The sequence below is a fragment of the Phaseolus vulgaris genome, chromosome 6 (assembly GCF_000499845.2).
Source record: "Phaseolus vulgaris cultivar G19833 chromosome 6, P. vulgaris v2.0, whole genome shotgun sequence".
Lineage (NCBI taxonomy): Eukaryota > Viridiplantae > Streptophyta > Magnoliopsida > Fabales > Fabaceae > Phaseolus > Phaseolus vulgaris.
Genome location: NC_023754.2, coordinates 14,883,250 through 15,171,607, shown reverse-complemented (window position 1 = coordinate 15,171,607; position 288,358 = coordinate 14,883,250). Strand labels below are relative to the sequence as shown.

The 288,358-nt window shown below is 30.0% G+C and overlaps 23 protein-coding genes, 1 long non-coding RNA gene, 2 other non-coding genes and 1 pseudogene across 33 annotated transcripts; 18 read left to right on the top strand and 9 right to left on the bottom strand.

The window, feature by feature from the left end:
• The first annotated feature begins 28,359 nt into the window (after window positions 1-28,359).
• Window positions 28,360-34,996, top strand: LOC137831261 (pentatricopeptide repeat-containing protein At2g13600-like). Of its 2 annotated transcripts, XM_068638860.1 has the most exons (6): window positions 28,360-28,420; window positions 28,668-28,755; window positions 29,736-29,803; window positions 30,482-33,165; window positions 33,655-33,847; window positions 34,731-34,996. In XM_068638860.1, exon 4 carries the CDS (start codon window positions 30,657-30,659, stop codon window positions 31,956-31,958), a length of 1,302 nt encoding a protein of 433 aa, XP_068494961.1. In that variant the 5' UTR covers window positions 28,360-28,420; window positions 28,668-28,755; window positions 29,736-29,803; window positions 30,482-30,656; the 3' UTR covers window positions 31,959-33,165; window positions 33,655-33,847; window positions 34,731-34,996. The 2 variants fall into 2 exon arrangements, with proteins under 2 accessions (XP_068494961.1, XP_068494960.1); XM_068638859.1 differs by lacking the exon at window positions 34,731-34,996 and having other exon boundaries at window positions 29,756-29,803; window positions 33,655-34,727.
• Window positions 31,971-32,741, top strand: LOC137833443 (pentatricopeptide repeat-containing protein At1g09410, mitochondrial-like). The gene has a single exon (XM_068641794.1). It carries the CDS (start codon window positions 31,971-31,973, stop codon window positions 32,739-32,741), a length of 771 nt encoding a protein of 256 aa, XP_068497895.1.
• A 6,599-nt stretch (window positions 34,997-41,595) lies between the features above and the next one.
• Window positions 41,596-43,570, top strand: LOC137831260 (small ubiquitin-related modifier 1). The gene is made up of 3 exons (XM_068638858.1): window positions 41,596-41,937; window positions 43,110-43,259; window positions 43,332-43,570. The coding sequence occupies exons 1-3, from the start codon at window positions 41,851-41,853 to the stop codon at window positions 43,395-43,397; spliced, it is 303 nt and encodes a 100-aa protein (XP_068494959.1). The 5' UTR covers window positions 41,596-41,850; the 3' UTR covers window positions 43,398-43,570.
• An 8,834-nt stretch (window positions 43,571-52,404) lies between these two features.
• On the bottom strand, window positions 52,405-53,619 carry LOC137831259 (uncharacterized). Its single transcript, XM_068638856.1, has 2 exons — window positions 53,249-53,619; window positions 52,405-52,808 (listed from the first exon to the last, which is right to left on the bottom strand). Exons 1-2 carry the CDS (start codon window positions 53,327-53,329, stop codon window positions 52,590-52,592), a joined length of 300 nt encoding a protein of 99 aa, XP_068494957.1. The 5' UTR covers window positions 53,330-53,619; the 3' UTR covers window positions 52,405-52,589.
• Window positions 53,620-62,801: 9,182 nt separating this feature from the next.
• Window positions 62,802-66,867, bottom strand: LOC137831258 (probable WRKY transcription factor 31). The gene is made up of 6 exons (XM_068638855.1): window positions 66,382-66,867; window positions 66,201-66,284; window positions 65,886-66,026; window positions 65,288-65,551; window positions 64,595-64,708; window positions 62,802-63,770 (listed from the first exon to the last, which is right to left on the bottom strand). The coding sequence occupies exons 1-6, from the start codon at window positions 66,562-66,564 to the stop codon at window positions 63,222-63,224; spliced, it is 1,335 nt and encodes a 444-aa protein (XP_068494956.1). The 5' UTR covers window positions 66,565-66,867; the 3' UTR covers window positions 62,802-63,221.
• Window positions 66,868-86,226: 19,359 nt separating this feature from the next.
• Window positions 86,227-86,963, top strand: LOC137833063 (stigma-specific STIG1-like protein 3). The gene has a single exon (XM_068641446.1). The coding sequence runs from the start codon at window positions 86,356-86,358 to the stop codon at window positions 86,830-86,832; it is 477 nt and encodes a 158-aa protein (XP_068497547.1). The 5' UTR covers window positions 86,227-86,355; the 3' UTR covers window positions 86,833-86,963.
• Window positions 86,964-90,773: 3,810 nt separating this feature from the next.
• LOC137831257 (uncharacterized) lies at window positions 90,774-94,682 on the top strand. Its single transcript, XM_068638854.1, has 7 exons — window positions 90,774-91,125; window positions 91,277-91,343; window positions 92,498-92,544; window positions 92,838-92,925; window positions 93,487-93,620; window positions 93,864-93,962; window positions 94,452-94,682. Exons 1-7 carry the CDS (start codon window positions 90,901-90,903, stop codon window positions 94,527-94,529), a joined length of 738 nt encoding a protein of 245 aa, XP_068494955.1. The 5' UTR covers window positions 90,774-90,900; the 3' UTR covers window positions 94,530-94,682.
• A 3,140-nt stretch (window positions 94,683-97,822) lies between these two features.
• On the top strand, window positions 97,823-109,252 carry LOC137831255 (1,4-alpha-glucan-branching enzyme 3, chloroplastic/amyloplastic). Its single transcript, XM_068638851.1, has 21 exons — window positions 97,823-98,296; window positions 99,069-99,140; window positions 99,404-99,468; window positions 99,624-100,283; window positions 101,090-101,262; window positions 101,387-101,476; window positions 102,427-102,502; window positions 103,591-103,698; window positions 104,066-104,156; window positions 104,348-104,449; window positions 104,767-104,869; window positions 105,578-105,715; window positions 105,827-105,898; window positions 105,980-106,084; window positions 106,373-106,450; window positions 106,530-106,640; window positions 107,043-107,123; window positions 107,390-107,494; window positions 107,661-107,746; window positions 107,843-107,897; window positions 108,654-109,252. The coding sequence occupies exons 1-21, from the start codon at window positions 98,001-98,003 to the stop codon at window positions 108,684-108,686; spliced, it is 2,700 nt and encodes an 899-aa protein (XP_068494952.1). The 5' UTR covers window positions 97,823-98,000; the 3' UTR covers window positions 108,687-109,252.
• A 3,054-nt stretch (window positions 109,253-112,306) lies between these two features.
• Window positions 112,307-120,864, top strand: LOC137831254 (uncharacterized). Its single transcript, XM_068638850.1, has 9 exons — window positions 112,307-112,681; window positions 115,318-115,389; window positions 116,383-116,472; window positions 117,491-117,533; window positions 118,455-118,561; window positions 118,857-118,952; window positions 119,610-119,800; window positions 119,927-119,996; window positions 120,457-120,864. Exons 1-9 carry the CDS (start codon window positions 112,490-112,492, stop codon window positions 120,565-120,567), a joined length of 972 nt encoding a protein of 323 aa, XP_068494951.1. The 5' UTR covers window positions 112,307-112,489; the 3' UTR covers window positions 120,568-120,864.
• Window positions 120,865-131,416: 10,552 nt separating this feature from the next.
• On the bottom strand, window positions 131,417-132,319 carry LOC137831252 (uncharacterized). The gene has a single exon (XM_068638849.1). It carries the CDS (start codon window positions 132,250-132,252, stop codon window positions 131,578-131,580), a length of 675 nt encoding a protein of 224 aa, XP_068494950.1. The 5' UTR covers window positions 132,253-132,319; the 3' UTR covers window positions 131,417-131,577.
• Window positions 132,320-146,323: 14,004 nt separating this feature from the next.
• LOC137831256 (GDP-L-galactose phosphorylase 1-like) lies at window positions 146,324-150,013 on the top strand. Its single transcript, XM_068638852.1, has 7 exons — window positions 146,324-147,203; window positions 147,448-147,569; window positions 147,962-148,021; window positions 148,127-148,369; window positions 148,454-148,639; window positions 148,772-149,020; window positions 149,402-150,013. The coding sequence occupies exons 1-7, from the start codon at window positions 147,089-147,091 to the stop codon at window positions 149,729-149,731; spliced, it is 1,305 nt and encodes a 434-aa protein (XP_068494953.1). The 5' UTR covers window positions 146,324-147,088; the 3' UTR covers window positions 149,732-150,013.
• A 2,519-nt stretch (window positions 150,014-152,532) lies between these two features.
• LOC137831250 (pentatricopeptide repeat-containing protein At5g15280, mitochondrial) lies at window positions 152,533-156,501 on the top strand. The gene has a single exon (XM_068638847.1). The coding sequence runs from the start codon at window positions 152,680-152,682 to the stop codon at window positions 156,247-156,249; it is 3,570 nt and encodes a 1,189-aa protein (XP_068494948.1). The 5' UTR covers window positions 152,533-152,679; the 3' UTR covers window positions 156,250-156,501.
• A 953-nt stretch (window positions 156,502-157,454) lies between these two features.
• Window positions 157,455-165,434, top strand: LOC137831251 (imidazole glycerol phosphate synthase hisHF, chloroplastic). Its single transcript, XM_068638848.1, has 19 exons — window positions 157,455-157,804; window positions 157,924-158,006; window positions 158,095-158,189; window positions 158,745-158,848; window positions 160,584-160,753; window positions 160,862-160,976; window positions 161,489-161,544; window positions 161,650-161,688; window positions 161,798-161,896; window positions 162,124-162,186; window positions 162,259-162,321; window positions 162,418-162,500; window positions 162,635-162,743; window positions 162,830-162,883; window positions 163,134-163,221; window positions 163,672-163,709; window positions 164,013-164,118; window positions 164,880-165,046; window positions 165,154-165,434. The coding sequence occupies exons 1-19, from the start codon at window positions 157,657-157,659 to the stop codon at window positions 165,211-165,213; spliced, it is 1,740 nt and encodes a 579-aa protein (XP_068494949.1). The 5' UTR covers window positions 157,455-157,656; the 3' UTR covers window positions 165,214-165,434.
• Window positions 165,435-172,643: 7,209 nt separating this feature from the next.
• On the bottom strand, window positions 172,644-173,467 carry LOC137831249 (glycine-rich protein 5). Its single transcript, XM_068638846.1, has one exon. It carries the CDS (start codon window positions 173,309-173,311, stop codon window positions 172,826-172,828), a length of 486 nt encoding a protein of 161 aa, XP_068494947.1. The 5' UTR covers window positions 173,312-173,467; the 3' UTR covers window positions 172,644-172,825.
• A 3,765-nt stretch (window positions 173,468-177,232) lies between these two features.
• Window positions 177,233-184,743, bottom strand: LOC137831248 (uncharacterized). The gene is made up of 14 exons (XM_068638845.1): window positions 184,319-184,743; window positions 184,093-184,169; window positions 183,192-183,395; window positions 182,788-182,885; window positions 182,299-182,492; window positions 181,984-182,162; window positions 180,954-181,298; window positions 180,800-180,864; window positions 180,396-180,444; window positions 180,129-180,285; window positions 179,127-179,211; window positions 178,973-179,042; window positions 178,408-178,548; window positions 177,233-177,822 (listed from the first exon to the last, which is right to left on the bottom strand). Exons 1-14 carry the CDS (start codon window positions 184,419-184,421, stop codon window positions 177,466-177,468), a joined length of 2,124 nt encoding a protein of 707 aa, XP_068494946.1. The 5' UTR covers window positions 184,422-184,743; the 3' UTR covers window positions 177,233-177,465.
• An 8,687-nt stretch (window positions 184,744-193,430) lies between these two features.
• On the top strand, window positions 193,431-197,779 carry LOC137831246 (uncharacterized). The gene is made up of 9 exons (XM_068638843.1): window positions 193,431-193,780; window positions 194,512-194,537; window positions 194,841-194,922; window positions 194,998-195,207; window positions 196,255-196,377; window positions 196,454-196,511; window positions 196,599-196,675; window positions 197,090-197,178; window positions 197,265-197,779. Exons 1-9 carry the CDS (start codon window positions 193,697-193,699, stop codon window positions 197,332-197,334), a joined length of 819 nt encoding a protein of 272 aa, XP_068494944.1. The 5' UTR covers window positions 193,431-193,696; the 3' UTR covers window positions 197,335-197,779.
• Window positions 197,780-197,920: 141 nt separating this feature from the next.
• Window positions 197,921-198,952, bottom strand: LOC137831247 (small heat shock protein, chloroplastic-like). Its single transcript, XM_068638844.1, has 2 exons — window positions 198,544-198,952; window positions 197,921-198,444 (listed from the first exon to the last, which is right to left on the bottom strand). The coding sequence occupies exons 1-2, from the start codon at window positions 198,845-198,847 to the stop codon at window positions 197,954-197,956; spliced, it is 795 nt and encodes a 264-aa protein (XP_068494945.1). The 5' UTR covers window positions 198,848-198,952; the 3' UTR covers window positions 197,921-197,953.
• Window positions 198,953-200,263: 1,311 nt separating this feature from the next.
• On the bottom strand, window positions 200,264-202,156 carry LOC137831245 (uncharacterized). The gene is made up of 4 exons (XM_068638841.1): window positions 201,998-202,156; window positions 201,640-201,747; window positions 200,942-201,006; window positions 200,264-200,838 (listed from the first exon to the last, which is right to left on the bottom strand). The coding sequence occupies exons 1-4, from the start codon at window positions 202,079-202,081 to the stop codon at window positions 200,691-200,693; spliced, it is 405 nt and encodes a 134-aa protein (XP_068494942.1). The 5' UTR covers window positions 202,082-202,156; the 3' UTR covers window positions 200,264-200,690.
• Window positions 202,157-203,565: 1,409 nt separating this feature from the next.
• Window positions 203,566-203,727, top strand: LOC137833717 (U1 spliceosomal RNA). The gene has a single exon (XR_011084786.1). It is a non-coding gene; the product is annotated as a U1 spliceosomal RNA (small nuclear RNA).
• A 468-nt stretch (window positions 203,728-204,195) lies between these two features.
• LOC137833738 (U1 spliceosomal RNA) lies at window positions 204,196-204,352 on the top strand. Its single transcript, XR_011084806.1, has one exon. It is a non-coding gene; the product is annotated as a U1 spliceosomal RNA (small nuclear RNA).
• A 1,416-nt stretch (window positions 204,353-205,768) lies between these two features.
• On the bottom strand, window positions 205,769-208,799 carry LOC137831244 (GDSL esterase/lipase At5g55050-like). Its single transcript, XM_068638840.1, has 5 exons — window positions 208,282-208,799; window positions 207,605-207,750; window positions 206,920-207,153; window positions 206,448-206,694; window positions 205,769-206,093 (listed from the first exon to the last, which is right to left on the bottom strand). The coding sequence occupies exons 1-5, from the start codon at window positions 208,532-208,534 to the stop codon at window positions 205,873-205,875; spliced, it is 1,101 nt and encodes a 366-aa protein (XP_068494941.1). The 5' UTR covers window positions 208,535-208,799; the 3' UTR covers window positions 205,769-205,872.
• A 4,124-nt stretch (window positions 208,800-212,923) lies between these two features.
• On the bottom strand, window positions 212,924-216,857 carry LOC137831243 (probable tetraacyldisaccharide 4'-kinase, mitochondrial). Its single transcript, XM_068638839.1, has 8 exons — window positions 216,621-216,857; window positions 216,348-216,471; window positions 215,086-215,319; window positions 214,688-214,837; window positions 214,312-214,521; window positions 213,785-213,844; window positions 213,446-213,526; window positions 212,924-213,340 (listed from the first exon to the last, which is right to left on the bottom strand). The coding sequence occupies exons 1-8, from the start codon at window positions 216,791-216,793 to the stop codon at window positions 213,179-213,181; spliced, it is 1,194 nt and encodes a 397-aa protein (XP_068494940.1). The 5' UTR covers window positions 216,794-216,857; the 3' UTR covers window positions 212,924-213,178.
• A 3,467-nt stretch (window positions 216,858-220,324) lies between these two features.
• LOC137831241 (uncharacterized) lies at window positions 220,325-226,790 on the top strand. The gene is made up of 9 exons (XM_068638838.1): window positions 220,325-221,060; window positions 221,541-221,592; window positions 221,785-221,863; window positions 221,990-222,035; window positions 222,125-222,223; window positions 224,054-224,122; window positions 224,221-224,554; window positions 224,693-224,841; window positions 224,942-226,790. Exons 1-9 carry the CDS (start codon window positions 220,677-220,679, stop codon window positions 226,265-226,267), a joined length of 2,538 nt encoding a protein of 845 aa, XP_068494939.1. The 5' UTR covers window positions 220,325-220,676; the 3' UTR covers window positions 226,268-226,790.
• Window positions 226,791-243,040: 16,250 nt separating this feature from the next.
• On the top strand, window positions 243,041-249,793 carry LOC137831240 (disease resistance protein RPV1-like). 5 transcript variants are annotated; one of them, XM_068638833.1, is made up of 7 exons: window positions 243,041-243,124; window positions 243,604-243,687; window positions 244,779-245,042; window positions 245,145-246,410; window positions 246,669-247,419; window positions 247,735-247,808; window positions 249,575-249,793. In XM_068638833.1, the coding sequence occupies exons 1-6, from the start codon at window positions 243,110-243,112 to the stop codon at window positions 247,782-247,784; spliced, it is 2,430 nt and encodes an 809-aa protein (XP_068494934.1). In that variant the 5' UTR covers window positions 243,041-243,109; the 3' UTR covers window positions 247,785-247,808; window positions 249,575-249,793. The 5 variants fall into 5 exon arrangements, with proteins under 5 accessions (XP_068494934.1, XP_068494935.1, XP_068494936.1 ...); XM_068638834.1 differs by having other exon boundaries at window positions 247,731-247,808; window positions 249,575-249,775; XM_068638835.1 differs by lacking the exon at window positions 249,575-249,793 and adding an exon at window positions 248,336-248,473 and having other exon boundaries at window positions 247,731-247,808.
• A 4,328-nt stretch (window positions 249,794-254,121) lies between these two features.
• Window positions 254,122-254,227, top strand: LOC137833771 (small nucleolar RNA R71; annotated as a pseudogene).
• Window positions 254,228-256,993: 2,766 nt separating this feature from the next.
• On the top strand, window positions 256,994-269,489 carry LOC137831239 (uncharacterized). Of its 3 annotated transcripts, none has more exons than XR_011084388.1 (3): window positions 256,998-257,263; window positions 257,348-257,484; window positions 268,854-269,092. It is a non-coding gene; the product is annotated as an uncharacterized lncRNA (long non-coding RNA). The 3 variants fall into 3 exon arrangements; XR_011084387.1 differs by lacking the exon at window positions 268,854-269,092 and adding an exon at window positions 269,114-269,489 and having other exon boundaries at window positions 257,001-257,263; XR_011084386.1 differs by lacking the exon at window positions 268,854-269,092 and having other exon boundaries at window positions 256,994-257,263; window positions 257,348-258,617.
• A 2,963-nt stretch (window positions 269,490-272,452) lies between these two features.
• Window positions 272,453-275,314, top strand: LOC137833062 (transcription factor MYB97). Its single transcript, XM_068641445.1, has 3 exons — window positions 272,453-273,204; window positions 273,679-274,561; window positions 274,839-275,314. Exons 1-3 carry the CDS (start codon window positions 272,833-272,835, stop codon window positions 275,120-275,122), a joined length of 1,539 nt encoding a protein of 512 aa, XP_068497546.1. The 5' UTR covers window positions 272,453-272,832; the 3' UTR covers window positions 275,123-275,314.
• The last annotated feature ends 13,044 nt before the right edge of the window (window positions 275,315-288,358 follow it).

Here is a 288,358-nt window from a genome sequence, read left to right as displayed (position 1 = left end):
AAAAGCAGGATCTAAGGGATTCTTTCTCACACCACAAGAAAGAAAATAACTTTTCTTATTCAAACCCACATGCACTAGTTTTCTTCATTTTTTAAGATTTAAATATATTTCTGTTTTTCATCAAATTTTAAATCTTATTTTCGTCTTTTACTCCAAACTTTGTTTAAATAGTGTTTTTTATCTGGGAAATAAAGTGATTTAGATATTTCTTTTTATTAATTACATTATTTGTGATGTGCAAGTTACTTTTAGTGAGTGTTTACAAAAATTAAATTTATTATCTATTTTTATGTGTTTATCTTTTAATTTTAAAATGTTAAAAATTTTGATCTGAGATAAAAATATTTAATAATATATAAATAGGTGTAAATTTTGTCTTATGTATCTTTTTTATAAGGTTAAGTTATATTTAAATTTTATTTTTTAAAATGATATCATAGTTATTTAAAGTTTATTTTTTTTCAATAGTTTGTTGAATTTATCTGACCATCTATTACGAGACTATTCATAAATATATAATCTCATCATACACAAATTGACATATTTTAAATCTTAAGTATTAGACTTAAAATACATTTCTAAAAGAAAAAAAAAGTTTTCTTAAGAATCTAATTTGATTATAAATTTTTTAACATTTTAATAAACTAAACTAAGTAGAGTTCACTAAAATTTTGATAAAGATTGAAAGAATACAAAAAGTTTTCCAAAATTTAAACAAATTTGTTGAATGAATATCTCATGTGAGATTAATTTAAATTTATAAACTATTGAATCTCTTAAACAAAAATATTTACAAAATAATTAAAAATAAACGAAATATATAATTGATTGGTTACTATAGTTTCATAGAAGATATAATTATTGAGTATTAACTCAATGTTGTTAGTATATATATATATGTATATATATATATATGTATATATATATGTATATATATATATATATAACTCAATTCGATAAATTTAATATAGTTATATCTCCATGGTCTAAGAATAGTCGGATACATCATTAAACAAGTAGTAGTGTGTAATAATTTTTAAATATTTATTTATTTTTTAAAATTTTAGATGAATATGATTTTTTTTCTCGGATTAAAAAATGTTTCAATCTTTCAAATATTTGAAAGATTCGCTTCTAATATTTGAAGTCGAAAATATTGAGAAAAGAGAAGAAAAATAGTGACGTGGCTTTACCAACATTTTCACATATGTTTAATTTCGAGGCTCACGTTTTTGTTAAAAGATATTTTTTAAAAAGTAGGAAAATAATTTTATAAGTTAAATAATGAAAATAAATTTACGATATAGTTAGTTGGAATGATTAGGTGGGGTGGGTAACGGGTATACATATTGCATTGGTATGCATGGTGGAAAGTGGGTGAGTGTAATTGATGGGTTCAGGGATTTACACTGTTTTTCTGCTCAATGGAAGTTGCACCATATTTTATAAAATTTGTAATATTTTTCACTAATTCTTTTTACAATTTTATTTCTTAATGTTTAATTCTTCACAATTTTAGTTTTTTTAAGTAATTGTGATGAATTTTATTTTTTGTTCAAATTTTAATTAAAAAATATGAAATGGCTGCAATTTTTACTTATATAAAAAAATCACAAATATAATGTTTTTTTTATTATTTTCACATTCTCATATTTCAAGTAATTATGAAAGATCACGGGGTGATTTTGAAAAAAAATATAAATTAAAATTTTAAGTTATATATATATTAAATTTGTAACTATTAGTTTCATTTATAAAATTTTACTATTTTTATCATTTTTTTAATTTTAAAATCATTTCTCATATTTTCTCAAATAAGAAGTTATATATATATATATATATATATTAGAGTTCATGACAATTTAAACATAAAAGATTTTGTTTTTGAGTAAGTTTTTTTTATCTAATGTGTTTAGATTTTGTTTTTTCTATCACTTATATATAGGTAATACATTGGATTGGTGGTCTAATATATATATGGAAAAAAATGATATCTTGAAATAAAAAAAGAAGTTGAATTATCATGATACTTACACTTGTTTTTATGACTTATCCTCCATTACTTCTTTGTTTTTCTATGGTTTTTAAGCCTAGTTTACCTTTCTTTACCTTAGCCTCATTACATCCCTTATAAAGTCCTCTTAATCTCTAATTGCATGTTTTTCAATTGTTGTGAATATTAGAGTCTTTCTAAGCATATGGTAGTGTCTGTCTGCATGAGTGTTGAGTGTAAATACAAACCCTAAACACTTGAGAGTTGGAGAGTGTCTAGCGAAGTTCTGTCAATTTTGATTCAACATTTAATTTTCAATTACCTGCTTGTATATTAAAATATAGGAATTTTCCATTCACATTTTTCTTGATTCCTTGATTTCTTAAAATATCATGTTTGTCATTATGTGTTCTTAGAATCTGCTATTTGTTATTTGCATTATTTTTATCTTTTATTTTCTTTTTAAACCTTAGAGTGTTTTGTCGTAAAGTGCAAAAGGATAAGTGTGGGGGTATTTGATGAGCATATGTTTATTTACACTCAATAGTTTTAATCATAGATTATTGGACTATAACAATAAATAAATCTATTGTTTTAATTAATATTCATAAAATTGGGTTTATTTAGGCCTTAACTATCATTTATGTTAATTTTGTGTATTTAGAGTAAATGGTCTGAAAGAAGTCTCTACCTTTGTGAATAGGCAAAAGTCCAAGTTACTTCTTTGAATCAAAACAGAAAACAAAATTTGAGGAGAAGAAGAAGGAAATAAAAGCTACAATATCTCAAAAACAGAATTTGAAGCAAATCTTCTGCAAAATACAAGAATTATGGAAAGTTGGAAACTGTTAACCAAATCTAAACTACAATATTTTCCCAAGATCCTTGGAGCAGAAAAACCTATAAAAGAACACAAGCATCAATGAGAAAAGGGGAGCTTCATAGGGTTTTTTTAGTTTATTTTCTTCTTTGTAATTCTTTTGTTTTGCCTCCGCATGGAAGGCTAAACCTTTTTGGTTGATTCCTTTGTAATTTCCCATTGAGTTATGAGGTTTTAGTCAATAAAAATTTTGTTTTTCAATTCTCTATGGCAGTTGTTTTAATATTCTAATCCCTTGTGAGAGGTTGTACTAGAATGCATGCTTAAGAGTCTTCCTTATCTTAAACTTTGGTTTCTTAGTTAGTTCGCATTGCTCTACTTAATTTCTTGGGCACATGATTCAAGAGAGAGGAGATAAGCATTCCCATGGAGTATACACATGAAACAAAGTGGGTATTTATTAAACCAGTAGACGCATGCTTTACTGGTGAGCTTCAGTTGAATTAGATTGATACATGTTCAATCTGGTTTAGCTCTGTTGGAGGATTGAGAAAAGATTAATCTTTAGAGAACCTGTGAAGAATTCAATGGTGGAAGAACTTGGGATCAACCGCTTTTTATTTGTTGTTCTAATCTCTTTTATATTTTCTGTACAATTATCTCAACCTCTTTTATCTTTATTGTTATTGCTAACTTTTATTACTTGCAGATAGATTCTAAACATCGATCCATTAATTTCACTATTGGATTCGTTGGGAGACAACTTAGGGTCACCTGACCACGATTATATTATCATCTTTCTAGCGGTAGACAGGTCTACGTTAGAATCATATTTAATTTGACTGCTAAACAATAGTGTTCTCGCTGGTTGGCTTAGTCGTTGTTGACTTCAAAGGCAGATGGTGGCTCCTCCTATCTCCTGGTGGTTTCCGCTCTCTCCTTGGGTAGCTGAAAGTGGCTCCGTTGAAATAGAGGGGTCCTACCTGTTGATTGCACTTCGACGATCAAGTCAGTACTGGGCTAAGAAATAATAAAGTATGTAAAGCAGTTTTAGTCTTAGAAACGTTACCACCCTTTATATAGGTTGTAACTAGGTCAACTCCCTGTCCCACGAGAATCTTTTCTTTAGTGGAATTAGGGTTACTGGTGAGGCATCCTATGATGCGTTGCACAAGCTTAGCGCAGCTGCGACACAAGACTTGCCTCTTTTGGAGTGCAAAATCTCTAACAGTATGGTCGTCAGGGTATCAACTCATGTACCAACGTTAAGGGGCCATCTGTTCTATGGGTGCCCTAAGTATTCACGTGACAAGCATGCAGTTTACCCTTGGAAACCCTAACCCTAACAGGCCTTAGTGCCTCCAAGGGTTATTTACTTGTGTTAGACCTGAACATGTTATACACACCACATGCATGAATCCTCTCATGACTTGGATCTCTCTTGTATCTGGGTGTTAACTCATGTTAACTCATACTATTTGTGGGGCCCAACTTACATGGCCCATTATTATTGTCGGACCACCGAGGTCTGATGTCGACCTCTTCTTCAGCCGATGTCTGAGGTTTGGCTAGTACAAATAGCTATCAAATTTGGCACCGTTTTTAGGAAATCCAATTTGATTTTAGTTATCAGGGTTTTTTTTATCTGCATATTTAACTTGTGTTTTCTTCTTATTAGTTTTTATTTATTTAGTATAGCCTAAAAAAACTAAAAAAATCTAATATTCAAGATATTCTTTTTCTTATTTTATTTTACCTCCTAATATCTCTTATCTTTATCTTGTTTTGATTTGTTTTATTTTATTTTATCTCCTTATATCTCTTATCTTTATTTTGTTTTTATTTTATTTCTTTATATCTTTTATCTTAATCTTATTTTGCTTTCCTTTATTTTATATATATTCTATTTTTAATTTTTTTCTGTCATTTTTATTTTTTTCTGTTTTTATTTTTATTTATATTGTTTATTTTTATTTTCTATATTTTATTTATTTTTGCATTTTTTCCTTCTCATTTTTTAAGCATTAAGTATAGCATTTAAATGAGTTTTTTTTTATATAGGATTTTGCATTTAGGGTAGACACTTCAGTTGCTACTCTTTGATTCTTTCTTAAATTGAAAGCAATTCGGGAAGGGTTTGGCTAGGAAAGACTTGGTTTTTAAGTTAGTCCACATGTGACTCACCTCTCTTTCCTGGAAGTTTACTTGGTTTGCTTTTCAATTAAAAAAACAGTTTACTCTGAGACGTCTAATAGGTGTCGGTGTCCATAAAATAGATTCGTTTTCAATTAAAAAATGGAACGATAATTGGTTGAAGAAATTTACAATTATGATATGCATTATGAGCCATATTTGCAACAACCTTCACAATTTTATGAGCAACTTCTACAACAATGCGAGTCATATTTTCAACAACATCAACATTATAATCCATATTGTGAGCAATCTCAACAACAACCATATTGTCAACAATACTATTTTGATGAAAGTCAAACACCTATCAACAATACTTCCAATTCTGTTTTTTAGATATTGTAGCTTTTATTTCCTCGTTCTTCTCCTCAATTTTGTTTTCTGTTTTGATTCAAAGAAGCAACTTAGACTTTTGCATATTTGACTCATTCACAAAGGTAGAGACTTCTTTCAAACCATTTACTCTAAAAACACAACATTAACATAAATAATAGTTAAGGCACAAATAAACCAAATTATATAAATATTAATTAAAACAGTGCATTTATTTTGAGTCCAGAAATGTTCAAACCTCAACGGTTATAGTTTTTGCACACTACAAAAAATAATTAAATAGAAATCAAATAATTAGTTACTATATTAACTAAGTTAGATACAATTTTATAAATTAAAAAATTATTTGTATCTATAGTAGTTTCTATTATTAATAAAAATTTATAAACTAGTTTCTAAATGCTATCTAACATTAGCTACCAAGGTTTTAGCTACTAATTACTTTAGATTCTAAATTAGTCACTATAAAGACTAATTTAGAATATGAAATAGTTAGTAACTAAAACATTGGTAGCTAATGTTAGATTAAAACTTAGAAACTAGCTTATCAATTTTTAGGTTTAATTACCTTTTTGGTCCCTACATTTAGGGTCAATATTCAATTTGCTACAATGGTTTTTTTAAAAAAAACAATTTGGTCACAAGGTTTGTTAAAAAGTATACAATTTGATCCTTTATGTTAAATTCAGATAAACAATGTTAACTAATGATGATGTGGCAAGTGTGAGTGACACTGTTATGCACATATGTCTTCACATCAGAGTTTCATCATCACCCTTAACCCTAATCACTATTTTCTCCCATCTCTCCAAATCCTAACCATCTTCCTCCGCAAGCGGCCACTTCCTCATGCTTTGCTGCTTGATCTTCGACGTCGTCAGCTGCAGTGACACCTCTCACTACCTGTATCCACATTTAGCTTGAAAGCCCCCAACCTCGATGGATTTAATTGCGACATCACCGCCACTAGAGCAGCCATCATTGGAAGCAAAGGCATGGTATTCAAGTGTTGTGGTGGCGGTATGGGATGGTTGGGTCAGTTACACGATTGAAGACCTTGGAAGATTCCACACCGGGGAAGGACAGTGAAAGGGAAATTGGAGGTTCATTGGAGGAGGAGGAGGTAGTTCATAGGGAGGTAGAATAGCGACGGTTCTAGGCACGAGATGTAAGACATGTGTGAGATGGTTGATGTAGAGGTCGATGGAGATGGGGATGGTCACATCGACTCTGATGGATCTCTTAAGCGGAGGAAGGTGGTCATCCATCATTATTGAGGTGCACTTGGGCTTCAACGTGGAGTTCTAGTGGTTCTTGATTCTGTTGTCTATTCTGCCCTGAAGCAACTGGGTGATATGAACACAACATGAGTTGAAATATGAATAGGCACATTTAGAATTGGATCAAGATTCTTTACCCTTTCAATAACTATTCAAGAACACAAGAACCAAGCCAAACTCACAAAGAAACCCATTTTTAAACACATGAACCGAAAGAAACAATGATAGGAGACAATTGCACTAATTGAAACTTCAACAAACACAATTAGAACCACAAGAACAACAAACTAAGACAAACTACCGAACATAAACACAAACCAAACTAGTTCTACCGATTGAAATAACAAGAAACAACAAAGACATGTTTTAGAGTTTGATATGGAATGGGTATGGAGGGAGAAGATGAAAAGGAAAAGGAAACTTATGTGGTTGGAACTCTTGGAATTGTGCACGCCACTTGAAGGATGGGTTGGCTTCAAGATAAGTGTTGCCTCCACTTGAGAGCCCAAGAGATCTCCCAAGATAAGACTAGAAGAGCAGAAGACACAAGCCTCTCACACTCATTCACCAATTTGGAAGAGGTTCTTTACTCTAAAAAATCAACTTTCAACTTATCATTTCAAAGAGTCATGCACCCCTTTTATAATAGATAGGGTCGGTCCAAAGTTACAAGGAAAAGGAGCTTGAAAGGTCATTCTTCTAGTCCCTTCTCAAACTAGCGCCTAAAGAGAAAGGAATTAGAAAAATCACTTCTTCTAGCTTCTTCATACAAACTAGCACCTAAGGTACTTTACAAATAGAGGTGTCTTTTTGGTTTCCCTCTTTAGTACCTTCCTAAACATTACTCCTATATGTTTTACAACTTTATACAAGGGTAATCATAAAAAGGGAAAACATTTGAAGCCTATTACCCAAAACTTTAGCTTTGCTCCTTGTAATCATTTGAGGTATGAAGGATGATGAGCTAATTTGTCTTTGAGAATCTTGAACTTGAGCCTCATTCTCTTCTTCTACTTGATCTCCATCACCGGGCTATGGTGGCCCATTTGTTATCAAAGTGAGAATGGGCCTTGATTTGATAAATGATGAAGAAGAAGCCATTGTAGCGAAAGTGGCTGCCAGAAGAAGATGGTTAGGGTTGAGAGAGAGAGAGGAGAGAGAAAAGGGTTTAGGGTTGAGGGTGATGATGAGACTCTGACGTGGAGAATGTGTGCATAACAATGCCAGTCACACTTGTCACATCATCAACAATTAACGTCGTTGGTGAAAATTTAACAGAAGGGACTAAATTGATATTTTTTAAAACCAATATAGTAAATTGAATATTAAACCTAAATGTAGGGACAAAAAAGGTAATGAAACCAAATTTCTATTAACAATATAAACTACTTTAGATACCAATAGTTTTTTAGTTTATAAAATAGTATCTAACTTAGTCAATAGAGTAACTAATTATTTTTGTCTCTAAAATTAGTTGTTATTTAATAATTTTCTTGTAGTGGTAGGTAAAGAAACAATTTGACGTGTAAATATTGGTTAAAGGGGCGAAGATTACATCAAGACTAATATTACCATATCGAGCATCTACCATATTGAAGAACAACATGAACAATTTCTATAGTTGATCAAGTTAAGAAGATTAAAGCTACAATGTTCACATTTGAAGAATATAAAGAAAGAATTTGAAACACTCATATGTTCATGCAAAAGAACCAATAAGAGCAAATATTTGTATTTCAAACATCTAACGGATATGTGAAGAAAGAAGATACACGAAGCTTCAACAATCACATTTCTAAAGACTATATAAAGACCTTGAAGATGAAAAATAACACAAGAACGAGAATACAAAGTGTACAAAAACATTACTATCAAGTGATATACAATTGTGTGATAAAATAGTGCTTATACAATTTGTATTCATTATAGTAGAGCATCAAGAAATTTGGGTTGTGTGTTTAACCATTGTAAATATTTCACTTTATGAAGCATACCCTTTTAACTTTCATTGTTCTCTTCGTAGAGAGTTTTCTCGTATATTTGAGAGGTTTTGATCTTAGGAATAAATTGAGATCGGTGCACTGGAAGAGGTGTAAGAATAATTGTTGGCTTGGAGAGGTGTAGTATACTTTATTACCTAGAAATGTGTAAGAATGTTTGTGTACCTAGAGAGATGTAGAATATTTGTGTACCTAGAGAGATGTAGAATATTTGTGTACCTGAAGAGGTTAAGAATACTTATGTACCAGAAGATATGTCGAATACTTATGTTAACGAAAACTCTTAAGTGAATTGCTTGAAGAATTGAACATAACTTTTTGTTATATGACGAACCTGTATAATTATTGTGTTCATCTATCTTTACTTTTCCTTGTGAGACGTTTTTATTTTTATTTTTTAGATTTACTATTTGAGTTCAACTTCATTCAAGTTTTCTTCTCTAATGAATTCTAATGTAATTACTCACTCTTATTAATCCTTTTAATCTTTGTTATTTGATCTCTCGTTAGTGTTTATGTATTAAATAGTCTTCTACATACTAGTGTTTAAATATTGTCTTCGTGAACTTATCTTAAAAAGATTCTTGATTCTATAAGAAAACTTTATCATTCTAAACACATCTTCCTCTCTGATATTAATATATTTAAGATCTAAACATAAAAAATGGTTCATATCCTTCTTATCTGATTTCCTTACTTGAACAAACAAAATCTTAAAATAGACACCAAATATTAAAACTAACAATAATTAATGTGAACCAAATTAAGATTGTAACAATGATGAAAAAACACCTTTGACCAATGGATAAAAGTTTGAATATTAAGAAAGCCATGAATAAAGGTTCAGTTTCCACCTTCTGGACTAACCCTACAACCTCCAAAGAATCCGATTCTACAATAAATTCTTCAAAGTTTTCAAGTTCTACCCTATGCAATCATGCACCTTTACCTGACCACATTATGTAGCCACCACATGCTGGCCCACCCAAGACCCTCATAAAAATCATAATAATTATCCAAATAAATAATATTAATATATATAGTTCCATATTCATTATAATATAATAACAAATATACCTACATTTTATACATATTTTTACTATATCTATCATTTTTATTTTAATATTATAATATTTAAATATCATAAAGCAATATGAAAAATAACTATACATGTTTCAACTACTTCATATAATATCCTCTTCTTTTTCATAGAAATTTATAATCTATATTATTCTTCTAACATTATTTTTGTTGAAATTATAAGCTACAAACATCAAATATGAAAAAGCAATAATATAAATATTGTATTTGAATAAGGTTATTAAATTTACGAATCAATATAAATATTAAATTTTAATTCATTAAAATAAAATTTTATAATAAATATATAGACACATATAAGTGATAGTGCGTTTATTTTTAATAATAATTAAAATAACTTTAACATGTTAAAAAATTATAGTATTTAATAATTAAAATAATCTTATGTTAAGACATTACAAATATTAAAAGGAAGATTTTATGTTTATTTACAATAAATTCGTTTAATATTTTGTCTGTGTTTTTCTAGTCGGTGAAAACTATGTTCATGATTTTAATGCTTATTAAAGACTAAATACAAAACTTTACGTGTATTCTATTTTAATAGTGGAAAATGTAAAGTTATAAATTTATCTTTAATTATAAAAAAATTAAAAAATGAAATATCAGTTAATTTTTAGTTAATGTAAAATTACAATTACAAATAAAAAATTAAAATAATGTAAAATGAAAATAAATAAATAAAATATTTAAAATATTGTTGTATTATATTAAAATAATATTTTATTATTTATTTTATTAATTTAAAATAATTTTGTTAGTTAAATTTATGTATTTAAATAATTTTAATATTATTTATGATTATTTTATTTGTATTATATTATATTATTTATATATATATATATTATTGATATAAAAATATTAATATTAATGAAGATTTTATTCATTATTATGAAAAAGTTAATAAATTTTAAAATTAAATTATTATTTAAAATAAAATTCTGATATTCATAATGGTAAGATATTTATAATTGTAAAAGAATTTAGATGGAAACCTATCAACGTAAAGAATTAAAATTGTTAAATTGAAATAAATAATTTAAATATTCACAATTTTATAAAATATGATTAGAAAATAATTTTGTATTGAATTTAAACAATATTATTAATTTTATAATAATTTTTATAAAAACAATGAATTCAATATTTACATATATTACTGACAAAAATTAACCATTTTCATAAAAAAAATAAAAACACAAATCCAAAAACGTATGTATAATCAATTATGCTTCATTTATAACCTACTGCATATTTGATTATGCCTTCAAAAGCAATAGATAATCGATTATGCATCCTTTATAACATACTACATAATTAATTGTGGATAATTAATTATGTCTCATTTATAACATATTGCATAATCGATTATGTCTTCAAAATTAGTAGATAATCGAATATGCCACATTTATAAGATATTACATAATTGATTAGGAATAATCAATTATGCTTGATCTATAACATACTACATAATCGATTATGCATTCAAAACTAGTGAATAATCGATTATGCCTCATTTACAACATAATGCATAATCAATTATGTATAAAAAATTATTCTAATATTGGAAATTTTAAAAACTGTTTAAAAAGTGAGTGCACAAAAGTCATTTTATACACTCTACGTGACTTTTTCTTCTCTCCTTCCTATTTCTCTGCAATGGTGAGAGACACCTTCAACCACCCATCCACTTATTTCCACGCTTCATTGTCCATGTCCATTGCCTTATCCAAACACGAACGCACCCTCAATTTCATTTGCAACCATAGTGCCCCTTAATCCAAACACACTGATAAAGTTGAGATAATTATATCAGTTGTACATAAAAAAAATAACTTTATTACTAAAATAAATAAATAAATGCACCAATACACCTTCTTTACTTATAGTTAAAACAAATTAAACTTAAAAAATAGGCATTTACCACTTCTTTAATGTGATATTGTTTTCCAAACTTAACTTATTTATATGGGTAAATTTTTCAAAATTTACTAATTATATAATATTTTTTTATTGAATGGATACAAATTTGAAGTAAACAAAGTTAAATAAAGATATAAATAGTTACAATAAAAAAATTACATTTATTTACACTACTAGAAAATCATTAAAATCATTAAATAGAAATAAATTTTAGAGAAAAAAAATAATTAGTTACTACATTTATTAAATTAGATATTATTTTAAAAACTAAAAAAATTATTGATATCTAAAGTAGTTTCTATTATTGTTAAATAGTTTTTGAATTGGTATTTAATTAGCGACCAATCTTTTACTTACTAATTATTTAGATTTTAAAGTTGGTAATTAAACTATTGGTTGCTAATATTAGATATCAATTTAGAAATTATTCATTAATAATAAAAACTAATTTATATACCAAAAAAATTTTAGTTTCTAAAATAATATCTAATTTAGTAAATATAATAACTATTTTTTTTAAATTTAGTTTTTATTTAATAATTTTTTAGTGTTAGTAAAGCAGTTTAGTTTACAATTGAAATTGTAATTATAATCCTTATATCTTTCATTACTAGTTGAGATTCATTTCAATTTAGTTTATTGAAAACTAATAAATAATAAATAATTAAAATGAAATTTCTTGATATATCAATCCTTTCTCTTAATCCATAACCTTCTTTTAGTTACCTACAAAATCCATCACTTTAACTACTCATTTTAAAGGTATGTAGAGAATTTTGATAAATAAACCCTTCAAAATGATAAAATAAACTAAACCATGTAGGACTTATTATGTTTTGAAATACTTCATATGCTTAACATTTACAAATAAATGGTAATGTTTAATTATCCTTATTCTGTTCCAATTTGACACAATCCTAGGATTCTCACATTTTACATAATTAAGGATTTTTTTAATGACAAGATTAAATGAGTCCACTAAACTTGTTCATGGAGCATGAGTTTAGTCCCATTAATCTCTTTTTGACTTCATCATTAGAAAAACAATAATCTAAAATTAAAAAATTGTTTAATATTAGGGTCTTTGCTTTTATATTTTAAATTCACAAGAGTTGAGACAAAGACAAGAACCCTAAAGGAGTACCTTGTTTGACCTTTGCCTAGAAAGAAGATAAAGGAGACAAGTCAGAAGGCAAATATGAGTAAAAGTGCATGTATGTGCAGGTTTTGACCAGAATTTGTTCCTCACACTTTCACATAACATAATTTCTTACAATCCAATTTAAATATTGTTCTTCTTCCCAGTTTTGCTTTTCCACAGACTCCATCATCAAGCTCAAGAACACCAAATTCAAAAGGAGTGCATTTCACAAGAAAAGAGAAAAGGCAAATAATATATATTAATGATCTAAATAGAACTAGCACCATTGGAATCAGAAATTTTGTTACCAAATGACTGGTTTTGACCATAGAGAAGAAAAGGGTTCCATACAACCAAATTGTTGTTCAGATTTTATTTCAACTTTGATTTTTTTATTAATTATTGCAATATAGTGGGTTTGATGGTTAAAGGTTTGATTCCATATATAAAAAATAAAAATAATTCAAACTAATTTTAATTTGAATATAAATCATTGATTTAATTTTTTTACTTAATATGATATGAAGTCTAGTTTGAACTAATGACTTCTATATCTATCACTCCAAACTAAAATCACAAGCATATTTTTATATTAGCATTCTAATGCCATTAATCCCCACTAGTTAAAAAAAATACATAGTAGCTTTAAAGATAATTGAAGATTAAGGTGAGTTTTACTTTTAATTAAATATATGAAGATGTTAAATATGTTGAGATAGTATTAAGGTGAGTTTTTTTTTTATTAAGGTGAGCCAATTTTTGTTTGACGAAATAATTTTATGGAAAACTCTCAATGGAGTAGTCGTTGATTGGGAGAATTGAAACATATGCTTAATTTGTTGGGTGAGTCATATACTGATTGAGCGAGAGAGAGTTTTCTAAACTTTAAAAAAACAAGTTTTAAATGTTTCTAAAGATAAAATGTGTTTATCTTTCACTTTTTTTTTTATATTTGACCAATAAGTTATGGAGTATGAGAATATATATATATATATATATATATATGTGTGTATCTATGTATTGAGTACCTATTAAAAGGGGAGATTATTTTGAAATTTCTTTCACTAGGGCAAAAAATGCATATAACACCAGTTCTGGGAGACTTATAATATCGATTCCATCACTGATGTAAAATATCAATTACATATAACCGATTGTAAAAATTGGTGTAACATGTACCAAAATTTGAATAAAAAATTCAAAAATATGTGCTCCAGAAGGCACATATAACACCGGTTGTGGCTCCCAACCGGTGTTATATGTGCTCCAGAGTCACATATTAAATCCTAAACCTTAAACCCAATACCAAAGCGTTCAATATTGTCAAGGATCGATTATCCCCAGACCCAATACCAAGACGTTCAACATATAACAATTATCCAATTTAAAATAATACAACATAATAAAACTAATTATCTGTAAACTAAATAATAATTAAAATTAAAATATTTAAAAATAAAAAAACTAACCTGGAGCGTGAACGTGAATGGAGCTCTGGCGGCGACAAAGGCAGCCACAACGACGACAAGAGTGACAACGAAATAAAAGATAAGCGTGAATGGAAGAACTCGTTCGGTGTGGATGCTCTCACAATAAAGAGAATGAAATAAGATAGAAGTGGCGGGGGTAGCGATGGAGGCATCGACGTTGGCAGAAGCAAAATGAACTTTTGAGCAAGAAAACTTAGGAGAATAACCCAAAGGGAGACTGAGGGCGCGAGCGAAGAAAATAGGGTAAAAACATATATTACACCGGTTATGAGTAATAACCGGTGTAATATATCTTTTTTAAAACTTATCTTTTTTAATCTGGAAATTACATATAACATCGGTTTCTCAATCCAACTGGTGTTATATGAAGTGCCCATAGTTAAATGTTTCATTTTTTTTAAATTCTAGAAATTATATATAACATCGATTGTATACAAGAACTAGTGGTATATGTCATTTTTAAAAACTTTTATTTTTTTTAATCTAGGAATGACATACAACAATGGTCCTCTATCTAATCGGTGTTCCTAAAGAAAAAAAATTTAAAAACTATATTTTTTTTTGCTTTGAGCAGGATATATTACACCGATTGGATAACTCAACCGGTATAATATGTGCCAAATATTTTCAAAAATGTCATCGTATTTTTGTTCACACAGGTTTTCATTTAACCAACTTAGTATGTCGTTGTAAAAAACATTATTTGCACACATACATTACACACATGCACACGCACCCACATATTTATATTTTTGCTTAAAACATGTGTGTGTGAGTTTGGGTATATATGGTGTCAATTTTTAAAAAAAGTTATTTTAAGGAGTTATTTTTTAATTTTTAATTATTAAATTTTAAAAAATAAATGATAAAATTTAGTAATAAAGTTAATAAAAAAATAATATTTTGAGAGAAATTATCATGTAACCTAGAAAAATAATAATGAGTATATAACACATGACCAGCCAATTATTTTGAAACATGACGGAATTAACGCCATTGTAACATATGGTTTCAAACAATGTTAAATAATTGCTTACTCACTTTATTTTTTGAATACTCTTAATTTTGTTGGTTGTTTTTGTTTTAATGTTCTTAATATAGGTACTTTTAATACTTATAATTTGATTCATTTTTGCACAAAATACTATGTTGTTTTTTTTCATGGATAGTAAATCAAAATATATGTAATTTCAAACAAATATTTGCTTGGAAAAATATAATAACTATTTTTAATACAAATGATTTATTTTGAATTGAGTTAATGTTAAAAGGCTAAAATAAATTTTTAAATAAAATAAAATAATAATAATAATAAAATAAGAAAAAGAGAAAGATTAATTTCATTGCTAAACAATATTACAGCTAAGTTGGTTATTTTGACGACTAGTCCATCAAAACATGTTTAAAAAATGGATAGTTACAATCATAAAATATTATGATGTTTATGACTTTAGAGTAGAAAAGTCACACATTATTTTTCTACCAATCTAGTTTGACTTGTATATCACTAGTGAAACATAGAAGGTGAGAGTGTTGGAGTTGACTCATAGGTCAATGGTGAAATTGAAAAATTTAATTTTACATCAAAGTTCTTAACAAGTTAGTTTAAAAATATTTAAAAGTTAAACAACATGTCATCTTTTTCTACACATTAATATATTCATATATATTAACACAATTTTTTAAATCAAAAGTAATATTATTAATTTAATATATTATATTTTCAATTGGATGAATCACCAATTTCTAATATATATTTTACCAAATAAATCTTAACACATTTTCTAGAATTTTCGAAAAATGTTTTTCAGAACAGAAATTTTGAAATAAACTTTTCAGAAGGTTATAGAATTATCCTTTTGAAGTGTATTTTTTGAAATAATTTTTTTAAGTTATAATTTAGACATAATTTTTTAGAATAAAAACGAATTAAATAAAATATTTAGTCATTTCATTTATTTTGATGGGTAAAATTTGATGAGTATACGAAGAACTTTGACGAGTGTAGGAAGAAATATCTAAACATCTTTTATAAGCAGTTCACACAACTTAGGGGCTAAACATTTTCTTTAGGGCAGTTTCTTCCCGCACCCCTACATTTTTCCTCCTGCACCCACAAGGTTGCGCAAAGACAAAATTATCTCTATATAAACTGTACATTTATTATTTTTTGTATTCCAATTATGAAATTCGGTAAATTTTCGGATTGACGCTTCCGGTAAATTTTCGGATTGGTGCATCCAGTAATCTCCTGGATTGATGCTTCCGGTAGTACATGAATGATAGTGTTAATTCAAAATAAAAAAATGCAAAATATCCATAATTGAAAAAACCATTCCGGATCCGCCAATCCGTAATTCAAAAATATGCATTATGGATTCAGAAATTCATAATTGAAAAAAATCATTCCGGATCCACCAATCCATAATAGAAATGAGGCTTCCGGATTCAGCAATCCAAAAATCAATAATTTATGCAAACTTTGCTTCCAGAACACCCCCTCATCCAGAATGCAACATGATTCACTTCCAGATTGATGAATCCATAGCACACTCCCATATCCGAGATTTCTCATTCACTTCTTAAACTTAACTTTTATCAAACATTTTGTATTTTTTTTTTTTACCATTTCATTCATCTTATTTTCCTGCTTATACTTTACAAATGTAATTATAAATATTTATACAATATCTTAATATATTTATACTCATAAAATATATTTGAGGTACTTCAAGTGTTAAGTGAGCTTTTATTATTTTTATTTAAACATGTTTTTCTTACATTACATCAACATTAATTTCTCAAATTGTTTTAAGTATTTTTTTTCTTCATATTTTATTATCTAATATACACATAATTTCTTTTCAATATTTGATTATCATAGGTATATCTCATGCGTTCATCCTCAAAATTATAAACATTTTATAGGAAGTTTTATGTTTTGTTTTTTTATATGTAATTTAAATAAAATTCAATATTTTTTTTATAATGTATTTTTCAACAATAGAAATTTTAATATGATATTGATTCTTCACATGTCATTCTAAAATCTTCATATATTGTTAAACACAATACATTCATATTGGATAAACTAATTCATATAATCTTATTTTTCTTACAAAATTGAACAAGAAATGAAATTATGATGACAAAACAAAATAGAGAGAAAAAATATATTTAGTTGACACAAAATAACAACAATCTTTTTTCAAGTTTATTTAACTTTTGAAGATCAATAACTCCAGTGCATATAAAAACAAACATAATAAATTTATAATATGTTTCATATTTGTAGGTAAATTTCACATGAAAAACCATGTAGAATAATTATGACATCAAGATGGGACAATCATTAGACTTAGATTGTGCATAGATAACAAACTTTTAACATTTGAAGAGTATCCTTGTGATACTTTCACATTTTTTAGACCTTGAATGAAATTTGTTTTCTCATTTTTAGACAAAGTGTAACATGTCGGGATCAAGTGTGCATGCTTACCAACTTTACTTAGTGTAAATTCCTCTCGTATATTAATTACAATCAAATATAAACGAGAGCATTCACACTATCTTTCATATTATTTTCTATGTTGAGAAATATCTCAAATAAACGGCCATTTTTTTTTTGACATACATTGCATTTGTATAGTACTTACATCTAACATGAACCAATACAAAAGGTAAGATAGAAGAATATTAAACTTTTCTTCCATATATCAATCACAATTGTCTTCTTCTTTGTTGTTTGTGTTTGACATTTTCACAAATTTCAAAACCAATTAATGAAGTAAGGCAAATGTCATCATTTTTATGTGTATTATAAGTTTTTTTTTTCAATCTATGGTATGGGTGAAACCTTTTTACAAATCTACGTCCAAACATTTAATATTCACACATATGACATCTAATTTTTTTATGAGATACTTAAAAGGATTAAAAGATTGCTAATGACGGTTGTTTTTTCCAATTTTTTAAAAATATGTGTGGGTCACCCCACAAGGCCACATCTATGCAAGACGAGTCAAACATATTAGCCTACAAAAGTTTCATGTAAGCTAACGATCCTAATCCATTTTTAGCATATCGAATGTGAAGTATATCAAAACGGGGTGAGTCAGTTTGTATGGCTACCCTTATCACATTTCCTCCTATTTGCATACCATGAAAGATTTTTAGCAACACCCAGATTCACAAGTAAACACCAAACTTAACAACTTTCATACGCAAAATGTCCTTTGTCACCTCCTTATTATTGTCTTAATCATTATCATTTACCCTGTAACGTGAAGATCGACACTTGAGACATTTTTTAACTCTTCAAACTTTTTTCTTTATAAAATATAAATATTACGCTATGCATATGCCTTTCATACTTTTTACCGATTATGTAAAACATTTTTGCCTAATAATTTCAATTGGATAGTGTATTTCCTTCAACAACATGCCCATCAACAACCAAAATATATGTGTTTTTTATCCATTCACCCATTAATTGTCTTTAAATTCATTAACCTTATCACAATTCTTGACCGTGTGAATTTAGTTGAACAAAAATACAATAAAGTCTTTACATCACTATACATATTTCATACGCATACGCTTAAGCAAAATATTGTGCTATAACATCGCAAATCATGTTTTCCAATATAACATCCATGGTTGAATTAGAAAACTACTCCATTTGACACACATTTGGCATACCTAATGATTTATCATGTCACGTGCATGTTGTATTCGAATAAATTCATCACACAAAAGATGCTCCTTATTTATTGTAACATGCAATATTTTATCATTCAAACATTTCACACAATAATATTTAAACCTTACTACATTATCACCATTATCAACGTTACAACAAAATATAAAGAAGAATTCATGAATATGAAAAACCTCATTGTTAGAAAGCAATTCATCCATGTCATCTCATAGTTCGTCATCTATAGCAAGTATGTATTGGAGAAATGTCTTATCCTCATCCAAGCTTAAATTTTTTTTCCACTCATTTTAACCTTAATATATCATTGATTTCATCATCAATTATAGAAACAATATAATAGTTATCATTATTGATTTCCTCATCAGTTATAGAAATGTTATCATTGTTATCATTGTTTTGGTTAACCATTATTCTTCTCTCTTTCTTCATAAATGATCACTTAAACTCAATATTATTTCTTTTGTAACTCAAGACGAACTATACATCAACTCAATTAATATATTCACAAATAACCACAATTTTGATAATACATGTTGTATAAGTTGATATGTTGTAATTCTTATATTTTTTTGTGGTTGTATTGAAAAATTTGGGGTAGGACGAAGCCATTGTTCTTTATTAATGAAACTAGGAACAACACCCATGTTAATGTTATCTAGGGTTACGTCATGGATACTGATAGCTGTCGTTTTGCTGTCAAATTAATATGATTCTAGCGTAGACTTGTCTAACACTAGAGAGATGATAGTATAATTGTGGACAAATGTCCCCAAGTCGTCTCCCAACGAATCCAATAGTAAAATCAGTTGCTCAAGGTTTAAAATCTATCTGCAAGCAATAAAAGTTAGCAATAACAATAAAGATAAAAAGGGGTTAAGATAGTTGTGCAAAAAATATAAAAGAGATTGAAATAGCAAATAAAAAGCGGTTGATCCCAAGTTCTTCCACCATTAAATTCTTCATAGGTTCTCTAAAGATTAATCTTTTTTCAATCCTCCAACAGAGCTAAACCAGATTGAACATGCGCCGATCTGATTCAACTGAAACTCACCAGTAAAGCATGCGTCTACTAGTTTAATCAATACCCACTTTGTTCCATGCGTATACTCCATGGGAATGCTTACCTCTTCTCCCTTGAATCTTGCGCCCAAGAAATTAATTAGAACAATGCGAACGAAGTAAGAAACCAAAGTTTAAGATAAGGAAGACTCTCAATCATGCGTTCAAGTACAACCTCTCACAAAAACCAGTTTTCCAGGAGATTAGACAATAAAAACAACTGCTATAGAGAATTAAAAATCGAAACTTTTATTGAACAAAACCTCAGAACTCAATAGGGAATTACAAAAGAATCAACCAAAAAGGTTTAGCCTTCCATGCGGAGGCAAAACAAAAGAATTACTAAGAAGAAAATAAACTAAGAAAACCCTATGAAGCTCCCCCTTTTTTCTCCTTGATGCTTGTGTCCTTTTATAGGCTTTTTTGCTCCAAGGATCTTAGGAAAATATTGCAGTTTAGATTTTGTAAACAGTTTCCACTTTCCATAATTCTTTTTATTTTGCAGAAGATTTGCTTCCAATTCTGTTTCTGGAATCTTGTAACTTTTATTTTCTCTTTCTTTTCCTCAAAATTAGTTTTCTGTTTTGGTTCAAGAAGCAATTTAGACTTTTGCATATTTGGCCCATTCACAAAGGTAGATGCTTCCTTAGGATAATTTACTCTAAAAACACAAAATTAACAATAATAATAGTTAAGGCCCTAATAAACCCAATTATAAGAATATTAATTAAAACAATGGATTTATTTATTATTATAGTTCAATAATCTATGAATAAGGCTAATGAGTGTGAATAAATATATGCTCATCAGATACTTTTTCTCTTATTTTTCTTTAGGCCATTTTGATGATGTCTATATTTTTTAGTGTGACTTGCAATTTGAGTTGAAGTTTTTGATGGAATGTAACATTTTGAAATGTTTTTCCAATCTCCTAGGCTACACTTTTGGAGTCTAATAAGAAATAACCTGTAATGAAAAACCTCAAAGTTAATTCATCAAAAACTTTAATTTAAATTTGATCTTACAAAAATGTATTTGCAACTTAATATTTATATCTAATTTTATACATCTAAAAAATAAAACTAAAAAGTTGATCTCATAATTAATAATAAATTCATCAAATTTAACATCAAATTTAATAAAATATATTATATTTCTATAAAACACATTTTTTTAATTAAAATTGAATAACCTCACACTAGCTCTTGGAATTTTTAGCCATTTATATATCCAATATAACAATATAATGTAGAAACAAGGAAAATAAAATACTAGAATTTCATTGAAAATGTACCTATGTTCATTTTCTGTCCAGTGCTCATAATGCTTGTGATGTAGTGTTGAGTGATTTAAATACTTAGGCATTTGAACCCAACCAGATGGAACATGTTCAGATATAATAGTGTTTGGTGATATGGCAGAAACACGAGTGACAGGAACCGTGGAAGGAGTAGGAGCGTGATTGTAACAAAATACATTAGGAGAAATAGGTTGAGTGGTTAGTGTAGAAAACTAATAAGCAGATCCCCCATTATCCTTAAATGATGTAGATCCATGAGGTGAAACATTTGATATAGAGACCGTACGTGCTCCAACACAAACCTTTATAGAAGAAGATGTTCAAAGTTGAAGTCATTAAAATCATCAATCTAGTCATAAAAATATTAAATTGAGTATCCTAACTTAAGAAACTACAAAAAAATTACTTTCAAAATTAATAACATTTGGTATGATGAAAATGTTTAGCTCTCAAAGATTTTAAGAAAAATATATAATATGTTAACAATTTTCACTATATCTAATAATGATGTCATATATATATATATATATATATATATATATTTGAATAATTTTAATATATCCTATTAAATTCATAATTTTTGTGATGAAACATTATCAAATATCAATTATATAATATGGTTATGTGAGTACTCATTATCATTAATTAAAATATTATATGAATAATTAAATTAAAAGTTGTTCAAAATATTGAAATAAAATTAGAAAATGATGATAAGAATAGGAAAAAAAAATCATATTGAAAAAATTGTTAAAACTCAATTTTAAATCTTAAATTCTAAAAAATATTGAGAAGAATTTGTAGATATAAAATACCTCATTAGTAGTAGAAATCAATCCGTCACCATTGAAGCCAAACATCTTATTGAAATCATCATCAATTATAAAAACTACGTTATCGTCTTTTTTTCACTCATCAGTGAATCCTACTATCCTATCGATATCATCATCAAAAGAAATGACATCAATATTATCATTATTGATTTCACAATCAATTATAGAAATGACATCATTGTTTTGGTTAGCCATTATTCTTCTCTCTTTTTCAACAATAATCGCTTAAACTCAATATTATTTTTTTTCTCTATGTTATACTCTCCTTTGAAATGTGTTTTCTCATCACACACTTCTTCTATCTATAAGAAATTGTTTGAGTGAAAAGAAGATTTTAAATAATATTTTTTATATTTTAATATTATAAAGGATCAAATTGGAAAACAGGTGTATACAAAAAGAAATCTTCTTTTATATATTGTTATGTTTAAAAGTCTTTAATGATAAAAATAACCTCTTATACTAAAAAGAAGTTAAATAACCTAAAAAAAAATTATAAATTATTTATCCATTGAAACTAATCACTCTTATTAACATACTTAACCAACTAACATAAATATTTTATGAACCATCAGCTTAATATAATTAGTTACTTTATTAAAGAGAATTAACTCACTTAGTGTCGTCTAAGGATATGTCGTGGATACTTTTTCTCTTCTTATTTTTCTTTAGGCCATTTTGATGATGCCTATATTTTTTAGTGTGACTTGCAATTTGAGTTGGAGTTTTTGATGAAATATAATATTTTGAAATGTTTTTCCAATCTCCCCAACTACAATTTTGAAGTCCAATAAGAAATAACCTGTAATGAAAAACCTCAAAATTAATTCATCAAAACTTTAATTTAAATTCAATCTTCAAAAATGTATTTGTAAGTTAATATTTATATCTAATTGTATACATCCAACAAACAAGACTAAAGCGTTGATCTCATAATTAGTAATAAGTTAATGAAATTTAATAAAATAAATTATATTTCTATAAAACACATCATTTTTTAATTAAAATTGAATAACGTGAAACTAACTCTTTGAATTTTTAGCCATTTATATATCCATTATAACATAGAAATGAGGAAAATAAAATATAAGAATTTCATTGAAAATGTACCTATGTTCATTTTTTGTCTAGTGCTCATATTGCTTGTGATGTGACTTCAATACGAAAGGTGTTGAGTGATTTGAATAGTTAGACATTTGAACCCAACCAAACGGGACATGTTCGGATATAATAGTGTTTGGTGATATAGCAGAAACATGAGTGGCAGAAACTTCGGAAGGAGTAGGAGTGATTTTGTAACAAAACACACCAGGGGAAATAGGTTGAATGGTAGGTGTTGGAAACTCAAAAGCAGGTTCCTCATTATCCTTAAATGGTGTAGATTGATAAGGTGAAACATTTGATATAGAGACCCTACTTTCTCTAACACAAAACTTTATAGAAGAAGTAATTCAAAATTGAAGTCATTATAGTCATTAATTTAGTCATAAAAATATTAAATTTTATGACTACAAAATTTTACTTTCGAAATTAAAAATATTTGGCATGATGAAAATGTTTTAGTTCTTCAACAATTTAAAAAATATATATAATATGGTAACTACTTTCACAATATCTAATAATGATGCATATTATTATTTTAATTCAAAAGTCTTTTTTATTTTTATTATTTTGAATATAATATTTTATTATTAACAGGTTACCAAATTGTTATTTAAAAAAATATGTGTTCCAAATGATTGTATTTCAATTCAAAATTCAAACTATTTAATTTTTCTTGTTTAGTTAAAGTTTTCAAAAATAACATTCACTCTTAAGTGTTCTTTTTAAATTTAATTTTTTGCAAGATTGTTTATGGGAAAAAAGTGAAAATCTCATTTTTCTTACTTGTTAAATTTTTAAATGCAATAAATATATTATATTACTTTATTAAATCATTTAACTCGAGAAATGATAAAAAACTATAATAAAAATATGACCTAATAATAATTGTACGTGAGTAGTCGTTATGATTAATTAAAAAAATTATATGAATAATTAAAATAAAAGGAGTTCAAAGTATTAAATAAAATTGGAAAATGATTAACAATAGAAAAAAAATATCCTATTGAAAAAATTCTTAAAACTCAATGTCTAAACCTTAAATTCAAAAAAATATAAAGAAGAATTTAAATTAAAAAAAGATAATGAAGAATTTAAATACAAGAAGATATAAAGAAGAATTTAAATTAAAAAAGATAATGAAGAATTTAAATTCAAGAACATATAAAGAAGAATTTATTTAAATTCAAAAAAGATAACGAAGAATTTAAATTCAAGAAGATATAAAGAAAAATTTAAATTCATAAAAGATAAGGAAGAATTTAAATTCAAGAAAATATATATAAAGAAGAATTTAAATTCAAAAAAGATATAAAGAAGAATTTATAAATATAAAATACCTCATTACTAGTAGAAATCATTTCATGACCAGTCAAGCAAAACATCTCATTGATATCATCATCAGTCACAGAAATGACGTCATCGTCTTTTTTCCACTCATGGGTTAACTCCAAAATCCTATTGATTTCATCATCAATAGAAATAATGTTATTATTATCATTATTGATTTCACCATCCAATGTAGAAATGAAATTATTGTTTTTGGTTAGTCATTATTCTTCTCTCTTTTTCAATTAAGAATCACTTAAACTCAATATGATTTTTGTTCTCTGTTATATTCTCTTCTTCTTTGAAATGTGTTTTCTTATCACACTCTTTGGTTAAATAAATATACGCATAGAGTTGTTATATTGAATAAATAGAGATATTAGTTATATGGTGAGCACCCAAGATAAAGGTGCACAAAATTCTCTTTTGTTGTTAGTCCCGTGAGTAAAGGTCTCCGTAGGCAGAATATTTTTCTATTATATATGCTTTCAATTGAGATTATATTCGCATGAGTAAAAGTTGTTAAAGGGATAACTATAAAAGGGGTTGAGACCCCCGGTAAAGGTATCAGAGCATGTTTTCGAGCCTATCCTAGCGAGTATTTGTTGGGCTTATCGTGTCACCCGCTATCGGACCACCCATAAAACAGAGTTTGTCCATCCAGCCAATCTGAAGGTTAACTAGAGAGAACAATGAATAACTTAGTAATTATTTTTTATATTTAAATATGTGAAGCAATTCAATTATCAAATTGTAAATATTTTCTATTAGGATCCACTTAAATTTAAGTTGTTGATATTTCTTAGGATTTAGATAGATATTTTATCTTTAAATTTATTCAAAATGTTTTATTTATTTTATCTTAAATTCATTTAAATAGATGATGAAAAACTAAAATACCAATTTACTTAAGATGTAGTTTATTCCAACCACGTTTAAATTAAAATATACGGGGAAATGAAATTTATTATTATTAATTGTTATAAATGATTAATTAATAATAATTTATAAATATGTAACAATTTATTTATTTAATATAAATCTATAACTCTATAACTCTATAGTAATTAATAACAGTATGCTTGTAATTTTTTGTTGTTTATATTTTTAAGTATTTTGCTTTTCATAATCTAATAAATATTTCATGTACATAATCAAAATGTAGTTACTTGACACTGGTGTTAGCCTGTTTTCTAATAATAAATAAATAAATGAAACTCAATTCCCTAATCCGTTTATACCTTCTCGTTATGATAACTCGTGAATTCTAAAGAAATCGACAGTCCGTCTGATAGCGTAATATTTTTTGTTCTGCTTCATTAAATTATGTCTCTATTGTATATATTTATTATTTTCATGGTAAGTTTTATGTTTAGCTATAGTTATTGTCGATGAACAGGCCTTGCGAGTCGGCCTGTAACCCGCTACTAAAAAACGCAGGACGGGTTTACTAATCTAGCTTGCTAAACCACTTAAGCTCACCTTGCATAATTCGTAGTCCATGCGCATCAACAACGGGGCAAAACGACTTGATCCGCTAACCGGCATAAATAATTTTTTTTTTAAAAATAAAAACCATACCTCACTCACTAGTTATTGCAGTGACATTTATTTTATTTTATTTAAAAAAATTGAATTTAATATATTAAAAAAGAATTATTTTATTTTAATTGGATTAATATTAAGAATGATAGTAAATTTAATTTTAAGTAAACTTATATTTTAAAAAAATCAATTTAGTACTTAGGTTTTTTAACTATTAATGTACGAAGGTTTTTTTAACTATTATTAATGATGTGACAGATAATGATAATGGTGGTAGTTTGTACAGCAAGAACAACGCCCTTCAATTGGGGTTCTTATTATAAAATAACTGGGGAATTTAAAGATGTAGAGAATTAATGTAGTATAACTGGAGAATTTATTACTGGGAATTAACTGCAGTAATAACATAGATGCGATAAGCTTTTTTTTTTGTTATATTTTATCTAAGGGTTATCAAATAAAATTATTAGGGGCTCTCATATCTTTATGTCTTTATATCTTTATATAAAAGAAGAAGTGAATAATTCTTATTGAGGACCTAATATAATTAAAATTAAAATATATAAGTTAAATATAATAATTCAAAGTAATATATTTTTCTCTCACGCGTGATTTAATATAAAATAATACTATTTAAACATTAACTATTTTTATTAATTATATTTTGTAAAACTAACACATTTCATTTATTAATAACGTTCTCATATTTTTTATGATTTTTATATCTTTTCTCTTCGAAAATTTAAAAATTTTAATTTATAAAAAATGAAATAAAAGTAATTTCTTTATCCAACTTTTGAGTTTAAATGAGACACTAATAAAAAAAATCATCTAATGGAAATGTTCTACCAATAAAAAAAATAGTTAGGCAACGTATTATCTACAACCATTAGTAAAGATCATTCCTATAACTGTTTCTTAAGCATTTTTTTAATTATTTTATCTTTGATATTTTTATTTTTTTACGTATCAAATTATTAATATTTTAACTAGAAATAAAACCGCATGTCAAGGTTTGAGTTAATAAAAACAGAATAATTACTTTATTTCTTTACTATTTTTGGATACATGTATAAAATAAAAATTGTAAAATTAACTAAAAAAAGAAATAAAAAAACAAGTAATTATTCATTTAAAAAAAGTCTAAAAACATGGAAACTAAAATAAAATATTTTTATTATTCCAAAACAATGTACACACATATATAATAATAACAAAAATACAATTAGTATAAATATAGAAATTAAAATCTTATTTTATAAATATACCGTATTTATTTTTAAGATTAAAATTATACATACATGAAAAACTAATGATTAAAGTTAAAAATATATATTTTTATATAAATGTTTTAAAATAAATTTAATACTACAATAAGCTTATATTTTTGTATTTTTTATAAAAAGTGAAAACGAAATCAGAAAATGTTTGTCATTAGACAAAATAGTTTTGAATAAAATAATTTTTAAAATAAATATATCAAACTAATTTTAGTTTAAAAGAAAGTTAAAAAAAATAAAAAACTGAAAAATAAGTTATACTTGTATTTAAATTTTTATTTTTAACATTAATTAAGAACTAGTAAGATTAAAATAAACACGGTAAGTACATATACATGTAATGTTCTAATAAAAAAGTTGTATAATACAAGTTCTATAAAAAATTAATGTTTTATAATACGATTACACATAAGTTTATAGTTTATTTTAATAAATACAAATATACATAATGATAAAAGTAAAATATTCCTTCAATGACTTATATTAGAAAAACTTCTATCAACTTAATCGTATTTTTTGTCAATAAGGATTTTCTCATACTGCAGACTATGTTAATAAAAACAAATTGCTTTGAGTATTCATGTGCTTCTTGTTTGGAGAGATATGATATCCAATAAGAAATAAGAGTAAAACATAATTGATTTATTCTTTTCCTTTTTTAGAATTTTTTTACTTTTCTTTAATTAATAAATAAATTGTATTATTTTTAATATGTAGGTTTTTTTAAGTGAGTTCATACCTACGGTAATTCACGACTTAAATAAATAAGTCAATCTAAGCAATATTTCTTATTGCTTATTTTTTTCCATAGTTTCATAATGAAATCCGAAACCTTGGTTACCTTGGCCTCCAGTTACTCACAGCATTAAGAGGTCGTCGTCATTTACCAATTTTCATATTAGACTTCTTCGGTATGTGTTGCCCAAAACATCACCCCGGCTTCTACTTCACGGTTCCGGCTAGTTCTTCTCCCCGGTCGGTGGAGATTCTACCATATTGTGTTGGTAGTTATCTTCTTTACTTTAGGCTAATTTTTGCAAATGTCTTACTTTAAAGAAAGACTCAAGAACTAAAAGCATATCTCTTACCGTCAACAACGACATAGACGACATAGACGTTCAACAAGACAACCGTAAGTGTTACCATTCAGTAATTAATTTAATTTTTTTTTCTTATTGAGTTGTGACTTTGATGATAAACAAAATTATTTGTTTCGGAAGGAATAGGTCATCGGTCGAAGGACGAGAGCCCGTGGAAAACTCTAAAGAAACTTTAACAGATGACGGAGCAGGATCAGACGAATTATTTCTTCAGGTGATTTGACTTACAATCAATTTCTTTTTTCTTTTTCTTATTTTAAGTTGCAACAAAATGTAATGAAATGTTTCTTAATCTTGTCTATAATTTCTTCCTGAATGTGTATGTTTCTTTCTTAATCTTGTCTATCATTCTTAACTTTTTAGAATGGGTCCATGTAAAATAAAAAGAAGAAAACCGAACAGAAATTAAAAAAAATAGCTCTATACAACATCGTATATATAGTGAAAAATAATCACATTTCAAATTTCAAAAGCAAACGTCATTCCTACAATGTCTAATGGTGTTTTTAGGCAAAAAAGCTTTCCAACACGGTATCTCTGCAGTTGCCGAAATGGTGAAAAAGAGTAAAGAAAAATGAGAGAAGGGAGGAAAGAAGATTGATATGCGATTAGGGTTTGAGAGAAAAACGGAATGAGAGAGAAAAAGGGTTTTAGAGAGAGAGAACGGAGAAAGCATAATGAGAGAGAATGAGGAAAATAAACGGGATGAGAGAGAGAAAAATGAGTTTTAAAACTTGCTATATGACACGTTTTGGTTGGTCCAGATGTGTTGTGTTGATTGATGGAAGTTTTTCTATTTTTGTTATTAAATGTTTTTGATTTTTTTTTCAAAAATTTCTGAATTACATATCCCACTTGGTCCATGAAGAGTAGTGTGTTAATTACTCCAACTTTCATAGAGGATCAAAGTAAAAGTAAAATAGCTTGGTTTACTTTGCTGTAAAAGGTAAGAGAGTGGAAGCTTGGTTTAAAGAATAAGAAAAGTTTAACAGAAATATATATAATATTCAAAGTAAAAAAGAACTGATTTTTTTTTATAAAATCCAATGAAACTGATGAAAAAAAAAAACAAACAAAATGAGTTACTTTGGTAATACAATCATATCCCATACCATATGAAAATCAGTCACACTATATCTTAGGATATTTATAGTGTTTGCCTCAGCAAATTGATTGTGTTAGAATCTTTCACAGTTATAAAGCTATAAATGCAGGGGAGATGGTGGTTCGACCAGCTTCAGGAATTATCTTTGATGAAGCCGGTAAGGAGTTATCTCAAACTGAAATTTCAATATTCAACAACTATTATTTTGTTTTTATTTTTTATTTTCATCTCATTTGAAAATTTAACTTCAAATTTTGTGTGCCTTCTTTTGACTAAATAGTAATACTCTTGTGAGCATGCTGTTGGAAATCCCACATCGACTAGATATAAGGACATTTCATAATATATAAATGGGTGCAGACCTCACCCCATGAGCCGGTTTTATGGGGTTGAGTTAGGTTTAAAGCCCACTTCTTAACACGCTACTTATCATGGAGAGACACAATTGTTGTATTGTATATTACTGTATCTTATTTTGAGAGGTGTCTCTTAGTCGCATGCATGGCCTTTGTCCTGAGAGTTTCAAAGTTTAAAATGTTCATAGATTCTTCTGAGAAATAAATACATTAGCAGAGCAAATAATGTATGTAGCAGCTAAAACCATTGATATTTGAATTTTTGGAATTTGATATCAAAACTTGCTTATAAAAAAACATTTATTTGGAAAACTTGACTGCTATTATTAAATTTAGACACTAGGGACGGGGGACTAAAGGCCTCTTAACATGAGATGCATGAATATATTATTTCCTCAAGACATTTACTGTTACTTCCAAAAACTATGATATAAATTGTTTAAGGATTTCATTGCTTTGCTACTTTTATTATGGTGTAGGAGTGTGTTATAACTTTACCCATGTAGACATAAAATTCAATACTGAATATGTCATTTGGTTAAAGTTGAAATATTGGGCATGATGACAAGAGCATAAAAATGAGTTAGACATGGACTGAAGTTGATTGAACCCAAACCTGGTGGTGGTGGGAGAGGCTGAGGTTCCCAAACCAAAATGAAGGTCAAGCAAAAGTTTCACCAAGCCATAGATCTGCTGTACTCTAATGGACCAACTTCTTTTGGTGATTACACTCGTCTTGTGCTTCATTGTGTTCGAGCCAATGACTTCATTCAAGCTAAGAGACTGCAGTCTCACATGGAACTTCACCTTTTTCAACACAAAGACTCCTTCATCCACAACCAACTCATCCATTTGTATGCCAAATTGGGCAGGCTCGCAGATGCTCAAAATGTGTTTGATAACATGACTAAGACAGATGTTTATTCTTGGAATGCCTTGCTTTCTGCTTATGCAAAGATGGACATGGTTGAGAAATTACATGTTGTCTTTGATCAAATGCCTTATCGTGATTCTATTTCATATAACACATTAATTGCATATTTTGCTAATAATGGGAATTCAGGCAAAGCATTGAGAGTTCTTATGAGAATGCAGGAAGAGGGGTTTCAGCCTACCCATCACTCCTATGTGAATGCATTGCAAGCATGTTCTCAGCTTTTGGATTTGAGGCATGGGAAGCAAATTCATGGGAAGATTGTTGCTACCGAGTTGGGGGAAAATACTTTTGTAAGGAATGCTGTGACTGATATGTATGCTAGATGTGGTGATATAGATAGGGCACGGTGGTTGTTTGATCGAATGATTAATAAAAATGTTGTTTCATGGAATCTCATGATCTCTGGGTATGTAAAATTGGGAAAACCTGATGAGTGCATCCATTTGTTTGATGAAATGCAGTTGTCAACTTTGAAACCTGACATAGTTACATTTTCAAATGTTCTCAATGCTTACTTTCAATGTGGACGTGTAGACGATGCAAGAAATATATTTAGCAAATTACCAAAAATAGATGAAATTTGTTGGACAACAATGATAGTTGGTTATGCTCAAAATGGAAGAGATGAGGATTCTTTGATGTTGTTTGGTGACATGCTACGTAGAAATGTTAAACTTGACAACTACAACACCATTTCTAGTGTGATTAGCTCCGGTGCCAAACTAGCTTCTTTGCATCATGGTCAAGTTGTCCATGGAAAAGTAATTTTAGTGGGCATTGAGAAGGACATGCTTGTATTAAGTGCTCTTGTTGATATGTACTCGAAGTGTGGAATCACTTTGGATGCTTGGGTCGTTTTTGAAACAATGCCTATTAGGAACATTATCACTTGGAATGCCATGATTCTGGGTTATGCACAAAATGGACAGGTTCCAGAGGCCTTGGCTTTGTATGAAAGAATGCAACTAGAAAATTTCAAACCTGATAATATTACTTTTGTGGCTGTCTTATCTGCTTGAATCAATGCTAATATGGTAAAAGAAGGACAGAAGTATTTTGATGCAATTAGTGAACAAGGAATGACACCCACATTGGATCACTATGCATGTATGGTCACTCTCCTTGGTAGGTCAGGTAGAATTGATAAAGCAGTGGATCTAATCCAAGGTATGCCTCACAAACCAAATTGCCGTATTTGGTCTACCTTACTATCTGTTTGTGCCAAAACTAACCTAAAGAGTGCAGAATTGGCAGCTAATTATCTCTTTGAATTAGAACCACATAATGCTGGACCTTATATCATGCTTTCCAACTTGTATGCTGCTTGTGGGAGATGGAAAGACGTAGCTGTTGTAAGATCTCTCATGAAGGAAAAGAGTGCAAAGAAGTTTGCTGCCTACAGCTGGGTTGAGGTTGGGAATGAAGTCCACAGATTTGTTTCAGAAGATCACTCTCATCTAGAAGCGGGAAAAATTTATGGAGAATTGAACAGATTAATCTCAATATTGCAAAACATTGGTTATAATCCGGATATAAACATTGTCCTACACAATGTGGGAGAGAAAGAAAAATTTAGATCCATTTCCTACCATAGTGAGAAACTTGCCCTTGCTTTTGCTTTAATTAGAAAGCCCAATGGGGTTGAACCAATACGGATAATAAAGAATATACGTGTCTGTGATGACTGCCATGTATTTATGAAGTTTGCATCAATTACTATAGGGCGACCAATCATTATGAGAGATTCAAACAGGTTTCATCATTTTTTTGATGGGAAGTGCTCTTGCAAGGACAATTGGTAAAGTCTCAATCAAATGGTTATCTGCTGTACTTTTAACTGTTTCTAAAAGGAAGGGTGCTAGCAATGGAATATGCACTTGTATCCATTCTAAAAGATTTTTGAAACAAAGGAAAAAGCCATGATACGGTTCATGACTCCCTAGTATTAAAGCAGATGTGTAGCACAAGGATACTACGTCTGGAGTACAAGTTACAGCATTACGTTGATGAAAAATTCTTGTGATAGCAATGCAATTCAAGATGTTTTGGACTATGAGACAAGTATGCTCTGAGTTCATTGATCAATACTTGACATTGAATGAGCTGGTTTGAGCTTTGAATGGAAGTGTCGAAAAATATTCTCACAAAAATTGCAGGGAAATTGGGGCTAAATATTGTTTGTGATATGCTGTTCAATATTTTGGCAGAGGCAATTTATACCTTAAGGTAAATTTGAATTATGATTGTACATATTCAAAAGCTTTTTATATTTTTTACCGATGTAGAAAAATGTCAAGTTGTAATGTTATATAAGAACAATCTTATATTATTATCAGGAAATTCTTCCAGTTCCATCACCTTCAATTTTTCTAACGGTGGTTTGTTTCTTAGTAGCTCAGTTTTAATTTCTATTGCACCTTATTGACGACAATACATGTTTGTTTTCATTTTTTATATTTAATAACTGATCATTGATCAACTAATCATATAATCTTATTACATGGTATTGGTATTAATGTTTATAGAATATTGTCATGTCATTAATGTATATGCATGGATATTGGGAAAGAATTCTGAATTCAATTTTGTGTGCATGCGAGGGAAACTATAAATAAATTACTATTTTGAGTGCATTTTGCTTTGCAGTGTTATTTATTTCCATTACCTCTTTACAATGGTAAATATGAAAGGATAATTTGGTGATAATTTTTTCAGGGATGAACATAGCGGTTAGCACCACCTGAATGCGATTGGATCTTATTAAATCTTCAATTGTCATCTCTAGTATTAATGCCTGAATTCATTGATACGCCTGCATTCTTGATCTCCAACAAGGGTTCTATTCTAGGCATTTGACTTTTGCGATAGGCCCTGTCAACTAAGATTTGGTCCAGGAAGCTCTTTTAGGGTAATTATTGGTTCATTATTCTTTTGAAAGTTAAAATGCATGCTTTGGTCTAGCATGATTATATGATGAGGTTTTGGACCCATTGAAGCCATAGGAAATCAAATTTAATTTTACACGAAATTGAATCTTCCGCCAAATAAATAATCTCATGTTTATCATATGTTAATAAAGAAATTTTCTGTAAATTCTAATGCGGTGATTTACTATGGCTATAATTCAGCAACTGGTTTGAGGAGTTACTATAAAGTTTATCTAGTTGTACACATCATTCAATGGATCCTATTCCTAACATGAGTGCGTTGGTCTTTGCTTCAACAGTTGATTATGTAGGTTGAAGTTATATGGTACACTAGTCCATCCTATATGCTCCAACCAATTGTTTTGTTATATACGAGAAGGTTTGGTTTTTAAAAATTTAGAGATAACATTTTCTTATTCAAACTATGGGTCTAACCAAATTAATTCACAAAATATATCCTGCCAATCATATAGTTATATGTCATAAAATCACAATCACGTTCGATCAAGACTTCTGTAGGTTTTCTTCCTAGTCTAATTGATGGATGCTATCTTGAATTTTTTAGAGGTGGTGAAAGTGCATATGGTGAAGAATTGGTACTTTTGATTTTGTTCAGCTTTATTTGTTACTATTTGATTATTTTATTTTGGACCTTCACTTACAAGCTTTAAGCATGCTACTTTGGGTTGAGTTCCATTGAACAAATTAGATTGGTGACCCAATGCCAACATTATTTAACTGTTTGTGTTTAATATTTGTATCCTTCATTGCTTCCCTTGAGGTGGACTGAAATTAATCTGTTAGTTTACTCTGTTGTCCTAGCTATCTCAATATAATCCGAGATATATCTGTTTAATTTTACAGTATTCTTGTGTTAAGAATTGTGAAGTTCACACATCTAGGATTGGCTATTTTAACCAGTGGAGTGCTTTGACCTTCGGTTTAGCTGCATATATACATATGTACAGAAAACAGTCCTCTTTTTACTGCTATATATTGATTGCTTCTCCCAAAGAAGATCGTTAGGAAGAGGGAGGATTGAAGCTAATTTCCTAAGGATATTTTGGATACTAGAACGTTAATTTAGTAGTTTTTTATTTGATTCAAAAAAAGATATTTTGAGAACCATCACCATTTGGCAACCTATCTTTTATTAAGAATAGCATCTAACACACTAAAAGATAATTTTGTAATTATAATATTTAGATCCAATCAAATATTATATAAGTGATTTGTAAGATATGTCAAACTATTGGCACTCTTATTGGTTAGAACACGCTACGAGATTTAGCGGGAGAATTAAAGATATGAAAACGCGATCATCTGGCGCAATTGTTAGGGGGTTTTAAATTAATATGAAGCAAATTTTTCGGCCCTCTATATTTATGACATGTGTTTACTTGTTGTAAATTGCTTCCTGCACCCGACTCGCACCCAACAAAAATTTTAAAATTCCATTTTGTCCTTTTCACGCATTTGCTTACGGATTTCAATATCCATAAATCATTTTTATAGATTCCGAATTTTGAAATCCAGAATGTCATTTTTATATTTTATTTAAGTTGCTGGATGGTCATATTCGGAAGTGAGTAATAAGTTCTGGATTTTCATATTCGGAATGGTGTGCTGTAAATGGTACTGAGGATTGAGATCCATAACTCATTTATGTTTGTTTACGGATCTTGACATTCGGAAGGTCATTTATGTGAAATCTGGAAGTGACATATTAGTTTCAGATTTGTATATCTGGAACTTTGTAATTTGACTTACGGATATGAAAATCCAGAAGACAAATTTAAAATCATTAAAGACAAAATGGACATTTCAGGTGAGTGTGTTGAGTGCAGATCTGAATTGATATGGTGGAGGGAGAATGAGCCTTACTTGTTTCCTCATTGTGCATAGTATTTAGTCCAAAATCTTAAGCCCGTGTTCTCTCTGTCTCTCTCTACACTAACCTCAATGTTTCTCTTTATGCAAGCATTAAAATTGTTGAAACAAAATGTGGAGGACCATCATGTTGAACTAACTGGTAAGGTCGACCATCATGGCCTCAAGGTTCAACAGATCAGTTATTACTCTTAGTTGGCACCTTAAGTGCTAATTTACATTGAGTCACTCCTTGCTTCAAAACAAGCCATACTAGTAATATTGGTAAAATTGATTTGAATATACTGTAGACAATTCTAGAACAGAATGGAAGATGTATGTAAGGTTTATGGAGAAACCAGTTAATTCTACCACTGAAAGGGAATGAAAATTAATCGTATATAGTTAAAGTACAATAGTTCAAAAGAACAAAGTTGAAACTTGAAACAGTAGAGACTGGAAACCAGAAGCTCTTTTTGTTGCAGGTGTATTATACTTGCATGCTTGCATTTCATTTTTTTCTGGAGTACCTGGATTATGTATAGTTTACATACAGAGCATAACATTTAGACACAAGCATTTATGCATCTTTCTCGGTCAATTGCATATATAGTTAGATGTGTATAAGTAGAATAGATTCATAGACAACAAATTTAATCATGTTATAGTATTTAAGGATGTCTATGAAGCAAATTCCAGACAAACAAGATGTACCCACAACGCTGAGAACAGCTTTTTGATATAATAATGCATGCATTTCATGACAGTAAATTGGGAGATAAACGAGTAAGCTTTAAAAAAGTACTCAAATCAACATGTCCTTATAAACATTTATCTCATGTCTTCTGTTTTTACTTTTAATTTAAAAAAACAAAAGTGGTCTGTTTTTGTCTTTTAATAAATAAATAAAAAAAGCAAAAGTTGTCTGTGTTTGTCTTTTAATAAAAATAAAAAACAAAAGTCGTGTTTAACAAAACTTAATTGAAATAACTTTTCAATGACTTTATTTAATAGATACACTGATATAATATATTTTTAATTACCCGTCTCCGAATTTATGTTTATTTTAAAATAGAACTTATTTTTACTAATAAGAATGTTAGTTCATAAAAAAATATAAGAAGATATAATATTAGTCAAAATGTTCATGTTGTTTAAAAACATAATATTTATTTGAAAACACTTTATATTTTAAATTTATCAAAATTTATTTATAATATTTTAATTTGAAAATAAATTGTATTACCAAACTAATGAAAGTTTAAAAAATTAGTCGCAATAAAATAATTTAAAATAATTTGATTTGAAGAAGAAGTATAATTTTGAAAATAGTAATTAGTTTTTTTGGAAAAAAGAAATTCCTGAAGTCATGAAATTTAAAATAAAAACAATCCTAAAGTTATACATGAATATGAATTATATATATATAAACAGAAGTTGTATTTTTAAGTACGAATCTTTTAATAAAATAATTATTTCAAGAACATTTTGGTAAGTCATTATTACACTATATTTATTACACTATATTGACTGGGAAAGGGAATACATGAGGCGCTACTTGCATATGTGTAGACAATAGAGTTTAATATTTATATTAAGTTTAGTTTTATATTTATTGAATAAAAGTATATATATATATTATTATTCTTATACTTAACATGTAATAATTTATGAGAAATTCTCTTTTCACTTCCATACCTTCTTATGAGCTTCATATTAATTGTGAAAAATCGATTTTAATTTTTTTTAAATTTAAATAATCATAAATAAAGTATAACATCATCTTTTTAGATAATATTAATTGCATCTTCATATTTTTCTTTTAGTCGTAATATTTTTATTCTTTTAAATAAATTTTAAAAATATAAGTGAATCAAAATAAATTAAAATACTGCAAAACTTATCTCAATTACTAATGTTTGAACAATATTTTAGAGAGCAAAACCTTATCATGATTTTAAATTTTAGTTTTAAATAATAATAAATATGATTTTATTTTTAAAAGTTACTTCCTCCCTTTAGAGGGTCAAGTCTACTGCAATATTATTTTGTTGATAAAATTATTGATTAGAATTAGGGCAAGTGCTGGAGTGAGGAACCACTCATTACTTTAATGTAATAAGAGGTGACAATTTGGTTTTTTAATATTTAAACAAATTGTTGTATTTATTACGGGTGATTAAATCTCGTGATTTTTTTTATTTTATTTTTATATTTTTAAAAATATCAAAATTATCTATTTCAAATTCTATAATCAGAAATATAAAATTTTGTATTATAAAATGTGCAATCTATAATATAATATATTGTGGATTATAAAATCTAAATATATTCTATTTTTCTATTTTAGATTGAAAAATGCATAATACAACTTTTGTATTTCGGATTATAAAATTTTGGAATACAAATTTTGTGTTTTTAATTATACCATTTAAAATACAAAAATTTACAAATTTTAAAGTCTTTGAATTTCACATTTCATAATTAACTTCAATTGAAATTTAAAATTTTACGAACTTTCCTATTTTAATTTTCTCATGCTTCACATAAACTAGAATGATGAGAAAATTTTGAAACATAATACCATTGAAGCTCGTTAATCAAATCATATTAAAAAACAACTAAAACTAATTTAATTCTTCAAACCTTAACTCCATACATGTGTTTTTCTATGTAGAAAATTGATGAAACTAAGAAGACAATAACACAAGATAGAACTTACCAAAGCAAAATTCATTATTGATGCCTTCAACTATTTTTCTAAATATCTTGTAGACTGAATTTTTCAAAGGAATGGAGAAGAGGTTTGATTTTGGATTTTATAAAGGAAGAGTGAGAAAATAATTTGTTTGAAGAAGAGAAGGAGAAATTGACAATGTTTTGTGAACAAGAATTTCTAAAAAAATTTATTATAACCCTATATCAACTAATTTCACTCTTAGTCATAACTTCTTCTTACTTGACGAAGTCTAAAGAAAAGTCTAAAACTAAAAGTTATAGTATGTTTTTACTATTTAATCATTTGAACTCTTTCACTCCATGAGCTTAAACACAATTAACTCATTCTACTTTGAATTAAAACCAAAACACATACATTGCAAACACGTACTAGATTGCCTACATTTCAAACATGCATTAAATTTAATTACCAATTGTTAATTTTTTTCAATACTTGGACCTAAAACACAAGTTTTAACATTCTTCTCAATTACAAATATTTTCTACTAAAAAGTTTACATACTAAAGAAGAGTTACGGATATTCAACGTCTTCTGTCTTCTGTTTAAGTTCCTAGATAACATGATTAATTCTATCATCCTAAATCTCTTCAACTAAATTGATATCTATGTCTTTTTTCAACAACTTCATAAAGTTCATATGTTAATCATCTGTATATATTAGGTTAGCCTCATACAGTAAGTTTTTTTTAAACTTGAATCACATCAGGTTTTATGTTTGACTTGGAACATTTCCAAAATTAATATACCAACGAAACATGTTATGCAAGTTTGCTATAAGTGATGGTAAAATTAACTCATAAGTTATTGGACCATTACACTTCAAAATATGATATGTTCATGTAAACTTATCAATCCACATTCTCAACTTAATAACTTTCTTTACAATTATGGTTGATATAATTCTAAAATACACATGTTCCTCATGCATAAATTCCAATCCTCACCTTTTACAATTTTGAATAAAACTTGTATTTGCTTATGAATACTCTCACTCCATAAACTTAGACACAAATAACCCATTATAATTAAAAGTTAAACAATACATACACTACAAACATGTATTAAATCACTTAAAATTTAAACATCCATGAAATATAATTACTACTTGTTAATTATTCTACACACTTATATTACCATATAAAACACTATTCTTATATCACATAATACCTTATCACACAATTCTTATATCACACTATTCTTACATCTTCATTTTTTTGAAGTCCATATAAGATGTATCTCATGTATAAAATTTATTATTATATACTATATTTTGTTATTTTATATTACTGATAATTGTCGTATTTGGAGTTAGGTTCAACAAAATTTTCTTAATTCTTATTTTTCTAATGTAGATAATTTTCTTTCTTTTATTAAGAGTAACAGTGGTCCTTTGGTTAATTTGATTAAGCTTGTTGTGATAACTTTTTCTATTTGGATGATATGGCGTATGATGAATTACGCTAGATTTCATGTTAAAATTGATGTTTCTACGATCATTAAAGATCTTACTTGTCTAGTGAGAAGTTCGTCTAAAAGTTCTATGCACAATGATATGTTTGATTTCAATGTGCTTAAGTTTTTTTATATTAAATTATCATTAATTTAAATATTAAAATATAACATAAATTAAAAATTTATTTTTTACATAAAAAAGATGATAATAACTTCTTTCAATATTTTATTTACAATAAAATCCAAAATATTTAAAGTTTAAATTATAAATAAAATCTAATTTAACATAATTTCTTTATAATTATTCATTTATTCAATAAATTTTAAGTATGTTAAAAGTTGTTAAAAATTAACTCATCTTATTTAACTATATTAAAATTTAGAATAAATGGGTGTATTAAATAAAAGATAATATCATTTCATAAAATAATTTAAATTTTAAAAAAAAATTAAATAATTAAATTTTATACATTAATTCTATATTTTCCATTCAACTTAATAAGAAAGAGAGAATGCGATCTCTATGCATAAATAAGTTCTATAAGCAATCTTTGTAATGGTTTACTTTTTACAGTTTCAAAATGAAAATAGAATCCGGATACATCGGGAATCCAAAAGGGCAGCAGATTTTCCTTCACGGCTCCGGCCAGTTTGGATTCAGCTTGGATTCAACTGTTCTTAAACCCGCTCAATATAGACTATTCCATATGTTAAGTATCGCAATAATCTTTATTTTATGTAAGTCGAAGTTTCGTTCAAAGAAAGATACGTTTAAAAGAAACTCAAGATACAACAGGATGCATCTCCGATAGAGCGGAAGAGGGTTTGAGGATGAATGGTTAGGGTTTGATGAAGGGGCAGAGGGTTTGAGGATGAATGGTTAGGGTTAGGGTTTGACGAAGGGGCGGAGGGATGGGCTGGGTTGGATAGGAGAGGGAGAGGGGTGGAGAGGGAGGTCGAAGGTCGGGAAGTGGAGGGGCGCGGTGGCGGAGAAGAGCGGAGGGTATGAAGATGAAGGGTTAGGGTTTGACGAAGGGGCGGAGGGATGGGCTGGGTGGGGTAGGAGAAGGAGCGGTGGTGGGGGTGGAGAGGGAGGTCGAAGGCCGGGAAGTGGGCGGAGGGTTGAAGAAGGAGTGCATGTCGAAGGGAGGATGAATGCAGAGATTGGGTTTGGGATTAGGTGAGATTGGGTTTGGGATGAGTGCAGAGAGAGATTTGAAAAAGATGAAGATTTGAAGTCGAATTCAGTGTAGTAGGCGTGAGAAGTGGCTGCTTCTTCGTGCACCTCCATACCTTCTTGGTCATCTCCATAAAATTTTCTTATTTCAAAAATATCATTTTCAATATTTTGGATTATATAATCTGGAAGTCTTTTTTTGATTCAAAATTAATTTTCGAATTTATGTAATCTGGAAGTCTTTTGTGATTAGCTTCCAGATTACATAATCCGAAAGTCTTTTCTATACATAAGATTAGCTTCCGAATTATGTAATTCGGAAGTTTTTTTTCAGATGTGTTATTAACTTCCAGATTATATAATCCGAAGTCTTTTCTAAATATAAAATTGACTTCCGAATTATGTAATAATCCATAGACTTATTATTTCAAATCAAAGAGGTGAAAAAAAAATGGCATTTTCATATTTAGTATGGGGTGACACAAGAAGGTATGAAGGTGTAGGAAGAAAGAGTGGTGAGAAGTTATAAAGAAAGAGCCCATATCCAGGTAAGCATTGGGTTTATTGGCCCAGGCCCATTAATGAATAGGTCCAGCAACGTCAGACGCTAAGGAAGGAATATAAACGGTCCAATGGAATTGTATAAAACACGCTTTCGCAATTACAATATCGCAGAGAGCGTATACACAGAGCTTTTGTCGGCGGTAACCAAAGGAAGAAGAAGCGTTTGTCAATAGAGTTAGAGGATGTCGGGCGTTACTAACAACAACAACGAGGAAGACAAGAAGCCCAGCGAACAAGGAGCACACATCAACCTTAAAGTCAAGGGGCAGGTACGTTCCTTCATTATTTTTTCGTTTTTTTCGATTTCTAGGGTTTTGATTTTCTCTTGGATCGTGTTACTTGTGTGCTCTAGATCTTCGATTTTTGACTCTGGTTAGTTTGAAATCGTTCGACAGTGTTATTGTATTATGATTGTGTGTCAAAGTATGTTTCATTTATCATTTTTTTTACTGGATTGGGGTTTCATTGTGGGTTGTCGTTGATTATGTTTTGTTTTGGTTTGGATTTATGGGATTGGGTAAAAATTATAACTTGATTATTTGATTTTAGAATCTTTGGATTTGGATTTTTTAACGGTTTCTTTTTGTAATTTGCGTGCAAAAGTACGCATTTATACCGTGTTTTTGTTGATTATGCTTTTGTTGTGGTGATTTATTTTTTCTTTATTTTGACTTGTCGTTGCATGTTTTTTTGACGAAATTCACCCTCTGGAAATTTTATTTTTGATCATCACGATAAATAGAGTTCGATGACGTTAACTTCTGGAGTAAATTATGTCAGGGTTTGACTTTGTTAATATTGATGATGGATTTTAATGATGATTTCCTCTTATCGTTTATGTAATTTGTTGACATTTTATTAATTTTGTTTTTCTTCTTTTCTGGGGTTTTGTTATTTGAATGTTTCATTAATGTGTGTATTGTATCTGAATCCCAATTTTATAGATGAAAATTGGTTCCAGTTCTATTTATGCAAAAGATTTTTGGGTTCAATTAGTTTTATATTGTTTCTCCACGCATCCATTCCGAACCTTAATCTAGCGGATTTTTTTTTACAGTGGGTATGCAAATCCAACTGTTACAATGCTAAACTTAGGTTTACCTTATCTTATTTATGAATATGTACTTTGTTTTTTTGTAACATGTGATATACTGTTGCATTCATGATCAATCTGTTGTTCTTTGTACCATTACAAAGAAAACTACACCCAATTCAAAAATACACACTTCTTTTTTTTAGTTGGTTACTAAAACCAAGTATATCCAGTAAATATACCGTCGACGGTGTTAGTAACTAATTGAGTTGCAAAGTATTGTTAGTACTCTATATTTTTGAATTAGTCTATAGTTTTCTTTGTTAGTCTTTTTCTTTAACATTTCAAAACTTATTTCATGACAATAACGAGTTAACGTGGTTCTAATTTGTTAATTGGATGTTGTAGGATGGGAATGAGGTGTTCTTCAGGATCAAGAGAAGCACCCAATTGAAAAAGCTTATGAATGCTTATTGTGACCGACAGTCAGTTGATTTCAACTCCATCGCTTTTCTCTTTGATGGACGTCGCCTTCGTGCTGAGCAGACTCCTGATGAGGTTTGTGTTTCCTTCATTTTTTGTTCATGGATTCTGCAGTTTTTTGATTTTGACTAAGTTTTATTTTTGCAGTTGGAAATGGAGGATGGTGATGAAATTGATGCCATGCTTCATCAGACTGGTGGTTCTGTATTCTGATGGATGTATCCTCCAGACTTGTCTTTGAAGGAATTATAAGTAGAATTAGTTTAACATAGAGCTAGGTAAGACATGTGATACATATTTTATTATCTGCTATACAGCCTTTGTTGCTGGATCTTGAAGGCATTGTGGTGCTTCCTTTGTCAATATGATTATGGATGATTGTTTTATTTCTGCTTCGTTTGTCTTAAGATGTCATACCTTTGAGTGTTTCTGATATTTTCCAATTTCTGAAGTATCAAGTGTTTTTCCCATGTCCACTTTCTTAAAAGTGAAGCATACTTCCATAACCTGTGAATGTACTATTTGTAAATTTAGTTTTATCATAAACCCTAAACATATGGATAGCAAGCGTGGATTTTTAATTTTTTTTAAGACTTTTCCGATCAAAATGTAATCTGTAGAGGTTTTGCGCCTGTGTTTGGATGAATACTCGGTTTTTTAGTAAACAAATGCCATTTACTTTTGAAGTTCTGAGTTTGAGATTCAATTTGCTGCATGCAACTTTTTCTGTAACAAATTATTTTATGTTTTTGATAAATTTGTTCAAGAAGTGTTTTTGTTTGTGGCGAAAAAGTTGTTTTGGTATTGTGATTTGCTTAAACCATTTGCTTTTCCCAAACTCAGAGATTAATGTGTATGAGAACTTAAAAAAATGTTGGTATGTTTACTTTTTTGGCTTGGTCAAAATAAATTTGATCAATTACTTTTATTTTTGTATTCGGAATGAAGGAATAAAGACTAAAATGTGAAATTTGTGTATATTATAATAACAAATAATGATTTGAACTCTTAAAATAGATTTTTGATTTTTGATTTGGCATAGAAAAGTTTTACTTAAAAATTCGTTTAGCAGATTTTAATTTTACTAATCATTTATACAAAATTTAACATTTTATTAGTTACTTATTTGTTTAAATGATTTAATTATTTATAATTCTAATATCACCAAATAAATATACGAATGTTAACACATGTTTGTTTTGTGTGGATTTATAATAGTGTGTTAGCACATGAAAAAAATATGAATACAATATTCTTATAGATAAAAATAAAATATTTTTTAAATTATAATGTTTAAAAATCTTCTCTAAATCTAAAAAATCTTCTCTTAATTTTTTTGTTATAAGGTTTAAAATAGGCTCAGACTATGTTAACAAAAATAAATTGCATGGGAGCGGGTGGAGAGGGAGGTCGAAGGCTGGGAAGTGGAAGGACGCGGCGGCGGAGAAGGGGGGCGGAGGGTTGAAGAAAGAGTGCATGATGATGATTAGGGTGTAGTAGACGTGAGAAGTTATGAAGAAAGAGCCCATATCCAAGTAAGTATTGAGTTTATTGGGCCCAAAGGCCCATTAATGAATAGGTCCAGCAATATTGATATAAACGGTCCCATGGGAATTGTATAAGACACGCTTTCGCAATCACAACATCGCATAGAGCGTATAGTATACCAGTAGAATCTCTCATGTTTTTGTTTGTGGCAAAAAAGTTTTGGTATTGGAATTTGCTTAAACAATTTCCTTTTTCCAAACTCCATAAAATTGAATTCTTTTTGTTAAGATGCACATAATATTTGGACTATTTTGCCACTAACAAACTAAAAAAATTATAGACAATTTAGACAGGTAAAAAATATTTTTTCCAGAGATTAATGTAAAATAAAAAAAGTTAAGTTTTTGAAAATTTTCAGAAAACTAATTATTTTGAGTTAGTATGAAAAAATGTTGGTATGGTTTACTTTTTTTTTTGGCTTGGTCAAAATAAATTATACTTTTATTTTTTTATTCGGAATGAATGAATAAAGACTAAATTGTGAAATTTGTGTATATTATATAACAAATAATAATTTGAACTCTTATAATAGAATTTAGATTTTTGATTTGGCATAGAAAAGTTATACTTAAAAATATAAACTAGAATTGATTTAAATATATTATTTGCACAATTTTAAGTCGTTTAGCAAATTTGAGAACAGTGGGTGAAGACGATTTTTCTCAAGAATTTTACTCGGTAGATTTTATTTCACTCCATAAGATTTTTCTAGTGGAAAATAAAAATATTTGTGAAAAAACTTTCTAAGTAATTAAAATTCTGCTCAACAAATTAGGTATGAGAAAGAATGATCTTTATTGGCCAAAATTCGTTTAATTTTACTAATCATTCCTACAAAATTTAACATTTTATTAGTTACTTATTTGTTTAAATGATTTAATTATTTATAATTCTAATATCACCAAATAAATGTACGAATGTTACTTTGAATGCTTCAAAATTAGTTATTTAAGGGAAATTGAGTTTTAAAATGAATCTCTGTTGGATTTACATGAGTAGTGAGATCATCAAAGAAAAGAGAATTTGAGTTTTATTAATGTTCAAATCACTTAGATATAAAATTTAGTTGTGAGAATTCAATGAAAGTATTGCATGGATAATAATTGGATAAATATATATGTAGGAACCATTAATATTTATGAACTATTATGTGAGTGGGTATGCTTAAATCTTGAGTTAAGTTGATAAGAATTTTTTAAATACTATGAATTAGATTCTTATATCTTTTTCTTTTTTTTTAAATACTAGTTTACTCTTGTTTGTTTTGCGTGTTGTGATTTATAATAGTGTGTTAGCACATAAAAAAAATATGAATACAATATTCTTATGGATAAAAATAAAATATTTTTTAAATTATAATGTTTAAAAAAATGCTATCTATTTTATTTATTTATTTTAATATACTTTATCTTCATGGTAAATTAAATCTTTAAATAAATAGACTAAACTTTAAATTTGGTCCAAACTTATGATATTATTATGAACTTAAGTTGATTAGGATAGTAAGAATATAAGTCTTTTAATCAAATGTTAAGAGAAATAAGTGTTATTTTTTAACTTTAATTTTATTTTCATAGATAATTTTGATCAATTGAACGTAAGTTCTTTAAGATAGTACACTTGAGATTAATTATTGCATTCGAAAATTTGATAATAAATCTGTTACAACTTTATTCTTAAAAAAAACACATGTTTGTATTGGAGATTTCATAGTATATTAGTGGTTGCAAACCTTATTTTATGAGTCGATTTTATAATGTTAAAGTAGATTTAAAGTTCACTTCTTAATATAGTATCAGAATCATTTCACCCACTATCGAATCACTTATAATATATATTTTTTCACACAAGCATGAGAAGTATTGGAGATCTCAGATTGACTAAAAATAAAAACATTTTATAGCATACAAGTGAGTGCAAATCTAAACATATTAGTATATATATATATATATATATATATATATATATATATATATATATATATATATTCATTTGTAATTGAGTTTCATTCCTAAATAATTGAAAAAAATTAGACATATCAAAACATATATAATCTTAATTTTAAAATGCATCTTGTTTTTAGACATATCAAAATTTTTATACATAAAATAATTTAAAAGATTGTTTGAGTTTAATAAATGATGTTCTACCAATAAAAAAAAATCTTAGTGTTAATCAATAAAAACGATTCTTGAGTTTGTTAAAATTAACAAATTTAATATATATATATATATATATTAATTAGTTTGTAATTGAGTGATAATATACAATTACTTTACAGAATCGATTTCTAACTCACTTTTCATTTTTTTTAAATTCACTTTTTAAAAACATTTGAATTAAATACATCATAAACCATCAGATGACTGAGTAAAATAAAAACTGAAGGTCGGAGGGTTTTATTAATAAACAAACTAAAAATATTATTCGTTTAAAATTATAAAAGATTCGAAAATTGTACATTGATCATAATATATTAAAAGAAAAGCAATATTGGGTTCCCTCTTTATGATATAAGATTTTCCTGTCCAGTAATCATATCCAAAATATTCTTATATTCCAAACAATCATCAAACTTTTTTTTTTTTTTTCTATATCTCTCTTCCAACCACATAATCATCTATCATATTTATATCATCTATCTGTTGTACTATTTCCACATTACTTTTGTGATTCAGTTTACACACAAAGTTTAAAATGTTAGTGAAATTTTCCATTAAAAAAATCTCAAAAACACTCATGTTGTTATATATCCAAATAATTCTAGATCATTTATAAAATAATCAATTATAGTTTGCAAATATTTTATTTTTTTAACTTAAAACATTTTTTAAGGTTAATTACTAAAGTTTGAAATCATCATGAACAAATATTTTCTGTAATAATTTAAAGTTAACATTGTTAATAATATTGATTGCATCGATTAATTTTAATGATGTTATCTCAATAAAGTTCACATTCAAACATTAACATAGTAAATGAAAATGGAAAAATTACTTTAAAGATTAAAGATCCCACGTCTACTTAAAATAAAGTTAAATTACATGGTATAAATAAAGTACAAAATTCTTATAAGTAATTTTTTGTTAAGATTGTTGGAGTCTCACATCGATTAGAAATAAAAACATTTCATATTATAAGTGAGTGCAAACCTATTGAGTTAGACTTAAAATTTATTTCTTAATATGGTATCAGAACTATTTAAAGTAAACTATATCGGACAACCCACATGACATTTTATAATATATAAGATTGAGTTAAAATTCACTTCTTAATAATAAAAATTGAATTAGATTTTTTCTCAACAAAAAATTAAATAAATTAAAGCATTTAAGGGATGCTCCAACCCTTATACAAAATATCGTAACCTCAAGTTTTCTAACATAAAGAGCTAAAAACTTAGACCATGTAGAAAAACATGTAAATCAAACATAAACTACATTAAATATAACATCATAAAAGTCAGCAAAATTCAAGATTGAATTAGATATAAACTTATAAGGATTGATTCTAATGATATTATTAGAGTTTAGTTAATAATACACTACAAGAAAATCATTGAATAAAAACCAATTTTAGAAAAAAAATAATTAGTTGTTATATTGACTAAGTTAGAGACCATTTTAGAGACTAAAAAAATTATTGTTTTCTAAATTAGTTTGTATTATTGATAAATAGTTTCTAAATTGGTATCTTATTAGCTATCAATGTTTCTATACCAAATTTAGAATGTAAATAATTGGTAGTTAAAATACGGGTAGCTAATTAGATACCAATTTAAAAATTATTTATCAATAATACAAACTAATTTAAAAACCAATAATTTTTGTAGTCTTTCAAATAGTATCTAATTTAGTTAATATAACAATTAATTATTTTTTATCTTTAAAATTAGTTTTCATTTAATAATTTTTTTTCTGATAATTATTCTTCTCTCTTATATCTTCTTGTGGTGTACTTCAAGTATTTACTAATTTCTTTTTATGGAAGCAAAGTTAAATGAATTAATGATGATAAACAAGTTGCCGTTACAGTTTTATGTTGGAAGAAGCATACTTATTGCTTATATAGACTAAGAAATATGGCATAGAAGAACCACATAAAACGGTGTTAAGTTAGTGGTTCATATTCACTTCTAATTTTTAGATTCATTTTGACTTTAAACATTACATAAGTGCTCCATCCCAATATAACCCTAATGGAAACATGCACTATTCATTCGACAACGACAACTAGAAGAAAATACATTCATATATAATGGAAAAACTTCATTTTTTTAATTAAGCTAATTTTGATTTAATAATGCAAAATCTTTACCTCAACACTTTATCAATTTAATTTAATTTTTTTTTGTATTTCTTTCACTGATTTTGATAGCTTATATAAGCTTTTCTTACCAGTTCATTCATGTCAAATAATTGGTTGAGTTGATAATTATCTCTTATCTTCTCTTAACTTTACATGACTATCCAAATAAGCATTCTTTGTCTCAACTTGGATCTTTCTTTTTCCTTTGAATACACTCTTCATAATTCAAAGCTTTCATGCTTTCATATTGTTAATATATATTATTGCACTACAAAGAAATTTAAATTGGATTGAATTGACTCATCTATTCAAATACATCCAATTAAATTCACCCATTTCATAATTCAATTATATGAGATTCACAATAATTCATAATCCTTACTCACAACTATAGTTTGATTTGATCCAACTAAAGTGTTATATGGTTGAATTGACTCATTATTATTGGTTAAACCATCTTGTTAAATTTATAGTGTTAATACCACATAATATTTTAAGTAAAAATATAAAATTACAATAAATAAAAAATGTAAAAAATAGTATAAATAAATAAAATAAATACTTTTTTATTAAATATTAATAATAATAATTAGTAAGGTAGTTTATATTTATATGTCATCTTTATATGAGCTTTTTTTAATCTTGTATTTTAAATGAATGTATAAATTTAAAATATTTTTAAAAAATTATTTAAAACAATTTTTTGTTTTAAAATGTATTTTATCGGTTTTAGAATAATGGTCAATTGTATCGAAGTTGAAAGTTGCAACTTTTTTATAAGCGGGATTTAAGTAGTGTTTGGATAAATTATTTTTATGGTGATTATTAATTTAGATTTTATTAGTATTAAATTATTTATAAATAATTTTTAGTAATTATAACTTTATTATATATATTATTGAAGTAAATCAAAATGAATGTATCAGTAATTTTATATTTTGTATTCAATCAGTTTATACAATTTTTTTTATTTATACTTTAAAATTATTTTTGATGATTTTTTTCTTATAATTTCACATATATATATATTAATTATATAAAAGATGAATTCAATTTTATATTCAAACAAAATTAATTATTTTAAAATAAATTCTTAACAAAATCATTGAAATAAAAACCAATTCTTATTAAAATCAAATGATGTAATAATCAATTATACATATAATTTATCATTAAATATATTTTTAGTTGCCATCTCAAATACACTCTTTACTTACTCTCTAAAATTTATCAAAATTAAGTAAGCCTGTCATTTGATTTTTTTTATCATTCTTAAATAAAATTACTCTTATTTTATTAGAAAGTTTGTCAAATCAACAATTAAAAATTAAAAGAAAAATCTAAAAAAGATAAATAGGAAGATTTCTAATTACATTTATCTTTCTGGTGCTTTTAAGAAAATGCTAACTAATCCCACAAAACAAATTAAAAACCCTTTTATTGTAAACAAAAGTGTGATCAATATAGTTATTTTTGGTAGTTTTATCATAGTATGGACTTACGAATAATTATTGAGATACATCTTAGAGAATAATATCAAAATAGATACTTCATTACACTTGAGTTTATATATTAGAGAATAATATCAAAATAGATACTTGATCACACTTTAGCGTGTCTTTATTAGAGAATAGTATCAAAACAAATACTTTATTAAACTTTTGCATTTCTACTTCTATATAAAATTGAAAGAATAATAGCATATTTGATGCAAGTTCTTAATTTAATTTTTAGTGGATCCTTTATTATTGCATAATGTTTTTAAAAAGTAACTAATTTCAACTTTAACAATAAAACTTAACTACACTTCTTAAATTATTTTTAATAGGTCCCATTTATCTCTCTACTCACAAAATAACTCATTCAACTTAAAAATTATATTCTTCATAATTAAGCAACCTTGATAATAATTTCTTATGTAAATAATTTATATAAAATTTCTATAAGAACCCATTTTACTTCAGTTGTATATTTAAGTTACTTATGTTCATGAACCAACTTAAAGAACTCAGAAACTTTATTACACTTTCGTGTTCTATTTTCTCTTTATTTAAGCTTTGGGAAAAAGCTTAACACAAATATTTTCTGTTATTGAATTGAAGAAAAAACAGAGTTAAAATTTAGCTTCCAAAAGCAAAGCTTTAAAAGTTATTATTTTCTTTAGCTTTTCTTCCACTTGAAAATAAAGATTTCTCTCTTCTTTCAACTAAACCCTATAAGTTTTTACAAAGTATCTCACTATTATTTTCTTTCTACTCTTTCAAAAGAACTTATTTTCCATAACATTAGAGCAAAAACGAGAACTTATGTTGTAGTTGTGTAAATGGAAACTCATATATAACAAAATCTTTACATGGAAAGTGAAACTTGAATTCATACTGTTGTGAAATATGAATCCAATTATTATGAACTAACAAACCTTTGTTGTCTTAACCCACATATGGTTCTTCACCAAAGTTCTTTTCTTTATGTGCGTAATCCTCCTATTATTAGAATTAAAAAATAACAAGACTAAGTTGTGTTTCTTAATCAAATCTAAGTTGTGAATCTAAATTGTTTGGCCCACTTCTTTACTTTATGTGGTGCCGCACAAGTCATGTGGGGCTGGTCACTCTCATTGGAACCAATTTCAAAATTTGGATAACAACTTCCAACCTTGAAGGAATTGGATAAGAACATAGCTTGTGGAGGGTCCCATTTGCCCTTCTTTCACAATAAAGGACACATCCAACCCAGCTACCCCAAAGAGGTCCTAGTAAAAGAGGAGTGCTTCAATGGCCCCAAATTCTCACCCTTTTGTGTTTTAACACCAAAAAATGGATAAAAAAGGAAGCAGCATTCAATGCCAAGCGCAATTTCCGGTGATATGCTGGGTTGCTTTAGTTGGCATGAATGCCCCACCAACAGTACAACATATTCACCAATCATGCACAAAACACCACACACAAACACCTAAAATAATCATCATCCATAGACACAAAGTTGCAAACCTTTGCCTCAGAATGTCCTTTTGTTTTCACAGCAACAGAAATAAAAAAACAGCACTATGACTCGTTTATTTGAAAGTCAGAAACTAGTGATCTTTCAAGCTACTTATTACTTCAAATCGAGAGTCAGAGACTAGTATTATTTTAACATGCTACAGGTCAAGTGTGAGAGACTAATAATCTCTCAGGGTGCTTGATTTGGAGGTCACATGCTTAAAGGACATGGTTATTTGACTTTCACACCACACCAAATTGTATTTGTGAAGTTTCAATCATTCACACAAAGTAAAGAACTTGACCCACAAACTCAGAATTTCAAATTAGTTGCAAACTCATGAGTTAACAGATTATAATGATAGAACTCTTTTCAAGATCCATTGAGCAGACATGAATAATTTACTAAACAAAAACTAAAAGGTAAAGGGTTTCAATTGTTTGGTCTCTTTGTGCTGCAAAAACACTGACAATTAAACAAGCTTTTTGGAAATACAAGACAACATTAATTTATTCTCTGGCTGCATATACAACAGCTAAATACATATCTCACAGTTTGAAGGTGTTTCTATTCACCCCCTTTGTACCTATTCTTGACTGATTCAACATTTTGTTTACCTACTGAAGCCTCTTCAGCACCATCAATGGCCTTGCCAAAGGTCTGACTTGCCACCCCCTTTTGGGCTTCCTTGGCCTTCTTCTCCTCTGCAACCCTCTCAAATTCTTCAGCCGTGGAAGGTGCCCTCTCTTCCATCAAACCCCTCCCCTTGCTTCCTTGCCCGTAATTCTGACATGCATGTTCATATATTCAATTCAGCAACAAGTGCATCAAAATCAATCACAATATTCATTCAAATGTCACCAATTTATGATACCCAGTTAAACACTTTGCATGCTTAATTACTTTCTAACAAACCCATTTCAGCAGAGATTGCATTTTCACAGCCAACAACCCAAAAATCTTCCCTTGATTTCTCATGGGTTCACTTGATCCACTTCTCAGCCCTTAATAAGAGAATCATGCAATTACACAAACCAGAATAAAAAGAAGAGAAAGTTTACACATTCACTATTCCTTCCCAAACACCCACCAATTCACAAAACGAAATTCAAAGTAAGAAAAACCAGTAACAGTCATCCAATTCGTTCTTGCCACACACAAATTCACAATCTTTTAAAATGAAGCACCAGCATAGAGAGAAGAAAATTGAAGCATAAACAAAATACCTTAATGGGGTTGTAGAGAAGAGGCCTAGAGGGCTTGACCAAGGAAGATCTTGAAAGATTGAGGAACTGGGCACCAGCCATAACTAGATAGAGTGAGTGTAAAAAAGTATTTTTTTTGAGCTTCAGTTTTCACTACAACTGTTCTGTGGCAAATATGTTGTTGTATTTAAGAGAACGATGATGATGTAGGAAAAGAATAAAATAAATAAATAAAATAAAATAGAATAAAATAAAAAAAATTGGAGTTTGGATAGTGGGGACGTGTCTGTAGGTGGAAGCAAATGATAGGCACGTGGTGGTGTTGACATCAGACGCTTCATTCATGCAATCCAAATCCAATTGGACAACATTGTAGAGGTCGAAGCAAAAACAGGATATGCTTCCTATTTATATACAAACAACTATTTTTGTATCCATCTCAATCTTATTAAATCTTGTGTAATCAACATAACTTATTATATTTATAATAATGCTACTTTTACTTTTTTATTTTTTCATAAAATAATGATTTTCTTAACTTTTTTTTATAATACTACTTCTACATTCATTAATATAGTGTTACTTGCTTTCAAAACAGAAACTAATTATAAAAATAAATAGGTCAATAGTAGAATGATTCATGACATTAATAGTTGAAAATACTAAGAATATTTATGTCGAAATCCGTCTCGATTAAATTTTTTAATGATTCTCTGTCACAACTTTAGAAAATTATTATTTTAGAATGGAATTTTTATTTGATATGGTATACTTCATTGAAATTTGTGTCCTTAAAAAGATATAGTTAGAGATTTGAATTTCAGTATATGAAAACATATTCACAGAAAACAAATAACTTCAATTAATTTCGGTATCTAAAAATATTAGTTTTTTTATTCTTGAAAAAAATAAATAGATTTTATGGCTTTTAAACGAGACTCTTGCGTGAAATTTATTAATCAAGGAAGAATAAGTTTTTATGACATGTTATAACAAATTTCTTTAATGTTTTGTGAAATTTATTAATTATGTATTTCGTTGTTTTTTAATTTTGCAGTCCTAGTTACAATTGTTACTTGAAATAAACTTTAAAGAATCATATACATGAATTCTTCCAAAATTTCATCATCAACACGTATATCATGTTATTTAAATGATTGTATATCATGTTATTTAAATGATGGTTCATTCACTTTTCTAAACAATGTTATTTAAATGATTGTATATCATGTTATTTAGATGATGATTCATTCACTTTTCCAAAAAAAATTTACCTCATATATGTCTAATATTTCTCTATGTGAAGTTCATATGGTATAACTTTTATCTCTGATGTAGATACAAAATGGGCACTTGAAAAATAGAATAATGACATCGAAAAAATTTTAACTTGAAAAAACTCTTAACCTGATAAATAAAAACCCATAAGACCTAATCCAGAAAAAAAATTCATAGAATTACAATATTTGCAATAAGGATGAAATAAATGTCTCTAGATTTCTAATCTCACGCTATGGTGTATATCTTTATTCTCTCTATGTTTCTCCCTTGCTTGCTTTCCTATTCCTCACAAATTCCTTTTATATAGAAAATGAGAGGAAAACTTCTTCATAAATAGATAGTGAATAATTAATGCTTATCACATCTTCAAGATACCTTGAGAATACTATCTTCAACTTTCAAGGTTGGACTTCATAGTCTTTAAGAGATATATAATTCTAAGACTTTGGAATGACCTCAAGATTCATTGGTCATGATTTCCATTAAATTAAGGAGGATTCCCAACACTTACCCATATCTCGACATATCTAATTCAAACAACAAACACAAGAACAATAATGTCCTATTGATAGGTTTTACGTTTTAGCAAGCAAATTGCAAGAACTCATCAATTCTCTTCTCATACTTTGGACTAACGAGATGCATTCATTCAGCTCCATCACTACGTACCTTACAAACTCCATCATTATCAATCATATATGCAATATGTGATTCTACCTTTTGTAATTGAAGGTGAGACCCTACCTATTCAAGAAAACATTTTCCATAATTCACTAACATGTACAAACAAAATGTATCATCTTAAATTTGATAAAATTTTGACAACATTTCACATTGGTTTCCGAAGTACATGAAATGAAATCAGAGTCGCATCCAAAAAACAACACAAAATGATTTCAACCGAAATTTCACCAAATTTAAGTATACACTTAACAAATTATGAAAAATATAATTTTTCCAAACGACGTAATCGAACAATTCAAGATTCAATACAAATGTTAATTTTTAACCATTTGTACTGAATCTCAAATGAGAATTAAGGTTCACTCAATACGTACATGAATATGATACTTAATTTAAATCAAATTAATACAACAAATACAAACTATATAAATTTTCTATAATTTAATCCCTATCATTTTTAAACAAATTAGGAACTAAAAGATTGAGTTGATCCCAAGGACTAAAATAATTAATTAGTCCCTATAATTTTTACTATTCCTAAAAATTTATAAATTTAACAGACAAAATATCATAATTTAAACTGCACAAATATTACACAATAAACAAATTCAATAGATGAGATCCCTAAAAACAATCACTTCAATTTGAATAGTACAATGGAGATATAGAGCACCTACCTCAATGACGCACTTTAAGCAACAAAAACAAAAATTCAATTGGAGGAACTCGCTCACCAGGACAAAAGACCCACACCAACTGATTTAAACTTCCAAAATCACCTCATACACATCTAGAAACATGCTCAAAATGTTTGTTGGAGGAGAAAATGAAGTGATTTCAAGTTTGGTACGCCGCAAAATACAAAGAAAATGAAGTGCAATGACCTAATGTAAATATTTTAATTACATCGAACTTTGTGAGCTCTAACCTGAAAAACATCATTTATGTTAAATTATACGTTGGTCTAAAGTAAGTGAGAATTTTTTATTTCATATCCCTCAAGTTTCAACGTAATTTTTTTTCCACTTATTTACAAAAAAATATCATCGCACGCATTTTTGTCATAAAGTAATTCTTGACCTACCATAAATTGAGTGATGTGAAAGACTAATTTTATATTAATAATATCATAAAATAAATATTTAAAAACTAAATATAAAAATTATGAATATTTTTTTTTACTATAATCAAATATTTAAGACCAATAATAACTTTTATACACCCTTCTCTTAATTAGTAAAAATTTCAAATAAAAAAGTTATAATAGATATCAAAGTTTCAAAATGCACAATATCAAATGCATGAAAAAAAAACCTTTAGTATATATATAAAAAAAAATAAAGTTTCAATATAATCCTATTTATTTAGCCTCAACCAAGCTTTTGATGCACCTAAAAAATTTTATTATTTAAGTGTCGAAAAAAAAAAACTTATATACTTCTTTCTCATACCTCAACTAATAAGATCCAAATACTTACCATATTAGAAAACTTAGAATTCGAAACTCGTATATAAGTTAATAGTTATGGAACCGAAAGTATATTTTGAGCAATAAATGAAGTTGTACATGAAAGTAGTGAGACAAAAAGAAAATTGTACTTCTACAAAATTGTACTTTCATAAAAGGTGAAAAAACCATACAAATATACCCTTGCAAAATAGAATAAACAAAACACTACTAATAAAAAGAGGCAACCTAACAACTTTTTTCTTATGATCCTAGCATTCAACGTTCTTCTTCCAAAGACTTATTTATATACATTAATAGAAAAGAAGAGAGAATGAACAAGAAAATAAATGTCAACATTCCCTTTTTTATTATAATTTCTATCGCATTATATATATCCTGTGTGTTTGAGAAAATATCTGAATCTTGCTATCATTATTTTTTATTAGAAGATTTACGAGAAAACATTATAAGATGTACCAACTGAATAAAGACAAATGAGCATGTTGACTGAATAATATATAAATAATAAAAACTAGTGTATCTAATTCTTTAAAATTTTAGATAAGATGTGAAGTCAACTTTTATTTTGTGGTTCGTTCATGACTCTTATATGAAGATATTCTTAATGTTTTTTCCTAATTTTGTCCACTATAATAACATCATCAGTTATGATGGGACTTGGTAACTAGGGAAATTTGAAAAAATTCTGCATAATTATACTGATGAAAATATTTCAATTTAGAAACTGCCAATAAAATAAAAACAGTCAGCATGAACAGATAGATGAACCAAACCGTATTAAATTTGATCTTAAAATCAAATAAATGGAATGAGAAAAAATAGAAGTGTAGTTAATTCAGTCCAATTGGTGAACAACCTATTTTCAGGGTAACCTCATCTCAGTGGTAAAAGGAGAATAAATAGCATGGTTAAGTTGAAAGAATTGTTTCACCCTATGTTTCATGTTATTAACGGTTCTTTATTGGTCTTTTTTTTTCCTTGGCTATCGTTTTGCTGTCAAATTAATATGATTCTAGCATAGACTTGTCTAACACTAGAGAGATGATAGTATAATTGTGGACAAATGTCCCCAAGTCGTCTCCCAACGAATCCAATAGTAAAATCAGTTGATCAGGTTTTAAAATCTATCTGCAAGCAATAAAAGTTAGCAATAAAAATAAAGATGAAAAGGGGGTTTGAGATAGTTGTGCAAAAAATATAAAAGAAATTAAAATAGCAAATAAAAAGCGGTTGATCCCAAGTTCTTCCACCACCACCATTGAGGTTCTCTAAAGATTAATCTTTTCTCAATCCTCCAACAGAGCTAAACCAGATTGAACATGCGCCGATCTGATTCAACTGAAACTCACTAGTAAAGCATGCGTCTACTAGTTTAATCAATACCCACTTTGTTCCATGCGTATACTCCATGGGAATGCTTACCTCCTCTCCCTTGAATCATGCGCCCAAGAAATTAATTAGAACAATGCGAACTAACTAAGAAACCAAAGTTTAAGATAAGGAAGACTCTCAATCATGCGTTCAAGTACAACCTCTCACAAAAACCAGTTTTCCAGGAGATTAGACAATAAAAACAACTGCTATAGAGAATTAAAAATCGAAACTTTTATTGGAACAAAACCTCAGAACTCAATGGGGAATTACAAAAGAATCAACCAAAAAGGTTTAGCCTTCCATGCGGAGGCAAAACAAAAGAATTACTAAGAAGAAAATAAACTAAGAAAACCCTATGAAGCTCTCTCTTTTCTCCTTGATACTTGTGTCCTTTTATAGGCTTTTCTGCTCCAAGGATAATATTGTAGTTTATATTTTGTTAACGGTTTCCAAGTTTCTATCTTTCCAGAATTCTTATATTTTGCAGAAGATTTGCTTCCAATTCTGTTTCTGAGATATTGTAAATTTTATTTTCTCTTTCTTCTCCTCAGAATTTGTTTTCTGTTTTGGTTCAAGAAGCAACTTGGACTTTTGCATATTTGGCCCATTCACAAATGTAGATGCTTACTCCGGATAATTTACTCTAAAAACATAAAATTAACAATAATAATAGTTAAGGCCCAAATAAACCCAATTATAAGAATATTAATTAAAACAATGGATTTATTTATTATTATAGTCCAATAATCTATGAATAAGGCTAATGAGTGTGAATAAATATATGCTCATCAGGGATCAGAAAAAAAGGTGTGAATGGAGTGGCATTACTGGGAAATAGAAATGCATCATGAACTCAAGTGGTTTTTCAAAAAAGGGAAAGTGAATGCCCTCAGAAATGAAATGAATCAATAATGCATTGGAGTTGTTATCTGTCATGATCATATATTTGGAAAGAAGTGAAGCCATTTACTGCTTGGACCCAAGGTGCAACCAAGCAACACAAGGGCCTTTTTTTTTCAAATAAGATAAATGGTTAAACATAATCTGAAAACAATTTGGACAAAAGTATTTCTTTTTTATCAAGGGGTGTGAGAATTGGTTTTCAAATACCAGGAGGCTAAATCCAATTACATAAGGTGGAAAGAAAATCAACATACATGATGGATATGATTGATTATATTTATCTACTTCAATGAAACTATGTAAACAAGTTTTATACTGTGATATGTTACTAAAAATGAATTTAGGATAATTCATATTATCTAAATATATATCAATGTTGGTTGATACAAATGATAGCTGCTTTTATGTCCCTTTACTCTGTGTTGAGGATCTATTCTTGGTGATGAGGTTTTATCTGGAAACTTTGATTTGATTCCTTCTGACACAGATTGATTTATTCCTAGAATCTATCTCATTTAAGAATATTTCAGTCAGTGATACACTTTGTTTTGTTCTGTCACAAGCTTTGTTGTAACAATCCTTATTTAGAAAGGAATTTGCCAGCTTAGGCAAGCCAAAATTGAGCAGCTGAGGCAACTTCATACCATTATGCCTATCACATTGGAAAGAGTATGACTTTTAAACCCACACACAGGGCTTTTGCCAAAAGAAAGAAACTTTACTTCCTTGGTGTCACCAATTTCTTAGGAATCTCCATATTGTTTTGAATTTTCATATGTTCACAACTTAACAGTGAATTGCTCCTGATTATAACTGCTAAAAGTAGAAATAAAAATAATCTTTTACTGAAATATAGATCCATGTGAAAAGATGGAAAATTTTTGAAAGGTTGTAAACTGGTATCTTGACTATGTAGTTTAGCTGTGAAAGTAACATTTTTCTTTTTGTCAAATGCATTTTGATCTTTGCAACCCCCACTGTAAAGGACTTTCCCTTAGTTGTTGTTACTATGCCTTGTTTCAGTGTAATGAATGATGATTTTGCAAGATTGATGAAACTAGTTCCTTTTGGTGGTGTAGGCTGTTTCTGTACAGTATTGATAGGAGAAGGAATTCCTGAAAAATCAATGAAGTGATTTTGCTGGATAGAACCAGAGCCATGATTGTTGTTGAGTGGTGTACACCTCTTTGAAGGGGAAGGGATATCATCTTTGATGGGTACCTGAATCCGAAAGTTTCCCATTTTACTGTGTACACATCGCTGCAATTTCAAAATCAATACAAAATTTTTGTAAATTTCTCATGGATTGCAGAAATTGCAAAAGTACACTACTCTTACAATAAATCACAGTTAAATCAAGTATCAACACCAGAATAGCAAACTGTTGTATGTATTGAGCAATGGCTCAATGTGAAATAATCAAAACAGTTAAAATCTACAAGAACAAAGATTATGAGTTCCATATATGTATGAAGTAAAAGTATTTCACAGTTTAATGTAATTGAGTAAGAAAATACCTTGCTGCAGCTTCCTTCAAGATAAAGGCTTCTGTATATGCTGCGGCATCTGCAAACTTTTAAAACCTAGTTCTTTGTTCTTTTATGCTATCTTCTTTTTAGGCATCATCTACAAAATAAAGAATTCAGTCACATGTTGAAAACATAAAGATTTATACATTATTCTTCACAAGTAACAGAATATTAGTTAACTGATGTTGAAATCAATTCAGTAGAGGTTAACTTAACAAGCCTCAAAAACCATATCAAAGGAGCAACAAGATAATCAATAAAGATATCAGAAGAATACCTTCCTTTTTCTTTATTTCCACCATGCTTGTTCTTTTTACTGGCATTAGCCAACTGCAGCAGATGATAAAAAAATTAACAAAAGGAAATTCAGTTTAACTAGTATTAATATCATTAACCAGTAGGTGCACAGTATGAAACTCCACATAAGGTGTCCAAAGCTATGGTTGAACATATAACTATTCTCATCATATTTCTGATTTAGTTAATTTTGGCCAATAAATGGGAACTTAACCATATAAAGGACTCTGAATATAGACATGCAACAAAGTGATTACACCTTTCTTTATTGTTTTTGGGAAAGGGAGGGAGGTTCATAAGAATGCCAAGAACTTCCTCACATAAATTCTAAACTTTTTTTCTCTTATCTCTCAATCTTAATGAAACAACAAAGTAAGGATCACCATTGAATAACATCTTCAATTCATCAGTTGTGGTACATACTAATAAAATTTTGAAAGTAGTGAAACAAAATGAAGCTTAACAAGATCCACAAGTTAAGAACAAGAATGCAGCATCAAGAAGAAAAAATAACAATAGTTATAGGAGAACCTTTGTTTTCTCTTCCTTCTAAAGTTCAATAGTTTATTGGGCTACTCCGCATGCAAATTCTTTGTTGCCACCAGTTGTAGGCTCCATTTGTCCACTATCATTGACATCTTCAATCATAGAGTCCCAATTTTTTTTTTCCTTTTTTTGATTGTCGATCATAGAAGAATATATCATGTTTAGTTGCAGTTTCATGCTTTCTGAACATCTTCAATTTCCATCTGTTGTAAAATTAAAGCATCTGCAGAAAACACTAAACTTTAGTGTATCCTCATCAACAAATATGTTGTGAAGATTTCAATCATCATGTCAACTACAAAAATAGGAAACTTAGATCAACAAGTAAGTTGTGTGACTAATAGCACGTAAATCTTAACATTTTCAAGTTTACACTATAGTGGAACAGTAGACATTTTTCTGATCAAGAACACTAAAAGCAGTTCAAAAGCTCCATCATAACAAACAAGGAGTCCAAAAACAATGTTACTACTACCAATTTTCATGTCTCCACATATACAAACACATTATTTCCTGGAAGAACAGCAAGGTCTCAGGTTTCTTCCTAGTCCCTAGGGAATAGCACTAAAACATACACATTTTTACTTTGACCATAACAATGGCCCTGCATTTTGTAATAGAGCCAACTTCCGTTCTCTTTTGAATTGAAGGATAGTGTCAAAGACACAGCGAGTGATCATTGATCCTATCATTTTACCACCAACGTGTTCACAGAAAGTTTCAATCTTTGAACAGAAGCAAACTGCCCACAACCCAAAATCACATAATCCAGCAAAATTCTTAAATGCAAAAATGGGAAATTCGATCAGGGACATAAATTGTCAAGGGTTGTTGAAAAAATTATTTTTTTTGACAGAAAACGTGAAAGAGATAGAGGTATCGCGAGAAACTCAGGGTTGGTTGGATCAAAGAGGGATTTTCAGGTAATTGGAAGCTGTTCATTAGACAAATTAGTCGTAGCTTAATATTTAGAAGTGAAACAGGATAACAAAATTGAGTGCGGTATCTTTCTTGCTTGCTTCTCATTCTAGTTTGTTGTTCATTACAAATTTTCGGTTTTAAAAATATTACTTTTGAATTGTACTAACTACTAATGTTGAAAAAAGGTTAAAAACTTTTCTCATGATTCACAAACAGAGTACAACTATTATAAGAAATATCAGTGTTTCTGATATGTACCAGAAGCTAAACTTTTGCAAACCACTCCTCTAAGTTATGTATCAACATTAGACTTACTGTTGTTGTTGCTTGTATTAATTTTCATTCAAGTCAAAGAAAGGGTTTCCCTGCTGCTAATTAACTTGTGATTGTAGAGAAGCATCTTGAGCATACTAATTCAGAAATGATTTTCAATGTGTTGTGCAGAAAAAGGCATAATTAGGCAAAAAATTAAATTCAACCCTCCTTCAACTCACTCTCTAATCCAATTCACATAGTATAGTACATCAGTACTTATATATCTCTCATGACAAATATCTAAATTTGACTGTTGAAGGTTAAACTGAATTTGAATATTTAAAGATGTCAATTGTACATTAAAGTCTTACCTCTGATACTTTCACTTAGAAAACTTTCTGAATGTCAATGTGACACCTTTCTAATAACTAAAAAGAAGTGTTTTGATCTTATATGTTGAGAGCTGAGTAGTATGAGAGCACTTGATAATCATCACAAAGTATTTTTTTGAATGATGATTTCTTCAAACACGCCGTTCAACCGTGGTTCATAGGTCTTGGACTGACAAGATCTCAATAATAGTTGGCCTTCTGATTAAATGCTCATCTTTTAGATCAATTTGTAAATTTCTTGAAATGCAGGAAACTCTATAGAATTCAATTTCTACCTTGCACAATAGGAAAATGATCCACTGCACTTGTTCCAAATCACTAATAATTACAATTAACTAGTCTTATTTGTTATTGCAATGCTGAGTCTCCACTGGATGTGAACTTCCAATAATTGATGTTATGGCTGCCATAAGAGCTGCACTGAATTTGGGGTCTGTAGTGATAGCAGCTGTTGCTGCATTTACTGTGTCAGCAAAAGAAGCAGGTTCTGTTCCCTGAGAGCCATGTAAGCTAGAAAGCTTAGTTTGGTGGTTAAAAAGATTTGGTGCCAAAAGTGGAGAAATGAGGCTGAGTTGAGAATCCTGAGGTGCCTCTTGTGGTAGCTGCTGTGAGGAAGTATTGGTGGCACTTTGAGTGAGATCCAAAGTGATAGTTGGAAATGGAGCTGAAGCAGAGAGGGTTGCTAAGTTCTGTGAAAATGGAAGTGTTGCACTTTCTAATATGCTTGGGTGTAGAAGGCCATCTGAGCTTGGCATTGATCCTGAAAGAAGCATTGATGCAGCTGCAGATGTGGTGGATGCCATTGCTTTGGCAGCTGGAGGGAGTACATGATTATGCTGCCCTTCATATGTTGTGATCAACACACTTTGATCCTCTGCACTCCTTTGCACCTTCAAAGGAGCATTAGGACAATAGTTAATTCATGCAACTTCATCACCATATAGATAAACTCACATGTTTTTCAATGAAATAGCTCCAAAACTTTTTGTCTAACACCAGTACCTACTTCAATATAATTATTTTAGAAATTTTATCATCTTTTTTTCAACTTTTTATCATTATATATTTTTTAAAAAAATTAAAATTAAATAATAATTAATTGTTAAGATAAAAAAAAGTTATATATTATTTTATAAATTAAAAAATTATTAATATTTAAAGTAATTTTTATTATTAAGAAAATTTTATAATGTTATTTTTATATAAACTAATTTAGAATCTAAAGTAGTTAGTAGTTAAAATTTTGGTACAAGATATAACAAATTAAAAATTATTTTATAAATTTATATTAATAATAAAAAATATTTTAAATATCAATATTTTTTTAATTTATAAAATAATATCTAATTTAGTAAATTAGTAAATATAATAATAATTATTTTTTTATTTTTAAATTATTTATTAAATTATTTAATGATTTTATTGTAGTAGTGTAAAAAAACTCACTTGAAAATAACTCCATAAAATTTAATTAAGTTTAATTATTATAAATAATTGAAAAACATGTGATAATTGCAAAAGCAATAAATATCAAAATGGGAAAAAATTTAATAATATAATATAATTATTAGTTTATGATAAAATTTGTGATTAATTAAGATTTTTCTCTCTAAGAATCACAGAATTCATAATTTTAACTGTATAAACATAAATCTTTTACTAAAAATAAGTAAAATTAATCTCCATAAAAATAAATAAAGAGTAGATTGTATACTTGCTTCCGAACTGGGCAACCAGTCCCCATTGAACAACGATAATAAGCTCTTGGACATGGATTCCCTTTTGCCATCTTCTGCCCATACTTTCTCCATTGACATCCATCAGAAATCTGACCAATTCATCAAAACAAATTTATTTTTAACAGTATATTCATTTATACATGCCTATAACCTTATTTCATTTTTCTTTCTTTTGGAAAATCTATATCTAATGGAGAAATTAAGTTATAAGACACTCATGATTTTTTTATAAAGCTATGTAGTACTTACAAATAATAAACATTAGTTTAAGTAATTATAGTTTTTTAAAAGCTTCTGTTACATAATTAAGAAACCATTAGTTTCAGATGATCTAAAACTACTAAGTTTTCATCAAATCTTTACTCATCTGTCATATATATGTGTGTTTTTTTCTTAATTTTAGAAAAATAATACTTCATATATAGAGAGATTGATGTGAATTATGTGGTACAAAGTTAAAATTATTTGTCAGTAACAAAACCTACACAATATAGTAGAAGATTTAGAAAATATAAATAAGTTTTGGTTTGTATGATACAAGACTTAATCTCCTTAAGTCAGATTAAAAATTTGAGTTTCATGATGAAAAAATAACAAAAATACTAAAAATAGTTATTATAATTTAGAAATTTTTATAGCAAATTTCAGAAGTCAGATTATATACTAACCATAGAAGAAACAGATCTTGCTCGAACTGATACTCGAGCTTTCTTGATCATTGACATGGTTTCTGATGCTTCGTCAACATCCTTGAAAGAACTGTTTGAGAACACCCTTGGAATAACTTTTTCAGATGCCTCCAACTCAGTAGTGCAGATCTTCTGATTCTTGCTTTCTTGCAGTTTTCCCTTGGGATGTTGCTGCGAACTCTCTTCCTTCATAGCAACTCCAATATCCAAGAATGGCCTTGGAATCATATCAGCTTTCTTACCCTTCACACCAGTAAAGAAAATTCCAAGAAACTCAGCAGTTGTTAAAACCTAATTCAAACATAGGTTGGATTGTCTAATTTAACCTAAATAAAACGGAGATTAAAAGCTTCCACTGTTGATTACTACGACAATACTTGCAAATCATCATTCAAGAAAATTACATAAAAAAATGAATTTAATATGAGAGAAACCATGAGATTTTGTCAAATTATATATATGAGCAAGTGTTTTTTTTCTTACTTTTTATCATTGATTTTGTTGTAATTTAACAATGGTTCTAGCCAATCACTAATTATATTTAATAGATTTATCATTATAAAAGCATATTATTTACCTCATTCTTTTGTCGTTTCTCCATTATTTTCATAACTTGATTGTGTAGAGCATGGTACTTATCATTCGCCTGATCAACCTGATCTCTCAAGCGTTGATTTTCAGCATTCATGTGGTGCAATTCAGCTACCATAGCTGCAAACTGAGTGAACCCAGAAAAGGAAAGGGAACAAAATTTCTTACATAAATTTCTGTCATAAACTAATTATTCCAAGAAACTTTTATATGTAAGTAAACACACATAAAGGATCTTGTATATCTATATATTGTTTTGATCTTAAAAGCTATAAACATACATTGACACAAAGACAAGTACCTTATCATCTCTTTTATTACCCTTTGCTTCCGATGATCCTTCTCCCATGGTAGGGGAACTCTTTGTGAGGAGATCTAACCTAGTCTGCAAATTACAACAGATAAGAAACACAAGATTTATCAATATATTTTATACAACACAAACAGAAGAAAAAAAGAAAAAACATCATGAGTTTCCCTACATCCACATGAAGCTCCATTTGGTGCACCATTTCATCATCAGGAACCACATTTTTTTTCTTCTTCTTCTTCTTCTGAGCAAAGAAATCCATCTCATCCAGGACAAGTCTTTTCCCATCAAAGACCAGAGAAGAATGTGTAACTGGTGCAATATTAGAGTCATCATTGGAGGTAGCTTCTTCCATGTTCTTGGTATATAGATAGATTCTATTAATTGCACTTTATAGAAGGAGCATATATGTGTGTGTGAGAGTGAGTTTGGTTAAAGAATGAGAAAAGGGTGCATTAAGGACATAAAAAGAAAGTGGTTAGATGAGTATCAAAGAAGAGTCCTACAGTTCTGCCAATGAATTCTTAAAGGAAGATGTGAAGGGAGAGAAAGAGAGAGAGAGAGAGAAGGGTTTGATTCTGAGAGGTTGAAGTCAGAGATAATGAGATGCAATGGACTCGGCAACAAAAATGGTTTGGACTAAGACCAAATATTATGTGATGTGGAGAGATTCAAACAGTAATTAATATTGAAGATTTTGGAACTGAGGTAAGATGGTGCGTAAGATTTTCCACGTGGCAGCTTTTCATAGGGAGAGGAGGAAAATTATGCCAACAAAATAGCAGAGACAGTTGTTTGAGACACAGTCTTCTTTATCAACTTTTATTAGAGACACAGATCTGACTTCTAAATTCTCAGCATTGACAAGGAAAAAAATATGTAACTAACTGGGATTCAAAGAATATTTATTTATTTATTTATAAACACAAATAAGTTTCTTCAATCAATTATTTTATCTCAGAAAAACTAGTTTTCAAATCTTCACCAAGGATATGTGAACATATAAAAATATTATAAGAAAAAATAAAATTAGTAGGAAGTGATTTATATTAAATTTAAAAAAAAAATGTTGCTAAAAATGTTATATATAACTTGTTATTAGTGAGGAGAAATTTTTTGTAATTAGTACATTAATTATTGATAAAAATGCTAGAAATACACTCTCTAATACGTACTTTAGGTACACTCTCACTGATTAAAATTTACTGAAAAACATACAAAAGTGGGGTCCATCACTTTTTTTTTCTTATTTTGTTTTGTAAATTTTAATAAATTATTACTAATGAAAAAATAACGTCTCTAAGTTAGTCCTTCCCATACATACAAAGTTAAAATAAAATAATATATGCACATATCTCAGCTGGATAAAGAGTGAGGAAGATACAAGTATGATAAATGAGTGTTTGATATAGTCTTTATGATTATTAATCAATATTAAAAAGTTTAACTGAGTTTTTCATTTTTATCATTGAATATATATATATATATATATATATATATATATATAATGATATAGATGTTACTGACATAAAAGGAGTAAGATTCAACATGAACTAATAGTTAATATAAAAAATAGATTTTATCAATTGTATTAATGATGGGAGAATGTAACGAAATTATTTTAAAAATAAAAAATTTATTGACTAGAATATATATTATTTAAAAAAATTATTAATATTTAAAATAATTTATAAATTTATAAATTAATTTCTAAATTGATATCTAATAGTTTATAAATTTAGAAACTATTTTACATTTAAATAATTTTCTAGTCTTTATAATAATATTTAGTTTAGTTAATATAAAAACTAAATTATTTTGTATTCTTTAAAATTAGTTTCTATTTAATAATTTATTAATAGTAATTACATTATACTTTAGTTACAGTTATAATTATTACATGGTGTTTTTTAAATATGTTCTTAAAATTTTTTAATGTACATATATTCATATTTAAAGTTTATAACTAAAATTTTGATATTAATTAAATATCAATTTAAAAAATATTTATTAATAATAAAATTTATTTTAAATATCAATAATTTGTTTAGTCTTTAAATGGTTTATAAAATTAATTTTTATTTAGTGTAATAAAAATTAAATTCTTTAAATTTGTAAAAAAAATGCAAAAAGTGGTATTTAAAGAGGATTTGAGAAATTAGAGAACTTCAAATAAGGGTTGTATGCAAAATTTAAGTAAATCTAAACCAAAGATAAACATATAAAAAAGATTAATATAGAAGAGGGTGTTACAAGGAAGGAAACGCTATAAGATGGAGGTCACCAAAGAAATTATAAGGGAAAAAAATAAGAGATTGTGAGAGAGAAGAAGTGAGAATCGAGTAATTCAACAATACATTATAATAAAGTGACAAAATACTAAAGTAAAAATACACTCAAATATTATATATGTTACATCAATTGGTAAACAAACAACTATATCCTATATACTTTATACATTAATTTCTTAAAAATTTATGTAAGAATAACGTTTATTCATAAATTTATCATTATACTATTTTAGTATTTAAGTTATTTAAGAATTATAATGTTATGTGTACATGTTAAAAATATATATTTACATAGTAAACCTAAGTATACTTGAGAAGATGTATTTTTTTATATTTATATAAAGGAAATTTCTTATTATAACTGTTTTTTTAAACAAATTTGTTCCTATTTTATCGTTATATTAATATTTTCATTTTATAATTACTTAAATTTAAAACAAAAAAAGAGTTAATATTAAATTTGAAAAAATTTGATTGAGAGACGTGAACTACATTTATTTGAAAAGAATGAGTCAAATACGTGATAAAAAGCGTAGTACAGAAGAAAATTTGGAGAGAAGTATGAGAAAAAGATAGTGAAACAAAAAAAAAATGAATGTAAACCACACAAATTTAGTTTTTTTTTTCATTTTCACCAATTTAAAGATATTTCTTATTCAACCAATGTCATTATTGTTTATTTTGTTCTGATCAATCAATAATATAATTGTTAATGTTCTTCATTTTTATTTTTTTTACTCTCGGTTTTCAAAGAGAAACAAAATATCTCAAACTGTCACTACAAGAAAATCATTGAATAGAAACCAGTTTTAGAAACTAAAAATAATTAGTTGTTATAGTAACTAAATTAGATAACATTTTAGAAACTAAAAAAAATGTTGGTTTCTAAATTAGTTTATATTATTGTTAAATATTTTCTAAATTGGTATCTAATTAGCTACCAATGTTTTTGTTACCAAATTTAGAATCTAAATGATTTTCTTGTACTGTGTTACTTAAATACAGCGCATCCATATCTTTTCATAGGTACATAATTATCTTGATGTCATTGTTGGAGTGGGCGTCGATGGGAGGATAAATGCATTATGAATACGACATTCTTGCAAAGAAGGGAAAATGATTAGAAAATAGATATTTTCTTAAGGTTAGATACACAAGTTTCTCATCTTATTCTTCTGCTTTTTCTTTTCATTATTATATTCCTCTATTTTAGTTTTATATTAGTGACAAATCAAAATTTGTGATTTACAAGTGTTAAGAATGAAACATATGACATAATTGCTTTAATATAATTATGTCTATTGTGTTATAAATTTGAATTTGTTTAATATATTTTTCCTGTAACTTAATTATTAAAATTGTATGTCGAAACTCATAGCTAATGAGAGAAAATGTGTCTATCTTATTTTTTTTCTTAGTAATACTTAATATTTTAAAAATACAAATACACATAATAATAATAATAATAATAATAAATGCAAATAAATAAGCGTCAAAATACGCATGTGTTTTCACTTGTTATGAATAATGGTATTAGTATGTATATATTATTATAATAATTTAAGTGTGGTTCAACCTTTATATATTAAATAACTTTTAATAAATAAAATTGATGAATGTTGGAGATCCCACATCGACTAGAGATTAGAGTCTTTCATTGTATATAAGTGGGTGCAAACCTCAACCCTATGAGCCGGTTTTATGGGGTTGAGTTAGGCTTAAAGTCCACTTTGTAATATGGTATCAGAGCCATTTCGAGTCTATCATAATATATAGTCCCACGCACGAGTTGGCTATCATTTTATGGGGTTGAGTTAGGCTTAAAGTCCACTTTGTAATAATGAATAAATCAACATTCCACAATACATTGCCAACATGTGTATTTTTATAGAATTTTTAGCCTTGAAATTGGAGGATTTCTCGAAATATTTTCACACAAATATTAATTCTTGAGGAGTTAATCAAAATATTTTTTAATCTGAAAATGGTAAAAGTCACACCACATCCTTCTTCATAGTTTTCGTTGAATAAATTCGTACTCATCAACATTAGAGTAAACTTCAATTTTATAATTATCCTTTAATTTTATATTAGTTTCTAATGGCTCCATTAAATTGACTTAACTGACATGGACGGTGCCAAAGGTTATATCTTGCAAGTAATAACTTCAAATTTATTTGGAACAAATCAATCCCTTAAAGTCACATATATAGGCTTCAACCAATATTAATAAAAATAAGTAATTAATTAACAAAACATTTATTGTGAGAAAACTTGTAGATTCAACTATAGTCACAATATTAAATTAAATAATTGTTGTGCCAAAATTAAGATTAGTTTATGCAGTAGAGAAATTGACTTTTTTTTATATTTTATTTTCTTCTTAATCATTAATATTCTTCAAAGAGGAGACTAAGAAATTCCCAGGAACCATGTAGAGATTTCTCAAAGCTTTCCCCTTAATTAAGTCACAATCATTGTCTCAATTTTATGGTCAGAATATATATAACAATTTAATAACTAAAAGGAAGCCAAGTTTGTCTCAACAATCTGCAATTTTCTTTTATTTAAAAAAGAAACCAAACATTTTTTAATTCTTAACTTATTGTTTGACAAATTGCATGAAAACACGTACTTCAAATTTTGATGTTGTTTTTTCACTATCTGCTAGTGCTGATTCAGAAAACAAAACAACTATTTAATAGTAGTTATTAATTAATGACGTAGTTCAGAATCATTGACTATTTCCATTCATGTCATTTAAAAAAAATTATTTTAACCTAGTTATATATTTTTTTTACATTTTTTATTAGAGTTGGATTATATATTATTATATAAAAGTTATGATGTTCTAACAGTTAATTGTTATAATTTACCACTGTTAAAAGTGAAAAAAAAATTATTAAAAGATTATAAATAAGTGTATTTGACTATTTACTTTTCCAAATAATATTTTTTATCATATAATAACTTCTAAATTATTTGGTCAATGATAACATTATTATAATAAGTTTAACTCCATATTTTCAGTATGTGAACAAAAGAATATCACCTCATCTTCTTTCTACTACATTTGAATCCAAAACTTAGACTATACTTTATTGGGGTCACCTTGGAGAAATAAATAACATTATTTAAGCTTGATGCATAGATTTTCATACCATGATTAGAATTTTCTTAAAAGTCACATATATATTTTCTTTTGGTTTGATGATATTTTTACACTTACCAAACAAAAAACAAAATACTCATTTAACAACTTAAAGTAATAATATTTTTATTTTATTTTTTAATTTAAAATTCTAATACATGTTATTATATTACTAAAATAGATTATAATTAAAATAGTAAAATGGAGACTATTTGATTAAATTATAGGATTAAGGATTAATTTGAAATTTTAGATTTTTCATTCTTTTAAAAGTGGTATTTTATACATTCAAGATCATCACATTAATATTTTAATATAATTTTTTATAAAAAAAATTCAATATTAAATATTATTATACAACTTCATATTTCAGTTGACAATTTTTTTTAATATAATTATAAATGAAATATTTCAATCAATTTAATATGCAATTTTTAACAACTAAATTTATTGTAATCCCTTTTAGAAATCATAATGATTTGGATATATGTACCCTAGTATCATAATTAAGTTTCGGGTATGAAAAAACTTATCCTTTAAAAATTCTTTGACTATATACTTGTACGTTGAAAGAGCACAAGAGTATAACTATTTTACATAACTTTTTTTTCTGTATTACGGCGAGTTAATTAATTATCAAGATAAGCATGAATCATTTGATTCATATTTTTCACATAAACAAAGTATTTTTTTTCAAATTACTTCATTTTTACAAAGTATATTTTTACATATAAAAAGTTTATAATTCTTATACATATATACAAATCATAATTTCAAACGATCAACTATAAAAAAAATCAAATTTATTTGATATATATATATATATATATATATTTCAAAACATTGTTGGTCTAAAAATATTAGATATAATAAATAGAGTTTTTTCAAAATGTTTGTATTAACTACATTTTACTAAAATCTATCACCTAATTTAAGCATTTTTGTTAATCATAAATTAATTAAACATAACATCATAGGTATTTGACTTATCCCATCCAATTCACACATGTTATACTCAATTTCAATTCATTCCCAATGTATATTCAAACATAAATATCAAATATTAAATAATGAATGACATTATCATGTGTATACATATACAAAAGACAATTTGAACATAAATATATTATGTTTATTGAGCAAGTAATTATTGACTAAATGACAATCATCAATTGAGATAAGGGGAGGTTTTTTTCTCATCCTATTGCTTAAACAACAAGAATAATGCTTGACTGATAGGATATGTGTTTATATTAAAAGGATTTATAAATTCTTACCACCTCAATAGTAGTTCAAGCTTAAGACGCTAAAATAAAGATAATTGATGTAACACCTGTCACACTCCAAGTTCAAATCACATATTTTTTTTTAGTATTTGCTTGTTATTGTTTTGCACCTAACCTAATGATTCTCACTTAACTGTGTTGAAGTGAGATATGCAAAAACACAAAATATGCATATTTTACAAAATTGTACAACTTTTACTAGAGTATTAAGGCTTTGCCTGCGACCCAGGTTCTGGCGTGGAGGGTGTTGGAAAACAAGATTGCTACTAAAGTCAACTTGGCACGGCGCGAGGTGACGACTGACGTTTTAGTTTGCTGTTTTTGCAGGTTGAAGGAGGAATCTACTAGTCATTTACTCTTTGACTGTAGAATTGCTTGGCTCGTTTGGGGTCAATGTTCTGCGTGGTTAGGAGTGTTGTCGGCCGCTCCCATTGATCATTTCGCTCACTTCACGCAATTTTGTAATGTTATAAAGCATTTTAACTCTGTGCTGGGAAGTGTGTGGATCTTGATGGTTAGAGAGATTTGGTGCCATAGGAATAAGGTTATTTTTAAAGGAGGTGTGGTGGATCATTCTGAAATCTTCATTTTGGCTTAATTGAAGGCTTGGTCCTAGGTAACTTCTAAAATACCCTCTGCTTGTTTTTCCTTTTCTGACTGATGTCTTGCTCCTTTATCTTGTTTGAAATCGATTTAAATGGCCTGGTCCAGTTTAGGGTGATATGTATCTTTATTTTGATGGTTATTGGTTTTTGTGGGCTGTTGAGTTGGTGGCTAAGATCTGTTGTTTTATTTTGTCCCTTATTATGGTTGTAGTGAGATTGTACTGGGCTTGTTTTGAGATTGTACGGGATTTATAGTGGTAGATTAATTTTGACTCTCTCATTTTACTGGTTTGGGAGATCATAGAAATTGAATTCTATTATATGTATATCCCTTAAGTGGTTCTTGTTATTCAATCTTTATTGCTGATAAAAAAAAATGCATATTTTACAAAATAGATTTCCAACAAAAAAAGTTAACTACTTTATATATATTAAAACAAATTTGAAATACATATATGCACTTGTTTAATACATAGTTTGTCTATTAACTAGCATAACTCAATTTGACTATATTCAAATCAAATACTATGTTCAAAACATAAAAAAAAAATTAATACTAAATCAAACCAAACATTTCACATTTAATATATTCATTAGATTTTCACCATACAATATCTAATTTATCTATAATTCAAAATACTTTCGCTTATTTCACAAATTTTGTTTCTCGAGAGCAATAGAAAAAAAAATATACAAGGGAATGCCACCAAATAAATCAAATTACAACAAATGAACTAATTAAGAGAATAATTTTCTCAATTGATGAAGTCAATAAAATCTCAATATAGTCCTATATAGAGTTAAAAAATCAGGATGGTGAGATTTTAGAGTAAAAAAAACTTAATCTGATTCAATTTTTTTATCTGTTGAAAAGAAATTATGTTTGGTCACTTTTTAACAAGCAAGATCTATTTAGGAAAAGAATGAGAGATTGTTTTATAAAATAAAATAAAAATGATAAAAAAACAAAAAAAAACAAAAAAAAGGGAAATTGAAAAATAATGAATGAAAGAAGAAAGAAAAGAAGGACTATAGTCCTTACTATATGATTAACATGTTTATAAAGTTTTTATTAATTTTTTTCAACCTTTTATATCTAAAATATTATTACTAAAATTAATCACCATATCTAAAATATTATTTATTTATAAATTTAATATTTTTATCATAATTTTATTTTTGGAAAGCGTTTCAACATTGGAAATATAGAAGAGTAATACTAATTATAAAATATCTTTAATTTGGAATCTTAAACTATGTAACACTTTTTAAGTAATACTAAAAACATAGGACTAATGGATAAGAGTAGAGAAACAATAGATAAAAAAAAAATATTCAACATTCAACCATTTTCAGTAATTACTTTGACCAGAGTTACATTTATCAGAACTTTGAAAAGAGAATAAATATGATTAAACAATTTTTCTTAAATAACTTTTTAAGGAAAACTTAAAAAAAAAAGTGTCATATATATATATATATATATATATTTAAAAGAGGTGCAACAAGTGTCATATATTTAAATTTACCCGAGTTTTCTTATAAAAGCGGAGCACATTACAATGTTTACATGTTTAAAAAGAATCTAATTTAACTAAAAAATAATAAAATTAAATTTTATAATATTGATTACATTTAATATTATATATCTATAAATAATGTTTGTCAATCTTAAAAAAATCAAACTGTGAACAAATATCAACAAAAATTTAAAATAGTAAATCGTCAACTTCATAAGCGAAGTCAAAGTGTTATAATGAGAGTTTTTAATTCTTATATTATTTAATTTATTTTCAAAAAATATATAATTTCTTTCTTAGATTTTTTTTATAAGTTATAGAAACTCATTATCATTTATTATTATTATTAAATAAAGAATTAAAAATCATAAATAACTAATTATTATATTGATTAAATTAGATAATATTGTATAGACTAAAAAAGTTATTGGTGTCTAAAATAGTTTTTATTATTAATAAAATTTATAAACTAGTTTTTAAATTGGTATCTAATTTGATATCAAGGTTATAGTTATTCATTTTAGAATCTAAAATAATTAGTAGTTAAAATTTTGGTAGATAATTAGATATTAATTTAAAATTTAGTTTAAAAATTTTATTAATTATAAAAAAATATTTTAGATATCAATAATTTTTTTAATCTTTAAAATAGTATCTAATTTAATCAATATACTGACTAATTATATTTTGTCTCTAAAATTAGTTTTTATTTAATGATTTTATTATTATTGTTAAGAATAAAAAAAATAATTATTAAAATAAGTGATAACAATGCATAATGAATATCTTATTTTGTATACATATTTTATCTTTCATTGGATTTTAAAATTATAACATTTTTAACTTAAAAACTATTATTGCATTACATATATGCAAAAAAAAAAAGATAAACTATTGATTCATTAAAAAATCTTCACAGGTTTTATTTCACAATACAAAATTTTTATTTTATATAAATTTATAACATATATTATTTCTACACAATGGGAAAAGGAGACTTTAATGACAATTAAAAATTTATTTTATTGAAATCGTTTTATTCAAATTGTAGTTAAAGTTTGAGATTTCCAACAAAAATTTGAATTGTCTTTGCATGTGCTACATACGACAACATGGTTGTAAGCATACATTTATGCAATATCCAAAGTAGATACTAATCACCGTAATATTATTCTTGATCTGTCTTCAAAATGTTATATCCGAATTAAGACTAATAAAAAACTAATTAAAATAAAGTTGAATAAGCTTAATTAATGTAATAGATGCACATAAATTAATGTTTATTATTAATCACTGAATGATGTGATTAGTGAGAAATATCATAAGTAGTTTCAGAAGTACCTAACTTTGAAAGGAGAAGGAGAAGATTATGATAGAGGCAATAAGTGATCATGCAACTACAACAGTGGGAATGTGAGTCATGATGTCAAAGGTGGAGAAAGAGGAAGACTAAGGAGAACAAGGGAGAAATGAAAAGAGGAAACAAAAAAGAAAAGATGGTGCTTTTTTTTTTCTATGACAATTGCTAAATAATAAGATAAAAAGCAAAAAATAAGAAAAAAAAAAACAAGTCTCTTTTTTTTATAAACTCACTTTTTGGTTTTCTTGTTTATGTGATTGATAATTGTCCTTTTATAGTTAAATTAGATTATTTAACATAAAAAAAGATATTGATATAACTGATCTATAGTGATTAATTTAGAATCTAAATTAAGTAAGAGTTAAAATTTTGGTAGTTAATGTTATATACAAATTTAGAAAATGTTATGTAAATTTTTATTAGTAATAAAAACTACTATAAAATAGTATCTAACTTAGTCAATATGGTAACTAAGTATTTTTTGTCTCTAAAATTAATTGTTATTTAATGATTTTCTTGTAGTGAAAATACACTTTGAGATTAACAAATAAAAATTGTACTACCTAGTTCATGAATCTAGGATAATTAATATCCAATATCAAAATGAATTCTAACCACTTACAGTTAACCTTGGATTTTGTTGATAACCAGTCGAAAAATTACTCCAAAGTACCCATTAAACTTGGGATGTGTTCGTGAAACTCGACCTCCTTATCAGTTATTTGGACATGTCATGACCTTTTTTAGCCTATAAATACTATCACTGAGGGTATTTTCTTCCCCGCTAAATACTTGATACTCATTTACTACTTAATATTATTATTCTCTTACTAACTTGAGCGTCGGAAAGACTTTTGCAAGTGAACTTCCACTTGGCTTTATTAGTAAAGCTCGACAATCCTTCAAGACAGATCGGTCAATACAAACAACTTATATTCACCACCTCGGACAACATAGACGCCAAACCTAGTAAGAACATTTAGTGTCCACCATGGGGCTTTGGTAGAAGTTTCCCAGTACCACAAATCATATGGTTTCCACTAAAAGTTAAACAACAGCGAGTATATCTCAACCTACAATGGGTTCTTCAATTAAAAGCACTCAAAGCTCACACTAACACATATATGCAGAAAAATGAAGGCACAAGACAAAAGGATTATGTTCAAAAGAACAAGACCAAGATGTAAAATGCTTTCAATAGAATATGAAAAGACATGGAGACGATGCAAGCTTTGCACCAAATCAAGCTTTCAGAATCTATGATAACATCATCATGAAGAGATCCACACTATATGGCATGAAATACAACACCGAACAATTCAGAGGTTTGAGCATCAACTGACCCCAAACATGAGGGAGAGTCTCAACCGACTCAACAGAATTAACCAAAAAAATTCACGTGCACCTAGTTACACTCAACAACAGACCCCTACAACCACAATTGACCTACAAAATCAATTATACGCACTATGTGAAAGTAGTTAAGCGAAGAGATTATTCTAATAATAAAAAACAAAAGTCACTCAAACATAAGTTAATTTAAATTTATGAAAAATTTAATCTTTTTTTTTCTTTTAAAAGTTCTTTTGAAATCCAATCAAATTCTTAAATAGGTTAAAACTGATTTGTGTGTATAAATGAATTTATAAGATATGTTATTTAATTTGTTAAAAGTAAGTTTTTATTTTGTATATAAATTAATGTTAACATGTAAAAATAGTTTATTTATAGTGTTTTTTAATTAGAAGTGTTTGGAGATGAATTTATTTTTTGTTAAAACGTGTAATCTGTGGCCGTGTTGTGGGGAAAAGCAATTATTAAGTCAAAATCAGAAAATGAAACGTACTTTGAATATCTATATTTTATTAGCAGTCAAAGCCTTGTAATGAGTCATTGCTCCCACTTTTTCTAACTCACAATGCTCAATTTTCAAAGAAAAATAAAATAAAATATTATGAATCATCACTTCACGTTCAGATATTAAAACACGAAAAAGAAGTAAGAACACACACACTTCAAAATTCTTAAGTTCACAAAAACGAATATGACTACTTAAACTCCAACATCATCAAACTTCTTAATTTGCATTTCTTTTCAAATCTTGTGGCTTATCTTCAAGCTTAGTCTTTTTCACAGATTTTTCTTCATTGGAGTCCAGAAAAGTACACAATCACTTTAGTGTGTTTGGATCTGCAAAAAAAAAAACACATTTATTGTACAAGAAAATAAATATGAAAAATAAAAAAAAAATATTTGAGTGAAAATGTATAATTATATATAATAAATTATGATAAAGACATAATTAATTATAATTTTTTATATGTAATATATACATGAAGATATAACTGAATATGTCATACATAATATTTTAATTAATATTTTATTTATGTATCATAATGAAATAAATAAATAATTTAATAAGTTAGTTAATATTTTCAACTTGTTAATTTATTCGGAGCTCTTATCCTCTCATATTTATATTGAAAGTTAAAATGAAAAAAGTTAATTTAAAATATTAACTTTTTATGTTATATTATTTAAAGAGTATAAATATATAATAATATTTAATTTAAATAATTAACACTTATAACTTAAGTTTCAACTATTAATTATAAGGTAAAGGTGGTATACCTTTTAATTTATTAAATTAAAAAAATAATTAATCAATTAAAAACTAAAAAAAATATGAATATCAAAATTTGTAGTCTTCCTGTTCACTTTTGACAAGATATAATTATAACTCCTAACAAAATTTAAAAAAAAATCAAAAATATCAAACTAGCTTAATAATATATCTGAAAATTTCCTATTTTTGAGTTTATACAAAATTGAAAACTTGAAGACATCAATCTAACCACGTTAAAAAAATATATTATAGAAAACCACATAAATTATCTAATACAAATTTCTCATAAATTAATATTTATTTATGTTCTCGTGTATACTAAGATTTGATAACAATAAAGATTGACGATAAATTGAAAATCTAAAAATTTGATAGTTTAAAAAGATGAAGTTTTATAATAAAAAAAAATTTGAATGTTGTAAATTTATTTATAATTTTTTAAAAAGACATTTATTTTTCAGTTATTTAAATTTTATCATCTAAACTTTGGGGAAAAATGTGCCTTATATTTTATATTGAAATAAAATTGAGTGTTAATTATATATTTTCTAGATTCTAATGTTATCCATAATCATATCACTTTATCATATGCTTGTGTATGTTTTAGAAAATTCAATTTTTTAAGAAAACAATGATAAAAGTTTCAACATTTATAACTTCTTAAATATATTGAACCTACTATATGTGGTAGGTTTTGTGGAACTTTGAAGGTCAAATCTAATTAATTATATAATTCAATCCTTTTCGGTAATCTTAATCGTGTTGATTGAGGTTAAGATGTTAGTTTAGTGGTTGATTAATTATGCCCATTTTTTTGGTTCTTTAATTAAATAATAACATTGGTTTAACCATCAAGATTGAACACCAACAAAATGTTCATTATATGATTAAATTAAGTACAACCTGTGTGAGTACATTAAATGTTTTTGTTTACATTTTCTAAAAGTGCCTTTTATTTTTTTTAGAGGTGCAGCATTTTTATTTAAAAGGTATGAATGACAAAGTTTTTTATAAATACTTTAGAAGAAAAAATTAAATTAAATTAATTATAAATTAAAAATAACTTATGTCTAACTTTTTTTATTTTTACGTAAACCAATTTTTATTTATTAAAAAACTAATTTTAGTCTTTTTTAGAAGTGCTTATTCAAAAAGTTCGTCAAAAATAAACCCAAAATTATCCTCTCTTGTTTTTCATTCATTTAACATACAAGTCATAAGTAATGTGAAACCTTATTCATTATTTTTTTACCATTTTAATGTAAAAATAAATAATTTAAAACTTAACCTTTTTTAATTTCTCTTCTCACTAATTTTCTTCAATCAAACAATTTTCATTTCTTAACTCTTAATTTTTTTTTTATCTCTCTCTCAATTTCTCCATATTCCAAATGTTACCATCATAACTTAGGGGCTATTGCTTCCTGCACCCGATCAATTGTGACTGGCACCCGACACACTTTTAAAAATCCTAAAATGCCCTTGTCTTCTTCATTTACGGATAAAAATATCCGGAACTGCTCGTTGCTTACGGATAAAAATATCCGGAACTGATCGTTGCTTACGGATAAAAATATCCGGAAGCCACAGTTGTGCCTACGGATAAAAATATCCGGAAGCCAGCCACAGTTTTGCCTACGGATAAAAATATCCGGACCCAACTATATTCCGGATAAAAATATCCGTAAGTCAAAACAAACTTACGGATAAAAATATCCGGACCCCAAACTCCCTTACGGATAAAATATCTGCACCTCTCAAAAGTCACTTACGGATAAAAATATCCGCAACTCTCACTCACTTATGGAAAAAAATATCCGGAAGCATGACGTACCTTCGAATCTGGTGCTCTGCCTGCGATAATGGAGGTCACGGTGGGTGCAGAAGAATGGAGAAGAACGTCGCTCACGGTGGTTGGACAACAAGCTTGCTCACGGTGGCTGCACAACACGATGGCTTACGGTGGCTCGGTGGCTGCGGTGGCTGCGGCAGGCACAATGGAATGGAAGAACAGAAGAATAGGGTTGGTGCAGGTGATTGGGTGCATATCACAATTATAGTTTTCAAAATTTCATTAAGGGTATATTCGTCTTTTACTATTAAGTGATTGGGTGCCAATTAGAATGTGTTGGGTGCAGGGAGAATGTGCCTAACTTAGGTGAGACTTTTTTAGGCCCATCATCTTAGGCGACGTCGCGTTTTTGTCAAAGCTTTAGCCCAAAATGTGAAGGCTTGGCAGAAAGTATTTCTTATTCGGACCAGTAATAGGTTACAAGTAGGCTTTTTCTTCCTGCATCCTCGATATTTCTAAGTGCACCTTAACATATTTAACTCATCGTTGTAAAAATCACTTCTTGGTTATCTATTATAGAATTTGGAACAAGTTTTTTGGAATTTTTAGGACATGATTTCTAGAACACGATTTTTAGAATAGACTTTCCAAAACACACTAAATACATTTTAGAATGAACTTTTAATAATAGACTTTTTCAATTTTCCACAAAATATATATATACATATGATAACTTCCAAAAACAGATTGTTCATTATGTTTTTATTTTGATGCATGAAGACATGCATATTCATACTATATAAATTATTATTGACTTAACCGATGTAAGTTAAATAAATATTAAAAATATATTATATTAACATTAATCTAATTAATATTAATTTAAATAAATATTAAAAATTAAAAATATATTATATTTATGTTAATTTAATTCATATTAACTTAAATAAATAAAATTAGTGTAGCTCTAATAAACTAACTTAAATAAATATAAAAACAAAAAGTAAATAATATTATAATCAACTAGGTCAACATTAATATTTTAAAAGTAATTAGTGTCAACTTAAAATTGATTATGGTCAACTCTATTATTGTAGTAAGCATTAGCCTAATCAATGTATACGTTTTGCATAATATAAAAATTAAATTTAAAATAATTTTATATTTTTTAATATTTTTAAGAAAATTGATATTTTTTTATTAGCAAAAAATGAATAAATAATAGAGGTATTTCAAGATACCTCAACCCTTATACAAGCAAGCTAGCTTGAGACTCCTTACATGAATCACATCAAAAAGACGAAATTCTAAACTAGACTAAAGCAACAAACATGGCAACTTAAGACTCCTTATATCCAAAAGTAAAAACAACAGAAAAATTAAACCAAACCAACTACAAATATTTATCATCATACCTCGCAACTCATCAAAACTTGCTCCACCACCTAATACTTTTTTATAGATTTCGTGCATACCAATGACTCAATGCACTAGTCAGAATACGAAAAACTTGTAAGATGAACCTTGGAAGTCATCCATGACCAAACCTTCAATTGCGTCATTGTGAAAATCTCAATATGATCTATCCTACCATTTAAAAAAAAAACTTCTTATTCATATGCTTCCACAATTCGTCTACAACTGCTATCCATACACACCATCCTATCTTCCAAGACCACTCCATATTATAATCCCTCTCCCCTCCCTACCAAAGTCTAAATTCCTTATCAACACAAATAGAAAAAAATCTCAAAAATTTATCTCTAACATTTCTATCATCCCTCTTCCTTCGGCTCACAAACCTTTTTCCACAAAGCTCACGTTATTTTTTTGCCTTCCAAGCCCCATCCCCACAAGAAGTTCCTCAGTAGCTTCACAATGTCCTTCGCCACCATAACCGACATTCTGTATAATGACATATAAAACAAGGGAAGAGAAGATAACACAAATTTTATCAAGCATAATCATCTTGCCATAGAGATAAACTTGTCTTTCCATCTGCCAAGTTTGTTCCTCACTTTCTCCACCATCCCTTCCCAAAACTTGCTCCTTTTATGACATCCCCTTACAAGCTAACCCAGATACTTAAACAAAGTTTTCATCACCTCACAATTCAAGATAGCCGCGAAGCATTGTAACGAATGAAAGTTGCTCCCTACCCCTCCAATTCTACTCTTCTAAAAATTTACCTTCTAACCTAATGCTAATTCGAAGCAATTTAGGATAACCTTAATAACAAACACACTTTAAATGTTTTCTTTACAAAAGAACATAGTGTCATTTGTGTACTGGGGCATATTCACCTTTGTCTACTTATCTCTGTTCTCTAAGCTCTCTAACAACTTTTTTTCAACTGCCTTCCTTACTATCCCAGCTAAACCTTCAGCCACGATGATAAATAAAAACGACGCTAAAGGATCTCCTTGTCTCAACCCCTTATTTGGTTTGAATTCCTAAGGACTCTCATATACTAACACAAACATCGATGAGGATTCAAGACAAGCTCTAATCCATCCAATCCATTTCCTGCAGAATCCTAACATTTCCATCATGTAGTAAATAAATTCTCAAATAACTGAGTCAAATGCCTTTTTTGTAATCAACCTCGAAGAAAACAAAGCTACTTTTTCTCCTATTTACTTCGTCTAAAACTTCATTGGCCACCAGAACACTATCCATTAGCCCTCTACCCTCCAAGAATGCAGATTGCCTAACATCAATAACTTTATACAAACAACCCACTAGAGAAATTGGTCTAAACTACAAGAAAATCATTAAATAGAAACCAATTTTAAAGACCTAAAATGATTAGTTTATATATTAACTAAATTAGATATTATTTTAGAGACTAAAAAAATTATTGGTTTCTAAATTAGTTTCTATTATTGATAAATAGTTTCTAATTTGGTATCTAATTAGTTACCAAAGATTTTTCTACCAAATTTAGAATCTAAATAATTGATAGTTAAAATCTTGCACTGCCCTAATGAAATCCATCTTAATCTCTTCCCAACAAAACTTTATAAACCCAAAGTTGAAGCCATCAGGTCCCAGACTTTTAACACTATCACAACTCCACACGACATCCTTTATTCCCTCTTCAGATATGCTTCTTATCAACATGGCATTGTCTTCATCTGTAATCTTATTGAAATCTATATTATCTAGCCTGACATGCTGACAAACATCTCCACTAAACTTGAATTTGTAAAAATATCTAACATTTTTCTTCACCATGTCCTACTCGTCGTACCAATGACCATTGTCCCTCAACCCGCTAATACCATTTCTTGCTCTTCTCCAATTAATTACTAAATGCAAATATTTTGCATTCAAGTCTCCCTACTTCAACCATATATGACAAGCCTTTTGATCTAGTATATATGTCATGTTAGAATCGGCTAATAATATGATATTTTGATTGATGTTATTTTTATAGAAGTTATTTTGATTTTTTTTTCTAGTAATAATACATTGATTTAATGCATAACCTATGTTAAATATCTACTTTTTAAATCACATTATCCTATATGTTTTCTACTTCACTCAAAATCTACTTTGATTCTATAAGTTTTTAAAAATGTCAATCAATGTAAAAAAAAAAATCTAGTGTAACTGTATATTTAAAAAATATTTTGTTTTATTTTGCTTTGTACTTCATATTCATAATTTTATATTTTAACATAATTTCAAAAATACATGTGAATTCTCGTCTCACTCCATTATTTCGAAGCCTAGTGGTTTAGAGCTTGTTCAATTTACCATGATCCAATTTTAATGCTAGAAATTACAACTATAACAACAAGAACATACGTATGTTGTTGCATATGCAAATTTTTGTAATAAAATAATAATACTTGTTTAGCCTTAGAATATTCCTTATGTATGTGGTGGGAAAATTGGAACTATCACATTCATGGCTCTAGTCTTGTTTACATTTTACGTTTCCCTTTGGTGATAAAACAAATATTATGGCAATAACTAAAGCACAAAGACCTAAAAAATCCCTAGTCAAAGCCAAAAAGAAATTGGGACCAATATTCAAAGTCTATGTATGTATCATCTATCAACAGCTATCATAAGGTGCCCTTTCAACCTCTTCATATTCTTTATTCCTCATTTTTCTTTCTATGCTTTACACACCACACGTGTACTAGTTACTACTCTTTCCATTTTATTTTATTAGTTAAAGTTTTAAAATGAGTATGTAATAATTCAACTTTTAATCAATACCTCTCAAATTTCTTCGTGTTATCTCGGAATTTTCATAAATGGAAGCAATTTTTCTCTTTCTTACTGTAGGGTTGTTTTTGAAAAAATTACGGATATGAAAAAGTCATATTACTTGATTTCATTGTGTGAAAATCATATATTTTAGGGTAATCATCAATAATCCACAATTTTTATACAATCACATTACAACACTCAATACTATTATTTTAATATTTTTTCATATCATTTAATTACAAATTTAATTTTTATTATATATATTTATTTTAAACTCATCATATCAAGAATTATATATAACTTTTGGAGTTGTCAAACTATCATTTTTCTTTTAGCTTTTAATGTAATCAATTTGAACTGAAGTCGTATTACTTTGACACGACTTTACCTTTAACATGTCATAAATCGTATTATTTTGATACGACTTCCTTGTAATGAAATCATGATAACACAATGTCCTGTAATTTTTTCAAAAACAACCATATTTCGGTTAAAAAAAGTGAAAATAAAAAAACATATTATCTCTTTCTTAGTTACATTCTTATTATTATGAATACTTTTAGAAAAAATATTTAATGTATTGTAAATAATGAATTAATTTGAAAGAATTAAAGTTTGATTAGAATTTGTTTTGCTTGAAGGAACGTATGTGAGTTTGTAGAATTTGTAAAATATAAGTTATGCTGTTAACGTGTATGACGAAATGCCTTTGCTTACCCTAGCAGTGTGCCTGAATTTCCTCAGGCCGTCCACTGCGGTTTCATCAGATGTGGTGGCTCATATAATGCTGAAAACTCATTACTACCCTTTGACTCTCTCACAACATAAGTGTGCATCAATCAAAAGCTTCTCCATATTCAAGTTCCTTGCATCACAGAGCTGAAGGGTACAAGAGATCATGGAGGAAGAAGAGTTTTTTTATCAGCAATGGAAAACTATATTATATCATATGAAGGAGGAAAAGAAGAGTTTAAAATGCATGGTGTTGTGGTGCTCAAGTAACACAAGTGGTTGAAGCTTTTTAAGGTCAAACAAAATAGAATATACATTAGAATTCCATCACACTCTTCCATTAGCATGCACCATGCAACCTCCTCATAAACTTTTACCACTTTTGCGGCGTCAACTTCTCCCCCCACTTCCCTTCTTATAAACCCTAACCCTCCCCCTTCATTTTCTACCACATTTTCATTCCCAACAGAACAAGCACACAAACAAAAACCCTCTTCTCATCTTCATCATCTCCTTCTGAGTACACCTTCAACCACCTCTTGACACTGGCAAGGCCATGGAGCTCCTAAAGGCAATATTCATCGTAGCAACAACCATGGCTTTGTCCATCACACTCACAATGAAGACCATCACCCAACAGGAATCAAACCCCTCCTTTCTGCACCATGATTTTCCCTCTTCATCACCACCACCATCTACCACTCGTCAAAACAACATTCTTCTCCCTTCCAAGAGGGTGAGCCGCTTCCTTGCTCAAGTTAAAAACCCTAATGCTGCTGATCACTGCCACAAGGACAAAGAGGTGTGCAGTTTGGTGGGTGTGAAGAACTCCACATGCTGCAACAACAAGTGCATGGATGTAGGGTATGACAAACACAACTGTGGTACATGCAAGAAAAAGTGCAAGTTCACAGAAACATGCTGTAGAGGGCAATGTGTGGACACCAACTTCGACAAGAGGCATTGTGGGGAGTGTAACCATCGGTGTGAAGTAGGTGAATATTGTGTCTATGGAATGTGCGATTATGCCTAAGGTTTATCATCATCATCATCATCATATGAGTCCCCAATAGGGTCCTATATTGTTATTATTATACGAGGTTTGTCATTTTATTAAAAATATTCAATAAAGTGAACCACATTTGTGGTGATTATCTAACAAAATATATACCGCAACATAGTTCAATGTTCTGTTATAGTTTATTTTGTTCCTCATAGTTTCTTTTGATCAAATTTCTTGACCTGTTATACACAAAAGTATTCAATGTGAAGTAAACTGATTGAACAAGAAACTTGATCTTCTTCTTTTCTCAAATCTGGTGTGTTAATTTGAAGCACCATGCTTATGGATTATTTTAATTACATAACACGATTTCAAGCAGACAGTGTGTTATTTCATTGTTCCCAGAAAAGGTTTACTGCTATCTACTTTGATTTTATCTGCATTAAATGTATTCAAAGTTAAACTATGACAATCAGTTTAGTGCTTAGATAAGTTAATTGGAAAATCTCTAAATTTAACCAGATTTGTTGAATTGAAAATGCTCTAAGAGTTGTTGGTAATGAAGTGGCATGAATCAGAAAACTTATCATTGAAGAAAACAAAAAAGAGGAGCTGAAGAAACCTTTACTTAAGGTATTTCTGAAAAATGAAGATATCCAATAATATACAGATCAGAACCAAAATAAAGTGGTGGCATGGATTTTCGTTCAAATGGGGTGTCCACGTGCATGCATAAGTGCCTCCCAAGATATCTTTCACCTTTATCAGAATAGTTGTTTTATATATTAGATTGTTTGACCAATGAATATCATGTTGGCATAAAAAAATATTTAGAAAAAAAACTGATGATATTGAAATGTGTGATTTCTCATAAATTAGGCTCTCTGCCAATGAGTAAAAGGGAGCAAAATCTGAGATGTGATGTGACAATTAAGTCTCACATTCTCATTTGCAATAAATTATTTTAGAACTACAATTTACTTTGTTTTCTTGAAAGTTTTGGTCACTTGAGCATGTCTTGGTAACATGAGCAATTACTTTTTGAGTTTTTTTTAATGCTTTTGGAAAAACTTTTAATTTAGTTTTGGATGAATTGTTATTTTTTTAGGAGTTTTCCTCTTCTAGTTAGGGATACAAATAAGCATTCTGCTTTATTTGGTTAGGAGTATAGGAAGTGAAAGATTGATTTAAAAATAAGGTGAGGTGATGATTTAATTTAATTTAATGAAGAAATAATAAATTTGAATAAAAAGTTTATAGATCGGTATGATTAATTCAAATTAATGAAAATAGATATTTTATTTTATAGTATAATGTTAAAATTTCCCTTTAAGTATATTTTTAGTTTAAAAGTTGAGAAAACAAAAAAAAAATTAAAAATATTATTTATTTATTGCCAATAATAATTATAGAACAATTAAAGAAAATCTAATAGTAAACTAATTTTTCAAAAATAAATGTCAAATGTAAGAATAAATTAGTATTTTATCAAATATCTTACATATCCATCATTTTCTCTTCATTTTTTTTAAATAAATCAGAAGGTAATGATGAGAGATCCACGAATCTAAGAGTATTTTTTAATATTCAAAATCAAGACTTTGCTAGCAATTGAAAAATGGTCTTCTTCAACTTACTTGTAAAATACAACAACTTCAATAATGTGGGAACGATACACTTCAAGTTCATTTTACTTTAATTTCAAACTATCAAGTAATTGAACCAAAAAAAATCTAATTATTACAAGTTCACAATGTATTTTTGAAATTTAAAGATGTAACAAAAATTATTTTTTAGAAATTTGTGATATATATATATATATATCACAAAACTATGGTCTAAAAATTTCTTCCTATGAAACTAATCTAGATCTCCCATGAAAGATCGAGAGGTCATCATCATAATGAAAAGTTTAATTAAAATAAATAAATAATAAAAATAAGAAAATATTATATCAAAGTCCAATAAATAAGTCTAAAACATTTACACTATATTTAATAATTGAAAGGTTGTAAAGAGTAAAAACTTAATTAAGTCAAAAGTTCAACAAGTAAGTTCTATAAATAGGTGAGACAATTGCTTCCTGCACCATATCATTTATGACATGCACCCAACGCAAATTTTAAAATCCAACATTACCCTTGATTTTATTTTTGCTTATGGATGTACAAATACGAAAGTGAGTTTTATACATTCTAGATTTCAAAATCCGGAAGGTCATTTTTGTATTTCATTTAAGCTTCTGGATTGTCATATCCAGAAGTGAGTTATGAGTTCCAGATTTTTATATCCAGAATGGTGTGTTGTAAATGGTGTTGAGAATTGAATCCATAACTCATTTGTATTTGCTTACGGATTTTGATATCCGGAAAGTCATTTATGTTGTTCAGGTAAGCTTCCGGATGGTGAAATCCATAAGTGACATATTAGTTATGGATTTCTATATCCGGAACTTTGTAATTTGACTTACGGATATGAATATCCGGAAAACAAAAATTTGAAATCATTAAGGACAAAAAAGACATTTCACGCCAGTGTGTTGAGTGTTGGTCTGAATTGATATGGTGGAGGGAGAATCAACCAATAGGTGATCTACTTAAGAGGTAAGTAGGGTGATTTTTATCTGATAACTAAACAAATTAATTTTGACTTTATCATCGGAGACCCTTGCAGGTACACCCACCCACCTGAGAGTTGATTATGAGCCCAAAAGCTTATAGTTGAACCTGACCAAACAAGATAAGGTAAATCTCATATTCCACAATCGAGAACCATTCTGAGTCCAAACCAATAAACCTTGTGACCGAAAATCCAAAACAAGAATGAGAGTATGAGATAACGAGAAGAGGAGACAAATACTATTTGTTTTAGAATAACTCTTATCTAAAAGAATAATTAAATTGATTTAGAACAATAGAATTCAATACACAAAAGTGATTGCATAAATTGCTTGAAAACTATAGATACCATACAAAGGAAGTCACAACATGTTAGTCTTTTCATTAAACAAATATTTTGTAAAAATAAAGCCTAAAATGTGTTTTAGTTTAGATATTAACTTTGTTCAAAATTTATCTTCCTCCTATTAAAAATAATATTTTTAGTTCATGCATTTTTCATAATAATTAATAAATTTGGTCTCCCTTTTTAAAACTCATAATACCAAGATGGGGACAAAATTCACTAATTATAAAAAACACACACTAAATTCATCATTTTTAAATATAGAGATTAATATTGATTTTTACCGAAAGTTGAGATCGTTTTAACACATTTCATCGTATGATAAAACTCATGCAAATATTTTTAACCAGCGTTAACTCCATGGGATGAGATCAAGATTTTTTTTAATATTTAATTCAAATATAAAATAAATATTTTAACTGTATAAAACAATTTAAATTGTGATATGAAGTTAAGTTTTACCTATGGACAATTTGTGTTAAGAAAATGTTGAAATTCAATTGGTGGATTAAAAATTAAAATTGATAAATGGTTAAAAATACCAAGCACGTAAATAAAAATAAAAATACATTAGTTTGATTTGATAATGTTTTTAATTAATCGATTGTGAGAATAATGGGTAAATCATGGTATATTATTTTCAATATATAATTAGCTCATTAATAAAATTTTATTAATCTATAGTAAAATGCAGTTTCAAAATTTAATTCCTTTAATATTTAGTTATATTTGATGAATAAATATGAATAAAACAACTCTAAATCAACCAAATAATTAAACTGACATCGTGACAAACTGCAAGAGTTGAAATATAAATAACTTTATGTGTTGAATTTTACACCCAATAACAAATAAGAAAAAATGTAAAGTTTTTTACAGTAAAAATTTGGTAAATTTTAAGAAAAATGAAAATCAAATTTGATAAATCATAATATTATAAAAATTAAAATATTATTTATTTAAAAAACACACAATTATATATACATACTTTTGTAAAATAAAAAAATAGAGATATTGTTAATTATTTAACCTTTTTTTTCTGGCTCGTTGGGCTTTTGTTTTGTGTTGAGTGTTCAACCACCTCAACAGAAGAGACGCCACACAACGCGCCACTTTTTTCCGATTCCAGATTCCATGACTTCTCCGCTGGTGGCGGAGGGCGCCGCCTTGGCGGCATTGCGGTCGGTGATGCTCCGGGTGCAGCAGGCGGCTGAGCGTTCCGGCTCCAAACCCGACCGGGTCCGGGTCGTGGCGGTTTCCAAGACGAAACCCGTCACTCTGATTCGACAACTCTACGACGCGGGTCACCGCTGCTTCGGCGAAAATTACGTCCAAGAAATCGTTGAAAAAGCTCCTCAGGTGTTGCAATGATTACTTTGATTTCTTTCATTTTTTTCCCTTTTCATATTTTAATTGATATTTAGGATTCAAAATATAAATGCTACTTTGTTGTGTTCCCTTGTGTTGTGAATGGAAATTTCTAATGATTTGATTTTGGACGTGCCTGCAGCTTCCGCAAGACGTTGAATGGCATTTCATTGGGCACTTGCAGAGCAACAAAGTCAAAACACTTTTGGGTAATTTAAAAAAAAAATTGTTGCTGAATTTATTTTTTAGTTTATTGATGTAGAATGATTTCCCTTCTATGCTTTCACTAGGGTGGTAGGATTTGGATGGAAAATGAGGCCTTTGGTTGCTTTTGATTTTAATGTTGGTCATCATATCAGAGCCTTCTAGTTTTGCATACATGGAAGGCTACCTTGTGTTTGTAGAAGCACTATATTAGCTCAATGACTCTCTTTTCTTCATAATATTAAGTTTGAATGAAGAACATTTTAGAAAACTAAAGTATTTTTTAATGGAAATTATTAGAATTAAATTATGTTAATTGCCTTTTTGGATCAGTGTGAAATTAATTATTTTCGTTATATTCGAGTCTAGAGGGAGTATGATAGATATTGTAAAAGTTAACAAACTTACTCTCTACACCATGAGTGGATACTGCTGACTATTTACTCTTTAATAAATCTAAGTTGAAATATTGCTAAAATACTTTCTTTTAAAATAAATAAGAGTTTAATAGGTAAGCTATGTCAACTAATCAGAAATTTTCTTTGACCCAAGTTTTAAGGTAGTTATTATACAAGTTAACAAGTTCTATGATTGGGTAACCTTGTGAAAAAGTTTATACTATCAATGCATATATTATTTATTGAAAAATATAACTGGGAGTATATTGTCATATCTCTCATTTGTTTAAAGAGTGCTTTAGCAAGTTACACACCGCTAGAAGTGTTTGAAAATTCGAAGTTAGAACTTCTTCAATTACTTCTTTTAAAAATCTCTGGTTCCTACGTGATACATTGATTTTCAATTTAGTCCATACAATTTATTTTAATTTTAGGTCTGAATACTATTTTTGGTTCCATTACATGATGATTATAATCCTTATATGTCATATTAGCACGCCATACCAATCTCATAGTGTTGCAATAGTAACAAATGGCAGAGATGAAATAGGGATTAAATTTCAATATAAAGGTGATTGAGTGGTGATGCCAGTTCAATTTTGCTATCCGAGCTGGTACATAGTTTTTCTACATCTTTTTGGTTGGCTCTGTGATTGTTAAAAATGTTTCTACAATGGCATTCTCTTGTTATAGCTTATTCGGCTGTTCCTTTCTTCAGCACCTTATATTAGCTGAATGTTAAAGTTGCATACTTTATGTAGGTGGTGTTCCAAATCTGGCCGTGTTTGAGAGTGTGGACAATCAGAAGGTAGAGATGTAAAATCAATGTTACTTGTAGTTCTTGGAGATATGAATTTGTTGTTAATTATTGTATTTTATTCACTAATAAAATCTGAATGAATCTAGATAAAAGTTGTCTTTATGTTGTGCTCCCTTATTAACTACTTTTCGCATTGCTGTTGCTGTGGACAAGGTGTATATTATACCTAGCAAATAACTAGTTAAAATTTCAAATTTTGGTGTTGGTACAGCTAATTTTCTAATCAATACCATTAGCTATTTGACTCACCTTAAAGTGTTCTTGTACCTCTGGAACTGTAGATAGCAAATAATCTTGATCGTATGGTATCAACCCTTGGAAGAGATCCCTTGCGGGTTTTGGTGCAAGTAAATACCAGTGGTGAAGAATGTAAGTTTGACTAATGAGTTACTCTTAACTCTTTTTTACACTTTTTGGTTCTTTTGAGATACCACCAATACCTTTGGATGTGAGGAAAATTCCTTCTTGAGGTATTAGCAAATCCTTCATGTGTAGATTGTAAATTGTATATTTGTGTTACTGACTTGTCTTACCGTACTAAGAGTTCTTAATTTGGCATCAGGGAATTAGTATTCATTGTATTCCTGTAATACCCATGGAATTCCATAAATTGGAAGAATATAAGTAATTCAAATATTTCCCCTTATCCCATGGTTTATTTACTGCATTAAACTTTTATTTATTCATTTCAATATTGACACGGTAATGCTACTTAATCAGTCACTCCTAAGATAGTTTGATATCTGTTGGATTGGAGAATTTTAGCTATTCCATCATTGTTTGTTAACACAGCGTATCAAATTCATTCATTATGTATTGCATTGTTTCAAGTACTTTTTAGTGCATTGTTTGTCGTAGCATAATGCTCTTATTTCTTACATATTTTAAATAAATAAATTTTTTTTGTATGGGTTCTTATATTTTTTGCAGCCAAATCTGGTGTTGATCCTTCTAATTGCGTTGAGCTTGCAAAACACGTGAAATTGAGCTGCCCAAACCTAGTGTTCTCTGGCTTAATGACAATAGGAATGGCAGACTATACCTCAACCCCACAGAACTTTCAGGTGCAGATTCTATTATATTCTGAAGCATGTGGGGGAGCACTTCTTGAAATGATCCATTTCTTGTTTGTCAGAACTTTTCCATTTAAGAAATGCATTTCATTTATTGTCTTCATGTTGTTTTGTTGAAATTTGTTCTGCATTTTTTACCATCATTTTGTTGCTTTTGTAGTAATGTTTTATGTGCCTTTAGTTCCAAATTCTACTTGTCTGTTTAATAAGGTTTTCTCTTTTGTGAAAAATCAGACCCTGTCAAATTGCAGATCTGAAGTATGCAAGGCACTTGAAATGCCCGAGGAACAATGTGAACTTTCAATGGGCATGTCTGGTGATTTTGAGTTAGCGGTATGGAATAGTGTGCTAAAGTATAATTTTCTTGATAGTTGCATTGCGTGATTCCATCTTTCAATGGGCATGTTTTGTTTGATACTTGTAGTGATAATGATAGTGTATGAAGAATGCTAACAACACACTTTGTAAAATATTTGTCATTATTGAATGGAATCCAGAAAGATCTCACTAAATCATAAATGAAATTCATCAAATAAGGGTGAAATCTGCATTCTTACATGAATTTTACCCAACAATAAAGTCTTAAAAGAGTGTGTTAGCATTTTTCGAAGTTTTATAGATATGGTTATGAGGACACTACCACATTTCTTTTAATTAGTATTGGATGTGATTTGTGAAGCATTTTGAAGATACTACTAGTTGATAGATACGTTACTAAAGTCTTTGTTTGAACTACTTAAAGATTTCTCAACTAACTGATTTCTTTTACTCTTAGTCAATTGTATACGTGCAACTGTTGATAAATATTTTTTGCCTTTCCAGATTGAAATGGGTAGTACTAATGTGAGAGTTGGGTCCACAATATTTGGACCGAGGGAATACCCTAAGAAACAAGAATAGCTAGAAGCTGTAATCTCTCTCTCTCATTCTATATATACAAACTGTGTATTAGCACACAGATGTTCTGAAGTGTATTGTATTCATTTACCTTTGTAATTGATGCGATGGAATTGGTGATAATAAAGTCCATAGTTGCTTTAAATACCATAAAAACATGCAAAATCTTCCAATTTTTGTTTTTTTTTTGTTTTTTTTACACAGTGCTTGTTTATACTAATTAGAGAATGTGTGTACGGGAGAGCCGTGTGTATGTGAGAACGAGGTAAGGAGAATGAGAGTAAACACAATGTTATAAAGTTGCAGCATACTATAATCATGTTGGTTCCTGTGTCTTGTGGATTTATGCTCTGCTTCAAATTTTAATTTGCTAGTACAGTGTGATTCACCTCAATGATCTTGTCTTGCAGCAAGTTCTTTTCCTTTTTTTGGTCTGTAGCTAACTGGAATATAGCTAACAATTGATACTTTTTTAGCTTCGAATTATGTTTTTCTGATCAACTATGGTATTATTTGTACACTTGAACTTCATTACAATAGTGGTTTAAAAAGATCACGTTATGGTGTACTTTTTTTTAAAGTTTAATTGGAATACGGTTAGTGTAAAGGTTATTTTATGAAGTCCTTCAATTATGAATTATAATATAATTGAAAAGTATTGTCTCTAATCAACAAATTCTTTTACAGATAAAACATTATGTGTGTGAACAAAATTTATGCTTCTGAATAATGAAAAATATATTGTAAAGAGCTTCAAGTTTTTTTTATATTGAATGTATTAACAAATAGTTGAGTTTAATGATCATTGACTATTAAGCTTATTTATAAGGGCATTCAATAACAATTTTTGTAAACATTGATAAATGCTCCATCATAAAGACACATGAGAACGAAGAATCTCTTTCACACGTCCAAATTGTCATGTAAACCTTTCCAATGGATTGGCGCACAAGGCATCATCATACGAGGAATCCTCGTGAAAACTATCAAATGCCATTCAAATCTTGCTCTTATCAAAGGGTACAAATTTGTCAAAATGGAGTTTGGATCCTTTCGAGGAGTTTTTAGTGATGTCTGTGTGTCTTAAAAAATATACTGATTTTGGTATATTAGATTTTTTTAATATATTTTAAAAGAGAGTAGATAAATAACATCAAATATCCAACAAAGAATCCAAATTTGTTCAAATGGCCTACTAAGCAACAGTGATTATAAATGCTCAAACATTTAAGTCTATAAAAACATTTACATAGTTAATTACTATACATTGAAGAGTGTTTTTTTTACTAAACTGGGACAATTTTACTTACTTTTCACTGAAATGAGGTTAGTTTTAAAAAAATTATGGATTGGGGCTAATTATGCTAAAGTGAGATGACTTTAATATAAAAAATCATGTAATGGTGGAATGATTTTTTCCATATCAAAGTGAAGTCGTGTCAAGATGACACATTTTTAGTATTGAGAATGAATTTGTGCCAACTTGTTGTATAAGTCCTTATTTATTTTATTTTCTTTAGATATGTGTTTCAAATAAAAAATGTTAATATATATAGTATTAATTAATGTAATGTAGTAGATAAATTTTATGTAAATAGTAATATTTAATTATAGTTTAAATAAATTAAATTTGTGTGTTGAATGGTAGTAAGTTATGTAATATTTTTATTTGATTGTTTGATAAATAAATTTTTGTAGGAGTTTTTTGTTAGAAAAAAAAATGTTTAATATTGTATTGTTTCATATTTGGCTATTACTAATTTTATATAGACAAACTATAATTGTGAAAAAAAATTTATTATTGTGTATTTGGAAAATAAAAAGAAATAATTATTGTGCATGTGGAAAATAAATAGGAGTAGATGGATATCTTTTAGAAATGATGATGAGAAGATATTCATTACACATACACAAAATAGTCAAATTCATTACAAAATCAAAATAAAAAGCAAATTTTGCATTATAGTAAGTAATTTATCTATGGGAAGACATGTCACAAGGTGATCTTTTCATTTGTCTTTGAGGTCTTTGTAGAGAGTGAGTGTCGGACGGAGGTGGATCATCATCGGTATCTTTGTTATCATTGTTATCGACTTGATTATTTAAACTATAATTAAATAATTAATTAACTACTACTATTTGCATTAAATTTATCTATTATTTTTTTTTGCCATCACATGAAAAGAATATTATTATTAAAAAAAGAAAAAAATAAAGAAAATATAAAATATATGGAGGGACTATACCAAAACTCATATGTTAACAAAAAGATACATAGGTATATTGTACCTATTAATAAAGAATTTTAAAAATAAACTAGATGAAAACCTATTATACCAATGAAATGATTTTAAAATTATCTATTATTTACATTAACTAATATTATATATATTAATATTTTTTTATTCAAAACACGTATGTAAATAAAATAAAATAAAATATTGATTTGCACAAAAGTCATACCACTAAGACATGATTTTACTTTAAAAGAATAATTTCATTAATAAAAGTCATGTCAAGTTGACACCAGTTCATCCTTAGAACTAAAGTAGTATCAAATTGATACAACTTCACTTTGACATAACAAAAATTGTGTTACTATTGGACAACTTCTTTGTATTAAAATTGTGTCATGTTGACACAATTAACTCTAATTTGTAATTTTTTGAAAAAAAAATCAATAAAAACAAAACAATCTTAATTTGTTAAAAGAACCTTGAAGAGTAATGTATCCTTTGATTTGTTGCATGATGGCTTACATTAGTTGATTATAAAAAATCTCTTTCCCATGTCTATACTTGTGAAACTCTCATTGCCAAAATTTGTGTAACTAGTTAATGTAGCCAAACAACTCTAGTTGTACAAACGATCTTCATGGCCTAGAAGTGTATGTAATTTAAGTCTCAACAAAGTTAAATGTGTTTGTTCCTCAATCAATCATAAGGTGATAGTGAGCAAATGCATCATGTAGTAATGTGACTCATCTTGTTGTATGATAAAAACTTACAATTATATATTCTTTTTTGGTGAACATCTTGTTTCCATCCATGGCTAACCAAGTAACAAAATATGACCCTCCACCAACATTTTACACACATATTAAATTATTTTTTATAAATATGTTTACATTTTATATTTAATAATATATTTTCTAATATTTTAATTTGATATATTTCTATTAAATATTAAAAAACATAGTTTAAAATTCCTTTTTTTTTTACTCTTAACTAAATTGTACTGTATATGACTCCTATGAATTCTAATAAGAATGTAGAAGTGTAAAAATATACATTTTTTTTTCATTTCATATTATTTTTTGAATTGAAAGTCAGAAGATATTCTTTTCTATTTTGCTCTTGTCAGATTATTGCCAAAAAGGTGGACTCTAAAACCTCTCTTGTAACCAAAGGCAACACAACACTGAGTACAGAGCATAGTGCTCACTGTGTTCTTCTTCCTTATCCCAATCAAACAATGTCAACCCTTTCAATCCCATTCAAATTCTACTTCCCTCCAACCACCGCCACCTCCTTCCCTCCCTCCCAAACCAAACCCCAAAACCTCACTTTCCAACGCAGAACAAGAACGACAACAAAAACGGCCTGTGCTGCTTCCGAGAACCCCAAGAAACGCCAAAAGCCGAAGAAGAAACAGACAGAGACCAAAACGGAAACCACAAGTGATGATGGCGAAAAGGGTATTGACCCTGCTGGCTTTCTCGAAAAACGCGGCATTTCCCACAAAGCGTTTGCCCTGTTCCTCCGTGAAAGGCATGAAATTTGGAAAATTTAAAATGAAAGTTGGGTCGTGTTTGGTGGCATTTTCGTTCGGCTTTTCTGGGGTGTTTGGTTTTAGTGATTGTGATGGAAAGTTAGATTTTTTAGTAGTGGGGTGCTGACACTCTCTTCACATGATATTACACTCACACTCTGCTTCTTAGGCTCTTTTAGTGTTAGTGATGGTAAAGTCATTAATTTTAATCTTCAATGAGAAAATTAAGTGTTCATATTTCAGCACATTCTTGTTTTTGTTATGTGTGTGTTCGTGATATCAACTATTGATTATTTTCATGAAGAACTGAGGCTATGTTTGGAGAAAAGTTGGTAGAGTGTTTTTAGGAATTGTAATACACATCCCCCATTTCTAATAGACAAAATAAAAAAGAAAGAATTTGTTGCTTTGAAAGGAAAGTTTTTTTGAGCTCTCCCAACTTATGATCAAACATACACTGAACTAATTTTATTCTTCAAAGTGACTAGCTCCGTTTAGAAAAAAGTCAGATCCCTTCTTTGGAAAATCTTGTTCAGGGTTCCTACAAAAAATTTGGGAAAGTTTGGTTTAAGTAAAGAGGGTCATTGAGACTAAGAATAGTTTATGAAGCATGGGCTAAGGTACTTATTTGTAAATAAAATGAGGGGAAACTATTTCGTTTTTATTTTGGTTGTCCAAGTGAATGACATGGATATGTTGGGCACCTTTTTTTGCCTCTAATTTGATGTTTGGCATTATAAGATATAAGATGTTAATTGCTGGGTTTTGCAGGTATAAAATATTGAAGGACATCAAAGATGAAATTTTGAAACGGCACGCTAACTTCATGATTCTAGCTTCTGGGTTAGTTCCATTATAATGTGGCTTTAAGCTTGTAATTTGGTACATAATTTTGCATTTTGGTTCTCTCAGCTCTAAGCATTATTCCTTGTAATGGGTCTTAACTTTTATCAATTCCATCAACCATAGTTTTGAAAAATAATGTTATGTATCTTATGTTTCCTGTGTGTTCTTGAAGTTTTTTGCCATGGAATTATGATATTTGAAATTATTGTTAGTAACTCAGTGTTAATTAATTTTACAAATATGTGCGTGTATTGGTCCAGGTTTGAATTATTGGGAATGCATCGTCATCCAGAACATCGTGTGGATTATATGGAATGGGCTCCAGGTTTGACATATCCCATATATTTTCCTTTGGGGTCTTTCCAATTCTCAAAATCCTAATGTTGAATGTGTAGTCTAGTTTATCTTGTTTATTTTCAGCTACAATAATTTCTTAGTGTGTCCACAGTTTCTTGGTTTTTGACAAGCTAGTAAATGCAGGGGCTCGCTATTGTGCAATTGTTGGTGACTTCAATGATTGGTCACCTACAGAAAATTGTGCAAGAGAGCATTACTTTGGTCATGATGATTATGGATATTGGTTTATCATTCTTCAAGATAAGCTGAGAGAGGGAGAAGAGCCAGATAAATACTATTTTCAAATGTATAACTATGCAGATGATTATGATAAAGGGGATAGTGGTATCACTTTGGAAGAGATCTTAAAGAAAGCAAATGATGAGTACTGGGAACCAGGAGAAGATCGTTACTTAAATAATCGTTATGAAGGGCCAGTTAAGTTATATGAGCAGATATTTGGTCCTAATGGACCTCAAACCATAGAGGACATACCGGACGTACCAGATCCAAAAACAAGATACAAAGCATGGGCAGCAGAGCATGGACCTTCCCGTACTGCTGCGATGGATAGTGGCAAGGAGTATGACATATATAATGTTATAGTTGATCCTGAATGGCATGAGAAAATGCGTTCTCTGAAACCTCCTATAGCATACTGGTTTGAGACACGTAAAGGTAGGAAGGCTTGGATGAAAAAGTATAGTCCTAGCATTCCTCATGGTAGCAAGTACAGGGTCTACTTCAACACTCCAAATGGACCATTGGAAAGGGTGCCTGCTTGGGCTACATATGTGCAGCCAGGTAAATCTTATATGGATTCTTAGAAGTTATTTAATGTTTGTGAATATAAATTAGAATTATATTTGGTCGAGTGTAGTATCTTATGGTTGTTTCTTTTGTAAAGATCTACATACATATTAGCTAAAATGCATCTTGGACTTGGAAGATATGTTCATAGCTTCCTTGATGTGGGCATTATTTATTTAGAGAGTATAAAATTTATACCTCATAACAACAAAAGCCTTATCCTAGTAGGTGATCAAATTTATACCCATGAAATAAATTCATATATTATCACCATTTCCATATTATTAAGTTTTGTTCATTTTTCTATGTAATATAGTACACTATTTTCAATTAATGTTAATTTTGGGTTTGAATAGAACTTAAAAACTATGACTCTATGTTTACTTTAAGTTCAATTTTATGAAAAGACAATAAATGCTGAATGCTATGCCCAAATACATAAAAAAAGAAGGAAAGAGGCATGATTGCCTGGGTTTGTTTGGACAAGCTTTTCTATATGCACTTATAGATAGAAAGACAACGAAAAAAGGAAATAAGCTTCTTCATAAGTTAAAATTTGCGTATGCATAAGCTAAAATATATAACTTCTCACATAATGTTTCTAAACTTTTAAGTAACTTTTGTATAAACTAATTTTAGCTTATGGAGAAACTCATTTTTTTTCTTATTGTTTTTCCTAAAATTGCTTATTGAAAAATTTGTCCGGACCATCGGTCACTTTCTTTTTGGAAGATGGAGATGGGGGTCCTCTGATTTGTGTTAAAAGAATGTGTGAATGATGCTGATTTAATGTATTCCAGAGGTTGATGGGAGGCAAGCTTATGCAATTCACTGGGAACCACCCCCTGAGCAAGCATACAAATGGAAAAATGCAAGTCCCAAAGTACCAACATCCCTGCGGATATACGAAGCTCATGTTGGAATTAGTGGTTCTGATCCAAAAATATCCTCATTCAACGATTTCACAGACGAGGTTTCTCCCATTTCTTTTGGTTGGAATTTATAATTTTTCCATTATACATATCTTCCATGTCTATATTTGTAAATGGCTCCATTGATTTTTTATTGTTGTTATATATTCTCAATACACAATGCAGGTTCTTCCTTACATTAAGGATGCTGGATACAATGCCATCCAGCTGATTGGAATTGTTGAACATAAGGATTATTTTACTGTTGGTTACAGAGTAAGTTAATGCTGTAATTCTTACTTATTTTTCTCACTGTTGTTATATTGTGATTAAGATTCTTTTAAAGTTTTTCAAGTTACGTTTATGAATATTTAGTGTCATGGGTTCAAACCTGTACATGAAGCTTCTATTCTAGGTTATGGAAACCATGCTAGGCTTTATCGACTTTGAATTAGGAGAATATAGAGAATCACCTAATAAATCTTTGATGTTAAGTGTTATTAAATAGGCTTAATTGTATTTTGGTCCCTAATATTTTTCCCACAGTTTATACCATTGACTTTTAATTATCTGTAATTTTGGTCCCAGAATTTTTTTATGCAATTTTGATCCTTTAATTTTAATTATTTGCAACTCTGTTCAATTACCGCAATCTTCTATTACTTTAGACACATGACACAATGAGATTGGGATTTAACGTGTGATACTGGTGGGTTTTACAGGATTGAAAAAGGTAGCAATTTAGAGAGTTGTTATTAAATGTAATTTGATAGTGATTTTGTATATTTTTAAAACTAAAATTTGAACAGAGTTATGGAAAATTAAAATTTAAGGGATCAAAATTGGATAAAAAGAAGCCGGGGGACCAAAGTTATGGATAATTAATAATCAAGGGACTAAAATGGTTCAAAAAAAATTTAGGGATCAAATTTGCAGATTTTGTAAATTAGAGACCAAAACTACAATTAAGTCTATTAAATATTAATATATACGACAAAGTTGTTAGCAATTGATGGCAATTTGACAAACCAGATTGTAATAGCTTATGTGTATGAATTGTACAAAAGCCATACATGCTTTATCTTTTAAGCCTTGATACTGACACAAACTATGTGCACACCTTGTATATGCTGGCATGCCACTTATATCTGTTTATAAGTTTTGTTAGAATTTTGTTGCCCCTCTGACCTTTAGTGACATGCTCAAACATTGACCCAATGGTGCAGGTTACAAACTATTTTGCTGTTAGTAGCCGATATGGTATTCCTGAGGACTTCAAGAGATTAGTTGATGAGGCCCATGGTAAGCATTTTTTATGCTGTACTGATGTTTTCTATTGCTTGTACTGACCATGTTGACGATTGCAGCTTTTAAGGTATTGGATAAGTTCTTTGCTCTTAGAAGTGTGTTTTTGCCATTCTGACAAAAAGAAATTTCAGTGAACTGAAGTGTGATAAGATGCTGATCTAAGTTGATATGTCCTTTGAATTCAGTTATGTCTGTTTTTTGTTTTGTGGATATAACAATAATTCACTTTGAAAGGGGAGAACACAAAAGCAGGTGGATCAGTAATCCTCCTTAATCTACGAAGAAAATAAAAAGAGGAAAGAAAGAAAATATTAACTCAAAATGATAAGTCCAACTTAGCAAAATCCTTAAAGTTGTTGGTATAGAAATGTGTTGATGCTTATATTGAATTTAGAAAGCGAGAGAAACAGAATATTTAGAGAATGAGAATGCTTTATATTTTAGTCAAATGTATGTAGTACATAGGTTATTCAAGATCTTCTTCACATATAGCCTCTTTTATAGACTTAGTAGAGACTGTTTCCTAGGCTAATATTAAATGAGTGCAACTTCCTTGACACTAATACCAAAGAACACTAAATGAATTTTAACAAGAGATACTTGAGCATACTATTATTTAATGCATTTACTGTATCATTTTGAACGGCTTAAAATCCTGGAATTATGCTCCTGTGAAGTACAATAAAATCCTGTGGAAAGAGAGCACAATGTCAGGCATTTTTAACATCCTGTACACACCCAAAACCTTTATAGTGAGTAGAGTTTAATCTTAACTGTTAAGATTAAAATTTGGAGATAGAAAGAGCATGATAAGTTATACTAGTTTAATTATTTGCCTTCATTACAATAGAAGGATAGCCTTCACATGAGACCATCAAGCTAACTGGATATTTGTCTAAATTAAAAGAAGACAGGAAACAAAAAAGCAAGTTAAGCCATAAATGGTTACTGCCCCAGGACATACGTTTCCTGATTTTGCAGTAAATGCTATAAATATAACAAATGTATAATATATAATGACGAAAGTCTCTTTGTATTTGTTGTGCGAGACTATTTTTCTAACTCTGCCTTTGACTGCACAGGACTAGGGCTGCTCGTCTTCTTAGAAATTGTCCATTCATATGCAGCAGCAGATGAGATGGTCGGATTATCAATGTTTGATGGATCAAATGACTGTTTTTTTCGTTCCGGTAGCTGTTCATACTGCTGAAACCTCTTTATTTAGTCACATGCAAGTTTTTCCCTTGTCATCCTCTGTTATATGAGGAATGATGCTTTCTCTGTTATCTGATGTCAATTATTGATATATTAAATTTCATCTCTGCTTTTTAAATTTTTTAAATACATGACTATCTAACAACTGTTAAAAGGTCAGGCATGCTGTTTGGACAAACTTTTTTGTTGTCCGATGAGATAGTTTTATATGTTTCCTGTGTATGATATTTCTTTTGGTTCCTTATTAAAAGAAGACAATGTATTGATTTTTCCTGCTCAGCTTTGCCATCAGTTCAATACCTGTAAATACCACTTTTGATTTCACCTTTCCTTGTTGAATAGGAAAACGAGGGCAACACAAATTTTGGGGAACCAGAATGTTCAAATATGGCGACCCTGATGTTTTGCATTTCCTTGTATCAAACTTGAACTGGTATATGCAATTGCAAAGTAAACACAGCGATGTAGAGTACACTTGTAGTTTTCTCTTTGAGCCATTGTCTTTTCTACCTGATTGGTTTATTAATTAATTATTTTATACAGAACTTGGTTTATTATTATTATTTGTTTATTGCTTCTTCATTTCACATATGCTAAATTACTCATGAATTGATGTTTGAACAGGTGGATTGTAGAGTATCAAATTGATGGATTTCAGTTTCATTCAGTTTCATCTATGCTGTACACTCACAACGGTTTTGCTTCTTTTACTGGAGACTTGGAGGAGTAAGGCCTTTTCAAAGTTTATTTGGTTTTTATACCTGAGTTTTGGTTGTTTTTTACAAAGATATTTTAGTTCCAAGACGTTGCTTGAACCCCAATGCTGTTTCTGAAGTCATTTTTATTATTGTACTTTTACAGTTTCAAAAGATTCTTTAAGGTTTCTTGTATGGTTGTCAATTTTTTGTTTGTTTCTCCTTGTGATACAACTTGACATTTGCAGAATGTCAAGTCAACTGATTTGTATTACTCAGATTGGTTTTAAAATAGGATAAACAATGATATTAAAAGTTGTATTGATTTTAAATGTTAGTTTCATTCAGGTATTGCAACCAATATGTGGACAAGGATGCGCTAGTATATCTTATCCTAGCCAATGAGATACTGCATTCTCTTCACCCAAATATTGTCACAATAGCGGAAGATGTAAGTATTTATGTTCTTTTCATTTACTTAGAATTTTAGATGCTTTTGCATACTTATGTGCATCACACTTCTTAAGAGTGAAAAAAACAAGTAGGCATTTATTGTGAATTGGAACTATGTGCATGCTTCCAAATTGCTAGCTAGTTGGTTGCACATATGGTCAAATGCAAGATAGAGTGACTAAAAGGAATGAAGGAAGACTAAAATAAACTTTTGGAGTAACCAGTTAAAGAAATTTTACTCTAAATGGGTTTTTAAAAGGAGATGGTTTTTCTTATATCTCATTCATATCATTTAATCTATGTAGTTAGCCCCACCTAGTTGTTAGAAGGCTTAGTTCTTTAAAACGGTTCATCAAGAAGGCTAACCTATTGAAAAGATGAACATTTGTCAAGATTCAGTAAGCTGATATAACAAATAAAGGTAAAATATAAACTATCTGCTATGTTTCTCTTTCTTTTTCTTGGGGGCGGGGCTGGGGTACTGAAAACGTGCTTTGTTAATTATTTAATATATCTTCTTAGGTGTACATGATGATTTGCATTTATTCATTCATTTTCTCTTGTTTCTTTATTGATTTGCATTTATTCATCTAGTTTCCCTTGCCTGCAAGCTTTGAGGTGCTTGTTTTTCTAAGTTTAGCTGTCATTATCCTGAGATCATCATATTGCTTTGTATAATATAATTTTTGTATCCATTATTGCTCAGGCAACATTTTATCCCGGATTATGTGAGCCCACTTCTCAAGGTGGACTTGGATTTGATTACTATGTCAACCTTTCTGTGCCTGATATGTGGTCAACTCTTCTTGATAGTGTTCCTGATTATGAATGGAACATGACTAAGGTTGTATACTTGACTATAATTTATCATTCCTTCATTGAATGAAATTTTTTGGTTGGTGCTGTTCTTTTATTAAATTCTATAATTTCGTTGTTGTTACTTCTAATGTTGTAGATTGTTAACACATTAGTTTCCAAAAGAGAATATGCTGATAAGATGCTTACGTATGCGGAAAATCACAACCAGGTAACTCACATTTTCAATTTCTAGAACTATGAGCCTTACTTCTTTGTATTCTTTTAAATTTAATTTTTTTCTTGCTGCCAGTCCATATCTGGAAGGCGATCATTTGCAGAAATATTGTTCGGCGAAATAGATGAGAATTCACATCACTATAAGGAATCTTTATTGAGGGGATCTTCACTGCATAAAGTATGCTGTTCACTATCCTCTAAATTTACTATTTAGAATTGTAAACAAGGATTTTGAAATTGAGAATAAAATTTTGTTTCCAACCTGTTTGTTAAAACATGCCTAACTATGCAGTAGGTTTAGCATAAATAATTCTGTGGGTTCTGCTTCTGATTTTTTTTTCCAAAATTTCTTTCTTTTTCTATATTAAAAGTGACTCGTTTCTGGTAGATATATATCATGTGATGTGACTTTTCCTATAACTTTTATCATTCTTTATCTTCATTAATTTTCTTGACTTTTGGCTAGATGATCAGATTGATCACGTTAACAATTGGTGGTCGTGCTTATTTGAACTTCATGGGTAATGAATTTGGGCATCCAAAGGTATGAATTACTCATTAGATATGTACATATTAATCTTATTTGTGACTCTGATAATGTATTGATGTTTTGCCTGCTCCAGAGAGTTGAATTTCCATCATCAAGCAACAACAACTCATATTTGCTTGCTAATCGTTGTTGGGATCTTTTGGCCAAAGATGGAGTTCACCGTGATTTATTTTCTTTTGATAAGGTAATCTAATCTCTTGCTATAAAAGTTGTGTTCTTGGAAGTTAATTGGAATATTGAATTGGTCCAATCTGAACTGCATCAATATAAATGGTGTTTTAGAGTTTGCAAATATTTTTTTATTCATAAACAGTATAAGCTGCTAGTGTTGTGCTTTATGCACTATTCCAAAAGGAAAAAGTCCCACATTAGTTTCACCATGTTTCCCCTCCCCCTCCTTGCTTCATTCAATAATGGGTTCTCAAGATCTTTCTACAACCACTTTTTTTTTTTTTTTTCAATAATATTTTTATTTTTATATCCTTATCCGATGGTTTTTACTAATGTGACTGTTAACTTATCTCATATAATATTATGGCTTACTTGCTAATGCTAAGCAATGAAACTACCTGTCCACTTTTTTCAGGACATGATGAAGCTTGATGAAAATCAGAGAGTGCTCTCACGAGTTTTTCCAAACATTCACCATGTGAATGATAGTTCAATGGTATATTGAATTTTGTATTCCTTTCCCTTTAGGATAATTAGTGGCTAATTTTCATCTTCATTACTTTCTGGCATGTCCAGTGACCAACCGTTCAATGGTATATGTTCTTTTCTTCATTTGTGTGATGGCGTCAACCATGTTTTCTTCTGTTTATATATGCAAGCATATGGCGTATTTGTGTTATATATTTGTGTTGTTAATACTATACCATGCCAACTGGTGTCAATTAATGTATGTACTAAAGTAATCACTACTATTATTTGCAGGTCATATCTTATATCAGAGGTCCTCTTGTCTTTATTTTCAATTTTCATCCAAAAGAGTCGTATGATAGTTATAGCATAGGTGTAGAAGAAGCTGGGGAGTATCAAGTAAGTTTCATTTCATGATGAATTTTGTAAACTTGTGTTGTTTTGTTTTTATCCATGCACTGTTATCTTTGCATATTTTAATCTGTCTGAAGGCCAAACTTAACCATTTTACTTCTGGCCCTCTGAAGGGAGAACTAATTTTTGTTGGCACTTTTTGATGGTGCAGATTATTATGAACACAGATGAAATAAAGTATGGCGGTCAAGGAAAACTTAAAGAAAACCAGTATTTTCTCAAAACTATCAGCAAAAGGTACTCATGCATTTTGAAACTCTTGCCTGTAATCTTTTCTCTCTGTTAAGGATAATCATCTTTAATGTGTGCAACCAATTTATTGACTATTGACAGAGTTGATGGCCTTCGAAACTGCTTAGAGGTGTCACTACCCAGCAGAACTGCTCAGGTTGATAATTTTGTTGTTACATTTTAGCTTATTCCCAAGGACAAGATGCTTATCATAGTTATGCAACCAAATAATTGAAATATATCTAAGTTGAAGTCATTTTTCTAAGTTCGCATTAGCCACTACTTGGTCTCAATAACTATCACCAGTAAGAAAAAAGAAGAGAGAAACTAATCACATCTGATATTGTTCAACTCTATAATTTTTTGTTATAGTTATTGTTCTCTTGTGATGTGTGGATTCATAGGAGAACCTTTTTGAAATTTCAGTTTGGTATCCTCTCAAATGTCTGAGGAAAAACATCTTTTGTTTCACGAGACATTCATTTTAGGAAGAGTTTAATGGAGACTAGTAAATTTAATGCAGTTCACTGATTTCCATAGTCTGTGTGTTCAATTTTTTGTTGCTTATAAATGCAAACCGAGGTACTATTATACTACTACTATTAGGATTACTCATTGCAAAACCTTCAATCAGATGTTCATTTCAGTACAGGGCCAGCTCAACAATGTGTCAGACATAAAATAAACTTTAATAGAAACTTTTGAAATATAGAAGAGAGCTATCTGTTGGGTATTTGGCCAACACATGAACTTTTTTGCTTTATAAAAACTAATAGCAAATAATTATTTTTATTGGACCTAAAGCTTAATCTTTGATACCTTTATCCTTGAGCATGAATATGCATATCTTTGTATTGACTACCTGTGTTTAACACTTGACAGTACTAATCATAAGAACTTTCTACCTTTTCAGGTTTACAAGTTAAAACGGATTTTGAGAATATAGACTCACTGCATTTGTTCAGCCAGATTTTCTCACATTTTTCCATGGAATGCTCTTTGGTATATCTATCAATATAAGAAAAGTATAAGATTAAGCATGACCCTCAGCATACATGTACTACATCTACATGAAGGTGCAGATGTCAACTGAAAGGGTTAATGGGTAATCTTTCCAAGGTTAACACAGCTGGTTTGTGGATTGTACTATAATCCATGGGAAAGCTTTCAGGCTATGGATCCTAAATTTATAAAGATGCAAGATGTTAATTGAAATATGAACACTTCATGTTATAATTACATAAACCTAGGATCATGCTTGCAAACCATACTGATTCATGTGGCAATGTTAGGTTGTGTAGAGTTACTTGAGGCTTATGAGGTGGTTTTAAAGAGGATGAATTTGTAATAGGATTTTTCTAACATTATATTCATAAAGGAAAGGACAGTGATTGTAGACTGCAGTAGCTAAAGTCATTAGTTGCATAAGGACTGAATTGTTGGTTTTTAGTGCATGCAATAGTCCCTACAGTGAGGGAAGTAAAGGCATTGTAAGAATGCCTACATTCAAAATGAGGTGTTTTGAAATATTTGGAATGTATTATGCATTTTGGTTGTTACATTAATGGGGAAAATGAAACTAAACATTTTTATATAAAAATAATTTTAAAATAAAAGACAAAAAAAGTGTTTGCTTTTGTTTCAAGATGTTCAAACTATGTTAATTTGTCACAAAATATGTGAACACTACTTCACATTGCTAACATCTTTTTCATAATTTAGATTACAAAAACTATTGATAGAACTACTAGAAGAAAATAAGGGATGTATATGATTTTCTATACACATGTACATAAATCCAAGAATATAGTCACTTTTGGAATATAAAAATTAGTTCACATCATTCTAGATAAGAACCACCACAAATCAGTATTGAAATACTATTTTTTATTCAATATACATAAATCATACATTGTATCTTAATTATTCAAAAGCGAATTTGTCACAACATTTCTCAAAAAAATCATATTAAACATGTCTTTAATAAAACTAACACTTGATCTATTAGAATCCCCATTAATAAAATCAACATCAAGATCTTCTCTTAGAGTAATTAGTTACATTTATTATGGAAGACGATGGTATGCGAGTTTCTTTCAGTTTCTTGTTACTTAATATTTTATTTATATGATTAAATTATCAACAAAGCTAAAATATCTTCTTCTTTTGAGTTTTATGTTTAATACTACACGGTATCATTCCAGACATCTTCATCACACCCACTTAGGATTGATGCATTCCATTACGGAGGGAATGGTCCCGGCTGATACGTCGGAACGTTCAACTCCAAAAAGAATTTTGAGGTTATTTCACCATGATATAAATACTTTTAAATTTGTCTCTAAAAGTTGTTGGTATGCCACTTAAAACAATACATATTTTTGTTTAAGCTAATTTTTGTTTATGAAACTAAAAAGAATTGACTTCTAGAATCATGTAGAGATGATGAAAGACTTATTTTTCTCTCTTCTCCATTTAATAAAATATTTATTGTGTTTAATGAAAATCATGTTTGGTTGAGAAGAAAAATAAAGCTAAATATTTTTTAATCAAAATAGTGCCTTTTACTTAAAAAAAGGAAAAAAATAATAATATATGATTTCATTTGATTCAATGTGTTAAGTGTAAGTGTAGTGTTAAAATTATGTTCCTTAATCTTAAAGATACTTAGACAACTTATTATTGCTTACATTTTAATACAATTTAGAGTTTGAGAACATTACACCAAACATATTCAAATTCTTTTTATTACTATAATTGAAGTAATAATTGCAAAAGATAAAATAAAACTATCTTAAAATCACAGAATATAGATCATAAGTCATACACTTCTAAACTATATCCTAAGAAGATGAAAAAGAATAATATTGAGAATAAATGCTAAACAGAAACAAGAATAAAACAAATAAATTGGGTTAAAAAGAAAAGAAACACAACAATGTACACAAATAAATATGTGGAAAAAAAATCAAGTTATTTGAAACTTAATTTTTATTGAGATGTGTCAATTCCTTACAAAAGACTGGTAGAAAAGAAAAAGAATAGAGAGGGCATACAAAAACATTTGTTGTAATAAATATATTATTATTGTGAAATAAAGCTGTTTTTAATAATTTATTAGACATTTACAAACCTTAAATATAGATAAATCATTCCTACAAAAGTCAGTAATAATTATAATAATATATTCATATTATCATTTAATTGTTAAGAATCAAAGGAGTTAATATAACTATAATTATTTTACTGTCGTGTAAAGATAACTATTTGCTTTTATGGTTTCAGGAATTATTTTAAGAATTTTAGAACATGTAATTCTAAAGGTGTAACAAATTATTTTAAGGACAATTTTTTAATGTATTGATATTATTTAATAAATTAAGTATATTAAATTTCATTAGATTTATTGATATAGAAAATCACATCTCCATCAAGAATTCGGGTAATGAATATACACAACACAAACATTTATTTATATAAGCACTACAATTTTATTATATTACTACAAATAATTAAATAATATACTAATATATGAAATGTATAAGTTAAGAAATTAAAATTAAAACATTATTATTCAGAAATTCTTCATATTTATTAAAGACTTAAAATTTGTATTTCGTGTATTTTTTTTTTACTTTTTTCTGTTTTTTAATCTTGAATTTGGAAAATAATTACCTTTTATCTAATGATAATCAAAATTCAAATAACTATTTCAAATTATCTATGATAATATATTATTAGAATGCATACAATTTTTATGTCTTAATTATATTTTAAAATTTTAATATTTTAAACTTCAAATTTTATTTTGTTATATGTAAAAATTAAAGAAAGAAAATAATGAAATATAGAGTACTTATGAAGTTAAATTAACAACCTACATCATTAGTCTAAGGTACAATTTTTTTTTCTTCCTCTTTCATGTATACCTCTCATATATTGTTTTAACAATAGTTGGAATTATATATTGTTCATCAAATATACAAAATAATATATATAATTTTATTTAAATAAATGTATAAAATTAAAATTAATACATATATTAAATCTTAATTTATCAAAATTAATATAATATAGTAAAACAATAAGTACATGTTTGCCTTAGTACCATATAATTATTTTAAGAAAGACCTTAAAATTTATAAATATATATTATTTATTCATTTTAATATTGATGTTAAGGATTATAATTAGTTATATTAAATTTTAAAATAAGAAAAACCAAAAAAAAATTATTTAAATTTTAGAAGATAAAAAATATTTTTTTTGGAAATCAAAATTGAAATTTGTTTATTTCACAATAACTAAAAATATTGAAGTCTTTATTGGATAAAAACATTTTTTTTAATTTAATGTATCCATAAAAAGTAAATTTTCTAAACTTTAACATACATATTTATTACCTAATAACTCAAATTAATAAAAAAATCATAAATCCTATTAATTTCATTTTTTCTTCTTTGCTTTTGTCTTTCATTTCCTTGGATACTTGCTCTAAAGAAGATGCAAATTCATTGAAAATAACAAACAAATTCATTAAAAGAAGTACCAATCCATCTTTTACACATGACATTTTCATTTATTGCATGCAAGAGATGTGTCATTTGAACTTAAAAACCTAAAAAAAAAATTGGTTTGAAACCTAAAACCCTTATTATATTTTCAAAACTGCTTTATAAGTTTGTTCTCTTTGAAAGAACCCAAAGAATAAAAAAGACCAAACTCAAGAAGAGTGAATTGTGATTCGAAATGTCGAATTTGCCCCAATCGCTGTCTATGGGTGCCGCCTTCGGTGGCGGCGGTCCACAGTCTTCGTCGAGTGGTGCCGGGTCACAGGGCTCTGGTGCCGGCAAAGATCGGAAGATGGCATCGGCGGAGCAACTGGTACTGGAACTCAGCAACCCTGAACTCCGAGAAAACGCGCTTCTGGAACTCTCCAAGGTTAATTCTTATTAACATTTTTACTTGCCCTTTCAAGTTTCTGCTTCAATTTTTTGTCGTTTGAATAACTATGACGGTGAATTGAAGTTGTCTTGATTTTCTGGATATGTAGTTAGGGTTCCTTTTCTTTTTGTATGTAATTGTTTGTTTTGTTTTTCTGTTTGTGAATATGGATCGAAACTTGTTTCTCTTTCTTTATTTTGTGTGTATTAATTAACTTAATTAACTGTTGAGACATTGTGCTGTTGAGGAGCTTTAGGATAACGGTCTTGTGCTTATTGAAGCTTTGTTTTCCTTGTTTGTTTCTCTCTCTTATCATTTTGGTTTTTGTTTGAGAAGAAAAGATAGGAAGAGATGAGGTCAGTTTGTATGTGTTTAAGTTGTGGATGATCCATGTAGTGGATAATCTGTGATGGATCCTTGTCATATGCAAAAGTGTTGGGTAATGGCAATCACATTATCCTTATCAGGACCAAAAAGTTGGTGGTGGTGACTTGTTTTCATGGCTTTGACATACATATTATTAATTCCCTTTTTTAGATTTTGTGACATGAATGAGTTAGGGATGTTTGAGATTTTACATTGACTAGAGTGATACTATCAAATTACAGTGGGAAACAATTCTCTATTTTATAGTCAGTTTGGTGAATTTGACTTAGGCTTAAACTCAAATTCTAAAAGTGTATCTTAGCTAGCTGTTGTTGTTGTTGGACTTATTCATGGTTATCAATAGCCACCGCTCTCATTATCAACTGTTGTTGGACTTATCAACGGTTATAAACAGCCACCACTTTTCTAGCTGTTGTTTTGGACTTATTGATGGTTGTAAACAGCTACCGCTTGCTAGCTGTTGTTTGGACTCATTGATGGTTACCATTAGCCACTGCTATCATGGTGAGGCGTGGCAAGGCTGTCACATAACATTTTCAAGTTGTGTTTAAACCCGCCTCAATAGCAGAGGAGAGAGGCCATCACTATCACATTTATGTGGTGTTTTGAAGTCAAGGGAAATTTGCTTCACCAAACACTTTAGGACTTCCTTCATACTTTTTGTGTTACCTCTCACTCTTCCATATTGTGTTTTGTCCGGGGTCTCTTACTCCCAGATGGAATGTACTAGATAATAGCTAATAGAGAACCTATTGGGTCGGGTCCTTAGGGTTTCAATGTGTTTTTTCTCTCATTTCTTATCTATTGGGCCTCAACCTCAAGTTGTGCCAATTTGAGTTCAACATTCCTGTGCCATATTTACATGGGTGGATTTAAACTTGTTATTGGTGAATTCTTCTTTATATTATAATATAAAGTAAATAAACCATAATCTATGATTTAAGAAATTAAAAAGAATATTAAAATATAAAAGTTAACTAATAATAATAAAAACTAAATAAAACATGACATAATATAATCAGGTAGATAAGAGTTGAATATGGTCGCTGGTAAATTATTTTAAACTCTTTCATTCTTAATAATCATTTTGGTTTTCTTTTGTCTCTGAAGTGTTATCTACAGCACTTTATTTTTCAAAAACATTATCTAACTTGCTTTTGGGACCAAAATGAAAGTAAAAAAATGGTTAGGGACCAGAAAATTAAAGAAAATATTTTAGGTATCAGAAACAAAATCCAATAATTTATGCTGTTAAACAATGGTAAATTTTTAAATAATATAATAATAAGAAATATATATATATATATATATATAAGTAAAAATAATATAGATATAATTAAACAATAGTATATAATACAAACTATATATATATATATGTTAAAAAACATTAATTATTAATATTAATATATACAAATTATTAGAATAACTATCCCACTTTTGTGGTTTGGTGCTCTAATGTACCATCCTCTCTCATTTATTAGAGATATGGTCAAATTCCACCCACAAATATCTAGTCTCACGCTTAGAATGTTTATCCTCAACGCGAGGGGGTGTAACTCCACATTGACTAAAAATATGATGAAATTATAGTATATGCCTTAGAAACCAGTTTTGTAAAGCCTTATTTTGTCATAATTTATATAGATAAGTCATATATGTACCTAATCGTGAACTACGAAAAAATAGAACACCCTTTAAGAGTATCAATATCATTTACATGAATTGTAAATGCATGAATATGATGGACCAAAACTGTGAATAGATAGTTGTATCAAATAGTCTGGTCATAATCTCTTACCATAAAAACAGCTGCATGCGCTGCAACATTGACGACCTTCCCCAAAAATGATGACTAACATGATTGTAAAGAAGGGTCTAAGTGGTTCAATAAGATATTATTTTTTTGCGTTTAATGACCCTATTGTGTTCAGTTTTTCTTTTTTTCCAGATTTCAACTATAAATCCTTTGTACTTTATTAAAATGTGTAAGTTCTGATAAATAATATTAGAAGTTTTAAATATAACGTGTGTGTAACTAATCTAAGACATGATTTACAATATAACATTATGACATCATGTGATTAGCAAACCCTGCCTAGTAGGAAAAGGCTTGGTGGTTGTTCTTATTGTGTAAATCAGTATAATTATTTAGTAGCATACCATTTTTAGAGAGAAACTTTTGGTATTGCTGATGCACTCATAGAGGTATCTGATCAATGTTTTTCTTTCTTGTTTTCTCATTTTAGAAGAGGGAGCTATTTCAAGATCTTGCTCCTTTGTTATGGAATTCTTTTGGTACTATTGCTGCACTTTTGCAGGTACGTTATCTGACTTGAGTAGCATATTCCTTTCCTGTATCGTTTACCATACTTTGCTTTAATCATTCTTGTGAACTTTTATGTAGTTTGTAAAATTTTGAGCATTTTTACATTTCTGTTTTATCCTTGTGCTTTTATTGCCTTTCTATTTAGTCTGATCTGCTATATCTTTTGATAAGTTGATGTTGCTTAGAATTTTTTTCCTTTGCAAAACCAAATTTTTATTTTTATAAAAGCTGATGGGTGGTGATGGGTGATAGAAGTAAATTGTGATGGTGTGATATAACTCAAAACTTGTTTAAAACTGTTAACTTTATAAATTGGTCTTAATAGGTAAGCCAATCATTCTTTTGGTAATTAATAAGTTTTTATACTTAGCATACTCTGCAAACTGCACTTTTTCAGCCTTAAGGAGGGAGAAGTTTCCTTGTATGGCTTGGTTCAAGAGAAGGGAGGAAACATATGAAGAATTTACCATTATACTGTTCTCAATAGTAATAGAAGAGATGGTAGGGAAAATAAAATCTCCAGGAAGCTTAGTTGCATAGTCCAAATAATAAAAATTGTTTTCCCTTTGTTTCAAATCTTGCCAATGTTGAATTTGAGTCATAAATAGGAAGGAAAGGATTTCAGCCCCTTTATCATCCCTCCCTTCCAACTTTATGAACCAAAAGGAGGTTAAATCTAAAATATTTTTCCCCTTTCTTTCAGTTCCCCTTAACCAAACTAAACGTACTATTAGTTATTGCTCATTTAATTCAGATGTTGTATTTTATAGTCTCTGCAGCCATGTGCATTGTAGATTTAATTTTTCTCATTCTTTTTTCTCCAGATTTATTTTGATTTCATATTTTATTGCATCTGTGTCCTTGAAAAAAATTGTGTCTCATTTCATTCCTTAAACATTGCTTTTTTGTTCATTGTTTTCCAGTAGCAAGTTTCCTCACAATTTTCCTCCACTTACAAGGATTTGATTTTTTTGTTTTGTTTCAGGAAATAGTATCAATTTATCCTGTTCTTTCACCACCAAATCTTACTCCTGCACAATCAAATCGAGTGTGTAATGCTCTTGCTCTTCTTCAGGTCAGATGACTTTGTTCTATCAAGTTGTGTTCTGTATTTTACTGTGACGTTCATTTTGTTTTAGTGAATAACTTCATTACATGACTACCGTATTCTTGCAGTTTTGGACTTTTAAGTATTTTAATAAATTATTCAAAAAATTGTCGAGGGACATAGATGATGCCAATTACCATACATTTGGGATTAGGAATGAATTTACTACAGAGAAAGTTTGGATAGTACCTGTAGTAGAAGAAATGTTAGAACCTTGCTTTAAGTAGTTTGTGCATGTGTGGAGATGACTTGTAAAAGCCTTACTAAGAAGAGTAAAGCAGATGGAAGGTAACCCTATCGATGAGGTATAGGGAAACAGAAATATAATAAGCAAAACAATTAAAAAGGCTTTGGAAGTCATTGGTTTGTCTATGGATGTGATTAACAATACAACAATATGGAATCCTTTCATCCATATAGTTGGAATTAGCTTGGTTGTTGTTGCAAAATGTCAAGGAGGCATAACCTATAACCTATATATAAAGCATAGAATACCCTTTTAACCACATTCTGGTTCTTGGCACTAGCACACTAAGTCGGTTACATCAATGAAGTGTGAACCAAGCCAGCTAATTATATCTTCATGCCAGATGAATCTGACTGGTTAGTCAGCCTTGGTCAATGTATACACACAAATATATACAAACAAAACACACTCCAAAATACTCCCAAACTAAGTATCAAATTTCAGCATGCATTTTCCATTAAATTTATATTATTGACTAATCTCAAAATGACTACAACAGAATACATTATGCTAGCCAGGTTATTTTGTTTCTTTACAGGAGAAAAGAGAAAACATTTTTTACTACTGTTTTTTAAGCTTCTTAATTCTGAAAACCAGTTGCTTAGAAAATGAGATTATCATAAATATCATACTTTTTCTTTTATCTTTTCACTTCTCTCCTTTCAAAGTATGTTATGAACAAAATAAACAAAACACTAATTCTGCTGAGTTCTTTTCCCTTGTAATTTATTTTTTCAGTGTGTAGCATCTCACCCGGATACAAGGATGCTATTCCTCAATGGTATAGTCACTTTCCTCATTCATCTGAAGGACTTTGAACTTCTGTCTGATTTTCTACTGATCACCTTTTTGTTACACACTCTGATAATGTCGATATTTTTTCTATATACACTAGTGCTTTAGAAGATGCTGTCAGCTTTTTTTGATTTGGTTGATGCCATCTGGATAATATAATGAATTGGGAAGCACTGGAAACTAGAATGTCCAGATGAGCATTTTTGGGACATAATACAAGTCAAGTTCATGAGCTATATCTCAAATATGGGATATGGACTTTTGATTTAGGGAGTTGATTGAATTGTCAATAATTTTGTTTTGGGTTTACATTATTTGTCAATATTAGCTTTTAATTTGATTCTGCTTATGATATTTTTTTACTGCATAAACAGATGCATACATCCTCTTTTGTAAATTTAATTCCTTCTTCTTGAAATTGTTCACTGTAATATAATGTTTGAATTGCTGATTGCTTTGGTTTAGTCTGTTTTGTTTTTAATTGATTTGTAACATGGGTTGGAGGATATCTTATCCTGAATGATTTTTTAAGATGATCTACTGAAAATCTTCCATCCAATATATAGCTTCTATGACTGAAAGTCTTTCTCATCTTAGGACTTCCTGTGTTGCTTAAAAATCAAGTTCCTTTCTCCCACTATCTGTAGGTCATTCCTGACTTCCCTGTTTAGCTGCATAACTTTTACCTACTTGTGTTAGATTTTGTACTTCCAATATCTATACACTTCTAACTAAACCTGTTTGGCGAGAAGCATTTAGTTTTATATTACCTTTTTTGTATTGAATAAGAATGAGAACTTTTTACTTCACAATATCCATTACAATTTTTGCTTGTTAAAGAATAGTACATGAAGTGTTTGATGTTTCATACAATGAGTTGTTGCACTTGCTTTTTTCTCCACTGCAGCTCATATACCTTTATATCTGTACCCCTTCCTTAATACAACAAGCAAGTCAAGACCATTTGAGTACTTGAGGCTTACCAGTCTTGGTGTCATTGGTGCGTTGGTGAAGGTATTTCTTCCTTGCCCATTCTGTTGGGTGCAAAATATCTACTAGAAAAATATGATATGACAATATACATGATTGATGATTATATGGCAAATTTTTAGAAAGAAATTATCACCACATTCTTGACACAAATCCCAAATCCAATTTGTTAGCATGGTTATTCACTACTATCAAGAAACAAAGTTTAGTCCCAGTCATGTTACATCATTGATGTATTTTATTATTATAATTTATATTTAAAATGTTGTGGTTTTGTCAATTGTGACAATTTTTTTTCTGGCTGATTTTTATCGATCAGGTTGATGATACAGAAGTTATAAGTTTCCTTCTTTCAACAGAAATAATTCCTCTGTGCTTGCGCACCATGGAAATGGGCAGTGAGCTATCCAAAACAGTTGAGTTTACTGATTCTATACTTTTAGTCTTTGGTAAACGTATGTCATCACATTATTTGTCTGGTAAATTGGATTTAGTTTCTGTTTCCTTCATATTTCTTTGAGCACTTTTTTCTGGTCTGTTTCATCAACATGTGTATCTACACTTTTTTTTTTGGTGAGCATGTGTGTATTTATGTGACCCTATCTTGCTCGTTCTAATACAACCCATTTATGATTTATCTGTTATGCATTCACATGTTTATTACTGAGATAGCATAAGATAAATTGACACAGGAACCTTTAATTGAGGAGATTACTTTGATCTCTGACACCTGTTTTTCCTTTAGAGAGCAGCTGGTCTCAATTTAAGCTTATAGCTATGTCACAGGGCTTTGAATTTTTCCTGTCAGTGTTTAATTTTATATGATGTAATTTGAGCACTGGCATTCGTAATATATGAGTTTGAATACTATTTTTGATCTTAAAGCCAGATATTTGACATAGATTCACGATTTTGTGTTATTAATGCCAAAGATGTAAACTCTCGATCTCCTTTGTTCTGTAGACATTAAGCCACTTGGTCATCATAAGTTGCCACTCTCTCTATCGTCTATATATACATAAATAATAGTAAAATGGATCATGGTTGTCTAATGAAACCTCTACCACCCCAGGTTGCAACATTTATTGTTCAAAAAATTCTTTTGGACGATGTTGGCTTGGACTACATTTGTACTACAGCTGAGCGCTTTTTTGCGGTAGGTAGAGTTTTGGGGAACATGGTGGCAGCTCTTGCTGAGCAACCCTCCTCTCGATTACTGAAGCATATCATTAGGTGCTATCTTCGCCTGTCAGATAATCCAAGGTTAGTTACTAATTTGCAACTACTTAGTTGTTCCTTCTTCATCTCTTCAAAGTAAATTGCCTCTTGTCGGCTGTTTTTCTTTTCAAGTCGGATGTCTCTAATTAAACTTTGCTCTGGTTAAAACAGAGCTTGTGATGCATTAAGAAGCTGTCTACCAGACATGTTAAGAGATGCTACGTTCAGCAGTTGCCTTCGTGTAAGTACTTATAGTTCCTGTGATATACATATTTGATTTAATGAATAGAGTGAATGACTGGATTACAGAAATCATAAGTTGAAGGATTCTAGTGAAATGACTAGAAAAGTTAATTCTATATAGCTCAATGTAGACACACTTTCTTTAAAGTGTTTTTGGTGTTGTTCTTTTAGTTAAAATTAGAGTCTAACCTTAGGAATTTATGTTGACCTTTAACGTAAACATTTATGATGCGGATTATGAAGGTGAGATTCCAATTTTAATTGAAAAACGACACCATTTGACCAAGGAACCTATGTTAATCTTTAATGTAAATTTATTATTGGGACTATGGAAATGAAACCGATTCTTATTTGAAAATAGCACTAGAAGTACCTAAATAATTGCATTTAAGTTTTCTCCTGTACCAAAATACACGCTTTGTTTGCTTACATTATCTGTCACGGTTTTGTTTCTTCAGGAAGACCCCACAACTAGGAGGTGGCTACAACAATTGCTTCACAATGTTGGAGTGAATCGAGTTCCTGCACTACAAGCTGGAGGAGGGTTCGATCATATGATTGTGACCTGAGATAGGTTACAGATCTTGTCTGGTTGCTGCTATCATCCCTTTTGGGGTCCGGCTATATCCATATCTCATGAAACTTGGTTGGTCAGAGGAAAAGCCTGTAATTAGTGATGCATGGAAATCTAGTTAAAAGACATTTTTCTTTATATGTTTTTGTTATAGGTGGTTTTTTATACCCATTGTGTAGTTATGCTTAAATCAAGACATTGAGGTGGGTTTTACTCCTTAATGAGCTTTTTTAGCAGGTACATTTGGTATCAATCATCAAATATTCCAATCAAGTTAAATGCATTTTTTAAAGGTGTCTTTTTATAAACGCAATTCTTGTTTATGGTTTTCTCAACTCCACAGTCTATAAGGAGAAAATTGCACCTTAAGGCTCTGTTTGGATTAGGGAGGGGATGTGTGAGGATTTGAGAGAGTAGATGTGTAAGGAAAGTGTGAAGAAAGTGAAAGTGTTTGGATTGGGGTATATTAGGATGGATGTGTGAGGAAAATTTATGAGAGTTTGTGAATGATGTGATGGTTATGAGGGAATTTTAATTTCTTTTAAAGGTGTGAAATGTTACTTTACAGATTAACCCTTGCCTATTAAAAAATTAATAATAAAATGAGTTGTTTTTGTTTAAAAATGAAAAACTTTCACATATTTTGTAGATTTAAAAATTATAATTAAAAAAAAATATATTAAATGTAAATATGTATAATATAAAAATTATAATTAAAAAAAATATGTATTCAACAAATTAAATAAAAACAGAACTTTAAATAATAAAATTGAAAAATAAATCAAATCTTATATAAATAAAAAAAAATATTATTTTTTAATATTAAAAACTCTCTAGAAATGAAAAATAAAAAATACTACAACAACAAAAATAAAACGTAATTAACAATAGAAAAAAATTTCATAAAAAATTATAATAAAATAAATTATAACTCATAAACATAATAACTATATATAAAAATATTTTAATATAAACATAACAAAAATAAAAATAAAAACAGAATTTTAAATAATCTTTTTAAATATTAAACATATACTATGAAATTAAAAAATAAATTACATTTTATATAAATAAAATAAATTACTATTTTTTAATATTAAAAAATTTCACAATAAAGCAATTTAAAAAATGCAACAGTAACAAAAATATAACATAATACATAAATACATATTTTAATATACTAATTATATTTTCAGTTTCTAATGAATAATTAAGTTAGAATAAAATTATTTTAAGTGATGGATTGTTTTTAGTGATTTTTTTGTATTAAATAAATTAAATATTTAGTATAAAATAAAATGAAAATGTTTAGTATAATTTTTTGGTGATGACCATGATCCAATCCAGGTAATATTTTCAATTTTAATTAGATATAGTATATTCTTTTCTTTAAAAAAAATTAAATTCAACCATATTTAATAAAATATCTGATTAGAACTTGAAAAATAGGTATCATCTGATCTACCCTAATCACTAATATATAAATGGAAGATTTTGTTTAACTATATTTTTTTTTACACTGATTTATAATATTTTATAAAATAATAAATAAACTTAAAACTTCCTTAAAATTTATTATGATTTGTTTCTTCATTATATATATATATATATATATATTAAACATTGTACAATAAATTTTTTAAAATACTAATACATTCAAATGAGGGTAAATTTAGAGATAAAAAATGCTGAACTTTCCCTCTACATCTCTTCATTTTGAGGGGAGAGGATATTTACTATTCACATGTATATCCTCTCCTTCACTTCCCTGCACATTCCTTGATTCAAACCATGAATATCCACTCACATCCTTCCTCTTGAACAGTACATCCATAGAAGCATAGAAGCAAACACGGGTAAGTCAGAATTATGGTAGATTGAATTTATCTAAGTCATTTGCTACTGTGACACTAAGCTGTTTGGCAATTTTCACTTTGGTTAGTAGTGCCTCTAAATAACTCAACTCCCTTGGAAAGAACATTAGATATATTCTCAATCACATTAGCATAATTTTTATATAATTATTTTGTGGGAATATTTGTTGAACATTAGATATAACATGTTTAAATTACAAACAATCTTAAATAGTAAGTAGTTTTGTTGAACCATTTAATAACAACCAATCTCTATGATCATTTTTTTTATTAAAAGAATGAGTTAAGTTTAAATCTTTAACTATGTGCTTTAACTAATGTTGACTTCCACTGTCTAATAATAATTTGCTGAATCATGATCTCAGGGATCTGTCTATTCAATTGTTAACTTCATTTCTAAAAAATTAATGCTTAGAGTAATACTCTAATTATTAAAACATCCATAAAGTGGAAAATATTCTTGGTTGGTGACCACCATCACCTAAGAATATTTCTGGGAGAATAAAATTGAAATGTCTTTCTCCTTTTAATGATGAGAATCAAAAAGGGCCATGATTTAGATTGAGGAGCAAATGCATGTATGACTTTGGAGATGTTTTATTTAACAAAAAAGATTGTGTTCAAGATTGGTAGTTTGTCAGTCAATATAGCTAAAATAATGTGAAAGAGACTTCGTTTTTTACTCGATAGATTGAAAAATACTCATGCATGAATATGTAATAAAATATTACCAATAAATATAAAACGTCTTATATGTTTTTAAGTGAAAAATCATGTCAAATTATCATTCAATTACGGATCATTATACCCAATAAATTTATTCATTCTTACAATCATTGCTTTAAAAATCATATCAATAATAACTTATAGTTGAATGATAGTGTAAAATTATTTTATAGTGTCATGATTAAACATTAAAAATTATATATATATATATATATATATATGTGTGTGTTTTTTTTTCCTTAACGAACTATAATTTTTTTTAAAAGTACACATAAGTTTTATAGACTTACTTCAATAATTAAATTATCAGTGTTACCTTACATAGAATATCATACGTGTGAACAGTTTTCATATTATAAAAATCATATGTACAAGAAACATTATGGATTGTTGATTTATAATACCTTTAAGATTATTTTTAATAATGCTTAACTCAAAACTTAAAGTAAACTCAAAACTCTTAAGGAATGAATTTATTTGTCACTTTCCTTAAAGTAATTATTTCATATTTGTACACTATATCTTGAGTTGAAGCAATTTTAACCACTAGTATCTCATTATTAGTATTTTTTTTTCTTTAAAGTAATTATTTCATATTTGTACACTATTTCTTGAGTTGAAGCAATTTTAACCACTAGTATCTCACTATTAGTATTTTTTTTCTTTGATCATTTATCAAAATGGGACATGCTTACTTGGAACTCTGGTTAGAGAGACTTTTGATACAAGAAATTTAAAATTTAGTTCATTCACACAAATTTTTTAAGTCAGTTACCAAGATGAACTTAGTTCTAACATCACTATTGATTCTTTCATTAAAAAACTTTAGAGAGAGATTCGAAACCAATGAATCATGCATCAGTCCATATAAGAGATTATGTCTTCATCTTCAATCCAAAGCATTAAGATTTTACATAAGAGGTGATGTAGTATTTAAAAAGTTTATTTATAATTCATTGATATCAAATATTTCTTTAAATTTGTATGCAAAAAACCAACGTTACAACAACAAAAAGTATACTAGAGATTGATGTGTTGAATCTTGTTTTGGAAGTTGAAGTATTTCTAAACGTGTTGGATTTTATATGAGTCTAATTGTTTTACTCTTAAATCAGTTAGGATCTTTTTCTTGGAACTAGGAGTTTCCTGTGGTTGGGGTAAATTCATTTGCTCTTCATATGTTCCGCCTTCCAAAACTCTAATACTCTGGAAAGTTTTTTATGGGCGGCTTCCTACATATTAGCATATTCATAATAAATGTTTGCATATATGTTCTATGTGTAAGCTTTGTGAAAAATACGAGGAATTTATTCAACATTTATTTTTTGAATGTTCTAATGCTTTGTATATTTGGAGTTGGGTTCGACAGATTTTTCTTACTTCTCATTTCTCTAATAAGGATGACCTTCTTTCTTTTGTTAAGAGTGATGGTAGTCATTTGGTTAAATTGATTAATCTTGTTGTGATAACTTTTTCTATTTGGATGATATGGCGTATGAGGAATTATGCTAGATTTCAGGATAAGATTGATGTTTCTAGGGCTATTTCGATAATTAAAGATTTAACTTGTCTAGAGGAAAATTCGTCTAAAGATTCAATGAAGAATGATATGTTGGATTTCAACGTAATTAAATATTTTGGTATTAATACTCGTACTAGTAAAGTTCTTCGTCTTCTTCCTCTTAGATGGCAATTCCCTTCACCAGGTTGGGTTAAAATTAACATTGATGGGGTTGATAGGGAATATCCTGGTCTTGCTACTTGAGGAGATATTTTTTGTGGGAGTATGGGGGAGTTTATTGGTGATTTCTCTGCATTTCTTGAAGTTCAGACTGTTATGGTTGCTGAGTTTTATGGAGTTATATATGTTATGGAAAAAACTCAAAAGATGAGGCTTACTAATGTATGACTTGAATGTGATTGTTTATGCTGCATTTATTGTTAGAACTAATGTTTCGTGGATGCTTCGTAATCGAGAAAATTAGGTTTAGGGTTACTCATATTTTTCATGAAGGGAATGCATGTGATGATAAATTGACTAATTTAGGATTTATTCATAGATAATCATTTCATTGGTATAATAGTCTTCTATTTAGTCTGTTCTTAGAATTTTTTATGAGTAGGTATAGTCTACGTATCTTTTTTGTTAATATATAGATTTTGGTCTACTCTCCCATATTTTTTTTTGTATTTTCTTTTCTAATAATACTTTTTTTTCATGTGATGACAGATGATTGTTGTTACTTGAAGTGTCAGCCTATTTAAGATGTAAGTTGCATAGTGATACCTAATATGAAAATTTTTATATATAAAAAAAAACATGTTGGTATTGATATCTAACATTTAGATGAAATTTATATACATGTAATACTCAAAAACTTGAATAAATTCATTGCAAATTATTTGTATGAGTTGTTTAATTGAGTTGAGTGTGCACTTATAATGTCAATTTTCTGTGTCTTTCAAAGATTGTCGACTTCTTATGGAAGTGGAATGATGTTTCTTTTGAATACTTTCAAACTTTTAAATGCGTTATATTTATAAATTATTTATTTTAACTAGTTATATATTCATTCAAGTTCGTTTTATTTAGTTTAAATAAAAAAAATATTCAAATTTGAAATTGAGCTCTATTGTTTAAAATAACTAAGTTTAAGTTTTACATACTCAACACTACGTATTCAAAAATAATATGTTTATTCATTACAGAAATATGTTTAACTTTCTTGAGTGTTAAAATTAATTTTGAAGATTCTTTTTACTATAGTAAGAAATTGTTTTTTTTTAATTTACTGAAAAATGAAAACGTTATGATTTATATGTTAAGACATGTCTCTTTGTTAATTATCATCTAGAATTAAAATATTTTTTAATAGTAAATTGATAAGGTTAAAAAAATATTATAGCTTAGAATAGTTGAAATTCACTTCTATAAGTAGATTATTATAGAAAATATATTTATTAATACTAAATTAATAAAGGTAAAATTAATTTAACATTTCATAAACATATAAAGTTAAATTAATATAAGAATTAAACAAAACAAACTTAAGTTTTTTTACAAGCTAAATTTTATATTAGTATCAATTAAATGTTGGATTCTTTCATATTTAAGTCTTGCGCTTGAAAAAATATATAATACTTCACATTCGAATAAAATAAAAGATACCTTACTTAAAATTATGAGTTATACTTTAAAATATAGATTTATCATTAAATAAAAACTATTTTTAAAAATAAAAAATAATTAATTATTATATTGATTAAATTAAATATTATTTTAGAGACTAAAACAATATTGATATTTAAATTAGTTTCTATTATTATTAAATAGTTTTTAAATTAATATTTAAGTAGTTACCAAGGATTTAGCTACCAACTTTAGAATATAAATAATTGGTAGTTAAAATCTTGGTAGGTAATTAAATATCAGTTTAAAAATTATTTATTAATAATAAAATCTTATTTAAATACCAATAATTTTTTTAGTCTCTAAAATATGATCTAATTTAGTCAATATAGCAACTAAATATTTTTATCTCTAAAATTGATTTATTTAATAATTGTATAATAGTTTTATCATTACTATAAAAACTCATTTAAGAAGCTTAAATAAGTCAACAACTTAAATGATGTATATATTTTACGACCTAGATTTTAGGTTTACTCTTTCTTGAAAATGTAATGAGAATTAATTTCTTTATGAATAAGTCTTCCTCTCATTATTCTCTGTATAAAGGGGAATTTTCGAGGAAGAGAAAAATAGAAGGAAAGGAAGCAGTAAGAAGAGCAACATAGAAAGAAAAAGAGAGATGAGATATCTACCATTGTGTGAGATTAAAAATCCTAGTGAGAGACTAGAGAGACAATGTATTCCATCTTTGTTGGGTGAGATTGAGTGTTATCTTCACATAGTGAGAGAAACAAATATTGTAATCCTTCTAGACTAGGTCTCGTGGGTTTTTATTTCTTAAATTGGGGAAGGTTTTCCCACTTTAAAAATTCTTTGTCTCATTATTCTATTTTTGCTTTATTTTCTATTGTTTGTTTATTGCTTTCGCAAGTACCCATCTTGTATCTACACTAAAAAGGGAAAATTAATTTTGAATTTTCCCAACAGTTGTACCAGAGCTTGGTTTTCTGATACAAGATGGAATGAGTCATTTATGATGGAGACATGTTCAAGTTGACTGTGGACAATTATTCCTATTGGAAGCCCATTACTTGCATAACCAAGCCAGAAAGTAAGAGTGATAAAGATTGGGAACTTTTGAATCGAAAAACTGTTGCAATGATTCGAAAGTATATTGATAGAAATTTGTTTGAGCATGTGTCCACATACACAAATGCTCATGAGTTGTGGTCAAAGCTTGAATCTATGACTCAAAAGAAAACTTCAAGAAATAAAGCATCTCTTGTTAGAAGACTGGTGAAACTTGATTACACAAATGGTCAAAGTATGATAGAGCATTTGAATTCATTCAAGGATCTTGTCAGTCAATTGACAAAGATAGATATGAAGATTGATGATGAGTTGGAGACACTTTTGCTACTCAGTTGGTTGCTTGAGAGTTGGGACACACTAATAGTCACGCTCAGCAACTTAGTCCCAGATGGGAAGATCTCAATGGACATTGTTTTAGACACTCTGTTGAGTGAAGACTCCAGAAGGAAAGAAAGATGTACAAATTTTCAATATGAAGTAAATATGATTGAAACCCGTGAGAGAAATGAATCCAATGGAAAAAACAAAAACAAAGCCAAAAGTCGTTCTCAATCTCGTACAAGAACAAAATGTTATTATTCTAGCAAAGAAGGTCATAAGAGATTTGAATGCAGATTTATGAAGAAAGATCTGAAAGCCAGAATTGTCCATCTAGACTTATTTGGTCCAAAAAAGAAGGATTATACTCCAACTACAACCGTCGCTGGAGACGATGATAGTCTTCTTATTGGAGAAGACAATTACCTAAATGTTGCATATGGTGATTGCTCTTGGATCGTCGACTCTAGTGCCTCTTTCCATGTAAGTCCACATAAATATTTTTTTTCAAATTATAAGAAAGGTGACTATGGTATTGTGAAAATGCGAAACCATGTTACAAGCAAGATTGTAGGTATTGGTGATATCATGTTACGAACAGACACATGAAACAAGCTTGTACTGAAGGAAGTGAGACATGTTCCTGAAATGCGTGTCAACCTTATCTTAAGGGGTAAGTTGGATGATGCTGGTTTTATAAGCCACTTTGGTACTGGAAAGTGGAAACTAGCAAAAGGGAACCTAGTCATTGCTAGAGGTTCAAAGGTAGGATCCTTATACATTATGCAAGGAAGAACTTGTTCTCGAGAAACAAATGTTGTTGCAGACTCCAAAGATATTTGGCACAGACGATTGGGGCATATGAGTGAGAAAGCACTCCAAATGCTCGCCAAAAAGCCAAAAGCCACTTGCCAGGTATAAAGGGTCAAATATTGGAATCCTGTACTGGTTGCATTTATGGTAAACAATGCAGAGTCAGTTTTCAGAGATTAGACAATCCCTCAAGGAGACCGGTGACACTTGATCTTGTAGGGGAGCCGAATTATTGTTATCCCTCAAATTAAGTCAGGAAGGGGGAAAATTGTTGCGGACCCTCCTTAATTTTATGGGAGATTATGACCAATTAATATTGGTAATCGATCTATTGAATATATTCAATGATGGCCATTAAAAAGTTTTTTTGGAAATTGTAACTCTCTCTTGAAAATGTAATGAGAATTAATCTCTTTATAAAGAAGTCTTCCTCTCATTAATCTTTGTATAAAGGGAATGTATGAGAAAGAGAAAAATAGAAGCAAAGGAAGCAAATAAGAAGAGCAACATAGAGCGAAAAAAAAGAGAAGAAATATCCACCATGTGAGATTAGAAATCCTAGTGAGAGACTAGAGAGACATGGTATTCCATCCTTATTGGATGAGATTAAGTGTTATCGTCAAAGAGTGAGATAAACAAATATTGTAAATCCTACTTTCATAGTGAAGACATTTATTTCTCAAGTTAAGAAGGTTTTCCCAGGTTAAATTTTTTTTGTCTCATTATTCTATTTTACTCTATTTTTTATTATTTGTTTATTGTTTCCACAAGTGCCCATCTTGTATTTACACTAAAGAGGAAAAAATAATTCTGAATTTTCCCAACCATAACCATAAGTAGTACCATAATCTGAAGTTCTGGGTCTCTTTGCATATAGAGATGTTAAAGAATAGTAAGAATAATATTCCATGAAAAATGAGATAAGGGTCTTTATTGGCAACCTCACCATAGGGGCCATTTAGTGGAATTTTCTTACTAAGTTTGAAAGCAAAGAAAAATATCTTCCATTTTGTCATCACCACATCATCTCACTAATGCACACACATCAAAATCATAAGGAATTCAACCTTATAAGAAACATATAACCTATGAAATACAAAAAATAAAAAATATAGAACAATTGAAAACGATAATCTCAAAATGAACATTCCATGCATATGACCCCACAAAAACACCAAAATTTAAGCGTATATGATACTTTTTTTTAAAAGAGAAAAGGACATAATTAAACCTAAAACTGAATTAATAAAATGAAAACAGACATAAATACTTTAAATTAAATTATTTGATTTAATCTATAAAATCAATTTGAATTTATTTTGTACCTATTCACACATAAAAAAATCATTAAATATAATTTAGAAATAAAAAAATAAATAATTATTATAGTGATTAAATTAAATAATATTTTATAAACTTAAAAAACTATTGATATATAAAATAATTTCTATTATTAATAAAAAATATTATAAAATAATTTTGAAATTAGTATTTAACATTAGTTACTAACTACTAATATTTTAGTTATTAAACTATTTTATATTTTAAATTAATTTAATTTAATTAAATATTAATTTAAAATATAAAGTGATTAATAGTTAAAACCTTGGTTAATGTTAAATATTAATTTTGAAATTAATTTATAATAATGATATAAATTTTTAAAAAGTTTTAGATTTTTAAATGAGAAATTGATTGCCAGTAGTAAAACAATTTAAAATGCTTAGAAAGATAATTTTAGACAAAGATTACAAAGGGATTTCAAATTTTCAAAGATGACTTCATGGTTATGAAAATCTAGAACTGAGACCCACATGAGTTCAAACAAGGATTCATTATGTGGACATCAGAATTGACCTTAACAGCAAAATAAGAGAGACATCTTCTTTATTTATCAAATTCCTATGTTTCTTAGTGAAATTTCCATGGGGACCAGAACATCACATTAACACACTGTCCCCTGCTTAACATCACAACCATATATTTAATCAATCAACTTTCTTATGAGTGTGTTTGAAAAAAAAAATCATTCATAAGAGAGAAAAAATGAATAAACTTCTATATAACAACTATTAATGCTACATAGGTTTTGAATTTAAATATGTTAATTGTAATTAAGATTATTAAAAACTTTACTATAAGTCTAATTTAATTTTATAAAATTAATTTATAATATGAGGTTTGCATTCACTTATATATAATGGAATGTCTTTATTTTTAGTTGATGTGAGATTTTCAAACCGAAATCTGTTAACTCGTGTCTATATATTATGAGTGATTCGATAAAAGAGTGATGTGATAAATCCAATAAACTTGACTCTAATATCATATTAAGAAAAAGACTTTAAGTTTAACCCAACCTTATAAAATTTTATAAAATTGAATTAAACTTAAAATTTATTTTTTATATAAAAACTCATGATTTTATCTTAATCCAAAATACATCTATGATGTAAAATAATAATATGGATGTGTCAAATTCTTGACACCAAGGTGTGATCTCTGTCAAATTAAATTCAACACATTTTTTTCTTGCCAAGAACTGACAACACCATATTAAACCCCTCTTAACTGGCCCTTGTTCTGGACATGAAAATTGATCCAATAGCACCATGCCCTTCAGCAATATCATATTCCTCAAGTTTGTCATTTCATGAATCATCACATGACTTCACAAAGTAGCAAAGCAAGCCAAATAGTCCTCAAAGAACTACTTCTCTTGTATATTTTTAATAATGAACCAACCTCATATATCTGATTTTGTATAGCATCATTCATGATATCCTCCTTTTTCATTCTTTTTTGAATGAAGAAATCTGATAACAACATATTAAAAAACCCTCTTAACTGTTACTTTCATCTGAGATAATACTAATTAGGAAACAGACTTGACAGAACTTCAGAACTTCAAATATTTACTGTTCTTGTACATGTACAAACCCAATGGAAGGGGGAAAAACAACCATCAGAGAAGAATAATATGGTTCCTCATAAGGACCATTGTTTCTAACTAGCACATTATTCTATTGTAAAAGCTAATGCACTCCACCTAAAAGGCTTTCTGATAAATCCAAGATTCCTCACTTTGCATCTTCAGTTGCTTGTAGAAGTTCCCAATGAAGGCCTCAGCTTTTGCAAACAGCTCTTGTCCATTAACTCCTCCAATCTCCTCTTCTGCTTCAACTTCTTCATCCATGACTTCTTCATCAGCTTCTCCACCCCTTGTGAAGAAAAGGCTAGGCATTGAAGGACAATTTTGCACCATGTCCACTTTGCTGACACAAACAACCCTTTCAGATGCAGACTTTTCAGCATGTTCTGAGACAGCACCAACAACTATAGGGGTGGAATTGTAACCTTCTCTTTTCTCAGAAGTGGCTTCTGGTGGCATCACAGGTTGCTTTTTATCTTCCGAAGGCCTAGAAAAAACTGAAAGGAGTCCAGCCTCAGCACAAAGTGCCATGATGAGGAAGTTTATGATGAAATACAAGTAGGTTGGCCTAAGTGAGGAAGGTAAAGAGGGTGTGATGACAAGGAGAACAACTAGAACACAGAGCACTAGAACTTGAGATTTCTTAAACTTGTTCATGGCTTTGTGAAATGAGAGAAAAAAAAGTATCAATAAGAAGAATGGTGAGAAAGAACAAGATGAAGTAGAGTTAGATTGGAATTGGAAGTAGTAGGAATAAGTATGGGGTTCTGAATGTGCATATATAGAGGACATGAGAGTGATGAGTGAGGTAAATGAGGGGAAGATAGAGAAAGAGAAACCATGGAAATTGTGTATTAGATGTATACTACAAAGTCAACAAAAAAGTACTAATAAAATAGTGGATGCTGAAAATTCTAAGAAAATTCTCACACAGACCAAATATCATTGTCAGTTTACAAAAAGTTAATAGCAGTGTAAAAAAGGTGAATTACCCAAAGGTCTTAACAATTTGTGAAAGAAAGTGCAGGATTTGTTTGACATTTAGTGAGACAACTACCACTTTCCAAATAGAAGTGCATATGCAAACCAAAATTAACATTATATAAAATGACCATTAATCATTTTCAGAATACAAATAAATTCTTTAAAATCTAAACACCAATGTTGGAATCACTGAAAGAAGAATATCTAAATCTTATGTGTGACAGTGTCAGATAAAACCAATGGCATGGCAGATAAGAATTTTTATGGCAGGCATCACTTTTTGCCCTTGCTTTGTGATGGCATAGCTTGTGATTAAGTCATTTATGTGCATGAACACATCAGAAAGAGATTATTAAGATTGAGAATTTGCCTTTTGCCTCTAAAGTGCGACAAGGTGACGTTAGAGCCAAACTGATGAATGAGGTAAGTAGGGCCAAGAGAGGATGCAAGATTGCAAGAGACAAATAAATATCAACATATAATCTTAGACACACAAACTTGGCTAAAGCATAGCCCCAAATTTATGCAAATTGTTCTTCATATAATTTTTAATGTGTTCTTGCCTTTTTCGTGTTTGCTTAAAAAATATTTTTCATTATTTTAAGAAACTATGAAACATGGTCCCATGATAAAAATAGCATTTGACGTGTGAATGAATCGAAACAAAATGTTTTAATCTGTGTTCTTTCATTTTTGCTGTTTTTAGTAAAATCAAAATATGCTACTTTTTAACTTAATATTCAGTAAAATATGTGTTCGATTTCTATCCACGTTACTGGTTCTACTTTAACTATGTTTAAGTTCTTGAACGGAGTTTTGCAAATTAATCAAATTAGAAAGAAAAAACTTTTGTAGAATACATTTTTAGATTAGATGTTCATTATTTTGGAGGTGGTGAGAATCTTTGTAGCCTAAGAAGCATTTGTGAAAAACCCCACTTTGAATTAGTGGGGTAGTGGTCCAAGGCTAAGGGATTGGGTTCTTTGTTGATGCCTGGAGTATGAAACACGGTACATTCACCCACAAGAACCCTACTTAAGTGGGAACCAACATGATGTTACATACAATCCACATCAAAAAAATTTAATGTTATGTTTTTTTTAATGTAAAGATCTCCTTAGACTCATTTAGAATATAAAGATCGGACATTTTTCGATTTACTAAAAAGACACATAAGTAGTCCTCAAGCTTAACATACTTAATTAACCAACATGTTAACTTAATAAGAGTACTTAACAATGATATTCGTGTTAATTGGGTCCAACATCTCAGACTTAATTCCAGACTATATAAATAGATAAATCATACTCAGGTCAAGATACGTATTTAATAATATGTATTACCTACAACTACTGAATATTAAATATTAACTTGAGCATCCAAAGACCTTTTGTTGGTACTCTCATACGCGAGTCAATTTGTGATATTTATTTTCAATGGAAACTGTGCAAGCAAGACTATCACGACAAAACCTTCCGACCATACAAGAACAATTTTCATAGAAAAATCAATACATTTATCATATGAAAATAAGGTTAATTATAGTTGCAATATATTCATTTATTGCGAATAAGTTGTAATTTTAGAAAGTTTTTCAATAATTTAAAGGGAGAAGTTAAAGGTGAAATTGGATGTATTTAACTCTCATTTTTTGTTTGCATTGGAGGGCGATTTCTTCTAATTCAAATGTTTTATGATTGACTCCTTGAATAGGAGAGATTTAGATGTAAAGAGTCATAAGTCAAGTTAATAAATGGGAAAGAGCTCGTGGCACCTCCAATACCTTAAGGTATTATTATGAATTTTCATCTTCTCACTATTTTTACTCACACTTAAAATTCTATGAAACAATAAAAACATTTATACTTTGGAGAGAAAACTAGGGTTAAGACATTTATATTTTGGTAAAACAATGACATATTATATAATTTTCTAAAAATTGTTATAGTTCTCATAAAAGATTTTTTTTTGTTATAATTCATATTAAAGAGAAAATATTTGTATATGTTAATTGGGTTTGATTATGATTAATAAAGGAATTCTACCCTACTATCTCCATATATACTCTCATTTTTTATTTTGAACTTCATGGCATATGAACACAATAGATTGGTGTGAGATTTTTTTTTTCTCAAATCAACCCATCTAGAAGATTTCTAATGCTTATCTTAATTCAGAAAAGGAATATATATATATATATATATATATATATTTAAATAAACAATTTTAAAAAATAATCCTCACCTTTTTTGTGTTGTTTTTAATAAAAGTATACTTTTTTTTTTAAAATATCATATTGACTGACATTTAAATAAATTTATAAAAATTTAAAATTCGAAGTAAAATATAAAAAATAAAAAATGTGAATGTAACTTTACTAAAAAATAAAAGAGTTTGTATCATTATTAAAAACTTGAAAGAAAAATATATTTTTAAAAATTATAAAAAAAAATAAGTTTCATTTTAAGAAAAGTATACAAAAAATATTTTAAAAAATTATAAAAGTATAAAAAAAAATAATGTTATTTAATATAATTTAATGGCAGAAAAGATACAATTTTTTTCCTAAAATTATACTTTATTATATTTGAATGATCACTATATCAATATCATTAATGGGTTATCAACACTAAACTCAGTTTTTTCATAATTTAAAAGTTTTTTTTTTACTCTCTTTATTTCCTTAATTCACTTTCATATCTTTTTAACCAAAACTGTAATCCAATACTAAAACAAATAGTATTTGAGTGCAATAACCTTAATTATATCAACAAACACCCCATCTTAAATTTATATTCATAAAACATCTTAATTTCTTAGAATTTGTTTCTAAGATAAAAAGGTTGTAAAATATATTCATTCTCTTATCATATACAATAATTTTCTGGTGTATAAGGAATCGATTCCAGTGAGAATGGATAAGGATTGCAGAGTTGATAATTACAAAAATAAAGTAGTTTGAAAGATGACAAAAAGCTGTGTAGACTAAAATGTTATTCTGCGTTTCACTTTTAAACATACCTACATATAAAGATTATTATATTGTTCAAATCAAACCTAAAAACACTTTAAAAGGTTTTCAAGACTACTTTTACTTTTGTTCTTTTCTTTAAGTTGGAATTGTTCAATTGGGTTCATCACTATTGCGAAACAAAATTTGATATTTTGAACCCAAATTCGAATTGTTTGGGGCTAATTCTCCCTTCACCATATCATTTAAGATTTGCACCCATTTCCATTTTTTTCTCAATAATTTTAAATTTTTGTCTTCTGGATATTTATATCCGTATGTCAAACTACAAAGTTCTGGATATACAAATTCAAAACTAATATGTCATTTCTGGATTTTACCATCTAAAAGTTTATTTGGACAGCATAAATGACTTTTTGGATGTCAAGATTCGTAAGTAAACATAAATGAATTTCAAATTTCAATCCTCATCACCATTTACAACATATCATTATGGATATGAAAATCCGAAATTTATTACTCACTTTCTGATATGACCCACTGGAAGCTTAAATGAAATATGAAAATGGTCTTCTGGATTTCGAAATCCATAATGTATAAAAATGACTTCCGAATATTGAAATATGTAAGCAAATATGTGAAAAGAGCATAATGCGATTTTAAAACTTTCGTTGGGTGCGAGTCAAAATTGATTGGGTGCAAGAAGCAATTGTCATTGTTTGGTTAGCCATTTTTGCTGCAACTCATGTGAGGTCTAACTCAAAGGGTTTTTTCTTTTTCTACCCCATGATTTCTTCATCATGTACCTTCATAAAATGTTGAAAAAGTTTAAAGTGTTTATGGATTAGATTTTTAGACTGTACAAATTAAAAATATATTACAGATTACATAATTTAAAATATATTTTTATTCAAAATATATTTTTAATTTTTTTATTATACAATTCATAATGTATTTTTTTATTATACAATTCAAAATATATTTTCAAATTTTATAATTCTAAATTTAAAAATGTAACAAAAATGTGTAATTTGAAAATTTATTAATTATATAATTTAAAATATTTATGACTTCATGAGTAATTTGGATCTTTCCTACATATACAAAGACAAATTCTCCAAAATTTGTCTACAAAGATGGAGGAAGAAACTATTGGGGTGATGAAAGAAAGAGTCAATCCAGATTTTTTTTTCTTTATTACATTTCTTATTTAATTAAAATTAAAAAACTCAAAATTGTATTGTTTGATAAGATGCTGCCACCTGTAAAATAATGCAAGTTGCATGGCCCATTTATCCATATAAGTCTTTTTGTTCTTTGGCATCTTTTTGGGCATCCTTACATTTTTCTTTCTACACCCCACAATGTGATGCAAAGATAAAACTATCTCTATTATTTTTTAAAATCTCTAGAATGCACATAGGACCTACACTATTATTTCTTCTTCCTTTGTCTACAGATTGCACAGACAAACTCCACAAACTCCATTTCTCTTTGAATCGCGGCGACACTGCTTCATCTCTTGACACAGGAAGGTGTTTCTATTGGTGGTGTCTCGACAACTTGGTGGGTGGTTGGATGGTTTCTCTTGGCGGTTCCTTGTTCGGAGAAGAAGGTAAGTCATTTTTTTGTTTTCAAATCTATAATTTCGCTTATTTTTTTAAATAGTTGACTTTTTATATGATTTTGGTGTCATTAATTCTTTTATAACACGGACAACATATAAAGATGGTATTTAATCATTATATATACATAATAAATTCCTCACGTTTTCCAATGGTAATCGGATATTGGACCTAATATGGTATTGATGACTTTCTGCACTCGGCGCCTCGTCTGATTGTTCCGTCCGGAACTCTCACTTCGTCGTCAGGTCTGCCTTATTGGGCTTTCACTTTGTTTTCTTATGGCTAGACTTTGGTGGTCGTCCTATCGACGTCCATCCCCTTGACTCGATCGATCGTTATAGTATCTCGGGCCTCGAGATGATTGTTGGTTTCTCTGTGGAGATCGATGTACCGCGACATCTATTTTGACGAATTTATGGAAATGACCCACTTGGACGAGTTCTTCCACTTTGTCCTTCAAAGCTTGACATCCTTTGGTTGAATAGTCGTAGTTACGATGGTATTGGCAATGTGTGGATGTATTAGCGTTTTTTGGGGTCTGTGACGGCTTGAGGGGCGGGATGAGTTTGACCTGTAATGCTTCATCTAGAATCTTTCCTCTTGGGACGGTGAGAGATGTGTAACTGTGAAAACGGGGATCGCGATTTTCTTTAAATCAGTCAACTCGCTCCGGTTCTGGGTAGTTGCCCCTACCTTTCTCTTTCTGGCTTTCCTTGTGGTTTCAATTTGGTATGCTTTGTTTCATGATTTTCTTGTAGTGTAAGAATTTTTTTAAATAAGATAAGAATAGAAGAGTATATGAGTATGTAGATATTTACTTTATTCTTGTGACTACAATTTAAAGAAACAGAATGTGTGAATCAAGAAAAAAAAATCCTTTGGAAGAAAGAAAAAAAGGAATGAATTAATTAGGTTGTAAGTTGAGCAGAGAAGAAAAGGAAGAAAGACTCTGGCTCATTGGGAGTTATGTCCTGACATAAGACAAAGACAATAGGTTTTGTAAGGTTGTTTTGTGGATCCTTGAAAAGAAACAAATGTTTAGACAGCCATGTGAATTTTGGATCTGATTTTGAATTAGCAAAGGAAAGAAGAAGAAAAGCTGAGGTTGAAGCTAAGAAATGACATCTCACATGCAACCTGGTGGGGTGGGTCATGCAACTTGCAAACATGAATTATCAGAATGTGTACTATGTACTATATTAAAAACTAATGTCATGTAATATAAAATTAATTAAAAACTATGTACACTGTTATTTAATGTGATGTAATATAAAATTAATTATAGAAAAAAAAATTAATTATTATATTAATTAAATTAAATATTATTTTAAAGACTACAAAAATTATTAGTATTGTACCGGCAGGCACCGGACGACCACACGTGGCCGACCGACCGACCGAACTCATAATAAATGTGAGGGCGCATGACAAAACTAAGGTAGTTAAAATACAACTCCGAAAAATAAGGAATACGCGTGTGAAGAAGATATATTCCCCGGGTATTCCGGAGCACGATTGGTAAAACTTATCCATAACCACCCTGAGCCCAAGGGATAGAAAGCCCATTAGGCAATCCTATAAATACGGTGCTCAAGCCAGAGAAAGGTACGTTTTTTCACTGACCAAACCACACTTAGAATCTCATACTTACTTGAGCGTCGGAGTGCCTTCGCAGGTACCCTCCCCGCCCGACCGAAGGAGACACCAAGAAGGAACGACCGACCGAGAGAGAAGAAGACCGACACGTCAGCAACTACACTACATCAACCGACCGTGCCTGGGCCCCATCTCTCCACTCAGGTACAAGTATATAAAATAATTTTTATTATTAATAAATAATTTTTAAATTAGTAGTTATCTAAATTTTAGTTATTAAGATTTAATTCTAAAATAATTGCTACTTAAAATTTTGGTAACTAATTAAATATTAATTTAAAAATTAATAATAAAAACTAATTTAAAAATTAATAATAATATTTAATTTAATTAATATAATAATTAATTATTTTTTGTGTTTATAATTAATTTATATTTAATGATTTTTGTATGGTGCGTGAATTTGTTTTGATTTTATAACATGATATTAAATAACAGTGTTATATATATATATATATATTAATAACTTAATTGTTTTTTTACTATTATTCTTATTTTATCTCTTTATTAATAAAAGCTCTATCACACTTCTTGATTTTAATTTTTTTTATTTTGACAACATGGCACACTCGATTTATTAGGATTGAAACATGAAAAATGTTATGTTAACAAATGCTGAGTGTTTTGTGCCTGCATACAACTGTGACGTGGCATTGTGCTGATGTGGTGAAGGACATTTTTGTCCAGTCAAACATTAATAAGGTTTTGAGAAGCAACGCTAATAAGGTTTATAGCAAACATTGCTTTTTTTTGTTTAGGGTTTTATTGATGGGTTTTATGTATTTGTTTGTAATTTTTTTTTTTTTTTTTTTTGTGGTGGGTGGTGTGATTATTGTGGTATGCACCTGTTTGGTTTGTTGGTTGTTTTGTGTTTTTCTTTCTTTAGGGTCTATATATTGACGACTTAGTGTTATGCATTGGTAGGGGTTGATTTTTTTTGTTTATTTTCCTACATTATGTATTGTGTGGTTTGTTGGTTATTTTGAATTTTTTTGGTGTAGTTATTGATAGGTTGATGATTTTCTTTATACATGAAAAACTTCACTCTATGTCCACGAAGAAAACAAACTTTTATGGTTTTCAACTAAAATTTGTTACAATAAAGGATAAAAGGAAAAGAATCAATCACTCTCACAATACCATAATGAAATGATTAATCAAGGGAATGAATTTGAGTGAATGCTAAAAAGAAGTTAATGTATAACACATGTCTTGCCGTCACAAACACACATCATTTATTTAAAAAAAACATAAGAAGGTGGAGAATGTTACATTTTTTTTTTTATCTATTCTTGTATGTAATTTACATGTTAATAACATTTCAAGACCTAAGATAAAAAATGATAACATTTGTTCTATTTGTTTTTTTTTTTTTGGTAAAGTGGTTGATATATTTTGTTTTTGACAGTTTGTGAAATTACTTGTTCAAGTTCTATGGGAAAGTATAATGGTCAAAAATTTGATCTTGAAGGAAGGGAAATGAAAGTTTGATTGTTTATATTACTGGGTTGCTAATAGTTCATTTAATTTTGAAATTGTGAAATTGTATTGAATACATAAATTTGCCTTGATAGCTGATTATGTAGATAAGAGTGAGACACGGAGTTCACACTCAACATGTTGTTAAAATTAAACATAATTTGACGTCATTCCAACGTCAAAGAATAGAGTGAACACCTTTTAAGCGGATGCTTGAATTAGAAGATGAATTGGACATATCAAACCCTTTTCTTCACGAATTAATTGGTAGGTGGAGTGTTGATAACAATTGTTTTCTAGGATAAGACAACATTTAATTCATTTTAAGGTTCTCGGTGTATGTTTCACTCTAAGGTTGTGAGTGGAGTGGCGAGATAACAATTAAATTTGGAGGATGATGGTGGTGGGTTGGTGAATGAGGTGTTTGATGGAGAAGACATAAAAATATATATTGTTTTGGAAAAAATAGCCAACAAAATTTATAAAAAGAAAAAAAAAACGTTGATGAATTTTGTAGGTTGTACATACTTCTTTTATTAGTTGTTTTTTATTTTCCTAAGACTTCTAGGAGTTTTTCTTCATTTTCTTTTAAGGTTTTAGATAATTTAAATGCATTGGATGTATACAATTGGGGCGATGTAGTTTATGATTTAATAGTTTTTACTTTAATATGGACATCAGAAGTATATAACAATCAAAAGAATGCCAGTGAAATATATTTGGTTGGTTAAGTTGTTGTTTTGCAGGTTAGTGGCAATTTTATGACAAGTAATTATGTAGTCCAAATGTAATAAATTTGTGAAATTGTTAATGACTGAGTATTTTTTTCTTTTGGCACCAGCTTTGGGTTGTTCAACATGTTGGGATTGACATCCCTGTAGATAAAATTTCGTTTCCTCGGTTTCTGCAGTGGTTGTGCGTAAAAATCCAATCAAATAATTTAAATGAAGCCTTCTTTGCAGCTGGCTTATTTAATTGTGTGGTTAACACCTTGGTTGAAATCACTGCATTTTTATTTGTTGACCATAACAAAGAAGTTGTTATTGTATATTGTAGGGGATTGGGCAGTCACTGATGTGGAGGAATGATTGAACATTGCTAAAGAAGCTCTACAAATTGGTGGAGAGGAACATGATGAATATAGTAACTATTATTCAAGTGAGTGGGACAAAGTTGTTCAGAAGCATCAAGTTTGCCAAAACCAACTTGTAGACAATAACAAGAGGATACATGATGTTGAGAAATAATTAGGACTTCTGCAAGAACAAGAACACAAAGAAAACCATTGGCCATGGACAACATTTGAACCTAAGGACAATCCCAATTCACGTCCTAAAAGCTCACCTCCTCAAAGAGCTTAAATTCGAGCAAAGTTTCCTAATACATCTTGTATGTGACAACCAAACAACATTACACATTGTCTTTAATTCTATCTTTAATAAGAGGATCAAAAACATTAGGTAGATTTTTATTTTACAAGAGTAAAAAGTATGAATACTGTTGGATTAAGCTCACTTTCTATATGGAGGCCCAGTATTAACCTTTAGGGTTTTTTTCGAACACAATGACAACAGTCAACAAAAAAGTCAGAGAGAGAAAAGAATAAAGAGAGAAAGTTTCGCTCAGAAACTTCCGGCCGCCACCGATGCTTTGTTCACCATTGGATCGGGCTGAAATTTTGTAAGAAGGTTCATACTTTGTGTGACTTCAATCTGACTGTTCGGATCTTGCAGAAGTTGTTTGAACAGAGAGAAATTTATCTCATATTTCATCAGCGTTTCTATTGAGGACGAAAATCTTCGGATTGCTGCTGCTGTTTCGTCCACCGTTTGATCGTGCTGAAATTTTGTCAGCAGGTTCATACCTCATGGTGCTTCAACTGAATTGTTCAAAAGTCACCGGAACAGTGACATATAGGTCGCGTACGGTAGCTGCAGTTTGTGAATTTTTCAGGTTTCTTGTTCTTTGTTTCATCTCTGTTGTATTGCTATTTGGCTAGTTATTGAACACAATTTGTGTTGTGATTGGAGACTTTCTTGTAACCATAGCTTTGATCATAGTAGAGTTTGATTGACTGACTTGTGCCCGTGGTTTTTACTTTTCACATTGAGAAGTTTTTTCACGTAAATTTTTTTGGATCTTTCTGAAGTGTGTTTTGTATTGCTGTCATTATTTGTTATTGCTCCTCAAAGATTCTTACAAGTTAGGAAAAATTATTATTTTTTACTTATTGCTCTTGTTGAGTTATTATTTTTATTATGTTAATATCAAATACATCATTATTAGATTTGTCAACGAACAATTGTTTAAGATATTCACCAAATCTCTAATAAGACTAACGATCAACTATATTTGTAAATTAGGCACACAAATAACCTATATGGTCGAATGTTAATATAAAAAAATAAGGAGTTAATATAATATTTTCAACCTCAATATAGTATTTTGCAAACACAAGTCCCAATATGACCTCTAATAATCACCTTATACATAATTTGTGCATATTCATACTCTATCCAAAAAGTTTGAAATGATATGATGAATATTATATTATTCTCCTGAAGATGTATTTATCTGATTGTGTATGTATTTATATATATAATCAATTAAATAAGGAGTTAATCTTAGAGAGAAATATTAAGATAAGAAGAATTGATCTATATAATTAATAATATCTAAATTATATATGTATTATTAGATATTTATTATATATATAAACCATTTTTTTTCTGAAGAATAGCTACAAGTATTTAAATGCATATGCATATTTACCCTGGGCAAAAAATAATTGTAGCAATGTGAGTTTGATTGGATGGTGGAGCTGATGAAATTTCCCAGGTTCGTAATCTAAGAGATATTTGGCCATTTATGATGAGGAAGTTTCACGCATCTTCTTCTTATTCTTATTTTGGGACACTCATTTACTAAAGAATTCAACTAAGTGATTTTCATTTTACCTTTTTTTAGTTTTTTCTTTGTTTTTCTCAAATTTGTAATCAATGTTTCAAAATTTCACTCGAGACAATGTTTATTTTAAACTGTAAAATAATTTTATTTTATTTTTCAAATTTTATAATTGCTATTTTGAAAAAGATTTTGGTATTTATTTTGTGGTGGCAAATTGAAGTTTAACACAATATTAAGTATTCTTATTATTTCTATTTTTTAAATTTTAATTAATTTATAAATGTATGTGTATATATACACATATATAAATTAATGAGTACACAAAAACTGAATAGAATTTTTTATAAATATTTTAGTAAAAATAAAAAAAAATTGATTGCATTTCATATTTTTTGTAAAAAAATTAAACTACATTTTAAAAGGAATATATAATAATAATGATAATAATAATCTATAATTTATAGAAAAAAGATTCTATCTTCATAAATATATTTTATATTTTTATTTTATCTCTAATTATCTTTTAAAAATATTTTTAAATGATACCTTCAAATAAAATTGAAGTTTGTTTATATTTAAATGAATACATATGAGTATTTTTTTTTTCTTTTTTATATTTGAACGAAGAGGACTCTTTCGTTAGTTTAATATCAAAATTCATTCTTTGATACAAGATAATGATTAAAGATGGATATAAAATAGAAAACATATCGACCATAACATTATAAAGAATTTCATATTAATATATATAAATATATATACTATTTTTTAATTTCAAATAAAAATAAATAAATTACAAGTAATTTAATTTTAAAATACAATATTAAATAAATTAAAAGTGTCTTGATAATTAAAAATAAAAAAGTGAATATATATACTAATTTCAAAAATCAAATATTACTTAATATTATACTCATATTCAATAATTTTTTTTTCAAAGCTAAAAAGAAGTTAAATAATACCTACAAAATACATTTTTATTTGACATTCCTAATAATTTTCGAATAAAATGTGACTTTTGTCACTGAAATTCGTATTATAGGTTAATTTGATTTTGTTCTACCATGAAACATACAATCTACTTGTACTACTTAAAAAATTACATATATATATATATATATTTATATATATATATATAATTTACTCTTTAAATAAAATATTGCTAATGAAGACAAATTTTAATTTTAATTTTCACCATCTATTCTACTAAAGTATTCTTTTAATTTTTTTATTAATATTTTTTTTTGTAATTTATAGTATTATTAATACATATTATATTATTTATCATCATAAACAATGATTAAAACAAGTTGATAGTTTGAGTGTGTAGGTATTGGTTCTATTGGTAAAAACCTTTTTATAATTTTTATTAAAATAATTATTTATTATAATTTTTAACATGTTTATATAAATTTATTAAAAAAATATTTTAGAGTTACTTCTTCTCATGAAAAGAAAATACAGGAATTTTTTTAAAAGTAACTTTTAGAGAATAAACAAACACATATAATTTTACTTAAATAAAAATCATTTAAAAATAACCTTTTTTAAACCCAAAAAAACAAACTTGCAATAAACAACAGTCTGTCTTTCCTAAATAAACTTATTTTTTATAAATATTATATGAATAAACTCTTCAAAACTTTATTTACATTCATAGTTCAGAATTTAATTTCTATAATATCGAATTCTGATATATAAGATTTTTCTTAAACAGTGATCAGTATAAATTTTTTCATACGAATAATCATTGTTTACATATTATAATTGCACTTTCCAAATTCAGAATTCTGACTTGTAAATGAGTCTATTTATGGAAATAAATTATACAAATATTTATTTATGTAATTTTAAAAAAATATTTGGAAAAGAAATTCAATATCCAACACTATATTAGTATTCTAAGTACTAGTGGGAACACATGTTTGATGTTAGTCAACACCACCGGTTGCACCGGTTGCGTATTTATATTTTTTTATTTTTATTATTAATATATATCTATATTTTTTATTAATATTATGTATTCAAGTTTTTATTTTTATTATTGTGTATTTACATTTTTCATTTTTACTATGAATGTGTATCTTTATTTTATTTATTATTATTATTAAATTTATATTTTTTATTTCTATCATTATGTATCCGTATTTTTATTTATATCATTATATATATATATGTTTATTAAAATGATCATAAAAATTCATACTCTAATTCATTATAAATTTATATGTTTATGTATTTTTTAAATATCAAATTATATATTTGTATTTTTAGTTTTATCATTATGTGTAAACTTATGTGTATTTGTATTTTTAAATATTAACATGTGTATTCACATTTTTTTTATTAGTATTGTAAATACATTTTTTATTTTTATCACCATCATATGTGTATTTTTTTTATTAAAAAAAACTATAATACATAATATAAAATTATTTTTATCATTTTTTAGTTCTATTTTGAATTTGTTTTTTTTTAAATGAAATGAATGGTAATTTTTTAAAAAATTGGATGCATAGGTTATGTAAGAATTTACCTAATAATATAAGAAAAATAAATGCAACGTGTATATTATGAGTGATTTATTTTGTTAATTAATAGTATATTATTATAAGAGCGGAAAAAAATAAAAAAATTAAGAAGGGGAATGAGAAGTTTTGAAAGAACAAATTAAAAAATAAAAATAAAAATAAAAATAAATTTTGTATACATCAAGATCAGTTATAAAAGAGAATCCAATTTAAGAACAAATTAAAAAATAAAAATAAAAATAAAAATAAAAATAAATTTTGTATACATCAAGATCAGTTATAAAAGAGAATCCAATTTATATATTGATATAGATTTATCAAATTTATTTTGTAATATTAAGAATTAACTACAGAAAAAAGTAAAACAAATTAATTAATACACGCTACAATCATCAACTATATTGTCAAAACTAAATAATTTTTTTTCTATAATTAAAATTAATAGTTATTAGATGCCAACACTAATTAAAAAAATAAATTTACTATTAACCAGAATTTAAAAACTTTTAATTAATTCTTTAATGAGAGTATGGTACCTAATAAAAGTGTTTGAAGGAGAAGTTCAAAACAGTACTCAATATTAATTCAAAAGTGGCAATATTAAAGTTTTTTTCCAATAATACCTTTTTTGATGGAAAATATTTTTTTTCTTCTAGAAGAATAATTATTATTTATTTATAATTTAGACGAAGTATGAATTTTCTAAAATAAGAGTGTTGGTTAATAAGTTAATAACGTGCCCGTTGTTCCCCCTTACCCCGAAAGCCACAAAACCTTGATTTAATGATAATTGGGTATATACCTAATCAAAAGGTACATTCAAAGGCACCACCACCACAATTGCACCCAAGACCAATTTCTCATCTCTTATCTTTCTCTTTCTTTATCTCTCTATATAAAGCAAAAACAACCCTCACCCTCTCCATCATCACCGCCAACAACTCCACCCAAACCATTCTTCTCTCTCAACTTCCCTCCAATTCCCTTCTGGGTTTTGCAATTTGGTCTATTGGGTTCCCAAATCTGTCACCTTTTTCCCCGTTTAACGCGAAACGGCAGAAAGGGGAGAAGAAGGAGTAAAAAGAGGAGAGGGATTGATTTTGATTTGGAATTTCGGGGGTGTGTGTGGGGGTTAAAACCCGGGGTTGTAGCATTGTAGACATCACGGCTATTCAACGAGTTCGCCACTCGCTCTCACATGCCCGTTGTGGCCGTCGCAAGGGTTGTGTGAGAGAGAGCAACCCTTCGCCACACGGCGGGCGTGGTGCTCTTCCTTCCGAAGGTGGTAGCCCCTCTGACCTCCTCTTCCTCGCCGGCGGTGGTTCAGTTCTTAATTGTTAGGATTATTTAGTAGGAATAGACGTAATATAAACAGCGCCTTCAAAAGTTCTCAATAAAGGGGTTTCTTCTTTCCTTTTGTTGCTTTTGTTGTTCTTCTTCTCTGGTAGTTGTTAGTTTAGGTGAGTTCAAGAATGTTGAGCATCAAGAGGGTTCCCACTGTGGTTTCCAATTATCAGAAGGAGGGATCAGACGAGTCTCCTGCCGAAGGATGTGGTCGGAACTGCCTCAAAAGTTGTTGCATTCAAGGTTGGTATTTTCGTTTTTACGTTTTGGATTTTCTGGCTTGGGCGTTTGATGCAAGGCTTTCTAATAGGGTCCATCATCTTGATTTTTAGTCGTGAAGTTAGGTATTTCGGGATGCATTTGTCTGCAATCTTAAGGATTGTGATGAAACTGTGACTGTGGCTTCAATTTAAAACCATGATGTGTTCTGTTTGATGGATTTTGGATTTTGCTCATTTGTGTTTTTTTGTGGTGTTTTGGTGAACAGGTGCGAGGCTGCCTTTATATGCTTGCAAGAGGGGGGACAAGATCGGTGGAAAAGAGTTGCCTTTGCTTGGATGCAAGGAGCATTACCCAGTGGCGTTTCTAGACTCTCTTATCCTCGGGGAGGTATTAAGGAATTCTGATTATTTTGTTTGTGTTTTTTGAGTTTTTTCAGGTTTGGTGTTTTTCTTTGTACGTGTAGGTTTGTCGTGCGTAATGTTATGTGACCTAAGTATTTTAAGGATTGGTGTTTGAATCTGTGTAGACGTGTCATTATGGTATGCGTAAAGGTTTGGTGTTCTGTTTTTATTCGTGTGTAGGACTGTAGGTGTGTCATTATGTTATGCCCTTTTTTTAATAAAGGCTTGATGTTTCATTTGTGCTGTAGTTGTGTTATTATGTTTCCAACGTTTTAATTTGTGTTTAAGTTGGGTCATGATGTTGTGCTTCATATTTTTATTTTCCTTGTTTGTAGTTGTTTCATAATTTTTTGAAGTATTTTGAGTTTGGTGGTGTAGTGGGAAGAACGCATGCAGAGAGGGCTTTTCCGTTATGACGTCACAGCCTGCGAAACCAAGGTCTGATTTGTATGCCATTTGGTGTGATTCACTTTGTAGACAGACGTGTTTTGCTTGTTTGGGTTTTTGCATGCCTGTTGTTTGATGTGTTGGTTATTGGGTTAGGTGATTCCTGGGGAGTATGGTTTCATTGCTCAGCTTAATGAGGGTCGCCACCTCAAGAAGAGACCAACTGAGTTCCGTGTTGATAAGGTCCTCCAGCCCTTTGATGAAAGCAAGTTTAACTTCACTAAAGTTGGGCAAGAAGAGGTCCTTTTTCAGTTGGAGCCTAGCGATGATGGAGAAGCTCAATTCTCTCCAAATGCACCAATTGATGTTGACAATTCTCCTAGTTTTGTTGCCATCAATGTAAGTTTTGTATTTTTTTTTTTGCAGTCTGTGATTGAAAGTTTAGTAAAATAATTGTTTAACCTGTCTGCATCTTTATAACAGGTGAGTCCTATTGAATATGGGCATGTGCTGCTGATTCCTCGGATTTTTGAGTGTTTACCTCAAAGGATTGACCATGAAAGCTTCTTGCTTGCACTTCAAATGGCAGTTGAAGCTGGGAATCCATATTTTAGGTTGGGTTACAACAGCTTGGGTGCATTTGCAACCATTAACCATCTCCACTTTCAGGTACTTGTTGATCAGTGATCAACTTGAGATCACTGCAACATTCTCCATGTTGATATTTGGGTTGTTCTATTTGTTATCTAGTGTTTTAGCAGTATTCATCATATTGACGTTTTGTGATTTTGACAAATTCAGGCGTATTACTTGGCTATGCCTTTTCCCATTGAGAAAGCCCCTACCAGGAAAATTACCACATTGAGTGGTGGAGTGAAAGTATCTAAACTGTTACACTATCCAGTCAGGGGCCTTGTCTTCGAGGGTGGTCATACATTAGAGAATTTAGCCAATGCTGTTTCAGAAGCCTGCATCTGCCTTCAACACAACAACGTGCCCTACAATGTACTTATTTCAGACTGTGGAAGGCAAATCTTTCTCTTGCCACAGGTAAATTGCTCTTTAACCCGCCTCCTCCCTAAAATCATATTTACATAGTTGCTTCATATAATATGTTGGCTTAAATATGTTTCTTCTCTTTGTACCTGCTTTATGGTTTTGGTTCCTATAAAATTGTTTTACAATTTTTAGTCCTCTTAACAATTAAGTGATGTTCTTAAATAAAGGGTAGAATGAATATTTTCCAATATGGGAGGGACCTATACCTAAAGTTTGCAATTTTACAAGAGCTACAAGAGTAATGTAAGGTTTTAAAACCGTCTACACAAAATTTTATAGGGACCACAATAGAGAAAAAAAGGTTATATTGCCCTGAAATCTGTTTAAGCTTAAAATGTATGGCAACTTACTAGATTGCAAATGGTGAAACAGTGCTATGCAGAGAAACAAGCTCTTGGAGAAGTGAGTGCTGAGCTTCTGGAGACCCAGGTGAATCCTGCTGTATGGGAAATTAGTGGGCACATGGTGCTGAAGAGGAAGAAGGACTACGATGAGGCATCTGAAGCCAACGCCTGGAGGCTTCTTGCCGAGGTCTCCCTCTCTGAAGAGAGGTACGAGGAAGTCACTGCTCTTGTTTTTCAGGCCATTGCATCTGTTGACATGAATGTCAAGCCTCAATGTGCTGAGGAAGTTGATGCTGTTAGCCCAAGCACCCAGCCTTCCATGGTGGTTGGTTCACAGAAATGCCTTGTTCTCCTTTAACATGGCTCTGGTGGAAGTGACTATATAAGCTGCTATACCCTTCTACTATGGTGGTGACAGCAGTTACTATATGCATGTTTTATGGACCTGAAAAAATTATGATGTTGCTATTTTTATATTATATGGACTTGCTGTATGGTGCTTGATTGTCCTTCGTAGTCTATGTGAGAAAAATACAATGTAATAACTAATCTTCTGAGCTTATTCAGTTGTTAGTGCTTGTGTGTGGTTGAATAATGTGACATACTTTATGGTTTTATATAACTTGAACAGCTTTTATCATCTTTTATTATTGTTACTGCACTTTTGGTTGTGCTGCATAGTCAGGTATGAGAGTAGCATTTATTCTTGCTTCACCTTTTGAGAAATTGGTATCTAGGACTCATGAGTTTCATTTTTGGTTGATAAGAGAGGAAAAAGAAATGAGTTTTTAATTGTTTTACAAGAGAGAAAATGAAAGATAAATTATAAAGTTTATTCATTCCTTTTGGTTGGGTAGAAATAAGATAAAAGAAAGAAAATATGCATAAAGAAGGGCATAAATACCCTCAATAAGGGTATTATTGTCTTTATTTTAGTCACACAACTCCTTAGACGAGAAGTGATAAAAGTTTTCAAATGAGAAGAATGAATGAAGTGAAGGCTTTCCCTTTTACTCCTTTTCATTTTTTCTATAGAACAAAACATGACATAACAAATATAAAATTAATAAATAAAATGACAATTCTCTTTCGCCTCTTGCTATAATTTAGATTTACATTAATATTAAAAACATTCACCGTCTATTTGGATCTAATCATATTAAAATCATCCTCTTACTTGAATTAAAATAAATTTTAAAATGATTTCATTTATGGTTAATGTTATATTTAAAAATATAAGTATATAATTCAAGTATATTTATACATAAAATATTTTTAAACCTGTTTGAATTTCAAATTAATTTTCCAATATATTAATCTAAATATGCAAATATTTTAAATTCATATTAATTAATATGTTAATATAAATTATAAAATATTACATTTATTTCCATACTCCAATTATATTTTTTATTTCATTCTTTGAACATAAAAATTATTTACTATTTAACACATTTTAAAAAAATTAATACAATGACATATTAGTAATAATATATATTAATTAATTTTTTTTCAGTCATATTAATCTAATATATTACAATTTTTTTTATTAGTTTTCACTTAAATCCACTTAGTTTCTCTACAACCAAATAACATCAATTTTTTGTTATTTTTTTTCATTTTCTTTTCTTCTTTTATTTTATTTCTCATATTTACTGAATAATTCATGAAAAATGGGGGTTGCTATTAAGTGAAAGCATATATCTCTTTGCTAAATGGAATTTTGTAATTTTGTAAGTATCCTAATTTAAAAATTATGTATATGTACCCCTTTTCCCTATTCTTTCCATATAAACATTTCTTTACGCCACTAAATTTGCTTTCACGTTTAAACTACCCTTTCTTTCATGACTTCTTAGACCTAATTTGTTGATAGAGACCAAAAAGTAGTGTGACAGTTCATGCCACTCTCTGTTTTTTCATTTCTCATTCTTCTTAAACTCCTAAACATAGCCCTTCCCACGTGAATTGGGATCCCATCCAACGTGACCTAAATTCGTACACAACACTACCCAATTTTAATGACTCATCTACAACAAAACTCACGTTAAACCTAAGGTATTTGTTAAAAAGCCAAAGAGATAACGTGAATCTCCACAATTTGCTAGAAGAAAGAACAAATATGTATTTTATAGAGATCAAAATCACTATTAACATGAGTTTTGTTAGTGAGGTGGCTTTGATTCAACCAAAATAATATGAAAACCACATGTATAAAATAAAGTGAGGTGGCTTTACGTTAATGAAAACGATTATTTTAATGTATAACTATATATATACCTTCTTGAATCCAAGTCCTCTTATCACACTTTCAAGATGAAGATAATGTCCATAATTTTTTTGGCAATTGCAACATTTCTTATTTTGTTGGTTTTGATCCCAATGGAGGGAAAATCAGCACCAAACATTTTGTACCAAAATGGTTCCACTAGTGTGCCATCAAGAACTTCAGCATGGGTGAAAAATAATGTGAGAGGAGGAGGTTCAGGTTGTGGTAGGAGACCATGGGTGTGCCGTGAAGGGGAGTTTCCACGAAGAAGTTTGTGTTGTTGGAATCGTTGTGTGAATGTGAGTTCTGACAAAAACAATTGTGGGTTGTGTGGGATCAGGTGTCCCTTCAATTGGCAATGCTGCAGAGGTTTGTGTAGAAACATAAACTTCAGCTCTTCAAACTGTGGCAAGTGTGGACAGAGATGTCCTTACAGGGTACGGTGCTCCTTCGGTGTTTGTGGCTATGCTTAAGGACATGCTCCATTCCTTCCAAACCCACCTAACATGAACCCTATACTTTCTCATCTCCCACTTGTATAGTGAAAGGGACATGTTTCATTGATTATATGTGAATCTTGTTTTATTATCTACCAAATGTTTCATGCCATGGAGAAGTGTCATACCTATGTTATTACGAAAGTATAGTTGCTTGGTCATGTAATCTACACATGGAAGCAATTATGTGTTTGTTTTAGAACAAAAACATTGTAAGAAGATTAGATATTATACTTTGTTGTTAGCACTTGTTGTTGTTAAAATACACAAATGATCATATAACACATTATGTTTAAAATGTTTATTTTTATTTTATTTTTTTATGAAAGATTTGAAATATCAAACTAAAATTCGATTAAATTCTATTGATTAACAAAAGATTGTCTTAAATCTTAAATGTAAAATAGTTTTACAACATTTGAGATGTCTTGGTCACATCATAAGCAATATCTCTTCCCCAACCTTGTCATCACCACGGTCACCGCCACCGCCACCGCCATCGCCGCCGCCACAACCAGTGGCGAGCAGTTGTATAATTGAATGCTCCTCTCTCACTTCACTCTCCGTCGCCGCCGCCACCTTTTTTCTTCTCTCTCGCGTGCTCTCACCACCCTTCAATCCATTTCGTCACCCAACCTTTATCTTCTCGACACCAACGCTTTTCTGAAATCCCACCTTTTGGAGCTCTCCCTCGCGATTCCCGAAACCACTCGCACTTGCTGGAGGCTTCCCGCGCTGGGCCCCTCGCACGTGCTGCTTCTCTTGCAGGCTCTCCAAGCCCATCGCGTAACACTCGAAAAGGTTCGATCTTTGTGGGAGATTTTCAAATGGGGTGCCCTCAAGAACGCGGGTTTCGACTTCAATCACCTTTCACAGTCCCGTGAGATCATGGCCTCGCTTCTCGTTCAAGTGGGGTTGTTCAAAGAAGCCGAGGAGTTGCTTTTCACGTTGGAAAGTGATGAAATTTTGGACGATCTCATTAAAGGGTATGCTGGTGCGAGAGAATGGGAAAAGGGTGTCTTTGTGTATGATTTTATGAAGGGTAGAGGGAAGATTCCTTCGAGGGATTCTTATGGTGTTTTGGTTGATCTTTTGGTGAAGGTGAAGAGGACGAATCTTGCATATAGGGTGGCTTTTGATTTGGTGGATTTGGGTGTACCATTGAGTGGTGATGAACTGAGGGCACTGGAGATGGTTATGGTGCTGCTTTGCGTTGGTGGGAAGATTCAGGAAGCAAGGAACTTGGTGAAGAAGGTGTTGGTTCTTAATTGTGAGGTTAGTAGTTTTGTTTTTGATGAAATTGCGTTTGGATATTGTGAGAGGAGGGACTTCAAAGATTTGGTTAGTTTCTTTGTTGAAATAAAGTGTGTCCCTAGTGTGAAGGCTGCTAATCGAGTTATGAATTCATTGTGTAGGAGTTATGGTGTAGAAAGGGCAGGATTGTTTTTGCAAGAGCTAGAGAGTTTAGGTTTTAGTCCTGATGAAGTAACCTACGGGATATTGATTGGTTGGAGTTGTCGGAAAGGGAAGATGGGAAATGCACTGAGTTGTTTATCAGCTATGCTATCAAAGAGCTTTGAGCCACATATATATTCTTACAATGCTCTTGTAAGTGGGTTGATTAAGGTAGGTATGGCGGATCTTGCACGTGACATCGTTGATGAGATGATTGAGAGGGGGACACTGCCTGATGTTTCGACTTTCAGAGTTCTTATGGCAGGGTATTGTAAGTCCAGGCAGTTTGATAAAGTGAAAAATTTGATTCTTGAGATGGAGAGCCGTGGATTGATTAAGCTCTCTTTGATGGAGAATCCGATTTCCAAGGCTTTTCTGATTTTGGGCTTCGACCCTTCAAGTGTGAAGTTGAAACGAGACAATGATGGGAGACTGTCGAAAACGGAGTTCTTTGATAATGTTGGAAATGGACTCTATTTGGATACAGATGTTGATGAGTATGAGAAACACATAACTCTGGATCTTGAAGAGTCCATGGTACCCAACTTCAATTCATTTGTGGGGAAGGAATGTAGCAATGGTAACCTGAAAAAGGCATTGATTTTGGTTGAAGAAATGCTTTGTTGGGGACAAGAATTGTTGTTGCCTGAATTCTCCAAGTTAGTGAGACAACTTTGTTCATCTCGGTCGCAAACCACATCAATGACCAACCTTTTGGAGAAAATGCCACGGTCTGCCCATAAACTTGACCCAGAAACTCTCAATTTGGTTGTACAGGCATACAGCAAGAAAGGCTTACTGTCCAAAGCGAAAACTATACTGGATGAAATGCTTCAAAACAAATTTCAAGTCACGAATGAGACTTACACTACCATATTAATGACTTTATGTAAGAAAGGAAACATGAAAGACTTCAATTTTTATTGGGATGTTGCATGTAGAAATAAATGGTTACCAGGTTTGGAGGATTTTAAACGTCTTCTGGTTCTTATCTGCCATCAGAAAATGCTTAAGGAAGCATCACGGTTTCTTGAAATCATGCTTTCATCACACCCTAACTTAAAGTCAGATATATGCCATATATTTGTGGAAGTACTTTCTAGTAGGGGTCTTACGGACATTGCACTTGTAGCTTTAAAACAACTACAACCTTGTTTCATCTTGGATGACACTGGTTATAATAATCTTATAAGGGGCTTATGTAATGAGGGAAACTTTTCTCTTGCCTTTACAGTATTGGATGATATGCTAGATAGATGTTTGACACCTTGTTTGGATATTTCAGTCTTGTTAATCCCTCGATTATGCAAGGCTCATAGATATGACAAAGCTATTGCATTAAAAGATATACTTTTGAAAGAGCATCATTCATTTTCTCATGCTATAGATTGTGCATTGATACGTGGATTTTGTAATATGGGGAGCATAGGGAAAGCTGAAGCTATGTTCCGTGATATGTTATCTAAAGGGTTTAGTCCAGACGAAGAACTGTGTAACATCCTTATTCAGGGTCACTGCCAAGTTAATGACTTGAGAAAAGTGGGGGAACTACTTGGTGTTGCAATAAGAAAGGGTTGGGAGCTATCCCTCGTAAGTTACAGGAATGTTGTGCGATCAATTTGTAGGAAAGGTAGAGTCCGGTTTGCTCTGAGCTTAAAGAACCTTATGCTTGCACAATGTGTACTTGATGGCCAAATCATATGCAACATTCTCATATTCTATCTTTTGTCGGCTGGAAATAGTTTAGCTGTTAATAAGATACTAGCTGAAATGGAAGAGAAGAAAGTTGTACTTGATGAAGTTGGTCTCAACTTTCTTGTCTATGGTTTCTTGCAATGTAAAGATTTATCTAGTTCTATGAATTATCTTGCCATCATGATTTCGAAGGGATTCAAACCTAGCAACCACAATTTGAGGAAGGCAATACGCAGCCTGTGTGATGCCGGGGATCTGCAAAAGGCCCTGAAATTGAGTCAAGAAATGAGATTAAGAGGCTGGATACATGACTCTGCCATTCAAACATCTATTGTTGAAAGCCTTCTGTTGAGTGGTAAGATACACGAAGCAGAAACCTTCTTGGACAGGATGGGAGAGGAATCTCTAACTCCTGATAATATCAATTATGATTACCTTATCAGGTGTTTTTGCCAGCATGGAAGACTGGACAAGGCAGTTCATCTCATGAACACAATGCTGAGGAAACATAACATTCCAATTTCCACCAGTTATGATTTTCTCATTCATGGATTTTGTGCACAGAATAAATTGGATATAGCTATGAATTTTTATGCTGAGATGTTGAACTGGAATCTCAAACCAAGAATTGAGACAGTGGAAATGCTTGTCCATAGATCGTGCCAAGATGGCAAGACAGAATTCGCAGAACAATTTCTAGTGGAGATGAGTCATGGAGGTGAAACTCCAACCAGAAAAATGTATTGCACAGTAATTAAGAGTTATCACATGGAAAAAAATCTTAGGAAAGCATCAGAGCTCATGCAAGCCATGCAGGAAAATGGCTATCAGCCTGATTTTGAAACACATTGGTCTCTCATAAGCAACTTAAACAGTGCCAAAGCAAAGGACACTGATAATGGGGGAAAGGGTTTTTTATCAAGACTTCTTTCCAAAAGTGGTTTTCTTCAAAAGAAATGACCTTCTGTTGTGAAAGGGGTATTTGTTGGTTGTATTTTTTAGATACTGTACATTTTTGGACTTCAGTCTTTGGGAAAATTATTATGCAAAACATAATTTATTAAAGATAAATAGGATCTGTTTGTTAATCACTTTGAGGGTACTAATCCAATTGTAAAGTGACTAATCATCTTTCTATATTTGGATCTGGAACTTCATGTAAACTTCAAGATACACACTTCTGTAGTTTCAATGTAACATGTATTAATTCTATATTTCTTCCTGGAAAATAACAAATTCATCATGGGAGGTACCTGTCAAGACATTCCCTTTGTAAATTCATTTCCAATTTTTTTAATTTCTTTTTATAAAAGTACATTTGGTACAAAAGAAGTCTTTATTGTGTTTTTTTAAGAAAGTTTATCAAGTTATTAAAAAATGTTATACCTTTTTTGGTAAGAAAAGTATATTTATTTATTTTTGACACAGACAAATGTAGTACTTTTAATATTGACAGAGAAATTATAGAAATCAGAACACTTTTTTTAGTAAGATGCATGGTAAAATTCTAAATTTGAAATTAAAATCCAAATTAAGATTTGTTAATATTGCAAACAATCGTGTTAACAATTATTTTTTCTAAAAAATGAAACCTTCAATTTAATACTTATCAACTGATATTTAAATTCTAAAGTAAATTAAATTTAAGAATATATTTAAGTAATAGTGTTTTAAAATTAGAGTAAATTGTTCATAGAAAAACAGAAATAGATATTTTAAGAAAAGATACATGACAGGAGTGATCCTCTCAATAAAAAGAAACGTGCACAGTTTGACTTTGTAGACACTGGAAACACTGCATGATTTATTTTATTGTCTTTATACCAATTTTAATTGATGCACTTGATTTTTATCTCTGTAATTTTAAAATGTTTTTTTAATATTTATGATCACTTCTCTTTACAAAAATTCTTAATTTAAAGTAAAGACTAAAAATAAAACACTTAAAAATTACATAGGGAAAACTATAATTTATTTTAGGTGAAAATCAGAATAAACAAAAACGAATGTAAGCCTAAAATAAAATAATAAAAATTAAAGAAAATTTGTAGTAAAAAAATTGCAACACAAAAAACATATATTAATAATAATATTAAAATATAAGAAAAACAAATTTACATACAACTGCTCATACTATATTATTTTGTAGATTACTCTTACCAATTATGAACATATTAGATTTTATATCTAAAAAAATATGATAGTTTGTGTGAAGTGATATGTTTGTCTTTCTTGTCAGAACTTGGAGCATATTTAGACTGAGACGACAAAACGACGCCGTAATTAATCTTGATTGCTTAGAATATAACACTACATACAGTGTCGTGCCTGTGAGTCTGCGTTGGAAGAGAATCAACAGCGAGAACAATGGAGGCGCCGTCATTTGCTTATTCTGCTTCCTCTTCCTCTCTCCTTTCTCTTCGCAAAACGCCACTCTCATCTCCGAGATTACACCGTTTCGGCAATACCAAACATAAAAACTTCTCAATTCGTGCCTCCTCATCTGGGGATTCTGGTTCGTTCTCTCTGGTTTCTGAAGACACCCTTTTGCAAAAGTCCTCTCCTTTTTGTTTTTTCGTTTCTGGGTCTTCGTTTAGTTCCACAACAACCCCTCAGATTCTCTTGATTTTTCAGTTGTGACTTTGCTTGATTACGGTGCTGGCAATGTTCGGAGTGTCAGGAATGCAATCAGATTCCTCGGGTTTGAAATCAAAGATGTGAGCTTTTTGCATCATAACATAATGAGATTTTTTTAATTGTTTTTTGTGTGAGAGGTTTTGTATCTGAAGCAAATTTTTTTACTAGGTGCAAACCCCGCAAGATATTTTGAATGCAAGACAGTTAGTTTTTCCAGGGGTTGGAGCATTTGCTGCTGCCATGGAGGTGTTAAGCAAAACTGGGTATTTATTTATTTGAATGTGTTTACCTTTTAAATGTTTTTCTTTTGTGGTTTAGTAGTTGTAGTGATAGATGCCTGTTGTAAGATATTTCTGCTGGGTTATAGTGGTGGGGTATTGAAGGATATCACAGGACAATACTAGTGTTGATCTTTATTCTCTTTTGCTTGATTAAAATTTACAATGTACACTGAAAAGGGGTTGAACCAAGACTCCTATAAATACACTATACATTGGAATTTATGAGTAATGTGTACTGATAGCTAAGTCGATGGTCGGTTAAAATTCTGGGGATGTTAAGTTGGAGGGACTTGTGGTTGTTTTAGACTTTTGCTGTAATGGTTACAATAAACTCATTTTGTATGTCAGAGGTGCCTTTTGAATTGCAAAACGTCTCTTTAGTTTTGCTGAATTTTTTGGGTTGGATTATAAACTAGGCATTGTCATGTATATATTTGAAGTTCTTTTGAGGCAATTTTTAATTTTGATCTTTGAATGATTGCCCTCTGAATTTTAGCTTGAGTCAAATGTTTTATTTAGATCATACTTATTTTGCAGAATGGATGAAGCATTATGTTCATATATTGAAAAGGATCGTCCATTTTTGGGGATTTGTCTTGGACTTCAACTACTTTTTGAATCCAGTGAGGAGAATGGACCAGGTTAGTCGTAACACATCTTTAGTTTTTGTTATGTTTACTCCTTCAACTTTGAACATTTGTTTTAAATTTAATATTATTATAATGGATGCCAAGGTTTCCATCCATGTAGATGTGAAATTAAATTAATCAATATTAAACTTCACTTAAAGAAAAAATGCTTGATTTTAATTTTTTTATTAGGCCAATGCTAATGAGAGGAGAATCTTTTGCATTCATATGTTATTTTTATTCTGTACCGTGTAATGTAAGATTTTCTTATAATTAATTCAGGTGGAAATAGTGTTTTAATGCATGATTTTTAGAGCTTATAGAGTCCTAGTCCTAGATGATGATAATCAATGATTTTCAGGTCTTATTTTTATTGTGTACTGTGTAATGTAATTTCTTATGATTAACTCTGGTTGAAATAGTATTCCGATGCATATTTTTTGAGCGGATAGAGTCGTAGTTTATGAGAAGAGATGCTTGAGATACGAAGATAAGCTATAGAAACAATTTTTTTTTTCCTCATTAAAATAAGAGTAAGGAAAAGTTCACGGAAAGCAAGTTTAGTAAGACAGAAGTTAGTCTGTTTGGAGGTTAAATTATAATGGACAACTGTATGGTCAATGCTGGTCTGTGGTGATTCAGTTGTAAAAGTTAGAGCTTGAGTTAAATTTAAAGTTCACTTCCTAAGATGGTATTAGAGTCTATCCTAATGAGGTTTGTTCAACCAATTGTACCACCCACTATCAAGTTGTTATCGGACTATCCACAAATATCTAATCGTACGTCCGAGATGTCCAGCCATTGACATGAGAGGATGTGTTGGAGGTTCCACTTCAGTTAAAGATATAATAAATTAAAACATTACAAGTTGATAAAAACATCATCTTATATACTAGTTTTGTAAGGTTGAGTTAGCCTTAAAATCTATTTTGTAAGAGTTTCAATCAAATTTTGTTTTTTTTTATGGAGTCTAGTACTGTTGATTAATCCATTTTTCTAACCCCATTTAGTGGGATAATGTTTTTGTCTGGTTGTATTGTCGTAGTTCATTTTCTTAAGGGTGTGATTGGTAGTGAAGCTATGGATGGAAGGGGAAGTGAGGACATTTTTTATTTATTTAGAGGTAGCAGTATCACATTTAAAAAATAAAAATACTTGGACATTAAGTTTTTGTTAATCTGGGATCTTATTTTTTATTTATTTTAAGAACTTATCAAATTAAACAACATTTATTACAACTAAAATTTTTACCCTTTGCCCCCCTTTTCTCCAAACCCCAGCCCATACACTTACCCAAAACACTAAGATTTGGAGATATTGGTAATTGTGCATTTCATATTTCTTTAGTGTTTAATTTCTGCCATGCTTCTGCAAATGGTATTTTTATTTAGTAGCATGTTGAAATATTTACTGACTTAGTATATATACACCCATAAAGTTGTTTGGCTATGCACTTGTAAGGACAATGTACATCGTCCTAAGATGTTTTTTGTTTAGTCATGAATGTTGATTTCCTAACATGGACAACTGGGTAACAAAGAATCCATCTAGACTAGACAGTTCAGTGAATTGAGTCATTTGTTTGAATCTGTAGCCTTAGTAATTTTCGGTAAGCTTTTCTGACATATGGAGACAACAGTCTCTTATTTAACAGAAAGCTTACTTTCCTGAGTACTGAAAGACCAAACTACCTTTTTATTCACACTTTTAATTAAGTATTGAACGAACAAATGTGCTTGTGAATCAGTAAAAGGTCTTGGCTTAATACCTGGAACTGTTGGGCGATTTGACTCATCAAATGGTTTTAGAGTACCACATATTGGCTGGAATGCTTTACAAATCACGAAGGACTCAGGAATTTTGGATGATGTTGGAAATCACCATGTCTATTTTGTGCACTCTTATCGTGCCATGCCTGTATGTTTCCACTTTTCTTTGAAAATCTCCTTGTTGCTTTGGTTGTCATATTCTTACTCCTTATTTTCATGAAAGTATTTAAGTAATCTGTTTTTTTTAACTTCTCAGTCAGATGACAATAATGAGTGGATATCCTCCACATGTGACTATGGTGACAAATTTATAGCATCTATTAGAAGAGGAAATGTGCATGCAGTTCAATTCCACCCAGAGAAGAGTGGAGGCAAGTTTTATCTTACTTTCCAATCCTTTATTTCTCTCTCTAATATGCAGAGCCCTAAATCATGGAGGCTGTCATCTTTATTGGAATTTATGTTCTTCATTACCTTGTAATTGGACTCTCGTCATGCAAAGAATTAAAATTTCTGAATCAACATTATTTTGAAGGATGATCTTAGTTTCCAATTGATTAACAAAAATAATTGAAATGAAAAGACTGAAAAAGAAATAGCAAAGTACTTTTTTTCAAGGAAGAAATAGGAAACTAATTAATTCCATTCAGATTGAAAATTTTCTTTCTGTTTTTTTATAGGATTTGCATTTTGAATCTTTAATGGATTTTGGTAGAATACTTTTGTGAAATTTGAATTTCTCCAAATTTCACTCTTCTTTTGGGAGAATACGGTGACTCTTCTGTGATATATTTGTTTATATAGGTAAAATGACATGCTATGTTTTTTTTTTCATTCTTCGGCTGTCATATTCTTGCTCTGATTCCTGAAATATTATTCTCAGATGTTGGTCTCTCTATTTTGAGGAGATTCTTGAATCCAAAGTCAAACATGACAAAGGTGGCCTTTATACCTTTCTATGCACTTCTTCTGTATCATTACTTTTGTAATAATTTTGTTTCGACACATGGTAACTAATCATTTGTAATATTTACTTGAAGACAGAAGCCTGGTGAAGGAAAAGCTTTAAAACTTGCAAAAAGGGTAATAGTCATGGAAGCCCTCATGTTTTAAATTAATTAATATGTATTTTTCGGCTGCCTCCTGGGTGCATTCACTCTGTTCATTTTCTAACAAGCCGTTGTTTATTAAGGTGATTGCTTGTCTTGATGTGAGAGCAAACGATAATGGGGACCTTGTTGTAACCAAAGGAGATCAGTATGATGTAAGAGAACATACAAAAGAGAACGAGGTATCAGAGATAATACTTATTTTTTGCTTTTACGAGTTTGCTTAAAATTCAAATAGAAGATATGCCAAGACACTGGACATCTATACAATATCAACTTCTTGTAGGTGTAGTTGATTGTTGAACAAGAACCATCTAAACTTTAGTTTTTTCCCGTTGCCTGGTTAATATTTAGTATTAAAGGGTAAACCTGTATGTGTATTATCTTATGAAGCTATTTTAATTGTTAGGTAAGGAATCTTGGCAAGCCTGTTGATCTTGCTGGACAGTACTATAAAGATGGAGCTGATGAGGTATGCTTTTGATAATTTTGTTCAATGTTATGAAACAGGTTCTTTCCTGTTAAACTTAACGATTGGGTGCAGGTCAGCTTTCTAAACATTACTGGATTTCGCGACTTCCCTCTTGGTGATTTACCCATGCTTCAGGTTTGTGAAATATGCCAAAATGGAAGTGTTTTAGTTGGTGCTAGACTATATTTTATCCACTATCTGCTGTGGTTTCATGCTCCTTATGCTTCATAGGTATTGCGATACACATCAGAAAATGTTTTTGTACCCTTAACAGTTGGGGGAGGAATTAGAGATTTCACAGATTCAACTGGAAGGTATTATTACTGATCTATATTGACTTTCTTGCAATATTTTTTTTTCAATTAAAATTATCCAGACGTTTATAGTTTTATCATTGTGTTCACTTGGAACTTTCAAAACTTTTTCATTCGGTTAATTATATTCTTAGGTACTATTCTAGTTTGGAAGTTGCTTCAGAATACTTTAGGTCTGGGGCTGATAAGATTTCTATTGGAAGTGATGCAGTTTATGCTGCAGAAGAATATTTAAGAACCGGAGTATAGAACTCAACCCATTGCGTGTTTCTATTACTATGCACTAATATATGTGTCATTTCTGATGTTTCTATGGTTGTCACATTTAGGTAAAGACTGGGAAGACCAGCTTGGAGCAGATATCAAGAGTTTATGGGAATCAGGTTAGCTAACAGCTGATTTCATGTCTGCTCTTTTTTCCTATGCATGTGCCTGTGTGTACTTGAGAATCCCTGAACATACATATAACTTTAGGCCACTTTTTGCCCCATTTTATAGCATAATTTTTCTAAATGTTTATCACGTTTTTCAATGTGTATTAAATTTCTCAAGTTTTATAACAAATAGTAGCAGTGTTAAAATCACATCACAAATAATTAGAAGTGTTTATTCCTATTAATTTTCAATTTGCAGGCAGTGGTTGTTAGTATTGATCCCCGCAGAGTGTATGTAAAGGATCCTAATGATGTGCAATTGAAGACCGTAAGGGTTTCAAATCCAGGTGAAGATCTTGCTGTTTTCTTTTCCTTTATTTTGTATTTTATTGCTCTGAATTATCTAAATTCTTACTGTAATATCTATGTGGGTGGTCAAATATGCAAGAGACAGATCTGATCTCTTTTAAGGTGGTCCTAAAATTATCCCTAGTAATTGTTTGATTTTGAAATAGGAACTTCGTATATCTGTACTCTGTTGTTCCCTCCCCTTCACCCATTTTTCTTTGGTGTAACACTTAAATAACATGGATATGTTATTAGATTCTGTTTGCTTCTAACAAATTGTGCTGTATACAGTATTTGCTGAGGACTGCAGTAGGGTAATTAGTTTCTATTTCTGATTAGTTAAAATAAGCAAGTTGAGAGAGATTTTTGGATGTAAAACAGAGAATATGCACTCTTATGTGAAACATTTTAAATTTTAATATTCTAAAGCCATTTTGTGTTGGTTTCAGGTCCAAATGGAGAAGAGTATGCATGGTATCAATGTACAGTAAGTTTATTTTCTATCTTTGTTTAATTTTTTTATCATGTCTCTTAACCTAGTTTCGTTTTCATTTAAACATTCTAAAATGAAATAGTGGATAACACTAGAGTTACAACTTTAAGAGGCTAAAAAAGGGATACAATAATCACTTTCCATGCATCCAAATATTTTAGTCAGTGGTTGTCATGAGATTTATATTCATGGATGAAGCTCTTGGAATCTCTTTAAAGGGAAAGAATGGAATATAGTTATTTGATTACTTACTTCCTGAAGTATTTTTCTCATCTCAACACCTATGTTTATTGTAAGGTTAATGGAGGCCGAGAAGGCCGACAAATTGGTGCTTATGAACTAGCAAAAGCAGTTGAAGAGCTTGGTGCTGGAGAAATACTACTTAATTGCATCGATTGCGATGGTAAATATAATTTTGCATCCTTTAACTATATTTCACTATATTTTTTCTTTATCAAGTGCACTCTAATTTTTCTTCTTCAGTGCAGTTTATTTTTTCTTTGAACACTTGGTCTTTAGCCAAGCCAAATGGGGTTGTGTAATTCATGAAATTGACCTCATTTAGTGGGATAACACTTTTGTTGTTTGTAAGAGCAGTTTTTTTTTCTTCAAATTAGTTTTAAAATTGTTCATAATTTGCAGACTTTTGACTGTTGTCAAGACCATCTTCATCAATAATTTTAAAAATTTGACTTTCTTATTTTCAATATAATCACACTAAAGGTGGATAAAAATGACTTTCCTTTGTTCATATCTAGGCTCTTAACTCTTTTCAAGAGTTCCATGACTCATTACTAGTTCAGTCTTCCAAATTTTGGGGGACTAAAATAAGATATGTGCCCTTTACCTTAACTCTAAACTTGTTAGCTATGGCCTCTATTCTGACTTATTCTTAAAGTTGTTTTGAATGAGTTGCTATTTTTTTTCTTCATATATATATATGAAAGAGATAGGGCTGTCTTGTTGCATTCATTAATTATTTCTTGTTCTTTATGTCTAAATTTGTCTTATTTTTGTATCTCTTATTCTCATCCTATTTGTACTTTCCATTCTTTTCCTATGATAAACGATTTTCCATTGGAAAAAATAGAAGACTCTGTGTGTAATTTGACTATATATTCAATGAATTGTTACTTTTATTCTAATTTTTTGTAATGTTTTCAGGTCAAGGGAAAGGATTTGATGTAGATTTAATTAAGTTGATATCAGACGCTGTAAGTATCCCTGTGATTGCAAGTAGTGGTGCTGGTGCTCCGGCACACTTTTCTGAAGTGTTCAATAAAACAAATGCATCAGCAGCACTTGCTGCTGGCATTTTTCACAGGAAGGAGGTATTACTTCTGTTTCATTATTTTCTTGATGCTGATTGGAATGATTTTGATTTGTTAACTGTGTTCTATGACTTGTGTTTGGATACTGAGATCTCCATTAATTGCAGGTGCCTATTCAGTCTGTAAAAGAGCATTTGTTGAAGGAAGGCATTGAAGTCCGAATCTGATCATATTCATTTAGTGGTAAAACTTTCTAGATGCACTTCTTAATAAACAGACCTTGTATGTTATCACTTTTGTGTAATCTAAACTCTCAAAATGTCAACATTTTGGATCATCAAAAGATTTTCAATGAGACCTTTGTAATATTTTTAGAGAAATAGATTTACCATGTGCAGCACTTTCTCTGAGCATTTGTTATTACAAGTTTGTTTCATTTGTCTGATCATTTTATTACTACAAATTTGATGAGTGTCTCTTTTTTAAAAGAAACAAAGTGGAAATAATAAAGACAAAATTATGAATAAGAACAAATAATAAATATGTACAAGAGCTAAAGCTAATGTCAATTATGTGTATAAATACAATTTATCATTTCCTCTTAACAGTGTCTTCTTCAGTCCACATCTCTTATTTTGTGAAGAAATAAAAATGTGTGGAACTCTATTTATCAACTAAACTACACTGGTACATTGATGTTACTTCACCTCAGCACTCTTCCATTTTCAGTCATTAATTTGTATAAGTTATTCCATATAATTTTTTGAAGTTCTTACTTCAATTTTTGTGTAAGTTGATTTTAATTTATAAAGAAACTCAAACGATTTCTTCTTTATTTTATTTTTTGTCTCAGAAATATTATACTGGAAAGCTCCAAGCTTCCTTTTGTCATAAACATCCCCCTAATTATTTTTACCCAAGTTATTTTCAACAGAAGATTAAGCATCAAGCACGTTCTCAACAAGGCAATTTCTTCTCCACCCTCCATATTTTCTTCTTGCACCTCCATAAATCTTTACCCTTGAACAAAATGTGTAGGATTTTTTTATTTTTCATTTTCAAATTGTATAATTCATAATACTTTTGAATTATATTTCAAATTTTATTTAGAGTTTGAAAAGTATTTTTTGTGTTCGAAGATGCATTTCAAATTCTAAAACTCATAATACAAAATTGTATTCTAAATTTTAAAGTTCGAATTCAAAAAGTATTTTATGAGTTTGAAAATTCATTTCGAATTCTATAATTTGCAATAAAAATTCTATAATTTGTAATAAAAGTTTGGATCTGAATTTTAAAATTTGAAATAGAATTTGGTATTCTAAATTTTAGAATTCAAAATGCATTTTATAACTCAGAAAATACCTTTTGAAACTATAAAGTATCTTTCAAATTTTAAAATTCTGAAATACAAAATTGTATTATGAATTCTAAAATTGGAAATACATTTTAGAATGCAGAAAAAGGGAGAGAGTGTCAATGAAAAAAAGGACAAATCAATTCCCATCTTCCATAGAGGTGGAGGAAGAAAGCATGGAGGTGCAGGGAGAAATTGGCTCTCAACAAGCATATAGCACTGTTTAATCACGTTAACATATCTATAGTTTCCACTAAGACTATTTCTTCCCGCACCTCCATATGTTCTTTTGTCACTCCATACAAAATATGAAAATACATTTTTATTCTTTTAATTTCACCCTCATATAGTAGCTTCTGGATTATGTAATTCGGACACGCATTTGAAAAAAGACTTCTAGATTACATAATACGAAAGCTAAAAAAGACTTCTAAATTATATAATCTGGAAACTAATCATGCATTTGTAAATAGACCTCCGAATTATATAATCTGAAAGTTAATTACGAATTTAAAAAAAGACTTTTGAATTACGTAATCTGGAATATTACGTAGAGACATTTTTGGAAATATAAAAATTTATGAAGGTGGGAGAAGAATATATGGAGGTGCATGAAGGAAGAAACAGCCTTCCACCAATCTTCCTAAAATTTTGGAGGCTTCTTCTTCCTGCACCCCAACAATTTTCTAAATTCCGAAACTAGCCTTAATCTTTTATTTGAAAAAGGACACCGTGGTTACCGGAAATAGGGATCTTGGAGTGTGCTACGGATTCATCAATCCAGAACTGAATATTTTTTAGAGGGTGTTCCGGAAGTAATTTTGCATAAATTATTGATTTTCGGATTGTTGAATCCGGAAGCCTAATTCTGTTACAGATTTGTAGATCCGGAATGCTTTTTTTTTTAATTACAGATTTATGAATCTGGAATGCATATTTCTGTTACGGATTGGTGGATCTGGAATGTTTTTTTGAATGATGGATTTTTGAATGTGAAATGCATATTTTGAATTAGGAATTGGTGGATCTGAAATTTTACCGAAAATTTTTTCTGGATTCCATAATCCTTAATGCAAGAAAAATAAATACAATTCAAATGTATTTTAGGGTTTTTAAAAAATAACAGGACAATTTGATATTTGCATAACATTGCGGAGTGAAGAAACCGCCACTTTTGGAATTCATGAAAGAGTTATCAGCTAGAGAGACTAATAAGACACAATAATTTGTACACTTATATCCATTGTCATTGGTTTAACAACACTTATATATCAAAATCAGTGTTCTATTTCAATAATAAACCCTCTCTTTCTGTATCTTGCAGAACCTCATTGGATAGAATGATTGAGTATTGTTAATTTTGTCTTAACTCTTCAAATAGGTGTTTAATCATCCAACTCCCAACTCTTAAACTTTATTTTGATCAATTACTAATTTTGATTTATCCCACACCAATGGCTTCAATTTTTGAATCCTTGTACGAACTGGGATTAGTTACACATTTGAAAACCTAGTTGTATATCATCACCATCACACATTATTTATCTTCCATTATTAATTACATAAAACTATAATAATACGTAAAATATCTTTCATTCCAAAAAATAAATGTTAAATTATTTAATTAGAATGTATATCTAGAAGAAATATTAATTAATAAAGGAAGATCCAATGTTCAAAATTAATTAATAATTTATTAAATAAATTAAATTTAAAAGTACTCCATTTGAATTTATTATTAAAAAACTTTTATATTTAACGATATTTTTTCTACGATCGTGAAACTTACAAAAATTTATATGAAGCTTCGTAGCATTTCTTACAAATCTTTCTGTAAAATATTCTCAGAATTTTTCTTACTAAATATGACAAATTCGACTCGACCACAAACCAAAATCAACATATAATTTTTTTTGTGTAAATTAAAAATCACTCATAAAATTACTTTCATCTTATTTACAAAATATAATTTTAAAATTGAAAACCTATATATATATATAATCATAATACATTTTTGCGTTGTACTCTAAGATTTGGAGTTTTATTTCCACGCATTAAAAATTAATAAAAAATATTAAAAAAAATTACTAAACATAATATTCTAAATCTAATTGGAAAACAACACAAAAAACGAATTATAATATTTTTTAAAATACCTTATTGAATTGATATTTTGTAAAAAAAAAAAATTAAACCAAGTTCCAATGAATGTTTTAAAAAAATTAAAATATAATACGTAGACTTGAATTATATTAATTGACGTTTTGTAATAAAAAGATGAGTTAATTTTGTTGATATTTAAGTTGGTAGGTTGAAAGATGTTGTTCCTTTTTGCAAAAAGGCAAAGAGAGATATCCTACATTTTCGGTGGTGAGTTATGATTTGCAATCATATAAATGATGATTCTGAATATTTATGATGGTTAGGTGATTTTGATGCCTTGGAATAATGGTTTCCATAAATATGGATCCACATTAATTCTTTCACGTTCTTCTGCTCAATCATTTTCATCTGCTTTCAACAAATATTTTGCAGATTCAATATGTAGGATATTAGGTTTATTGTGATTACTTTCTTTGCATGCTTTAGAGTTTTTGAAAAATAAAGGGTTCCAAAATGTTTTTGTGAAAACTTATTTGTGATCAATGAGTAGTTTAATGTTATTTACCAGTAAAATATAGTCGCACAATTTATATATATTTTTCATATAGTGGTAAGTTTAGGTACTTTTAGCTAATGGAATGGGAAAGAGAGTGTATTTAACAATTTATACTAAATTGGCAAAAAAAAATTGTCAATTTAAAATTTAGTTCCATTTTAAACACTTAAAATAGATAAAATTTCAACTCTGAAATATATGGCTACCCAATCTATATGACAGAAGAATTAGGAAAAATTATTTTAACACCCTATACTTTATCTTATATTTATTTAATAACTATATACATTAATAAATTTGGGATAGAGAGAAAAGAAAGATGAACTGAATGATAAAACATGTAAAACTACATACGAACTCGAACCCGAGTTCTTTTAGTAATAAGAAAGCATTAACCACTAGATGAGACAAATTTTATGGTCATATTATTATTTTTATTATACTTATTATCATTAATATAATTTATACATATTAATATTAATTAATAATAATAATAAAATAAATTATATTCATATTATTAATATTATATTTATATTATTAATATTATATTCATATTATTAATATTTTTAATATTGTTAATAATAATAAGTATAATAAAAATCATAATAATACTAAAGAATTTGCTTGGTGTAGTGGTTAAATTTTCTTTAGTTACTGAAGATGCCAAAATTTACATAAGAACGTGCCAAAATTTACATAAAGAACGTTTAAGGAATGGTAGTTTTGTGTTTTAAAAATTATGGAAACTAAATGCCATGCCATCAACATAGTGTCTAGCATGGAGAATGATAAGAAACAAATTGTCAACAAATGTATAATCCAGTTAGAAGAAACATAAGCATCCCAAGTATACTGTGTGTCTTTTGCGGGGAACATTTAGAACCAGTTAACCATCTTTTTATAGGATGTTTGATTTCTCTTTTTGTATGGAATAAATGCTTTAACGTGAGGTCACAGTAATGCATTATGAACCAAAGAGCCTCTTTTGTCAATTTTCTATACACAGGTTGAAGGGAGTTAGTTTGAGCTTGAATGTGGGAAATTTGGAAGCATAGAAATCAGATTGTGTTCAGGAATGCAAGACCAGATCCAGTAGAAATTTTTGCACTTGCCCAACTTAGAGCTTTGATCATGGATAGCTGGTAAAGTAAAATCTGCAGGGTTTTAGATCCCATATCTTGTCTAAACACCATCAAATGCAAAATCAGATCTAGAAGGTGATTGAAGATAAATTATGTTAGAGAACAATAGATGTACTACCGATGTTAATTTTGGTGTCTATAAAAGTTTTGGTCATACAATAAATGAATTTTTGATTGGGGTAGGATATGATTTTTGGTTAATAGTTTTTTCCTGGTCGAAATATGAGTGTATTTTTTATACCCACGTTGGAGTATTCCTAAAATATTTCAAGCGATTTAATTCATTCATGGCTGATAACAAAAAATATAATAATAAAATACTTAATTAAATTAAATATAAATTAAATTATTAAATAAAAATTAATAAAAGTAGTTGTTAAATGAAAATATATATTTAAAAAAAATGTCAAAGTATCACCATCTTCCAATAATTAGATGTTCGAAATGCCATTCATTTCTGGAACACTATTGCAAAACCACATGAGATTGAACATAAACTGTTTTTGGTATTATTTATAATTAAAATTGAAAATTTTATGTAATAAATTTAAGATAAACACAAGTTGCAAAAATAAAAGTCGGAGAGCAACAGTGAAGTGCTTAAAAAGTACATAAGTTTATTTTTATTTTGAAAATAGAGAAACATTTAATAAAAGTAGAAGTTGGGAAACATTAAAGTCAAAGAAAACGGTCCATTCAGTTAGTTGCCTTTAATTATCACATTTATTCTTTCTCTTTTTCTCCTTTGCATCCTCTATTTTCTTTTCTGACCTGCTTCCTTTCACATCTCACAATTCCAGAACCAAAAGAATGAATTTCATACTTGGACAACTTTCCTCATCAGAAAAATAAATAAATCTATCTTTTTCATAAATTTAAATTAGTTATACAAAAATTAAAAAAATCGAAAATATATAAGCTAATTTTAGTTTGTAAAAAAAATTAATTTCAATTCTCTTATTATTTTTTACCTAAAAGAAATTTGCCAAGAAGATAATCTAAATACACTTGTTAAAAAGTTACGAAATATATTTTTTGTATGTGTATTTTTAAAAATTACATTCTCACAATTTAAAGACTTGTAATCAAGTAACATAACTAAAGTGACGGCAAAATAAATAGTTATTATTAGGAAGATACGTCTATCTCGTCAAACTTTTGTGAAATTATACGATTTTTTTTCTCCAACTTTTTAAATAAATGATATGATCAATATTTTTTTTGAGATGGATAAGGGTAAACGAAGTGTTTTATTTATCAGAAACTTAATAGGTGGGGGGAAGACATTTGATTTTATACATTTATTCGATATCTCTAATGCGTGCGGAGAATGGTGGCACTGGCGATGCGGTTGGGGTGTTGTTGCGACGTGCGACCTAGTATGCGCGGAGGTTGTTGACGGTGGGCGTGGGATTGAGTGGGGTGGGGGTGAGAGTTTATTCTCAAAATGAGAAATAGTTGTTAACTGATTCAGGAGGGACGTGAAGGTAGAATAAATGTGATCATTCTTTGCCTTTAGGATAGATTGTCTACTAGAGTGGTTCTCTAGTTGGCTTTGAATCATCGTGAGTTGTGCTTGGATGTTGTTGATGACCTCTTCCAGGTCTTTGGAGACTGGTGTGGGAGGCATGGTAAAAGGAGGAATGAAAGCATCACTGATAGAACAGTAAAGAGTTATATTATGATTAACTAGGTCTAAGCCTACGGACTAATAAGACTACTAAATTAGGGTTTACTAAATTTCTTTTCTTCTTTTCTTCCCTTATTTTCATAATATCTCACTTATATATGTGAGATTTAGATCAAGATAGATTGGACTTGTATGTTATTGAGTTTATCCTAACACACACTATATTTGATAATGTTTAGTTTTTTGAGATTATACATGAGGTTTTTTGAGATTATACATAAATCATAACATATCTTATGTAATAGGATTAAAGGATTTTTATTTATTTATTTATTTATCTTTTTTGATAAAAAAAATTCAAAAAAAAATGCTTATCTTATTTCACTATTAACTAGACATTTTAGTACATTCTTCCACTTTTTTTATTTCTAGTTTCACTTTTTTTAAAAAAAATTACTTAGTATTAATGAAACATATGTATGGAAATAATATTCCTTATGGGTGAATATCATAATTTAAAATATAGGAAATTATACGGTGTCGAAAGTTTCCAAAGAATGTAGCGAAAAACTTTGAGCTGACAAAGAATGTAGCTATAGTACTATTTTTGTTGACGTCTATACTCAAAAGTCTAATCTCATATAGTTTAAGAATTAAGGTTTATAAGTACTATTAATTATATGTTCTTTTTCTCTTAATTATCAGAGTATGGTCTCTTTTAGGAATAATTTATTGAAATTAGGTTATGAGAAGACGTTATGATATATATTGCAGAATCATGGATTCCCTTATGATTGAGACATGCATGCAATTTCAGTTTATGAACAAAATATATAAAAGTAGAACAAGTGTGGAGAATATAACACTAATTAAACAAAAGTTATTAATATTGAATTTAGAAGTTATTTCCAATTGACACATAAATGCTAGAAGCAAACGACAACAATGAACAAGAACATATAAAAGTTACATTTTATGTTATTAATGCCAAATATAAGAAGAATAGCCTCTTTTCTTTAATATATATGCATTCTCTTCGCATGCAAACTTTTCATGGAAATCCACCTCCGGCACCAGCTCCCCCACCGAATCCTCCTCCAGCGCCACCGCCAAGTCCACTTCCAAGTCCACCGCCAGCACCCCCGCCACCTCCAAACCCTCCTCCACCACCACCTCCGAGGCCGCCACCGGCACCAGCACCACCTCCAAACCCAGATCCTCCTCCAAACCCGGCTCCTCCACCAGCTCCACCGCCGCCGCCAAACCCTCCACCACCACCACCGCCTAACCCTCCTCCGGCTCCACCACCGGCACCACCACCAGCACCAAACCCTCCTCCCGAGCCACCGCCTAACCCTCCTCCTCCACCACCACCAAAACCACCTCCACCTCCTCCTCCTAGACCTCCTCCAAACCCTGGATGATGAAAGAAGTTCTTCTCATCCCTAAAACTACCCTTCTCACTCCCAAGCTTCCTTGCATCAATGGTGCAAACAAGGGCACCAAGAACCGCAAAAAGAAGAACCCTAGAAGCCATCTTGTGCTTGAAAACCAAGTAACAAAATCACTTGAAAACAAGATGGCTATTGGTGAGGACTACAAGAGAATGGACTAGGGTTTATATAGCAATGCCCCTAAGGCAAAGCCTAATAATATTACTATATATTATTATGTGCTTTTTTCACATATATCTTTAAAAAAAACTCAAGGGTTTTGAAAATGGAGATAAATTATTGCAGATGTATACGAAGATGCTTTAAATTGGATCATCTTCTTAACCATGCAAACGCGTTGTTGTTCATAAATGCTTCCAACTGCCACTATCTGAAAAAGAGAGAGAAAGAGCTCAACCACTCATGTCTCTCAAGGACCCACTGCCTTGTCAGAGAAGGATATTCACGTTGATCAGTCTCCTCTTTTCATCTGTTTCTGCATGGGCCTCTCTGCAACATTCACCTTTTCAGTTTCAACATTCTTTATATTCCATACAACTTTCTCACCTCATATTCTGCATAAATATATATGACCACAAATATATATATTGAAATCATGTATATTCATAGGTTTTTCTACTGACTTCGATCTAAGTTTTTTGTGATCCACATAATTGTAGCACAAATTTTTAGGGTCTCAAACTTCTCAACTACAAAATATTGTTGGGTTTATATGAGGTCATGGACTTGACTACCAAAAGGTGGGGTGGCTTTTAGTTTTGGAAGAACCTCAAAAGTAATGGACAATTTCAGAAAAAAAATGATTAGATGACATTTTGGGGAACGTTTTGGAATGTCTCTCTAGATTTTCAATTTCACTTTTTCTTGTTTAGCTCATATTCTTGTGAAAAAAATGATGATTGAGGATATTTGTCATTGCTTTAAAGAGAGAGAAAAATGTTTGTAAAGTTTAAGAAACTTGTATAATGAAAATAATTTGATTCTTGTTGTCAAAAGAAAACATTACCATAATTTACATATATATATATATATATATATATATATATATATATATATGGATGATTGTCAAAATTGGACTGAGCGAAAAATTGTGTGAGATGGATCATGATGATTATATAATACTCTAATAATGGGTGGTGATAAAAGACCTAAACGATTAATTTTTAAAAAGTAATATCATTTATTATTATATTATTAAAGTGAATTATAATATATGTTTCCTATTATTTTTATCTTGTCACTCTACTTTTTTGAAAATGAGATTTCAACTTTTTTTAGAAACACTCGATATCCAAAATCTCATATATTCCCACACCAAAGCATGAGCTGAGCAGGTTTTTAAAATTAATTACTGAATTATAATTTGTTGAGATGGTATGTCTAATTATTTAATTGAATTAAAAAATAAAAAAAAATCATAGGGAAGAAAAAGCTAAGAGGAGGTTCTTTACACTATTTCGATAATGATTCTGAAATTCCAAGATTCTCCATCTTTATTATTCCAGTTTTTCACTTCTCAACATATCTATGCATAGAACTTAACTTTTCCAATCAACTATAACAATTTCGATAACTCTTTCATTATTCTTTTTTCCTTCAACATAGAACATGTTTCATGCAAAAATATTGAGATGTTAGGATTTTGGCATACAATACTTTCTCAATACAATGTTTGATTAATGTTTGAAATATTTGGGTATCTTGATCTCAACATTTCATAGGTTAAGAGAAACACTGATTCCAAAAAGAAATCAGTATTTTTTTTTTCAAATACACTAACTCTGATTTTATCTCAATTTTTTATGTTTTTGTTTATTTTTATTCTTTTGTGAAGAAATGAATTTTTTTTGTGAGATGGTATGTTTAGTCAGCTTCAACTTGAATGGAAGTGTAAGAATTATTATACAAAATTATACTCAGATATTATATATTACAATACTTTAAGAATTATTCTTCTTTTATTTTAATTTTTTGCTTTTATTTAATTTAGGTTTTTTTTAAGATATCTTATTAGAATTAGATTATTTTCAAACTTGTGTATCTATGACACAATTTAGTATCTTTAATTGTAAACATGTATTGTAAAAATATATAAAAACACTTTAGTTATTCTAATAAAATTAAACATTCAAGATTTTTAATTAAATTTTATTATAAGTCATCATCTTATTATCACCTAATTGTCAATCAAATATTTAATCTTCCTTATATGACGGTTAGTGTGAAATGAAAATCTTTTATTAAATTTTATTTGGAAGTTATTTTAAATAATATTTTATTAATTAATTTAAATTTTTTATTGTTCAAACCTCCCCATTTATATAGTTTAAAAGGTTGCATAAAGTACAATAACTAAATAATGAAGTGACATATGCCATTTTTTTAATCAACAAAAAAACAATAAATAGATAAGAATGGAGTATTTAAAAGATGTTACAATCCATATAAAACAAATATTAGCATATTTTTAGCTTGTAAAACAAGCAAACCAAAAATGTGCCGATTTTAATACAAACTCATGAAGGGTGTGGAGAAACTTGATAAAAAATATTAAACCATGAAGTTTGTAAAAGTTTGAACTAACATTTATAAACAATGGTCAAAAAATTGTTTAAATATGGTATACTTTAATTATATAAAGAACTAAAAAGTGATGCATAGTCAAGGCGTATAATTGACATTTGTACATCATGGACATTTTTTATGAATAAATTAAGTAATTAATTCTTATGTATTTTTTCAAAATTACAAACTTTGCATTCATTTTCACTCTTTTTTTTTTCTACTTCCACCTCCTTTTTAGTGCGGGAGTCTAACTATGTTATGAGAAATTCAAGTATTAAACTAGAAGTTCCATAGTAAAGATGACTGAGATAAGATATGTAAAAATTAAAAAAAAACTCATAAACTCATTATCTTAATTTGTTTAAATGATATCAGATATATTGTATATAAATTGATTCATAATTTATGACTCAAGACTCATTAGATAGATATTTGATAGCGATGGAAACCACTTTTTTTAACTGGGTTAAACACAAAACCCTTTGTCCAATTTATAAAATTGTATACAAGCACTTTTTTAAATGTTATAATCGTGTAGAAATATAACCTAACATAAATTATTCGTTTGTTTAACGTTATTAGTAAGATGAAAAAAATAAAAGCTTTATAGGATTGTTTACCATTAAAAAAAGTTATTGGTGATCTTATCTAATAAAAAAACATAAAGAAATATTGATTATTAGATCTTAAAAACTGTAACTACTTTATCTGAAAAGGAAAAATGAACCCATGATTTAGAAAAATGTATGAGGAATTTCTTCTTGTACTCCTAAAAAATCAACCCATTCCTTTTCATTCGGAATCTTTCACTCTACATTCCAGATTATCCTTTCATTCCGAATTAAAGCATGTCTGAATTCAACTTCATTTTTGTTTGTGCAGCCTTCTTTTGGGCTGCAGGGTTTTCTGTTAACAGGCTCGTATATAAGTATTGGGAGTTTCTTTCTGCACCCCTACATTTTTTAAATACCAAAATTACCCTTTTTACAGTTTTATGTGATTCCAGAATAGGGGTTCCGTAAGTAAAAAGTGTTTCTTGAATAGAAGTTCCTTAAGCAAAGAGTGTCTCTGGAATAGGAAATCTCTGGAAGACAAAAAATCATTCAGAAAACATTTTGGAAAGAGCATCGAAAGTCATTTTTAAAAGGATAAAACAGTCTTCTTAAAAAAATATGGGATGCAGGAAAAAAATTTATTAGGATGCAGGAAGAAATTAATTAGGGTGCAGGAAGAAACAGCCATAAGTATTTTAGGCCTTCGACTACAACCCAAAACAAGGAGTGTTTTGACTTTAGACAAAAATGAATTGAAGAAATTGAAGTAAAATTTTAATTGGTGGTAAGATATTTTTATCATTCCATCCAATTCAAAAGTAATGGCCATTTCATATCTAGAAACAACTACAGTTACATACAGATCAGTAACTAACACAAATATCATTTGCAAATGCAACAATGAATAACTCTTTCATTATTTTGAGTGATCATCCTTGTACAAGCCCAACCCAACAAGTTGAACAAGAAAATTGACTGTGGGAATAATTGGGGCATTGATAATACATTAAAATTTGCTATTTACGAATGAAGACATGGAAAAAGAATACATGAATTAATTTACAGTTACCCGGCAGGAGGAAAGGGGAGAGAAAAGAAGAAGAAAAGGTGAAGTTGGTCTAAAGAACTGTCCAATCCCTTTCCGGAGAGAGAGATTGATCGACAGGGTACTGGTTTCCATGCTTAGGAGGCTTTTTTGAAAATAAAGATGACTTGCTGTTGTCAAAGAAACTTGAGAAGGAATGTCGAACCAGCTTTTTTTCATCGTTTACCTCTTCTTTCCAGACAGACCTGTTCAATGCTTTATCTTTGCCACCAAATATATGGCTAAGTTGCTTTAACCGCTGCTTCGGTTCACCAGTAGACATACGCCGTTTTGGTTCACTAGTAGTAGTCATACTTGATTCTTCCATGACCTTTACTATCTTCACTGCCTCATCTGGATTCAGCATCATCTTCTCCACCATTTCATACATCTATAGAGGACATAAACATAACCATTATTTTTTACTTTTTTGGAAATGAAAACTATCAAGACTCCACAATCACTATGATCAGTCTACATTCCAAAGTAACTCATTTTTCATCCTCGGGTGAGCAATGAACCCAAACACTAAAACAGGCAAATTAAATATTCCCATTAGGTTAAAAGTAAAGGGCATAAAGTCTTACAAAATTTTATCAGTCCTAAGTTTCCCTTTATTTATAGGTAACGAGTCCTTGATGGATGGAGTAATGCTGGAGTTAACTCCACCGGTACATTTTGACAATTCCCTTATGGAGTAAATTTTCAGTACTCCTTATTACTTCAGAAATTTTCAGTACCACCTCTTGCAACTAATTTATAAATTTATAAATTTTCTTTGTTTTTATTTTAAAAAATAAAACAGGGAAAATTAACCATATGAAGTCAGGTGTAGTGGGAGAGAGGAGTATGCACTACAGGAAGATTACAAAATTCCCTTCCTTTAAAGGTGAGAATATTAGAGACTTTCCCAAGAGAATATCAGGAGCTACAATGAAACTTTATAAATTAGTCACTTTAGTGTATTGGTACCAACCTGAACAAGCTTATCGAGTTTCTCATTGAATCTGTTGCTTTGACAAGCGGTAACTATGTAGTCCTTGCAGTCATTTAAGGATTTTGAAATGTCAACGTCACCAGAGAGCATATTTTCAGCAATTGCAAATCCTGAACCCAGCTGTAGAGTTAAGACCAGAAATTATTATTTGAAAGGCATGCCCATGGTGCAATCAGTAATGAATAGTTTACTGTTTCACTACCATCTGCCGTTGATATCTAGTCAACGAAACACAAGCTGACTTAAATAATTTTTCTTTTAATCAATTAGCTGATATACTACATATTGTTTTAAAAAAATAAATTACAAATTAAGAGCAATTAAATAATTATAATTTATAACAAAAAATTATGATAAAGATAAGAGCAAATGATTAATCTTTGCATGCACCTCATATGGGACCATCCAAGTCCATAATAAGAAGCAATTCTTTCTCACTTTAATCAACAAGGTTCTATTAAATGTTGGTCCATTTTTCATCATTTATACATAACAAAAACAACTCACGTGGGATAAAAAGAAGCGAGAGTGAGAGAGAACTAACAAGAGAAACAAACAGCTGTTCGAAAAGCTCCGAAGGCGGAATGTCCTCAAATGCATCTAGAATACCCTCCCTACAAATGAATAAAAATGTCATTCGAGTGAGACGGTTTCAAAGGGAAAATCCAAGTTCATAAAAATGGTTTATTTAGACTAACACTGCCAAATCCTCATCATAGAGAGGTGCCTGTTTAACAGCTGGAACTGGTTTAGATGTTTCCCATAATTCACGCCACAAATTACCTACCATCAACATGTAATGGAGAATTCAGCAAAGTTTCCGTAGAACATACAAACAGAAATAAAGTGGCTCAAAAAATGTCAAATTTTCCTGCAAAATGTGTCATAATGCAACTGCGGTAACGGTCAGGATTCACTTATCTGGACATCTTTTACCCGATATAGATGATATTCAATATCGGCATTATATATCTTATTAAATGCTATGAAGATTGAGATACAAAAAACGGGCCAATCCATATAAATCTAATGACGGTATAAAATACTATATATCAAACAACTTTTTAAAATTACAAAAGATGGCACAAGCACTAACAGTTTTCGAACCTTGTAATCAAGATAAGTTATGAAGGCAAAAAGAAGTCCAAGAAGAGAAATTAGTGAACCAAAAAAATAAACAGGATTGCTTAGCCCTTAGAGTACTTGGGGGAAACATGAAGACAAAAAACTACTCTTTCATTTAGATAAGGAGCATTATAGAAGAGTTCAACAGTGGCTTAACCAGATCTCCGTCGTATTCACCAATGCTCAACGGTATATTGTGATTACATAAAACAGTACATATGCTTCACTATAGATCCTAGTGTATGAGAGGAAAAAAATTTCTTTATAGGATCTTTTAAACCACAAAAATTCCCTCACTAGTCTGTGCTTGAACAGTTTCTGCTATATAGAGTGTGGATTTTATGCATTCCTTCCACACACCTCAGCAAACTACAACCTCAAAATCCAAGTAAACAAACATAAATGATTGGCATTGAAAATGTACCAAAAGTTTGTCACAATTGGTTATGAGATACAGGGAATCAATTATTTTTGTTCCAAGCCAAATCAGATCCAAATGGCCAGATAACATAAATATTGATCACAAAAATGAGTTGGATTATCAATGACCATGGGCAAGACGTTAGTACACCTACCTTCCTTTTGCATACGTAGACTTAGTTGACCTCTTGCAGACATTGACTCACCACAATAAAAAGAGTCTCTATCCTCACTACTTCCCTCACTTTCAGTCCAGTCAGGGGGAGAATACCATCTCACAAAATCTTCCAAAATGCAACCAGGATTTGCAGCCTAAAACATGATCACAAACAGAACTAACTTAGAACATCATTACATTAGACGCAATTCAAAAAGAATTAAGAACACCAGTAAGGAAAGTTCTCTTCAAGGGAAAGTCTGACCTTGAAAGCCTGCATGTCAGAGAGGAGTTGAGAGCATCCAGCACCAACACTGACCATACAAGGAAAAAAATTATCAAGAAATGCCTACCCAATAGTAACTATAAGAAGTCAAGAACCTATTAGATCATAGATGCAGATATGCAGTGAAATGAAGCTGTCATTTTCATATCAGACACATGAGACAAAAATACAGTCATCAATATATAGCAAAGATAAATTTAGTGAATATTTTTTGTTGATCAGCTAGTCCATCAGCTCAAAAACAAGGAAGTGGGGTGGGGGAGGAAGAACACAGTAAGCATCTACACCATTAGTGCATGTTTGGATATTATTCATTCTGGGGAAATAAAAGCTCTCTTAGAAAGCTCACTACAAAAGCAATTATATCTAAATAGTTTACAGACCTTCCTGTCCGGAGCACAAACTCCTCTGTCTCTTTGATCACATCTTCTGTAAGCAATGGTCCCTCCTACATGAAATTGCCAGAATTATGTATGGCACATCAAATACTGAAGCATGTTCAAATATGTAACGGTACAGGACAAATAGCTATCAAACCTGGGTGACAGGAGAGAATGCAGGCTCGCCTGTTTCTAGTAACATCAAATCTCCTGATGGGCAATCAGCCCCAAGCCGAAGAACAAGCTCTCCAGTTCTTAACCTTGCATATAATAAAGGGGTTGCAGGAATTTTGTCTGAGTACTTTGCTGGTTCTAATGTGTTTAAATTGGCTTCCACCATCATAGAGTTTAGTGATTCAGTGGCAATAATATAGCGCCTTTTCCGAGAAATGCAACAATTAATTACTTGAAATTTTTGATACAGAAGACAATACTTCAGATCTGGAATGTCATCTTGGGGGATTCCAGGTAAATATTTCTCTTTGGACCAATGTTTTCTCAGCTGCATTAGTAAAAAATTCAATGCACACTCGTTTAGCTTGACATAAAGAAAGAAAATAACTTGATGACATTACTCTAGCCTACTTCAGGCCAGGTTACAAATTCTTGAATGGAAATTTTAGTAGCATTTCTTTCCATTGACAAGTAAACATAGGTAAATAACATGACGATAATTCGTATGTTTTGAAGGACTCTAAAAGTACCAAATAATAAAGCCTTTGAGTAGTTTACAGCTTTTCTATCCTTTTCTTTTTGGTTCTTTTAAATCATTTGCAAAAAGAGAAATGAAGGAAGTAACAGTTGGAAGACGATTCATTAGTCCAAACTCCAAAGTCGAAGACCAACAAGGGGAAAAAACCACCCCAAAAAGCCAAATAAAGCAAGACATGATCAATACAAAGAGAAAAACTACTTTTATCTTCTTCAATATGGCATCATGTCAGCTCCTATTTATTAATAATGGACAAAATCATATCAAATTGAATAAAAATATTATACTGATTAAGAAAGTACAATCATCGACAACATCAGCCATCAAACTAAGAGTAACTTGAGCAAAAGACAATATCTTATATATTATAGAAACTAGAAAACAATCTAGAGATTTAATGAAATCTAAGCTTTTAGGTTCTCAAAAAGAAATTACATAATATTAAAGATAGAAATTCTTATTGAGTTAGACTTACTTCAGAAACAACCCTGCACCAAAAGAGAGCCATTTCTTGGAGCGTCTTTAAGTTTCCAATTACTTCAGCTAGGTTAGCAACTAAGCTTTCAGGAGGAGCACCATGAATATCTCTTGGCAAAGATGATATGAAAGTTTCCTCTGGATCAGAGTTGATCTTCCTTCGAAGGAACTTTCCCTCTGCGAATATCTTGAAATATTACAAAGGATGTGGAAGGTCATCACAGAATAATGCACCCAAAAAATAAAAGTATAAACATAGAAAAGATTCGTTCATGTAATTATATCTTCACTGAGCAATCTTAATTTCATATACCTGGATCAAACAATGAATTAATCAAGTACAGAACTTTCTCATCGCTACTGAACTCAGAGGTAAGTTTGCCCTCCTTTTCACGCAACACTAAAGCCTTCATCGAAGATAGACTTAAGCCTGACCTCTCTCTGGCAGGTGATGAACCACTTGATGAAGCTACAAAATCTTTCATTGAGTTTGTTCCCCTTCCAGCCCTAGTCAAAAGGCCCAAAACTTTAAGAGGCTAGTCGAATAGTTATTCATTAAGCTGAATTTATTTTCTGAATAACAAGAACAAGAATCTTAATATTTACACTACTCTTGCTTTAGCCATTATGAAGATAATTTTAACAGCTATTACAGTTAGGCTTAAAAAAATGCATTGAACAACTGAGAGTAAGAAATAGGGCTTTCAGTTGCCAGAATTAGGTTAAAGAATCTAACCATATTCAAAACAAAGAATCTTAAAGCAATTATTGAATTGCCAGGAAAAAGGTGAGCATAACTTACTCAAAAGCTATAGCCAACTGCTTCAGGACAGACGATGGAGGGATGGGGTATTCAGTCGCATCAGTTAAGCCTTCAACCGAGGGAATTGATTCAGAAGCCTAAAGTAAATTTTTTTCATCACACGTCATTAAAAATACGTTCAGTTTACTGGAAAGAGTTATCGGGAGTTAATCATGAGATTATCAAGCATGCACTAGTAACTTGTCACAAGTATGCCATGCATGCATTCAATATTTTCCTAGCTTATGAGTAATGACAGTGAAGCGGTCGAAAAGACACTGTTAAAAACAAAGTGTTCATAGTTGACACTTGGCATACATTGTCTGATTTTTCTAATATATTGGACAACTGCTTGGATACTTCAATTGGAAGATAAAATCATCGAATAACCCAGATCTTCTTACCTTGGCATCAAGATCATTTTTCACATTGAGAGTGTACGAACTTTCATCATAAAATGGAGCGGAGGCCATGTTTATGTCGCCAACTTTATCTGTTACTTCAACTTCTTTTCTCCCTTTTCGAATGTTGTTTATTTTGTCTTGCCAATCCCGCTTTGTTCCTATATGCGGAGGTCTCCACTTTATATGTTTCAGTTCATTGATAAACTACAGCATTCAATTACAAAAATATCAGTTAAGCAAGTAATTACAGTCATCCCAGACATAACACAAGCAAACAAGAGATCTTGTACTGATCATCTCTACCTAAAGAGATATTTAGAACCATAAGCACCTGTATGGTTTCAGGACAAAACACATTCTATCGTTCACAAATAATTGCAAAACATCACTTTATTTTTCATTCTATTTCCTATTTTCAGACACTTGTAAAAAAATAATTAAAATTAAAATGCTTTCCCGTAAATGAGGTAGCATAACTATTACAAATTTTCATTAGTTACATAAAGTGACAAACTTCCACATATCAAATATAGAACCTAGTATACGTGTACATAACCAACAACTACCTCTAAAATAAGCTAATCCAAACAAACACGGTATCTTAATTTTCATTTCCAAACTTTAGCCTCAATTAAAACCAAATAAATCTAATTTCATTTCATAATTACAAAAAAAATAACAAATATAGTTTGATTTCATAATTTAAGGGTGGAAAATCCGGCACCCACAGAAGTGAAATAAATCAGTACCACACACATTCCCATAATGTCATCATCCCGTAAACGCAAATATACAAATTAAATTGAAAAAAATTAAACTCAAAATCTATGTTTTCAGAAACACCAATTACAGATACAAAAACACAATCCACGCATTACAGCAAAGGAATGCATCTTCAAACCTTGGACTCGTGCTCGCTCCGAGCAGATTCATCGCCCCGCCGCCTCCCTAACTCGTCGTGAAATTGCTTATCGGAATCTTCACCGATCAAAACACCGCGTCAATGCTAATTCCGCGAAATTAAAAAAAAAAACAGAACAATCGAAAATTCCAAAACAGAACAAAAAACGAATCGCATTTCAACGCAACGATAACGAAAGAGAAAACAACGGAACACACGCACTCACCTCGATCGGATTTCAAGTCCAACAGAACACGCTCCGCTTTGGCTGCAGCGGAATGGAACGCGATGCGCGCCTTGGACACGAAAGAAGTCGCGTGAGGCTCCATTTCCTACGCCAGAGGTGCGCACGCTAAGGTACAGCACAACACAACACAGTTTTTTTCTTCTCAGCTAACACAAGAAGAAGCATACATAAATAGTTAAATAGATCGAGAAAGAGAGTGCAATTGCAGAGTGAATTGTGAAAGAAACAGAACAAGTCCAAGTTCAATCCAAAGATAAAGAAGAAGACTAAGTGCAAGAATAAGAAGAAAGTGGTGGTGATGCTGATGACCAGGTTAATGCTTAAGCTGCTTCAAAACTTCCAATTTTTTTATTCAGGAACATGAAACGTGATAAAAGTTTTTTTTTTTTAAATAATAGTATTCTAAAGTTTTCATTACGACATTTTTAATTAGTATAAATTAAGTCAAAAAATATTATTAAATATTTGACTATTTTTGTATTATTTATGATGTTAATGGTATGGTATTATTAATTAATATTAATCATATGTAGAAGCATTTTTTGTTGATGGATAATATGAATATAGTTTTTACTTATTGATCCTTGTTTGCGTACAAAAAAGTCAGAGACTTTTACTTGCTTCTATATATATAGAAAAGCGAAAAACGGATAAAGTAGCGTTTGTTCAGGCCCACGCACAAACAAAACGTTAAATCGTAAATGATATATACGTATACGTTGGAGCAAAAATATACTATAGTTTTTTTTTGTGATAAAATAATCTGAGTCTATGGTGTTTTTTTAATATTTATTTTAAAATGTATATAACAATTTCTATATAATTGTTACTTAAGAAAATAATAAAATAAGTTTCACCGCAAGTTAAAAAATAAAGATTTAAAGAAGTTATATCTACAACTTTTATCTAAAAGAACTTCTAAATATGTAAGATAATTTTGCTAATGTCAAATTTTTTTTCCTTCTATTTTTCTCACATAAAATTTCTTATATAGAAATTTATTTAAATGAATATTTTCTAATTTACAAATAAATTAATTTTTAACTTATAAATATTTTTTTCATTTATGAAAAAAAATATGTTACTGGTTTATCGTACATTAATTCGTATATCATCGATCATAATCGAAATTTCCAAAACAAAACAAAAATGTGAAAGATATTATTTTTCTTTCCATTTGGTACTTGCTAGCTATAAATTATGTTGATTAAGATCGTGATTAGTAAAATGATTAAATTTTGTGTAACTTGTTAACATCGTGGTCAGTGACATTTAAATAACTTAATATATGCTTAGAAGAAACTGTATTAGCCTGTGGACACAGACTCTTTAATTATTGGAATTATTGACTCTGTCTTGATTGATTGAACAAGTTTAATTGTAATGCACTATTATTTTTTATGTAAAAGTTATTATTATTATTATTATTATATAATGACAGTAGCCATTAGAAATAGAGTATGTACGGTAAATTTACATCTTTTTAATATTTAAAAAAAAATAGAATGTATAAAACTAATTAGAAGAAGATATATTTATTAGATAAATATAGTTATAATTAAAACAGTAATTTGCCAACGTTGTAATTGAAAAAACTACTGATTAAGGACTTTATCTTTGTGTCAATTGTCTAGTCAATAATAATAAATTCATTTTTTTATTAAAGAATATTTTCCATCACTAAATAGTTTTTTTATGACATAAACAAAGCTTAATAAATTTATAACCATCCTAAATATTGTTGAACTCGGGCTTAGTTTACTTAATTGTGTAATTAGGGCACTAATAAATTTATAATGGAATATTATGTTGTTGAATCAATTGAGCTAAATCTTCTTAATTTCAGTTATCCTTTTCTTATTTCCAAATGAATAGATAATTTTCTCCTAAGGGATTTTGCTCATTGAAGCCTTCAATGATGGGATTAATAAGTAATTAAGTACAATAACCCTTACCCAATCAAATTACAGGCAAAGTCAAAATTTACTGTGGGCACACGTGCATGAATGGGTCAAAAGAAGATGATAAATAATATTTTTTATCCATAAATTTTATATATATTAAAAAAATTGCACTAATCCACACAACTGTTTAATCAACTTATCCAAATTTATAGATTTATAAACATGTTTTAAGTAATTATTATTATTATTATATATATATATATATTTATTTATTTATTATTTATTTATTTTATGTTTAAGTTAGGAAAATATTTTTCTCTTGTTGTATACTGTGGTCGAATAAGTATGTGTAAAAAATCCCCTAACAATCAAGTCAATTTTTGTTGAATAACTTAATGTAATTAATATTCAATAAATATGTTTTTCTATCCTGTTTGAGATTAATATATTTATAAAAATGAATTGAATTTATATTAAAACAATTTTTTTTTAGTTAATCTTCTTAAATTATGTGTAATTTTATTTATAATTCTCTTTTTAATTTTATATTAATGATATTTATTTGTAATAGAAGATGTCTCAACCCCGAATAATATATATATATATATATATATATATATTATTTTTATATAGTCATTTATAATGAATTATGAAAAAAAAAATGGGAGAAAATGTTGATGATGGAATTAGAAGAATGAGTGAAAAAGGATAATGATGAGGTAATTGGTGACAAAGTGTTGTTGGTTACCTACCATTCACCATGTGTTGCATAAATAGTCAAATTAACTATTCAAGAACGCGTATATTAAATAATTAAATATTCAGGTATATTTATATCTTATTAAATAATTCAATATATTTTTTTCAAGTTATTCGTAGCCAAATTCATAAAGATATATTTCATTACGGAATTTTGTGAATTATTTTATCTTCCAAGTTTTTGTAGAATTCTTTTTTAAGAGAAATAAAGTATATTCTTTGATGACTACATGTCAGGAAAAATATGCTTTTACTTCGTCATTTTAATTTCTATATTATATTTTAATTATAAAATTATATTACTTAATTTTCAAATTTTTTTCCTGACTTTAGGATTTGTACAAGAGGCAACGACTCTTTTTTTTTCTTTCTTTATATACAAATATTTGAAAGCAAAACATAAATTAAAAAATAATTTGAAATTTTTATAATTAAAAATGAATATAAAAAACAGAAATAAATATTCAAATAAATGTTTCTTTAAGTTATATTATCGTCTGTAAATAAGAAATGAAAAAATATAATCTTTAATTTTATTTCAATCATTTTTGTTTTATTTTATAAAAGAAATCTAGGTATTTATATTTTGATGATTGAATTTAGTGTGCTTATATCAACATAATTTTTGTTTTAATCATACTATTTAAAAAACGTTTTTACTCCATTGAATTTTCAACATAAGAAAAATCATTTCTCATGGCCAAGGAAATCTCCTTAAATATACAATTAATTTTAGAGTTAGTGAGAAAGGTGCACTTTATATCTTTATATTATTCAAGAAAATAAAATTAATAATAGTAGTTACTGGTTTGCAATATATTATAATAGTGATGTTGTGAGTGATTTGTAATGTGTTTTGATGTTAAAATGTTTGCGCAGTTAATTTTAACATTTGAATATTTTATTCTCATTATTTTTTTTATTTTTTTTCATAATTTTAAATTATTATTAAGAGTAAAATAAATATGAAATGTACACAACATGAATAATCTCCTCTATATATTGTCATAAAATTATTTGTTTCTAATTTTAAATTATAATTAAAAGCAAAATAAAAATATAAAATGTGTACATCAAATAGAAAACTTTCCTTATATTTTGTTAGGTGATGATGGAGAACTAATTAGAGGATGCAAGAACCTAAAAAAGTAGTTTAACTATAAATGGTATAATTAAAATAATATCTTAATATCTTATTATTAAATTAAAAAATTTATGGAAATAGAAAAATTAGTTATTTAAGTTTTTTTAATATAATTTTTTTTTTAAAGTTTTCATGTTAGACATTACTATGCAACTTGACATCTCAGCTAGGCTGACACCTCAAGTAACAACAATCATCTGCCATCTCATGAAAAAAGTATTATTAAAAAAAAGGAAAAAGAAAGAAAATACAAAAATATGGGGAACTAGACCAAAACCCACATGTTAACAAAAACGATACATAGGTAGATATACCTATTCATAAAGAATTCTAAGAACAGACTAGATGGAAGTCTATTATACCAATGAAAAGATTCTCTATGAATGAACCCTAAATTAGCCAACTTATCAGCACATGCATTTCCCTCACGAAAAATATGAGTAACCCTAAACCTGATTGACCTACAGAAATTAAGACAAGTATTCCATCGATTACGAAGCATCTACGGAACATTAGTCCTAGCAGTAAACGCGGCACAAACCAAGACAAAATCACATTCAAGCCAAACATTAGTAAGTCCCATTTTTTGAGCTTCCTCCATAGCATGTATAACTCCATAAAACTCAGCAACCAAAGCAGTCTGAACTTCAAGAAACCCTGAAAAAGCACCAATAAATTCTCCCATACTCCCACGAAAAATACCTCCACAAGTAGCAAGACCATGATACCCCCTAGCAGTGTTAATTTTAACCCAGCCTGGTGAAGGAAATTCCCATCTAACAGGAAGAGGACGAAAAACTTTCCCACTACGAGTCTTAATACCAAAAAACTTAATCACGTTGAAATCCAACATATCATTTTTCATTGAAGCTTTAGACGAATTTCTCACTAGACAAGTTAAATCTTTAATTACCGAAATAGCCTTTGAAACCTCAATCTTATCCTGAAATCTAGCATAATTCCTCATACGCCATATCATCCATATAGAAAAGGTTGTCACAGCAAGCTTAATCAATTTAACCAAAGGATTACCATCACTCTTAATAAAAGAAAGAAGATCATCTTTATTAGAGAAATGAGAAGTAAGAAAAATCTGTCGAACCCAACTCCAAATATGTAATGCATTAGAACATTCAAAAAATAGATGTTGAATAGATTCTTCATGCTTTTCACAAAGCGTACACATAAAACATATATGCAAACCCTTATTCTGAATATGCAGATCTGTAGGAAGTCGCCCATGAAAAATTTTCCAGAGTACTAGAGTTTTGGAAGGCGGAATAGATGAAGACCAAATGAGCTTACCCCAACCACATGGAACTTCTGGTTCCAAGAAAAAAGTCCTAACCGATTTAAGATTTTTAATATAATTATCATCTCTTTAGAAAAAAAATTCTTTTTTGTCTTCATTCTAGATTTCTAACTTCATTATTTATCAAATTGACGATCAAAAGTTATTTTTAGCAAAGTTACTTTATCATATTTTTAATTATGTTGTTAATTTTTTTCTTTGAGTAAGTTGAGTTTTCTTGTGTACCTTAGTAAATGTGTCTTGCATGTGGTGTTTATAACTCTAGGATTCGTTTATGTTAGTTTAGGGTCCTAGTGATGTATTCATATAATCGATCAAAACTCTGTGGCACACGTTCAATTATCTCTGCATCCTTAGGAGTTTGAGCTCTTTATGAACACTCAACCATCTAATTTGATAAGAGAAACTAGTTTTACTTTTCAATAGTACTTTAGACTACAAGATCTGGATGTGAATGTGACGTAATCACAAGTTCTAAATTTCTCATGCATTGATTATGTTATTACGTGACACAATTATTTTGCTTGTATAGATACTTTGAATCAAGTTTATGATTAAAGTAAATTGAGTATGATTTGTTTCATTTGTTGTGAATGTTGGTGTTGACGTGAATCCGTCCATGAAACTCAGATTGTATTGATTAAATTGTAGTTACTCTCATGTTTGGTTTAATGAATTGAAATTATTCTACGTTTTGAACTTTGTGAATTGGTTTTAAGTTCACTTGAGTAATTGTAAGACTTTAAATAGGATCAAGTGACTCAAGTTGGGGTTATAGTATTCTAACTAGTAAGAAAGGATATGATTTACCCAGTTTGAGGCATCTGAACTAGTTCAAAGTTCTACAAAATTATGTAGAATTAAGCAAACTCGTTGGGCAGGTCACATATTTGCTTGGTGAAATTCATAATTTAGAAAATCTGAGAAAATTAGTCCCTGGACAAGCTATAATTTTTGGGTGAATTTAGTTTCAATGGTTTAGTCGTTGGGTGAGCATGAGACTCACCAGGCAAATTTGAACCTAGGAGTTCCATCGTTGGGTGAAATTCAGGGATTTAAAACCCAAGAGCATTGATAATTGAGCAAGCTATACTTGCTGAATGAATTTCGTTCCAGAGGGTTGGTCATTGGGTGAGTTTAGCTATCGTTGGGCGATTTTATTAATTTAAACCTCTAGTTAAATTCATATGAAAATTATCATGTGGTGGAATGATTGAATCTGTTTTGAAAGATAATTGATTTAACAGGTCATATGGATTTACCCTATCATGCGATAGGACTTAGTACCTATTTTATGTAGTTGTCTTTAAGAGATAACACAATAAAGGTAGTATGACAGGTGATGATGTTTGAGTAAAATTCGATGCACGTGTCTTCCATAATTATTTTTTAGTTGTGCTTAATTCATTGGTTTCAAGTTTGTCTTGTACCAGGGTGTTGCTAGGTATTAAATAAACTCTTGTATGTATTTATAAAAATATGATATTATAGTGTGAACATAGCTAGTGTGGCGGAACAACTAAATGTAGTTCTTGATATAGAGTGAACCAGTATAAAATTTGTTGTGTTAATCTTTCTCTTCATATGTATCTTTTGGTTTCTTGGAATTTATGTATTGTTCATTGAGTGCATTGCCTACTGGAAATCAAATTCCGCAAATCAAAGATTTAATGAGTTTTCATTCTAAAGATTTGTGAAAGTTGTTCTTAGTTTAATTCATCTAGCCCCTTGAACTCAAGCCACAAAAGAACATCAAGATGGGGAAAGTCTTTCAATGGCACCTAAATTGTTGTGACAATCTACTAAAAATGATAGTTTGATACAACAGATATTGAAAACTTCTTTAAGTGAGTAAAAATCATATGCAAATCAACAAAGATGGCATTTATAGTTCTTTACTAGTGATCATGTATTCATTTGAGTTACCCCTTCATTATTGTATGAATGGCTATTTAGTCAAGAAAGTTGACTCTTAAACTCAATAAACCTAAGAGAATAGGTCCAAAACTTATGAATTTTGCTTACTTCTTCCCATGCACACCATATTTCAAGTATTATAGTTGTGAAAATACATACCTTACATTGAACATATTTTTTTAACCTAAAATAGTTTGGGTAAAAGACAAATTATCTTTTGAAGTAAATACAGTAAGAATTGTAGATTTGGTAGTGAAATAGTTGCGTAGTAGAAATATTAACATTATTAAAGTGACATGGGATCTAATATCTCGCAATCTACTTGGGAGATGGAAGAAAAAAATATCTGAAATCAATCCTTATCTTTTCCTTGGTAATAAACCTAATTATATTCTCAAAGAGAATAGGTTCAACAACTTATGAATTTTGCCTACCTCTTCCTCCCATGCAGAACATATTTCAAGGATTATATTTGAAAAAGTATATACCTCACATTGAACATATTTTTGAACCTAAAATAGTTTAGGTAAAAAAACAACTTATCTTTCGAAATAAAACCAATAAAAATTGTACTTTTAGTAGTGAAATAATTGCGTAGTAGAAATATTAGCATGATTAAGGTGATATGGGATCTAATATCTCACAATCTACTTAGAAAATGGAAGGAAAAAAATATGTGAAATCAATCCTTATCTTCTCCTTGATAAGAGAACTTTTAAGGACAAATTTTTGTTGTTGTTAGGGGTAATGTAACACCAATAGGTTACTTCCTTTTCTTTTTCTTTCTTCATCTTTTCTCTCTACATCATGCCCCCTTGTCTTCTTTCTTCACTCATAATTTGATTTATATTATAACTCTCTTTTTCCTTATTGCTTGGGAAACAAATATTTTCCTGCTGAAGTTATTCTAGCTAATTTAATTAGTTAAGTTTGTTTTAAATTTAAATGGTACATGGAAGATTAAAAAAAGTTGTTTTTTTTTTGATTGAATAGTAAACTAGATACCTATTGATGGACTAGTATAGTTAATTGATTTTGATTAAAAAAATTATTATGAACAATATCATTGACATTGATTTTATGATGATGAAATTGAAATCTACATAGGTGGAAAGAGATTTGGAATAAGAATATAATTTATATAAACTTTTGAAATTGAGATAACTTGTTATATGATTTTAATTATGGTCATGTCTAATTTATATAAACATTTGAAATTGAGATAATCGAGGTAAGACTTCACACAGTGAAGAATTACAAAGTTTTACTCACAACCCGATATACTAGATGTTCTACTTAGCATATAGAAATAATGAATATTTTTCTAAATAGATGTTGTGACTTATGTCTTATTATGTCTTAACCTTCTTCGTTCTCTTTAAATGGACTTCTAAAGATGACCATTGATCCTTAGTTTTATTTTAACATCTTCTTAAAAACATATCTTCATCTTTATTACAATAGACACTCTAAAAGAAAACTTATGATCTTATTGATTTTCTGCATCTTGAGCTTTAATATGCTTATATATTTTAAACATTGAAGTAAATCTTTGATTATAAATGATTTAATAAGATTAATACACACAATTTGTTTTAACTTAATAATCATTGAAGTCATAATAATCAATAATTTGAAATCAGTAACTCAAACTTCCATCAAACTTGACTCTATAAACCATTAAGACAATAAAATCATCTAATAAGCTGAACACTAACACAACAATAATAATAATAATTTCTTATTTTAGTATAAAATATTTCATTAATAAACATTTCATATCTTACCGTATTTTTTATCATCAAAATCTCATAAACTATTTATATAAATAAAACCGTCTAGACCGATATAAAAATTACTAAATTGTCTAGTTTTTAAATGTGTATATATATATATATTAATTATATATAGATATATTACGTTTGAAATTTTAATTATGTAAATTTTTGTTGGATATTATAAACATGTGTGATTTAAGTTTTTTTTTTAATGTATGTAGTTATTTTTGGAGGTGGCCACAAATATATATTAACCATAACTATTATTAGGAGGATTAAGTAATGGTGTTTTCTCCTGCTAAGATACCTTAAGAACAGCAAAGAAAGAACATTGCAGGTCCACCAAGGTTAGACCGCAGAAGTCAAAGAAACGGGGTGCCAAATCCTCTGGTTTGCCACGCGGCAAAACCTGATAGGCTAAAGTGTCGTGGCTGCACAGGGGGTTTCTGGTACCTAACGGAGATTGCACCAAAACATTTTCGGTGCAAGTCTCAACCTTTCTTTCGGTTCGGAATCTGCATTGAACAAAGCAAGAAAAGAAGAATGAAGAAGATGTGGGTTTGGCATCATCGATTGTTTCTTCTCTGCATTCTTTGCGGCCTCTGTTTTTCTCTGCAGTTCACAAGGGTATCTTCAATCTCACCTGCTTCATACACTAACCATGTAGTTATCAAAAACAAAAAATGATCCTTTTATGTGTTTTCGTCAGTTTTACCAAATAATTGGAAATACCCATTTTTCTTCTGGTAGGGATTTTGCTGAATTTAATCATTGGCTGTTTGGTTTGTGTGAATTTGGATTATTCTTCGCACAGAATGGAGATCCAAGCTTTTGAGGATTATTGGTTCTTTCTGTGCACAAATCAATAGGTTATTGTGTGATTTTTCTACTTGAGGAATGGGAATTGAGCATTGCATGCTGCGTTTCTTACTTTCATTGCTAAAAGTTTCATTTTGTTGCCGTGGACTATTTTGGATCGCTTGAATTTGGATTGCCATAGAATGGAGTTGTGATGTGTAAGGAATTGGTCCAGTGTCTGGAGCAATTAATGGATTAATTTGTGAATTTGTGTACTTGAGAAAAAAAATTAGAAGTTCATGCTGTGTTTTTGTTCTTATTTTCTAAACCTTTCTTTTGGATGTTAATATTGATCGGCATATTTTTTGCATGAATCACCGTAGAAGTAGGAACTTTTTAAATTAGAATTGAGAGCCGTTTTTTGCAATTATCTTCAGCAGCTAAGTTAGGTCCTGGTTTTGTTTTGTTTATTTTTAGTTCCAATTTCCAAACTGTGCAGATGTTTTTTTTATAATTTTCATGACAGTATAAAATAAATATTCAATTGTTTCTTTGTACAGGGTTATGGAGATTCAAGTGCTGGAAGGTGAGTGAGTTTTAAACTTTGAGCATTCTGAACAAGACGAACACCATTTTTAGCTTTCATCTCGGAGTTAACTGCTTCACTTCGTGGTTATCCAGTTATTGATAAAAGCAAGGAAATAAATAACTAAAATGGTGTATGACTCGTCCATGATAAACTTTTGTCGTTTGTTTCACGTCAGTAATTAGTATGCTTTGTTTATTTGTTTCCTTCTTTTAATTTCTTTTGGTCTATCTTTGTGCCTTTCTTGCTTCTTGTTCCAAGATTCAGGAATTGGTGTGGCTAATATATGATGTAACTGTTCAGAATTTTGAACCAGGTGGGTGGTGATCATCAAATACATTGCTCTAGAGAAAGAAGTAGAACAGCTTGGAAGATCATTCAAGAGGTATTAGAATATATACAAACAGATAACTCCCGTTGATATTAGTGTATATTCTCCTGATATATATCTTTGCTGCAGTATTTGATGCCCTTTGTGGAGAAAGAAAAATATCATATTCCAAGAAGGTGTAGGTTTCACCCTGACAATGACATATACAGAGATCAGGAGCAGCACAAGTTTCATACAGATATAAATGAATGGCAATGCGGTTACTGTAAGAAAAGTTTCTATGAAGAGAAACATCTCGATCAGCATTTTGATAACAGACATTCCAATTTGCTTAATTTGGTAGATACTTCTTCTTCAATACTATTTTTAATTCTTCCATTAATGGAAAAATGTTTAAAATATCTTTGAAAAGGTACAAATTGGGTTGGACTGAATAATCAAAATGCCATCAGTCACAATTTAGTTAATGAATATTGTATTTTGTGACATTATTATGGTCATCTCATGAGGAATGTGGAGTTGTAATATTGCCAAACTGAACCCCGGTACTTCTTACCATTGCTGTGAGAAGATACTGCTGGTCAAGCTGTGCAACATGCTTGTTTCGGCCTTGTCTGAGTTTTAAGCCAAGCCCATTTAAGAATGGACTCAATTTATGTCCAGGACAAAGTAATATAATGAATCAAGTTTGTGGGTTGGTAGTAAAACGAACTGAAATAGTTTATTGAATGAGCCAACACCTTCAAATCTTTGCTTTATCTTTCATGTTTTAAAGCTCATAATTTGAGCTGAGTTTCTTTAAGCTCTCTATGTTTTGAGAGTTATCCCCTCTTGACCAAGAAGCACAACAAATTATGTAGTGTTAGGTACCCCCATTAGTAGTTAGTTAGTCATTAATTTGCCAGTTATATTTGTGACTTAGTTGGGACTGGGATAATTGTAGTAATAAGGCATGTTTGCCTATAAATAGGAAGAGGGGTTGAGAGAAGGAATTAGTTGGTCTAGTTGGTGATATGTATAGGGAGAGTCTTGGTCTCTCAAATTTCCAGGGAATTTACTATTCTCTGTATAGTTTCAATTATCAGTACTCTACCCACATTTAGGAAGGATTGCAAACTAGGTTCATCATAAGGATTCACATTTTTATTCACAAATCTGATCCAGTCCTATCATTTAGGAAATAAATACTTGTTGGATTGATTTGTACAGTTGCCCCTCGTCAAAATTAAATGATATTTCACGGCACTTTCAGTAAGATGTTACTATGTTTAGCTTTGAAAATTTTGTAGTAGTAACCCAAAAGATGAGAATTTTGGTAGCTTTCTCTGCTCAATCTGTGATGCAGTAGCATTAATTACTGAAATGAGATAGTTGTGTTGAATCCAGAATGAAAGCCAGTGCTTAGCTGATGTATGTGGTGCACTGCACTGTGACCATGAAATGAGTTCTGGTTCAAAAAAGTCAAAGTGCAATCCTTCCGCTGCTTCAAGAAATAAACATCTATGTGAGGTGTGCTTTGGTGTCCATTCATTTACAGTAAAATGTAACCAAATTTTTGTGTTTCTAATGTACCTTTTCTTCATAGAGCTTAGCCGACAGTTGTTTTCCAATTAACGAGGGTCCTGTGACAAGCCGACTTCATGGTATTACAATACTTTCTTCATTCTTGCAAAATATTGTGCATTTTTGGTGGTTTGTGAAACTGCTTTCTCATGTCGACACTTTGACAGAATTGTTCTTGCACCAATTCTGTGATGCTCACAGCTGCACTGGAAGTAGGCAGCAACCTTTCTCAAGAGGGCGCCGGGTAATTCTGAAATCTATAATTGGTTTTATTTTTTTCATTCATATCACTTCTTGCTTTTTTGTAAATGCCTATGATACCTGTCCAAATTTATACAATTTCTTGTATGAGCCATACTCAATTTTCAGAAATCCTTATTTGTGGTTAAGGATTCAGAAATTGGGGAGAATGTAATATGAGAAATTGTATAGCTAACTGGAAAGAAAATTATAAAAGATCCCATTTACTTGTTACAACGGATCTTACTTTGGATATAGTTCTCTCAGTGAAAAGAAGACAATGAAAGTTCAACATGATATTTGCAACTTTGTGGTGGAGTGATGTAAAAATATCTGTGGAATGCAATTCCCTTGCAGTCAAGCTGTAGGGATGAAATTAAGAGAAAATTTTCATTAACTGATTTATTGACATGTGCAGAAGAAGACAAATGTGTTCTACATCTTTGTGTCTATTTTGCTTGTGATACTGCTGCTACTATACTATCTCTACATTTACTTATATCAGAGGTATTTACTTCAAAAGTTCTCACTCACAACCTTAATTTAGGAAACTGAATAATGGCTCCAATTAATGTTTGTCTTTTGTATTACAGAGGAATGAAAAAGGAAACTCAAGTGCTGAAGCGCATCTCACAAACCAGCAGAAAGAAAAAGCCATCCTAATTGATTGTTCTTTCTACAAATAAGTTCTCAATCAGTATTTTCAGAAAGTGAAGGAGTCACTGATATACAGTTTGAAGTGCACGTGACACCGACCTACATTTTCAGAAAGTAAAGGTGTAACTAATGGATGAAGTATGAACTGCACTAGAAATCCAGTTTACACCATTCTGGTATTTGCCAGTGTATGTTTGAAGGCAGAAAGAGATTGCTAACTTCGAATGACCTCTCTGTTTTTCTAATCTGTAAGCCAGATTCTTGTAAACTCTGTGAACACAAAATGTTTGTAAACTCTGTGAACACAAAATGGGGCTGCATGGCTCAATCTGCCTTGCTTGGCTACTTGCATTTGATTATGCTTGACATCACTAACAGGAGAAATAACATGAACCTTTGGAATGTATTCTCTTATTTTATTTATTGACTTGATCGGGATTTATTGTGTAAACCTTTTTGTATCATCCACAGTGATTAACTTTTAATGTTTTTTTTGAGAAATTCATGCTGAAATTATGTCAGCATGGTCGTGTCGAGGGAATAAGGTTTCATTTTATCCTTCATATTAGATATTAAATGACAAAAACTAATGTAGCGGTGAACAAACTTTATTTTGAGCTTAGAGTTACTGTACATCTATGTTAATTATTTTTGCAGAGATGTTGGCTTTGGGAATTGTTACATGAAGAATTCCATCTTTGACCTCTGCCTTAATTTTATCAAACTCAATGTTTTCTGGGAGGGCTATTCTGTGGTTATATCTGCCATAGCTATTGGCAGGCCAATCTTCTTCATCTTTTGTACTTCTTTCTTCATTACTGTTTGCTTGATCTTCATGGTGCTCTCTGAGTGTCTTCTCGGCCTTCACCACCAGCATGTTCTCTTCTACCCATATCTTGACGTCATCCTTGTTCATTCCTGGCATGTTGAATCTTATTCTGTAATCTTTCTTGCCTTCCTTTATTGCCCAAGGAATCTTTCCCTTACTGTATTCATCATCTCCTGCAACTATCCAAGGTGAAGTGCTAGCATAAACTAAGGGATCCTCCACCATCCTCTCCATCGTGTCCATCATTTGCTGCACAGTCCTTGCTACTGGAAATTGGTTCAACAGCACTGCATGAAGAGTAATCATTTGTCATTTTGTCAATATCACTATGTTCAATGTCTAATGAAGGAATAAAAATAAATTATGAACCATTAATCTTCAATTACCTTTAGGTGAAGCTTGTGGCATCTTCATCTTTGATTGCAAATGCTGCTGCTGCTGCTTTGACTTCTGCAAACTTGCTTCACCTCCTGCCTTAGCCTTTACATTGTTGCAGAAAGTTCTATTCCCTGTGCTTGACAATGATGGCAATTTGACACTGGAAAATTTGTTTATTATACTAGATGAAGTGTGGCCATAGAAACTCATATTTGGTACTACAGTTGAGGCCATTTTTCTCTTAGGCAAAGATGCTAGAGGGATGTCAATGTTATGGTAAGGCAATGGACATTGAGAAGCTGATGTTTGCATTTAAATTTATAGGATGCATTGGACATTTCTGGAACCAGATGAGCTTAAAAAAATCTGATCTTTTATGATTGTGACTTCGGTTCTAGGTGAGATCTAGAGTTCTCTACACAATTCTTTAGCAGAAATCTTATTTACATATTTGGATGGGGATTTGGAAACATATTCTATATTCCAATTTCTTTGTCCTTATGTGTAGCTTAAATCTAATTCAGCTTGTAGAGAATTATTGCGAATTCCTAATGTGGCCCACTTTTGTTATCAAGCAACACTGTCTGGACCACAAGAAAAGAAGGGAACATAGACAAATCCTTCCTTATTCCAACCCAAAAAGAGTAATATTTCTAACTCTCTGGTTAGGTGTAAAATAACCTATATTTAGACCTGGAATGGTTTAGGGTGTTTATTTCTGCACCCATCAAAATTCTTCCTACACCCCCCATCAATATATGAAAAAACAATTTTACCCATTTTTTAAATGACTTTTGAACTAGCATTTCTGAAATTTTCCCGACATCCATTTCCAGAATTTATAAATATATTCCAGACTGTTTTTCAGAATTTCTAAAACGTATATTTCAGAAAGGATCTGGAATAAGATTTTCAGAATGTGCTTTTTCAGAATATTTTTTCTAGAATGTATTCTAGAAAGAACTTTCCAGAATAAGACTGAATTAAATAGGATATTTTGATTATTTTACTTATTTGATGGGAGACAGTAAGAAACATCCAAAGATTTGTAGGTATAACATGTAAATAATTAGTGTCCAAATTGTATATTAATATTTAGTGATCCATTTTTTTATTGATTTTTTCGTTATCCTTTCTAATTTATTATGGGAAAGCTATAATTTTCTTCCAATGTTGTAAATATTCAAAACACTTAAAACGAGAGAGATTATGCAAAAATGAATTGTAGAGTATTCGAAATTTAATTTTCACTTTTATAAAACCCTTTAATAATATTTAGAAATTAATAAATAAAAAAATTATAATGCAAATTTTGTAAAATAAATTTAAATCACGAGTGAAGCTAATTTAATGCTCGAATGGTATACAAGGTGTTACTTCCAGATTTTTAAAGATTGGTTGCACCAATTTGGTCTTATAAATGTAAATTAATCATCACCATAGGGATCAAATTATTCAAATATTCAATAGCAGATTTTTATTTTTAAAGCTAGTATATTTAGTACTGTTAAAATAACTTCTTTTGAAGAAATATTCACCTTGTTCTCTTAGCTTCTCGATAGAAAAAATAACAATCTTTTACTTTTTACATAACTAAATAAAAAATAAATAAAAAACTGATTACTTTTCTCTCCCCAGTCATGTTCATTGAGCCTTGTAAAGTTTATAATACACGTTTTCATAGCGGAAAGATGAGCATTATAAGGGTTTTAGCATAATGACCAAAAAGCAGGAAAACAAGGTTTTCCATTAAAGCCTATAATATTTTTCAGAGCACTTCGCAGCTGAGTGAAAAGAATTTTAAGGATTACAAATTATGCCTAATGAAGAAAGAAAAGCAAAAGCAAGATACAGTAATTAAAATACAAGAAGATCTAAAATGGAATGAAGAGCTCTCCAGAAAATTCAGAACTGCCTATGCAACAAGATCATCCTTTCCTCACAAAAAAAGAATCGGAAAGGATGAAAAACCTTCCTCTATTCCCCTCTCTTCTCCAATAGCATTGATATCCATGATTCACCATTCATGCAACTCAAAACCTTCAACATTACAGGTTTCACTTTCAACAAATGAAGCTATCAGAGCGCCATGTTGACATTTGACAACTGTCACCAAATCTCAAACAATATTTGGGTGATTAAACTGAAGTCTGCATCATTTCCTTTCTCTTGGATCCCTACTAAGCCCATGCTTCTTCAAAGTTTTAATGTAATTTCTCATAAGGGTAAACTTGTTGCTCCCTAGATGATAGAAATAGTCCCAAGAATAAATACCAGTCTTATGCAAGTCATCAAAATTGAGCCTGGACCAACCAATTCAAGAATCATGCATCACATTCTAGTTCAGATTGGCAATAAAATATGGACTCCGAAATTTAGATCTAATGCCAAATCTTGTAGTAATACCTCACCCCATAGTTTCCCACTGGTTCTGCAGACATGATTCCTACATGGCGCCTCCCACATATCACCTGGTTCAAGCAAGTCATTCATCAAAGGAAGAATAATTAGAAAGGAATGAATAGAATTCAATTCAAACCCTCAAAATCGAAAGGACATCGTTACTGTGCCTATTCAATAAGACCCTGTTTGGATTAACTTCTTCATCACACTTATAGTAGAAGAAAAATAAGAAGGAAAAATGAACTAACTTACAGACTTCAACTTTGTAGTAGAGGTTCTTGCATCTATCGATAGCCAAATTTCAAATGCATAAGTTCATTAACTTGGGAAAACGTTTGATCTATAAAGCCTTTTATTTTCATTTTCTCTACTTGTGCTTATGAAGAAATTGATCCATAGTTTATCAAACAAGCACTCATGCATAAGTTGTTTCATAATAAAAAAGAAAATAGGATTAAACTGCTTTCCTATAGGTTGTTGTAGCTGTTTTCATAAGCTATACTGTAGATTTAACTCAAATAATCTGAAAACAGCTTAGAAACAAATCATGAGCTACTTTCACAAGCTGCCTCAACCACTTCAACAAGTGCTTCTCATTAGATCAGCCCAAGTATGTTGTAAAGAAACTTTTTCAAACACATCCTAACCTAATTCAACAATTAAATGGTGCGAAGCTCCCAAAAGTTGCTACAAGTAAGTACCTTTTCACCTCCAATTGACCTAATCTTCCCATCAACTGCGGGACTATTTACTCTGAGAAATTCAGCTGAAAGCTTGAACATTCTACCATTGCCAAATTCCACCTCTACCTGAAACAACAACAACAACAACGAAAAATCAAAACAAGAAACCATGATCATTATTACGTATCTAGGAAATCACATTTTCATCAATTCTATTTACCATTAAAAAATTCAAACCTTGCAATAAACATGAATTTTTTCATCCTTTGAGCATGCTCAAAACATATTAACCCTATCTATTGCAACCTAAACATGAGTAATTTTAGTAAATTAGATAAATTTAAGGAAGGATAAACAGAGAGAAAAAGTAACTAACATGTTTTGGGGCATGAAGAGAGAATCTGGTGATGCGCGCAGTTTCCCCTGCCATTGTGGTCATTCTCCGAATCGCCGTCAGCATAGTTCGAAGGTAGTTCTCCAAATACAGGTTCTGTTCAGTTTAGTAGTTTGTTTGTTGCTGACTAAAAACTCATATTTATATAACTTTTGAATAATTATTATAAAAATCAATAATCTTTTCATATGTATATATATATATATAAGTTTATAATGAAATAATAAAATAAAATATTTAAAAAAAAACTTAATTAATTAAGTAATTTTTCATGATATCTTAAGACTAGAATAATGTAAAAAAAATGTTAGCTTTATAATTTAATTTAATTGGAAAAAATACACACATATACATATATATATATATATACATACATATATATATATATATATATATATTAAATTGGCGACTGAATAAAAGTGTTGACTAAATTCGAGGTAAAAAATAAAAAAAGACCATAATTGCATATACAAATTAAAGAAAAAAATATAATGATGTAACTAAAAAATTATCAATTATTGATCAACTAATTTTTTTTAAATTTATAATTAAATAAGAGTATAAAAATATTTTATCACCAGTACATATATATATATATTAACCTTTTAGGTTTATTTCTTCTTTTTAAGTTTGTTTATTTCTAGTTAATACTAATAAGAATTTGATATTTAACTTAGATTCTAGTGACCAATAACTCTTGTGGACCATTAATACTTGAGACTATATAAGACTTTCAAGAGATGAAGCAAGATTTGTAGAATTAATTTTATTAAATATCTTTACTTCTTAATTAACAAAGGCCCCATAGTGTCTTATAACAATTGAAAAATATTCTTTAACACAAAGGGGTGAGGGCTTGTATTTGTCTAAGAGAAAGCAATAGGAAATACCAGTATTCTTCTGTGATTACCATGGATTATTGAATCAAAGTACACACATTTGTGCTAAGATTCTTCTTTTTTTCTTAATTAACAGTATATAAAGTTGAAGGTACAAGACAATGAACAAAAACTTGATATTGGATCTTGAGTTTTTAGCATTTGATCTTACCATCTGGTGTAGTTTGTGATCTCTTATTCATGTACTGTTGATTATATAACTGGTGCTGACTTACAAACAAGTACAAGTTAGGGAAATTGAATCATTCACAATGATCCATACAGTATCAAAATATTGATAATTAAGAACTAATTTATGTTCGTGGAACAAGATTTTCTCATTGTAGTTTGGTCTAAATGATTAAATACTGAAGACTCATCAAATGTTCATCTATCCTTGGTTTTCATCAAGAGTAAAAAAAGGACATGCAGAATTGAAAGAACAACACCAATGGGTGTGTAAATTGTAAACCAGGAAGACACAAAAACATGCATACTGAATGATTGAAGGTGAAAGACACATACCATGGATTTCTGGGAGATAAATATCTCTTAGTTTATATCAACATCACTTACCTTTGCATGATCATTAGAATAGTCCCACATTGAAAACTTCAGATAATGCGCGAGAGAGAATGAACTATAAAACTTAAGTTTCTGCATCTTTTATAATCACTTACCTGGGTGGGGTCATTAGATGATCATGAATGTCTAAGGCCTAGGGTATTGACCTCCATTGCACATAGGAGGGGCACTACTCTAAGGTCTGCCCTAAGGGGCAGAACCTACATCATAATTTGTGGTTGTAGGGGCTTGCGTTCGCGCAGCCCTTTCTATCTATAAGTTGTTAAACTTTTTGTGTAGTTCATCAGCAATTCAATATATAAATTTTTCATGTGTTTTAATTGTGTATTTGTATTAAGTATTTTTGATATCCTTATGAGTTTCTTTGTTTTGGTTACAGAGGTTATATTTTTTGAGTTTGTCTATTTATTGTAGCGTTATAGTCAGTAACAGTTTCATTGATTGGTTTTGTCAAGACTAAGTTCACTTTTATTTGTTTGATTATACAGTGTATGGTAAATTGAATATGAAAAGGATGTTTGGTACAGAATAATTCTGGCTGAAAGATTAAGTGAGGGAGTAGATTTGTGCAACAAAGATTAGCACATCCAGCTGTTGATGAAAATATGGGAGGGAACATTTGTGTTTGAGTATTTGTAAAAGAGTCCCACATCAGAAGATGTTAGCCAAAATATTTGGATGATGAATTATAAGTTTGAAACTGGATGACTTATAAAATTACATACCTGGATGGGGTTAATGGATGATCAAGAAGGTCCATGGCCTAGAACAGTAACCTCCATTGCACTTGGGATAGTTCCTGTTCTAAGGTCTACATTTTTGTAGAACCTACATCATAATTTGTGACTGTGGGCCTGCGTTTTGCGCGGCCCTTGTTTTTTGTATATTTAACACTTAGTCTAGTCTTTTGAAAATTACGTCACTGTTATTTTATGTATGTAAATTGTTTATTGTTTATATTTATTTTCACTGTAATCATAGACAAAGTTGGTTTTTTTTAATTTTAATGTATTATTGTGAAAATAAATTTAACTGTATGAATTTTCATTACCATAAATTTCATGAAACTATTATCTAATTAGTTAAGTTCCAGTGTTTTGCATAGAATAAGTTTTCTTTATTTTTTTACTATTCTTTAGTAATGTTTTATTCTCCTATAAAATTTAAATACTAAATATTAGAACACTTACTACCAGTGGACTGTGAGAAAGGATCAAGAATGTTATAAAGTTTGTCTTTTAACAACTCTTAATAAATTTGGATTAGGAAATTAGATCAAAAGTTATAATATACTCATTTATTTATCATATATTTATAAAAGCACTTTTTATATAATTATAAGTTTATTATTTTAAAATTGATTGACTTCTCTTCAAAAATAATTTAAGATTAATTAAATATTATTTACAAAATAATTGAGTTCTTTTCAAAACAACATTTAGGAATTTATCTTTTTACTTCTAGAAATATTACTTACAACACAAGTATGATAACAAAACATTCAACTATGTGGACACAATGCATGACACTTTACAAAATTTCATTCATAATGTCAAAAACCCATTTTAATTTATAATACATGGCTTGTATTACTTATGTTTCAATCTTTTTGTAACACAGTGCTTGTAAGAATGCAATAAAATGTATGTCAGGATGAGATTAAAGTTTGAATGAACTTCAGCAAACCTTTCCATTTTATTTTCTATTTTAAATTGAGTTTCCAGAGAATTCTCAGGGCGTGTTGGATTTCAATTTTTAGAAACTGTTTTAGTTTTCAGAAGCTGAAGAACAAAAATCTTTCTTTGGCTTAGAATTGTTTTTACTCACAGATTTTACTACTCCTTATTTCTTAGCTATTGTGTTTTCTCATTCAACTACTTCGGGATCCTTACAATAATTTCTACCCATGTTCTTGGATGACAAGATCAATTCAATCAAACTAACCGTTAGTTTTATGTTGCATTGGCATGTTTGAGATCCAAAGTTCAGAATAACCACTGAAACAACAGAACATGAGCTTCCATTGTACTCAACAAAACAATTGAATGTAATATATCAACAAGTGACTGAGTCCAACCCTTTCTATTTTAACTCTATTTCTGAAAATCTGCACCTACACATCATTAAATGATAATGGTGAGGTAATTTTTAATACAGAACCTTTCTAATCAGTTTTTAATCACAAACTTTAGACTTGAGACTTTATTTAAGAAGACTAAATTTGGTACTACTGAAACCGCAACATTAAGAAGCAGGAGGTTAGTGTTATTGATATGGATCCTTTAGACAATTTTGTATAATTTTTTTTTCCTTTTTATTCTGTTGTTGTTTTATAACAAGTAATCTCACGAAAAAGAGTGGCAGATTACAAAGTGTAATAACTAATTTGCCAATTCAGATGACTAGTAGTTGTTCTATATTAATAGGAGATATGAATTTTGAAGGTCCATTGAACATTTCATCCACAAAGATGCGAGCAGCTGCCTCTGTAGGGTGGAATGCATCCCAGAAAACATGGTCTTGTCTGTTTGAACAAATGCTTGAAATTGGTAGGCATGGAATTTGGGCATTCAATTCACCAAGTCCACAACAAGCATCTTTTACATTACTAAATCCTGCAAAAGGGGTATAAACTTGGGTAAATATCTTCTACAAAACACATTTTTCAGCACATTTATAGTTCAAGTTTACATGAAATTTTTGTTACTCACTTCCTGTTTAATTGCCTTATAGTTATGATTCTGTAGCTTTTAAACCTGATGATTTTACAACCACTCTTCTTTAAATGAGAAACATAAAAGTCAATGCTAGTTTTTATTACATGTTTTTATAAAGTAATGATAATTATAAACTTATTATGGATCACTTTAAAAAGGTTATGTTCAACAGTTTGTCTGAGGTATGGTGTCCTAATATCCAATATCTACACCAATTATAATGTAAAGGCACAAAGGGTAATATGTTAATACCATGAGAAGTTGAATTGTGAACGAGGTCTTGGTTTGCAGCATAAGTATCAAAATAGGAATAACTCATGTCTTTTTTCTCCAATTTCCATTGCTTTAAGATGGATTGAAGAGCTTCATTGTACTTTGCCGACAAGTCATTGGCTGCAGAAAAACATTCTGTTTTGTTCTTAAGCCTGTATGCAGGGCAGCACCCAATTGCACCAAGACCAGCAATCCCAAATTTCTTTGCACCATTGTTGTATAATCTCTGCAAAAAGGTTGCCAAACCAAAATAAATTATATGTTATGATACAAGTTTTGTGTTTTGACCCATACAAGTGTAAGTAAGTGCATCTTTAGATATCTAAAGTTTCATTGAAATATTCATTAGCATGGTTTTAGAAAAATGTTCACATGTTTGATTTCATATTGAGAAATTGATTTCAGTTAAAAAACCAAGTTGTTGCTTACTGTTTACAACCATGGTGTTTACCTGTAGTTGCACTTTTAATATGGAAGCCATGGAATCTGCATACTGCTGAGGAGTGTTTTTCTTTTGAAGATCCTCTGAGTCAAAGTAACCAAAGACATCATTGCCACCAATCACCACAATGAAGATAGACTTTGAGAGGTGTTTCTCAAGAGTAGATGCTCCTATTTGTTGTGTAAGTTTTTCATGCACTTGTGAGTAGTAGTCCACTTGTTTTTGCAAAGGAATTGATTGCATCTGCAAGAAATGTCTCATAAGAAAACTCATTGATAGAAGAAATCTTTATTTTTGTCATTTTCTTATTATTTTGAGGTGTTGGACACATTTGCGATGGTTCTAGTACTTAAGGGTCATTTTGGTTTTACTTTTGTTCTTTTCATTGGTAGTGTAATTTTTCTATACTTGGAACAAAAAAATGTATGTTATTTATTACTTGAATGAATTTCATATAGATCTTACTGAGTAATAACAGTCTCCAGAAAGAAATTATTATATGATTGGTTACTACTGTTTGTCCCCAATAACATGGAATCTGATTTTTTTATATAAATTAAAAAACTCAATTACATTTTAAGATTGATTGAAATCATAATCAGGTGATAATTCCTATAATCTCCTATGAATGAGACACATATGATGAATAAAAGTAACAGTGGAGAAAGAATGAGAAAATCAGAATTGTACTTACAAAACCTTTATCTGAGGCATTAAATATTCCAGCACCTCCAGAGGCAAAGTTCACACCACCCAAAAAAGATATGTTTTTGTTGGGATTGTGGACTTTAGATAGAAGGGAGAGATAAGGTGGTGAAGTGGGTAGACCCAATTTTTCAGCTGTCACCCAACAATTCATTTCATGCAAATATTAGCAAACCACAATTAAATAAGAACAACAAATAAAACAATGACATTAACTTTTTCCTCCTTTTCATGTACAATACAAGTTTTCATTGCCCCTAACCTCTTATCTCCAATCAAAAAGAAAATATGTCAATCTTTCACTTCCCACTTTGTTTAAACAAAGTACCTTTGACTTCCCTATATTCCATATTTAAACTATAACTTTCTTTGGGAAGTCAATACAAAAAAAAAATGTACTTTTGATTCCCATGTTAATGACCCTTTTAGGACTTTTGCCATCAACCATGGTTTTCTTACAAAAGAAATCATTGCAGAAAAAAAAAAGTCTTTAAGTTTTGCCCTTTGCCCATGTTAGATATCTAAATATAAGAAATAAATAGGAGAATAGATAGATTTCAATATGAAAATTAAAGATTATTGATCTTGGAAGTAACCCTGCAGTATAAAAATACTGTCTGCAAGTTCTGAAGAGCCAATGCAGAAAGTAAATGTTGAATCACATACCAATTAAATCTGCAGCATTCTTGCCATTTGTAAATCTCCCTGCTGGTTTCTTGGTTGGAAAATCAATGCCATAGTGAGGAAGAATGGCCTTTTCAATGGAGAAACTCAAATAATTATTGTTGCCAACATCAACAAGTGAGTCTCCAAACACATAAACTGCTGGAGCCTTTTGAGCTTCCAAGAGTTCTGAGGTGAAGATGAAGAAAGACAGAAAGAGCAGGAAATTTGCCATCACAATTCTGTTGTTGTCCATATTGGAATGATTTTGCTAAGAAATGGTGTGTGTGGAAGCAGAGAAGGGTTGGTCAGAGATTTAAAGATGCAAAATCAAAAACTTGATGAGTGTGAAAAGGAGATTTTTTTGACAGAAATTGAACCGAAGTGTACTCCCAGATATTCAATGCAAATCCAATCTAGTTCATATTGTATTTTGATTTGTAATAAATTATTGATGGCACAATCACAAATTTAAATTTTCTTTTTCTCAAGAAAATAATCTTTCTACTTTGACTCATGTTGAAGTCTCTAACCCCTGCTCAAGTTAACTTTATCTTCAAGTTAACAAATTCTAAATATATATATATATATATATATATATATATATATAAATTTAAGTTTTATATTGAAAAAAAAAATGTAAAAGAAAAAGACAGAGATTTTAAAGGTGTTATAATATCTTATATGAAATAATTTATAACTTATACGTTGAATTTATTGAATCTCCATAAATGACCTACGTACACTATTTGTAATCTTATAGGTCGGGTCGATTAGTTAGAAGTTTATAGAGATAAGATAAGTGTTTATATGAAAAGATCTTAATAAAAAATAAACATTAAATATAATAATTTCATTTTTTTCATGAGAAAATTGATCTTTAATATATAATCAATATTTAATATTCAAAAAAGTAAAAAATGACGAAAGAGAAACACATAACACATTAAAGGAATACATAAAATCGAAAAATAGTACAAAAATAAATTAAAGGAATAATAGTACAAAATAAATTTGACTAAGTGAATGTTTAGGGTTTATTTATTTACAAGAAAATCATTGAATAGAAACCAATTTTAGAAAACAAAATAATTAATTGTTATAGTGACTAAATTAGATGTTATTTTAGAAACTAAAAAAATTATTAGTTAATTAAATAGTTTATAAACTGGTATCTAAATAGCTACCAAAGTTTTAACTACAAATTATTTAGATTTAAAATTTGGTAGAAAAATCTTAGTAGCTAATTAGATACAAATTTATAAACTATTTATGAATAATAAAAACTAGTTTAGAAACCAATAATTATTTAATTCTTAAAATAATATCTAATTTTACTATAACTAATTATTATTATTTTTTTTAAATTGAATTTTATTCAATAATTTTTTTTTAGTGTTCGTTTGGCAAGAAATCATGAAGAAGGTTGACGATGCAATTGGTAATCTGAACACAAAAAACATTAACCACGAGAGTTTGATTAACGTTATATTTCAGCAAGACTCTAAAGTAAGAGAATGTGTTCATTGAATGAAGTGTGAAGTGATGACTAAAAACTAAGAAAAATTGAAAAAAAAAAATGTCATTTAATATCTTGTTCCTTTATTGTTGAATTCAAAAAAAGTTGTAAAAGTTTTGAGCCACACGATTAAAGGAAAGGTTTTGAATGTTATGAAACAACGAAAATTGCCGACAAGTGAGTCACTCTGTTTATTTCCACGCGGCATCATTAATGCCATTTCAACTATATATTAAATGAACTTAAATTTTATATAAAAAAATGTTGCAATAATTTCATACTCCTCTACTTCAAATTATCCCTAATTTAACATTTTTATATACTGATTAAAACTAATAATATATTGTAATTTAAAAATTGAAAATACTAAAACAGCACATAATTAGGATGAAAGGAGTATAATTTTATTTAATATTTTACGTGTTCTATCTTCTTATTATTTGTATAAGTGCGAATGACGAGGTCCAGGTAATATCTGTTTACTGGATACACAATTTGCTGACGTGTCGATAGTCTCATAGTTCCTTGAAGTTTTTCTTCTCGCTATGTGTGCTCCGCTGGTTAGGATATCTGTGATTGCACTCCGACGCTCAAGTCAGTGTTAGTATTTTTGGTGTGTTCTGGTAGGATATGAAAAATGAATTTTTTCCCCTTCTCAGAAGTTCTATTTATAAGTTGACTTATGAGTCCTTACCTGTGTGGGCTGGACACTATTGGAACATGGGTCAGTGGATCAGAACATGTATAGTGGTTCCCTGAAATCATGAGAGTGTATCTTTCGGTTTATCGTTACTTTGAGATATTTATCCAAATATGTCAGAGCGTGTATTTGACTCGTCCAGATTCAATTGAAATTACTTCTTTATTATGTATTTATTATGTTGTGAATATTACTTAACCCGATCTTCGATCGTTCGGGGTCCGATCGGTATATTATTATTATTAAAGCATGTGATATTATTTTGAGAAAATGATTATTTTTTATTCTTTTTAATTACAAGTTAATAGCTCATGTTTAATTTGATGAGATTAGTGAAGATTTTAATATGATTCTATTAACTTTAATTCGCGTTAAAATTTGACGTTTTTCATATTAAAAGGCATTTAATATTCTATTAACTATGATTTGATTTGAATTGTAGTGTTAACAAATCATATCAAAATTTATATTGTTCTTATTTAATTCAAGCAAAATCGTTTGTCTGAAAAGATACTTATACTAAGTATAAAAAGTTGATTAGTATTATTTGTCACTTGATTTCGTGAACACTGTTAGAAAGAAGTATGAAGTGGCTCATTATTTTGGTTAAATATAAAACTTTAAGTTTGCTATTTAACTATTGAAATAATTAATTTATAATTCTAATAATTATAAAAAGAAGAAGAATAAAGTCTTAACTTATATTGGGTAAAGTGAGTTTTTCTCCTTCAAAGTTTTAGTTTCCTTTAAATAGTAAATTTTAGTCTTTGTTGAGATACTAAAACCACTTCAGTTTTAGAAAATGTAGGAATAAAAAACGTACTAAAATTTTATAGAAAATAAAACTAAAACTTGGAAAAATCTCACCTGTTTTCCTCTTAAACTCCCAAAGAAAATTAGTCTTTATATTATTTTTCATTCAAATTATATACTAAACATCCAATATTTAAATAATAATAATAATACATATTTTTTTTTAAAAAAAATACATAAACTTAAAATTAATGTAAATATAAAATTTTATCTTAAAAAAAGTGTGTGAGCACACAGAGCAATTATATGTATGTTTTTCCTCTGGTTGACGCTACAAAATACGCTTACTACCAAACTATCTGCAAAGTAGATAATATACTCCTTTTACATATTTGATTTCTAGACAACGTGAATAATTTTTGAACTTTAATAATAATTTTTAGAATAATTATAATAATAATTTTTAGAATAATTATTATTAAATAACATTTATTTAATCGAAATTGAGGATAAATATTTAGTTAAATATAGTAAAAGAAGATAGAAGTTGTCCCAGCATGTGGCAACAATAGCTATCAATGAGTTGGATAAAAGTCACTGTTATATCTTAAACAACTTTAACTTATTATCATAACTTGTGTTGTGATGTCTACAAATAACTACTTGCCTCTCTGTCCCAATCCAAAATTTAGGAGTTTAATAATAACACTATACACTCTGCTTTCTTTGAGTCTATGACAAGTATATCAAAAACCATTTATTACAATATATTCAAAAGTCTTTTATTATAATATATTTATTACAATATATTGTACTACCTAAAATACAATAACTCTATCGGTTCTTTTATGTATTGTTACATTGTGTATTGGTGGTATACAGTATCTTTGTTTAGACTCTGGAACAGTCTAGTTCATAGTTGGTCAACGGGTCAGAATTCAAAGAAACTATCAAATTAGCCTATAAATTTATATTTTATTTTAGTTTTTGGCATATATTACAAAATTTTAATATTATTTAATTATTATAGTAATTTTGTTAGTACTAGTTCAGTTACAACTTTAAATAAATTTACTTTTCATATTCAAGTTGGTCTGAATGAATATGTTCAATAAATTAGCTTCTCTACCTTTTCTTGCATCATGGTATCAACGCTTCCCTGTTCTAAGTTTTGGTATTAATGTGAGACATTAAAATCTTGAAAACCTTTTTGTTCTCTTGTTTCAATCACTAATCCTTCCACGGATTCTTTGGACACCTGTTTTCTTCATCCTAATGAAAAATATTGGCCTGATGTCATGATTCTTGCTTTGAAGAATAAAATCTAGTTTATAGATGAAACTCTCTTCAAGTCTAGAAATTATCCATCTTTTGGATCATGCATTGTCCTAGTCAAGTATTAGATTTAATCAAATACACAAAGTTAACAATGGGTGGAATCTACTTTTGAACTCTGAAAGGATCTCAGGGAAAGATATTATCTAGGATATCTGTTCAGAATTGTTAAATTACTTGAAAAGGTTGTTCACTTTCAAACAAGAAAGGTGATTAGATTATGATGTAGAATTTATTGATTTGAATCATCCTTTTATACATCATGAGATGGGAAAGACCAATCTAATTACTAAAATAATAATTACTCTACAAATGATACCTGCCGTTTGGTCATTTCAGAGATTAAAATAATACTATTACTAAGAATTTCATATACTGATCAAAAAAAGTACAACCGGGTCTTGAAAAAATATATACTCTACTCAAGATTATAAACCAGAGATACTTTAGTTGTTCAATCATTCACCTTTTATTCCTAGTTTTATTAGTCTCTGAAAAACAATATGTATCAACTTTATTGGTCCCTTGCCTAATTAGGGGGAAAAATACCATCAACTATATAAAAATAACCAGGACCAATGACAGACATAAGACTAACGTACTGGAGGCCATTCGAATTTTAAGTGGTCCTTCAGAAATTTCTTAAAGCTATCCTCTGTGCTTCCTCTATAGGGTAGAACCTTCAATGCAGAACAGAGAACAAAAACTTTAAATGGATACAATTGCTTAAGAATTTCAGGGTCCCTATCATAATCCTGCCAAGAAAAAATAAAGCTGTGATTCCAGATGCTAACAAATATATGTAACTCAATACATACACTACACGCAATAAAATGTATATGGGAAGTATGTCTACTTACCTTTTCAGTTATTACAACAACTGGTTTGGAACCAAACTTCCCCTCTAGTTCTCTAAGTTTGGCTCTGATTATTTCAATATCCTGGATTAATTGAAATAGTATAAAATAGCATCTTAGTCAATGTCTAACTAAACCACATAAGAAAATTCAAAATAAATTAATAAAATAGAAGTAGACAAGGCTCAATATGATCCTCATGCAGTTATCTCTCAAACCATTGTCGATTTTAACAGCACATCAGCAAAAAAGAACACATAACAGGTTTAAATGTGTTTTCAATTAACATGGTATGCCGTCAGTCAACAAATTATTTCTTCCAAATTCGGGAGAAAAGTGTACCTTGGCATGGAATCTATGATGATCACTGAAATCTATTCGATCAACATAAAGTGCTCCCATCTGCATCAGCATCAAGTTGTCTGCAGTTTAGAGATCAAATAATAAATACAGACAGAAATAAGGAGAAAAGAAAGTGAAAATCCTTAAAATCTATACAACATTACATTTAGATAGCATGGCAAACAAAGAGGTTGGTGTGTGTCAGGTCAGTCATTATGCTTGGAACACCCATTTAACCCTTATTGTCTCTCAATTCCATAGTCGATAATTTTCTAGTATATTTTAGTATTTACTATATGATATATTAAACAGCTGTGACAAGAATCTCACCCACTTAGTTAAGCATTTCATTAACTAGTATTGAGTTATTTTACTTCTAATAGATTTGGACGTTTAGAAATCACACAATTATATGACTTTAGATAAAATGGTAGATAAGTCTTAGGATGTTAAAATGAAACAGTCAATATATTTGTGTCTAGATATAAAATACATTTCATTAAGGAGAAACTACTATGGAGGAATACCTTTTGAATCTGCTTCACAAAAGGCTCTGCAGAACCAATAGCAGAAACACATAATACAGTAGCTTCATGAAGAGCCGTCAATGTTATTTTGGCATTGATAGTTCCCACCTCAAATAAGTACGTCGGATCCATTTTTGTAAAGAAAATTGGAACCGACCTTTTAATCCTTAGGATCATTGATTCAATATCCTTGAGAGCATGCTCAGAAACCTGAGCTACCAAAGTACAATTTTCAGTAATATGACAAGCTTTTAAAACTCGGCCAAACTTAGATGATCATGCAAACAGCAAAACTACACTGATGAAAGAAAAGCTAGCCAAAAAGGTATGCAATTTTTTTCTTGAAAAAAGAACTACAAATATAATTTTATCATACCAGATCTGCATGATGGATTACAACTGCATCTGCTCGCCTAAGTGCAGTCAAAGGTTCCCTTAATGGTCCCCGCGGCATTAGTTGAAGGTTACCCCAAAGAGTTAATCCATTAACCATTACAATATCCAAATCTCGCCACAAGCTCCAATGCTACCTTACATGTAGATAATACGGTTTAGAGCAAATGCCATATCAAGGCAAAGAGTAAAATCTTAATTTGAAGCATTTGTGTCACTAACAGCAAAACAGTAGCTAATGAAATGATAATTAACATAACTATCACAGCAGATCACAAGTGGGGAACAGGGTATGTTCAGGATATAATTAAGAACAAAATCATGAAATAGTAAATTAACAAAGTGACGGAAATAATCAAGTGGGGAGAAGAATTGCATTACCTGCATAGCATCGTCAAGAACTACAACCCCAATTTTTTCTGAATCAAGAGAATCCTGAACCTTCAGTTCACGGTATTGTTTCTCATGCCATGAACTCTTACAAATATCAATGTAGCCATATTTTTTGATAAAATGACTTGCAACAGCAGCTCGATTAGCACCAACACCAAACTTAGTTGGTGTCCCAAGTAAATGCCTCTGAAGCATGTTGACTTCATCCCCGCCACCATAACCCTGACAAACACTGACTGCTTCAGTTTAAACTTATGAAAATCAAGAAACTGGGTCATAAGTCATAACCAAGTGTCATTATTTTACAGGGAAGTAAATCCTACCTAAAGGCATCGCAAAACAATACACACCTCATCCATTGTCACATTTACGTATTAACCAATTATCAGACTAAGTTAATCATTTATGCGCTCATAATCATAGTTATCTAGGCCAGTTCAGACTAGCCAGTTAAACTGGTCTGAGTGGGAAACCAATGATATGATACACATGGTGTAAAGTGGTCGATGGATTGAAAAGGCTACATGCAATTATTTTCTCTCATACCTTTGCTTATCCAGGAGCCTTTTGGATACGTAAGACTTTTGCTTTCATATGAAATTTAGCAGTCATGAATCCTTATAACTAATTTGTTCAATGACCTGACCAGTGACTGGTTTAAAACACTACTTAGACAAACTATTCAACAAACACTTGTAGAAAAAAGAAATTAAATAAGTTTCTCTCTTAAATTAAAATTAATTTAAATATTATTTAATTCGTATAAACTATTTCATTTAGCTTCTTTAAACCTTAACATAGTTAATTTTAACAAACATAAGAAGCTTGAGTGTTTAAGAGAAAGTTTATATGAACATGCCAAAGGGCATGATAAAAAATATTTTCCATAAATACTTTTAGTAGAAAAAGATAAGAAGAAAAAATAAAATCAGTTTTCCCATAAGCTAGAATTAGCTTATGTACAGACTAAATTATAAAAGTTATTTCACATTAGTTTTTGCATTTGTTTTCTATTTATGTAAAAGCTTATGAAAAAACTAATTTCATTTTTCTTTCTTATACAATAAGTGCTTAATAATCAATCAATAAATAACCACTGAGAAAACTAACAATTTATCTAATTAAATTCATCATTTATGCTTTTTCGGCTTATTGTGGGGAAAAAATCACTAGTCTTTAAAAAAATTGAACCAAGAAGAAACCGTAAGAGGTAATAATTTGGGAAATGCAAAAAGAAAAAAGAACAATACCCTGGAAAGAAGGAGAGGTGAAATTCCGCAACGCGAAAAGCAGAGAGCGAGGTACTCCACCATCGGCGTCTTCCCATTGCCTCCCCAGCTCAAATTACCAACGCTGATCATACGAACTGGCAAACTACACACACAAAACAGCAACAACCGAAAAAAAATGGTTAGTTAGTGAAGTTAAGGATTCGTTTGGATAAAAACTAGAAACGCGTTTTTACGAACTGAAATTCCGATGCATGTACCCAAATTCTAAAGCGGTAACCGAAAAAAATGTACCGTTGGACTTGAAAGAAGCGGTGTCGGTAGAGTGAGCGGCGCAGTGAGAGTGCGAGTTTGTAGAGTGTGGAGGCAATGGAAAGGAAAGGGAGCAGAGAGCGGTGAAATGGAGTGAGGTGAGAGAGAGTGTGAGCATAGGCTATTTCATTCACCACTCTTCTCACTTTCTCCATTATTTTTCCTTCTTCTTTTCTTCTTCCACCTTTTTGGCTTCACCATAACCTAACACCCCAACCAATTTTCCCGGTTAAATAATCAAAATCCAAGAATGTTAAAATAATTTATAAAATTCAAAAAATTATAAATAATTAAAACATTAAATGGATGTCAAAAAATATTTTTTATAATTTCAGTTTCTTAACAAATTCATTCAAAATACTTTCTAATAAATATACAAACTCCTACAAAATTTCTATTAAAAACTATTTTTCAAATATCTCTAAAATAAATAAATAAATAGTTGTTTGGAAAATTAAAATATTTTTAATTAAATATGTTGATAATAGTCACACCAAAAAATAGATTAACAGAAAATCAAAATATCACTTTTAATCTAACATCTCAAAATAATGAACATGTGAGTTTTCCTTAATTGCAAATACTCTTCTTCTTAAATATTGTTACTTATATTCGAAGAATTCAAAAAAATTCTAACATAAAATTTATTGGTGTTGTACTTCATAAAATTATGCATATTTACGTTGTTTGGAGAAAAAAAAAAGCAATGTTATTTAAAATTGCAGCATTTAACTAATTAAGATATTGATTAAAAATAAACATTTTAATGAAAGTTAAGTCTATGTTAACTAAATTATCTTAAGAATTAAAAATATACAAAATGTTAAAAGTATAATATCATAATTTTATGATGTTACAAATTAAAATAAAATATAATTATAAATTTTAAACATTTAAAATATAAATAATATTACTAAGTGAACTTGAAGTATAAGTTAACTCCATAAAACCAGCTTAATAAGATGAGGTTTGCATTCATTTATATACAAAATACTCTAATCTCTATGTGGCTTCAAACAACAAGGAACTGAGTCAATTATTCAATCAAATGATATTGAGCATGTTTCACATCTCTTATTGAGAAACAAGCGGGCTATTTCTTTGCAAAATTGTGCTCAATTTCATATGTGCCAATTCCGTCAAGATCTCTTCGTCTCCAACAAATAAAAATTTGAATAAAACATGTCATGTAAATTAGAATTTTCAACCATAACATTAATATATATTAATAATAATAAGTTTGCATGTAAAAAAAAAAAATTATTTATCAATTTGATTGATTTTATCAGTTTGATATTAATTTTGTACTTCATCTATTTTGCATTAATTTTTTAACATTAAAACATGTGGGTCCGGTTCACTTAATCATGATGATGAATTTCTTAAAAGTAAAATATATTGATGATTCTTATTTATCTTATAATTACTTAATTGATTTTTTTTATCGAATGTGAATATATATATATATATATATATATATATATATATATATATATTCAGGGAATGAACATTTTAGTACATTTCTTTATTATCTATAAATTATTTTTTCATGACCTATTTTCAATTTTACAAAGACAAACAATTATTGTACTATTTTTAATATTTATTGTTTTTTTATGTATATTAAACACACAAAAATTAACCAACTAATATTCCATTACAAAATGTCATGTGAAAATTATACACGATAAAAAAAAATCAATGAGACATAGTTTAAATTAAGAAATAAAATAAATTTAAATTTATAAAAATTAAATTTGATTAATACTTATCGGATCAACTAATTTAATTAAAATAATTTTTCAAAATAAAAAACATATACAACATTTTAAAAAAATAAGTTTAAATATTATAAATTTAATTATTTTAAAAAATATATAATTATAATTACATAATAATATATTTGTTTTAAAAATATAAATTTCATTTATATAATAAAACTTGTATAACTATATTATTTTATAACCTTTTATGTTTTCTAACTATTGTATTAAATAGTCTTATTAAATTTATTTATAATTTAATAAGTTAATTTTTAAAAGTTTAATTACATTTAAGTCTCTGATATTTTGGATAATTTTAACTGAGTTTCTATTAAAAAAATTTAGCTTATCTCAGCTTATCTATAACTAAAAATTCTATATTTTTCACTTGAGATTATACAGTTTTTTTTAAACTGGGTAGTATGATTGTTATCTTGTTTCATTTTATTTACATATTATTTTGTGTCAGTATTAAATCACTTAGTTTTATGGTAATCATAATGTGTAACTTTTTTTTTTGTTGGATGAGGATAAAGAAATATTAAAAAAAATTAAAACGAAAACCTAAATATGTGTTTGGAGACTGGAGGACAAACGTGATATTGGAGTTGAGTGTGAAGGTCATGGAGGATCTAAAACTTACAAACAATTTTCTTAACATTTGACCTTAATCTTTATTCTCTCATTGTTGAAAAACTTACAACCAACTTGCTTAGATTTGATTCTACCATCATTTTGTTATTATTGTTTCCTTATTTTGTTGTTATTGTTGAAGGTTATGGAGAATAAAAAATTTACAACCAGTTTGTTTACACATAGTTATTTGTTTTGCAATTTCCTAAACATTTTATTTAAGATTTTGTTTGCTTTCTTTTTTATTTTCTTCTACCTTCATTCAACACGTTTTCGTTTTCAATTCCTTTTCAATTTCATCTAAATAAGTTGTTCCTTATCGTTTTGAATCAAAAAGACACATGTTATTGAATGTTCCATAAATATGTCTCGTTATCCGATAACCTAACTTCATGCAAACTCAAATTCCAATTTCACACTTATTTTGTTATTCATTCTACACTTGTTTCATAGTCTCCAAAAACTCATTGAAATTTTTGTTTGGATTTTTTTTTTTGTCCATTTTCATTTACCTTCATCCAACAACAAATAAAAGTCACTTACTATATTAACGACTACAAGACTATGTTAATTAATATTAACATAAAATAACATAGAAAAGTAAGATCACAAGACAAAATAATAGTCACATCACCTAGTTAACAAAAATAAAAATAAAAAATATAAATTTTTGAATACTCAATAGATAATTTATTTTTTAATAATCATAAACTTAAAACTTAATTAAACCATTTTTATAATCCATAACTATAAACTACAAGTTTATTACTTATTAACTAGTTTATAAACAATGAGTTAGTAAATTATAAACTATTAGACAACTAACCAATTAGTTTTTTTATCAATCATAATCTTTGGTATAAAATATTAAGTTGTCAATCATAATCTTGCATAGAAATGAAAACAAATTTACAAAATTTTAGTATATTATACTTCTTTCTTATTCAATGAGTCTCTTCTATTTTATAAGTTTTAATAAATTTTAATACAAAAATGTGTTAAAAGATGTATTGTTATAGAATACTGATAACACAAAGCTGTAGCCAGCACTCCTCCACAAGATTTTTTTTTATTCTAAAACACTTATATTTTCTTTTCATAATACTTTAAAAATCGTTATTATAAATTAATTAAAATTTTAAAAATACTTTCAAAACTTTATTCTAAAGAATCCCACAAAGCCTAAAGAAAGTAAAAAAAAGACGCGTGGGGTTTACGCGACACAAGAGAGACGACGAAGCTCAGGTGGAAACTTGAAAGACAAAAAAAAGAGCGAAATGTGGAAAATTCGGGCAGCGAGCAAAAGGGCCACCCGGGCAGCGGGCAGCACTAGGCGCCGTTTTCAGAGTTCAGACCCTTAGGACGAAAGAAGGAGCCATCATTTATTATTAGCTACTGCCCCACTCACCCGAGCCTCAGCTTCGCAAGTTCGAAGCTCAGCATCGGACCGAGCCTCCTAAAAGAGTCCAAACCTGTGCCCCTCGAAAACTCCACGGAAAGGGAGAACTAACGAAGCAAGGGAAGAGAGAGAAAAGAACAACGCGTTTCTAGAGAGAGAAAGACGAAGCGAAAAAAAGAACGAACCGATTAGAGAGAGAGAGCAGTGGGTTTCTAGAGAGAAAGAGAGCGAAGGGCGCGCGCGATGGTTCAGATCGCGAGGAGGAAGAAAGGGCGGCCGTCAAAGGCGGATCTGGCGCGCCGTTCCGGTGAATCTCCGGCAGCCGAGTCGCCGTCCGATCTCCGGCGAAGCCACCGGCGCCGGAGCGTGAGGTACAACATCATCGACTACGACGGAGACTACCTCGACGACGAGGAGGACGAGAGGAGGCGCGAGAAGAAGAAGCTCAAGCTCATGGCGAAGCTGAACCAGGATGGCGAAGAAGAGCGTGAAGAAGAAAACGACACGACGCGGAGCGGTACTTGCGCTGATGCACCGGCGGAAGAATACGAAGAAGACGAAAACGAGCAAGAGGAAGAGCACGAACACGAGCAAGAGGAAGAGCAGGAAGAAGACGAAGACTGTGTGGTAATGCATTAGTTTGAAATTGCGGTTGCGGTTTTGTTGCGATCTTTGATGTTACTGGAAATTGCGGATAAATGCGGCCCCGAATACATTGTCAACGCTAACAATCTTGACGTTTCAGCAGAATTTGTGTGTTAGTGTCACTGAAATTCCTCTTCGGTGTAATAACCGATTGGTTTTGGGAATTTCACTCAATTTTCTCTCTCTAGATTTCTCTCTGTCCGTGTTGGGATCTAGAGAGAGATTAACTAACAAGTCAACTGTCAAACTAAAACACAGAATCTGATCTCTCTCTGTGTGTATATATATACACTCTCTTTCTCTCTCCATAGGCTCTCTCTCTCTATAGATATATATATAGCTGTCTCTGTCTGTATTGTTTATGTCTCTGTCGCACTCTCTATTATAAATATAAGTGATGAGTGAAGTATTTAGCCTTTGGACGCTATTAATTGTGTGCGTGTGTGTTTCTAATGATGACAGGTAAAGGGCAGAAAAGTAGAATCGAAAGGGCTCCACTCTATTTCTGTTTCAGGTTCGTGTGATTTTAATTGGGGTACTTGCTGTGGTTGTGGGTGTGGTTTTTTAGTTTTTATATATATGGATAATTGAAAAGGGAAAAAGTGATGACTGCTCAAAGGGTACCAGTGGTTTTGTTTCTGCATCGTCCTTTGTGAGTTTTCATCAATTTGCCCTTTTTTTTGTTTTTATTTTATTTTACTGTTAGGAACTCCGGTGATTCTTCAATCTGGGATTCCGTTGCCTGATAAGAGAACTCTGGAATTGATCCTTGACAAGCTTCAGAAGTATGTGTTTTCTTTTCCCATTTCTCAGGGTTTGGGGGTTTACCGTGATGAGTGATTTCTAGAGGGTGCATGTTTTTGGGTACTATTTTTGTTTTCTGACTATTGCGGGGATCTGGACGATGGCAGGAAGGACACTTATGGTGTGTTTGCGGAGCCTGTTGATCCAGAAGAGGTTTGTCAAATTTTCCTCCTCTGAGTTGGTAATCTTGCTTTTCGAAAACACCCCTAACTCGGAAGTTCAAATTCTGTTTTAACTCGCAGCTTCCTGATTATCATGATGTGATAGACCATCCTATGGACTTTGCCACTGTGAGGAAGAAGTTGGCAGCTGAATCTTATACTACCTTAGAACAATTTGAGGTGTGCAAACTTGTTTCAGCTGCTCATAATTGGAGGTGTTTGCTGTTTTGTATTGAGTTTTTAATTGTTTGGTACTGTAGATTTAGATGCTTGGACTTGAGAGCCGAGACTCAATTTTAGGCATAACATAACCTGCTCTGTCTTTTCTTTAATGAATTCAGCAATGATGACTCTTGTCAATGATATTATCAGTAAAAAAACTTGGGTTGTTAGCTAGAGTCTGCCAGATGTAGCTAGTGCTTAGCATGTAAAGAAAACGTTCGGAATGATTAGTTTCTTGACTCAATCAGCATAATATTGTCAATTTTGAACTGGTCTTTCTGTAGTAACAGTGTTACTTACGGATGGTTATTGCATCATTTTATTAGGCAACTATGTGCTGCATATTTTATTTTCTTATTGGTTGATGCATCATCCCATTTTATTGTATTGTTAACTGAAGTCTGTCAGGATTTGTTAATACATTCTGAAAATGGCATGATGCTAAACAGTTGTTGCTTGTGTGCTTTTGATGGGTTTTTATGGGTGATGATTGTAGGAGTATAATATGAATGGGATCGGATGAGATTTATTGTTTATTTGATTGTGTTTTATACCCATGAGAAACATATCTTTCAACCTGCTAATTAAAGGATCTAACCACAAAGAAGGTGGGAAATCTTTTTTATTTCGTACCTGTTTGATTGGCAATGAATTGTGATAGTCTAACTCTAACCCCACTTTGACTTGGTGTGAATATTATAGTTTAACTCTTAAGGATGTGGAACTTCAAAACATATCATCCTCATCATTTATTTTGATTTTGATCATGCTTAAACTATCTTATGAGCACAAGTTTCTGTTCCTTCCTAGACCTTATCTTGACAAAAGGGTAGTTTAAAATTGTCAATGACATCATCTTTGTCTAATTATTGATTTCTTTGTCTATTGCCTTCATTTATCTTTTGTCAGAAGTATAAAAAGTAAATGATATTTGGCACTTGGTTTCTGTTTCTGGCTTCCTGTTCTTCATGGGTATTTCTCAGATGGCAAATGCTAATCCCTGGAAGGATGTGGTACATTAGATGTTGGGTTGGGAAACTTGATTTTCTAAGAAAACTGAGGCAGTATCTGTGGTATACATACATCAATCTTATTTTTAGTTAGAAACTGTAGTTGAAGATTTCTGAGGTAATGGTTCTTGCTTCACGAAGTTCTGTAACCTATTCTGGGAAGGAGAAATTGTTTTCTTAAAATTGTTTATCCCTGATAACCTAGTGTGGCTTTTCTTTGTAATGACAATTTGTAGATGCAGAGGCGGGTAAGGGCCATGGTCCCCTCCCAAATTTATTCCAGTGCATTTAAATACTATAAAAATCATTTATGGCCTCCCAAAATTTAAAAATGATTTACGGAAATTGCCATATTTGTTGACAGCTAGGAGAGAAGTGTAAGAATGATAGGTGTTATGTGTGAGTGTGTGATTGTAATGTATTTACTTATTTGTAAAAAGTATTACATACGCACATGTGTGTGTGTAAAATATGAAACTTTGTATATTTTATGCATGTGAAAATTTATTTTTTTTAAATTATATTTTTTTGGTTCTTGGATCCCATCTAATAAAATTTGGCTCTGGCTCTGCCTAGATGTTTTTTAAACAATTCAAGAAACGCTAGAATGAACCTTTTTGCAAATAGATCCCTCTATTACATAAAAGTCCAAAATATTTTTCTGTCTAGTATTTTCTTAACTGTTCATTAATTTTTTTATCTTCTTAATCGAGTAAAAATTGGAAGTCAAGATTTTACTCTAATTACACTGACTTGTGAATGGAATCGTTGAATGCAGAGTGATATATTGTTAATTTGCTCAAACGCAATGCAATACAATGCAGCAGAGACTATATACCACAAACAGGTATACAGTTTGATGCTTCGCTGTGTTCCCCTCTCAACAAGTTCTACGTCAGTAATTGTTTTATTTTGCTTACTGTGTGACTCCTATATTTGTCACAGGCACGATCAATACAAGAACTTGGACGGAAGAAGTTTGAGAAATTAAGGATTGGCTTTGAACGATCTCAGATGGAGCAGAAATCAGAACAAAAAGCAGGATCTAATTATTTGGTTAAGAAGCAACCAAAGAAGCCTCTAGTACGTGCCTCACAGGAACCTGGTGGTTCTGATTTCTCTTCAGGAGCAACTCTTGCTACTAATGCAGATATACAGCCAACTTCCCATCCGATGCAAGGGGGTAGATGTGAGAGGCCTGGCAATATTGATGGTATTTTGGAGGCAAATGCTTTCTGGATTGATGCAAATCAAGAGAAAGCTGAAGACTTTTTATCAGGTATCTCAGTAATGAGATCATGCTATTATCTTTATCCCGTTACATTTGTCTTCATTATTCCTAAACATACATGTAAAGGAGGACTCTTGCGTAAAAAATGTAGTTACTGATTTTGATTGTGTTGCTTTATTCTTTCAGGGAAAGGCCTTCACTCTAATAAGTGGGGAAGGAAGTCTGTTGTGCTTGACGAAAGTCGGCGTGCATCTTATAACATATCCAGTCAACCAATTGGTCGTTCAGAATCGATTTTTATGACTTTTGACAGTGAAATGAAGCAGCTGGTTGCTGTATGTATCACGAGCAATGAATTTTTTTTCTTGAATAGTTAGTTTTCTTTTACTCATAGTTAAATCATAAAATGTTACAATTTGTAATTTTCGGATACAGGTTGGACTTCATGCAGAATATTCCTATGCTAGAAGTTTGGCTCGTTTTAGTGCATCTCTAGGACCCATTGCTTGGAAAATTGCTTCCCACAGGATTGAGCAGGCACTGCCACCTGGCTTTAAATATGGTCGTGGTTGGGTTGGAGAGTACGAACAGCTTCCAACCCCAATATTAATGGTTAATAATCAGGTCCAAAAAGCAACTAGTTTGGTCATGAAGTTGCATTCTACTATTGAATTAACAAAGGCTGACAAAAATTGTAAGAATGTGGAACCCAGCATTGAACATCCTGTACATGGACAGAGGCTTGAAGGAAAATATCCTTTGATGCCTGATTCCGAAGGAAAACCTTTCTTTGGTTCTGCTGGAGTAAGGCTCTGTGCTCCTGCCAACATCCTAAATCAGGAGCAGAACAAACAATCCAGGAAAATAGGCAAACCTGAAGATAAGGGTTTGAAACAAGACGGGTTGAATTCTTTATCCTCAAGTAAGCAGAATAATAAAGGTCTGGGTGCGAAGCTTACTAGTAACACTCCTGCAGCAGAGTCCAAGCCCACAGAGATGGTGACAGGGAACGTGTTCAAGCAGCCAGATGTTAGTGGAGAGTTGCCTAATGGAAAAGTGAAAAATACAAGTTTAAACAGACAGGTCACTGGTCCATCACCCGAAAGTACATCAAACCAATCAAGCAGGGCAGGTCCTGTTGTCCATGGGAAGGAGCTAGGTGTTTGTGACCCTGTTCAGTTGATGGGAATGTTTGCAGAAATGGCTCAAAAGCAACACAATTCCAATCATTTGCTTGTTGATACTCCACCAGTGACACTATCGAGTCCATCTGGACAGAGAGATGATTTAGGCAATGCTTCCGCAGCAGCTGCCCGTGCATGGATGTCTGTTGGGGCTGGAGGGTTCAGACAAGGTCCGGATAATTCTAGTTCACCCAAAAATCAGATATCTGCAGATTCTTTGTACAACTCAACAAGAGAGTTCCATCAGCATATTTCAAGAATTCGAGGGGAGTTTCCCTCTGCTGGAATGCCTTTCCAACCATTTCAAGCACTTGCTCCTCAATCTAGTCACACTGGCACTGTTTCACAGTTTCCCAACCGGCCTATGGTTTTCCCTCTGTTGGCATCTGCTGACCAATCTAGATTTCAGATACAGTCCCCTTGGCGAGGACTAAGTCCTCGTAGCCAGTCAAGGCAGAAACAGGAAACCTTTCCACCTGACCTGAATATTGGTTTCCAACCTCCAGGGTCACCTGCAAAACAATCTTCTGGTGTCCTTGTTGACTCACAGCAACCGGACCTGGCTTTGCAACTATGATAAGGCATTTCTGTCTTGGTATGGATGTTTCCAATTGGATTGAACTGGTCAAGGAATTTTCATTGCAGCTTCTGTCACGGATGTTGAATTTGATCCTTAAAAGGCTTGCATAATAGATGTGAAAATGCCAAACTCTACCCGGATTGGATTTAGCACAGGTTAGCCCCGGTTCAAAATAATTTTGACAGTGCAGGAGACTGGATTTAACAGAAATAACTCAACGACTTACTATCATCATTTCCAGATGAGGATTGCCAATTCCATGCAACACGTCTCCGTTAACCTAGGGTTGAAGCTGTAGAAAAAAAGTCTGCATGTTCAGTGATTGTATCGGTTGCAGGCAAAATATATTCCTGATACCTTGTATGTATATTGTTTACAATTTGATTGCCTGGATATTTAAATCCGTTTGTTGGATGACTACTCATGTATCTGAATTCGTGGTAGGGCATCACTTCTTAATTATGCTATTATTTTGTACATGAGATTTACATGTTACTAATGGAAAACGATTGCTTGTGTCTTTTTCTTTGCATGTCAACTCTACTTAGCCCCTTTGCAAAGACTTGTTCTCCTTGTCAAGGTATTCGTTGAGAGTTTAACAAATTGAGCCGATTTAATTTTCCATATGGCACCCATAAAGTTTTGTTCTCTTTGAAACGCTAGTCAATTATTCTTATCTATACCTGTCTTAATCACCTGTACACAAAATGAATATGTAGGAGTGGAAAGGGAAATTGCACTTTACTGATTCGAGAATGGAATTAGTCAATTTCTCATCTCCCTTAACTCAGGCTGAGTATGACACGCCGAAGCAATTATTAGTTAAATGAAACCAAACAGCAACAATCTACATGGTGGTTTCAAGGTACAATGGCAGCTACCAACAACAAATTTGGACAATCTCTGTAGTAACTGTTTCAAAACAGAATCACAAAAAAATCCGTTGTGTAGTTAATTCTGACATAGGAAAACAGAAGTAGTTAATTCTTGTTCTGATTTTAGAGAACAATGAGAAGTAGTTTTTTTGTATCCTCTACAATCGTCTATCAGAAGTTGAGTGAGTGGCACTGTGAGTGTGGGCAACATGTGTGGTTTATACTCTGTAAGGGAAGTGAGTTCGGGAGTGTGAGTACATACCAGTTACGCCATTACAATTGGTATCAACCTGGTTGGAACGTGTGGGAAAAATGGTAACTAACAAGGAGCTGGAAACTCGTTTGAAATCTTTGGAGACTACATTCCAAGATGTGCAGTGCAACAAGCCAAAAAAAAGTCATTGGAGTCCATGCAGGAGATGCTTGAGAATGTTGTTTCTTCTATTGCAACATTTAATGGAGACAAGGCTATGTTGAGTAATGATGAACCTATTTAGGTTGCAGCTGATGCGACTTTGTCTGTTCTTGATCTTGCATATAATACAATTTCCTTGTTTGATGGCACTAATTTTCATGAATGGAAGGCTAAGGCTGAAAATTCTTTGAATTAGAATCGACTCCAGAGGTTCAAAGAGAAAAATTGTTACTGCTATTCATGGATGGAAAAGCTTTCTCCTGGCAACGACATTACACTCATCAAACTGATTTCAAGAATAAATTTTGGGAACAAATTCTCCAGGATGTGGCATGCCGATTTGGTGATAGTGTGTGAAGATCCGATAGTGGAGTTATCTGCTATACAGAGGACAATGTTTGGACAATGTTTGATTCAAGTATTGGGAGATTTTCACTTTATTTTAGTTCTTTTTAATTTTGGTGTTTAATATTCTGTTTAGTTTGCTGCTTTGATTCTAGTGTATTGTTTTAGACTTCATTTTGCTTTTACTGTTTTCGTTTGATTTGTTTTGTTTTTAATTTCTTTTATCATTTTAATATTGTTTTGAAACTGTTTTACTATAGTAGGCTCTCTAGTTTGTTTTGTTTCTTGTAAGATAGACAATACATGTCTTAAAGGCCTTTTTGTTAAAAACAATTGTTTGGATATTTTTTTTTAGTATTTTTGTCTTGTAAAAAACTCTTTGTTTTGAGTCTTGTTGTTCTAGGCTGTCTAATTTTGGTAGATTAGACTGTGACATTCTAGAAGGTCTTCGTTTTTGTCTAGTTAACATGTCTTTTCATGTAGATTTTTTTTAGAATAGAACTTTTCTTTGTTTTTATTATAGATATGTTGTTTTACTTTGTATTTTTTACTTTTTTAAAAGAATCATTTTCATTATATGTTTTCATTAGATGCTCACCATTTTTTGTGTTTGAATGAGTTTGTTTTAAACTGCTTTTGAGTTCTTCTTTCACGTGAATAGTTCTGTTTTAATTAGTTCTTATATAGAGTCCATTGATTGAAATATTTGTGAGATTTGAACTTATGTTCTTTTTGTGAGATTTACTTATGTTATAAATGTTTCAGAACTTGTATTATTTTTTTAAAAATTGTTTGATTTTTATGTACTATTGAGATGATTTAGGCCATTTTTAATTTTCAGTCACTTAGTCAAATTGCCTTACTTTGTATCAAATTTTACCTTCTACATCCTTGTCTTATAACTTTTTTTTTATAACTTACTTGGTATTACCTTTTATGTATTATTATAAAGAGACAACTTGTATTAATTTATAACTCTATTTTTTCCCTAAAATTTTAATTAATCATATGTTTATATTGGACAGGTTGTAATGTATATTGTTATAAATTCTCTAATTTTATAATTTTTAAAAGAAAAAAAAAGTATCTGATTGGAATGTGATTATGGTTTGGTTTGTGCTGTGTTTACTGTTAGGACAAATGTTTCTTAGATGCTTCATAATCGCTGAAATACTTGTCTTAATTGCTGATACGTTGGTTAATTTATGATTTATTCATAAAAAATCTTTTCATTGGTATAATAGGCTTCCATATAGTTTTTTCTTAAAATTCTTTATGAATAAGTATAGTCTATCTATGTATCATTTTTGTTAACATGAGTTTTGATCTAGTCCTCCATATTTTTGTATTTTTTTTTTTTAATAATATTTGTTTTCATGTGTTGACAAATGATTGTTATTATAGAGTGATGCAAAGCTTTTATTTAAAAAAAAAAAGAAAAAGTGATGGATTAATATAAACTTGTCTTTTAAGTTTTGTTTTTTTTTATAAATATTATATTAGGCAATGTAAATGAGCTTTCGGAAAAACCAAAATAACAATTTAAAGGTAAAACAATTTTCTTTCTAAAAATATACATCACGCACTCATTTTTAGAATAGTTTTATGAATTTTTCCACTCTACATCGTATTTTGGTGCTGATGCAAAATGTTGGGAAAATTGATGCCTTTGTTTCTTTAAAACAAATGCAAAACATGGTTTTTCATGTTGAGCCTATCCAGTGAGTGATTGTATTGGGTATCGTGTCACCCGCTATCAGATCGTTATCGGACCATCCATAATATATAGTCTCACGCACGAGTTGACAGTCTCGACGTGAGGGACTAAAGATTAAAGTCTTTCATTGTATATAACTGGGTGCAAACCTTAATCTCATGAGTTGGTTTTATGGGGTTGAGTTAAGTTTAAAGTCTACTTTCTAATAATTCATAGTTATATAATATATAAATTCATATTTATATTTATAAATAGAAGGAGAAATATGAATAAATCAAAAGACATTACTCATAAATTCATGTCTAATATTTTTAAAATTTGCATTATTTTTAATCATAATTTTTATTATTAATACATATCATACACCACAACAACAATCACTTCTCTTCTCTTGCTTCCAAATCTCTTCACTTTTGACTACCCCTTCAAGTTCCTCTACACACATTCTCTTGAACTTGAGACCCTCCACCACCCACTTGCCACCCCTTTTCACAACACAGCCGCCGTTTTGGGAGACCCTTCTGATAGGAAAGAAACAGTGCATTGAGAACACGGGAGGAGAAAGGGCAGTAAGAAAAAGAAGAGTGCCGAGAAAGAGAAATGCGACAGAAAAGGAGAAGAAGAAAGAGAATTGGGAGAGTATTTGGAGGCTTTTGATTCTCTGTTGGCTCAAGTGGCTGTTTCTGAATCTATGGCTTTAAGTTTTTTTTTTCTGAATTGGAGAAACCTGTCCGCATTCATAAGCCTCAATCTCTGCAAAAAGTGGTGCATTTGGCTAGACTTCAATTGGATATTTTAAAAGGTTTAGAGAAGAAATTGCATGACAGTAGAGTGATTAGTGATCAATTTTGATACTAAAACCAGATATGCAAGAACAGGGTCAACCTCATCTAATTCTTCCAGAACGCCTACTATTACCATTTGAATCAAAATCAATCTTCCCCATCCATGTCTTTTTCAGTTAATGCAGATTCTAAAGGTCGCAATTCATTTTTTATATCTCACAAGGAAGTTAGTGAGAGTAATGCTAAAGGGTTATGTAGATTTTGTGGTGAGAGATGGGATAAAAATCGTCTCATGTAATGTAAAGTTTGGGGTAAGCTGAATGCTATTATAAATAGCGATACCATATTAATAAATGAATTTTAAGCCCTAACTCAATTCCATAAAACCGGCTCCTGATGTTCCTGATGTTGAGGTTTGCACTTACTTATATACAATGAATTGTTCTCGTCTCTAGGAGACGTGGGATCTCCAACACACCCTCACGCCGAGAGTGACAGCAGCTCGTGCGTGGGATAACATATTATGGGTGGTGGCATGATAAACCCAACAAATACACAGCTAAAAAAGAAATTGAGACTGAAATAGGTCAAGACACAGATTGTGAAACTGATCAAGCTCTTATTAATAGTAGCATTGCTTTGATTCAGGAAGCAGATGTTTGAATTTCATTTAATGCTTTGCAGGGGATTCCAGGGGGTAATACGTTGCAGATTAATGGCATTATCAAGAACAGTCAGTGCCTTTCCTTATGGACATTGGGGGCACGCATAATTTCATTGATGACAAGTAGGTTAAGCTGTTAGTGCTGAACACAGTTTATTAAGAATTTTCCAGTCACGGTTGCTTCAGATAAAAATTTGTTGATTACTAGGAAGTGTGAGCAGATTTCTTGGACATTTAATGACCATAAATTTACATCATATTTCTTAGTTTTGCCAAGCAATACATTTGATATTATTTTGGGTATGCAATGGTTCAAAACTATCGGAAAATTTTATTGGAACTGTTCTACTTCAACTATGAGATTTCATCATCATGGGAGTGAAGTTTTATTACAAGGAGAGAAACCAGAGACTAGTTGAAGGGAAAGCTAAAGCTGCTACTGGGTGCTTTGTTTTATTGGTATTACAGGGTTCAATGTTGCTTACTGCAGATACCACTGATAATGATTCTTTAACACCAGCACAACATCAAGATCTTTCAGTGCTTTTACAGCAATTCCAGATGTTATTTGTGGAACCTACTCAGTTACCTACTAAGCGAAAATATGATCAAAGATTCCTCTTATAAATGAGACTTATGTTTGTTAAAAAGCTTATTGATATCCTCAGGCTCAAAAAGAAGAAATTGAGCGACAGGTCCAACAATTATTGTCAACTCGAATTTTAAGGGAAAGCCAGTTCTTATGCTTCTCCCTTGGTGTTAGTGAGAAAAAAAGGATGTTTCATGGAGATGTTGTACTGATTTCAGGAAACTAATTGCATTCACCATCATATTTTTTTATTCCTCTGATAGAAGGTTTGTTGGATGAATTACATGGTCCATGCTATATATTCATAAAAGGACTTTTCGCACCCACAGTGGGCATTATGAGTGGGTTGTACTACCTTTTGGGTTATGTAATGCCTCAACTGCGTTTCAGTCACTAATGAAGTCACTAATGAATGATATATTCTGGTGTTATTTAAGGAAGTTTATACTGGTTTTCTTTGATGATATCCTAGTTTATACAAAGTGTTGGAAGGATCATTTGCAATGTTTGACTACAACATTACAGATATTTGGAGAAAAATGGTTTGATGGTCAACTATAAAAAATGTTTATTTGGGACATGTCATTTTAGTTGAAGGAGTAAAACCAAATCAAGATAAAATTTCAGTCATTCAACAATGGCCTATTCCACAAACAGTGAAAGAATTGAGAGGATTTGTTGAGAGCATTTATTTTCAGCTTTATTGAATGATGTTTACTTAATTACAAATCCCACATCGGTGAGTTCATTGTTTGGGGAGGAGGTTTGAGGGTTATAAATTAACTTCTCCTCCTTCATTGTAATACATTCTAATTTGTAATATCTTCTCCCACAATAATAAAAACAGTCTATTTCAGCTGTGTTCGGAGATTAGATTAAATTGGTAATTTCGTTAACAAGTTTCGGGTGTGTTTTTCGTCTTTTATCTCTTTTATTTTTTCACTTTATTTATTGGTATTATACTGCTTTGTTTTTTGTTGTAGTATAGTATTCAATATTATTTGTCGGATAGGTTTGTTAGTGTTCTGTCCGATTCATTTATTCTAAATTGTTTCATTTCATTAGTTATGTTGTTTTAGTGGGGAAGAAATTCCTCGATTTTCCCAACAAGTGATATCAAGAGTCGAATGTTCGTCCTTGGGTTGTCTATTTTTTTTTTAATATTGAATACTATATTTTGAGTCTTTAATGGAAAACAAAGATCAAGAAGTGAATGATGTTGTCTTAAATATTCCATCCAGGATGTCGGGCTCCTCGTCATCATGGTCCAGGTTTCCGGTGTCCAATTTGAAATTGACGGTCGAAATATTTGATGGCACTGGCCATTTCGGCATGTGGCAAGGAGAGGTCTTGGACTTTCTTTTTCAGCAGGGTCTTGATATTGCTATTGAAGAAGAGAAACCAGAAGAGGTAAAGGATAAAGACTGGAGCATCATCAACCGATTGGCGTGTGGAACAATTCGATCTTGCTTGTCCAGAGAGCAGAAGTATGCTTTAAAAAATGAGACTTCTGCATACAAATTGTGGAAGACGTTGGAGGACAAGTTTATGAAAAAGAGTAGTCAGAACAAACTCCTGATGAAGAAAAGGTTTTTGAAAAAGAGTGGTGAGAATAGGCTCCTGATGAAGAAAAGATTGTTCCGATTTGACTACCAACAAGGTACTACTATGAATGAACACATCACTATGTTTAATCAATTAGTAGCAAACCTGTTGAATTTAGATGTGACGTTTGAGGATGAAGATTTGGCTTTGATGTTGTTATCATCTCTTCCTGATGAATTTGAACATTTGGAGATTACGCTACTTCACGGGGAGGAGAAAGTGAAAGTGTCGGTAGATGCTGTTTGTTCTGCTTTGTATAGTCATGAATTGAGAAATCAGGATAAGATGAAAACCAAATCAATGACATCAAAAGAAGCATTTGTGGTAAGAGGTTGTCAGCAAAGCCAGACAAAGGGAAGAAGAGGAAGGTCTAAGTCTAAAGGTCGAGCCGTTGCCAAAGATGAGTGTGCTTTCTGTCATGAGAAAGGACACTGGAAGAAAGACTGTCCAAAATTGAAGAAAGAGAAGACACTGCAAGATGCAAATGTTGCAGAATGCAAAAGTGATGTGGAATCAGATATCTCTTTAATTGTCTCGCCTTCAGCATCATCACATCCAGATGAGTGGATATTGGATTCAGGTTGTACCTATCATATGTGTCCCATTCGGAAATGGTTCTTTGAATTTCAAGAACTTGACGGCGGGGTTGTTTATATGGGTAATGATAATCCATGTAAGATAGCCGGGATAGGTTTAATTAAGCTGCAGAATCATGATGGATCCACCAGAATTTTGCGGGATGTACGGTACGTGCCAGGAGCACTGGTGATGTTGAAAGGCGTGAGGAAGAACAATCTGTATTAATACCAAGGTAGTACAATGGTGGGGAATGTTTAGCATGAAGAACAAAGATGATGTGCTTCATTGTTTAGGGAGGAGGTTTGAGGGTTATAAATTAACATCTCCTCCATTGTAATACATCCTAATATGTAATATCTTCTCCCACATTAATAAAAGCGGGCTGTTACAGCTGTGTTTGGAGATTAGGCTAAACTGGCCGAACTCTGTTAACAAGTTTTGAGTGTGTTTTTCCTCTTTATCTCTTTTATTTTTTCGCTCTATTTAGTGATATTATGTTATTTTTTTTTTTCTATTGTTGTAGTATAATATTCAACATTATTTATTGAATAGTTCTATTCGATTCATTTGTTCTTAAATGACACTAGTTGTGTTGTTTTAGTAGAAAAATTATCTGATTTTCCTAAAAACAAATGAAGCTATTGATTTTTGGACATTTGATTGCAAATTGAAGAAGTTGGTGGATAAGCTTCGACTGGCCCAACAACCTTTATCAGACTTACACTTTTGGTGGGAGAATTCTAAAAAGAAAAGGGAAAGTAGTTATCGAAAATCAGCAGGATTTAAGAGATAAAATTCTGAATCATTTTTCATGACTCAGCTATCAGGAGACATTCTGGAACGAAGTTAACTTATAGGAGGATAAAAGATCAATTCTTTTGGAAGGATTTACAAAGGGATGTTAAGAAATGGACTAGAGAATGTGCCATTTGTCAAAGGTTCAAGTTTGAAAATCAGTTACCTGCAAGGCTTCTTCAACCTCTAGAGCTTGGATGTCTGTTTCAATGGATTTCATAACAGGGTTGCCTAAATCTAATGCTATGACTCTATGAGTGTACTTTAGGGAATAATGAGAAGTTCTATGGTTTTTTTTTTGTATCCTCTACAATGTTCTGTGAGAAGTGAGTGACACTGTGAGTACTGTGTGAGTCTGCCATTACAATCTCACATACCAAATTGGTTCTTCCTTACGGGGAATCAACACAAGATGTTTGAGGATTACAACCATGATTAGATTGAACTTGTGAGCCACAGTGATCCAAATTGAAATGAGGATGAATTAATTAGATGAAAACTATTAAGTAAATGAAATTTCAACAATAATAATAATTTTGAAAAAAAATGTTACTAAAATGAATATTACTAACTGAACAATCCTTATGAAATAGTTAAATAGATCTTGTATCTACTACTTGATTTACAAATGGGAAACATGGAAAATAATTTTTATAACAATTTCGTAATAAATAAAATATACTTAAGTTTCACCTTTTCTTATCTCAATTTGCATATTTTTCATAGAATAATGTTATTTATAGAATACTTTCCTTAATTCTTACACATTTATCTTTTCTATTACATTGTATATCATTTATTTATCTCTTAACCAAGTGGTTGGAATCCTATTTCATGGAGTGTGAAGAAAATTTGGCTAACATTTGTATTCTTCAACTAATAGATGTTCTTTACAATTGTATAAATGTGAAATTTCTTTTCTTTTCTTTTCTGAACTATATTATTTATTGTAATTTCTTTTATCTCAAATGTTGCAAAAAAATTAGCAGCAATCAGTGAGACAAAATGAAGAAGGAACTATTTATGGATAAAAGTCATAACAAGGAAGAAGTTAACATTCTGAAAACAAAACTTTATTTTGCAAGAAATAATAAGCCAGTTTCTGAAATATATATCCAGAGAGAGTTTCTGAGAGTTTGTGAGCTGTGTCCTACACTGACATGAAAAATTCTAGGTAACTAAGAAAGGAGAGAAGTGAAACAAAAAATTCTTTCTTTTCTCCAATCTCCTTCAAGATTTCACCATAGAATCATTACAGAAACATGCAGAAAATGAAACAGCATAGGTAGGACATATATAGTTCTAACTTCTGCTATTGCTTGCTCTTGGATTTCTTGGCCTGGTACTTCTTCCTATCTCTGAGCATGCAAACATCACCATGGCATATAAACTCTTTGGACTGTGAGGAATCTGAGAAACGGCAACAGCAAAAGAAAGACAAAGCCATGAACTGATAGATGAAGGTTGAAGCCACAGGAAAGAGAAAGAGCTAAGTGGCTTGCTTGTTCTTCATCTTGGTGCTCTAATATATAACATGATATTATATGAACACACAATTTTTGTGATGAAGGTAGCTAGTGGGAGACAAGTAGCACATGAAAAGCATTATAATAAGGGTCAAAGATTGCAGAATCTGTCAGTGTCAGAAATGAGAACACGTCTTGGTTTGTTGACAACTTGTCAGGGACAGACAAGAGTAGTTGCCACGAAACAATGACAACTTAATTTCATCCCTAAGTTTCTCACATTAATTTCGAATCAGACTAAATACTGTAAATGCTTTTGAAACTATAATTTGCTGCAATTTTTTTTTTCATGAAGCACTCAAAGTAGAGCTATTTAACAGTTAATATTTTTAAATATATATATTTTTTTAAAAATCATTAAAGAAAAATTAATTTAAAAAAAAACAATTAAGTCCTATATTTAAATATTATTTTAGATAGAAGAAAACTCATTAATATCTAATTTATTAATTTTTATTACTTATAAATATTTTTTAAATTAGTATTTAATAAATTATTAATTTTTTTATTATTAATTATTTATATTTTAAAGTTGGTTACTGAAATTAATTAGATATTAATTAAAAATTATTTATATAAAACTTAATTTAAATATTAATATTTTTTTGAATTTTTAAAATAATATTTAATTTATTTAATATAATAATTAATTATATTTTATTTTTAAAATTATTTTTTATTTAATTTTCTTTAATGTGCAATGTAATTTTTTGACCATATATTTAAGGTTAGACAAAATTATTTAGTTAGGTGAAGATAATAATATGCTGAAATAATATGCTGCTTACGGGAGCTCAAAATAGGTAGGTGAAGATAATAACTAGAAACCGAATTTTTTTAATATGGTAGTATTCTTGAATAAATTTCAATTTTTTTTTTATTTCCTTTGATTTTTTATCTGTGGTTTTGGTTTCTATTTTTCTCTCTCTAGATTTTAGTTACCAGATTTTAGAAAATCACAATATTGGTCTACTTTGTAATTTTACATACGTATTACTTTGTTTGTTTTGATCTAAGAAACACATACATGTTTACATCTTTAATTTTTTTAAAAAATAATATAAATTATTATTATATATTGTAATTAAAATAAAATGTTTAAAATATATTTGAATTTATCTTTTTTTTTTCAGTTGTGTTTACATATTAGAAAAAATAAAAAGTTGAATAGTTAAAGAAAAATTATTACACTGCATGAAAAATCATTAAAAGTCACTATATTAACTAAATTAAATACTAATAATTTAAAGACTAAAAAATTATTCATATTTAAAGTAATTTTTATTATTAATAAAAATTAATACAATAATTTTTAAATTAATATCTAAATTAACTACACAGGTTTTAACTACTAATATTTTATTTTCTAACTTAGTCTCTAAAAGATTAATAGAGACTAATTTAGAATATAAAATAGTAAATAGTTAAAATCTTAATAATTATTTAAATATCAGTAATTTTTTTAGTTTATAAAATAGTTTTGGTATCTAATATTTAATGAATTTTTTTAGTGTTAGTTATATGGTTTGAACATGAGAGAAATAATTATATCAACCATACTAAATAGGGAAATTTTATTACATATTATTATAGATATTATTACATGTGATTTGGATAGATCATTCCTTTCATATTTATTTTTGAACAAAGTAATTGCATTTGAAAAAATTAGAGACGAATTAAATATAAAATTCGTGATTAGAAAAGGATTTAGAAAATAGTAAAACTATTTTTGGGAGAATTGTTTGCGTTGTTCCTTAGCTTTAATTAAAACCTAAAATTAAAAAAAATTCTTATTTTCTTGATAAAAAATCAATCGATTATTAAACTAAAATTCTTGTGGAAATGAAATGTTATTTACTTAAACGACTGATCATGCACTGAGTTTTCAATACATATTAGTGATAAATTTTTTATTTGTTAATGGATAAAAACCTTTTATATCCATATTTAATTTTTTTCTTAAAGAAACATTCAACGTGGACTACTGAAAAAGAAAAACTCAATAAAATATGGCTATGTAAAGATTATTTATCACCTCAGTATAAGAAAAAAAAATTGTTTTAGTATGTTTTCAGAAAATCAACAGGTTGCTTTTGCGAAACAATTGATTGTTTTATCAACAATTGTTAAAAACAAAACCATAACAAATTTAAATGAGATAAGAGATAGAAATATCAATACATTAAGTTTTATACTGGTTCACTCTATACCAAAAGCTACATCCAGTCGCTAGAAACCAATGGGTATTCACTAAGCAATCAAATCCTTGATTACAAACCACACACCAAAAATGTGATCTTGAACCTTTCAAGAACACACACCTCCTTTGGCAAACAACACACCACATATCAGAAGACCTTCAGACTCTGTGCTACACCAGTTCTTTACATAAATACAAATCAAAGAGAGAAAAGGAATGATCACACCTGATACAATCTCTCCATATTTGATGAAGACAAATCCCTAGTTTGCTTGGGTTGTTGTGTTTGAATTTGATAGAACCTACAACACAGAATTTGTGCACATACAAAGCATACATAGCACCAGGATAATCCAGGTTTTAAAAACACCCAAGAACCAGTTTTTCATCAAGAAAATAAGCAAAATCAGTGTGAAAACCATTATTGAAAAGGTGCAGAATTAGAGTTATAAACCAGATTATAAACCAAAGTAGTAGTAGTAGCATAACACTAAAAATAAGATTATTCTTCCCCTATTTGTCTTCACAAATAGAGTAAGAAAAGGGATAAAAAACAGAATTTAAGAAACTCATTTCTTAAGAAGAAAACCAGAAAACCAGTGTGTGTGGCAACACCATTGCAACAACAAACCTGTGATACCATATCAGAATTGCAGCAAAAATCTATAGTGTATCAGAGCTATGGCAGCAATAGAATTAACACAAAATTAAAACACCATAAAGCCAATAAATTACAACAAACAAATCACAGTTTCTCCCCCTTTCTTTTCTTCATCCAACAGTTCCTTTACTAGTGAAATTTTCTACAAATATCTTCACATCAAGCGTTGTCACGGAAGTAGGGAATCCATAAAACTCAATTGTGTTACCAATCTTAAGTGCTAACTCTTTTGCATGACCCAATATTGAAGACTGAAGGTACCAGTAATACCAACACCAACATTGTCAAGGACACTTCGCAAACCAATTGTTAGAATTGTAGGCCTTAAGCAAGAGGGGAGGTGAATTGTTTTTAAACATTTTTTTGCAAATATTGAAGGTGAAGTGAAAACAAATTAAGAATCAAAGAAGAAACTAGTTCAGCAAAGAAACAAAATTGTTTTAGTATGTTTTCAAAAAATCAACCGGTTGTTTTTGCGAAACAATCGGTTGTTTTTATCAGTAGTTGTTAAAACCAAAACCAGAACAAATTTAAATGAGATATAGGATAGAAAGACCAACACAACAAGTTTTATACTGGTTCACTCTATACCAAGAGCAAGAGCTACATCCAGTCCCCAGAAACCAATACGTATTCACTAAGCAATCAAACCCTTGATTACAAACCACACACCAAAAAGGTGATCTTGAACCCTTCAAGAACACACACCTCCTTTGGCAAACAACACACCACAGATCAGAACACCCTTTATTTTTGTGCTACACCAGTTCTTTACAAAAATACAAATCAAAGAGGGAAAAATAATGATTACACCTGATAGAATCACATATTGAATTCAGAGAATACAAAGCAGTCTTATTCCACTCTTAAAAAGAATCCAAAGCCTTAAGCAATCTTGGAAAAACTTGATTTTAAAAGCAATCTTGTAAATCTCTTAAGTGTCTAACAACCAGTTTCAAATCCTTTCAAAACATCCAAGTGTAAAACAACTTATTGAAACGATAAAACAACTGGTTGTTTTTCCAATTCTCTTTGAAAACACATCTTTTTCAAAGGGATTAAAATCAAACAACTTTGGATCAATTCTATGAGTAAATTACAAATTCAAACTACCCAAAACCCACACACACAAGCAACAACAAAGCCATCAACAATTTTTCGTGGATTTGGAGACATCAAAGCCCATAAAGAACCTAACAAATTAAAAAGTGTTCATTCAAAATTTTATGATTTGTATTAATAAATAATTTGGTTCATCATTTAATCTTTTTTTTTATATATTTCAATGGTAGGAATGAAGCTACAAGACAGGAAAAACAAGAGATTCAAGGGAATGATTTGAAGTGATATATTGAATCTCATGAAGTCATATAAATAAAGTATAAATATGTGCATTGCATGATCTCTTTAGATGTAATTCATACTTATGTATATAATTTTAAAAAGTGTAAATTTGTGAAAACTGAGTTTGTATTTGTGATACATAAATTTGTGATACATTAAAATATTATCTTATATTTATGAAAACAACTATAATTTCACAATGATTCCCTTTCATAGGTTAGTGCAGATGATAACAACAGATACTGTAAATGAGATAGGGAAGGAGAGAATACACACTGGTTGTCTATTGCAACAAACTACATCAGAGCATCTCGCTTAAGCGAGCCCAGTCTCGTTTGAGCGAGAATGCTCCAGTAGCATTGGTCATTTTCGATGTTTTACTCGCTTGAGCGAGAATCCACTTAAACCCAAACAAATTAGGTTAAATAGGGTTTGAGACACAACCCTAGTGTGCAAGATTGAGAGGAAAACATCATTGAGTGACTTGTAACCAATTGGGAGAATATGATGTGTGAGAAACATTAAAGGAGACAGTCGTCAAGAAAAAGATTATGGATCTTTTTCTTGTGAGGGACAAGCAAGAGTAGTTGCCACGAAACAGTGGTAGCTTAATTCCATCCTTAAGTTTCTCACATTAATTTCTCAATCAAAGTAAATACTAGTATAAATGCTTTTGAAACTATAATTTGTTGCATTTTTTTTTTCATAAAGCAGTCAGAGTAGAACTATTTAATAGTATTGAAATCCCACATCTATCATAAATAAAAACATTTTATAATATATAATTAAATTTGAATGGTTTTTTAAAATTAAGTTAACTTAAATAACTTTAAAGTTAAGACATAATTATTTACTATTACGTTAGTTCATACTGAAATAATATGCTGCTTACATGAACTCAAAATATGTAGCTCAAGTAATAATTAGAAACCGAAAAGATTTAATATTGTAGTATTCTTGAATAAATTACAATTTTTTATTTCCTTTGATTTTTTTTTTATCTGTGGTTTTGGTTTCTATTTTTTTGGCTCTAGATTTTAGTCACCAAATTTTCGAAAATCACAATTTTGGTCTAATTTGTAATTTTACATACGTATTACTTTGTTTGTCTTGATCTAAGAAACACATACATGTTTACATTTTTAATTTTTTTTTTAAATAATATAAATTATTATTATATATTATAATTAAAAATAAAATGTTTAAAATATATTTTAATTTATCTTTTTTTCAGTTGTGTTTACTTATTCAAATAAAAGTTAGATAGTTAAAGAAAAGTTATTAGTTATATATGGTTTGTACCTGAAAGAAATAATTATATCTAAAAGTATTTTGAAAAAAAACACTCTATATTACTAAATTTGGATTTTTTTATATATTATTATAGATATTATTGTAATAAAAATATATTGTACTCTTTTCAATATACTTTTCTCAATATTATTGAGTAAATTATGGAGTTGTGCTATTATTGACCATGGAATTGATTTATAATTAGAAAATTGAGAGTATAAATTTTTAATCTGATAACCATATATTTATTAAACTAAGCATATATGATTTGAATAGTTCATTCCTTTCATATTTATTTTTCTTGAACGTAAAGTTTGCTTTAAATTATGCTCGGATGAATTTTGGTTTATAATTGGTAACAAAGTAATTGCATTTTTAAATTAGAGACGATTTAAATATAAAATTCGTGATTTGAAGAGGATTTAGAAAATATAAAACTAATTTTGGGAGAATTGAGAGTATTTTGATACCGTTTTTTAATTCTCTCTTGTTGAATTGTTGATGTTGTTATTTAGCTTTAATTAAAACCTAAAATAAAAGATAATCTCTTAGATACTTAGTAAGAAAACTATTAAAATGAGTCATTGCAAATTACGAGTTTTTTTTTAATGTGACAAACAAATTTTCAATATGTACTATAAAATGTAAAATATTTCATGTTAACTCATCGTTGACATGAATGTTTGTAATATTATAATATAATTTACGTTCAATATTTGTTTATTACATAAAAAGAAACACTTATTCCAATAGTTTTCTTACTATAATTATCCAAAAAATCTAAATATTTAGACTAAGAAAAAAAAACAAAATATTTAATTCATAATTTTGTTATAAGATAAAAACCTTTTATATCAATATAATATATTTGTTAAATTTTGTATAAAAAGAAAAATTCAATGTGGACTACTGAAAAAGAAAAACTCATATATAAAATATGGCTAATATATTATTTAAAGACTATTTATTACCTGAATAGATTCTTAATTCACCAAAAGATGAAGAAGATTGTTTGGCCTTCCACACCATTAAACATAAATTAACAAGGTTTGTATGACCATTTTTATTGAGCAAACATAATTTATTTCATGACAATTTTTTTTGAACAAATATAATATTTTAAGACAATTTTTATAAGCAACTACATGTTTTAATGCAATTTAAGAAAAACCATTCTCTTGAAAAAGGTATATAGTGAGTTTGGCGTTAGTTTAAAGTAAAGAATTACGTGTTAAAGAGATTTGGAAAACTAGGAGAATCATACATATGAATAATCTTTAGAAGGGAAGAATTTAAGGAAAGAATTAGTACGTTAACCAAAACAAAAGTAAAGAATTTAGAAAAGTATAAATAAAAGCTTTGATTATTGTAATTGGAAATGTATAAAAGTTTCATTTTGTGAGTAAACGTTGAGTGTGGCATTATCTTTCTTCCACAATTTCAATGCCTCTCAACAAGGTCACATTCTTTTCTTTTACTTCCTAACTTACAATTATTATTTTTCTAATTTACTTTAACTTTTTATTTACTTTCTTTCTCTCATTTATCATGTGCTGGTCGTATTAGGGTTAGGATTTATTTTGATTATTTAAAAGGATTTTAGAACATTCTTTTATAAGTTAAAAAATGTAATTTATGTATACATTAAATTAAATACTATTTTTTTTTAATATCTAAATTAATTCTTATTATTAATAAAATTTACAAATTAATTTTAAATTGATATTTAATTAGTTACTAAATTTTAGTTATTAATTATTTTAAATTTTAAAATTAGTAGTTAAAATCTTGAGATAAGCTAATTAGATAGCACTTAAATATTAACAAATTTTTATTTATAAAATAATATTTAATTTAATTAATATAACAGTTTTTTTTTTTAATTTTAAAATTGTTTTTTATTTAAGAATTTTCTAATTATAAAAGTAGTATTTCAGGTGGGCATGATTACCATTGAAAATCTAATGTTAGTAAGTGAAGAACTTCGAAAAATCTTTGGTGAGGAACAGGGCCTCTTAGAGGTGAGAAGTTGCATTTATTAAAAATGTAATGAAGTACTTTACTTTTTTGAAAGGCATTTTTTAAATTGTTCATCCACAATTCATTTTAATTTTCCTACTATATTATAACCTTATATGCCTTTACAATTCTTTATTTATATTTTTTGTTACCTCCTATATTTCCAGATTCTTTATTAAAGCTAATCAATAATATTAAAAACCATATTTTATTTCTTTTATCTTTATTTTTTTTATTATCGATAATAAATTATAGTATTTAAAAATAGTAATTGTTCATTACATCCTCAATTAATCGGTTTAAGTGATGATAAATTCATTTTTTTTATAAATAAGATTTCGAGTTTAAATATTGTAAATAGAATAAACATGGTCAAGAATAAAATCCTATACTATCTAAACTAGTAATCATGCTAAATATCCCAATCAAGATTTAATAATTTAAAAACTCATGCATTACATACTTTATAGCAAAAACATAGCTATAAAAGAAATTAGTTAATTCAATTTTAATCAATGATATTATTATTCTAAAGTTATTTCGTGAGATGCTATTATTTTAGATTAATACAATTTTTTTATTTGATCTATATGAAATAAATTTTCAATTCAAATTTTTTAATTAGAAGATATTAAATAATAATATTTTATATTAAGTTAAGTATTATTGGATATATATTATCATTAATAATTAAATATAAAAAGTAAATTTTTTTTATACGTGATTATTTATGTTAAATTTCGTAAAATTTAAACATAAATCAAATGTCATATTTTTTATATTTTTAAAAAATATTGTATGAATTTTGATATACTTGTGTTAATAGTTTTAGATTAATATATACTCTTCTATAGATTAAACTTTCAATCAAATAATGAATTTAAAAAAAAAAATTATTAATAAAAATTAAAATAAAGTGCATTAGAAAAGTGCATTTTTATTGTAAATTTTTATTAGTTAAACTAGTTAAAATACAATAAAAACGAAAGTACTTACATTTATATGTTTTTTTATTCTTGATTTGATCTTATGCTTTCAAAATAATTATTATTTACACGTATTTTTATCCCTTATTTGTTTACACATGATGCAGCATTTATCTGACAAGCTTCGTGCAGTTAAAGAAGCTTCAATTGCAATGGAATATCCAGAAGCAAACGAATTACATCTTGAAAACTTAACAAATTTAAAGAGTTTTTCTTTAGGAGGTATTGTTGAGTGGCCGTCTTTAAAGAGAGTAACTCTGAACCATTGTCCCAACATAAGAAAATTTGGTTTGGGAAGAACAAAAGAATCAGAGTTAAAATCAATAATCATGGAAAATCAAGTGTCTCTGACCGATATTTTTGAGTCATGGGTTAGTTCTTTCTCTTATTTCTCATAATAGATGAAATATTTAAGTTTAATTATTCTTGTAGAAAATTGTTTTACATTAAAGTTATACAATATGGTAATACAGGATGATTTGTTCTCAACGATTGTTGAATATGATGTTGATAGCACTGAGGGATTGCGCAAGATAATACTTAACCTTCAACCTTCACATTTCATCAACCTTCGAGTGTTCCGAGCAAAAAACTGCGATAAAATAGTGAATGAATTTATAAGTCTTTCCTTGGATAGGTCAAAAAAGCTTGAAGTTATCGAAATTCAACACTGTAAATCATCAAAATATCTATTTGATTTTTTTAATCCTTTCAAACAAGTTAACTATTTTACACAGATAAAGGAATTAAAGTTAATCGAAGTATATGAGATGAAGTCATTATACCATCCGTTTGCTCAAAGATATTTAGACTTCCGTAATTTGGAAATTATATACATAAGAATTTGTCCCTCTATATTATATCTCTTTCATATAGTCATGGCCATGGAGCAACTAAAGGAAATAAAGTTAGAGGCGTGTGAGGATTTAAAGGATGTAGTTTACAACAAAGATCATCAGTTGGCTCATGTGTTTCCAAGATTAAGTAAAGTGGAGCTAAAGTGTCTCTCAAGATTGGAGAGGTTTTCTAAAATGTGTAAAGGTTTTATGAGTTTGAAAACATTGATAATAGAAGAATGTCCTAGTTTGGTAGAGTTCATAAGCGACCGTGCAATTTTAGGAGATTTCTTAGAGCCAATGACTAATTCATTTGAGTTGGAGGAAATCAAGTTAGATAATTGTCATGTGTTGCATTATGTGGCCTCTTTTGCGACACCATTTCAAATCAAGAATTTGAAGAAACTCTCTGTTAGTCATTGCGATGAATTGAAAATGGTAATCGTTTTGGAGGACAAAAAACCTAGCTCTATAGAGATCCTCCCCAACTTAGAGGAATTGATCTTGATTAACCTACCTAAATTAACTCACATCATTGATAAAGAAAATGCTGGGCTATACAAAAATCTGCATACCCTACAAGTGGAGCGATGTGAGTCTCTTAATTGGTTACCAATGCCCCTAACTTTAAAAAATATGAAAATTTTGGATTGTTATGCCTTGGGTGAGATCATCATCGTCAAAAAAGAAGAAGTGAAAGAAAAAAATCAGTTTTCCGAGTTGGAGGATGTTACTCTTCAAAATCTAAGAAATTTGAATGCTGCATTTCCTTCTACATCAGAATTTCCATCCCTGGAAACACTGAAAATAAAAGATTGTCCTTCTCTGATGACATTTGTTGAAGAGACCAATGAGTTGAAAAAGCAAGAACAAGCTACTTCAAGCTATTTCTTTCCGAATTCGGTATGTTTCAATTTAAAGTTCTATATGTATAGTATTGATTATTAGGGTGTGTATGAATACATGCATGCAAATTAAATCTTTTCTACTTATGTTTTTACTCACATGTTTATTATATATATTTTATTTCCTTTTTTATATAGAAAATGGAATAGAAGTACGAAATTTATTAACTTATATACTCTCATACATACTTCTTAGTTTTATTCAACTTTGGTTTATTGTTCCTAATACTTGAAATTTGTCATTTATTCCTTGCAGTTGTCATTGGAAAAATTGAAGGTGCTTTATATAGAGCATGATGTTAAGGAGCTTTGGCACTACAGTTCTCCTTCTGAATCGTTTTGTCAATTGAAAAATCTGACTTTAAGCAACAATAATAAATTATTAAGTGCCATCTCTTCTAGTATGATCATAAGATTCAACAACATGAAAGTACTGAATTTAGACAAATGTGAATTATTGACCACAATATTCAACATTGAAGATGACACACTGGATCATCCTATGAAAGAAATGCTTCCTCAATTGAGGACAATAGGATTGAGTAACCTAAATAGTTTCAAATTTGTATGGAACAAGGAACCTCATGTTCCATTCTTCTCAAATTTGATGTCTCTTTTCATTATGCATTGTGGTAGCATCGAAAGTTTATTTTCACTTTCATCCTCCAAAAATCTTGAGAAGCTCAAATTACTAAGGTTGTGTAGTTGCAAACAACTAAAGGAAGTAATATGGGGAGATAAAGATGAAAATGTATCTACCATTTTTCCTCAAATGAAATGTCTAGTACTCAAGGATCTTCCAAAGTTGGTGAATTTCAGTCAATATAATGGAACTTTTGATTGGCCTAACTTACAAACAGTAAGAGTGAGTAATGTTCCAAGTATGAAAACCTTTTCAACAGGTAATCTCAACACACCATTGTTGAGATCAGTAGATATAACATTTGTTAAGAAGCTTTGGTTTGAAAATCTAAACGACACCATATCATTTATACACAAAGATTCAGGTATGCAATTTTAACTTTATAGAAATTAGATAATTATAATATAATAGCATATAACATTTTTTTTATACATATCGTGATTTTTTCTAAAAGATATTTCTTATAAAACATTTATTTTCATATGTTAAATTATTTCTATTCATTACATCACATGTTGTATAAAAAAAATCTTCTATTTATTTGTCTTGTATTGCTAAACTTTTCTTTTCTTTTTAAAAAAAATTTCTTGGAGATCTTGTACAACTTATTTCTTATACATTACTATGGTTATTTGCATATGTTGATTACAAATGAATTGAAATGCATCAAATAAGAAAGAAGGAGCAATACCCAAGCACACAAAAAAGGAAAAAAAGAATGATCACTAGATAACTTATGGTCAGTTTTTTCAGGTAACGTTGACTGTCCAACTTTATCACTTATGTGGATAATTTAAAAAAAATAATTTATGTTATATATTCAATATTCACATGGAACCATGAAGAAACATACTTTATATTTGTGACTTTTAGATTAAGTGAATATAACATTACGTGTTCTTTGTGGTATAGAAAGGTGTTTCTTGAACTTGTATTTACCAAATAAAAAGTCAACAAAATGTTATATATGTGTATGTGTGTGTTAAAGATTTTGAAGGTGGTATCTTATATGAATTTTTTCATAACTCATTGATGTCGAATGTTGACAAGTGTTATATTTTAGTAATATTTCATATTAAAATATAGACACTTATAATATTTATTGATAAAATAATTATAATTTAATCCCTAATTTATGAATTTAAACATTTTTACATATTTTATGAGTATAATATGAATAAGAATGATTTATTCCCTTGAGTATTTTTTACTAAGTAAATCTTGGCTCAACGAGGATATTTGCCCAATAGTCATTGTTGACTAACATAGAATGGTTGAAGGTTTGGATGATCATCAAATCATTGGTCAAACTACTGGGGAGGATTGCGTCTTTCGACGAACATACAGTTTAGGCTTATTCTACTAGTTTAGATCATCTTGCTTTCTTTGGAGGGATTACTTCTTTCGAAAAATACAAGGATAAATACTCTTTCCTAGGTATTTGAATGAATACTCTCAATGTTCTCCTATAAGTTTTTTTGGATGTAAGGATTTGAAAGATTCTTTGCTCTAAGGACAAGGATCTCTCTTTTCTTCTTTTTGAAAAGATCAACACAACAAGTTTTATACTGGTTCACTCTATACCAAGAGCTACATCCAGTCCCCATAAACCAATGGGTATTCAGTAAGCAATCAAACCCTTGATTACAAACCACACACCAAAGAGGTGATCTTGAACCCTTCAAGAGCACACACCTCCTTTGGAAAACAACACACCACAGATCAGAACACCCTCTGACTCTGTGCTACACCAGTTCTTTACAGAAATACAAATCAAAGAGAGAAAAGGAATGATCACACTTGATATAATCACATATTGATTTGAAAGTATACAAAGCAGTCCTATTCCACTCTTAGAAAAAATCGAAAGCCTTAAGCAATTTTGGAAAAACTTGATTGGAAAGCAATCTTATAAATCTCTTAAGTGTCTAACAACTAGGAGCGTAAAACAGATTATATAGGCTCCAATTAACTGTTAAAATCATTTAATACAATAGCCAAATCAATTTAGAATCAATCAAAACAGTTTTAACAAACTTAACAAATTATGTTAAGGATTTTCAAAAAAACAATTGGTTTATTTTTCGAAAAAACTTATTGAATTGGTTTGACAGTAAACTCAACCAAAGTCAAACAGTTTCAAATCATTTCAAAAACTCTAAGTGTAAAACAACTAATTGAAACCATAAAACAACTAATTGAAACCATAAAACAACTAATTGAAACCATAAAACAACTGGTTGTTTTTCCACTTCTATTTGAAAACACATATTTTTCAAACGGATTAAAATCAAACAACTTTGGATCAATTCTATGAGTGAATTACAAATTCAAACTACCTAAAACCCACACACACAAGCAACAACAAAGCCTTCAACCAATATTCGTGGATTTGGAGACATCAAAGCCCATAAAGAACCTAACAAATTAAAAAGTGTTCATTCAAAATTTTATGATTTGTATTAATAAATAATTTGGTTCATCATTTAATCTTTTTTTTATATATATTTCAATGGTAGGAATGAAGCTACAAGATAGGAAAAACAAGAGATTCAAGGAAATGATTTGAAGTGATATATTGAATCTCATGAAGTCATGTAAATAAAGTATAAATATGTGTATTGCATGATCTCTTTAGATGTAATTCATAATTATGTATATAATTTTAAAAAGTGTAAATTTGTGAAAACTGAGTTTGTATTTGTGATACATTAATCAATAAAAAAAGATATTATCTCATGTTTTCTTACCTATTTTATATTAAAATATTATCTTATATTTATGAAAACAACTATAATTTCACAACGATTCCCTTTCATAGGTTAGTGCAGATGATAACAACAGATATTGCATATGAGATATGGAAGGAGAGAATACACATAATACTTTACATTGGTTTTCTATTGCAACAAACTACATTAGAGTATCTCGCTTAATGATGACTTTTTACGGCAAGTGCACCGCTTTGTCAGAAGTAATAATTGTCCCTAAGGACGGATATCAATCCCACAAGAAACAGTGAATTATCGAGTACAATAATCGCTAAATATAAAAAAAGAACAATAAAAAGGGTTTTGAATTAATTGTGTTGGCACTGATGAATAAGACACATACAAAGAATTGGTTGTTTCAAATTGGAAAAATAGGGATTAGGTTTCATCTTTCTCACTCTTATGTATTTTGATTAGCATGTCAATATTAAGTTCTTTGATTGAAATTGATCCCCATATAAAAATCATTTATATTGATTCCTGGCATATAAAATCCTTAAGAATGTCCCCTAACGATCGATCCCTCGCATAATTATAAGAACAACTTAGAACGAAGTTCATACGTATAATAGCAATTAACATTTCAAGCCTATTCCTAGCACTCAAATATGTCAAGTATTGTTGTTTAGGTCCAAACCCTAAAAATACATCCCGGTCAGATTTAAGATTCTCAATTTGTCACGAAAAGTTAAAAGTAAAACAACAATATCAATAATCAATCAAGAACTGAATATTAATATATAAGATATCACCTCAATACATAAGAATTTGAGCAGATTACTCCCAATCCCAAAGGGTAGAATTAGCCACACATACTTCTAGCACATTCCATTCTCCCAATTGGGTTACAATTCACTCTATCGTGTTTTCCTCTCAATCTGACACACTAGGGTTGAGCCTCTAGCCCTATATTTATCCTAGGTTTCAAGGGTTATGTTGCTTCATGTGTCACACTAATGGGCTAAATGATAAAACATAAAAAAAGCCCAATCTTTCTTTACATCTTTTTCCATTCTGGGACCTTCCAGCTTTCTCTTTTTAGCTCAAATTATTCTCTTTTACTCCAAATCTTCAATCCTCCCTAGAAATATGCAATTAACACCAAATTTGGGAATAAAATGCTCTTATTCAAATAAAGCTCATAAAAAATGTAAAAAAGGTATAAATTCATAAATTAGAGATTATTTTATATGTAAATTAGAAATAAATCATCATAAGTGCCTATATTTTAATATGAAATATTATTGGAAATAGACACTTATCACTCTCCCCAACTTAGAATCTTGCTTGTCCTCAAGCAAAGTAAATGAATATATTTGAATTTAAATATCAAACAGCTTAATTCATTAAACAACATATCAAATTAAAAACTTATGATGCTTCCAAATTCAAATATAGAAAAATATAGACAGTCAACTTCCAGGATCAAATCAAAACAAATAAATGACAATTCATTAATGAATATCTTCTCATATGCTTACGGGTAAGTGTTTCTCTCTATTTTCACCGAATCATAACAAATCACAAATTACAGTTGCTTTTCATTTCATCTTCAAATCACAAACATATTAGAAACATGAATCTTGAGGTCTTTTCCAGGGTTGTAATGAGGTTGGCTTCCAAAAAAATATTGGTTTTTTCAGATAACAAATGCACATCTTAAAGAAGAAGAACATACCTATAATCCAATTTATAGAGAACATATATGTTATCTAATCACCGCTTTCTTTCAAGATCACACTTTTCCTCATTTTTCTTTCTACCTTTTCATGATTTCCAACAATTTTTTTCCCTTTTTTTCTTTTTTTTTTCAATCAATAGGAATAGATTTGTCCTATTTTCAACTTTTTGAATTTTCAACAATTAGAACCAACCATTCCCTTTTCTATATGTATTGCATATATGTTCTCCTTCCTTAAACATGCTAAAGGGTAGGAAAATATATCCCTAAAAGTTAAGGTGCAATATTAACAAAAAATTTATTGGCCCAAAGGGGATATATAAAAAATGGACTTATAATAAGATAAAGGTTGGCTCTTTGGCCTTGGGTTCCTAATTATCACAAACAAATGCCTCAATCATCTTCATGTTCTTTTATGATGTAACAAAAATAAAAATTAAGCAACCACAACTGACAATTCATCAGTAAAACTCTTAAAACTGTTTAAGTTTCACACACTCACTTGGTTTAATTGGTCTCATTCCTTTTTGTCTTGTCATTATCTATCCTAATCAATCATCTTGTTAAATTTTCATGTATCATAATTTTAACTACATTTGAATAGGGATTCAATCATATTTTCTTTTCTAACATGTGTCTAATTCATCTCACTATTTAATATTTAAACACAAATTCTTTTTTCCACAATTCAAAATTAATATTCTAGTTTTTTTTTTATTTCAAAAAATAAACTAGAAAACAAACAAATTAAAATTAAAATTTACTCAAGAAAGATAATTCAAAATTTCAAACTAACAAACTAACAAAAATAGAAAATTTATTCAAAAATACAAAATAAGCAATTAAAACAAACTAAAAAAATAAGCAAATAAACAAAAAATAAAATAATCGAAAAATAAAATAAAATAAATAAATAACTAAATAGAAAATAAAATTCAAATAACTGAAAAGAAAAGAGGATTGGAAAGATAAAACCATATTTTTGCTCAATCCTCTATTCTTAAGAAGTCATCCAACTTTTTGTTAAAATCTTTATCTATAGTCTAGCTTCATTTGTTGGATCTGCCCCCTTGAATAATAGAACCTGTCTCCAGATCAAAATACATAACCTGCAAAATGATTAGGAGGCATACAAGGTTTTTTTTTTTTTTGAAAAATAAAATAAACAAAGGTAACAATATAAAACTAAAATGTGGACTGGGTTGCCTCCCAGTAAGCGCCCGTTTAACGTCATCTAGCTTGACGCCTGTTTATTTCTAAGTGAAAAACTCCCTTTGTTGCATCCTTTAGTACGCATTCTTCCCCTGCCTTAAAATTTTTAAGACCATCAAAAAGATTAAAAGTTACTTCTTCATCTTGAACTATAAGTTGAAGTTCTCCTTTGTCAACATCAACTATGATTCTAGTTGTCTTCATAAAGGGTCTACCAAGTATCAAAGGAACCTCCTCATCTTCTTTCATGTCCATCACAACAAAATCCACAGAGAACGTGAATTTATCCACCTTGACGAGAACATCTTCAACCCCACCATATGGATACTTGGTTACTTGATCAGCTAACTTTAAAGTCATCTTGGTGGATTTAATCTCCAAATCACCTATTTTCTCCAGCATTGCCAAAGGAATTATATTTACGCTTGCTCTCAAATCCAATAATGCATTGTCTACAAATAAAGCATCTATAGACACGGGAAGGTTAAAACTCCCTAGGTCCTTGAATTTTTTAGGCAAGCCTTTTCGAATAATGACATTGTATCTATCCTCCGACTTTATATTTCTTTCTTCAATATAGCTCTTATTCTTTCGAAATCTTTCAAATGTTGAATCTTGCTTCAAATTTCCTGCAAAATAAATTTTAGGGAGCAATTTATCAAAGAATTTTCTTTCCTTCTCTTTTTTTGAAGGAGGATGAGGATATGATAAATCTTTTTCAAGAACACCTCTCTCCTTATTTTCACTTTTTTCTTCCTCACTTCTTTTCTTTTCTCTCTCTAACTCCTCAATCTCATCTTCTTTTTCAGTTACTACATTATTGCAATGCTCTTTTGGGTTGGTTTGGCTGTCAACTGAAAACTAGCCACTTTGTATTTCTTCAAATTGTTTGGCCACTTTTTCCATCCGGATCTCTATATTCCTAATCGTTGCCATGTTATTTTCTTCCATTATCACAAGCTTTGTTAGGGCGTTTTCAACTTTACTCATTTTTTCAAGCATGGATGGATCTTCAACTTCAGGTGGATTGTTCTGATAAGAACAATGACCATTAGGATGATCACCTCCACAAAAATCACACCTGATTGATTGACTCTGGCTTTGAGATGAATGAACAACATATAAATGTTGGGGAAATTTATCCATTTGTGCGGTTAGTTGCTCAATCTATTGTGTCAGAATTTTATTTTGAGCCAAGAGTGCATCTTCTAACAACCCTTCCTTCTGAGTATTTTGTCTATCATGTTGGGATTGATAATCAGTTGACACCAATGTTGCAATAATCCTTGTCGCTTGTTCTACATCAAGAGACATCATTGTGCCGCCAGCTGCAGCATCTAGAAGCATCTTTGTGTCATTTATGAGACCGGTGAGAAATATGCTTAGTTGAACAATATCTTCAAACCCATGATTTGGGCATTTTCTAAGTATCATTTTAAATCTTTCCCATCTCTCACAGAATGATTCATCTGCTTCTTGTCTGAACACAAAAATTTCAAACTTTGCTTTGATGTAGCGAGAAATTGGAAAAAATCTTTGCAGAAATTTTTCCTCTACATCCTTCCAACTAGTGAGACTCTGATTTGGAAGTGACCTGAGCCAATCCTTAGCCTTTCCTGCCAATGACAAAGAAAACAAGCGCATATAAACATTTTCAAGATCACCTGATTGAAAGCCCATTGTTCCCACCAATTCATAGAATGTAGACAAATGTGAACATGGATCCTCATGATCCATTGCTTTGAATTGATAGGTAATAATGAGAATGAGAAAAATGAGTTTTATTTCCAAGGCCTTGGCGGTAGCAGGTATTACAATACTAGAAAAATGCTTTGGCCCTTGGTACATGACATAATCTCCAAGTGTCCTCCGAGAAGGTGGTGCTTGTTCTTCTGCCATGTTTCTTTCTTCCAAAAACATATTAGTGGAGAAAAAAAAAGTGTTTTTTTTCTTTTAAAAAAAAATTTTAAAAAAAATTCAAAATAAATTTGAAGATAAAAATAAAACAAATTAAAAAAAAATCTGCAAAATAAAATAAAAATAAAACAAAAACAAGTTGGAAAAATAGGGATTAGGTTTCATCTTTCTCACTTTTATGTATTTTGATTAGCATGTCAATATTAAGTTCTTTGATTGAAATTAATGTCCGTATAAGAATCACTTATATCGATCTCTCGCATAATTATAAGAATAACTTAGAACGAAGCTCAGACATTTAATAGCAATTAACATTTCAAGCTATTCCTAGCACTCAAATATGTTAAGTATTGGTGTTTAGGTCCAAACCCTAAAAATACCTCCCGGTTAGATTTAAGATTCTCAATTTGTCATGAAAAGTTAAAAGTAAAAATAAATACCAATAATCAATCAAGAACTGAATATTAATATATAAAATATCACCGCAATACATAAGAGTTTGAGCAGATTATTCCCAATCCCAAAGGGTAGAATTAGCCACGCATACTTCTAGCACCTTTCATTCTCCCAATTGGGTTACAATTCACTCTATGGTGTTTTCCTCTCAATCTGGCACACTAGGGTTGAGCCTCTAGCCCTCTATTTATCCTAGTTTTCAAGGGTTAGGTTGCTTTCTGTGTCGGGTTAATGAGCTAAATGATAAAACATTAAAAAGGCCCAATCTTTCTTTGCATCTTTTTCCATTCTGGGACCTTCCAACTTTCTCTTTTTAGCTCAAATTATTCTCCTTTACTCCAAATCTTCAATCCTCCCTAGAAATCTGCAATTAACACCAAATTTGGGAATAAAATGTTTTTATTTAGATAAAGCTCATAAAAAATGTAAAAAGGTATAAATTCATAAATTAGGGATTATTTTATATGTAAATTAGAAATAAATCCACATAAGTGCTTATATTTTAATATGAAATATTACTGAAATTAGACACTTATCACTTAAGTGAGCCCACTCTCGCTTGATCATGAATGCTCCAATAACATTGGTCATCTTCGATGTTTTACTCGTTTGAGCGAGAATCCACTTAAACCTAAACAAATTAGGTTAAATAGGGGGCTTGAGGCACAACCCTAGTGTGCAAGATTGAGAGGAAAACACCATTGAGTGACTTGTAACCCAATTGGGAGAATATGAGGTGTGAGAAACATTAGAGGAGACAGTCGTCAAGGAGAAACATCCTGAATCTCTTTTTCTTACTCTCCTTGCTTGTAATAGTAATCATGTGTGGCTAATTCTACACATTTGAGTGACTTGTAATCCAATTGGGAGAATAGGAGGTGTCAGAAACATTAAAGGAGACAGTCGTCAAGGAGAAACATTCTAGATCTTCTTTTCTTGCTCTCCTTGCTTGTAATAGTCATCATGTGTGGCTAATTCTACCCTTTAGGATTGGGAATAATCTATTCAAACTCTTATGTATTGAGGTGATATCTAAACACAATATTTTGTTCTTGATTGATGATTGGTATTACTGTTTTGTTTGTAATGCTTGATTTACCATGATCTAGAATCTTAAATTTGTCTGGGAAGTACTTTTACGGTTATGACTTAAACGATAATACTTAACATATTTGAATGCTAAGAATAGATTTGAAATGTTAATTGCTATTAACGTTTGATCTTAAGGATAAGTTGTTTTTATAAATACGAGAGGAATCAATATTTAGGAAACATCTTAATAATTTTATATGTGAGGAATCAATATAAATGATTTTTATATGAGCATCAATATCAATCAAAGGACACAATATTGTCATGCTAATCAAAATACAAAAGAGTAAGAAAGATGAAACTCAATCCCTATTTTTCCAATTGAAACAACAAACTCTTTGACTTATTTTCTTTTTAATCATTGCCATTACAACAAATTCCAACACACTTGCATTATTTTGTTTTATATTTAGTGAATCTTTTACTTGATTATTCAACTGTTCCTTGTGGGTTCGATATCCGTCCTTAGGGACACATTATTACTTTTGACAACGCGATGCACTTGCCGTAAAAAGTCATCACTAACCCCTTGAGTGTTCTTGACTCCAACCCACTCTTACCTTAATGAGTATTCTCGACTTTAGCCACTATTGACTTAATGAGCATTCTTTCAACTCCTAGACATTCTTGATTGACCTTGTTAAGGAGTATTATTTCCATAGCAGCTCCTGACTCGACCAAGTATTCTTTACCAAGTCATTTCTGGTTCAACGAGTATTCTTTGGGCTCTTAGCTACTGATAAATGTCATATTTCAATAATATTTTATATTAAAATACAGGAACTTATGAGTATCAATTGATAAAATAAGTATAATGTAACCCATAATTTATGAATTTAAACCTTTTTACATATTTTTCATTAATTTGAATAAGAACGATTTATTTTTCATGAATTTATTAAATTATATTTAAGCTACCTATTTAAGAAAATTTTCACCCTGCCCTTCACTTGCCCCACACTTGCCCACCCACGTTTTACCCAATCTCCCCAACCAGAAAACCTAATTCTCTGCCTCCAGCTGCCCTCCACCCTCCACCGTCGCTGGTCCACCACAACTCCACCGCTGCTCCACCGCCGGTTGTTTTCTGTTCTCGTCTTCCTTTTCTGCCTCTTCTCCATTTGTGGTCACCTCAATGTTTTTTTTCTTAACTTTCATTTCAGATCTTGTCTTCTTGTTCTCCATTTGCGGTCCCCTCCATTTGCGATCCTTCATTTTTTGAGCTCCACCTTCTTGTGGTCCTCTCCATTTGCGGTCCCTTCATTTGTTGAGCTCCACCTTCTGCTTTACAAGTTCACAGGTAAAGTTTTAAAATTGTTATCAACGACTAATTTGTTTGGAAAACACATTTTGGACCTTGTGCAACTTGTTATGGTAATACCTGTACTAATTTTTAGAAAAAAATTGACTAAGACAGATAGAGCAGAGTAATTTGGTGCTGATATCTTCACACATGCTTTTAAACTCCACCGCTTGTGAAGTCCATATCAGTGCCTATAAATGACACATTGGTAAATCCTCTTTTATGTGGCATGTCATCACACCTCACTTGCCACCTCTTCTTTCCTTAATGGCATTACTCATCCCTACAAAATGCACGCCCCTCATCACAACAACACGTAAATTCATACTACCTAACTTAAATAGAGGTTGTTGAGAGTAAAAAATATGGGCAGTAGATTGGGCCTTAAAATTACAAATAGTTAGATGGGTGTATAAATTAAATAAGGGCTCCAAAGAGTAAAATATCTGGGCAGCAGATTGGGCTAGAAAATTATAGGGTGTAGAAATTAAATAGAGGTTGTTGAGAGTAAAAGATATGGGCAGAAGATTGGGCCAAAAAATTACAAATAGTTACATGGGGGTGTATAAATTAAATAAGGGCTGCATAGAGTAATAAATATGGGCAGTAGATTGGGCCAGAAAATTACAATCTGAGCATGTGATTGAAAATCAAATGCTTCGTGCTGAACTTAGTATGTGGAGTCAGAAGTATGCACACTTGGAGGATGAGATGAAGGTTATAAAAGGAAAACTTATCTCAATAGAACGTGACAAAAATGCTTCCAATAGCACAACTCAATTCGATCATGAGTATGATCCAGAGCTAGATGATCAATTTGTTCCTTAAAGTGCATCCTAAGTTTAACTATTTGACATTTTTATTATATACTAAATATTTTAATTATTTCATTTTTTTATTTATATTGTTTGTATTTTTTCCAGGTTTTCATAGATCACATTATTATGAGATTCATTTTAGTGCTTTTAGTTAAATTTGTAAAGTACAATTTTAATTTTAATATTTTTTTAAAGTATTAATATCGATTTTGAATATTTGAATGGATCAAAGACTTTGTTTAACTATTTGTATTATTTTTGTACTCTGGATGTGTTTTTGGATGTATTGTTAATGATAGTAATTTGTCTGAATGTGATTTGATTGGTATTTATTGTTTTCAGGGTAAACTAGCTAAAAACAAAATAAATTGTTTTTTTTTTCATCCCTTTATGCGTCGGCCTTTGGCCCACGCCAATTTTTTTAATATTAATTAATTTCTACGTCAGTTTTTGTGTGGGCCTAGTCCACGCAACATCTGATATTTTTTGTTTTCATTTCGTCGGCCAAACCGACGCATAGACGATATTTTAATTTTGCGTCGGTTTGACCCACGCATAAGCCGTCGCAATTGCATCGATTGGACGTGGGCTTAGCCGATGCAATTTGCATCTGTTTTGCGTGGACTTAGCCCACGCAGGGTCGAACTTGCTCACCCACGCTAATTCCTGTTTGCTTCCAAGTTTTTTTCGTGGGACTGCTGGCAAAAAAATCCGACACTTATGTGTCTGTTTTTGGTCCACGAAATATTATATTTTTTTTAGTAGTTGTGTCATATATATATAATGAAACATTTACATCTTGTATAATTTATTGTTAAATGAAATGCATGAACATGTTTGAATTTGAATATTTTCAACAACTTAATCAAAACCATGAGGTGTTTAATTTTCCCTAATACTCCTAAAAAACTATAAAGTAGAATCCAATGTCTCCCTTAAAGAACTGTAAAAAATATAAAGTTTTTCTTCAAAATTTTATGATTGGTATTAATAAATAATTTGATTCATCATTTTATATTTTTTATTTTCAAGATTGCCAAGGAACTTATGAAAATAACTGTATTAGGAATTTAAAGTGAACTAAAGACCTCGGAAATTAGTAATCTGGACAATATATATAATAAGGAGAATAATCCATAATCATTAAAGAATTTAACAAACTATAAAGTTTTCCTTCAAAATTTTGGGATTTGTATTAATAAATAATTTGGTTGATCATTTAACTTTTTAATATTTCAACGGTAGCAATGAAGAACATGAAATGATAAGCAAGAGATTAAAAAAATGATTTGAAGTCATATAAACCAAGGATCAACATGTGCATTAATTGCATGACTTTTTAGATGCAATTCATACTTATGTGTATAATTTTAAAAAGTTTAAATTAAAGAAATAACAGATAAAAAAGAAAGATTTGATTAGCTGAAATTTTTCTTTCGTAAATACCTTAGTTAATATGAGATACTTCAAATAAATAATTATAATAAATCTTTTTATATAGAATTTTGTTATGTCTGATAATTCTCTTCAAAATTGGTATAGATATTTTTAAATTGTTGATGCATGAAAACGTGTTTTCACTTTCCGAATGAGAATTACTTAGCTTTTTAAAATATAGTGAAATATGATTTAACATAAGAATCAAGCACTAGAGATGGCAGTTTAAAAGTTATTGATTTTATATATAATAGCAATAGTTTATATATATATATATATATATATATATATATCTTAATTTTATTTCATATTTATTTTAAATAAATTATTTTAATTTAAGAAAATATTTGAAAATATATATTTCAATATATATATATATATATATATATATATATAACATATTACAAATTAATTAGATTAAAAATAAAATTCACCTATATACTTGATTCATATAATTTTTATCACTTTAAATACATTATTAAAATTTAACTACATATTTCTTTACTTTTAATTATTACTATTTTTCAAAATATATTTTAAAGCAATCAATTAATAATATAAATTTAAGGTAAGTATTAATATAAATTGACTTGAATCTAAGAGATGGTGTGATATTTAATATTAAAATTTCAATATTAAAAGATCAATTATTTTTAATTAAGTTAATACATAATACTTAATTTAAAATAAAAATTAAAGATTAAATTAAGAAATAAAAAATTATTCATATACATAATCCCTCCGTATTTAAATATGAAAAAATAAATATGTTTCACGTTTATTAAAAAATGTCAGATACATTAATTATTTGCATACGGCACAACAAAAATGAATCACTTCAATGAATTAAAATGTATTTTTTTCCAATCATAACCTCATTAATTTTAAAAAGTATGTATACACATGTTATCTTAACAATACCATTTATTTAAAAATCATTTATTAGAAACTATAAATTGAACACCAAACTTTTTTTAATAGCATCCCAGGCTAGAATATCTTAATATGGAGGGGATGTAGTCTCAATATTCAATTTATCTTGCAGAGATGATGTTTGTTTATATATTGTGTAAACTTGTAGAAATATTATATTTTGATAGTTTAATATTTAAGTGTTGTTTTCCTTATGTTAAATAGGACTTTTAATGTTGTAGATTGCGTATGAAAATTGTATGGAATTAAAGTCATACATTTGGGATAATGAATGGACTGATGTTTGTTTGTGTATAAAGTATTGATGTCGTGGTAACAGAGATCTATGAGCTTCATTTCTCATTGATGATCTAAGTCACATAGACTAAGATATGAGGTGACGAGAAGCTGATGTGGGAGTTCATGCACACCATGAAATGCACGACTTGGGTTATATTGAACTTACCATGATCCTTTCTTTTAGTTTTACTGGTAATCTAAGTCTTGGTTATTGGATCAGGTGTTAGTCTCTGATAAGACTTACTTAATACGGGTCTTCCGGAAGGCATCACTTATTATTCTGTTTGTTGAATCCTGGATGTGTATATCCATGTGGAATCTATGTGATTGTTTTATGTTGGAATTTGAAGAAGATTGAAAAAAAAGAGAGAAATTGATCAATGTAATTTGGGATCTTGTTGTGTTGTGAGTTGACTGTTTATGTATACGAGCAAATGATCATACAGGTGTCAGATGTAACACCCCGGGAAATAACATCTAACTATTACAATGTAGGTTCTACATATTTCTATACACGCATAAAGTTTTTCAAAACATTCCTAATACATGATTAGGACATATAGAAATACAAATATTTACAATATAAGTTTCAAAATCAACACCCTAAAGCTCTTCAGATCCTCAAACACCTGTAAGATCATCTGCTCGTGTACGTAGCACAGTCATCACAGTTCAAACACAACAAGAAAAGCAAGGGTAAACTAGTGAAAATAGAATTTTATAATATACACAATTAAATCAAGAGAGAAAACCAAGTTACATGATCAATTTCTCAAATTATTCAATCTTCTTTAAATCTCAACAATAAAACAATCACATGGATCTACACATTCAGAATATTCAACAAACAACATCTTCCGGAAGACCCGTATTAAGTAAGTCCTACCAGAGACTAAAACCTGATCCAAAGATTACCAGCGAATCCAACAGAAAGGATCAGGGTAAGTTCAATACAACCCAAGCCGTGCATCTCATATGTCACGGTGTGCATGAACTCGCCCATCAGCGTCTCACCACCTGATATTTTAGTCTATGTGACTTAGATCATCAGTGAAGCTCGGAGATCTCTTGTTACCACATAGGCATCAATACTTAATACACAACAAACATCAGTCTATACATTATCCCAAATGTATGAATTCAATTCCATACCATTCCGTCATACAATATCATTCAAAAAGTGATCCACAATATTCAAAAGCGTAATTAACATAAAAAAAACAACACTTAAATATTAAACCATCAAAATATAATATTTTTACAAATTTAAATAATATATAAACAAACAACCCAACATATAAACACACAACATCCCTGCAAGAGAAATTGAATATTGGGACCACGTCCCTTCCGCATTCAGATCTTCTATCGTAGGGTGCTATTAAAAATTAAATTTAGCTTCCCTTACATCAATTGCTTGCTTTCCAAGCAACTTTTAGAATTTTATTCCCCACAGTCTGGATAAGCTTCAAGATTTACGGGCCTAATGCAAGTTATCCAAACAGAACAAAAATTCAGTATATAGTAGAATAATTTGAGAGGATTAAACTTCTCAACTGACCCCACCAAGATTGATGATTAAATCCTAAGTAAAAACAGAGAACAAAGGATATTTAGAGTAAAAATGAACTTACTCTGTTTAAAAATCTGATCGGGTAGAAATGTTCCTTAACTCCTCAGCTACAGCATGGTATGATCAGATTCTAAAATAGATGAAGTTTGGGAGCTAAAATTAGGAGAGAGGGAGAGAAGATAATATGGAGAGAGAGCGAAAGAAGAAAAATCAAAAGAAAAAGGGTACTGTGGTGGGAAGAATGTTTCTGTTGGTTTTTAAAAAAAAGGCACGCTGTTACATTATCTCCAACTACAAAAATTTTCGTCCTCGAAAATGAACTTACCAATATAGAGATTAGGGTATGATGCTCGTATCTCCTCTTCAATTTCACAAGTGGAGTCTCCAGATATGAGATCCCACAATACTTTCACCATGGGAATACTCCTTCCACGAAGTTGTTTCACTTGTGAGTCTAAAATTCTGATTGGTTTCACTTCAAACAACAAATTTTCTTTCACCTGGATGGAATCAGACTCTAGAATATGACTGGGATCAGGTACGTACTTTCTTAGCTGGGATACATGGAAAATATTGTGAAGGTTAGCAAAAGGAGGAGGCAAAGCAATTTCATAAGCCACGTGGCCTATTCTCTGGAGAATTTGATAAGGTCCTATGAACTTAGGAGTCAATTTCTTGGATTTGAGTGCTCTTCCTACACCAGTGAACGGTGTAACTCTCAAAAAGACATGCTCACCCACAGAGAATTCTAAAGGTTTTATTCTTTTATCTGCATACGACTTTTGCCTGTTGAGAAATGTTTTCAATCTTTCTTGAATCATTTTGACTTTCTCATTGGTTTGTTGTATTAATTCTGGTCCAATTAACACACTCTCACCATCCTGAAACCAACACAGAGGTGTCCTGCACTTTCTTCCATACAATGCCTCGAAAGGAGCCACTCCTATGCTAGTTTGGTAACTGTTATTGTAAGTGAACTCCACCAAAGGTAGAATTTCATCCCAACTTCCCAAATGATCTAACACACAAGCCCTAAGAAAATCCTCTAAGGACTGGATAGTTCTCTCTGATTGTCCATCAGTCTGAGGATGGTATGCTGAACTAAGTCTAAGTTTAGTCCCCAAAGCTTCTTGAAGTGTTTGCCAGAATCTGGAGATGAATCTGGGATCTCTATCTGAAACTATGCTGGAGGGTACACCATGTAATCTGACTATTTCATCTATGTAAATCTGGGCCAACTTCCGCATAGAGATTCTCAAGTCTATAGGTAGAAAGTGTGTCGTCTTTGTCACCCTGTCCACTATGACCCAAACAGAGTCATGCTTCTGTAAAGTACGTGGTAAGTGGGTAACAAAATCCATTGAGATACTATCCCACTTCCACACTGGAATGTCTAACTGAGTTAACATGCCTCCAGGTCGTTGATGTTCAATCTTTGATTTCTGACAAGTCAAGCAAGCAGCTACAAAGTTAGCTACATCACTCTTCATGCCATGCCACCAATAAGACTTCTTGAGATCTTGATACATCTTGGTCATTCCTGGATGTAAACTGAGTTTGCTTTTATGACCTTCAGATAACACTGTTTGCTTTAGTTCATTATCCTCTGGTATGCATATTCTATTTTTGAATCCCAAAATACCATCCACTCCTAAAGAGAAGTCTTTAGCTTTGTCAGTATTTAATAAGCCCATGAAGTTCTTCAATTTTGAATCTTCCAACTGCTTCTTTTTTACCTTCTCCAGAAATTCATTAGTTATAACAAGTGTATTACAACTAATGCAATTTGAAGACATGGAAACCTCCAAATTCATACTCCTGAAATCTTCAATCAATGCTAACTCTCTAATCATAAGCGACGACATTTGTATCTTTTTACGACTCAACGCATTTGCAACAACATTTGCCTTCCCAGGATGATATATTAGCTGAAAATCAGTCTTTTAAAAATTCAATCCATCTCTTCTGCCTCATATTTAACTCCTTATGATCAAACAAATACTTCAAGCTTTTATAATCACTGAACACATTAAAACTAACTCCGTAAAGAAAATGTCTCCATGTTTTTAAAGCAAAGATAACTGCTGCCAATTCTAGATCATGAGTTGGATAATTTCTTTCATGCACCTTTAACTGACGAGAAGCGTAGGCAACAACTTTCTTATTTTGCATTAGAACACAACCCAATCCCTGATAGGAAGCATCACAGAAAACTTCAAAAGATTGATTGGTATCAGGGATTGTCAATATAGGAGCATTAGTCAACCTTCTTTTCAACTCTTCAAAGTTTTTCTCACATTGTTCAGTCCATGCAAAAGGATGATCCTTTCTAGTCAATTGGGTCCAACGAGCCACTATTTTAGAAAAGCCTTCTATAAATCTCCTGTAATATCCTGCCAACCCGACAAAACTTCTAATTTCTATAACTGTTTTAGGACGTTCCCACTGAAGTACAACTTCCACTTTAGAAGGATCTACTGATATTCCCTGTGCAGAGATGACATGTCCTAAAAATTGTATTTCTGACATCCAGAAGTCACATTTTGAAAGTTTAGCATCTAATTGTTTTTCTCTCAAAATGTTCAGGACAGTTCTAAGATGTTCTGCATGTTCTTCCCTTGTACGAGAATAGATCAAGATATAATCTATAAACACTACCACAAACTTATCAAGAAAAGGTCTGAATATCTGATTCATATAATCCATGAAGATAGCTGGAGCATTGGTCACACCAAATGGCATAACCAGAAATTCATAGTGACCATACCTTGATCTAAAAGCATTTTTTTGAACAACTTCCACTTTCACTAAAATTTGGTGATAACCTGAGCGCAGATATATTTTAGAAAAGACAACTGCCCCATGCAATTGATCCATCAAATCGTCAATTCTAGGAAGAGGATATTTATTCTTTATTGTTAACTTGTTTAATTGTCTATAATCTATGCATAGACGTGACGAACCATCCTTCTTCTTCACTAATAGCACTGGAGCTCCACATGGAGAAACACTAGGTCGAATGAATTGCTTCTCCAATAAGTCTTCTAGTTGTTTCTTCAATTCAACTAACTCTGCTGGTGCCATTCGGTATGGAGAAATTTACACAGGGCCTGCTCTAGGAATCAGGTCTATTACAAACTCTATCTCTCTCTTTGGTGGAAGTTTAGGAATCTCATCAGGAAATACATCCATAAACTCCTGAACTACAAACATATCGTTTTGTACTTTATCAGTAACTATAGAACAAGCCAAGAGCATAAAACATTCTGCACCTTCTTGTATCTCTCTCTCAAACTAATGAGCTGAGATTACCTGCATGCTTTCTAATCCAGGGAAAATTAACTTCTTCCGACCACAATCTATAAGGATATGATTAGCAAACAACCAATCCATTCCCAATATAACCTCCAAATCTTTTAGAGGTACAAATCATGTTGATTTTGAATCTTTGTCCATCTATAATTACTGGACACTCAACACACATGGAAGAAGTTACTATAATACCTTCTGTTGGTGTAGATACCACCAACTCAAATTCTAATTCTCGGACTGACAACTTAAGTTTCTTAGCACAGTCAAAAGATATAAAAGAATGGGTTGCCCCAGAACCAAACAATACAGATAACTGTGTTCCAATGATAGAACAAATACCTCTAACAAGGCTATCAAACTGTGAAGCTTCAGCTCCACTAATAGCAAAAACTATGCCAGCAGCTTTGGGTTTTTGATTACTATTTTGTTGTACTTGTTGCACTCCGCCAGAATTTGGAGCTCCCAATTGGACACGTCAGTCTTTTGTTGCATGACCATACCTGTGACATCTATCACATGTCACATTTGACACTGAATGAGGGCAAAATCTAACAACATGTGGCCCACCGCATCTAAAACATCTGAAACTAGGTGGTGATTGAGAACTGGGTCTTCCACTGCTATAAGATTGAGGTCTGAAATAAGGTTTCTTTCTGTCTTCATATTTAGGCATGCTTTTAGAAGGCCCTCCCACTTGAGGCTTAGCAAGTCTGCTACTATTTTTCAAACTCTCCACTACTTTTGCTTTCTCCACTAGAGTAGGGAAATCTCTAATGGACATAGGAATCACCACTTCTTTTAGCTCTTGCTTCAATCCAAACTCAAATTTTCTACCTCTCCAAGCCTCAGTCATGGTTTGGGTGTAGAATCTAGCTAGGTGTTTGAACCTAGTAGCATATTCAGTGACTAAAAGATTTCCTTGTTCCAACTGCATGAATTCAATTTCTTTTGTATACCTGACACTATCAAGAAAATACTCCTCCAGGAATCTTACTTTGAAGTTCTCCCAAGTAGCATCTTCACCTTTGTCTTCCATCATTTGCTTCATGTCTATCCACAAAAACTCAACTTCATGGCATAAGATAACTTTCTCTCTTCAGGGCATTGAGTAGCTTAAAAGATTCTTTCTATATCTCTCACCCACTGGTCTGCTCCATCTGGATTTACCTAGCCATTAAATTTGGGTGGATTATGTCTCAAAAAATCCTCCAGACTAAAGGTATGGGTTTGTTGATGAAGCTGAGATGCTTCTGCTGCTAATCTAGCTGTTTCTAATTGATGAAGGGCAGCCTGATGTTGTGCCATAGTAGCACTCTGTTGTTGCAAGGCTGTTGCCATCATCTCTATTGCCCGAGCTAAGTTGGGCATATCTACTAGTGGAGGTGGAGTAGGTGGTCTACGTGTCATTTTCTAAGCACATAACGAATTGGATTAGAAATTACTATAAATTTTTAACTACATCTTTATGACAAATTAACTTAAAAGAAATAATCACACAAAATAGATACAAAACCAATCAAGACTTACCTCTAAAATGTACTCTAACTGTTTAGAATTAAGATAGAAAATAATCTTGATCTAGTCATGAGTGTGCACCCTCACCACTCTATCAAGATTCTTTTCATTCTTAATACTTTCATCTTTATTCATAAACAATTAATTTGACTCGAACACAAACAAGATTTCAAGAAAACAACATTGTTAAACATACTATTAGGCACTTTTAGCTAAGCCTTAAAGCTAGACTTAAAAAACAATTTACACGCAGGAGAAACACAATAAACCCACTACCCTCAGGTTATTTTAAGGATGAACCGCTCTGATACCATTAAATATAACACCCCGGAAAATAACATCTAATTATTACAATGCAGGTTCTACATATTTAATACAAGCATAAAGTTTTTCAAAACATTCCTAATACATGATTAGGACATATAGAAATACAAATATTTACAATATAAGTTTCAAAATCAACACCCTAAAGCTCTTCAGATCCTCAAACACCTATAAGATCATCTGCTCGTGTACGTAGTACAGTCATCACAGTTCAAACACAACAAGAAAAGCAAGGGTAAGCTAGTGAAAATAGAATTTTATAATATACGCAATTAAATCAAGAGAGAAAACCAAGTTACATGATCAATTTCTCAAATTATTCAATCTTCTTTAAATCTCAACAATAAAACAATCACATAGATCTCACATGGATCTACACATTCAGAATATTCAACAAACAACATCTTCCGGAAGACCCGTATTAAGTAAGTCCTACCAGAGACTAACACCTGATCCAAAGATTACCAGCGAATCCAACAGAAAGGATCAAGGTAAGTTCAATACAACCCAAGCCGTGCATCTCATATGTCACGGTGTGCATGAACTCCCCCATCAACTTCTCACCACCTGATATCTTAGTCTATGTGACTTAGATCATCAGTGAAGCTCGGAGATCTCTGTTACCACATAGGCATCAATACTTAATACACAGCAAACATCAGTCCATACATTATCCTAAATGTATGAATTCAATTCCATACCATTCCGTCATACAATATCATTCAAAAAGTGATCCACAATATTCAAAAGCGTAATTAACATAAAAAAAACAACACTTAAATATTAAACCATCAAAATATAATATTTTTACAAATTTAAATAATATATAAACAAACAACCCAACATATAAACACACAACATCCCTGCAAGAGAAATTGAATATTGGGACCACGTCCCTTCTGCATTCAGATCTTCTATCCTAGGGTGCTATTAAAAATTAAATTTAGTTTCCCTTACATCAATTGCTTGCTTTCCAAGCAACTTTTAGAATTTTATTCCCCTGATAAGTGTCTAATTTCAGTAATATTTCATATTAAAATATAGGCACTTATGAGGATTTATTGCTAATTTACATATAAAATAATCCCTAATTTATGAATTTATACCTTTTTACGTTTTTTATGATCTTTATTTGAATAAGAGTATTTTATTCCCAAATTTGGTGTTAATTGCAGATTTCTAAGGAAGATTGGAGATTTGGATTAAAGATGAATGCCCTAATTTATGAATTTATACCTTTTTACGTTTTTTATGATCTTTATTTGAATAAGAGTATTTTATTCCCAAATTTGGTGTTAATTGCAGATTTCTAAGGAAGATTGGAGATTTGGATTAAAGATGAATGCCCTAATTTATGAATTTATACCTTTTTACGTTTTTTATGATCTTTATTTGAATAAGAGTATTTTATTCCCAAATTTGGTGTTAATTGCAGATTTCTAAGGAAGATTGGAGATTTGGATTAAAGATGAATGATTTGAGCTAAAAAGATAAAGATAGAAGGTCCCAGAATGGAAAAGATGCAAAGAAAGATTGGGCCTTTTTATGTTTTATCATTTAGCCCATTAGCGCGACACAATAAACAACCTAACCCTAGGAAACTAGGATAAATAGAGGGCTAGAGGCTCAACCTTAATGTGCCAGATTGAGAGTAAAACACCATAGAGTGAATTGTAACCCAATTGGGATAATGGAAGGTGATAGAAGTATGCGTGGCTAATTCTACCCTTTGGGATTTGGGAGTAATCTGCTAAAACTCTTATGTATTGAGGTGATATTTTATATATTAATATTCAGTTCTTGATTGATTATTGGTATTGTTGTTTTACTTTTAATTCTCCGTGACAAATTGAGAATCTTAAATCTGACCGGGAGGTATTTTTAGGGTTCGGACCTAAACAACAATACTTAACATATTTGAGTGTTAGGAATAGACTTGAAATGTTAATTGCTATTAAACGTCTGAGCTTCGTTCTAAGTTGTTCTTATAAGTATGCGAGGGATCGATAGTTAGGGAACATTCTTAAGGATTTTATATGCGAGGAATCGATATAAATGATTTTTATACGGGCATCAATTTCAATTAAAGAACTTAATATTAACATGCTAATCAAAATACATGAGAATGAGAGAGATGAAACTTAATCCCAATTTTTCCAATTGAAGCAACTAATTCTTTGTTTGTTTTCTTATTGATCAGTGCCAACATAATCACTTCACACTCTTTTTTATTGTTCTGTTGTTATATTTAGCGAATATTGTACTCGATGATTCACTGTTCTTTGTGGGATCGATATCCGTCCCTAGGGACAATTATTACTTTTGACAAACGCGGTGCACTTGCCGTAAAAAGTCATCATCCCCACAGTCTGGATAAGCTTAAAGATTTATGGGCCTAATGCAAGTTATCCAAACAGAACAAAAATTCAGTATATAGTAGAATAAGTTGAGAGGATTAAACTTCTCAACTGACCCCACCAAGATTGATGATTAAATCCTAAGAAAAAACAGAGAACAAAGGATATTTAGAGTAAAAATGAACTTACTCTGTTTAAAAATCTGATCGGGTAAAAATGTTCCTTAACTCCTCAGCTACAGCATGGTATGATCAGATTCTAAAATAGATGAAGTTTGGGAGAGAAAATTAGGAGAGAGGGAGAGAAGAGAATATGGAGAGAGAGAAAGAAGAAAAATCAAAAGAAAAAGGGTACTGTGGTGGGAAGAATGTTTCTGTTGGTTTAAAAAAAAAAGACACGCTGTTACATCAGATGTTCTTGAGGGTTTATGAATGTTTTGAAAAACTCTAAGCTTGTATATAAACATATAGAACTTGTATTATAATAGTTAAATGTAGTTTTGGGATGTTACTAAATATATAAATTATAATAATGTAGTTTTAAAGTCTTTATTTTGATTAATTAATTTTTTAATTATAATGATAATAAAAATAAGAACATATTTTATAGAATGATTTCAAGATATATGTATGAGTTAATAAAATAATAAACTTTATCATTAAGAAAATATGTTTTATCAAATAAATATATATTTCTAAAGACCACTATTATCAAGTTTATATATATATATATATATATATATATATATATTAATTAGTGTAAACACATGTTGTGTTGATATATTCGTATTTTTTATTTTTGTTATTATTATATTCATATTCTTTTGTAAAGAAGAAATAAAAAATTAAATTGATAAGAATTAAATTAAATGATAAAAAGAGATGAAACTATAATTTTCATATTATACATAATACGAATTGTTCAAAATCTAATAAACTGTTCCGTCCCACATTTGATAAACTATTTCAGATTTAAAATTTAAAATTGATAACTATTTTCTTACGAAATGACAATATATTAGTTTTAAAAATAGAATAAAAAAATAGTTTTTAATTAATTATAAGAATAATTATTTATTTGATAAATACCTAAAAAATAGAAAATTATTAAAATATTCAAAATAAAATAAAATAAGGATAAATTTGTCTACGCCAAAAACCTGTTAGGGAAATATCATACTATTATTTTTTTTTCTTTTTAGAATAATTTGTATAATAATAACTAGAAAAGGTCCAAACGCAACAATGCCGGTATGTTCGTATTAATATCACGTTATTTTATTTTAATAAGTTAAAATTTAATTTTTTATTTTTTTTTAAATTTTTAGATATATTCAATAATATATATATATATATATATGCATGATTTTTTTTTTTTACTTTATAATTTTGTTATAACAAATATATAATGTATATAAATATACAATAAGACTAGTCATTTATATATTGTTTTAATTTAGAAAAATACAGAATGGGATATCTCATTTGATGTTAATTGTAATAAGAAAAAAGGTGTATCAACTTCTTGATAGAGGTGGTAAGTGGTAGTTTCTTTCCACTACCTTTTATTCTCTCAAAGTGAATTTAAAATTACTAAGGATGAAAAATGACGAATACAAATATTGTTATAGATAATGATAAATTTAGTTATTAAGAAGTGTACTTTAAATCTAACTCAATCCCATAAAATCAGCTCATTGCACCTATTTATATACAAATGAATTGTCTTTATCTTTAGTCGATGTGGGATCTCCAATATTAGTTTTAAAAATATATGATAAGTATATATATAAAAAAAATTAATTATTCATTTAAATTAAATTTTCAATGATTTTAGAGGAAAATGCATATTTGTAAATTATAAATTAATTAGTTAATTACATCTATTTCCAATTTAAAATTTTGTAAATCAATATTTTTTAATAATTTCTTAATAAACATTGGTGATTTTTTCACAGTATTTAAAATTAATTTCATAGTGTTATGATTCTGGCTGGGACATAAATGAATAAAAAATAGTTTTAACATCTTTATTACATATTTAAATTGTAATTAATTAAAAATAACGAATAAATATTTGTACAATCTAGTATTAACAATTACAACACATATTTCCCATGCATGGCGTGTTCAAAAGGCTTCTATAATCAACATACTCCAACTCAGACCTAGGATGAAACAACACACACTACTGTGTGCATTTACACTCACAACTCATGCCACATGTTTCCATTTCCCTCAATGCTTGTCCCTTCTGTTCCATCTCCACATAGCAGCAAAAACTGAGTTGTTATAAGCTTAGATAACAGCAAGGGCTAGGAAGAACCATTGGCTCAGAGAGTTTCTAGGAACCTAAATTTTAGGACACCCTCTAAATATTGGCCCCTTCAAAAGCCACTGTGGAAACAAAGCACCCTCATTCAGTTTATGCCAGAAGATTCTGTTGCCACCATCCAAAACAACAACCTTTGCCACCCTTCACCGCCACCGCCGCAGCCACCAGAAACCACCACTTCTACTTCATACCCTCTCTTTTTCTCTCAAACCTAAATATTTCCCTTTGGTATATACATAGTAACTTTTTCTGTAGTGTGGTATATTTGGAACTTAGGAATTAACCTTTGTACACACACCTCATCTTATTATACAGTTTATTTCAGAACATGCATGCATAGACCACGTGGAGATAAATTAAGCATTTGGCTTATGGACAGAGAATTGCAGCGGCTAAACACATAGCAAGAGGGCGAAGTTGAACTATAACTTATTTGATTGCCCTTGGAAGGAGTTGGAGCTTGATGGAGGGTATGGCAAGCAGTAATGATGTTGCCAATGGTGAAAATGGGTTGCTGGTAATGATTGGTGGTGACAATGAATTTCGTGGCGGTGAGGGTGGTGGCAATGTGGAGGAGGTGGCTCTGAAGAAGGGTCCCTGGACAACTGCAGAAGATGCTGTTCTGATAGATTATGTGACAAAACATGGTGAAGGGAATTGGAATGCAGTGCAGAAGAACACAGGGTTGAATAGGTGTGGGAAGAGTTGTAGGCTTAGGTGGGCTAACCATTTGAGGCCCAATTTGAAGAAGGGTGCATTCTCTCCTGAGGAAGAGAAGCTCATTATTGACCTTCATTCACAATTTGGCAACAAATGGGCCAGAATGGCTGCTCTGGTATGCACTTTCTTCATCTTCTTTTCTTCACAGCTTCAGAAAAAAAATTTGCATGAATATATTGTATCTGCAAATATATCTAATCACTCAAAAACTAAAGCTCCAATAAAAATATTATAAGGTCTCAATTAACATACTATCTTAAAGATTGACATGTTTGTTAGTGCTTGCGAACATGATGAGTTTTAATTTTAGTCTTTTCAGAAAAAAATAAATAAAAACTGTGTTAATTTTGATTGGTGCGTATTTTTATCATCATTTACTAATAATATATGATATGCATTTAGACATGCCATGTTGAAGTGATCCTTGATGCAACATGTTTCAATATATATGGCACTATTACTAAATGAATAGAGATTATTTAGCTAAAATGATATAGAACTTTAGTTAAATTTCATCCAAAATAGCACTAATATAACAAAGAAAACCAGATTTTGAACCCTGTTTCTTTTGGTTGGTGCTGCAACATAGTTGCCTGGGAGAACAGACAATGAGATCAAGAACTATTGGAACACAAGGATCAAACGTCGCCAAAGACAAGGTCTCCCTCTCTATTCAGAGGAGCATGATAACCATTGTTCCACAACACCAACCCTTTCCCCATGCCTCACACAAACAGCATCAAGCCCTAATAACACTCTCACAAACTATGAGTTCTTCAACCAAAACCACCACCTCCAACACTACCAGCAACAACAACAACAAAACCACCATCAACAACACCAACCTCTATCTCCATCTGCACCTCATCATTCCCCTCTCAGTTCCCCTCTCCAACACAGACAATCATTCACCTCTTCTTCACCTCTCAATTTCTTAGACCATTCACCTCTTCCACTCTCCTCCTCTTCACCCTCCCCTCTCTCCTTCACCTTCCAGAGACCAGAACCAGTGCTATGCACCCCTCTTCGCTTCAAACGCTACCGTGCCTCTCCAAGCTACAACCCCCTCCCTGACCTTCCTCTCACCAACCAATTCCCTCATCTTGATGGATTCAGGTTCCCAGTTTCTTCAGGTTTCTCTCCGTTTTTTCAACCCTCTTTCTTAGAATCTGACCTAGGCATTTCTTCTTCCTCACCTTTCCAACCCAAGTTGGAGCTCCCTTCAAACCAGTTCTACAAACCCCCCCAAGAGCAAGACATCAAGCTTGACATTGATTTCAGTGATCCTTCTTTTCAAACTAGTAGCGGCTTGCTGGGGGATCTTCTCTTGGAGGCTCAGGCTTTGGCTTCGGGCCAGAACTCAAAGAAACGAACTTACTTGAGTTTAAATGAGGGAAATGATATGTTTGATGCATGCCAAAGCTTTGAGGACTTTCCATCTAGCTCTCTCTACTGGCCTTCTTCTGCATCAGGTTGGTTTCATCATATACATCTTTGCTTCATTTTGTTGGATTAACTATTTCCTATTTCAATACAAAAAGCATTATAATTGTTTATACCAGTCTATTGTTATTCATTTCTCCCGTGATTATTTCCATAGAGCTTTAGAATAGCAACTAGTGTGCTGTTTTCATTTACTCAAGAGCATGTTCAGCTAGCATCATCCATAGTGTAGAACATATTTGATGAACTATACTTAAAGTTTTGAAAATTTGATCATTGATTTCATTTGAATGATGATCTATGCAGCACCAAAAGCAAAGGAAGAGGCACCTGACTTGAGCAAATTCATGAATGAGGATTTGTCATCATTGCTAACAGTGATTCCATCTTCCAACACACAAGGTCATGAGTGGCTCAATAATGGTGTCCCAGAAGGGTCCAATGTCCAACCTTCTGGTAGTGGCATGACAGATGACAATTTTGGAGTTGATATGAAGCCAGTAGCTTCCTTGTTTCCTCTCACCAATACCACAAACCATAATGAAAACCAAGGCTGCTACACTTGGGACAATTTGCCTGGTCTCTGCTAAGGTTGATCCAGATTGAAAGGGTTTGAAAGTTGATTACCAAGATAATTTTGGAAGCTATGTATAATGTTAATGAAGGAGTTTGGTGTATATGCAAAATGATATCCATTAACTGTTGTTTGAAACGTTAGACTAGTCATTGATTCTGTGTATATTACAGCCTTTAACTTAGGATTTATTTTATTTATGTTTGTCGATGAAATTCTATAATCAAGGGATATAATTATTTCTTATAAAGTTATATGATACGTTGGGGTTATAAAAAAACTAATTAAATTAAACCAAGCCTTGAAACTTATTAAATTAAATTAAGAAAATTAAAATATATAAATCGGCTTTAAAATAACCAACCGGTTTAGTCATTTATATTTTTATATCTTAATTTTTATTATTATATATAGTATATTAAATTTTCATTCTTTAGTTTATATATAAATTTGTTATTATAACGATTTTTTTATTTTATTAAAACTTCATCTTAAATATTATCATATATTTGATCTGGATTAAATTATTAAACCTTAATGAATAGTTTAACTAGTTCAATAATCAATTTAATTGTTTTTAGTTGGAAAAGGCAAAGGTATAATTCGTTTTAATTAAAATATTTAAATTTATAAATTACTTCAAAACTTAATTAAATAAAAAAAATATGTTATAGAATTTCGATTACATAAGTTCATTCAAAGACATATTAAATGACGTCATTATTAGTAATCATAAATTTAATAGTGAATTAAAAATAGAACCAAATTTTTAAAATAACATCTTAATTTATACTTAAGACATCGAAATCATTCGACGTTAATTTTTGAAGTTTTTTTTTTCACCTACCATATAGCAGGTAAATACGTAATAAGATAATTTTTGTCTTCTTTTGGAATCAAAATCATTCTTATATAAAATAATATTAGCAATTATTAGTGTGTACTTATTACCAAACATGCTGATATTATATTTGTAGCTTCAAAATTATCCATTTTGAATGTATGTACTGTGTTATAACTTAAGTGTACATGTTGTAAGATGAGAACACGAAATATCAATAAAAAAATTTAATTTTTCTATATAATTTTGCTTTATCTAACGATTAGCATGTACTTAATAACATAGGACTAGATAAGTTTTGTCGAGAAAAAAAATAAGTATAAAATATTACGTATTTGTTTTTAATTCCTAAATATGTTGTTTTCTTTTTATTTCTTTTGTTTGTACAAATATATTTTAAGTTGTAATATGTCTTTTTCTTCAACTTAGTTATATTCTTAATGTCATGGTCCAAAAAAAAGTATTAGAGAAATTCTTTCTAAACCATATTATTTCAACTGCACTCAATTTGTCATTGAAGATGACGAAAATGTCCTTGTAAAATGACGTAAATAAATAAAAGAAAAATGTGGATAAAAAAATACTTTCATTTTTTTATTAACAAAAATAAATGAATTAAATGGGACATTTTAGAAGTATCTCAATCTTATACCATTGTCAAAGCTCACTACCTAAGTTACAATCAAAAGCGGTAAACAAAACTGAAAAAATACACAAGTCAATGCTTCTACAGTGGCACTGGCACTGGTTTTGTTAGCAACATTATGTAACAAAGCTGCATAATCTCGCTACTTCTAATAGAAAATAATGCAGTAGAATTGCACAAGTTCTAATAAGCCACATGCCATTACCAAATCCATGTTGGTTCATATGCTTAGCAGAGTCGTCATTGATGCTTTTATGGGTATGAGACCAACTGCACGCAAGCACTTACAAGCTAAAAAATAACATGTTTTTTGAAATATATTTCTGAATCTGAATTTTTGGAACACATTTTTGAATTCTGAAATTTTTAGAATGTATTTTCAGATTCTGTGTTCCTGAATGTATTTCTTTTGCATTTTATATTTCCTTTTCTGGAACAAAATTTTGACTTTTGAATTATATTTGTTGGTTTCTGAATTTTCAAATTCAGAACAAATGGTAATTTTGGAAAATTTGATATGGTACAAGAAGAACATCATGATGAAAAAATACCAGAGAATTATCCAGTATTGTTTGTGGAGGAAGCCTAACCTGTAATATAGGCATTATATTTTAGTACTTTCATTTAGAGAAAACTCAAGGGAGATACCATGCCTATGTCAAAAGTTGATGAAAAAATAGATTTCATTCTTCAATTACTAGAAAGCCAGAAAGCTTTCTAAGAAGCAATGAATACTCGCATGACCAATTTGGAAGTCCAAGTGACACTTCAAATTGGATCTCGAGAGATTGAGACCGCAACAAATGATTCTACCCTATAATCTTTTACTCGAACATCTTTGCAATTGGATGTGCTCCCAATTTGATGGACTTGAACCATTATCATGGATTTCCAAAATCAAACAGTTTTTTTACTATTGTGATGAGCGGTATCGACCTGATCACAAATGCAAGCGTGAGTTCACGTTGTTGATAGCAGAACCCAACGACTTTGAAACGAATAAGATTGATTTGAACAACCTCCTTCAAATAGATGACCGAACTCCTAATGAACCACACGCACCTCCGAATACAAACCCGACCCAAATTAATTTACACTCATTGATGGGCCACTTAACTTCTCAGACCCTAAAGGTTTTCGGCCATGTCAACGGTTCCCTACTTGCGATTCTAGTAGATAGGGGGAGCACGCAAAACTTCATCCAAGATTGCACAGTTAAATTCTTGGGCCTTCCAGTTGTCCTGACTTAAAACTTTCAAGTTCTGGTAGGAATGGAGATGAGCTTTCATGTTAATCTGTTTGCAAACATGTACCATTACAATTGGGTTTTCACACATTTTTTGTTGATTTGTTACGTTGCCATTAAGTGGGGCTAAGATCGTATTGGAGGTACAATGGTTGACAAGCTGGGGCCATTGTTAATTGACTATGAACACCTAACCATGAAATTTACTAGAAAGGGGAAAATGGTTAAAGTCAAGGGCCAACATCGAACGACATCTCAAGAGGTCATTATACATTAAATCAAGAGGATGATTTCTACCGGTGGCATAGCGAAATATTTCTGGTTACAATTGCTCCCTTCTATGGAGCAGTTCCCTAAACCTTCACCTTTAGAGGTCAACACCGAACAACACCTTTAGAGGTCATTATACATTGAATCAAGAGGATAATTTTTACCGATGGCATAGCAGAATATTTATGGTTACAACTCCTCCCTTCCATAGTATAGTTCCCTAAACCTTTATCGGTACTAGAAATTGAGGAAATGTTGAGTAGATATCTCTAGTTATTGAAGGAATCGTGAGGCCTTTCTCTTATTTGAGCAATTGATCATCACATTCCCCTCTTAGAAGGGTTGACTCTAGTGAACGTCAAACCCTACAAATATCCATATTTTCATAAGCATGGAATTGAGCGTCAGATCAAAGAAATGATGATTGAGGGAATTATACAACGAAGTAATAATATTTTCACATCCCTAATGTTGCTAGTGTGAAAGAAAGATGAATCATGGCAGTTGTGTTGATTACAAGGTTCTTAACACAATGAAGTAATTGTTGGAATTGTAGGCCTTCGACAAGAGGGGGGTGAATTGTTTATAAAAAAAATTCGCAAACTTTGAAGGTATAGAGAAAGCCAATGAAGAATCAAAGAGAAAGGAAACAAGTTAGCCAAGAAACAAATTTATTTTATAATGTTTTCAGAAATTCAACCGGTTGTTTATGCGATTCAACTGGTTGTTTTTATCAGCAGTTAAGAAAAACAAGCCAAAACAGATTTAAATGAGAGTAAGGATAGAAAGAATCACACAACATATTTATATTGATTCACTCTTATACCAAGAGCTACATCCAGTCCCCAGAAACCACTGGGTATTCCACTAAGAAATCAACAATCTTGATTACAAACCACACACCAAAGAGGTGATCTTGAACCCTTCAAGAATACACACCTCCTTTAGCATACAACACACTACAGATCACATAACACCCTCTGGATCTGCATACAACACATTTAAAGAATTTCAGTATTCAAGAGAGAATAAGGATTGATCACACCCGATACAGATTGAATTCAAAAGTTACAAAGCAGTCATATTCCACTCTTAGACAAGTCAATCCAAAGCTTGAAGTAAATCTTGGAGAAAACTAATTTGAAAAATTGTAATATTATATATTACTACCAGGAGCGTAAAACTAACTTTTTAAACTCCAAAAGGCAGTTAAGAACATTTAATGAAGGAGCCAAATCAGTTTTGACTCAATTAAAACAAATTTACCAAACTTGACAAATTTTGTTAAGGATTTTCAAAAAACAATTGGTTGAAATGTCGAAACAACCGATTGAATTGGTTTGACAGCAAAGTCAACCAATATTAAGCTTCGTCAAAACCTGTTTCAAAAACACTAAGTGTAAAACAACCGATTGAAACGATAAAACAACTAGTTGTTTTTCCACTTCTTTGTAAAACACTTTTTTTCAAAAGGATTTGATTTAAACCAAATTTGGATCCTAACTAAGAGGGGATTTACAAATTCAAACTACCCAGAACCCACACACACAAGCAGCAACCAGACCTTCAAGAAATCCACACAGATTTGGAGACATCAAAGCTGATGTGAGTTGATTTTAGATGATTCTATTTTAGGTATGACATTTTACTTATGATTGAGGTTTTTTAACAATTATATGGTGAGAACCCAAAGAAGATCCCCAATGGACACAAACTTAACCAAGTGGTTAAGTAAGTGTGAATGTTCACTTCTAGAGGGCAAAGGAAAAATACAAGTATATGGTGATTGATGATGTAGGGTGGAAATTAAATGAACATGGAAGGAAACATACAAGCATGATGGAAACCGAATTGACAATGGAGGAAAATAAGAACATAAGAACACAAAGATAAATGGAGTAATGGAAGAGATGAAGGAAAGAAATTCTTATATAATGGATTCAGAATGGATCACCCCACTCTGTTTTCCTCCAAGATAAGTGTTGATGGGAACCACTTGAGAGCTCTCAAATCACTCAATATGAGACCAAATGCTAAGAGGAAACAAGCCTCACAAACACCTCACACAAATTGTGCAGAGTAACTTTTCTATTCAAATTCAACATCTAAAATATAAGGAGTATGACACCCTATTTATAAGGGATGGTGCCTTGGAAAACAAGTACCAAGGGTAGGATGAGAAACCTAAAAATGAGGCTGCCTTTAGGGTTTGACTTAGTCAAACCCACACCTTAGCCTTGTTCTTCTAGAAACTAGGTCAAAAACAAGCTAAAGTGATAAGCGCACCTCCCCTATTATGTTGTATGAACCTACTATAGCCTATCTAGTTATTTGGACCCCTAAAGTGAGCCCAATTTATTTACAACTTGTTTAATTCTTAAGAATACTAGTAGGAAGAACATTAGATGCTCTGGTTTTTGTCCATTTCTCCCTTTGGTGAGGTCTGCTATATCCTTGGTGAGGTCTTCACTTGATTGTTGAGATGACTTCTCATGGTGTGAATGGTAATATGCTTCCTTGGTCATCTCCTTGTTGGCTTGGTTTGTATCATGCCCCTAGGTTTGAGAGAATTCGACCTCGAATTTAGAGCTCATGCATATAACATGGTTAGTTTGTTCACATATAAGATAGTGCAGGGTGTGGGATGTGAAACAAACTTATGTCCTTTGAGCTTGTGGAGTTCAAAAAGGTAAGCTCTTCTTACAAGCCATATTGGGAAAGAATATTTGGGGATGAAAGGGATTGGTGAAAAAAAATTCTCTCAAAAGGTGAGAATCCTTAGGAGGTGTTTGATGTTCATCCCAAATTTTCTTTGTCCAAGATGTCAAGTAATTAGATTTATTTGGTAATGAAAAAGATAAAGAAGAAGGACACCTTGGAGGTGCAGTTTGTAGCATGGAACGAGTCAACATGATTGATTTAGTTGTGTAAGATGATATTTTGTGACTCGGTTTATCTTTGCTTTCTTTCTCTTTTTCATTTTCTCTTTTGTTTTTCATTTTTATTTGGTCCTCACGAACTTCTTTGGGAGAGAGGGGTTTTAAGATAACCTTGTGCCCTTGGAAGTTAAAAGAAAAGTGATTTAGTTAGGCCATCATGTAGAACTTGTCTATAATATTGCCAAGACCTTCCCAAAAGAATATGTGTTGTTTCCATTAACACAACATCACATAAAACCTCATCTTTATATTTTCTTATAGCAAAATTTATGAGGAGTTTCTTATTAACCATAATTTTCCTCTCTTTACTAAGCCATTGGAGCTTGCAGGGCTTTGCATGAGAGATGGTGGACAACCCAAGCTTTTGCACCACTCTTGTACTTGTCACATTTGTGCAACTACCCCCATCCACAATTAAGGAGCACAATTTGTTATTGATAAGGCACCTTGTGTGAAAAATGTTTTACCTTTGACTTTCATCAAAAGGTTTTTGAATTTGACCAAGCATGCGCCTTATCACTAACAAGTCTCCCTCACATGGTAGCTCACACTTTTCCTCACTTGGCTTCTTGAAGAGGTAGGAGACTTAGACATTTGAGAGTTATGGTCACTCATGACAACCCCCCATTTGACCATCATGGTTCTTTTTGAAGGACAATTGCTTGCTATGTTCCCAATTGGTTTCTTGGTCATCTCCTTATTGGCTTGGTTTGTATAAAAAAACTCTTGTTCAACATAATGTTTTCTCAACCCTAATGCTGCTAGTGCGAAAGAAAGATGAATTATGCAGTATTGTTGATTAGAAGGGTCTTAACATTATTACGATAAAATATTGATTTCTCAATCCACCAATTGAAGAATTGTTTGATGAACTTCATGGGGCACATTGATTTTCAAAATAGGATTTACGTTCCGGATACCACCAAATTATACTGAACACAACTGACACTTCAAAAATTGCATTTTGCACACACAAATGTCATTATAATTTTTTGGTGATTTTCTTTGGATTGTGTAAGGTGCCTGCTTCGTTTCAGTCAATTATGAATATATTACTTCAGCCCTATTTGCGGAAGGTTGTTATACTTTGACGACATATTAGTGTATAGCAAGTCATTAGAAGGTCATATCTCTCATTTGGATATTCTTTTTCAATGCCTCATGACTAATCAATTTTTCCTTAAGAGAAACAAGTGTCTGTTTTTCAAGGAATCGATTAAATACTTAAGACATAATATCCAAGGATGGCCTTGGCTTAGATCCTAAGAAAATTCGTGCAATGATTTCTTGAACGACACCTACCACCATTAAACAATTGCACAAAATTTTAGGGCTGATGGATTTTTATCAAAATTTGTTCAACATCATGCTTCTATAGTTGCTTCTCTGACTAACATATTGAAGAAACATTCATTTACTTGATCTGAAGAAGACAAACAATCATGTGATCATTTAACATATTATCATCCCTACTCTAAAATACTTTTAAACTTATAATTTAATAATACAATTACTATATATGATAATAACATTCAAATTATAGAAAAAATAATTTCTATATGAATGAAATAGTAAGACTAATACAATAATTTTATTCGTTCTATTGTTATTAGGGCATAATATATTTAATGAAATCGAATTTATTATGTATATATAATGATTAAATACCATCTTTATAAGTTGTCCATGTTATAAATAATAATTAATGACACCAAAATCATATAAACAGTCAACATTATAATAATCATGTCCGCATTTTATAAAATGTTGCTTAAAATAATTAGGCAACGTTTATTCTAAATATTTTGAGTCAAACGTAAATAAACCTTACTAAGTAGCCAACAATAAAAAATCGTTGTCTATACCTCCTTTAGGCAACACTTTTTCACCTGTTGACATCTCTGCGTTGTCTAAAGTGGAAAATGTTGTAGTGGTTGTGTGTCAACAAATCAAGTCGCCTTCATAACTACCATATGAGTTATTACAACAAATTCCCCCTCCTCCCATATACTCTAGGAAGATATAAATGGGATGTAATCCTTGTTGGTTATTAATTCATATTTTATTATTATTAATTCTGATTTTATTACCCTTAAACTATTTTAGCGTTATATTGCATTAATGGTCAATTCACAGGCCTGTTAGTATTCATATTTTATAGCTTCCAGTAATTGTAATTTTATTATATATATGATTGAGTAAATCAAAATGAATAAAACCAGTTTTACAATTTTGTGCAATTACGTTCAACCAGTTGCTACAACCTTTTGCCTTCTCTTATTTCCTTCAATTAGTTATTACAACTGGTATCAAGAGTCAGCCTGTTATCATGAATTCTACCCAATTATCAATCCCTATCCTTGATGGAAAAAATTACAATCGGTGGTGTGTGCATATGAGAGTTTTGTTTGATTATCATGAGTTATGGGATGTCGTTGAGAGTGGAGTGTCTGCATTAGCTGCTAATGCAACTGAGGCGCAACGAGTAGCGCATCGTGATCAGAAGAAGAAGGACAATAAGGCTCTGTATCTCATCCATCAAGGGATGAATGACGAGACGTTTGAGCAGATAAAAGGAGCAACAACTGCCAGTGAGGCTTGGACAATTTTGTCAACCAATTATAAAGGTGATGATAAGATTAAAAGGGTGCGTCTTCAAACCCTAAGACGTCAATATGAACTGCTGCAGATGAAAACGATAGAGACTATTGATGTCTATATAAATAAAGTTTTTGCCTTGACAAATCAGATGAAGACCAATGGTGAAACACATTCGAAGCAGGCAAAGGTGGAGAAGATTTTGAGATCTTTAACTCCCAGATTTGAACATGTAGTTGCCGCAATTAAAGAGGCCAATGACATTTCAAAAATGACAGTAAGGTTATTCTCTGGTTCTTTACGAGCGCATGAGCAACAGATGAATGACAATAAGATTGAAAAACCAATTTAACACAGGCTTTACAAGCACAAGCCTCAATTGGTAGCTCCTATCATAAACATGGTAGCTATTTCAGCAAAGGTCGTGGTGGCCATAATCATGGAAGCGCTTGGCACGAGGAACGTGGTCGCGGAGGACGAGGAGGCATTTATAATAAATCAAATGTTGAGTTTTATAATTGCCATAAACGTGGCCATTACGCAAATGAGTGCAAATCAAAAGGTGATAATCATGCTGCCAATTGTGCTCAAGAAGACATTAATCACGAACAAGATGAAGAGGATCATGCAGTACTAATGGCAGCCACATCAAATGAAACTCCAAACAATCAGACTTGGTATTTGGATACAGGTTGCACAAATCACATGTGTGGTAAGAAGGAGTTGTTTGCAGATTTGGATGACTCATTTCGCACAAAAGTGAAATTCGGTGATGGCAGGTTCGTTCCAGTGACTGGAAAAGGGCGAATTCTTATCACATTGAAGAATGGTGATCACAGATAAATCTATGATGTTTTCTATGTACCTGATATGAAAAGTAATTTGTTGAGTATGAGACAATTGGCTGAAAAGGGTTACGTGATGCACATAGTTGAAAATAAATTATCAATTTTTGATAAAAAAAAAAGGTAGTTTGATTATTAAAACCTTTTTATCAAAAAACCGCATGTTTCCAGTAGATTTGCATATGGGTGATTTCAAGTGCTTGAATGCAATAGTGAATAATGAATCGTGGTTGTAGCATTTACGCTTTGGGCACTTAAATTTTCGGAGTTTGAAAAATCTCTCCAAACGAAATTTAGTGAATGGTTTACCCCATATTCATCACCCTGATCAATTGTGTGAGACTTGCATTTTTGGAAAGAATCACAGGATACCATTTGTTAAGAAGCCTTGGCGTGCAAAATTTCCTTTGGAGCTTGTTCATACAGATGTTTGTGGCCCGATGAACATATCATCAGTTGGAGGTAATAAGTATTTTTTAACCTTTATTGATGATTTTTCAAGGAAAAATTGGATTTATGTATTGAAAAGCAAGGATGAGGTATTCCACTGCTTTAAAATATTTAAAGCATTTGTTGAAAGAGAGAGTGACAGACAAATTAAGATGGTGCGTAGTGATGGAGGAGGTGAGTACAAGTCTAATGAATTCAAGAGGCACTGTGAAGAACTTGGGTTGCAACATAACATAACTTTCCCCTACACACCTCAACACCACAGAGTTGTTGAGAGAAAGAATAGAACAATCATGGACATGGCTAGGAGCATGCTTAAAGCGAAAGGTATGCCAAATTATTTTTAGGCTGAGGCCGTAACATGTGCGGTATATTTGATAAACAGATCACCCACTCGGAGTGTTCCTAACACAACTCCGATTGAGGCATGGAGTGGACTCAAACCCAATGTACAACACTTGAAGGTATTTGGGTCAATTACTTATGCTCATGTTCCCAAGGCAACAAGATCGAAGTTGGATGATAAGGCAGTGAAGACCATTTTCATTGGATATAAGCATGGGGATACAAACTGTACAATCCAATGACAAAGAAGGTGATTGTTAGTCGTGATGTTACATTTGCCAAAGATGAGGAATGCCAATGGAATGCAGCAGTTGAAATGGATTCAAAAAAACAATATATTTATGTTTTGAACGATGATGTGGAAGATGGAGTCACTCTTGAATCTGCAGTTCAACCTGAAGTTGTAATTCAACCTGAAGTTGCAACTATGATGGAGCGACCAAGAAGGCAGCAGCGACAACCTGTACATCTTCAAAATTGCGAAGTAAATCTTGATGATGAAGTTGAAGTTGATGACAATGGAGATTTGGTTCACTTTGCTTTTCTTGCAGAATCAGAACCTATGAGACTTGCCGATGCCATTCAACACCCCAAATGGCAAAAGGCTATGAATGAAGAATTGATGACGATTGAGAAAAACAATATCATGACTTGGTTATTAATTCATATTTTATTATTATTAATTCTGATTTTATTACCCATAAACTATTTTACCGTTATATTGCATTAATGGTCATTTACAGGCATGTTAGTATTCTTATTTTATAGCTTCCAGTAATTGTAATTTTATTATATATATGATTGAGTAAATCAAAATGAATAAAATCAGTTTTACAATTTTGTGCAATTACGTTTCAATCAGTTGCTACAACCTTTTTTGCCTTCTCTTATTTCCTTCAAGTAGTTCCTACAATCCTTACTTTATAAATCGATTTTATATGATTGAATTATATATAAGACAACTTATTAAAAAAAATATTTACTAAGAAGGTGAATTTCCTTAAATAGCTACTATCATATTTTACATAACATCATCCATACTATAAAGTATATGATGTAGCATCATCCATACTATAAAATACTTTTAAATTGATCATGTAATACAATTATATATATGATAATAACATTAGAATCATATAAAACTAATTTTTGAATGAATGAAATAGTAAGACTAATATAATAATTTTATTTTTTGTTATTAGTGCATAATATATTTATATTAATGAAATCGAATTTATTATATATATATATATATAATATGATTAAATACCATTAGGTTTATAAATAATAATTAATGACACAAAAATCATACCAATAGTTAAATATTTAGAATTAGATTTTTAAAAATTTAATTATCTTTATAAAGATTTGTCTTTTTTAACTTTTTCCTTTTTATTATTATTACGTGGATAAGTAATCCAATTTACAGTACATTTTTAAATAATAATTAGTGAGATGAAGATTCGATACATTAAATATTTAAAATTATATTTTCAAAATTAAACTATCTTTAGTAATACCGTGACTAATAAACTGATTAATGGCTAATTATCACCAATACAATTTAGTTGGAAAATACATTCTCAAAATCTACGATTTGGATTCTCTTTTTTAAGATAAATGTTTACAAAATTTATATTAATCCTAAATTATTTCATATTATATTGTGTTAATATAAAATGTATACCTTCGAAAATATATTAAATTATAAATCATCTTATCCTCTTTTAATTGTTTTTATTTTTAATAAAGATTAGCAAACTTAATATAATATGTAGTTATAATTCAACGACGAAGTTGAAATTACATTATGTTTAGATTGTTTCATGTAATTATTTTCCTTTAATAATTTTCTATAAAATATATTTTTTATTATATATTGTTGATTTTACTATTTATTACTTTGATATCTCCCTTATCTCGTGTCTATATCTCTATGTGTATATTTATTAAAGAAACCAAATTGCTCATAAAGTAAATAGAGGAGAGATGTTAGATATTAGTAACAAACTCATGGATATTTTTTATTTATTGTTACAGATTTTTATTTACATTTAAAAAAATAATAATTTATAAAAAATAATTTATCAATGAAAAAATAGTAATAATTGAAAAATCATTTATGATTCAATATTATAGATTTATATTTTTTAATTTATAATTATGAAATTAAAGTTTTTTATAAATAAATTAATTTTTTTTATAAAGAAAATAATTTCCTTAAACTACTGTTTTATGGTACAACTTATTTAAGTCTGGTTTTTTAAAATGATAAATTATTTATATTAATATTTTATTATTTAGAATTAGATTTTCAAAATCAAGCTATCTTTAGTAATGATTTCCCTACTCTTGAACTTATCATAAGTGAGGTATAATTATCACCTTATATATAAATTAGTTTCACATAAATCAATTTATTAAACAGAATTTGAGGAAGGTGGATATCTAAATAATATAAAGAGGTAATATATCTTTCTGAATTTCATCCGTACTCATTTAATAATAAAATTAGTATATGTGATAATAAAATTTCAATGATAGAAGATGTAACTTTCGAACGCTGAAATATATAAAACTAGATTTTAAAGATTGAATTAGCTTTAATAGAAAATATTTCCAAATTTAACTCTTATCATTAACTACCGTCTTGATATAATCATTTAAGGATAAATTTACTTCAAGATGAGATAACCTAAATATTTAAAATTAGATTTTAAAGATTAAAATATCTTTCAGAGTAAATATTTTCTTCTTTTAACATCATACTATGATTACTCTTTATAAACAATTCATGTTGCAATAGATCTAAGGTTGAAATTTTCCTTCTTCAGACCCTGGTTTCATCTGCCTTTTGTTCGAAAGAGGATTCGGATTTGGAAACCTAGGAAAGACTGTCACTCCTTAGGTAAGGTTTTGGTTTTGTTCTCCTCAATTTTGTTTGATGAGAGGATGATGTTTCTTTTCCAAAGTTGTCATTTTTGTCTGTCTTTTTTTATCATGTAAAAATACTTACTTTTAACATTCACAAGTGAACACTGTCTGGCTTTTTTTTAATTTTCTTGGTCATAT

Coding starts and splice junctions, on each gene's coding strand:
- LOC137831257 (XM_068638854.1), top strand. CDS start 90,901: ATGACTTCTCCGCTGGTGGCGGAGGGCGCCGCCTTGGCGGCATTGCGG. Junction 91,126..91,276: donor TCGTTGAAAAAGCTCCTCAG/GTGTTGCAATGA, acceptor ACGTGCCTGCAG/CTTCCGCAAGACGTTGAATG. Junction 93,963..94,451: donor CTGGTGATTTTGAGTTAGCG/GTATGGAATAGT, acceptor TTGCCTTTCCAG/ATTGAAATGGGTAGTACTAA.
- LOC137831255 (XM_068638851.1), top strand. CDS start 98,001: ATGTCAACCCTTTCAATCCCATTCAAATTCTACTTCCCTCCAACCACC. Junction 103,699..104,065: donor TGACTGTTTTTTTCGTTCCG/GTAGCTGTTCAT, acceptor CTTGTTGAATAG/GAAAACGAGGGCAACACAAA. Junction 106,641..107,042: donor ATTTATTTTCTTTTGATAAG/GTAATCTAATCT, acceptor CACTTTTTTCAG/GACATGATGAAGCTTGATGA.
- LOC137831261 (XM_068638860.1), top strand. CDS start 30,657: ATGAAGGTCAAGCAAAAGTTTCACCAAGCCATAGATCTGCTGTACTCT.
- LOC137831243 (XM_068638839.1), bottom strand. CDS start 216,793: ATGGAGAAAGTGAGAAGAGTGGTGAATGAAATAGCCTATGCTCACACT. Junction 213,527..213,784: donor ATCATAGATTCCATGCCAAG/GTACACTTTTCT, acceptor CAATTAATCCAG/GATATTGAAATAATCAGAGC. Junction 213,341..213,445: donor TTGTTGTAATAACTGAAAAG/GTAAGTAGACAT, acceptor TTTTCTTGGCAG/GATTATGATAGGGACCCTGA.
- LOC137833443 (XM_068641794.1), top strand. CDS start 31,971: ATGGTAAAAGAAGGACAGAAGTATTTTGATGCAATTAGTGAACAAGGA.
- LOC137831260 (XM_068638858.1), top strand. CDS start 41,851: ATGTCGGGCGTTACTAACAACAACAACGAGGAAGACAAGAAGCCCAGC. Junction 41,938..43,109: donor ACCTTAAAGTCAAGGGGCAG/GTACGTTCCTTC, acceptor TGGATGTTGTAG/GATGGGAATGAGGTGTTCTT. Junction 43,260..43,331: donor CTGAGCAGACTCCTGATGAG/GTTTGTGTTTCC, acceptor TTATTTTTGCAG/TTGGAAATGGAGGATGGTGA.
- LOC137831250 (XM_068638847.1), top strand. CDS start 152,680: ATGCTCCTCTCTCACTTCACTCTCCGTCGCCGCCGCCACCTTTTTTCT.
- LOC137831248 (XM_068638845.1), bottom strand. CDS start 184,421: ATGGAGCCTCACGCGACTTCTTTCGTGTCCAAGGCGCGCATCGCGTTC. Junction 179,043..179,126: donor TATGATGAGGATTTGGCAGT/GTTAGTCTAAAT, acceptor ATTCATTTGTAG/GGAGGGTATTCTAGATGCAT. Junction 178,549..178,972: donor AACAGCTGTTTGTTTCTCTT/GTTAGTTCTCTC, acceptor TTAACTCTACAG/CTGGGTTCAGGATTTGCAAT.
- LOC137831254 (XM_068638850.1), top strand. CDS start 112,490: ATGTCGAATTTGCCCCAATCGCTGTCTATGGGTGCCGCCTTCGGTGGC. Junction 115,390..116,382: donor CTATTGCTGCACTTTTGCAG/GTACGTTATCTG, acceptor GTTTTGTTTCAG/GAAATAGTATCAATTTATCC. Junction 117,534..118,454: donor AAGGATGCTATTCCTCAATG/GTATAGTCACTT, acceptor TCTCCACTGCAG/CTCATATACCTTTATATCTG.
- LOC137831241 (XM_068638838.1), top strand. CDS start 220,677: ATGGTTCAGATCGCGAGGAGGAAGAAAGGGCGGCCGTCAAAGGCGGAT. Junction 222,036..222,124: donor AGCCTGTTGATCCAGAAGAG/GTTTGTCAAATT, acceptor TTTAACTCGCAG/CTTCCTGATTATCATGATGT. Junction 224,842..224,941: donor AAATGAAGCAGCTGGTTGCT/GTATGTATCACG, acceptor TTTCGGATACAG/GTTGGACTTCATGCAGAATA.
- LOC137831256 (XM_068638852.1), top strand. CDS start 147,089: ATGTTGAGCATCAAGAGGGTTCCCACTGTGGTTTCCAATTATCAGAAG. Junction 147,204..147,447: donor CAAAAGTTGTTGCATTCAAG/GTTGGTATTTTC, acceptor TTTGGTGAACAG/GTGCGAGGCTGCCTTTATAT. Junction 149,021..149,401: donor AAATCTTTCTCTTGCCACAG/GTAAATTGCTCT, acceptor ATGGTGAAACAG/TGCTATGCAGAGAAACAAGC.
- LOC137831244 (XM_068638840.1), bottom strand. CDS start 208,534: ATGGACAACAACAGAATTGTGATGGCAAATTTCCTGCTCTTTCTGTCT. Junction 207,154..207,604: donor ATGCCTCAGATAAAGGTTTT/GTAAGTACAATT, acceptor CATTTCTTGCAG/ATGCAATCAATTCCTTTGCA. Junction 206,094..206,447: donor TCACAATTCAACTTCTCATG/GTATTAACATAT, acceptor CCCCTTTTGCAG/GATTTAGTAATGTAAAAGAT.
- LOC137833063 (XM_068641446.1), top strand. CDS start 86,356: ATGGAGCTCCTAAAGGCAATATTCATCGTAGCAACAACCATGGCTTTG.
- LOC137831259 (XM_068638856.1), bottom strand. CDS start 53,329: ATGGCTGGTGCCCAGTTCCTCAATCTTTCAAGATCTTCCTTGGTCAAG. Junction 52,809..53,248: donor TTCTCTACAACCCCATTAAG/GTATTTTGTTTA, acceptor CATGCATGTCAG/AATTACGGGCAAGGAAGCAA.
- LOC137831240 (XM_068638833.1), top strand. Junction 243,688..244,778: donor AGGAACAGGGCCTCTTAGAG/GTGAGAAGTTGC, acceptor CACATGATGCAG/CATTTATCTGACAAGCTTCG. Junction 247,420..247,734: donor ATTTATACACAAAGATTCAG/GTATGCAATTTT, acceptor CAAATAAGAAAG/AAGGAGCAATACCCAAGCAC.
- LOC137833062 (XM_068641445.1), top strand. CDS start 272,833: ATGGAGGGTATGGCAAGCAGTAATGATGTTGCCAATGGTGAAAATGGG. Junction 273,205..273,678: donor GGGCCAGAATGGCTGCTCTG/GTATGCACTTTC, acceptor GCTGCAACATAG/TTGCCTGGGAGAACAGACAA. Junction 274,562..274,838: donor CTGGCCTTCTTCTGCATCAG/GTTGGTTTCATC, acceptor TGATCTATGCAG/CACCAAAAGCAAAGGAAGAG.
- LOC137831252 (XM_068638849.1), bottom strand. CDS start 132,252: ATGTCCTCTATATATGCACATTCAGAACCCCATACTTATTCCTACTAC.
- LOC137831249 (XM_068638846.1), bottom strand. CDS start 173,311: ATGGCTTCTAGGGTTCTTCTTTTTGCGGTTCTTGGTGCCCTTGTTTGC.
- LOC137831245 (XM_068638841.1), bottom strand. CDS start 202,081: ATGCTGACGGCGATTCGGAGAATGACCACAATGGCAGGGGAAACTGCG. Junction 201,748..201,997: donor CTCTTCATGCCCCAAAACAT/GTTAGTTACTTT, acceptor TTGTTGTTTCAG/GTAGAGGTGGAATTTGGCAA. Junction 200,839..200,941: donor GTGGGAAACTATGGGGTGAG/GTATTACTACAA, acceptor TGGTTGGTCCAG/GCTCAATTTTGATGACTTGC.
- LOC137831258 (XM_068638855.1), bottom strand. CDS start 66,564: ATGGAAGAAGCTACCTCCAATGATGACTCTAATATTGCACCAGTTACA. Junction 66,027..66,200: donor GTAATAAAAGAGATGATAAG/GTACTTGTCTTT, acceptor GGGTTCACTCAG/TTTGCAGCTATGGTAGCTGA. Junction 65,552..65,885: donor AGAAACGACAAAAGAATGAG/GTAAATAATATG, acceptor ACTGGTGTGAAG/GGTAAGAAAGCTGATATGAT.
- LOC137831247 (XM_068638844.1), bottom strand. CDS start 198,847: ATGCAAACATCAGCTTCTCAATGTCCATTGCCTTACCATAACATTGAC. Junction 198,445..198,543: donor GCCACAAGCTTCACCTAAAG/GTAATTGAAGAT, acceptor CTCTTCATGCAG/TGCTGTTGAACCAATTTCCA.
- LOC137831251 (XM_068638848.1), top strand. CDS start 157,657: ATGGAGGCGCCGTCATTTGCTTATTCTGCTTCCTCTTCCTCTCTCCTT. Junction 162,322..162,417: donor GTGATTTACCCATGCTTCAG/GTTTGTGAAATA, acceptor TATGCTTCATAG/GTATTGCGATACACATCAGA. Junction 165,047..165,153: donor GCATTTTTCACAGGAAGGAG/GTATTACTTCTG, acceptor CATTAATTGCAG/GTGCCTATTCAGTCTGTAAA.
- LOC137831246 (XM_068638843.1), top strand. CDS start 193,697: ATGAAGAAGATGTGGGTTTGGCATCATCGATTGTTTCTTCTCTGCATT. Junction 194,923..194,997: donor CTTGGAAGATCATTCAAGAG/GTATTAGAATAT, acceptor TCTTTGCTGCAG/TATTTGATGCCCTTTGTGGA. Junction 196,512..196,598: donor TGTGACAAGCCGACTTCATG/GTATTACAATAC, acceptor ACACTTTGACAG/AATTGTTCTTGCACCAATTC.